The 251,998-nt window shown below is 36.9% G+C and overlaps 1 protein-coding gene and 1 pseudogene across 2 annotated transcripts; both read right to left on the bottom strand.

Moving 5' to 3' along the window:
- Nucleotides 1-27,150: 27,150 nt before the first annotated feature.
- On the bottom strand, nucleotides 27,151-28,941 carry LOC110195875 (THO complex subunit 7 homolog pseudogene; annotated as a pseudogene).
- A 14,585-nt stretch (nucleotides 28,942-43,526) lies between these two features.
- On the bottom strand, nucleotides 43,527-226,208 carry MICU2 (mitochondrial calcium uptake 2). 2 transcript variants are annotated; one of them, XM_020968774.2, is made up of 12 exons: nucleotides 225,687-226,208; nucleotides 156,386-156,527; nucleotides 123,416-123,447; nucleotides 123,244-123,319; nucleotides 98,041-98,088; nucleotides 95,147-95,229; nucleotides 77,783-77,848; nucleotides 61,167-61,264; nucleotides 57,087-57,258; nucleotides 56,331-56,439; nucleotides 54,899-55,056; nucleotides 43,527-49,405 (listed from the first exon to the last, which is right to left on the bottom strand). In XM_020968774.2, exons 1-12 carry the CDS (start codon nucleotides 226,191-226,193, stop codon nucleotides 49,301-49,303), a joined length of 1,596 nt encoding a protein of 531 aa, XP_020824433.1. In that variant the 5' UTR covers nucleotides 226,194-226,208; the 3' UTR covers nucleotides 43,527-49,300. The 2 variants fall into 2 exon arrangements, with proteins under 2 accessions (XP_020824433.1, XP_078003207.1); XM_078147081.1 differs by lacking the exon at nucleotides 77,783-77,848.
- Between the last annotated feature and the right edge of the window lie 25,790 nt (nucleotides 226,209-251,998).

The raw sequence follows: 251,998 nt of genomic DNA, 5'->3' as shown, positions 1-251,998 counted from the left end.
TTCCATTCATAAAGCCAGAACATCACCTCTGTTTCCTATTGCAATAACCTCCTGACTCGTCTCCTGACTTCTAGTGTGTCCTTTCTTTACACAGCTGCCAAATTATTTCTAAAATATATATCTATCTGACTACATCATACACAACCCCCTATCTTCAGTGGCTCCCTAATGCTTCTAGGATAAAATAAAAAATCTTCAATATGACATTTAAAGTCTTTCACAATTTAGTTCTCACTTACCTTTCCAGGCTAATTTCACATCACTCCCCTTCCCATACTCTTTGCTGCAGTCAAACTGTCCTGATAGTTCACATGAAACATTCTATCTAATACATATCTGGAATATACTGTCTTCACCTTTGCCTCGTCGAATCTCTCCTTTCCCTAAAAACAAAGCTCAGGTGACAACTCCCATAACAGTCTTCCTGATCCTTTTGGTTATTAGCACTTTCTGCTTCTTAAAATTGCCTTGAATACACTTTATATTTGCTTATATAAATTTATCTTCTTCCCTAGAATATAAACTCCATGAAGACAGAAGTTGTTTTGTTTTTGACTTACTATTCTCAGGACCAGGTGCAGTGCCTTATTCACAGTAACCCTTATTTAATAAGTGTTTGTTGAATGGAACCTTCATGAAGCAGACCTTCTTCATTTTGCTGCAATGTCAGAGGGTAAATAGCTCACTATTAGTCCTGGCTACGTTCTAAATACTGTGAAGAATGCTCTAGACATGCATTATTCTTCTTGAATTTAGATGTCAAAACTAATGCCAGGGCACATAATGGACAAAAATCCTTTCATATTTGAAGTCATGGCTTATTTCTAAGGATAGCTAGAGAAGAGCACTATTCTTTGAGACACAAGTGAGGCAGAGGCAAAGAATGATGGAAGGTGAGACATTATGCACATCTTAGGAAGATTCTGAAGATCACCTGGCAATATAAGGTAACCAACAGTGAGGGCATCTCTAGAACTGAATTGCCAAGCAATTAAAACTCTACAGCCCGGAGTGCAGCTCTGATGAGCTGGCTACATTGTTCAAATGCCAAAGTAGGTTTGCCTAAAAGACTATTTTCCGAGAATTCAAAGAAGGCTAGCGCTCACTCCTAGGTCGGAAGAAGCAGTACAAGGACACTCTCAAGGTTTCTGTGAAGAACTTTAGTATCAGGCATTGTGCCCTATGAGCAAAGTAGAAACACAGTAGCACAAAGGAAATGTAAATAAAACAGACAAGAAAAAGCTTTTACAGTGGAGGAGAAATGGAGGAAGGTGAGAGGGAATGAGCGGATTTTAGAATTTTATTCTCATCGGATTTGGCTTAAGGAGGGAATAATACACACTCAACTGGGTATGGAAATCTATCTTACCCTACCAGAAAATAGGGAGGAAGGGGATAAGAGAGCTGGCAGATGATAGAGGGGAGGGAGTAATCAGAAGCAAACACTTCTAAGGAGGGACAGGGTCGAAAGAGAGAATAGAATAAATGGGGGGAGGGAGGTGGGATAGGATGAAGGGAAATAGAGTTAGTTTTTCACATGACTGCTATGGAAGTGTTTTGCATGACTATACATGTATAACCTGTATCAAGTTGCTTGCCTTCTCAATGAGAGTGGTTGGGGAGAGAGGAAGGGAGAAAATTTAGAACCTAAAATTTTAAAAACAAATGTTAAAAATTATTTTCACATGCAACTGGGAAATAAGATATACAGGCAATGGGGTATAGAAATCTATCCTGACCTACAGGAAAATAGAAAGGGAAAGGGATAAGAGAAGGGGGGAGATAGAAGGGAGGGCAGATTAGGGGAAGGGGTATTCAGAATGCTTGCCATCTTGGGATGGGGGGAGGGACAAGATGGGGGAGAAAATTTGGAACTCAAAATCTTGTGGAAGTGAATGTTGAAAACTAAAAATAAATTAATAAGAAAAAAAAACAAAGGAAATGTGAGTTGTCTAGAGCCGAGTCTAGAGCCCTTTCCATCCCAAATGTTCACAAGGACCATTTGTGCCCACTCTGTTATAGTGCCTTCCAAGCTCACATTGGACTGATCAGCCATAGTCGTACATACTATATACCTTGACCCCAACATTGTGTTGCCATTGACCCTCTTTCAGTACGAAGGACCAACAGTCCATCTGTAAAGTCTTCCAAACTTACCTCCCTCCAGTTGGCCTTGTGAAATGTGACTTTCTCCATGAACCCGTCCCTGAAGTACCCTTCCCTGAGCTCATAAGATCATAGACTTAGAGTTGGAAAGGACCTTAGAGATCCATGAGCCCAACTTTTACAGATGGAAGAAATTGATGAGGAAACTCTTATGGCACTTATTACGCCCAATAGACTCATAGACTCAAAGAAATTTAGAATTGGAAGGGAGCTTAGAGATCAACTAATCCAACACCTTTATTTTACAGAAAAGAAAAATGAGGCCCAAAGAGGGAGTGACTTTGCAAATTTTACAAATGTGGTTAGTGGCAGAGCTGGGTAGAGAACCCAGATCTCTTGATTTCTACAGCAGTTCTGTTTCTACTACCATGCTACCTCCATCCTATGGCACATTTTATGTCTTTGTAATTTTACTATTTGCATATATAAACTATTTTGCTCAAAGGATTGTAGGCTCCCTAAGGGCAGGGGTAGTATTTTATTTCATGTTTCATCTGTGTTGCATTGCACAAATGTTTGTTCAATGAGTGAACTCACTTTAAAAATTATTTTTAAAAGCAGGAAATGATACTTGGTTTCTCCCTCTGTCTGCTGCCGTGTTGTCTTAGCTATAGTTTCTCTTCTGTTAAATACTTCCCAACTTTTATTTCCTTGATCTTTCCTTCCCTAAGGAGAGTAATAGGGAGAGCCTAGCATCAGCAAAATAGTTACAGCCTGTGTAGATTCAGCCCTCTTAGACTTTACTTAAATGATTCCCAGTATCTAGAACGCCCTCTCTCTACTCCTCAATCTTCTTAATGAAAGCCTGCCTAGAAGAACTTAAGACAACTGAGGCAAAAATTTGCTTTGTCCTTTGAAGTATTCAAAGGACATTCCAGTGTGTTAAGGCAGCTGGTGGTGCAGTGAGTGGAGCACCCTGGCCTGGAGTCAGGAAAACAAGAATTCAAATCCAGCCTCAGATATTTACTACCTGTAAAATCAGGATAATGAAAGAACCTACTTACTAGGGTCGTTGTAAGGATCAAATGAGGTAATATATTTTTTAAAGCACTTGGCACAATTCTTGAGGTGCTATAGAAATGCTAATTCTCCGTCTCTTAAGTCCCAGCTCCCAGTCAGTAGTTTCCTTTCCTATTTAAACCTCACACAGCACTTGGTCTACACCTAGTTCACTTATAGTTTTATCACACTCATTATAATACAACTCTTTTACATACAATTATATATAATTTTATATAATGCAACTTTCATGTATACAACACTTTGAAGTTTGCAAAGCACTTTACAAACATTATCTCATTCTATAGAATAGTTCTTTCTAGATATATTTAACCCCTCTCTCCATTAGGCTGCAAGCTATGTGAGAGTAGGGATTATGTCATATAATTTTTTAAAAAAAATTTCCCCCATTACCTAGATTAGTGTTCCACACATAAGTTTTACTTAAAGGCCCCAAGGACCAGTAATCTCACCAGTGTGAATAACCCTTCTACTAATGTGTATCACTGTTCCTCTTTAATTTAGCTGATGACTGGTCTTCTAGAGTCTTTGTGGCCAAAAAATTCATCACCCCATGATCTGCTTGGTAATAATCCTCTCTCCAACTTAGGTAAGTGGGTGCTTAGGTCACAGTCATATAGTTCATCTCAAGGTCTCTCTGAAGAACTTTAGTATTGATTCTGAGACGTGGAAGACACTAGTCCATCCTCAGAGCCTTTCCAGCATGACAGGATTGGCCAGAGCTTCTACTCTAGTGGCACAGAGGACCCAAATTCACCTTCCATGCCTTGATGAAACATCAAGGAAGAACTAAAGTGGAGGTGCACATAGTAGGCACATAATAAATGTTCTGCTAAGTTATTGTTGAAGTTTCAGCCCTGCTTGTTTTGTGCTTTCTTCTTTACATTATGTAATAATGATTCCTTAACATACCATTCATAGACCTACAAAATTATGGAATCTTCTACTGGGAAGATGGGCCACATCCTATCTGAAGCATGAATCTTGCCTTCAGTTACTGAGTAGAAACGGTACTTGGATACAAAGTACTTAGAGACAAAGGACCTAAACTGACATTCCAGCTTAGCAACTTACTACCTGTGTGACCCTGGGTAACTCACTCAACCTCTTTGGTCCTCAGTTTCCTCACTTGTAAAACAAAGGAATCATACTAATTGACTTCTAAGGTCCCTTCCAGCTCTTTAATTTATGATGCGATGATCCATGCATTCCTACCAATAATTAATCAGCCTCCGCTTGAAGACCTCCAGTAGTGAGGAACTTATTATTTCTCAAGGCATCTTATTCCATGTTAGATTGCCCTAATTGCTAGGAATTTCAGCCAACCTATAACAGCTGGTATTGGTCCTGATTCTGAGAGCTAGGCAAGATAAGTCTAATTCCTCTTCAGTAAGACAAACCTTCCAATAATTTAAGACTGTTATCATCTTCCCCATTACATGTTTACTTCTGCAGACTAAATATCACCAATTCCTTCCATCCGTTTCCCTATGATTTGGCTTCCAAGATTTTCCTCATCATCTTTTGTGCCTATTCAGGACTACTAATTTTCTTTCTAAAATGTGGTACCTAGAATTTAATGCAGCCTTCAGATGTATTCTGATCCAAGTAGAAGGCAGCAAAAGTATCTCTGCCTCATTTTGGACACAATCTGTTCATGCAGTCTATAATAGCATTGGAACAGCTAGATAGCACAGTGGATAAAGTGTGGTGCCTGGAGTCAGGAAGACCTGAGATCAAATCTAGCCTCAGACACTTACTAGCTGCGTGACTCTGAGCAAGTCTTTTAACTCTGCTTGCCTCAGTTTTCTCATCTGTAAAATGAGCTGGAGAAGAAAATAGCAAACTACTTCAGTATCTTTGCCAAGAAAATTCAAAGTGAGGTCACAAAAAGTCAGACATGACTGAACAACAACATAATATATTAGTGCTTTTTTTTTTTGCAATATTACACTTTTGATTAATATAGAATTTGGAGTCTATTAAAATGGGGTAGTCCTTTGCCCTGTTAGAATGTGAGCTCCTCAAGAACAGATACCATGTTTTTGCCTTTTGTTTATCCCTCATACAGAGAAAGTACTTAATAAATGCTTATTGATTGAATGATAGTAAAATAATTTTTTTTTGCTCAAGTTAACTACTATTGGAATGTATTGGAAAACGTGACTCAAAAGGAAAAAATGAAAAAAACTTGTAGACCATACAGAACCCTCATACTATATATCTTGAACACTTCTTCAAGAAGAGGGCTGTGAAAAATTAACAATTTGGGGGCAGCTAGGTGGTACAGTGGATAGAGCACTAGCACTGGAGTCAGGAAGACCTGAGTTCAAATCTGGCCTCAGACAGTTGACACTTAATAGCTATGTGACCCTGGGTAAGTCACTTTACCTCATTGCCTAGTCCTCCCCTCCCAAAAAAATGAACAAACATGATAGTATTCCAATAGACTGGAAATGAATGATTTTCAAATCAGCTGTTTGCATAGAATCAAACCATAGACTTCTTTAAGTAAGCATAAAAATCAATATCATATTAGAAGCAAGAATAACAATGAGAAGATTTGACAAGGTAATTCCAACCATACCAATTTAAACAAACTGTTGACGACTTAAAATGAGAAATGACTAAAAAACAGATGTTGACACAGACTGTCATCATTTCTTCAGGAACTTTAATCAATGTAGATCAATTGCCACAGCAAAAATTGACACCTTAGGCAGCAAACATTCAATTTCCTTGCCAAACATAGAGATTTGAGAGCCAAGGGTAACAGCAATTTAGAATACAAATTTATTTGTAAAATCTTTTGAGGGAGGACGATGGCATATTATAAATATTATTACATTATAAAACGGTAAGAAGCAGTGAGTGGAAAAAAAATAAGTTTACAGATGACTTCATAAGAGACTCAGTTAAGACCCCTGAAAGTCTACCAAAGACCTTCATTCAAGTTGATACCCATCAGCCTCCAGGGCCTTTATTTCATTTTTTATTCTTTGCTCCAATAAGTCTCTGATTGTAATAGTTAAGGAGTTAACTGACTTCTTCTTGGAGGGATCTCAAGATTTGGAATATTTTTTGATGCTGGTCAATGAGGGAATTTTTTTTTTGTTATTGTTCTTGGGTTGGTTTTGTTTTTTATTTACTGATGTCTAGCGCTTTAGTTCCTGAACTGGGTCTTTGTGCCAGGGTCAGGCTCTGTCCCATGCTGTAATTTTTAGTGGTCAGCTTTCTTTGGTCTTAAGTCATTGTTCTCCTGGATTCCTGTGCTGACTTTCATCTTTTACAGTTAGGCCCTTCTGAAATTTAAGGGTCAGAATGTTGTATCATCAGGCCCCTCTTTGGCATCTAAGGACATTATTAGGGACCTCAAAGGACATCACACTGGTCCCTGGTTCCTCCCTGCTGCCTCTTCCTGAGGCTTCCAAGCTCTTCACCCAGAGCTTTCTAACCCTTGTGAAGCTTTCTGATTTCTCTGGAGCTTTCTGGGAGTAACCTGCAGTCTTGCTACCTTGAGAAACAGAGCATTACAGGCCACATAAGTCTCACCTCTGGTCACTCTCAAAGGCTACCTTGTACTGATGTTGTCTTTGCTAGTGAGGATGCCCTTCCTATTGCCTGTGGGCTTCTGGCTGACTTTTTATACAGTTTTGGGGTATAAGAAATAACTTCCTATAGTTTCTTGATGTATTTCTTTTTTTAAAATTTATTATTTCTTTTTAATATTTTTTAAAAATTGAGTTCCAAATTCTTTTCCTCCCACCCCTCCCCCACCTACTGAGATGGCAATCAAAATAATATCAATTATACATGTAAAATCATGCAAAACATATTTCCATTTTAGCTGTATTGCAAAATAACAACAACAGCAGCAACAACAATAAAATAAAGCCAAAAAATAAATCAATGTATTTCAATTTGCACTCAGAGTTCATCAATTCTTTCTCTGGACATGGATAGCAATTTTCATCATGAGTCCTTTGGAGTTGTCTTGGATCATTGTATTGATTAGAGTAGCCACGTCTTTCACAGTTGATCACCATTACAACATTGTTGTTACTGTGCACAGTGATCTTCTGGTTCTTTTCACTTCACATTGCTTCAGTTCATATAGGTCTTACCATGTTTTTTTTTTTTCTAAGACCACTCATCTCATTATTTCTTTTTTTTTTTAAATTTAATTTATTTTTAGTTTTGAACATTCACTTCCATAAGATTTTGAGTTTTAAATTTCCTCCTCCTCCCATTTCTTCTCCCTCCCTCCCCCTACCTCAGAAAACATACAATCCAGTGTAGGCTCTACATATACATTCATATTAAGCATATTTTCCCATTAGTCATGATGTAAAGAACAATTAGAACTAATGGGAGGAACCATGAGAATGAAGCAATAAAACAAGACAACAAAGGAAAAGGAAAACAAATAGTATGCTTCCATCTGCATTCAGACTCCATATTTCTTTCTCTGGGGGTGGATAGCAATTTCCATCATGAATCTTTTGGAGTTGTCTTAGATTCTTGTGTTGCTGTGAAGAGCCAAGTCTATCAAAGTCAGTCATCCCATAATGTGGCTGTTACTGTGTACAATGTTCTCCTGGTTCTACTCATTTCACTCTGCATCAGTTCATGTAAGTCTTTCCAAGTTTTTTTGAAGTCTGCATGCTCATCATTTCCTATAGCACAGAAGTATTCCATTATATTCATATACCACAACTTATTTAGCTATTCCCCAGTTGATGGGCATCCCCTCAATTTACAATTCTTTGCCACCACAAAAAGAGCTGCTATAAATATTTTTGTACATGTGGGTCCTTTTACCATTTTTATGATATCTTTCAAAGGGTATGCACAATTTTATAGCCCTTTGGGTATAGTTCCAAATTGTTCTCCAAAATGATTGCATCATTTCACAACTCCACCAACAATGTATTAGTATTCCACTCATCATTTCTTATAGCTCAACAGTACTCCATTACAATCATATGCTGCAACTTGTTCAGCCATTCCACAATTGATGAGCATGTCCTCAATTTCTAATTCTTTGCCACCGTGAAAAGAGTTTCTATAAGTATTTTTGTACATATTGGTCCTTTTCCTTTTTCTTTGAACTCTTTGGTATACAGACTTAGTAGCGGTATTGCTGGGTCAAAGGGTATACAGAGTTTTATAGTCTTTTGGGCCTAGTTCCAAATGGTTCTCCAGAATGGTTGGACCAGTTCACTACTCCGCCAACAGTTTATTAGTGTACTTATTTTTCCCTCATCCCCTCCAGAATTTGTCATTTCTGATAGATGTGAGGTAGTACCTCAGAGTTGTTTTAATTTGCCTTTCTCTAATTGATAGTGATTTAGAGCAGTTTTTCATATGATCATAGATAGCTTTGATTTCTTCTGAAAACTTCCTCTTTATATCCTTTCACTATTTATCAATTAGGGAATGATTCTTATTTTTAGAAATTTGACTCACTTCTATACTCAGTAAATATTTGAGAAATGAAGGCTTTGTCAGAGAAACTTGCTACAGATTTTTTATATTACTTCATTGTCTATGGTACCTTTTAAGAAAATGTAGTTTCCTTGATTATCTTGTTTGATTTTTGCTTTTGCTTTGTTTGAGATCATGATTGCTTTTGTGTTTGTTCAGTTGTTTTTAGTCATGTCTGATTCTTTGTGACCCCTCTTGGGGTTTTCTTGGCAAAAATACTGAAATTGTCTGACATTTCCTTCTCCAGCTAATTTTACAAATGAGGAAACTGAGGCAAACAGGGTTAAGTGACTTGCCCAGTGTCGCATAGCTAGTAAGTGTCTGAGGCCAGATTTGAACTCAGGAAGATGAGTTATCCTGACTATAGACCTGGTACTCTATTTACGATGCCATCTAGCTGCCTTTTTTAACTTAAGCTGAAGCATAATATATTCTGCTCCAACCCTTTATTGTAATTCTGGGTGTATCTTTTTGTTTCAAGTATATCTCTTGTAAACAACATATCATTGGATTCTGGTTTATAATCCATTTTGCTATCTGCTTCTGTTTTATGGTTGATCTCATCCCATTCACATTCACAGTTAGGATTACCAATTGTGTATTTCCCTCTGTCCTATTTTCTTCTGTTTATCCTTCTCTCTCTCTCTTTTTATTCTGTCCTTCCTCAAAAGTTTGTTTTGGTTCTGATGACAGCCTCCTTTCCTTTTATCCCCTCCCCTCCTCCCACTTCTCTTATCTCTTTCCCCTTCTATTTCCTTATTGGGTAAGTTGCATTTCTATACACAACTGGGTGTGTATATATGTTCCTCCCTGTTTGAACCAGTTTTGATGAGAGTGAGGTTCTTTGCTGCCACCTCCCATTTCCTCCTCTACTATAAAAGCTCTTCTTTGCCTACCTCTTTTATGTGAGAAAAATTTCCCCATTCTATCTCTCCCCTTCCCCTTCTCCAAGTGCATCCCTCTTTCTCATCTCTTCTAGTTTAAGAGCCCCTAATCTTGAGCTAGAAGGTAGCCCAGAGGTCACCTATTCCAATTTCTTCATTTGGATTTGATGAAATTGAGGCCCAAGTAACTTGTTCCAAGTCACACAAATTGTAAGTGGCAAATTTGGTATTTAAACTTTAACTTGTGATGCCAAGTTTAACACTCTTTTCCACTGTACACGGCAGATCCTAATATCCCATTATACGCTTATCCACATTTGTACAGCCAGCCCCCGAATGATGGGCATCCACTTTGTTTCCAGTTTTGTTTGTGAACATTTTGGCACATATTCTAAAGAGCATGGTAGAAGGGTTGGGCAGAACTGGGACTTCAACAGGAAAGGGAGGTGGAGAGTATGGCATTGGAGAGGGACATGAGAGAATAGATGACTTACCTCAAACACACACGTAGTAAGTCCTTTGACTTCAAATCCAGGTCTCTATTACACCACATTGCCACCTTTAGCACATGTGCCAAGTCTTAAAACAGAAGTTCTTAACCTTTTTTTTTTTTGTATCTTGGACCTGTTTGGCAGTCTGCTGTAGCCCATGGACCCCTCCCAGAAGAATGGTTTTTTTTGTTTGTATTTGTTTTTTTAATTTTTGGGCAGTCAGGGTTAAGTGACTTGCCCAGGGTCATACAGCTAGTAAGTGTCAAGTGTTTGGTCTGAGGTCGGATTTGAACTCAGATCCTTCTGACTTCAGCTCAGGTGCTCTATCCACTGCACCACCTAGCCCCCCAGAAGAATGTTTTTAAATGAATAAAATAAAATACAAAAGAACATATACACACACATTTATATACATATTATATACATTATATGCATATTATATATGGTTACACATATATAATATATACATATATAAATATGTGTATGGATGTGTATATGGATGGGTATATGTGTGTGTGTCTGTGTATACGCTGTGTAGCCAGAGCAGGCTACATCTTTAAAACTACCAGAGTGGGACAGTGTTGCTCACCTTCCAACATTATCCAAAGGGTGATGGTCCTATTCACTCACCATGGGATCCATGAACTAAGCTGGTTGAGGAATGTACTCCCTACCCACACCTACCCCTTAATCCCTGTGGGTTTGAGAAATGGATTTGGGATTTTTGTCTGTTTTTTGTCCTTTTCAGTTATAGGTACAGTCAGTGAAGTCCTCGAACCCAGGAGCTTGACATGGCAATTTTGGAGGCTGGATCCCTGGCTAGATGTTGCTGTCAGTCCAGTGAGGACTGGAAGGAGGACTGAGAGGCCAGAATACCAGGATTCAAGCCCAAGGGGCTTTGGATTTGGAACTTGATATGACCATGATATATAGGAACTGAATTAAACTGTGAACCTAATCTATCTTCCTTCTACCAAGACTGAGGTGGTGAAAAGGGAAGATTATGCCCTCCAGGTGTTGGGCGAATGTTTGCATTTCTCTATTCACTAGACCTTTGAAGGAAATATTCCTTTGTAGAAGCTAATCTGTTAAGTGGCTGAATGGATTGGAAGTGCATAAAATTGGGAGAACATCATCTGCAGAAGCCAAAGGTAGAGAGACTAGACACCCAAAGGTCTCTTCAAGGGTATAAGAGAACTCCAGGGGAGGGGTGAAATGTAATATACCTGGCCTTCAGGCAACAGAAACCAGAGTTGTCACTATGACATATATAATCCTTGTTCTTCACTATTAGAGAGAAGCACATTGCAAATTACTGCTATTCGCTGTGTTCTGGAATAGAATCTGAAACTGCTAACTGTATATGTCTCCTCATTTATCACCTGGCTGTACTACCTTGGATCTTCTCTGGCTGACTTCTCAACCATGCCTCCCTCCAGTTTCTGTCCCCAGCCACCAACTCTCCCTGGCCCCCCATTTCAGCTTTTTGTGTGTTGTTTTCTCCCATTCCGTGGTAAACTCCTTGAGGGCAAAGACTGTCTTTTTCTTATTATCTAGCACCAAGCACATAAGTGCTTAATAAATGTTTATTGATTTAATAAGTGGTGGTTAATAAATGATTGATTGTTTGTATGACCTAAGAAAAGGATGAATCCCATGTGATCCTCTGAGCGTTTGTCCATGCTAAGAAAATGTTGAATCTAACCCAAAATTTAAGATACCCTTACTGTGTGAAACCGGCTTTTCTAAGGAATAGAATTAAGTGCTGAAGCTCTTCTGTACAGTTGGACAATTCTAACTTTTCTGCCTCATAATTTCCAGTGCTCTGTTTGAATCTCTCTTATGTCTGCGTTCCTGTTGGATTTAGAGAAAAGCTTCTAATTTTAGTGGTTTAACTTGCTTTGCCAAGGTTGCCTTTTATTTAGAAAACGGATAAGGGAATTCTAAAGATTAAAGTGTTGTTATGTGAACCTGTAGCAAGAACTTGGAAAATACTTGGGTTTGCCCTTCCTGGTAGGCTAGACAGAGTATGTGCAGTCTTTCTCTGTTTCTAGTTGACCATGTGGGAACTTCAGGGCTGCTTTCAGCCATGTGGTGACCCATTGTAAAAGGACTTGGGTGTTTTAGTATGGTGTAGTAGACCTTGAATGGACCCTTGATCAATGAATGCCTCCTGAGAGGCACCTGGTAGTGCAATAGATAGAATGCTGAGCCAGAAATCAGTAAAGACCTGAGTGAAAATATGGATTTATATACTTACTAGCTGTGTGAGCCTGGACAAGTCATTTAACCTCTGCTTCAGTTTCCTCAACTGTAAAATGGGAATAATAACAAAACCTACCTCTCAGGGTTGTTGTGAGACTCAAAGGAGATAATGTTATTAAAAAAAGCACTTACCATAGTGCCTAGCATATAGTAAACCCTATATAAATGTCTGTTCCTTCACTTTTCTTTCCTCTACCTATAGGGTCTAGCTGGTGCTTTCTTAGCAGTAGCTTTTGGCAGTGGCACAATGGTGAGGTGTGAGAAGGGTGGTCTGTCTCTATTCTAGTATTATGGTGAGCCCACTACCTCTCCCTAAGTCGAGTATGAGCTCACCTGGGAGGGCTGAAAAGATTAGCAAAGATGGCAGAAGAGGAGGAAACACTGCAGCCAATTTAGCCTACAACTACTCCCACAAAGACCTAAGATCAGACCCATCAGTCTTCAGGAAACCTAAGGAAAAACCACTCTAGGTATATTTTTTCACTCCAAGATCACAAATTCAGCCCATAGGTAAATTACCAGGGCAAGAACTATGGAATGGGGTGGGCCAGCAATTCAGTCACAATCAGAGCAGATGCTTGGGCTCATCCCTCAGGCTCAGACTAAGGCTAGTCCAAATTGCTATCCCTCTGACCATAATGGACTCAGATTAAGGATAGACCAGCAGCTCTGTCTTGATTTGTTAGCGAGCCAGTGAGTATGAGAAGGAGAAGCCTAATCCTCCTAATTAGAGGCCAGCTTTCCTCGAAATTGTACCCTGTCCAAAAATTGCAATAGTTGGGGAGTTATATAGGATTCCAATCTGTGTGGGTCCAGCTGAGTGGTCTCTCTATGTGCTATATATCCCTGTTACATGTCGAATGAATGAATTCAACTATTTAAAAATATTTAGGAGAGGGACCATAAAGTTTTATCAAATAGATGTAACACATAAAAGTGTAGTTCAGTTGCCTATTTGAACTGAATTATGTCTAGTCAAGAGAGAACAAGACATGTAGGGAAGAGAGAGGAAAAGAAGAAGACAAGATGAAAGGAGACAATAAAAAACTAAGGGGGAGATATTCAGATTCTCAAAGGATACAGAGGGAAAGAAAATTCCAAGACAAAGAAGAAAAGGATAGGAGTGGGAAATGGAAAATGGAAGAGGCAATATAAAGTAGGAGAGACTTGTATCAACCTCATCCCTGATCCCCACCCATTCCATTTCACCCTCACCCAATCCACTGTCCTACTGACTTGTTGATTCCTTTCTACTCCTACTACAGACTTTGCCAAAATTGGCCTTCTAAGGACATCAGTGTTTTCATACCCCAAAGGTCTATCCCCCAACTCATTTGAAGCAACCCTGATTACTCCTTCTTTTGTTTTCTTTTTAGTATGGTGTATTTTACCTAGCAGATATTTAGTATGTTCAACAAGCTGCCAAGTACGAGCATACAAAGACAAAATAAACATAATATCTGTCCTTAAGAACTTATATTTTTAGCATCCCTTCTTGGCACATTTCCTCATCTTGCACAGGTATGTATGTATGTGTGTGTGTGTGTGTGTGTGTGTGTGTGTGTGTGTGTGTGTGTAATATTGAGTCCTTGCCCTAGTAACCAAGTTTTTTGAGTTTATTTCTTTATTGTGTACCTAATCTGTAATCTGTTACCACTGATGGACCTATTTTTTAACCAGTACCAAACTGTTATGATGATTACCGCCTAGTAATAGTACAGTTTGGGATTTGATACTGTTAGGTCCCCCCTTCTCACTTTTTAAAAAATTGTTTTCTTTGAGATTATTGATTTTCAGTTCCTCTAGATGAATTTCATAATTATTTTTTCTAGTTCTATAAAATAATCTCTTAGTAGTTTCATTGGTATATTGCTCTACATGTAAATTAATTTAGGTAGTATTGTCATTTTATGATATTGGCTTGGTTTACCCGTGAGCAATTAATATTTCTCTAATCATTTAGGTATTTATTTTATTTCTGTGGGGAGGTTTGTAGTTGTATTCATATTGTTCCTGTCTATATCTTGGTAGGTAAACTCCAAAGAATTTGTTCATTTTGTAGTTGGAATTTCTCTTTTTATCTCTTCCTGTTTGGTTTTGTTTATAATATATAGAAATGCTGACGATTTGTGTGGATTTATTTTATATCATGCAACTTTGCTCAAGTTATTATTTTAATTAGTTTTTAGTTGACTGTTTAGGGTTCTCTAGTAAACCATCATGTCATTTGCAGAAAGTTATAAATTTTTTCCTCTTTGGCTATGCCTATTCTCTGGATTTGTCTTTCTTATCTTATTGCTATAACTAGCATTTCTGATATTATGTCAAATAGTGGTGGTGATAATGAAAATCCTTGCTTTATTGGAAAGTCTTCTTGTTTATATAGTGCTGGCTCTTGGCTTTAGATAGATGCTTACCATATTAAAGAAAAGTTCAATTATTCTTACATTTTCTAGAATTTTTTAACAGAAATGAGTTTTGTATTTTTTTAGAAGCCTTTTCTGTATCTATTGATATAATTATGATTTTTGTTAGTCTTATAATTAAAATAGTCTAGTATGGTCATAGTTTTCTCATTATGGAATCAATTCTGAATTCCTGGTCATTGTGTATAATCTTTTTGACGTGTTGCTGTAGCTTATTTGCTAATATTTTATTTTAAAATCTTACATTAATGCACATTAGGGATTTGGTATATAGTTCCCTTTTTCTATTTTGAACCAATGTTTAGGAATCAAGGCTAAATTTGTATCATAGAATTTGGTAGGATTCCTTCTTTTCCTATTTTTGCAAACAGTTTATGTAATATTAGAATTAATTATTCTTTGAATGTTTGATAGAATTTGATTATAAATCCATCTGGTCCCTGGGTTTTTTTTCTTTGAGGTTGGCTGTCTTTCCCCATCTGTTGCAGATATTTCCACTGCTGTTAGTCTCTATAGCTCTGTTGGTTACTGCTACTGGTGCCATTCACCTTGGACTGAAGATAGGACCTCTGAGTTCTTCTGGATCTTCTAAACTCATAAGGTCAATTCCTGGACATATTGCTCTTGAGATTGCTGCTTGGTCACCTAATCAGGGAAACAAATACAAAAGAAATTGAAGTAGTCATTTGTTTGTGGCCTAATTCAAAGCCAAGAACGAGAGAGAGAGAGAGAGAGAGAGAGAGAGAGAGAGAGAGAGAGAGAGAGAGAGAGAGAGAGAGAGACAGGCGACAGGCAGACAGACAGGCAGACAGGCAGACAGGCAGGCTGGCAGAGTCAGAGAGATAGTCATCAGTTCTTTGGGTTCTGTAGCCAAAAAGTACCAGTCCTTTAGTCAAACATGACTGGAAACAAGTTTAATCAAAGGTTTTATATGATTTCTTGGACTGAAACCAGGCAGGGAATATCTTTGAATGCTTTAAAGACTATGCCATTCCTCCCCCCATCTCCACCCTGCCCCCATTCTACCCTTATTACGCATTCTACTGAGGGATTGCGACAGGTACAAAGATAAGTAAATATACAGATAAGTAAAACATATTTGCTGAACGAGTAAGTGAATGTACAACATATGCTATCACTTTTTCACTTCTAAGGTAACCAGGATCATGTGGTACCACCAATTGCCTCCTTCCTTCCTCTCTTTGATAGAAAAGAGCTTTATCTCATTAATTGTAGAGTCCCTTGTAAAGCGACCATCTGAAGGTAGGTGCTTACATGGACCCCTGCCTCTTCATCACCATCCTAGGACCCATTCTATCCTAGCATCCCATATGAAGCCAGAGGCAAGTGTTCCATTACTCCATGACTTTTCCAGTTTAAAGGTCAAAAATTTTGATCAGCATTGAATTAAAACCACTATCTTATGCTCTTAGGCATTTCCCTTTGTCTCCACTGCCACCACTGAATGTTTCTAAATCCAGCAACTATCCCTCCACCTCTTCCTTGCAACTGAGACTTAGTTATCAAAAGAAGGTTTATTTGCAAGAAGGGGAGGATTAATTCATAAATAATGCAAATGGTACAAAAAAATGGAGCACTGAAAAATAATCTGACTGGGGAATTACTGACTAACCCCCCCAAATTCCTGGGTCTAAAATAGTATTTCTTAGGCCATATCCCCTCATTGGCCCAGTGCACTCATCCATCATTCTCTTATTAGAAGCAAATTCCTGTTTTGCCTAAGATGTTCCCTCCTTCTTGATGTCCTTGCCCGGAAGAGTGCCCCAGGCTATCATTGGCTCTATCTAGTTTCTGGTTATATACATTTAGTATCTCAAGGCCAACAAGATTTAATTGCTGCAATGCTTTCCATAATTCCTGGTTTCTGTAGTTCTATACCACTTTTTTATTATGTACACAAGGATAACACCTGGCATCATAGATAGGTCCTTTTATATCCAACTTGTTAGCTACCCTTAATTAAATCAGGGGACATTCTACTCTTGATGAAGTTTGGGGTTGTTGGGAACCCCAAAATGTCAAGGTAGAGGGCTATATCTGCCTGGAAAGAATTCATGCGCTCACCTTCTTCCAGTGAAGTGGCAAGGTTTATTGTAATGCCAATAGAAGCAGAGGGAATTCTTAGGGAATCTGCAACTTAATGGGGGTGAGTCTGATGCTTAATATACAAAAAGGACAGTCAAAGGATCTGGATGGGATTAAGGAGTGGTAAGTAGTCTGAGCCAGGTGCAACAAGGAAAGGAATATTAAGTAGTTTGAGGTGGGCCAAGAGCAACAGTGAAAGGATTGTCTAGTAAGCTAATTAAGTGATCTAGGTGGGTTGGGGTGGGCCAGATGCCATGGGCTACTGAAATGTGTGGGAAAATTAAGGGACAGGGTTGCTCTGGAAGACATGGTCTTTTCCTTTTAGGGGTCCAGGTCCCATTGTTGAGGTTTAGGGGTGCTGGGAACCCCAAAATTCAAGGGCAGAAGACACGGATCCTACCTTGAATGAATTTGACTCAAGCATTCTTTCAGTCAGAGACCAGATTTATTGTTTTGCCAATAGAAGTGGGCCAGACTTGTAAGGAGTCTGAATGATCTAATAGAGGCAAGATGGACACTTGTATACAGTGAGACTATGGGAAGATCTGGATGTGATCAAGAAGTGGCCAAGTAGTCTAGGATGACTGAGAGGTAACAGAGAACACCAGGGACCTGGGCCATATGGAAGGAGTCTGGATGGAATTAAGGAGGGCTGGTCTAGGGTGAGGCCAGGCATAGACAATGAAGCCTGGGCTGGGTTAGAGGTAACAGAGAGTTGGAAATTGGGGCAGGATCAAAGCCCCAATGCAAGGACAGTTGAAAGGATTATAGCCTCAAGTGACAGCCTAGGCCATGTGGGGAAAGTTCAGGGGAAGTTGGGGGTGGGGTGGGAGGGTTTCCAGGGCCTATACCTTGTCAGTATCATCCCATTGCTCTGATACTCTTATTTTCTCCCAACTAATTACTTCATGCAAAGGTCCCAAAACTTAGATCTGAAGCCATCAGCATCCTGGAACTTCCAAAAAAATAAAAGAGAGCATGCCAGAAATGAGGGAAGGAGTTAGAAATGGAAGAAGGATGGGAAGCCATCTTTGGAGCTGTCACACTGCCCCAATTTGGGAAACTGTTATACCACTACTCCAATTTAGATGCAGATTTGGAAGCCTACAGCTTTCCAATTTTGTTTCTAGACAGTTGTAAAAAACATATGTATTTGAATAAAACTCTTTTGGAATGTAAGTCTTGCACATGGGTTTCCTTATCGTCTCCTGATTGAGGACATGAGTTCCCATATAACTATTTGTTTGGAGAGGCATTTGCCACTAACTGAAAGAATTAAAAAGGATAGCAGAAACTAATCTGGTTGCCTTATTTTCAAATTCCTTTAACTCAAGGATCTCTAGTTTCAGTTGTTATGGTGAGTGGCCCTAATTTAGATGTCAAGTAGCACAACATTCCCAATCTAGAAGTCATCCTGGAGCCTCAGTGGCCTGCTGACTACATTTTAAGTCATCAAGGGCACACTGTGAAGGTTTCAGAAAAATAAAAATGATGCTTGTCTATCCCTCTGTTTAGATTGTTAGCTGTTGCTTGACGAGACTGTTTGCACACACATCCCATTTCCTCCTGTGCATCAGGCAATTACTCTAAGATTTCTCTATTCGCAAAGTTGTTTAAAAGTCCTAGTTTTTGTAGTACCTTAAGAGCTGTCTCACACTTGACACAGAATTATGATGATTCCTGACAGTGTCTTATATGTGTTATAGCAGGGTTTAGGTAGAAATAAAAACTAAAGGAAGAGGTTCTCACTTCTCTTCTGGCTCCTACTTTTGGAATCTGGAGATTTCTGGCAAATTGCAGCCACACCTTTTTCCTCACACGGGTTCCTTTTCCTTAGTCATGACCTTCAACTCATCTTTCTCTGCACATGTGTGTGGGAAAGAGAAGGAGTGAATCAGGAAATGTGTCAGCACCCCACATTTGTCCCAGATAGCAAATTGTGCTCTGGCTTATTATAGCCTGAGGGTGGAAATACCCAGCATCTATATTGTTTTATTTTATTTTGGGGGGGGGTGGTGTTTATTAAAACAAAACACTAAATAAAAATCAAAAGATTTTCTCTCAATTGTTTATTTATTTTATTATTATTATTATTTTTCTCAAGAACCTCTAGTCATGGGCAGGAGGAAAAAATTTCTTCCGTTTTGATATTAAGACAGGGAAGATTTGTCCTTTTGGTTTCTTGATCCTTATGTACCACAAGCCATTCATTGGTTCTTTTTCTCTTGCATTATCTCTCCCCACTTTCCCATCTAGGTTCACAATTAAGGATGTACACATATAAAACACTGTTAGGACTCGCCATAATTCTGTGTCAAGTGTGAGACAGCTTTTTAGGTGTTACAAAAATTAGGACTTTTTTTTTTTAAGTGAGGCAACTGGGGTTACGTGACCTGCCCAGAGTCACACAGCTAGGATGTATTATATGTCTGAGGTCATAATTGAACTCAGGTCCTCCTGACTCCAGGGCTGGTGCTCTATCCACTATGCCACCTAGCTGCCCCCAAAATCAGAACTTTTAAACAATTTAGAGAATAGAGAAATCTTAGAGTAAATGTCTGATGCACAGGAGGAAACAAGGTGTGTATGGAAAATTAATATACTGAGCTGGCTTTTCATAGATCTCAATTCTAGTTTGTCCTACCCACCATTTCTTCTTAGGAGTTTGAAAAGGCAGATAAAGACAATGAGTGCAGAGAGCTCAAACTGCTTTGATCCCTTAGTCTTAATCTCCATTCAAAATGCCTGCTGGATATTCTCTCTCTCTCTGTCTCTCTCTCTGTCTCTCTCTCTCTCTCTCTCTCTCTCTCTCTCTCTCTCTCTCTCTCTCTCTCATTCTTGCCTTTGAAATAGGAAGACTACTTTGAGCTGCTTCCAGGAGAGCAAGATCTTAGCTTATGTTCTTCTAATTTTCCTGATGGGAAAAGTCTAGAAAGGGTTTTAGGTTGGAGAAATTTTATTTTTTTATATTTCTAGAGAAACTAAAGGGAATTAAAAAAAAATACATCCACACTTGTAACCATGAATAAAAAAGAAAGATAAAGGTAGTTAGTTCAGTAAAAGTAATTAATACATTAACCAAGTGGGACAGTACTATACATGAAAATTTCTATGCCCATAGTCCTCTATTCCTTCAACGAAGGGAGGGAGGTGCATTTTCCTTCTTTCTTTGGTGGGGACAAACCCACCATGTGTCTTTCGGGTGAACTGGGGAGGGGTACTTGAAATTTTATTTCTTTTGAAATGGTGGTATTCCAGATTGTAAACAAAAATGTGGCACTTGTTGCATGTACTAAATAGCTGCTGCAGATGAATAAAGAGTAAATTGTTGCTGTTCTAGAGGAGAGGGGGGGAAGGGCTGGAGAAACGCATCTCTATTGTTCAGCATATCAGAGGAAATGAAATCCTTGAAAGAATGGAAGAATTTCAAGGAGAAAAGAAAGAAAAAAAAAAGGTTGTTAATATGCAGAAGAGTATTTTCACCTGTATAAGGAGATTGGTGTAGGAGGGGGAGAAGGATGACCAGACATTTATATTTGGTGCTAAGTAATAGGTATGTAGCTTTTCCTGGGGGTAGGGTAGGGGAAAGGAGATGTACTGACTCAGGAGGAAACAGATTTTAGTACTACAAAGAGTGATGATATACATTTGCAAGTGCCATCATAAGACAAGTCATTTGACCTTATGGTCAAAGGAAGAAGAGATAAGTAAGGTGCTTAATTACTCCCTGCTGAGGAGTAAAATGATGCAACCTAAAATAAATGTAGAAAACTGTTTTTCCACTGTCTTTCCAGAGCATATATCATGATGGAGAAATTCCTAAGACTTGTTACATCTGACTCATCATATGGGGACAAATTATACTTGTCAGATGGAACCTTGAAAGTATTACTGAGGACTATGAAATCCTAGGCAAGAAACTCAAGCCCTTAGGGTTCATAGGTAATGTTTTCATTACTCTTGCTAATTGAAGGCAAAGACTTCAGAAGAGAAAGACAGATTTGGATAATGAAAGGCTAGCTAAGAATATGGTCATTGAGAACTGAGTTTGGATTTGTGAATTACAGCTTAAAATGATGGGCTAGGGATGGAGTCCACCTAAAGTGGGCCAGTAAATATAAATTTTCCTAGGTCTTACAAATCTAATCAACAAAGTTTCAAACTGAAAAAGAAGGGAGAAGGAGAAAACTCCCTATTTATAACTGCCAAACCAAATACCATAAACAGTCATGACCAAGAGGATAATAGAAGAAGAAAAATGGCAGAAGAGAGGACCAGTAATTCACAAGAAACAAGATTGGAGAAGAGAACCAGAAATAAAAGCCATAGCCTGGCTTTTGGTTCCAGACAAATATACATATTATGAACAATAAATGAGAAATAAAGATTCTGAAGGAAGAAAGCAAGTTTAACTTTATTGGTATTCACAAGACTTGGTAGAATAGGACTTATGTCTAGAATATTTTTCAGAAAGGATATACTTTTTGATTGGAAAGAGTAGAGGAAAAAATGGTTAATAATGGCATGTCATTAGATATGTGAAATGCCCTCAATGAATTCAAGTCAACAGTTCCAGTCAAACTAAATCCAAGGGAGGTAAAAGAATTGGCCATTATGATTACTGAGCCACTGTCACCAAGGAGAAGAGGAGCCACAGAATCAAAGGTGAGCAATTGTACAGAATTTCCAAAAAATAGAAGAGGATACAACCAGCAAACTAGAGGCCAGTGATTTGAACTTCATTCCCAGCAATCAATCAATCAATCAATCAATCAATGAAGATTTATTAAATGTCTACTATGTGCCAGACCCAATGCTAAGAACTAGGGATTCAGAAAGAGGCAAAAGATAGCCCTGAAGGAGATTACAATCTAATGGGGGAGACAACATGCAAGCAAATATATGTAGCAGAAGAGAGAATGTAGGCCTCAGGTGTAGGGAGGCCTACCAGTGTGATGAAGGGCCTATTATTGTGTGACTCAAAGGGAGCCAGAAAAGACATCTCTGGCCTCTTTTCCTTCCACCTTTCTCCAAGGGAGACTTTCATTTGTGCCAGGAGGGGAAGCAAGAGGTTGGGGCTGGACACCACTCTGCTCTCCTCAGAGAAAGGGAAACCAGGCTAGAAACATATTGGCCTGCTCTGTCAAAGATTGTTAGTCTAGGGGATGTCATCAAGTTACATCTAACTTCTGATCACTTTGTCATTTCTGAGAGGAAGAGTGACCCTAAGCTCTACGTCCAAAGTTTGACTCTTTTCTACCAAAACTCAATTCCATGATGAACACACATAGAAAATAACAAAAAAGCTCCCATCTTCTATCTTCCATCTTCCCTGCTGAAGCTGGAAGCCAGGAGCGGCAAAAGATGACATGTCTTGTTGGTGGAACAGTCAGGAAGCCAATGTCACTGGATCAAAGACTAAATGTTGGAGAGTAAAGCATGAGGACTGGAAAGCTAGGCAAGAGCTAGGTTTTGAAGGACTTTGAGTGCCAAACAGCAAAATTCTAGAGCATATTATTAAAGGAATGGTTTGTCTGCATATAAAAAGGAAACTGAGCAAGCACAGTTTTAACAAGGTCATTCTCTTTTTTGACAGAGACATGTCCATTAGAACTAGGTGGGTAACTCAGAGAAATTTCATAAACATAGTATCTCTAGATTTTTACAAAGGTTTCATTATTTTTGTGAACAAGATAGAGCAATAGGAGCTGCATGATTTGGAATTGGTTAAACACACACACAGATCCAAAGAGTAGTCATTCATAGGTCAGTGTCAACTTTGAGGAGTCCTTAGCCCAGGGACTGTTCAATATTCTTATTAAGGATTAAGTCAGAGATTGTATGCTTGTGAAATTTGTAGATGGGGAAAGCTATAAGGGACAACTATCACATTGGATCAGAGAGCTGGCATTTGAAAAGAGTTTGATGAACTAGAATATTGTGCTGAATCTGATAAGATGAAAATTATATATGTATATATATATGTATATATGTAAAATTATCAATTGTGTAAAAATCTAAACTTAGATTGAAAAATAACAACTTTACAAGTGGTGGATTTAAGTTAACTGCAAACTCAAAATGAGTCAACAGTGTGATATAGCAGCCAAAAAGATCTAATCATAGTATTTAGAGCTTATACTTCTTTAGCACTTTAAGGCTTACAAAAATGCTTTCCAAGGTTTTAGCCCCCTTATATAACCTTTATTTTCCTTACAAACACTTTCCTTTGACATTCTAAGGTTTATAAAATGCTTTTTCCTAAGGTTTACAAAATGCTTACTGTGAAGCAGATTTTAACTATTTCCATATTACAGATGAGGAAACTGAGGCTCACAGAGGTGAGTCATATTAAAAGCCATCTAGTCCAACCCTATCATTTTAACATTAAGAAAACTGAAGCCCAAGGAGGTTAATAGAGCTAGTAATTGTACCCCCCCAACCCCTGATTCAAATGATCCAGGGTCCTTGCCTTTAGATCATGCTGTCCATCTGAAGATCTTCCCTTCTCTATTTCCTCATAACTTGGAATAAGGAAGTGATACTCCTCTTTGTCAGATCTGCAGTATCATGCGTATTCAGTTCTAAATGCCATTTTAGGAAAGTCATTAACAAGCTAAAACATGTTTAGAGAAAAGTGAACTGGTTAGTGAGGAGAGTGGAGTTCATATCATATGAATATGGATTCATGGAACTGAGGATGTTTAGAAGAAGGAATAGATTGTTGTCCTGGCTGTCTTATGAAAGAAGGTCTAGACTTTATCTGCTCTTCCCCAGAAAGTTAGTAACAATAGTTGTAAGAGGCTGGTTTCACCATTCCAGGATGTTTTCTAATTAGAATTGGCTGATCACTTGTCAACAATATTGTAGAAAAAATTCTTGGCTGGGTAGAGGTTGGACTAGATTATCCCTGAAGTACTTACCAACTCAGAGGGTCTGGGCTTTTGAAAAGTTTATTTTTTGTAGAGAGAGCATAGTGGTAATAAAGTGTTGGTAAGAGGAAGTAGACTTTGTCATTTGAGTAAGACAAGTCCTTGAGTGGGAAAGACCAGTACAGGCTGGGAGACATGAGGTGGATATTGTTCTTGGCTCTGTGTCCTGACCTTGTGTCATTGTGAGGAATGTGAGGTGTTCTTGTTTTTCTGTTCTAGTCTGTGTCTGGCTTCTGCTATTCCAATTGCCCCTATTCTCCTCCTTCTCTCACCCCACTTTCCCATATGTGTATCAGGATAGGGAAGTAAGTGACAATGAAACCGAAGAAAGGTGCAGCCTGGCACCTGCCTATCTGAATTGTACCTGCCAAATGAGCTTCCTGTGTTCTGTCCTTGAAGAAAGATATTCAGGAAAAATGGGCAACGAATACTTAATTTTAGAAAACCTACTGTTCAACTGGGTGAAGATTAAACTAAGGGAAGGATCTGGCCTTGGGGCCAGAAAGTTCCTGAATATTTCCTGAGAAATCAGTGACCTGAATTTTAACAAAGCACAAAACTGTCTACCTCCAACTCCAGGCAACGACAGGTTATACAGTGGGGAGTTTACCATGCTGTGGTTGGTATACCCTAGTATAAAGGTTGGGAAACAATGATTAATTATATGGCTTTCACAGGTTGGACTCTGGGGTGGAAATATTCCAGTGCAGTGCCCCATTGATGATGTTAGAGGTCCCATTTTTTTTGGTTTTACTATTTCTTGATGTCTCATAGAGTTATTAGTTTCTATTTGGTCAATTCGAGTTTTTTTTTGTTGTTTAGTTTTCATTTATTTAAGCATGAAAAACTCATTTCTCTAGGTTCGAAATTGACCCATTATTTGCTCATGTGTTTTCCCCTATATGTAGAAGAAGCAAGGCATACAAATTGTAGTCAAGTACTGGTCTCGGAGTCAGAAAGACTTGGTTAGAAATCACACTAGCTATGTGAGCCTAGGTAAGTTATCACTTTTACATACCTTGGACAGCTCCTGAGGACTTTACTAAGTTGTGGTGTTCAAGGAGGGGGAAGAAGACCCCATCCTGGGAATTCTATGAAAGCGAACATGTTCATATGCAGGCATACCTCAGAGATCTTGTGAGTCTGGTTCCAGAGTGCTGTAATAAAACAAATATCACAATAAAGTGAGTCACATGATTTTTTTTGGTTTCCCACTGCATATAAAAGTTATGTTTATACTATACTGTAATCTATTAAGTGTGCCATAATATTATATCTTAAAAACTTATATGCCTTAATTAAAAATGCTTTATTGCTAAAAAATGTTAATTATCATCTGAGCCTTCAGTGAGTTGTAATCTTTTTGCTGGTGGAAGGTCTTGCCTTGATGTTGATAGCTGCTAACTGCTCAGGGTGGTGGTTGCTGAAGGATGGAGTAGCTGTGGCAATTTCTCTTTTTTAAAAAAGCAGTATTTTATTTTTCCCCAATTACATGTCAAGACAATTTTTAGTATTCCTTTTTACAAGATTTTGGATTCCAAATTTTTCTCCCTCTCTCCCCCCACCTTCTTCCTAAAATGGTAGGCAATTTGATAGAGATTATACATGGTTATTATGTAAAACATATTTCCATATTAGTCACAGTTGTGAAAGAAGAAACAGATTTAAAGAAAAAAAAACCCCACAGAAAAGAATAAAGTAAGTGAAAAAAGTATGCTTCAACCTGCATTCAGAGTCTACCAGTTCATTACCTGGATGTGGATAGCATTTTCCTTTGTGAGTCCTTTGTACTTGTCTTGGATCATTGTGTTGCTGAGAAGAGCTGAGTCATTCATAGTTGATTGTCATACAATGTAGCTGATACTGTGTACAATGTTTTCTTGGTTCTGCTCATTTACTTTGTATCAGTTCATACAAGTCTTTTCCAGGTTTTTCTGAAATTCTCCTGTTCACATTTTTGATTGTACAATAGTATTCCATTATATTCATATGCCACAGCTTATTTAGCCATTCCCCAATTTATAGCCATCCTCTCAATTTCCAATATTTTGCCATCATGAAAAGGGCTTCTAGAAATATTTTTGCACATGTAGGTCCTTTTTCCTTTTTTTTATGATCTCTTTGGAGTACAGACCTAGTAGTGATACTGCTAGATCAAAGAGTGTGCACAGTTTGGTTGCCCTTTGGGCATAGTTCCAAATTGCTCTCTGGAATGATCAGATCAGATCACGACTCCACCAACAGTGCATTAGTGTCTCAATTTTTCCATATCCTCTCCAACATTTATCATTTTCCTTTTTTGTCATATTAGCCAATTTGATAGGTTTGAGGTGATAACCTCAGAGTTGTTTTAATTTGCATTTCTGTAATCAAAAGTGATTTAGAGCATTTCTTCATATGCCTATAGATAACTTTGATTTCTTCATCTGAAAATTACCTCTTCATAGCCTTTGACCATTTTTCAATTGGCAAATGGCTTGTATTCTTATAAATTTAACTCAGTTCTCTATATATTTGAGAAATGAGGCATTTATCAGAGACACTTGCTGCAAAGATTGTTTCCCAGCTTTCTGCTTTCCTTCTAATCTTGGTTACGTTAGTTTGGCAATTTCTTAAAATAATACGCCAATGAAGTTTGCTGCATCAATTGACTCTTCCTTTTACTTGAACACTTAGAGGCCATTGTAAGGTTATCAATTGGCCTAATTTCAATATTGATAGATGGGAGTGGCCAGTTGGTGGAGTAGTCAGAACACACGCAACATTTATGGATTAAGTTTGCTGTCTTATATAAACATGGTTTGTGATGCCCCAAAACAATAGTAACATCAAAAATTACTGGTCACAGATCACCATAAAAGATAATAATAATGAAAAAGTTTGAAATGTTGCAAGAATTATCGAAATGTGACACAGAAATATGATGTGAGTGCATGCTGTTGGAAAAAGGGTGCCAGTAGACTTGTTTGATGCAGAGTTGCCACAAACCTTCAATTTGTTTTAAAAAAATCTGCAAAGCACAATAAAGCAAAGTACAAGAAAATGAAGTACACCTGTAGATATAAGCAAGTCATAACTTCTCTGTACTTCAGATGACGCCTGAGGATTTATTGACTGAGTTGTATCCAAGAAGGGGGAAGGATATACCATCTTGGAAATATCCATATCCGTATCCATATATTCTAGAGGCACTTTCTTGTAAAATATAACTTGTGAGAATCAATTTCAATTTTATCATTTTAACAATTGCCAAAATATGCATGAAAATACAAACTGAAAGCATTTGGATAAAAAACTTCATACAACAAACTTCATTGAAATCGTTTCTTTGCCTCATTGAACGTTTGAAAAATAATAATAATAAGAATAAGAATCATAGTCTTAATTTTGCAGAAGTAACAATTTGACGGGTATGCTTAGCCATGTGAAAGGAAACTAAGACAGAGATATTTAGGTCACTTCCTACTGGTGAGACTTGCTTTTGCCTATTATTAGTCTTTGTTTCCTTGCCTGCTTCTTGAGCCTCTTCCACTTCTGAGATGTTTTCATAAGTTTCTATTCTTTGCTGAAGTTCATGGATAGTACTACGAAGAATGTGGAACTGCTTTCACCTTAGTTCCAGCTTATCTTTAACATTTTCTTTTATATGAGAAAGATGTAATTCTTTCCCCAAAGCATCTAGTTCCTTTAATGTTTCATGCCTATCTGGATGGTGCTGTACGTATGACTTTTGCATCATATTCCTGGCAATTTTTTTGGTATTCATTTTGCATGAAGGATCTGCTTTTTGTACTCAGCATTTTTTTTTGTGCTCCAGCTATTTTCTATGCCTACATTTTTCATAGTTTTCCATTTTTCTGATATTCATATCATATACAAGCAGGGATTTTCCCATTGAAAATTCACATTGGGACAATACTCAGCGTGTGCTGGTCCTGGCTGTATCCTTCTTCCTGAGACTTAGCATTGCACCATTTAATGAAACTTTTCACTAACAGGTTGATTTTTCTGCCATCACCACCACCACCACCACCACCACCACCACCACCACCACCACCACCACCACCACCACCATCACCACCACCACCACCACCACCACCACCACCACCACCACCACCACCACCACCACCACCACCATCACCACCACCACCACCACCACCACCACCATCACCATCACCATCACCATCACCATCACCATCACCATCACCATCACCATCACCATCACCATCACCATCACCATCACCATCACCATCAATTAAGAGATGTTTCCTTATAACTTCATTGTCTGTCACCACCCTGGTGGGGTGCTGGGTCGGGGTGGCTTATTATCTGTGTCCTGTGATAGCTGAGGCTTGGGCAAACAGCCATGGAGGGTGAGGAGGCAGCTCCTGACACTAGGGTGGCTTCTAGAGCCCTGTCCTTACCTCAATTCTATTTTTCAAGGAGTTATTTTCTTCCATAACTTCTTTTTCTAAGTTATTAATTCTCTTTTCATATCTTTCTTCCTCAGATCTGACTTCTTTCCTCATTTTCTTCTCTGTCTCTCCCATTTGTTTTTTAAAAATAACTTTAAGTTCTTTAAAAAAAATTTCTTGCTTTATCTCTTCTAGGAATTCTTGTTGACTTTGTGTCCAAGCTTCATTTTTTCCCTTTGAGTCTGTACTTGTCAAGTTATTCTTTTCTTTTCTTCCCCCCCCCCCCAACTAGGCAGTGGGGTTAAGTGACTGCCCAGAGTCACACAGCTAAGTAAGTGTCAAGGGTCTGAGGCTGGATTTGAACTCAGGTCCTCCTGACTCCAGGGCCAGTGCTCTATCCACTGCACCACCTCGCTGCCCCCTATTCTTTTCTTCTCAGTGTTTGTCTTGAACTGCCCTATTGACATAGAAGCACTTTATGATGGGATTATTTTCGTTTGTTTGCTCATTTTTCCCTTTTGACTCTGGACTCTGGCTTGAGCTTCTGCCTTGTTAACATCCTTCCTTCTGCTGCTTTCACAGCTCAGGGCCTGCAAATTTTTAGTGCTCTCCCCATGATGTTATTTGGAGTGAGTTCTGCTCACTGCCCACCTGAGTTCTGTGATTTTTGACCCAGGTTTGGGTCTGTCAGTTTGTTCCTGATTGGGAGTTTTAGTAGACTGCTGCTGGACTAGCTTCTGTTGGCCCATTGGGAGGTTCTGCAAGTTCAGAATGACCGAATTGTAGGCTCCCCTTTAGTTTGGGACTGCTGCCCTGGTTATTTCATTGAATACTACTGAAACCAGTGGTTATTCTACTGGTCATTCCTGGCTGCTCCACTCTGGGCAGGAGGCTAGAAATGAGTCCTTGCTCTGCTCCTGGGATCAGAACCACAGAGCCTCGGTTTGCTTCTACTTCTTGTTCTTTGTTCAGCACACATAGGGTCCATGCTCATGACTTTTCTCTTCATCCTGGATCTGTGACCTGGAACTAGCTAGCAGAAAACTGAACTGTACCCATTTCTGCACCCCATGCTAGTTTAGAGATCCCTTGGGATCTTTTCTGCTATGGTGCTTCTTGCCCTGGAGCCCAGTCTTCACCCACTTTTGGTCTTTAGGTACTGGAATGCTCCATGCTCAATGTGTTCTTGGCTAGACACTGTCTTCAGTCTCCACAGACCTCTCTTTCTGTCTGCTTAAGCCACCTTGGCCTGGAAAAATGACTCATGATAAACTTTCTTGGCTTTCCTGATCAGGGTTTAGTCTAGTGAGTTTTCTAGATGAGGTTTGGTGGGGAGCTAGGTTGTACTCCATCTTCTTTTCTCTGGCTTCCCTTGTATTTTTTTTTTTTTGGAGAAGATGCTACCTAGAATATGTTTCATTAGGAACATAAAGCTGCAGGAACCATACTTTATTTTAGGAAGAAATGGGCCAGTCTGGAAGGCCAATATTTGACGACCTCAGGACTAAGCCATTGTCAAGATAATCAGAGCCTCTAAGCTCATCCTTTCTTTGCCTTTAGCTTGCTTGTTGCCCTTGCCAACTTTAAGAGCCAATCAGCCAGCACTGCCCAAGCATCCATATGATATAAGGTGCTACTCTAGGCCCCATGGAATAAGAAGTACAACAATAAAAAAGAAACAAAAGAAACAAAAGTATAAGGACACTGTGACGGTCCCTACCCCCAAAGCATCTACTTAGTTTTTACCTCCGTCAGCTGGAAGCAGCCAAGTTCACTTTCTGGAGTGTCATAATTTTATTTATTGTTTATTTGTGTGTGTGTGTGTGTGTGTGTGTGTGTGTGTGTGTGTGTGTGAGAGAGAGAGAGAGAGAGAGAGAGAGAGAGAGAGAGAGAGAGATTGAGAGTTTGGGGGGGAGAGAGCTATGGTTTTATCAAGATGAGGAATTTTTCACATAGATGAAATTTGGTGGGTTTTTTTCCCTCCACAGTACAAGACTCCCTCCATCTGCGCGGACCAGCAGCCCAACTGTAACTTATAGTCTTAGACAATTGACTAAGACATTGAGAGGTTAGATGAATTGCTACAGTTGTCACAGAGAACTGGTATGTCTTGGAGGGAGGACTTGAAATTAAATATTTTTGACTCCTTATCTTGCCCTGGTTTCAGGCCTGCTAAGCCACTCCCTGGTCATTTCCATGCTGTGAAACCTGCATCTCAGGCCTCCACCTGCTAATGGAACTCAAGCTTTCTCCCCTCCTGAACGTGAGCCTGAGCTGGAGCCTTACACTTTACTTTACCCTGGTATTAGCCCCACTAAGCTGGCCATTTGCATGCCAAGAAACTTATTGGGTTGGGAGAGGACCAGACAAATGATGTAATTGGTATAGGGAATGAATGCCTGATGAGCAAATTCCCTTTACCAGTGCAAATCAGCACTTTTTTCTGTAACTTTTGGTCTTTTTTTTTAAGTAAGGCAATTGGAGTGTGACTTGCCCAGTGTCACACTGCTGGTGAGCTTTAGATGTGTCTGAGGTCGGATCTGAACCAGAGCCAGTGCTCTATTCATTGCACCACCTAGCTGCCCCTGTAATTTTAAGTCTTAGAGAGTTTTAGGGTGGTAGGAGGGTGGGGGTGGAAGTAGAGAGAAGGAGCTAAGAAATTAAGTAACTTATCCAAGGTCACACAGTCATTATGTCCCAGAGATAGGACTTGAACCAAGCTCTTCTTGGTTTTAGGGTCATTTTATCACTCTGCCTCTCTTAAGAAGTTTATTATTATTATTATTATTGCTGTTGTTGTTGATGTTGTTATTGTCATCATAGTGTATAATATTAAACACCTGAGTCTTTTGAACATTAGTCTAGGATTTCAGAAAAAAAAGTTTATTTTTTAACTTTTTGGAAAGGCCAACAGGACCTAGAATAGAACCTTGTACAAAGTAAGAACTTGGTACCAGATGGGCAAAGATGACAAAAAAGGGAAAGGACAATTTTTGGAGGGTCTGGGATAGAAGTGACAGACACAAAGATCAGACAGTAGCAAAATGTAGAGAAAAAAAACGAGAATAGATGTTAAGAGGGAGCTGTGAGAAATTTAGGTACAGGAGTCATAATAGGGCAGGAAGAAAAGGAATATAATTTTAAAAACTGAATCACTTTTAATTCTTAAACATTTTTATAAAATATAAAGATCAGAATGAAGGTCAGAAAGAACCACAGATAAGCAGGACAGCTATGAAACTTATATGTAGAATTTATCATACATTTAAAAGGCAATTTGTATACAATCCAGACTTGTAATTTTGTGTGCAATACTATTTTTCTTCTCTATTCTGTATATGGAAATGCTCACTTTATTTAGTATTTGTTAAGTGGGAGCTCAGCAAATGTTTGTTGCTCATGTGGAGGAGGCTGACATTATAGAATGTAGCATTTGGAATGTTAAAAATTTGCCTAGAGTTTCCAAAGGCTCAGTGATTTGGACCACTTTCCTACTTAAATGACTGTAACAATATAACCAGTGTATATAAGTCAAAGCATAATATTTGGCTGCTCAGTTGCTAGCAAATATTTAGCAAAGTCAGATGAATGAACAATTTGTCAGTCATCCACAGAGGTCCAGCCATCAAAGGTCATTTACCTCTGATAAGTTAGCTATCTTTTGGAAAATTCTGCAATTTGTGGATATACTTTTGCTACCAAATGTTTTTTTCCCCGTTTGAAGCTACAAGGCTAGGAGTTCCATCAAATAAGAAAAATAAATATTTGGCAAGGGTGCCATCTTGTGGGAGTTTTTAAAAGTTTAAAAATTTACTAAACACTACCTTTCACTTTGCTTTTTTTTTTTTTTAAAAAAAATCATATTCCTTCTCCCTGTATTTCTGTTTTCTTAATTGTTTTTGTAATAACTTTCTTAAATAAATAAAAGGCCAAGAATGTAGGATTGATTTTATTTATAGAAAAGGAGATTACAGTAGCACTGTCCAGCAAAAGAGCTTTGGATAAGGAATCTGGAAACTTGGGTTCTAGTCCTATGGTACTAACCAATCATTTAACTTGAACAAGCTTTTTAAAATATTTTTTTGTGCCTAACTTTCCTCATCTACAAAACAATGGATGTATATTAATTGGTCTCTAACCTTGCTTCCAGCTACACATTCTGTGACTCTAATGAAAAACAAAAGCTACCTTGACCAAAAGCTGCCTGACCAACAGGCAATAAATTCTTTGGCCAAGGTAACCCATAAAACAAAGAAAACTACAAAATGGATCTCAGGTTTATGTGGTCCCCTTACTCCTCTGTCATGACAATGGCAAAGTAATAGAAAATAGACCAGAGGATTTTAAGAATCACAAGGTTTTGACCATCTATGAAAATTAATTTGACTAGTGGTATTCTTAATATGAGAGATTTGTCTAATGACCAAAAAGTTCATATGGTGATGAAGTATTCTCTGAGCTTGTGTTCTCATCTGTAAAATGACGAGAATAGTTGTACAACATACGTCACAGACTTGTGAGAATCAAAAGCGATAATCTGAGAAATATATATAGTAAGTTGTAGGCTGCTGATTGGACTTCCAAAAAGATGGAGCGGTAGTGACTAAACCTAGTTCCACCTCTAAATAACAACAAATATGCTGAAGAAAATGAAAAAAAAATAGCAACAATAACAGAAAGGTGGGAGAAAGAAAGAAATCCTCAAAGAAAAAGCCTTGCAGAAAAGCTAAAAGGAAGACCAAAGAAATGAGCAAGCAAAAAAAGAGATCTTAATACAAGGAGTAATGAAGTCTACAGGGTAAAACCAAGTGAGGGGGAATATCTGGAAGGAAAGAACAGAACTGCAACCATAACAGCTAATTTTCTAGAAGAAAGAAGGGAAATATGAAAAAAAACTTTCTGAGGTTTTAGAATTATAATTAGAACTATGAGGGGCAAACTAGCATCTGTAAAATTGGATGTTGTACAAGCGATTGTTGTGTAGGTTTAGATTCTAAGGATGCACTGGTAAATGTTTAACTGGCTCTCAGGAAAAACAAAACCCGACAGCCAAGTGGCATGACATGCTTTCAAGTTTGATCTGCATCATTACCATTTTCTCCATCACTTTCTTAAGTTTAGACAATCAACAAAACAATAAATCAAGCCCTGATTTGTAGTGTTTGCTTATTCATGAAGTGTGAATACTCACACTGAAAATTTAACCACCAGCTGATGCCAGTGGCTGCTGCTCGCCACTGGTTACACTGTTAACTTAAGTCTTCTTAACTATAGAACCATAGCCTGATTGTTAGACCAGTGGACCTCAAACTTTTTGGTCTCAGGACTCATTCACAATCCTAAAAATTATTTTGAACCCCCACCCAAAGAGCTTTTGCTTATGTGGCTCATATCTATTACTATTTATGGTATTGGAAATTAAAGTATCTTAGTATTATTATGAAAAGAATTTTGACTTCAGGACTCCCGGAAAGGGTCTTAGGGAACCCCAGGAGTCCCTGGAACACATTTTGCAAACCTATGAGGATGAGAGCCTTTGATTTTCCTTCCAACTCTTGAGCTTTCAATGCTTCACAGAGTTGATGAGAGGGTACCAGCTTTGTAAACTGCCAACTGTTATGGCTAAGAGTTATTATCATTAGCAGGAAGTATGAGCTATGGGGCCCCACTCCTGCGATTATTGGAAGTAAAATGGTCACCGATAACAAGCAAACTGGCAAAAGATGCACGTGTACAAAAATATTAATAGCAGCTGTTTTTGTGGTGGCAAAGAATTGGAAATTGAGAGGATGCCCATCAATTGCGGAATGGCTGAGCAAGTTGTGGTATATGAATGTAATGGAATACTATTGTGCTATAAGAAATGATGAACAGGCTGACTTCAGGAAAACCTGGAAAGACTTGTACGGTCTGATGCTGAGTGAAGTGAGCAGAACCAAGAGAACGTTGTACACAATAACAGCCATATTGTGTGATGACTAATATAGATAAACTTAACCCTTCCCAGCAATACAAGGATCTAAGACATCTCCAAAGACCTCGTGATGGAAAATGCTATCCACATCCAAAGAAAGAACTATGTATTTGAATGCAGATCGAAGCATACTATTTGCTATTTTTTTCCTCTTCTGTTGAGTTTTGTTTCCTCTTTTTGGTGGTTCCTCCCATTGGTTCTAATTCTTACTTACAACATCACTAGTGTGAAAATATGTTTAATAGGAACATATATGTATAGCTTATTTCAGATTGTGTGCTGTCTTGGGGAGGGCAGTGGGGAGGAATGGGGAGAAAAATTTTAAACTCAAAAGTATATGGACGTGATTGTTGATAAGTCAAAATAAATTAATTAAAAAATCACTAATTTGAAAATATGTTTAATAGGAATGTGCTAGTATAGTCTATATCAGCTTACATGTTGTCTTGGGAAGGGAGGCGGGGAGGGGGGGGAGGAAACTTTAAAACTCAAAAACTTATGGAAGTGAATGTTGATAAATCAAAATAAATTAATAATAAAAAAAGAAGAAAAAAACAAGCAAACTGGCTTCCATTTGTAGTTCATTTACATGTTATAACCAGTTGACGTGCCTGATGGCATTGCATGTGTAGAAGTGTGCCTCCTGTACTACTGGGAATCCACAGTGGCAACTAAAAATCAGCCTAAGATGTGGAACAGGTCTTTTCAGTGATCACAATGAAAACTCCTTGTTTCTGGCTCCAAGCTTGTGGAAAAATTCCTGAACTTGTTTATTAGCTTGGAATCATCATATTTACTTCTTAACCTTTTGTTCATGACTGACACTTGCTCAGTTTCCTACTACCCCTGAGATATTGTTTATTCTCCAGTTTATCTCATTGATATCTCTTTAAGAACAAGTGCTTTAATCCCTGAAATCTTTGGAATTTACCCTTGAATTAATACTGCAGGACTTGACAATATTATTAATAAAACAAATAAATATTTGTAGTACTATAAAGGCTGTTTCCATGTTTGGAATTTAAATGAAAATAGAAAAGCAATTATATGCACATCGAACATGATTTTTAAGAATTGTTTTGTGTTTACCAATCATCGTTTGAGGACAAATAAATTGAATCAATGTGTTATGACTTTTATTTTCTATTTTTCTTTAATGATATAATTGTTTTATGTGCATTTTTATTTTTCATTCCCTTTTTCGTTGTCTTATAGTTAACATACCTTTTGTTCTTGTGTTATTTGGGGAAAATAACAGGACTGCTAGTCCTCTTGATAAGGCTTGGGCTGATCACCTAGAAAGGGGACCTAGGTTGCTAAAGATGCTGAGAGCTGTATTTCTTTTTAGCTGAAAAGGAAGAGAGGAAGCTAATGAAATCAGGATTGGAGGGTAGGAAAATTAAATGAAGAGAGGAAGGAGATGGTAGAACTTTTCCTCTCCCCTACTGGCACAAGGGACAGCCATGGTATTCTACGAAAGACTGCATCTGACAGATCTAATCTTATTTTTCACAAACATGTGGTTGACTCTGTCCTTGCATTTCTTAATGCCCCTTAGTGATATGAGGGCGAGTGACAGTTTGGCGAGCCACATAGGAGAGAGTGCCCTTTCCTTGTGAAGGACCAAAATCCCACCCTCCTTAGCTTATTATTAGATTTTCATAGCTACAATTCCAAGGACAGAATTATCATGAACTTGGGACCTTTAAGTTGGCTCCATTAGATCATTAACCTAAGCCTGTTGTGACCTCTAGTGGTTATATTTATTTTATCAAGGTGTTTTTTTTTTAACTAGTTAAAGATTTAATGGTCCTACCAGAAGCCCTAATGTGCTGATATCAGTTTTGCTTGCCTGATTATTGCTTAGAATGGGAATGGCTGCAGGGAGGGGAATTGAAATGTTGGGGGATTGTGGGGTCTTAGTAAGGGAGCATGTCTACTGGATGATTTCCCCGCGTCTTTTGCCATTGCTAGGCTTAGTCAGGCAACACTTACTTGATAAGAGAAAGGTACAAGTGTTGGGGGGCAAATACAGCAAGTTGAGATGAAAAGTGAATCAGCCTGCTTAGTGGGTGGCAGTCAGAGTTGTATCTATACTGATCAGCAATGTGAAGTGACTTGCAGACCATGCTAATTAATATTCTGGTTGTACTTATTCCCTTTCATTCTTGTGAGAGTTGGATAGACAAGATTTGGATTGGGAGGTTAAAATTTGTAGTTATATGAACAGGTAATTGATAGCTGGCAGCTAGGTGGCACAGTGGATAGAGTGCCCAGGAAGACTCTTCTTCATGACTTCAAATCCAGGCTCAGATATTTAGTAGCTGTGTGATCCTGGGCAAGTCACTCAACCCTGTTTGCCTTAGTTTCCTCATCTGTCAAAAGAGCTGGAGAAGGAAATGGCAAAATACTTCAGCATCCTTGCCAAGAAAACCCCAAAATGGGATCACAAAGAATTGGGCACCACTGAAAAATGACTCAACAACAACAAATTGATAACTAATGCTAATTCTCAATAATGCTTGTGCTTTAACATGCTTTTATTAATTTGATTCTAATTATGAATCATAGTTCTAACTCTGCATGTGAGGCTTGAGTTTCCCAGAAGACAATGAGAAAGAACCAGAAGGAATCACAGACAAGCAGGACATCTATGAAACTTATATGTTGAATCTATCATGCACTTAAAAGACAACCTATATATAATCCAGACTTGTAATTTTGTGTGCAATACCATTTTTCTGCTCTACTTTATGTGTGTAAATGCTCATTTTATTTGGAATTTGTTAAGTGGCAGCTCAGCAAATGTTTATTGCTCATAAGGAGGAGGTTGACATTATAGATTGTAGCATTTGGAATGTCAAAATTTTGCTTGGAGGTTCCAAAGGCTTATTGGAAAGGAAAAGAAGGGGTGAGTCTAAATGAAATGACCAAAATACGTATATACCTCTAGAAGCGTTCTTAGCTTGAGGTCTGTGAATCAAAAAAAAAAAAAAAGGTTTTTTAAATAATTATATTTCAACATAATTGGTTTCCTTTTTAATCCTATGTATCTTAATTGATACATTCAAAAACATTATTCTAAGAAGGGATCCATAGGCTTTGCTACATTGCCAAAGGGATTCATGACACAAAAAAGTTAGGTACCTCTTCTCTAGAAGATGATCTAACTAACCCACCAAGAGATGTAAGGTTGAGAGTAGAGCCAGTAGGCAACTGACAGGCAACATGAACTTGGAGTCTGTTGGGACCAGGCAGAGGCTTGTATATTCCCACAGCACCACCTAGTGTTGATATTAACTTTCTTCCGAAATAATTTTCTTTGATTTTATATTAAAGCTTCATTCAATTTATAATTGACATAATTTTTGTGTTTTCTGAACTCAGATTTTCTTTGACAATTTTAAAAGTCCTTCACATGTTTTGCTGATATAGTACTAATGGGTTATTTTATATTTCAATTAAAAAATAAATGTTTACATATAACTTATAAAAGAGGATAAATCTTTTATATTAAAAAAGCATTGTCATCATTTTTTTTTACTTTTTCAAGAGTGATGTCATAGTGTTTTTTTAAAATACTATAATTGAGGGGCAGCTAGGTGGTGCAGTGGATAGAGCACTGGCCTTGAAGTCAGGAGGACCAGAGTTCAAATCCAGCCTCAGACCAAACACTTGACACTTACTAGCTGTGTGACCCTGGGCAACTCACTTAACCCCAAATTGTCTAAAAAAAAATTAATAAAATAAAACAGTATAATTGAGTTGGAAAGGTCCCCAAAATCTTGGTAAGTAGAAAGGATTGTAGAGGACATCTAGTGATTTCTACAAACTCAGGTGACCTTGAGACTTGGTAGCTAAAGACAAAATGGTGTCACAGATGCTATTTAAATATTATAATTGTTATAGTCATTGTGTATATTGGCCTCTTGGTTCTGCTTATTTTACTCTTCATCACTGTGCACAAATTATGGCTAGCCTTTATATAGCACTTTAAGGTTTGCAAAACCTTAAACTGAAGCTATTACCCAATAGGAAGTGAAAAGAATCATTCACAGTGAGAGAACCTGGGAGACCATAGAACCTACTAAATGAATTTTAGAAATATGATCTCATTTTATTCTCACAATAACCCTGAGAAGTAAGTGCTATTATTATCCCCATTTTACAGATGAGGAAACTAAGTTGAGAGGTTAAATGATTTTACCAGTTCACACATCTAGGACGTGTATCAGGCCAAATTTGAATTCAGGTTTTCCTAACTGCAGGTTCAATGCTCTATCCACCTCTCTGCCGTTTCTTAATGCACAATAATGTCCCCACTGCATTCATCTACCACAGTGTTTTTATTTATTTATTTTAGCTATTCAACTGATGCACACCTACTTTGTTTCCAATTCTTTGTTTCCACAGTGTGCTGCTATGGATAGTTTGATCTATATTAGACTTTCGTTTCTGTCTTTGTCTTCCTCGATGCCTATGTATTGCAATGTGATTGCAGGGTATCACCAACTTAGTTATTTTTCTTGTATGATTCCAAATTTAAATACAGAACAGTTGAACTGTTTCCCAGCGTATCAGTGCGCCTTTCTTCCTACAGCAGCTCCAATATTAACTTTTGTTATTTTTGCCAATTTGTATGGCATGAAATAAAAGTTGTTTTAATTTGCATTCCTTTTACTATTAGAGATTTGGAGAATATTTTAATGTGGTAACATGTAGTTTGAACATATCTTTAGGAAAATGTTTTTCCATAACCTTTGACCACTTGACATATTAGTGAAGGCCATTTGATATTACATATATGTGTCATCCCCCTGCATATTTTGCACAATAGACTTTTATTGTTGATACTGATGTAAATGCTTCTCTCCTTTCTATTTTTCATCCTACTCTACCTTTGCTGATTTTATTCATACAAAAACATTTCATGAAGTCAAAATGGCTTTTTATCTTTTATGATCTCTTCTAGCTATGAAAGGTACTGGTTACCAATTTTTCTGTTTTAAGTGTGACCTTTCATATTCAGGTCTTGCATCTATTTTAAACTTATTATAGAATATATTATAAGGAGTCTGTGTATTTCTAAAATGTTGCTTGGGAAGAAAATTCCTCTTTATCTAATTGACTAGGAAATGTGTCAATCATGTAGCTCACCAGTAGTATCCTTCCCATGCAGCTTTTAATTGTGACCCTGGCTCCTAAAACTTTACTCACACTAGCAATGAGAAAATAGCATTGGCTAGCAGACATATATACTGTCAGCACCTAGCTAGCCAAATAATTTCTCTTTGAGAAACTGAAGCTGTCACCCAATAGGAGGTGAAGAGACCATTCACAATAAGAGAACCTGGGAGACCATACCACTTACTGAATGAACACACAAAAGCATCTTTTTTTTTTTTTAGAATGTTTGCCAAGCAGTTACATGCCCTTGCTGATTATGGGACACAGTGAGACAGGAATGGAGAAATATGTCCCTCAGTGAAGGCTATTTCCCATTATGCTCAGCCCGTGAAGTCTTCCTTCCTTTAACTGGAAATAATGAGCTACTGCAGAACTCACCACATTCTCATTAGTAATAAGTCCTGCTGCTCATGCAATCTGTTCTTCTGAAACTATTCAGTCTTCCTCAAGGAGCAGCTAGTGTAAAGAGCTGTACTGCCTTTGTCCATAAAAAGGATAACTATTTTTTCTTTAATTTTTATTACAAACATAAACAAGCATGAATATTTCCTTATGAAACTATGAATCTTCATTAATGTGTAGCTTTTTAAAAAAGTATTTAATACGTTTTAAATGGCAGTATGAGTACTTTCCAGATTGTCTGTGTCTCTGTCCTCCTTAACTTCCTTCTGTTCTTTACATTTTTTCTTTTTTAATTATGAACTTGAAAAACACAAACAATATTTCCATATACCAAAAATAGAAAAAATTGTCTATGAAACCATGAACTTAATTTGAAGTTCTGTTATATGAAGTTCTATGACAAGGAATCTCTATTATATACATCTTGGGTTTTTTAGGACATAAAAAAGATTTTAAAGGAAGAGCATTGTGATTATTAACTTTGGCCAGTAATTGCCTATTGTTTCTAAAGTATAATTTGGCACCAGTGCAGGCAATATACTCCATAGAAGGTTGTCTTGATGATATGATTTCAATAGAACAGTGTTAAAACCTTATTATCAACTCTCTCCATAAAGTCATGAACTTTGCTGTAATAACATTTGTTTATTCACTCATGTTTAACATGTATAACATTTAAAGAAACCAAGCTTCCTCTTACAATGTCTTTTAAATTAATTTGATGCCTATAGTAAAAAATTAGATTTCAATTCTTGGGAGGGAGTTATGTCCAGCACATGCAAATTACTACTCTAAATAATTTAATTCTGCTGATTTGGAAACTTGGGTCTGGCAAAAGGCTAACTTGGGGTTAAGGAAAAGTGGTAGGGTGGCATTTATCTAATCATTATATAAACCTGTGTCAGGAGCTTTCTCTTGAAATGAAAGACCCAGGTATACTTTGTGAAGTTTCCCTTACTTCTCTCTCTGGCTTTTTTGCTGGGTCAAGACTGGGCAACTCCACCTGAGAATCTAATCTTGTCTGTCATTTTTCACGGCTAATATCTGGATCTTTTAAAAGTTCAAGGTACTAGAAAAGTTAGATATTAAAGGGAATCTTTAGGTGAATGCATCTGTTGTGTGATCAAACTACTTCTATAATTTGTTTTGTAAGCTGATTTTGTATGTTGGATCTATAGATACAGAGCCGAAAGAAACCTTAGAGATGCATTCTGACCCCTTTATTTTATAGATTAGGAAACTGAACTCTAGAAGTGAAGTAACTTTCTCAAGGTCACAAAGATAGTAAGTAGGTAAGTCAGTATTTGAACCTAGGTTCTTAGTCTCCAAATCGGAGCTCCCTCATCATGCTAAAGGTGTTTAAAAATTAAGTTTTATTATTATAAAAAAATTAACATTAGCATTTATTTTCTTTCCCTCATTACCTAACCCTCGCACTCTGGCACTGGTGAAAAAAGGTAAAAATAAAACCTTTGTAACAAATGTGCATAACCAAGTAAACAAATTCCCATATTAGTCATGTCCAAAATATGTCTCATTTTGCGTCCTGAGTCTATCACCTGTCAGGGAGTGGGTAGAATTCTTCATTTTCAGTCCTCTGTAATTATGGTTGGTCATTTCAAAGATTTGAGTTCTTAAATCTTTCAAAAATGCTTTTACAATGTTGTTTTCATAGTATAAATTGTTTTCATGGTACTGCTAACTTTACTCTGCATCACTTCACAAGGTCTTCCAAGTTTTCTTTGGAACTGTCCCTTTTATCATTTCTTATAGCACAATTGTATAATAATGATGATGATGATGATGATGATAGCTAGTATTTATATAGTACCTGCTATGTACTAGGCAGTGTGCTAAGTACTTTATAAATATTATTTCATTTGATCCCCGCAATAACCTCAGGAGGTAGGTGCTATCATCATCCTCATTTTACAGATGAGAAACTGACACAGAAGTTGTGACGTGCCCAGGGTTGCACAGCTGGTGGGCTGGTTGATGGTTATCCTTTGTTCTTGAAGAGGAGCAAAATTACATCACTATATTGGGTTAGTTAGTATCTTCCTGACTCCAGGCCCAGTGCTCTGTGCACTACATCAGCACGAAGCTGCCTCTGTTATACTTGTATACTACAGTTTTCCAGTCATTCCTCAGTTAATGGGTATCTCCTTAGTTTTCAGTTCTTTGCCGCCAAAACAGAGCAGCTGTAAAGACTTTTGCGTATATGGGGCCTCTTCTTTTTTTCTCTGATCTCCTTGGGGAATTGGCTTAGTAGTGATATCACTGGGTCAAATGATAAGCACAGGTTAGTAATATTTCAATCATAGTTCTAAGTTGCTTTCCAGAATGGTTGGATCAATTTACATCTCCAAGAGGATATCAATGTACCTATTCAGCTGTAGCCCCTTTGGCCACTTGATTATTTCTTACAGTCAGAATATTTTTCCAGTAATTCAAAACAACTTATCTTGCTGCAGCATAACTCAATGACAGCATAGTTTTTACTTCACTAGATTTGGCGATTTCAATCGCTTTAACTCTTATACTTGGTTTATACTTTAGTCTTTTCATCAGTGTCTACTTTTGTTTTCTTAACCTTTTTTGATTTTTGCAAATCATCTAAAAAAGGAACACCAAACTTTAGTAAGAATATGGAATGATGTAATATCGTGGTATTCTAACTGTGGCGTTAGAGAGACAGACTCTAAGGTAGTATTGTAAAATTAAAGTGCTAATACTATTTGTAATGTTGTTTGATCTGAGAAGAATCAGAGATACTTAGGTCCTGCAATGTCTTCAAAGTTCTGACACCTAGTCCCCAACATTTCAATATTATATTGCTCTCTGGTGACACATATTGGATAGAAATTTTACTTTATATTCCTTGGAATAACAGGAACAAAGTGATTGTATGATATTTCATTTGCACCAGAGTACTATAATACATTTGTAACTAATCTTTGAATAAGAGGGAATGGAAAGCACAGAAAACAGAAACCCATCTGATTTCAGGGTGACTATAAAAAATACCTGGGATTCCAGAAGTTTCACAGCCATCACCAGATTTCTAGTTTTTGTGTGTCTTGGCTCCTTTATGATTTCTATTTTGCAATTCATTCCATGGTTCACTTGCTCATGTCTTTAGATATTTTGAAGCTGTTTCTGAAAAGAATAAATCTAATTTCTAGGCTGTTAGTTACTTCATGTCTTATGTAATAAGAATTTCCTAATATTTTTCCATTTTTTGTATGTTACATTTTTGTTTTGTGTATTATTCTGGAAGAAGCTGATGTTGGATTTGGCTTCCTTTATTTTCTATGGTCTGGTTGGGCAGGAGGCTGTCATAAATCTGAATAAAAATTGTGAAGATTTTTCAAATTATTTACTAAGTATAGGATGTGTGTTGACTCCCTGGTTTATGTGTGTCCACATGGGTCCGTCTAGATGTGGCTCATTGGGAGGAATGAATAGCTGTTTCTAAAATCTCCTTTGTCCACCCTGCCAGGAGGGAAACAGAAGGTTGAGGCCATAAAGCTAGTTGCTCTTCTCTCCTTAGAAAGGAGGTTCTGGGCTAGAATTAAATGTTATCCTAAATAGTTTTAGTATAGGGAAAATAATTTTTAGGTTCAAGTCACTCTCCTGATAGATATCTCTTAATGGGAGGAGTTCCCCAAGGTATGCATGTATGTGTGTGTGTATGTGTGTGTGAGTGTGTGTCCAAAGGCTTGGCTCTCTTTTCATCAGATGCAAGTTACAGAAGAGAAACATGGTAAATAGCAGACAAACTCCATTTATTTTAGCCAATGGCAAACAGAAATCAGAGAAATTATATACATTGGAATATGCTAATACAGAGTAAACGATTGATTAGAGAAATGCAAATTAAAACAACTCTGAGGTACCACATCGCACCTATCAGATTGGCTAACATGACAAAACAGGAAAATGATAAATGTTGGAGAAGATGTGGGGAAATTGGAACACTAATGTATTGTTGGTGGAGTTGTGAACTGATCCAACCATTCTGGAGAGCAATTTGGAACTATGCCCAAAGGGCTAGTGCATATCCTTTGATCCAGAAATACTAGTACTAGGTCTGTATCCCAAAGAGATTGTCAAAAAAAAAGAAAAGGACCCACATGTACAAAAATATTTAGAGCAGCTCTTTTATTAGTGGCAAAGAACTGGAAATTGAGGGGATGCCCATCAACTGGGGAATGGCTGAACGAATTGTAGTATATGAATGTAATGGAATACTATTGTTCCATAAGAAATGGTGAGCAGGTGGATTTCAGAAAAACCCAGAAAGACATACATGAACTGATGCTGAGTGAAGTGAGCAGAACCCGAAGAACATTGTATACAGTAACAACAATACTGTGCGATGACCAACTTTGTTAGACTTTGGCTCTTCTGAGCAACGCAATGATCTAAGACAATTCCAAAAGACTCATGATAGAAAATGGTATCCACATTCAGAGAAAGAACTATGGAGTCTGAATGAAGATCGAAACATACTATTTTCTCTTTTTTTTCTTTCTCGTGGTTTTTCCTTTTTGTTCTGATTTTTCTTTCACAATATGATTAATGTGGAAATATGTTTAATATGATTGTACATGCATAGCCTGTATCAGATTGCATGCTGTCTTGGCGAGGGGAGGAAGGGGGGAAAATTTAGAACTCAAAATCTCATAAAAATAAATAAATAAAAATACAGAGTAAATGAGTTGTCCCATTTGAAGCAATTTATCTCAGCTCAGCCAACTATGGAAGCAAGCCTGGATCTCACCTAAGGGGAAATTCCCTAAAGTCTTTAGTATGGTAGCCAGGGAATATGTGGGGGCTCCTAGGAATATTAGCTCCTCCCAGAGTCCTTTTCTGTTACTGGGGACCTCTCCCTAGAATCATGTGTGTCATTTCTTGAAGTCAGAATTAAGAGCTCTTCTCTCCCGAGATCTCTCCTCTTACCAAGTCTGCCCCTCAGGCAGGCATGGAGAATTGAGTAATTCTTCACGCAAGAGAAGTCTTATGAAATGGACTTGCTTCATACAAGTATACAAATTAAACAAGTCATGAATGTTCCCTCCTCTTTATCTGTCCTATGACTTGATAGGAAGTTTTATTTTTGGACAAGAATGGCTGAGGCTCTCTGGGTGGCCGAACTCGTAGGAACTAGGCTTATGAGTGTCTAGAAGAATTAGAGTACCTTCTAGTGTATTATGCATTGAGGTTAGGTCACAGAGGAAGTTCAGAGGGTACTTGCAATATGACTGGGCAGTAGCAACACCCAGGAATTTATTTTCTAATATACTTCTGACTCAATCTTTAGGTGTCCCCTCCCATATCTGATCTGTCACCTTTGCAACATTTTTGCATTATCTCTCCAATGCGCTCCCCTTCTCTCCTCTGACACTGCCATTACTCTGGCACAGGCCCTCATCACCTCATGCCTGGACTATTGCAATAGCCTGCTGGTGGATCTCTCCCCACTTCAATCACTAAAGTGATTTTCCTAAAGCATAGATTTAATCATGTCACACCCCCTACTCAATAAACTCCAGTGGCCTCCTGTCATCTCCAGGATCAAATACAAAATGCTGTTTGATGTTCAAAGTTCTTCATAACCTAGACCCCTCCTATCTTTCCAGTCTTCTTATACCCTACTCCCTCCCATGTACTGTTTGATCCAGTGACACTGGCTTCCTAGCTGTTCCCCAAACAAGACACACCATGTCATATCTTGGCAATGGGCGAGTCCCATGGCTGTCCCTCATGCCTGAAACATTCTTCCTTCTCTTGGATTACTGACCTCCCTGGCTTCCTTTTAAGTCCCAGCTAAAATCCCATCTTTTATAGGAAGCTTTTGTCAACCCCTCTTAATTCTAATGACTTCCCTCTGAGAATAATTTCCTATTTATCCTTCATATAGCTTGTTTGCACATATGTTTGTTGTCTCCCCTATTAGATTGTAAGCTCCTTGAAAGCAGGGAGCTTTTGCCTCTTTTTGTTTCCCCAGCACTTAGCATAGTGCCTGGCACACAGTGGGAGTAAATAAATGTTTATTGGTTGATTCAATCCATTCGCTATGGAGAAGGGGAAATTCCATTATTTCCCTGGTGCCTTTAACTCCCATGGTCTGGTTGTCTTTCTCTAAAACATAGCAGGGTGACAGAGAAATAAGAAAACTTACATAGGGATTTATTTCAGTGTCTGTTGGGAAGCCAGATTGACTGGAGAACCTAGTGTGAAAGCAGGGTCCAGCATTAGTCCCTCATGAATAGACCTAACTTCTTGGAAAGGTTCAATCTACTTACCTGTTTAGAGGCCTTGCATTCTACACCCTACTCATATTTGCAGCTGATCAGCTAAGGTGGGCAATCTGAAGTAACTGATTGAAACCACTACCTTTAATGGCCAATGTAGTGTGTGTGTGTGTGTGTGTGTGTGTGTGTGTGTGCGTGTGTAAATGATACAATGAATTAGGCAATCAATTCACAGGTTGGATCATGAATCATTCAGAAAATGGTTAAAGGTGTTGAGAGAAGTTGGGGTCAATGATGTTTGTATTCTTTATTTTGAGATAGAGAACTACCCAGTACTGTGACCTTTTTTTCCAGTGGCTTACCTTAGAGACAGATATTCTTTAGGTCACTAGACCTCAAAAATGATTGGGAATAATAGCACTGATATTTGTATTCCTTCAATGTTAAGTGTGGCAAGTGAAATACAGGTTTTCCTAGGTCTAGAACAGGGAGGGATCAGTTCAAATAGTCCCTGGAAGGAGGGAAAGAAGGTAACTCCAGTGTCTCTCTCCATGTGCAGATTCTTATTAATTTAATTTGAGGCCATTTATTGCAGAACTTATCTATGTTTAACTTTTTGATGACTAATTTCAAACTATAGTTATCCCTTCCACACTGTGGCGGGTAGGGGTGTGGCACCCCTGAGACCTGGAAAATCTATATAAAATTTTTTGGCTTTTCCTTCATACCAGAGAAGAAGTCTAAATTATTATGGTATTAAAAGATCAAATATATTGATTATCTGATATAATATAATACTGATAATACATTTTATGCAATCCTGCATTTCTAAACTTTTTGTGTCATCTGCTGGCCTTTGCGTGTTGTCTGTGGTTTCGACAAAACTCCCCCCCAATTCTCATTTAATTTCTTATGCAAACCTGTGATACAGCAAAACCACGATGGGGAAAGTCACAATGTGGAAGGGATAAGAAAATCTTCTAATGTGATATTTGAGAGGGCCATGGTAAAGAAAAAAAAATCTTCCACTAAAGTCCTACTCCATTTCCAAACTGGGCTGGTTAGTCCCTCCTTAAGCAACCCCCTGAAGCTCTCCAGGGTTCACTATAATGGTGCTGGACTTAATACGGACATCTGGACTGGCTCAGCCATACTGCACCTCAGGGTTGCTAAACTCAAGTGATGTGCCACCCTTAGCCTCTCCAATTATAGGGATTACAGGCACTTGCCACCATAGTTAGCTCTAGAAACTTTCTTACCACTGCTATACTAATTAGTACTTCAATTAATCAGTACCTGGTATTGTCATTCTCCTTCACTATAGAACCTGAGTGAGCTTTCTTGTAGTGAAGGTGATCTTGTACCTACTGGGAGGAAAGATGGATCTTGTAGGAAACTGGTGGGCTAAGTTTGAGGACAGCTGCTCTGAAGAACCACTGTTAACCTCCTTCTTCATCTTGCCATGGCCTAAAGACCATTTCATCTAAAGCTTATGAATCCAGAGTCAGTTGTGTCCACTCTCTCTGGACACTGAGAATTGGCATTATCCTTTGCCTTAAGCATCTCCACATAACCCTCCTTCGATACTCCTCCCACCTCAAAACCTGCCCCCACTTCACTTGATCCCTTGAACTTCCTTTTCTTGTGTGAGTTAAACTTATCACATTAAAAGATCTACTACTTTATGCAATCAGGTTTTGTCTGATTCATTTGTGAAAGAAAATTCATTTGTGATTGATTACTTGTAAAGAGAGTGACACAGAGATTGGGAGTCAAAACATAACAGGGAATGTGAAAGACATGACTAGGAAAAAAAGATGGCTATTGAGGATATAGTAGTTAAGGAAAATTACTAAGATGCAGATGAGGTCACAAGTCAATTGATTTCAAGATTTCTCTTTTTGGAGCTGTTCTGAGGAGTCTATAATTCAGAGAACAGAAATCTGGGGATGATCTGATTATCCTGATCTGAGAACCCTCACCGGGACAAGGGATTTAGGTTAGTTTTTCTTTAGAGCCTTCTGGTCTTTGTCCCAGAATTTTTGATCTTTCTTGCCTCACAGAGGAACAGTGCCAACAATTTTTCCTTTGTTCCTTTGGTGAAAGGGACAGCAGAAGATAAAAAATCAAGCCAGTCGACAGCAGACAGGGCAGGAACTCTCACAGGGGGAAGTGGAGCTGAGCTAGACTTCTGCAGGTGTGGAAGCTGCCTGCTCTTTGGGGCTGCTGAGCATCTGCCCTGAATTGTGGACTCTTGGGTTTTTGTCTTTGTATTCCCAACACTTTAGCAAGTGATAGGTCCTTAATAAATGTTGAGCTGAATTCTAAACTCCCAGTAGGAGAGACTGCTTAAACCACGATCTTTATCAAAGAAACATGATAAGAAGTCTTCTGAAACTTGTCAGTATTGGCCTGAAAAGTCACTGTCTAATAAGGAGAGGAACCTTCTTTCTTGACACCTTCTCAATGGATAAAGTTTATTGCCTTACGAGGGCTTATAGTATATTTAGGAAGCAAAAAATTAGGAGGAATTAAAATGAAAATGCACACATTCCTACATAATTTATAGTGAATAGCATTAAAATAAAAAAATTATAAGATGAATCACATATTTTAGAGTAAATAAGTATGGTTTTAAACTTTTTCTTACATTATCCACTCTTTTTTGAAGTTTTAAAGAATATGTAGAAAATTAAGCACTTGGTTCACAGTTTTTGATAACTACTTTATTATGATTCTAATTCAAATACTGATATTTTTATCAAAGTATTAAGATAACTTGTATTCAGACCCACAACAGAAATAAAAAATACAGAAAATCCCTAAGATAGAGATTAGAAAACTTATATACTGAGTTTCTGACTCAATCTTTTAATTCTGGATTGTATGTTTTTGGAGTGTGATAGTAAACATATATTTATGTCCACAGGTACTTCTCTTGCTTCCAATTAGCCAATTGTATTATTGTTGCCAACAAAATTAGAGACCACTACAAATATCATGTTCTTATGCCTGAGAATAGAAAACATAATTTAATCTTAGATTAGAATTTAACAAGTCTAAAATCCATTTTTGTAAATTTCCATGATTTCCTAGTAAAAGAAAAAAAAAGATTTCCTTGGTGAAACTTGATTAGTCTTATAAAATTATATAATTACAAAGCACGTCTCTTACAAATACATTAATGAATAGAACTTAGAAAAACATAAACATCAGGCACTTAAAATATAACATCTGGCTATTTGAAACACTGGAATTCCCACTACCTTAGATTTTTTTTTGTTTTTATAAATAGCTTTTTCCAGCTTCTTTCCAGACTTCCTTTAGTGCTTTGATGCTTTCTCTTTTCACACATTTCCAGTATTCTTGCATGCCGGGCTGCTGTGGTTCCTGTTTACAACAACAAAACCCCAATTTAATAATTTAATGTTCATTGCAGTATTTCACTGAAAGTTAAATATTCTTTATATGTAATGATCATTTTGTAGGTATGGACAAATCTCTAGGAAAGAAGGGAATCAAGGGGGTTCAAGGTTTCAAGCCTAGCAGACCAGAAGAATCAGAGCTAATGACAGAAACAGAGAAGTTGGAAAGGGAAGCTATTTTGAGGAGAAAAGCCATGGCTTTTATACTGGACATAATCTGAGGTGGCAGTAATATCCTAAGTGGAAAATTTTAGTAGATAACTAGAAATAGGCACACCCTTCCTAATTTTAGGGGAAAAGGTCAAGAGCAGGGGTGGGGAATCTGTGGCCCTCTAGGTCCTCAAGTATGGCCCTTTGACTGAGAACAAATCTCCTTAAAGAAAGGATTTGTTCTGTAAACTTGGACTCAGTCAAAAGGCCACACCCAAGGACCCAGAAGGCCACATGTGGCCTCAAGGCCAAAGGTTCCCCACCCCTTGTCTAGAGTTTACTTATATTACAAATGAGAGTATCTGTTTCTGATGCAAAATGCTTCAGATAGTCATTCATTTTCTTTAAAAAGTCCTAAGCTTTTCAGTACTCTTAATTCATCTCACAATGTGGAGACATTCACTAAAGTCTTAACCTTTTGGGTTCCTTTTTAACAAGGAGTATTTGCCCTGGATTCAAGACTGGCAGCAACAGGAGCAGCCAGGATGAAAAAAAAGTACAAAATTAGGAGGCCATGAGCAGGAGGCAATCTAGCCCACGTCAAAGTGCACAGAAAATATTTGAAACTATGAATCTGGAGGGTTTACTGTATTTTTGGAGCTCTTTTGAAATAGTGGGGCTAAAGTTGTGGATCTGAGAGTCACAGAGGTGACAAAGTCTTGATAGAAGATAGATTTTTCAAGGGAGTGTTAACAGAGAAAAACAGGGATTCTTTAAGAAATACCTACATGGGTGGGTGGGGGGCAGTATGTGAATAGGTAGGCACCTGTGAAGGAGACAGAAAGTATCACTGAAGTCACAACAGCATAGAGAACTCTTTCTAATGGAGGAGCCAGTTTCAAGAAGGTAGAAATGATCCACAATGCTCAGGAGAATAAGGATAGAGACAAAAACTTTAGATGTGAATATGCATTCACTGATGACCTTTGGGAGAGTGCAATGGTGGGGTCAGAAACCAGTCTTAAGGGAGTTAAAGATGGCTGTCAACGGAGTCTCTTATTTGAAAAACTGCATTAAAAGAATGGAAACTGGACAATTAGAAATAGCAGGGTTAAGGAAATTTGACACAGCCTTTTTACTATCTTTAAAGACTTTCACTGGAGCTACTATAAAATCTCTTGTGAGCTATCTAAGGCCGAATGAGGGGTGCATGTGAGGTGAGAATGGTGAACTTATTTTCTCAAATCTATCTATTCTGTCCCAATCTCTCTGCTAAATTCCAAACTTGCATCTCCAACTGCCTTTCAGACATCTAGAGCTGGCTGTCCAGTAGACATCCGAGACTCAATATATACAAACCAGAATTCATTATCTTTTCCCCTAAACTCTCCCCCTCTCTCTATACCTTCCCTATTACTTTAGAGGGAAACACTACCCTCCCAGTCCCTCAGGCTCACAGCCTAGAAGTCATCCTGGACTCCTCACTATCTTTCATCCACCATAGCTAGGCTGTTGCTAAGGCAGGTCAATTTCATCTCTGCAATATCTCTTGAACATGCCCCCTTCTCTCCTCTGACATTGCCACCATTCTAATGAGGCCCTCATCACCTCACACCTGGACTACTGTACAGACAGTTCTCACTTTATGTAAATTTGCATTAAGCAAATTCAACTTTCCCTAAAGAATTCTGAAAGAAATCTGCATTCCAAAAAAACCCTATGTTAACTTTACTGTACAGTACTGAGCTTTCTTTCTCTCTCTCTCTCTCTCTCTCTCTCTCTCTCTCTCTCTCTTTCTCTCTCCCCACCCCTGCCCCTCTGCTGGGTGCTCAGCTCTTCCAACACCCCAAAAAAGCCCTTAAAAAACCCAAACCATCCAAGGGAAGGCAGAAGGATGGACTTGAAGAGACAGTCACTGCCTGACCAGATGAGGGCTTGTCTCGAGACCTCAACACTGAGAGAGGAGACCTGTGCCCCACTCTATCCACCCACTGTGGGTCTGCCCTCTAGTACCATGTGTCTGCCCTGGCTCCCACATGCTTCCTGTCCTCTCCTGTTTGCGTCCATGTCTGGCCCCCATGTGTCTGGCCCTGGCCCCCATGTGTTTTTCCTTCCTCTCTTGATTCTCTGTTCCCTGAACTGTTGTGCTGGGCCCCTCCCTCCACAGGGCATGACCTCCTTCCAGTCTTCCTCTTTCCCTCCCTCCCTTCCTCAGTCTGTGTGCAAATTTGCATTAAGTAAAAATTGCTTTATGTAGATGTCTGGTCCACTTATGTAAAGCGAGAACTGTCTGTAATAGTCTACTAGAGGATCTGCCTGCCTCAAGTCTCTCCCTACTCCAATCTATCCTCTATTCAGCCACTAAAATGATTTTCTTTCTTTTTTTTAAAAGTGATTTTCTTAAAGCACAGGTCTGATCATGTCACACTCCGCTTACCCCCAAACTCCAGTGACTCCCTATTGCCTATTGGATCAAATGCAAAATGCTCTGTTAACCTAGCCCCCTTCTACCTTTTCAGTCTTCTCATACCTTAGTCCCCAACATGTACTCTTCAGTCCAGCGACCTTTGCCCCTGGCTGTTCCATGACTCTCCATTTCTGGGCTCTGGGCATTTTCCCTGGCTGTCCCCCATTCCTGGAACACTCTTCCTCCTCCCCTGCAGCTACTGACCTCCCTGGCTCCTTTTAAGCCCCAACTAAAATCCCACTTCCTTTTTTTAGTTATTTCCTATTTATCCTGTATGTAGCTTGCTTTGTATATATTTATTTACATATTGTCTCCTCCATTAGATTGTAGGTTCCTTGAGGTCAGGGACTTTGTCTTTTGCCTCTTTTTGTATGTCCAATGCTTAGAACATTCCTTGGCACATAGTAGGTGCTTTAAAAAAATTATTGATTGAATGATCATTTGTCATCAAGATGACAAAAATATGTAAGCGTGATTTTCCAGTATACAAAAATAACAAAACAAAACAGCAATAACTTCCCTATTCAGGAAAGTTTTAAAAATAATATTATATAATATCCCTTTGTAAATCATGACTTTTAATTTTATATAGTTATATATTTACAATGATATTTTAATAATATTAATTTAGTTATCAATTAATCAAAGAGCATTTAATAAGAATCTACCAGGTGTGAGGCAATGTTCTTGCCCTCAAGGAATACATATCTAATGGAGGAGATAATCTGCATATATACCTGTGTAGGTATCTACAGAACATATCCAACTTTTTTTTTTTTTGGCTAGGCAATGGGGTTAAGTGCCTTGCCCAGGGTCCCACAGCTAGTAAGTGTTATATGTCTGAGGCTAGATTTGAACTCAGGTCCTCCTGAATCCAGGGCAGTGCTCTATCCATTGTGCCACCAAGCTGCCCCTACAGAACACATCCAAAACAGATGCCTTGGAGGAGAAAGCACTAGATGCTTGGGGGAGGTACAGTAGACCAGGAAAGGTCTCATGTAGAAGGTGGTGCCTGAACTAATTAAGTCGACATAAATCAGAGATTCACAGAGATAGAGATGGAGAAGAAAAGATTTGTAAGTATTGCAGAGGCAGAGAGATAGGAGATAGAATGCTCTGTCAGGAACATCAAGAAGGCCAGCATGACTGTGTTGAGAGAAGTAATGTGTAAAAAGGCTGGAAAGGGACCATGAAGTAAAAATGTGAAGAATTTTAAATTCAAATCAGAGGAATTTATATTTGACCCTGGAGGTAACAGGGAGGCACTGGATTTATTGAGTGGGGGCCATATATGACATATTGGACTTGTGCTTCAGGAAAATCACTTTGGTGGCTATGTGAAGTAACAATTTGAGTGAGGAGAGAGTAGTGGCAGAGGGATCAATTAGGAGGCTAGTGTGATATTGCATGCAATACGTGAGTCCTGAACGAAGGTGGTAGTTACATGGAGGGTGGCAACACATGTGAGAGATACTGAGGAGAAATGACAAGATATGACAACTTTGGAAATGTGGAGTGAGAGCAAGGAGTTAAGGATGACATCAAGGTTTTGAATCTGAATGATAAGAAGGATGGTGGTGCCCTGGATAGCAAGAAGGAAGTACAGATGAAGAGTGGTTTTTTGGGAAAAAGTTAATGACTTCTGTTTTAGACATGTCAAGTTTGAGATGCTGATTAGATATTGAGTCTGAAATGTCTAAAAGGCAGTTGGTGATGTGGAACTCAAAAGTAATACTTAGGCTGAATATATAGATTTGAGAGTCATCTGGACAGATATGATAACTGAACCCTTGGGAGGTCACCAAATAAAAGAGAGGAGAGAAGTGGACCCAGGACAGAGCCTTGGGGAGTACCCACAGTTAACTGGCATGACATGGATGACAATCCAATAGAGGAGAATGAGAAGGAAAAATAGGTAGGAGGAGAACCAAGAAAGATCAGGTTCACAAGAAACTCAGAGACAGAGTATACAGAAGGAGAGGGAGACCAACAGTGTCAAATACTGCAGAGAGGCTGAGAAAGATGAAGACTGAGAAAAAGACACTAGATTTGACAATTAAGATCTCACTGGTGACTTTGGAGAAAGGAATTCAGTTGAGGTAGGAAGCAGATTCTAGAGGGTTTTGAAGAGAATGGGGAAAAAGACATAGAATGAAAGCTAGTGGAGACAGAAGCATCTGGTGAGATTTGGGCATATTTGAGGGCAGGAAGCAGTAAACAGGGAAAGAATGTAGATTAAAAAAAGAGAAATGATTATAGCGGAGGCAATCTGCTGGAGAAGACAGGAAGGAGTGGGGCCAAGAGGACATATAGAACAGAGGATGATTTCAGGGGGCTCATGAGCTTGGGTGGAGGAAAAATTACATTTTAATATTTAATATTCATCTTTTGTATCTTATTTTCTGCATTGTGAGGAGAGGTCCATAGGCTTCACCAGACTGCTAAAGGGGTCCATAATGCACACAAAAAAGTTAAAAATCTCTGTTGCAGAATGTTTGGACTTAGGGAAAAGAGCCTTTTTTTTCCAACCAGAGACTAGAATACAGGAACAGAAAGTTGGGGATATCAAAGGATTGTGAGATGAAGAGAGTGAGCTCACTGAGAACGGTCTTGGTTTTCTTTATCAAGTATGAGACTCAGGGCTGATCAAGAAGACACTTTTGGAGGCTGAAGGAGAGAAAAGAAAGTTTGGAATAGCCACTGTGGGGAGTGAGATAGGGAATCAGTGAGGAGGAATAAAAGGATTGCCTTGCTGCAATAAGGATTAGATAATATAAACTGAGATTAGATAACACAAATTTTATGTATTTGAAATTAAGGATAAAAACTGGCACTTGTTACCAATAAGCCTCGATGCATCCTGTTCTTTAAGACCCCAAGAAACTCTCCATGGCTAAGGCAATCATCACCATCTAAATCAAAGATCTTGAAGACGGTGTCCAAAATATTGTCTGAGAGCTCCTGGCCTGTTACCACTTTCACAGCTCTCTTAAACTCCGCTAACAAAAAAAAAAAAACAACAAAAGAACATTATATAGACCCCACAGGATTGGGGTGATACAAGTGGAATTTAGTACCACCTCAGTGTTCAGTGTTTAGCAACTTGAGTTACATGGAAAGTACAAACCAGTAATCTTGCAAATACGTCAAATCTCATTATTACAAATAGCATTACAATGAAAATCTTGGCATGACAAACGCAGTATTTTAAATTTTCAACCACCATGATGATCAAATTAGTTCCAACTGTAATTGATATGACAAAATTCTGATATATGCAGAAAATTTAAATAATACATTGGAGGTCACTGCACCTACACTCATATTTGGCCTAGATAGGGCTCAACTTACTTCTACCTTTTGGATACTGCTCGATCCACTGCAACAGCTACAGCTAAGTAGCACATTGGATAGAGTGTTAGACGTGGAGTCAGGAAGACCTGAGTTCCAGCCTCAGACACTTACTAGCTATGTGACCCTGGGCATCCTCTATGCCTCTCTTTCCTCAACTGTAAAATTGGGATCATAATAATATCTACTGCCCAGGGTTGTCATGAAGATCAAATGAGGTAATATTTATAAAAGTGCATGGCAAAGTGCCTGGGACATAGTAGGTGTTTAATAAATGCTTACTGCCTCTCCTACTCTTTAATTCAATTCAGTTTGTGCAGTCACGTCCCATGCTTTGGACTGTGATTTCAAAAAGGAATACTCACAATGTAGATTTGTATTTAAAATGGTCAGTATAATAGTGATAAGATAGTTTCTTGCCATTTAAAATTAGTTTCAAACAAACTTTTATATATTCCCCCCTTGTTTTTAAGAAAAGTATAACCAAAAAAAGTGAGAGGTGTCTAAAAGAAAATGAATGTGGTGCTAAAATAACAATGTTTTTAAAGGTAATAAATTTTTATAACTGCATAAAGATATAAAGTTTAAAGATACAAATAGAAATACAGATAACTACATCAGCAGTAAAGTACATTCTTTTTTTTTCCGGTAAGGCAATCGGGGTAAGTGACTTGCCCAGGGTCACACAGATAGTAAGTGTCATGTGTCTGAGGCTGCACTTGAACTCAGGTCCTTCTGACTCCAAGGCCAGAGCTCTATCCACTGCGCCACCTAGCTGCCCCAGTAAAATGCATTCTTACAAACCGGATTAAAAGGTCAGTATTTTGATGGATGAGTTTGATTTTTGAGAGTAATCATCTGGTTGAACTATGATTTAGAATGGCTTACAAAATAAAAATGTTCATGATTACATTTTACTTGCCTAGTTTGACAGGGCGATGAGCTAAACTAAACATTTCCATTGTGAATGAAAAGTCTTCCAAGTGGGTTATAAACTGGCAAAATGACTTGAATTCCTCCAAACTAATATTCTAAAAAAAAAAATTAGATTTATTGAATTTTTGTAAATAGGTTAAGAATTTTCAGGCTTAGGAACAAATATAATTCTCTATAAAGATATATCAAACAAGTAGAAGGTATAAAAAAACATATACAGATATGGATCTCAGAGCTATTTTGAAAACTAAAGTGCTATGTAAATATAAGATCTAATTATAATTAAGTCTAATTCCTGTTACTTTAATAACACCATCAATTGAAATAAAGAAATAACATCCTCAGTTGCCAGAGAGATCATTAATTTCCATTAATATCTATTGCTTGCCCTCTCATTCCCCTTTCCCCACCCAATTGAGGATATTCTCATTTGCATGTACAGTTCATTGGATTTTAAAAGTCCAATTAAAATAGTACTTTAAAAAAGTCAACTTAGAGATTTGCTAAATCAGGCAGATGTTCATATTTCTGACAAACAGACAAAAACATTTATATTTGAAAAGTAAATACATTTGAACAATAATTTGAATTTAGGAAATATATCAACAGAACTTTTGATTATTGTGATATTGGTAAAGAACAAGTATAAAACCTGGATAACTTGAAAGGAAATCAGATAGAGAAATCAGTTCAATTGTGACTACTCCTTCTCTATCACATAAATAAGTACATGTACACCAACCTCTCCTGCTGACAACCTCTCTGTCACATTTTGCCAGTAAACAGCTTTGTTCCCAGTGTTTGTGAAAAAGAGTAACCATTCTGCAAAGTCTTCTTTCCTCATGAAGTTCAAACCTTTTGAAAACTGTAGGAATTCCATTTCTTGTACCTCTGTTTGCAAATTTTCCATAAATCTAAGCATTAAAATATAAAATTATAACATACAAGAAATACTAAGTTAGGTATTCAATTTCAGTACTGAAATAAATTAGTTAAAATTACAGCTAAAGGATGCCACTAGTTTGATATCCTCATGCCAATACCTTAGTCTCCGTGGGCCTCAGTTTCCTTATCTGGAAACAGAAGCCTGAACCAGATCATCTCTAAGGTCTCTTCTGGTACTAAATTCTATGAAAATGCTGTTATTGTGTTATTTTCCAGTGTTTCATTTAGTAATTATGTTATCAGAGTGATTTCCAAGTCTTTGTGCACTTCTTTATGTACAATGCAATAAAAAAAACCAAGATGATAAGAATAGATAAGGTACTTCTGACCCAGTGTATCCTAAAAGTCAGTTTAAAAAAGCATTTTGCAAACAATGTAAAGACAATATAAATCTCTGAAAGATACACAGTTATTTTATATTTTAAAATGTTGCTAGTATTGATGTTTTCCCTATGTGTACATGACAAAATTGATGTGTAAATAGCACATTTTTCTACTCAAAGATAATTCCTTGGTTTACAGTTATAGGGACTAATTATGAGACCTGTGATTATTTCACTCCAATCTGTCTCATACAACTAAGTCATATCTAATAGCATGACACTACCCCATCCCATTTATATATCATGCTTTATTTCAGCCATTCCCCAATTGATAGACACCCTCCTAATTTCTAATTCTTTGTCACTAAAAAAAGGGCTACTATAAACATCTTTGCACATATAGGTCCTTTTCCTTTTTTTTTGGAGGGAGGATCTTAGACTAGTAAAGGTATTGCTAAGTCAAAAGGTAAGCACAGTATGGTGACTATTTGAGCATAGTTCCAAATTCATTTCCAGAATGGCTGGACCAGTTCACAGCTCTGGGCATCAATGTCCTGGTTTTACTACAGCCCCTCTCAAAACTGTCATTTTGCTCTGTTGTAATCTTTGTATGTGTATAACATTGTTTTAATTTGCTATGTGGCACAGAAGATAGAGCATGAGACCTGCTGTCAGGAAAGCCTGAGTTCAAATCCTGCCTCTGACACTTAACAGCTATGTGACCTTGGACAAATCACCTCTCTGTACCTCAGTTTCCTTATTTGTAAAGTTGGGGCCATAATAACACCTATCTCATGAAGTAACATCTACAAAGTGCTTTGCAAACCATAAAGTGCTATAAATACTAGCTATTATTATTATGTTTCTATTTGTGATATGGAACATTTTAAAGATATATTTGTTGTTAGCTTGGATTTCTTCCTTTGAAAACTTCCTGTTTATTTCACTTTACAAGGTATCCATTGGGAAATAGCTCTTGTTTTTACATATTTGAATCAGTTCCGCATATATCTTGGATTAGAGACATTTTTCTTTTTCTCTTTTCTCTTTTTTTTTTGTGTGTGTGTGTGTCAGGCAATTGGGGTTAAGTGACTTGCCCACAGTTACACAGCTAGTAAGTGTTATGTGTCTGAGGATGTATTTGAACTCAGGTCCTCCTGATTCCAAGGCCGGTGCTCCATCTACTGTGGCACCTAGATGCCTCCTTGAGACCTTTTTCAGAGAAACTTTCTGCAATAATTTTTTCCCAATTAAAACGACTTTTCCCTACTTCAGATAGCCCCTCTTTTCCTGTAGGATGCAGCTTAAGCTTCCTCTTTTGCATGAAGCCTTTTTTCATCCCCCAACTGCTGGTGCCCTATCCCCCTATACTACCTTGCATTTAGCTATTTTGTGTATGGGTGCATATGTATACATATATCCATGTATTTATTAGCTTCATATATACTGTATATATTTTTATATGTACTGTTTGTCTTCCTCATTGGAATGTAAGCTCATTTTGAGTAGGGATTATTTAATTCTTCGTACTTGTATCTTCAATACCTAGCATGTAGTAGGTGTTTAGTAAACTGAAGCAAAGCTCCAAGCAGATTATCAATCTATTAGGGAGACTAGTGGGCTCTAATTATCTGGATCTAAGACTCTCCTCTGCAATCACGGATCCCTCTGCTTGGGCTCTTCAAGTTTTTACAGACATTGAGAGATTATTAAAAATAGCATAGGTAGTACAAGCCATGATTGATCAATTCCAGAAGTGAAGCCTCTCCAATTGGCCAAGGGACAATCACCAGTGTTTAGTCACTATAGTTCTGGGACTTTGCACAAGTAGTTATAAATATTGGGTGTTAAAAAACAGAGAAAATAGGGAAACTGTGTTTGTTTTAGAACATAGTTCTCAGAGTACATTATAGGAGTGGGGTAGAGCAAGAATAATACACAAGTTAATATAAATCTTTGTAACAGGCCTAAATAAAACAGTATAACTCTAGCCTAAAAGTCAATTAAAAGCAATATGATAATCAATACATAGTGGGTTAATTAATCCTAACTTACACAACTCCTATTCTAACAGTCTTAACTAAATCAAACTTCATTCTATTCTACCTTACATAATCATTGATACTCATTAAATCACAATGAACTGATCAAATTGAGTAGAGGTATCAAAATTATTCTCACACCTCCAGGCAAGATACATGAAATATAGTGCTGTGTGGCAATACTTACTGGCAACCTGAAATCACAACTAAATGTCAAGAATACACTTAAAACAATTATGTCTGCATAATCCAATTTTTTTCTTTTGTGGGGGAGGCAATTGAGGTTAAGTGACTTGCTCAGGGTCACACAGCTAGTAAGTGTCTGAGGCTGAATTTAAACTCAGGTCTGCCTGACTTCAGGGCTGGTGTTCTATCCACTGTGCCACCTTCGTGCCCCACAATACCAATCTTAATGTACACTTCTGGAACTGTAAAGTGGACTATAAGAGACTTGGAAAGTATCCTAACAAAAACCAGTTTAAAATTTAGGGACTACCCTAAGGTAGCTATAGAAAGATGAACATATCCTTGCCAAAAAGGAAACAGACAGACATTTTAGGAGCACATGATGAACAGTCAAAAGATAAATATTTTTAGAATAAAAAGACCACCTCAAGCAATAGTAAAGGGTGATAACTGGTTAACACCATCAGATTTGTTGAATGCAACTGAAAAACTATATGAAACCCAACAAAAACAATGAAAATAAGATAATGAGAAATGACTTCTTCAAGGTTTACAAAGAGCTTTACATATTTCATTTGAGCCTCATAATAACCCCAAGTTAGGTATTGTTTATATTATTATTCTCATTTTACAAGAAACCAGGACAGAAGTTAAGTACTTTGATCATAGTCACATAGATAACAGGAGCTGAAGGTAGGATCTGAACTTGAGTTTACAAGACTCATAATACATGACTCTATCAACTACATTGCTGGTATGTCAGCTAAAGTTTTGGTTTTATATTATTCACACAGAAGCTATTTTCTGCTACTTGAACAAAAATGAAAAAATACCGATTACTTATTGCTAGATATTTTATCTTGCTGTACTAATAATTTTCATTACAGGTGAACATTGCTAAAAGCAAGAATTGTATTCCCGAAAAGTTGGTATAAATTAAAGTTGTATCCATTCATGCATTTTAGGAATTGATTATTTAAAGGAACACAGCCCCCTTATCTGTTTTGGTTTTACTTTTTATATATATAAGATTTTCTTAGAGCAGATAATTCATATTTACTTTTGATATTACTTTTTGAAGTGCCATGTTTTTTTAAAAACAGATTTTTTTTTACAAGGATTACTACATTCATGAATTTGATATTGTAGCTTTATGCTTCATAGACTGAATTCTTAGAAACAAGTGCTATATAAATCTGCAAATATTATTTCATAGTAATATAGTTTTACTAGTGGGTAACTAAAATAGATATAGTCATTTATTTACTTATTTAAATATTGATAACCTTATATTTTATAACTCAAAGTCTCTTTACAGATACAAACCTTCGAAATTCTTTATAATGAAGTTTCTTTTTTCCTTCTTTTCCGAAGAAATATACCTGAAGAGTGGTATTAATTCCAGAATCTTCCTGTTTTGGTTCCTATAAAACCAAATTGCTCATTTTTTAGTAATTATGAATGCAAACTATTTTACAACTTCAAGTTAATTAAACAAGCATTTACAAAGCATCAAGTATATGAACAGTATTGTGCTTAAATGAAACACTCCCTGATCATAAAGAGTTTATATTCCTTCTATCATTCCATCATTCCATCATTCCAGAGAGAGAGAGAGAGAGAGTGAGAGAGAGAGTGTGTGTGTGTGTGTGTGTGTGTGTGTGTGTGTGTGTGTGTGTGTGTTAGGTTGGGGGAGGGGGACAGGGATAACAACGAACATTCTTTTAGGAATACAGCCTGGTTTTGAGGTTTCATTGGTACAGAGTTTCTCCTCTGTCTCTGTCTCTGTCTCCTAGCCAATTCATAGTCTTACAGACTAACTAGAAAAGTGGCCCAGAGGTGGGAATTGAATCCCACTGGAGGCTGACTTTCTGTCCACTCTACCACTGCTCCCTGCTCACATTCCTATAGCATGTTTAAAATTGGCAAAGTGCTTTCCTTATAACAACTTGTGGGGTAGTAATGTGAGTATTAATATTCCAATTTTACATGAAGAAATGAAGGTCCTACTAGATAAATCTTGATCTCTAAGAAAACAGCAAGGCAATTGATCAGTTTTTGTGGAATACCAAAGAACATTCAAATCAACAAGCATTTATTAAGCACCTCCTATGTGTCAGACACTGGTGATACAATTAAAATGAAAGAAACAAGTACACACATCACAAAGTAGTTATATACAAGTTAGTTTGGGAGAGAGGGCACTAGCAGTTGGAGGATCAGGAAAGAAGATTTATGTAGAAAGTAGGGTGTGAGTTGCATTTTAAAAGAAGAGTGGGACCCTAAGAGACAGACAAAGGTAAGAAGGAACTGCATTCTGGATATAGAAGATGGCAAGTGTAAAAGCAGAGATGGGAGATGGAGTTTCTTCTGTAAGGAGAAGACAGAAGGCCAGTTTGGCTGAATCAAAGAATGTGGGTGGAAGAAGTGATGCTAACAAGGCTGTTAAGATAGGATGGGGACAGGCTGTAGAGGATTTTAAAAATCAAACATTTAAGTTTACATGTTATCCTGGAGATACATATGAAGTCACTGGATTTAGCCAAGTAGGGGAGTCACATGGTCACATCTGAGATTAAGGAAAATTACTTTGGTAGCAGGGTCTAGATTCTAGAACAAAAAGATGGTAAAGATAGGTGGACAGGCCAATTAGCAGTCAGCTGCTCTAATCTAGATGAGAAGTGATAAAGGCCTGAACAAAGGTGGTAGCTATATGAATGCAGAGGAGTCAATTGGAAAGATGGGAGGTAGAAAGAACAGGAGTAGGCAATTGATTAGACACATGGAGTGAAGAAGAATGAGGAGTGGCAGATAACTCTGATATTATAAACCTGAGACATTGGAAGGATGACGGTGCCTTCAAAAGAAACAGGGAGGTTTGGAATTAGAGTGTGTTCTGGGGGGCCAGGGAGGAAATTCATTTTGAAATGTCCAATAGGCAGTTGGTAATACATGACTAAATCTCAGGGAAGGAACAATTTGGATATGCAGATCAGGGTCATTAACAAAGAGGTGACAATTAAACACATGGGAACTGATAACTGGTCAGTTGAAACATATGTCTAAAATGCTTTTGATCAATAGATTTATTTAAAAGCTTTAGTAAGCTTTTCCATTTCTGTAGAAATAATTTCAGAATATTTTCAACATAGGGCAACTGAGTGAGACTTTCTGATTCTTGCATGTAGTTTGTTCCCCTCATCTACTTTTCTATTTTTAAATCAGTACCAAATAGTTTTTAACCATTACAACTTTATGGTATAATTTGAGGCCCAGAAGTGTGACTTCTCTTTCATTCCTCCTTTTTTATTTTCTTTTAAAAAATTTCCCATGAGGTTTAGATCTTTTGTTTCTCCAGATGAATTTTATTATTTTGTCTAGTTCTATAATCTACTGGTAGTCTGATGGATATAATACTAAATCTATAAATTGATTTAAGTAGTGTCATAATTTTTACATTAGTATAGCTCAGCCATGAGCTATCATTACACATTCTATGACAAGCAATTATTTCTATCAAGTGTTTTGTAATTGCATTTATATGTCATAGTGGACTGACTTCAAGATATTTTATGCCTTTTGCAGTTTTTTTGTAGCCTACAACTTTGCTGACACTGCTAATGGTCTCATAGTATCTTTGCTGATATATAGTTTCCTGAACCATATCAAATAACATTGGGGACAGTAGGCATCCTTATTTATTGGGAAAGGTTTTAGGGTACCCCCATTGCAAAAGAGGCTTGCTTTTGGTTTGACAGATATATTTTATGATATTAAATAACATTCATCAATGCCTAGGGTTGTTAGCATAAATGAGTGTTGTATTTTGTCAAAAGCTTTTTCTGCAACTATTGAGATGATAATATGGTTTTGGATGTTCTTTTAAAAATAAGATTAATTATGCTGGTTATTTTCCTAGTGTTGAATCTTCTTTGTATCCCTGGTATAAATCTAACTTGGTAAAGATGAATAATTTCTTGGATCACTGTAGTCTGTTTAACAGGATTTTATTTAAGTATTTTGAATTGACATTCATGAATGACACTGATCAACAGTTCTCTTTCTGTGCTTTATCTTTCCCTGGTTTAGGCTCTAGGACTACTTTTGTCTCATAAAAGAATCTGGTTGAGTGCTTTCTAAATTAAGAAACAATTTTTTAGAATAATTTGAGTAGTATTGGTACTAACTTTTCTTTAAAAATCTGAAAGAATTTTCCTATGAATCCATCTGTCTTTTATATTTCTTTGCAATATCTTTGTGCCCTAATACATGGTTAATTTTTGTAAAAGTTCCATGTGGTTCTGAGAAATAAATGTATTTTGTAGCAGTGTCATTTAAAAGATGTCATAAATTTTTTACCTCTAGTTTCTGCAGTAATTTGTTCATTTCTACTTTCCCCCTTTTTTAAAATCTTTCTGTTATATTTGTCAAAAACTAAGACAGAGACATTAAAATCTCTTCCTACTATTGTATTATTGTCACTCCTGGATTACTATCTATGTCTTCTTGTAGTTCAGCTAATTTTTCCTTTATGAATTTGGAAGCATATGAATTTGGAGGTACTTGGAGCACATAAGTTTAATTGATTTAGATTTGTTGTCTATGGTTCCTTTTATCATAATGTTTCCTTGTTTACCTCTTTCTATGTTTGTGTTCACTTTGACAGCATGATTGTAATTCTTGCTTCTTTTGGAACCACCTGTTACAAAATAAATTTTTTCCAGCTACTCATTTTATTTTATGTTTTATTTTGCAGGTGTGTTTCTTGAAAGCAACAGATTGTAAGGTTTTGTTTTCTTATCCATTCTGTCACTCTTTTTTATTTTAATGGATGGATAAATCCATTCATATTTAAAGTCATATGAGTCAGGTTGCTATTTTTCTTCACATGTCTATAATAAATTTTCCCCAAAATTATATTCTTCCTCTTCCCTTGTAAACACATTATTTTGTTTCTTATTTTTACTTAATCTACCTTAAGGTAACTTTATTTTCATCAGCTCTCTTCCCCCTATTTTCAAGCTATAACCCCTTTCTCTTGCTACCCTTTTCACTAGTTTTAGGGTTTAGCTTAACTAATAAGTTCCTTTTATCTAGTTATTTAATTATCCCTTCTTTTTGCCCCCACAGATAAGTATTCAAGTAAAATCTCCCTTGGTTAGTTTAAAAATACTATTTTTAAAAAAAGATTTATTTCTCTCATTGTCTTCATTATTTGTCTTCCCTTTCTATTCTAGACTTTAATTTTTTGAATTATGGCTCTTATATTTACTTATTCCTTCTTTAGTTTCCATATTCCTCTTGGAATTAGCTTCTAAGGTAGGTATTTCGAGATCCCTCTTCTAAGCAGTTGCTATAATATTATCTTGTAGATCATGCCCCTTGACTCTCTTTTTTCTGTTGTCAATCAATCATTAAATGTTTATTAAGTGCCTACTGTGTGCCAGGCACTGTCTTAAGCACTAGGGATACAAAAAAGAGGCAAAAAAATGGTACCTCCCCTCAAGGAGCCTACAGTCTAATGAGGGAGACAACATATAAACAAATAAAATCAGAACAAGCTATGCATAAGATAAATAGAAAGTAATTAACAGAATAAAGGCATTAGAATTAAGAGGGGTTGAGGAAGGCTTCCAGTAAAAGAAAGGATTTTACTTGGAACTTCAAGGAAGCCAGGGAGGTCAGTAGCAAGAGTGGAAGAGGGAGAATGTTCCAGGCAAAGGGGACAGCTAGAGAATATGCCCAGAGCTGAGAAATGGAGTGTCTTATTCATGCAGGAGGCCAGTGTCATTGTATTGAAGAGTACATGGCAGGGAGTAAGGGGTAAGAAGACTGGAAAAGTAGGAGAGAGCTAGGTAATGAAAGGCTTTGAACACCAAAACATGTTGTATTTGATATTGGGAGTGATAGGGAGTCAGTGGAGTTTAATGAGTAGGGGAGGTGACATGAGTAGACCTTCACTTTAGGAAAATCACTTTAGTGGCTTAACAGAGGATAGACTGGAGTGAGGAGAGAATCGAAGTAGGCCCATTCACCAGTGGTCTAGGCTTAAGGTGATGAGGGCTTGCACTAGAGTGGTGGCAATATTACAGGAGAGAAAGGAGGTGAATTTGAGAGATGTTGTGAAGGTGAAATCAACAGATCTTGGCAACAGATTGGATTGAGGAGGGGGAGGTGAGAGTTAGTGAGAAATCCAGGATGTAAGCCTGAGCTTTTGAGTCTAAATGATTAGGATGGTGTTGCCTTCTACAGTAATGAGGAAGGTATGGGGGTGGGGAGGGGGGACAATTTAGGGGGGAAGGTAAGGAGTTCTGTTTTGTTTATGTTTAGTTTTAAGATGTTTATTGGATATTCAATTTGAGATGCTTGAAAGGCAGTTGGAGTTGTGAGACTGGAGGTCAGCAGAAAGTTTCAGGTAGGATAGGTAGATTTGAATCAATTGCATAGGGATGGTAATTAAATCCATGGGAACTGATGAGATCACTAAGTAGTTCAGAAGGAGAAGAGCAGAGGTCAGAGAAGAACAGAACTCTAAGGGACACCTCCAATTAGAGGGTGTGACCTAGAAGAAGATCCAGCAAAGGAGACAGAGAAGGAATGGTCACAGAGGTAAGAATGAGAACAAGGAAAAAGTGGTGTCCTGAAAACCTAGAGAGAAAAGAATATCAAGGAGGAGAGCATGATCAACAACGTCAAAGACTGCAGAGAAGACAAGAAGAATGAGGATAGTATAAAGGCAATTGGATGTGGCAGCTATGATATTATTAGTAACCTTGGAGAGTAGTTTTGGTTTGAATGATAAGGTTTGAAGCCAGATTGTAAGGGGTTAAGAAAAGAGTGGGAGGACAGAAAGAGATATCTATTGTAGATGGTCTTTTTGAGTTTAGCTACAAAGGGCAGAAGATACATAGGACATTAGTTAGTGGGGATTGGAAGGACCAAGATTTTTTAGGATGGGGGAGATATGGTCAAATTTGTAGACAGAAAGTAATGAACTAGTGGAAGGGAGAGGTTGAAACTACGCGACAGTGTGGGGATGACAGTGAGGGCAATGTGTTGGAGGAAATGGGATGGAACAGGATTACTTGAACAAGTAGAGGGGTTAGCCTTGGTAAGAAGGCCACTTCATCACGTGAGATAGAGTGAAGGAGGAGATTAGTGATAGAAGGCATCTGAATGATAGGCGATGAAGAAGAGGGGAGAAAAGGAAGCTCATGGTAAATGGTCTCAACTTTTTCTGTAAAATATGAGGCCTGAGAGAGTGGGGAGCCATGGGAGGTTTAAGTAGGGATGAAAAGGTTTGGAAGAGCCACTGTGGAGAGCGGGAGAGTAAGTTGATGAGTGAGGAACACATATACCTTAGGAGCAGTGAGGGCCCAGTTGAATTTGTGTAACATAAAATTGTAGTGGACCCAGTCAGAATGGTTATATGATTTTCTCCATCTTTATTCAACAGCACACGTGGAGGAGTGAAGATGGAGAATGATGAGAGTGATCCAAGATGAGCCGTGGGTTGGGCAAAATCAGCAACATGAGGGGATTTGGGATTAAAGAGACAAGCTCAGTGTGGAGTTAAAGAAGTTCACCCATGGGTTAAGATGGGAAAAAGAGGAATGAGTGGTTAGTGCAGGGGAGATGGCCTGAGAAACTGAGGGGTTAAGGAACTGGATGTCCCAATATTTATGAAGAGCAGGGTTTTTTAAGAGAAGGCAGAGAGAAAGATGAAAAGTCAGTAGATTATGGTTAAATAGGGGATTCTGTAATTCTTGAACATAGATGTGGTCCATTTGTAGGTGATGGCAAGATCAAGGGTATGACCATCTTTGTGGGTGGGTGAGGTGGGATGAAGGAGTAGGACATGGGAAATGAGCAGGTTGAAGAACTGAGCAGTTAGGGTGTTTGAGAGAGAGAGGGTCAATATGCATGCTGAAGTCCCCCAGTTTGAGGGTGGGAGTTGAGAAGGAGAAAAAAAGTTATATGCCAAGTATCAAACTCATTGAGGAAGGAATGGGAGTGATCAGAGGTTCTTCAGACAATAGCAACCAGGATTTTGATGGAATGGTGGTTACAAATTGCATGAATCTCAAAGGAAGAGAAGTTACTGAGTGATGGCAATAGGGGGAGAACCTGGAAATGATAATGGGGAGCAAAGTGTGTTCCAACTTCTCTATCTCAGTGAGCTGAGAATAAGTGAAGATACAGCCAGTACCGGAAAGGGAGGCTGTGTCATCTGGGGAAAAGCCAGGTTTCAGTGATTGTTAGTAGATAGAAGGAGTGGGAAAGGAAAAGATTTAAGATGAAATGAAATTTGTTTCCTATGGAACAAGCATTCCAGAAGGCACAGTGGAAGTGACATTTGGTTGAAACTTTGGAGGGTTCAAGGGGATGGAAATGAGGAACTGGGCAGTAAGGGCATGGGGAATATGGTTTGGATGATTATCTGTAAGAGTTCAGGGTCACTGGAATGTTGAGGGGCATGTCCAGGTGTGAGAACGTTCATCACTGAGTAAAGGGCATCACTCCTTTTACCAATGGAGTTTGGAGATTGGGTTGGAAGTGCACCCTATCCCAAATCACCTATTCTCCTGTAGACTTCTTTTTGAAAAATTACAGGAGTTATTATTCCTTCATTATTAACCTTTGACTCGATAACTCTTAATCTTTTTCTCTTCCTTCCTTCTGTGCATCTTCTCATTCTGCCATTTAGTCCTACAAAACACTGATTCACTTGTAGGCACAGTGTTGTAAGATTTAGTCCATTATGTTTCATCTCTGTTTCTACCATCACTTCTACTTGACTTTTGCTTTTACCTTTGTTTCTTTGTGTACTTTTATTTATTTATTTACTTTTTTGTGAAGCAATTGCGGTTAAGTGGCTTGCCCAGAGTCACACAGCTAGTGAGTGTTATATGTCTGAGGCCGCATTTGAACTCAGGTCCTCCTGACTCTAGGTCCAGTGCTCTATCTGCTGAGAAACCTAACAGCCCTGCCTTGTATACTTTTAGAAAGAAATCTCTTAATGATCTTTTTGTTGTTATTTAATTGTTCTTGGCTGCTATATTTGTTTACCTTTCTGGTGTTTCTGTTGTATACGGATATTTGAAAAGCAAATAATTTGCTTAGGTCTGGTGTTATTTTTTTTTTTGGCAGTTGGGGTTAAGTGACTTGCCCAGGGTCACACAGCTAGTAAGTGTCAAGTGTTTGGTCTGAAGCCAGATTTGAACTCAGGTCCTACTGACTTCAAGGCTGGTGCGCTCTATCCACTGAGTCACCCAGCTGCCCCATCTGGTGTTCTTTGTAGTAATGCTTCAAATGCCTTTTTTTTTTTTTTAAAATTGAACTTTCAACTTTTTTTTTATTACTGGCTATGCTAGCAATGTCACTTTAGATTGCATTTTGAACTCCTTTGTTCTTTGCAACACATTATTACATTCCTTCCTCTGGTTTCTGGTAGGCACACAGTGGTCCTGTGTTATTTAAATTCCTTTTTGTTATTAATAGCTTTCTAGTTGGTTTATCTGCTTATGCTCAAGGGCTTTAACTGTGTTTTCTTCCTCCCAAGATCTTTGGTAATTTGTTTCCTTTTTTTTCTCTATTGCTCATTTTCTGACTCCTTCCTTGTGGTTTTCCTGCTGGTTGCATCTGAAAGCCATGTCAACTTTTTCCCATTTTGGACAATTCATATTCCCCTAGCCTCAGTCTCTGCTCCAAGTGACTTTGAGGGGAACAGGACTGGCCACCCTTTGCTTCATGAAAACCTGGTAGCTCCATGTACACTCTGGTGTACATGTTCATTTGTTCCTCAGTTCTCTGGAAGACTACTTGTGGAGCAGAGAAAGATGTCACATTGCAGTCGCATTTAGAGTAACCCGTTTTCTGCAGCACTGGGAGAAGTAAGGTGGGATGGGCAGAGCTGAGTTCTACCACAAGTTTATGCAGCCGTGTTGCCGCATGGTGGGGGAAAGGATAGCCTTCTCTATTGTTAGTTCATTGGGTTTTAACTTCTTTGGGATTCTTGGTGTCTTAGACCATGAAGACAGCTGAAATGGTTTTATCTCTTGCACCTAATTCTTATTTTGGAGATATTTTAGAGTTTGTCAGGATCAGAGAAAACATCTAGTTCTTAATCTTGTTGGTCATGTGATCTTTATTATTTTGAATGGGATTTCTCTATAATTTCCTCTTGATTTCTGTTATTATATAAAATGCTGATGATTTTTGCGAATTTTACTTTGCATCCTGACTTATTTACTTATTTGGGCAATTGGGGTTAAGTGACTTGCCCAGGGTCAAGTGTTTGGTCTGAAGCCGCATTTGAACTCAAGTTCTCCTGACTTCAGGGCTGGTGCTCTATCCACTACGCCACCTAGCTGCCCCCCATCCTGATATATTTATGAAACTATTGTTTCAATTAATTTCCTTGCTGCTTCTCTCATGTTTTCAAGTGAACCAATATGTCATTGACAATTTGCTGATTAAGCTGTGATTTTTCTCTTTTCTAACTGTTATCACCAGTATTTCTAGGACTGTGTTTTAATGGGAAAGGGGAACATCCTGTTTTTAATCTTTGAATATACTGATGCATCTATTTTCCCTTACAAATTATAATAGCTATTGACTTTAGATATAGACTCATCATTTAAAATGGCTTTTTCACGCTTAGGCTTTTTACAATTTTTAACTCTGTTTTTTTTGAATACCCAGTGCACTGTACAGTGCTTGACACACAGAAGGTACTTAATAAATGTTTATTGACTGATTGTATCTGTTGAAACAATCATGTGGTTTGGATTGTTTTTATGTGAATTATTTTCCTAATATTGGATATAATAGTTTGTTAATTATTTTCCTAATATAATGAACTGTGTTAATTATTTTCCAGTTGTTGATTCATCCTTGCATCCTTGGAATAAATACAACACATTAAATAATCTTTTACATAGATTGCTATAGTCTTTTTTGGTTAGGATTATATTTATATTTTCTTGCACTGATATTCATTTGTGAGGCTATATGGAATAGTGGACAGAGAGCTGTTCTCAGAGCCATCTGGTCCTTCTCTTTCCTCATACAGATATGTGTATTGTACAAAATATTTCCTTCGCTCTCCCCACCATCCAATCTTTTAGCTTAAGTAGCAATGTTTTCTGGAAAACTTTCCAGGAAGATTTAATTTACTTTGGCCTGTTCCTTATTTCTATCTCCTTCTAGTCTATTATGAATTCTACTTCCCCATGTATGGGCTATACTCTCTCGTGTTCCTTCCTCAGTCTTTCCATTTCCTCATATTAGGTAGAAATTCTCAAGAACCATTTCTGAAGCCCCCTCCTCCATCTCATTTATTTGTAGATCTTACCTCATCTCCCTTCTTCTTGTTTATTTATTTACTTTAGGTGGAGCCTGAGACTTATATCCAGAAATACCAATTCATGAAGGAACCAGTGAAGAATGGTGGGAATCACTCTGTAACCTGAGTCCTGAAGTCAGTTATATTTCCAGCCATGACAACCAAATCCTCTCCTAAGGCCTGGAATCCTATTTCTGGATCCATGTTTGCCCAACTTCCCTAAGTACTGACTACTCCTGGTGATTCATGTCTCCTCTCCTGTGATAAGATGCAGTCCTGAGAAAAAAGCACAACCTTGCTCAGAGAACATATTCTCCTACTGTGGATCATTCCCTCAGCTGAAGCCCATTATAAGGCCCCTGTTTCTTACCAAAGACATATACTCACCTCACTCTCTCTTCTCCCCAGGGAGGATATTCTTTAATGGCATCTTCTCATTTCTTTATCTAGGGCAATATGCCTTCTCTCCAGTGGTAGTCCCCTGTCGCCACTTTCTTACCTCACTGTCCCCTTAAGTTTACTGAGAGAATTATCCCTTTTCTGCTCATCTCCAGACCAAATGGGAGTGCATCTCCAACTCTTCCCTGTCTCCTGCCTTTCCTCTCCCTATTCAAGTGACTTCCCAAAAGATTCACTATTCACTATTAAAGGAGGATAGGATTTAGTTCATGGAATATTAATTCAGTTCTTCCAACCTCTTTTGACTCTTTAAGATTCTTTTAAATCTAGCCTCTTGGATACTTTTTATTCCTTGATGATCCCTCTGGTTTTTAAAAAGTAATCAGTTGTTAAACTTTCTTATTCTTTAAACAATAGCCTAGAAACATGATAGCAATGATTTCATTGCTTAGGTCTTTTCTGGATAATTGTACTTGTTTATCTGTCTTGTATTTCCATTGTTTGAAATGTTTGCAAGTAGAATAGTCTGCTCCTGTGTTGCCCTGCTCCATTCCCCCCTAAGGAATGCTTCAAATGTCCTTTGTTGAAGGTCTTTTTTTTATGGAATAACAACAGCAAAAACAACTAGTGTTTATGTAACACTTTAAGGTTTGAAAAAGTGCTTTATAAAAATTATCTAACTTTATCCTCAAAATAACCTTGCAAAGTAGGTGCTATTACCTCCATTTTATAGAAGAGGAAATTGAGGGAGACAGACTTGCTCAGGGTCATATAGCTAGTATGCGTCTAAGGCAGGATTAAGTTCAGTTTTTCTGAATGTTATTTTAGGCTGCATCTTGAGTTCTTTTGCTTTTTGAACAGTGTATTTCAATCTTTTCTCTGATTTCTCATGGCTGTGGAGCAATCCTGGCTTATCTGAACTGATGCTGCATCTTAACTTAAGACCTTTCTCTTAGATGCTTTAAAAATTTGTTTGGCATTTTAATTCTGAATTTAACTACTACATGACTTGGGAGTTTCAAGCAAAGGGTTATTCTCTGATATGAATTTGATCAAGCATCATTTTCTTATCTGTATAAAAATGTTCTAGGCAGTTTTCTTCTATTATTGACTGATACTATTCTCATTTCAGAATTTATCATGTTCCACTGGGAGATGTCCAATTTTTAAGTTCTCTCTGCATATCTGTCTCCATAAATGCTTTGATTTGTAGAAAATTTATGTGTGCTTTCAAAATTGCTTTTGCTTCTCTTCTGCCAAATTTACTTCTACTTTTGTATTTGAGTTCCAAATCTGCCATTCTCTTTTTCAGAGCTTTTACTACTTTATTATTGTTTTTATTAGGTTTAGGAGCTGATTTCTGACATAATTTCTATGTTAATACCTTCTTCTAGAAGTTTTATGGATTTTTTAAACCATTCTGGAGGTTTTTTTAATTGTTATTCCTTGATCTTTGGGGATTCTGTCAATTATTTCTCATTGAGGACTTCTGGTTTATTTTCCTTCATGGTAAAATACTTATTCAATATGTTATATCATTTTTGTGCATTTCTACTCATTTCCCCTCCCTTTTATGAGTTTTTTTTTGGAGCTAGGCCTATACTTAACCCTTTTCTTCTGTAATTTTTGTCTTTCAATTTTTCTATTATAGTCCTAGTAGCTTGTGTCTGGCTTCCTCCCTCATTCTTTGCTTCCTACCTTTTTGGTAGCAATGGGACACATCTTTACACCTGCACAGATCTTTAAGCATGGTGTAGAGGTGAGGGAAGAGAATATACTTTTATATAGAGTCTCCTATGTGTCAAACACTGTGCTAAATGCTTTACAATTATTATTTCATTTGATCCTCACAAAAGCCCTGGGAAGTAGGTGCTATTATTATCCCCATTTTTACAGAGGAGGAAACTGAGGCAAGCAGAAGTAAAGTGACTTGCTTAGGAACATAGTGTTAGTAAGTGTCTGAGTTCACATATGAACTCAGGTTTTCCTGACTCCAGGCTTAGCACTATATCCACTGTGCCAACTAGCTGGCTTTCATGGGTGTTGCTACATTCTTTGAGCTGGGGTGGGGGGCATAAAATCATAGCTTTAGAACTTGAGGGGGCCTTAGAGATCATCTAGCCCAATCTTCTCCCTTTACAGAAGAAAAAATTAAGGCTGAGAGAGGTTAAGTGATCTGCTCAAGATTACATGGGCAGTAAGTAGTCGAGCTAGGATTTGAATCTATATCTTTTAACTCCAAATACAGAATTCTTTATTAGTGTTTTTTTTGCCAACTCCATCCTATGATATTATTTTGTGTATACTTTGAATTTATTTGTCTGTGCCCTGTGATGTTGTGATGTGAAGAACTGGTTACCAACAATTTTTTTCCATTACACTTTTTGGGATGGAAGGAAGGAAAGAATAGCTTGCTATGCTCATGTGAATTAACCATGATTTCACCTAGATACTACAAAATGAATATAACCATTCTCCAGTGCTGTCAAGGTTACCTAAAAATGGTCTGAGGATTACTACTAGATATGCCCTAAAATAAGTCTTTATAAGCAGGGGATAGGGTATGGCTGTCCTGGAAACTAGAGCTATTAGCCTCTTTCATATCAACACAAGAAATAAGCCTCAAGGCTTGTCCAACTGGAACTCTCAATCAATATAAATATATTCCAAGTCTCTACGGACTTGCTCCAGAAAGTCGTAGAATGCCTAGTACTCTAAATTCTTGAAATATGACTGGTCAGTCCTGTTAGAGTAATGGTCAGGAAATGTTTGTAGTCCAGGAAATGCTAGATATTAGAATTGGACACTGTAGACAAAGGCATATATACCAATAGGTCAGTCTGGAGAGCTATAAGGCCAGAGGGTTACAAACCTGGGTTACTAGGAAGGTGTAGTGCATTCAATAGGAATATAGAAGATGACAGGATAGGTTTTAAGAGAAAAAATTTTTATATTAGATGGTTCTATATCAGGTCACATCTGTAAATAAATGTTTTTAGGTAACTGTCACATTTCCATTCTAAGTTACTTTTTCTAAAGAGTCTATGAAAAAGTCTGCATTTTTAAGGTTATGAAAGATAAGGATTTGAATGTCTGGCCCCACAAAAATATAATGTTTAGATAAGAAAATGTTTAAAAGATATTTTGTCCCTTCAGATTTCTTTTATTTACTTTTACTTTTTAGCAATGATTGATCCTTTTGTGTTTGATCTTATGGGGAGAAATATTATATAAAATCAGAAGAAAATATATTCACAAATGAAAAATCCTTTAAATAACAGAAAGTGCAAGGAAAACTTGGAAACAGCTGTGTTGTCAAGAATAGACTGAAAAACAATACCCGTGGTAATTAAAAATGAAGTTTTGGTAAAACTACAGCTGTATTTAGTTTTATACTCAACAATCTTAACATCTAATCTAATTAGAAGAGTATTTAAAACATGTTCTATCAGTGTGTGCTCCTGGCATATGGAGAATATAAAAATTAGAAGCTTTTTTTTTCTTAAGTGAGTTCAGCAGGAACATTCTTTTTAGAGAATTGTGGATTGTAGAACAAATGAATATTATATTTAAAAGTGTATTATTGGGCAAAAGCACTGGGCAGGATAGTTTAGTGGAAAGAACAGTCTATTAACAATCAGATGACTTGTATAAAAATCCCAGCTCTGATACTTACTACCTGGGCTTTGTGTTCAGTTGTTAAGCTGTATCTGACTCTTCATCATCCCATGGACCATATATCTCCTGAAGTCTGTCCAAGCTCATGTTTGTTGCTTTCATGACACTATCTATCCTTCTCATCCTCTTCCATCCCCTTCTCCTTTTACCTACAATCTTTCCCAACATCAGGGTCTTTTCCAACGAGTCCTGTCTTCTCATTACGTGGCCAAAATATTTAAATTTCTTATTACCTGGGATAAACATTTAAATTTTCTAAGCCTTAGTTTCTTCATTTTTAAGATGAACAATTTGAACTAGATGATTTCTGAGGGGATAAAGCTTTAAATCCTATATTTGTCTTTCCTTTCATAATCAAATTCTTTGAAAAAAGCTGTTTATACTCAGTAACTTGAATTCTACTGAGTTCTTGGTCTCTTGCAATCTGATTTCCAACCTCATCATTCAACTGAAATTGATATTTCCAAAGTTAAATCACCTAAATGCCAAACAGTCTTTTCTCAGTTATTCTTGACCTCTTTGCAACATTTGACATTGTTAATCATCTTTTCCTCTTGCACACTTTTTTATCTGGTTTTCCTGACACATTCTATTTTGTTGCCCCTCCTACTGCTCTTTCCAGTCTCCTTCACTAAATAATCATCCATGTCTTACTCTTCCTTTTGCTACCTTCCCCTCTCTCTTTCTCTCTCTGTCTCATCAATCAACAAGTATTTATTAAGTGCCAATTATGTACCTGGCATTGTGTTAGACAATGAAAGTAAAGACACAAGAATGAAATACTTCTTGTCCTTACTTAAGGAGATTACATTCTATAGGGGAACACAGCATGGATTATATACTATATGAGCTAAGTACTAAAGGGTAGGATAATTTAGGAAAAAAGGGTGTGTGCTGGGTGGAGGAGTGCACAGAGTTATTAAAACAAAGAATTTCTCACTTGGTAACAAGGTAAGTCAATTTTTCTAGTGGTAGTTGATATAATATTTGAGATGTTATAGAATATTTTTTGTATTTGTTTCATCAGCAAGGGGATGATGAAGGGTGGGCCAAAGGTGACAAAATAAAAGACTGAGGGTTTGAAGTAATGTGATTAGATAGTATGTGAATGCAGATGATCTCCTGTAGGAATAGGAGTTAGTGGGCCTCTACTGAAAGGCAGAACCCAAAGCAAGTGAGGAAGTACATAATTTTTTAAAATGTGTTTGCCACCACAACACAGAATTAACCTTGGGAAGGGGCAAATCAGTGATGATATAAATCATAATGTGATATGTTATAACCAAAGGAGTATGTAACAACAGATCTTTATTCCTGAGAGAGGAGCTGGGGGTATGAAAGGAGAAAAGAGATGTATACTGACTTAAATATAAGATACATGCTTAAAATGATATTTTTTTTATTTCTTTGAAGAAAAAAAATAGGTGTACCTTAGAAAAGTATCTAAAATTACCATAATAAAAATTTTTTTTACTACAACTGTTCAATGATGAGATGGTTAAGGAATGGGTTAGGTGTGAAGATGGGACAACATGTATGGTCCTGAACTTTTTTAGCTATATTGAGAGGAGGGGCTCTGCCTTCTGGAATCTTACTCTATTCCCCTCAGAAGACACTGCATATCTGGCCATCCTATCCAGCACTGAGTATCTCTTTTATTATCCCTATAATCATATTGAGCAGGGAGAAGACTAGGCATATTTCTTGCTTCTCATTGACAACTTTTAGACTCTCTGTCTGCTGCCACCAATCAGCTACCTCTCCTCCTTTGAGGTTCAATCCATCTGACTATATCACTCTAGTCAGATTAAGGTTGTATGGTTGCTTGCCCTTCTCCCTTTCTAAAGGAGTGTAGAACATGGCTCACAGTCTTCCTCTTGGTTCCAAATCCTCCCTATATACTTGGGACTTCAATATTAATATTGATAATGATCCTTCAAATACCCTGGATTCCCAGCTCATTAACCTCCTTGACTCCCTTGACCTACATAGAATGTGAAAGAGCAAAGAAGAGGTATAAGAATTTGAGAAAGGAGAGGTCACTTTTATCTGTAGGAAGTAAAGGAAAGCTTCATGGAGGAAGTGGCATCTGAATTGGGCCTTGGAGAAGAGAAGATTTAAACAGGAGGAAGTACAGAAAGGTGCTTCTTAGGCAGAGAGGCTGATGTTAAAGCAAAGAGGAAGCAGTGGGTAGGACAAGCTCAAGGATGGCTGTTTGGCTGTAACATAGAGTGCATGAAGGGAAGCAGAATGAAATCAGGTTGGAAAGACAGGTTTGAACTCAGGGTCTCTGTGTGAATGCCAGGCAGTTTATATTTTCTCCTCTAAGCAATGGCAAATCACTCTAGGTTTTTGAGTAGTTGGTGACATGGTTGTATCCCACTATTAATAAACAAGATTCATTATGGAAAAAGTTATATATTTTACATAGTACATTTTGATAACCTCTAGAAAAAAGAGAGGTAAGTACATGTTGCAGAAATTGAGCAAATACTATATTTTGGTTACTGCTACATACCTGGCACACTGTTTCAGCACTTGTAGCTCTCATCAGGTCATTCTGTTTACTAATAATCTTCTGAAGCTAAAAGTAAATTATAAAGAGTGAGCTTGAAAAAATTCCCTCTGGTTTGTAAAACTATTAAATGACTTAAATTTTCATTGTTTAAGATACTCTACAGTGGCTAATTGCTTATAGGCTGATTATATCAAATTCCAGATTAAAGTTTCTTATGCATGTTTTTCTGTATATTTTTAGATTACATTTTAGCTTTCTTTCCTTCCAAGGAAAAGAGTTTAAATACACTGCAAAACAATAATTTATAGTTTGAATTAGAGCCTGAATTATCTTTTTGTAGGCACTGCAAGATAACACAAGTTTTTAATTCTTGATCACATTTATAAATATTTCAAAGTTCACATTCCCAATTTTTGAGTTGCACGTTACCTGAACTTTTCAAGTTTCAAATATTCATTTATAGTAAGCTCTCTATAAAATTATGAATTAATAACTATAGTTCTACCACTGTTTCAAAGTTTCTATTTTATCAACCACAGGTTTAAGTCAAGTCTTACTACATGTATGTGTTTACAATGCTGATGGGCTGGCCATGTTGTTCGAATGTCAAACGTATTACCAAAAAGACTATTTTATGGAGAATTCACACAGGACAAGTGCTCATAAGGTGGTCGGAAAAAATGATACAAGTACACTCTCAAGATGTCTCTTAAGACCTTTGAAATTGATGGTGTGACATGGAAGACACTGGCACAGAACCACCCAGCATGGTGTGCCCTCATTTAAAGAAGATGCTGTGCTCTATGAACAAAGCAGAATTTGCAGTAGCCCAAAAGAAACGTGACATGTGCACATTTAGAGAATCCACCCCAAATGTTCACATGGACTATTTGTGCCCAACCTGTGGTAGAGCAGTCCAAGCTTGTATTGGTCTGATCAGCCAGAGGAGGACACGCCGTAACTTGACTCTATAATAGTGATATCATTATGCTCCTCTTCAAGAACAAAGGACAACAACCAACCAACCAATTGTCTAATTCTATATGTACATAATGGTATATAACAGCATATATTAAAACCTACCTACCTTTCAGGGTCATTTGTAATAATCCTCAAATGGACAGCAAAAAAGAACAATGGATTTATGATTAAATTAGCAAAGGGAAAACACTAGATCAAAATCAATTAGGAGAAGCTTCTTAACCTATAATTGTCTGTCTTTGGACAGTTTCCATTTTATTAATGACTGTTTTACATTTATATTGTCATCAGAAGCTATTTGTAGAAAACAAAACCAAAAGCCATAAAAAGGCAATGGTACCTGGAGAGTAACACTGCCTTTTAATGTTTCTTTTTTTCCCCTCTTTGGTGTTTCTTCTTCCATATATAAGAAAAACAGATTTTAAAAAAAGCTTCAATTTGGCTTTATTTTTAATATGAGAATCACTTGAGCCTTCTGAATTCTTCTACCTTATTGTCTCCTTATTTGTCTGATCTTCCTTTCCTTTTTCCTCTTCCTGAGCTCTTTGGTGTCTTTTATTGCCTGGACGGTACCTCCTCCCTGCAGACTCTTACTGGCTTCAGTTTTTAGATAAAGTAATATTTTACTAATTTGGGTTAATCTGTCGAAGATCAGTTAGAGTTAAGTGAAAATTTCATTAACATAACATTTTAACCAGATGCATTTTTATTAATGTCAAGTACATGAAGGGGGAGGAGAGAGTAAGCCTAAATATTTTATAAAATATTTTGAAGTATTTTAAATAGATAAGAATTAATTTTAATGGACATATTCTTTATTTCAATGCAGGTGCTGTGGCTAAAGGCTTTGACCGTAGCACACTCAATCAAAATAATATATGATTGGAAATGAGATTCTGATTATATTTTTGGTTCTGTCACTAATGAACCATGTGACCATGGATAACTCATAATTTCTTTGGATCCTAGTAACCTCCTCTATAAAACAGGAAGGTTGGATTAGATAATCTCTAAAGTTCTTTCAAGTGTCTATGATTCTATAGGTTGGAACCAAAAAGTAATCATTAATGCCTGATGTTAACTCTGAAGAATGTTTCCAGGAGAATAATCCTGAGATCTGTGCCTGGTCCTATGCTATTCAACATTTTTATCAAGAACCTATAGGGATAAAGGTACAAATGCTTTTTAAAAAGGCTTTTTAAAGGCTTAAGGAATTTGTAAATAACACAAAAGCTAGGAGGGGCAGTTAAAAAGCATTTATCAAGCACCTACTATGTATCAGGCACTTTGCCAAGTGCTGGCGGATACAAAAAGAGGTAAAAAGGCAGTCCCTGCAGCCAAGGAGCTCATAATCTAATGGTAGAGACAAGCAAACAAATATGTAAAAACAAGCTATACACAGAATAAATAGGAAATTAAAAGACTGAAAGCACTAGAATTAAAAGGGGTTGAGAAATGCTTCTTGTAGAAGATGGGATTTTAGTTGAGATTTGAAGGAAAATAGGGAAGCCAAGAGGTGAAGATGAGGAGAGAGATAATGCTAGGGATGGGGGGTAGCCAGAGAAAATGCCCAGAGCCCAGAGAGTGAGTGTCTATTTATGAAGGCCCAGTGTCTCTGGAATGAAGAATACATATTGGGGAATGAGGTGTAATAAGACTGGAAAGGGCGGGGGGGGCTAGATTGTGAAAGGCTTTGAATGCCAAACAGAGCATTTTGAATTTGTTCCTGGTAGCAACAGGAAGCCACTGGAGTTTATTTAATATAAAATAATGACATAATTGGACCTTCGACGGAGGATCACTTTGGGGGCTGAATAGAGGCAGGACTGGAGTAGGAAGAGACTAGCTGCAGGCAGACCCACCAGCAGGCTATTGCAACAATCCTGGCATGAGGTGATGAAAGCCTGCACTTACTTTATGCATCTTCCTTTTGAGTCATTGTTGTTCTGTCATTTTCAGTACAAAGGTCATACTTCTTGGCAGATAATCTAGAAGCACAATTAGAATTGAACAGTTCTGCCTTTTTTTGTTGTGGGTGATGGTCATTACACCCAACCCAAGAAGAGGTCCACAGCTTTCTCTGAGCTTCCTTTTTTTTTTCCCCTCCCAATATGGCTAAGAACCGCCCCCCCCTTTTGGGGGGGTCCTTAATTTCCTCACCACCTTGATCTCATTTTGAGGTTCAGCTCTCCTTGCACTATTTTTACAGGATTGTGTCACACTCATATTCACCCTCTGTAACCTAGCCTTGCTTCCATCTTCTGCTTATTTCTTTTAAAAACCTATCTTGCTCCTTTTGTATCCACATCAGTCTATTCAGGAAAATCCTATTTTTTCTCGCCCACTGGCATTATTTCCTTTCATAACTTCATAACTGCATTCTCAAACATTTCCCACTTGTTATGGGTTATTTTCTCTGAAGCATTTTACTTCATGGTATCCTACCGATCTTTCCCATGAACCTTTGAAATTTGCTTTCCCAAAACCTTGGAAACAAGTCTGAATATGCCTGGACTTCTTAACTTGTCTATCATAAAATCAAGGAGGCAGCGGTCACTTTGCCTCAGGATTCCCATCAATTTCCCTATTATTGAGATTCAGATTCAGAATAGAATTACTCCTTGTTGGTTCTTCTACCTTTTGAAGAATGAAATCATCACCAAGGCAAGTCAAGAAATTATTAATTGCTCTGCTTTAGGCAGAGACAGAGAGTTCCAGCAGATGTCTGTTTAATTGAAGCCATCTATCATTACATTTTCATGCCTCTTTGCCAGGTTTGTTATGTTTCCCAAACTCTTTTATTTCTTTTTTTCTTTTCAGGTGGTATATTGAATATTCCAATGCAAAATAATTTTTGTTTCTCCTTTCACTGACCTTCACCCAATACTTTCTGTTATGTTTCTTCCCTCTGGTCCCTAAATTTCCTCATATGTGTATACCTTCTTAATATACAATGACATTTCTCCCCCCTACCTTTTCTCTCCTCCCCCCGTCCTTATCTATCCTGTTTCTTTGGAATGAGGTATACTCATCCAGAGCCATGGTCCAGTTGTATGTCATGAAACACATTATAGAACACTAACTGATAAACTTTGTGGTCATGACTATAAATGCAGTAGGGGTCAATAAAAGAGAAAGAAGAGGTGGGCGGGCTGGAATAATAACACAGGGCCTCATTTTTGTTGTTGTTCCGTCATTCCGGGTTCTTTGTGACCCTGTCTGGGATTTTCTGGGCCAAGATACTGGAGTGGTTTCGTCTCTAGCTCATTTTACAGATAAGGAACTGATGTGAACAGAGTTAAGTTTCTTGCCCAAGATTACTGTGAGAAATGAAAGAGTTAAGTTTCCACATAAGTAGATAAGAAATCAGCACTGACAGAGTGATAACACAATTCTAGGCTCATAATGTATGTTAGAGGTGGGGCATATAAGGAAGATTGTAACCCAGAAGGTTCAGGAAGAATCCTGATCCAGAAGGGAGGAGTTAGGCAATTACTAACTATAAAGCTTGCTCCAGCTTCTTTTACCCTGCTTGATTCTCCACTTCCAAGTTGGTGTGCCTGCTTTTTGCAAGAATCGAAAGGACCCACTTTGACCTCTTTAATTAAAAAGTCTTTGAGACAACAGTCTTCGGAACTGAGTCTGGGGTCATCTTTATAACGATTACTGAGCTAGTAAGTGTCTGAGGCCATGTTTGAATTCAGGCCCTCCTGACTCCAGGTCTCAAGCTAGCTGCCCTTAAGGCTTCATAGAGGTAAAATCTGACAGATGAGTAAAGGGGAATATGCAGTAATGAGGAAGTAAGGAATCAAATGGTAAGCATAAAAGACAAAGCACAGAGACATTAGCATGGAATGTTGGAGGGGGGAAGAAAAGGAACAGATAAACCTAAGTGATAAAAACAGGGTGTGCTGGGGAGTAATAAGAAATAAATTAAGTTGGGAAGGGCTATATTCTTGAGGGGTTGGTGGTAACAAATAGAAGGAAGAGCATACCTAATCTAAAATAAGGACAACCAGCTCCCCAAGGACTTGTCCCAATGCCCAAACAATGATGGGAACTACACAACTTGAACACTTCAATCCTACAAAGCAGTTATGGTAGTATAAGTAAAATATAATAAAAACTCACTAATTCAGATGCACTTTGGAATTCATAACAAGGCCAAAGTTTTCCTACTATCCATGAGAAAAAGATTGACTAAATTAACAGTATAATTAAGATTGCAGGGAGACAACTTAAGTGTAGTTTAGAGAGCAAACTATTTTTAAGACAAAAAACCTATAATTTATTTACAATTAAAATGCTGATTACAAATGATTCTGATCTAAGTATTAACTTTATAATTCATTACTCTGTGTACTTGAATGTAAAAGAATTGCATTTCTTGAAAAATATTCTAAACTTTGGATACTTTATTTATCTAGACTACCCTTTACCAATTACTGTACTTAATGAGGTTTTATTACAAATTTAAATCTTAAAGAAGCATAATCTTATTGAAATTACTTTTATTTTATAAGGACTTGAGTGCCTGGGGAAAATTTTGTGCATTTATATTCAATACACAGTTTAAAGATCTGACATAAACATGCTGGGTCTTAAATTTTTATGAGAAGATTCTTTCATTATTTCTTTTTTTAAGTTTAATAGTATTTTTCCCCACTTACATGTCAAGAAAATTTTTAGCATTCATTCTTAAAAGATTTTGAGTTATAGATTTTCATTATTTCTTTTTACGGGGGAAATCTTAGTCTCCAATCATTCTAAAACAAGGAAATTAGCAACTTCAGAGTTTTTTTCTGAAGTGATTGCTTAATTATATTTTTTACTTAAAAATTGACTGGGATACATGCTTTTAATTTTTAATTGAAGTTTAGAACTAAATGAGACAGATCTGGAAAGTCAGTCACAACCTAGTCTATCATGTAACAACAATGCCTTGCACATAGATGATACTTAACAAATGTCTGATGAATATATAGAATAATCCAAAAGTGAATTCTTTGGTGCTTTGCTGCTTCCTTACCACCACTGCCATTAAGCAACCAATGAACACTAAACAATCAAAAACAAACAAAGAAAATAAACAGGGAGAAGACATTTTAGAAATATCGGCACCGCAGTTTTTGTTTTAAAGACAAGGAATTTTGATTTATTTGACAGGGCTAAATTCCTTAACATCTTATAAACTATAATTACGGGATATTGGGGGGAAATTCATAACTTGTTTCCTGTTCTTTCTTGTAAGGCATTTAAAGTACCTCAACGCATTTCTTTCAAACTCTTATTGGCAAATGATTATAAAAATTCTACTGAATGGTAGAGTAAAAAAGGATTGTTTATTCAGATGACTGATTTTAGCTTTGCTATATCAAAGAATTTGGGATGATATAGCTTTTCCCCTTGCATTCCCATCTAAAGGTGTTTAGTTATTAAAAATTATTGTTTGTTGTCAAGTAGGGAAGGCATTTCAAAAGGTGATAAAAGAAATATTAGGGTTAGGTTCTAGTGTACTTTTAAATTGGCACATTTTGACAGTAATAGATTAGATTCTTTAATAACACTTCTACTAACAGAAATACTGCACATAAACACACGTATGGGTGTATAATCCTATTTGGAAATATGTGCCTAATTTCATGCCACATGGTCTATGATGACAGATTGCTAAGTAGTAGCTCAACCTGTCACTAGCTATAGGTAAGTGGGGAGGGAAGTAAGTAGGATACACCCAACTTCATGGATTACAAATTCTTTATGACTGGGGGAAAATACTACTATTTGGCAAAATCTTTGTTTAAACTATATACAAATTTAGTTTAATTGCAAGATTTTAGAGGGGATATAAATGATGTTTTTCTCTTTTTTTTTCCTCTGAGTACATGCATGATGTTATTCTGGAAATGGAAAAGGAGAAGCAAGGTGAATTTCAATTATCTTAAAGCCCTGGAAGAATAAACGCTGAACTAAAGACATTTATATTTATTAAAAAAACAAACAAACCAAAAAGCCTCACAAAATAATATTCCAGGCACAATCAAATGTAATGAAGATATTCTACTAAAACAACAGATTTTTTTTTGCAATAAAAAAGACCACCTAGAAATTTATACTAGTATTAACCTATTAACCTATTATCTATTACCCATAAGTGCCAAACACTTATGCCAATAAGTATGTGTACCATTTATCCAGGTATAGATTAAAGAGATTAACTAGATGTTTATCTTTGATCCTATTTTATCATTTATTTTCATCTGACAGAAAATAATTCACATGAGTGAAAGGAATGGAAAGTTGCTCTTTCTATTATTTGAGGTCATGTAATAGGAAACTTTGATAACAACATGTATGAATCAATATAACATAAAAGTTATGGTTATCAGAAAATATAATTATTTCAAAAAGTAGCAAACTAAAATATCTTCCTTCAAGGGCAATTTCACTAATTATAAAAATAAAGACTAGTAAAATTGCTACCCACTATGATTTTTGGATTTGGTAAATAGGAATTCTTAGTATTTAGACTACTTACTTATTTACTTATTTATTCTGTTTACTTATTTACTTTGCAGAATTCATGGGTAAGTAGGGTCAGCAGCAAGGTAGAGTGCCTAATTTACTGTATTCAAATTCTGAAAGACTAGGGAAAAGGCTATAAAATGAAACATTTCAAATGTAAGGAGGACCTGTTTACACTGAGTGTTTCCCAATGTGGGGACCTCTAATTAGATATATATCCACTTAGTTGTGCCCTACTGGGAGCAAGAGAAGTCTCCTATTTCCCTCTGCCATCCTTGAGTAACATATGAAATTCCCAGGACAAAGTAAACTCTTTGACAATGGTCAAATCTATGTCAATCTGTTTCAATTGGTCAATCTGTCTCAATCTGTGTCAACTGGTGTCAATCTGTCTCAATCTGCTGATGATGTTTTCAGATAACTCACACACCTGAGTTATGCTTGTGGGTTTGCCATTAGAAACTGGGTGTCTCTCTAGAGAGACACTGAAGTTGGAGATATAGAAGAGAGGAGCTGCACAAGATATAGACTCAGTTCTGTGGAGAGAGGCCTGCGCAGCCACATGGCCCTTCCAGAGAACCATGTGGCTACAGTGATGCAGAGGCAACAGGGAAGCACCAGAGTTGTGAGAAGTTCCTAGTTTATACTTGGAATTGCAGTAATATAAGCTAGCTAGAAAAGAATGGCAGTTGGAGAAATGGAGGAGCTCCTACTATAGAGGATCACAGGAAGGAGCTGGTTCAAGCTGGGAACTGTAAGAGCCTGAACTGATGATCAATGAGACACTGAGCCATGATGAAGAATATAACTCTTTACTAGTTTTGGGAGTCTTACGCACTGCGCAGTTTTGAGGGAAGGAGGGTTGAAACACTAATGATCTCAATTTATTTCCAATTACCTTAACCCTAGGGTAGCACTACAGTTAGGAATATTGTGTGTGCCTATGGGAAAGGCTGGGCTCAGCAATAAAGGGAGAATTGTTTGACTTTCTAGAAAGCCTGAGTACTTTTTTACTGAGAAAACACCATGGCTAATACAGAAATGTTTTGTAGGACTGCACATGTATAATCAACATAAAATTGTTTGCCTTCTCAAGGAGGGGTGAGGAGATGGAGGGAAGGACAGAATTTGGAACTCAAAATTTTAAAAAAATAAATGTTTAAAATTTTGGTTTACATGTAACTGAGTAAAAAAATTAAATTAAAAAAGAGAGAGAACACTACTCAGGGCAGTCCTCTAAATCAGGAGGTCTATATAGATTCTTTGGGAAAGCAAAGACCCACCAGAGAAGAAAGGTGAGTTGGCATGATTGTTTGTGTGCTTGGGTACAAGCCTGGTAAATAAAAATCTTTCTTACATTTGAAGTTTTGTTAGACTAAATGCCTGAATAGTAGGTAAGTATACACACACACACACACACACACACACACACACACACACACACACACACACACACACATATATATATATTTTTGTATGTGTGAAGACATAGAATATAAGCCAAATTCTGATTGAGGTGCTTATGGTGAGTAGTCTTAATTTTCTTAGCAAAGTAACAAAATCAATGCAACTAGGATAAGAAGAGTAACTGTTGACAAATATTTGCATGAAATGTCCCTCTAAAATCCCTTTCTATCTACTCTGTTATCTCTGTTAAGTGCTTGATATTTAAGACATATAAAGAAACAATATGTAAATACGTTCTGGGTCCTCTTTTCTTTTTCCTGTGTACTACTTCACTTGGTGATCTCATCAGCTCATACATGGATTTAATTACCATCTCTATGCTGGTGATTCACAGATCTACCTATCATTCCCCAACCTCTGTGCTGACATCCAATCTCACATCTCCAATTGCCTTTCAGACATCTTAAACTGGATGTCCAGTAAATTTTAAACTAGACATGTCTAAAGCAGAACTCATTATCTTTTCCCCTAAACCTTACCTCACTCCTAACCTTCCTATTACTGTAGAGTGCAACCTCCTCCTCCTAGTCTCTCAGGCTTATAACCTAGGAGTCATCTTGGACTTCTCACTATTCCTCCCACCCCACTCCACAACATCCAAGCTATTATTAAGGCTTGTCGATTTCACCTTTGCAACATCTCTTGAATACGACCCCTTCTGTCTCCTGACACTGCCACCACACCGGTGCAGGCCCTCATCTCCTCACACTTGGACTACTGCATTAGCCTACTGGTGGGTATGCCTGCCTTAAGTCTCTCCCCACTCCAATCAATCTTCCATTTGGCCAGGTTTTCCTAGAACACAGGTCTGACCATGTCATCCACCCAACTCAATAAACTCCATTGGCTCTCTCTTGCCTCAAGGATCAAATACTAAATGCTCTGTTTAGTGTTCAGAACTCTTCACAACCTAGTCCCCTCCTACCTTTCCAGTCTTATTACACGTACTCCCTACAAGTTACTCTTTAATTCAGTGATATCGGCTTTCTTGCTGTTCTATTAACAAGTCATTCCACCTGTTGGCTCTATCTTCCATTTTCTCTATCTTCCATACCTGGAATGTTCTCCCTCTTCAACTCTGCCTACTGACTTTCTTGGTGTCCTTTACTTCTCAACTAAAATCCCATCTTTTACAGAAAGCCCTTCTCAATCCCTCTTAATTCTAGTACCTTGCTTATGTTAATTATTTCCTATTTATCCTGCATATAGCTTGTTTTTATATATTTGTTTGCATGTTGTCTTCTCCATTAACTGTGAGCTCCTTGAGGGTAGGAATTATTTTTTGCCTACTTTTGTATCTCCAGCACTTAGCACTGTGCTTAGCACATCACAGACACTTAATAAGTGGTTATTGATTGATTGTAAGAAAAAATAGAAAAAAGAGAACTATTTCCCAATAGATATGTTGTCAAAGGAGATGAACAAATGGTTCTCAAAAAAATTGCTAATTGTAAACAACAATATGAAAGAATGCTACAGATAATTTAAAATAAAGAGAAATGCAAATCAAAATAACTCTGAAGCTTTATTTCTTATCTAGCAAACTAAGGAAGATGACAAAAGACGGAAATAGTATTGTGGAGGCATTATGGAAAGACAAGCATATTAATTCACTATTGGTGGCACTGTAGAATGGTCTAACCATTTTAGAAAGCAAACTGGAATTATGCTAAGAAAATGACCAAAACGTCCACATCTTTTGACCCAGACTCTATTAGGCATGTGCCTCAAGGAGATAAAATATAGAAAGATCTCATATAAAGCAAAATATTTATAACAGCACTTTCTGCAGTAGCAAAGAACAAGTTGATGTCTATTGATTGCGGAATGGCTAAATAAACTGTGGTCCATAAATGTAGTGGAATATTACTATGTTGTAAGAAACAATGAATATGAAGAATACGTAGAATCATAGCAAATAAGACTTGTATGAATGGATACAAAGTGAAATAAAAACCAAGAAAACAATATACACAATGACCATACCACTGCATATGAAAAGAACAAAAAACCTCCAACCATAACAACAACAAAAATGAGTGCTTTTTTGTTATAACAATCCAGGTTGACCGGAAGGATGAAAACAGAAAATGTACCTCCTTACCTTCTTTACATAGATGAATACTATGGGTATGGAACACTGCATAAACTGTCAGATTTGTTTGATGTGTATGTTAGTATGTTAGAACTACGTTCCTCCTCTTTCTTTCTTTTTTATATTTTGTTATAAAGGGTGACTTTTTTTAAAATATAAATTTATTTATTTTTAGTTTTCAACATTGACTTCCACAAGATTTTGAATTCCAAATTTTCACCCCATCTTGCCCCTCCCCCCCACCCCAAGATGGCATGCATTCTGAATACCCCTTCCCCTAGTCTGCCCTCCCTTCTATCTCTCCCTCTCCCTGTCTTATCCCCTTCCCCTTCTATTTTCCTGTAGGGCAGGATAGATTTCTGTACCTCATTTCCTGTATTTCTTATTTCCTAGTTGCATGTGGAAACATTTTTTTTTAAACATGTGTTTTTAAAACTTTGGGTTCCAAATTTTCTCCCTTCCTCCCACCCCACCCACCCTCATTGAAAAGGCAAGCAAGTCAATACAGGCCATACATGTGCAGTTATGCAAAACACTTCCATAGTAGACATGTTGCGAAAAACTAACTCTATTTCCCTTAATCCTATCCTGCCCCCCATTTATTCTATTCTTTCTTTTGACCCTGTCCCTCCTCAGAAGTACTTCCTCCTAATTACCCCTTTCCCAATCTGCCCTTCTCTCTATCATCCCCCTGCTCTCTTGTCCCCTGATAAGACAGATTTCCATACCCAACTGAGTATGCATGTTATTCCCTCCTTAAGCCAAATCCTATGAGAATAAGATTCCTCATTCCCTCTCACCTTCCCCTGTTTCCCCTCCACTGTAAGAACCTTTTCTTGTCTGTTTTGTGAGATAATGTACCCCATTCTACCTCTCCCTTTCTCCTTCTCCTAGTATAATCCTCTCTCACCCCTTAATTTTATTCTCCAGATATGACCCCTTCATCTTCAACTCACCCTGTGCCCTCTATCTATCTATCTATCTATCTATCTATCTATCTATCTATCTATCTATCTATCTATCCATACATACATATAATTTTTCCCCTCCCACTACCCTAATACTGACAAAGGTCTCATGAGTTATAAATATCATCTTTCCATGCAGGAATGTAAACAGTTCAGTCTTAATAAGTCTCTTATGATTTCTCTTTCCTGTTTACCTCTTCATGTTCCACTTGAGTCTTGTATTTGAAAGTCAAATTTTCTATTCAGCTCTGGTCTTTTCATCAAGAATGCTTGAAAGTCCTCTATTTCACTGAATAATCATTTTTTCCCCTGAAGGGATTATACTCAGTTTTGCTGGTAGGTGATTCTTGGTTGTAATCCTATCTCCTTTGCCCTCCAGAATATTATATTCCATGCCCTGCAGTTCCTTAATGTAGAAGCTGCTAAATCTTGTGTTATCCTGATTGTGTTTCACCATACTTGAATTGTTTCTTTCTGGCTGCTTGTAATATTTTCTCCTTGACCTGGGAACTCTGGAATTTGGCTACAATATTCCTAGGAGTTTTCCTTTGGGGATCTCTTTCAGGGGAGATTGTGGATTCTTTCAATTTCTATTTTGCCCTCTGGTTCTAAAATATCAGGGCAGTTTTCCTTGATAATTTCTTGAAAGATGATGTCTAGGCTCTTTTTTTGATCATGGCTTTCAGATAGTCCAATAATTTTTAAATTCTCTCTCCTGGATCTATTTTCCAGGTCAGTTGTTTTTCCAATGAGATATTTCACATTGTTTTCTAATTTTTCATTCTTTTGGATTTGTTCTACTGTGTCGTGATTTCTCATAAAGTCACTAGCTTCCAATTGCTCTATTCTAATTTTTAAGGAAGTATTTTCTTCAGTAATCTTTTGGACTTCCTTTTCCATTTGGCCAATTTTTCTTTTTAGGGCATTTTTCTCCTCATTGTCTTTTTGGACCTCTTTTGCCATTTGGGTTAGGCTATTTTTTAAGGTGTTATTTTCTTCAGTATATTTTTGGGTCTCCTTTAGCAAGCTGTTGACTTGTTTTTCATGATTTTCTTGCATCACTTTCGTTTCTCTTCCCAGTTTTTCCTCTACTTCTCTTACTTGCTTCTCAAAATCCCTTTTGAGCTCTTCCAAGGCCTGGAACAGATTCATATTTTTCTTGGAGGCTTTGGATGTGGGAGCTTTGACTTTGTTGTCTTCTTCTGGTTGTATGTTTTAATCTTCTTTGACACCAAAGTAAGATAATATAGTCTGACTCTTTTTGTGAGGTTTGCTCATGATCCAACTACTTGAGTTTTAAACTTTTTGTTAAAGTAAAAGTCTACTTCCAATATGGAGAATGTACTGTCCCAAGCTTTGGGGGTTTGTATAGCTGTTTTCAGAGATACTTCTAGGGACCTGTAAATTTTATTCTTCCAAGGTGGTATGATAAGGGTCGAGGTGTTTACTCTTTTCCTGGCCTGTGCTTTGGTCTTTGAATGACCCGCCACAAGCAGTCTTTTCTTTCTTGGAACTGTGAGGAGGGTTTCCTCTTCATCACCACTATAAGCTCCACCATGCCAGTGCTCCTCCTCACCCCAGGACTGCCACCCAGAACTATTACCCAGATCCAAGCACAGACAAAGCAAGAGATTGCTGCCTCAGCACTGGCAAAGAGATCCCTGCAGTCCCTCTCTGATTAGCCACTTGATTCCCCCTCAGTCAGTGGGCTGGAAGCTCAGGAGGCAGCCACCGCTCTGACTCTCACGCTCTCCGCTGTGGAACTGGCTCTGACCTAGCTCTTCTCTTACCGAAAAAACAGACTTTTCCCACTGACCTTCTAAGTTGTCTTTGGCGTTCATGGATTGAGTAGTCTGGAAACTGCCACAGCTGCCTGTGATTCATTCCTCTGAGGCCTGCTCCAGGTTTGCTGCGGCCGCGTGCCCACGCTGCGCTGCGCTGCGCTCCCAGCCCAGCGCGATACACCTTTCTGATCAACCATCCAGTTTGTCTTGGGCTGGAAATTTGTTTTACTCTGTCTTTTTGTGGCTTCTGCTACTTTAGAATTTGTTTAGAGCCATTTTTTTTACGGGTATTTGGAGGGGTTTGGGGGAGAGGTCAAGCAAGTCACTGCTTTCACTGTGCCATCTTGGCTCCGCCCAAAGGGTGACTCTTGATAGGCGGCAGGAGAGGGATATATTTGGAAATAAAGGTGGTATAAAAAGAAAAGTCATCAAAAATTAAACTGAAAGTATATAGACAAAAAAGAAGGCCATCATTGGAAAAAAAAATACTAAACAACATTTGTCCAAATGCAAATCCTGGGGGCAATCAATTGGAGACATCCTTCTAAGCACACATAGAACCTTTAATGACTACTCTGAGTCTGGCCATTCAACTAGCTCCACATCTAATTAATTTTATTATCATCTAGGCTATATCTCATCATATTTCCCACAAAACCAGTACGAGATATTTTAGCAATTTTTCTGGGGGGGAGAAGGGGGTAGGCAATGGGGTTAAGTGACTTGCCCAGGGTCACACAGCTAGTAAGTGTCAAGTGTCTGAGGCCAGATTTGAACTCAGGTCCTCCTGACTCCAGGGTGGTGCTCTATCCACTGTACCACCTAGCTGCCCCCGCAATTTTTTTGTTGTTAAAATTTAAGTAAACTAAATCTACAGCATTCTATTCATCTAAGTTTAGTAACCATTTTAAAAATGGAAACAAGGTTAGTTAGGCCTTCCCTCTAGCATTCCCCTTCCTTCTGGGTCCCTCCCTCCTCTTCTACCCACACACATTTAAACTGCACATTTTTGTATTTGTAAGCTATACCAGTAAGTACAAACTCTGGTCGACTGCAGCAATCTGGAAAAGCTATAAAGAACTGGGCTCTGTATATGTCAAGAGTGCTTCCACATTGATAAAATCATGGATCCCTGAAGTACTGAGATAAGTATATTGATGAATATAGCAAAAAGATTTTCTGTAATTATGAAAAATTACATATTACTTTTCCCTCAATCTACGAAGCCCTTTTACTTTGACACAGAAAGAGAACAAACTTATTTGGTAGCACTTGATCTTTACCACACTGTCATTTACCATCTAGTATCAGTATTCCAGACATTTGCAAACTGATATGATACTATTTTTCTCCTAGTATTTACTTAATTTTCCTTTAAAAATAAGATGAGGTACTACATTGAACCTTTTCCTATTCTTAGGTACTTTGCTATTCCTTCGTGAATTCCTAAAAATGGTTCTGTACTTACAAATGGTTCTATAAAAATCTGAGCAAATTTCTTATGTATTTTCAGGTACTTATGAAGTCCTTTAAATTAGCTTCTTAAACTTGTTAAAAGTCACTTATAAAGGTGCTTAAATTTTTTTTTGTTTGGCTCCTGCCTATTTAAAATTACTGATGTCCATTTTAAAATCACCTACATTGTGGCTTCCTTTATGGCAAAGGAGGAGGAAAGCAAAGCAGCAAAATTGATCAAGGGATTGCAAAAGTCTGATGTTTATTGCAATCTTCCACACCCACAGAACCTACTTATATAAAGCCCTACTTGGTCCCTATTTGGGCCTGATTGGCTCAGAATGAATGTAAATAACAATTGTTTCTGTTTTTGTCAGAAACCCTGAGGGTCTTCCCCTTCCAGATCTATTTTTTTTTAACTTAAAGAGGCCATTCTTTGCCTCATTTTTTTTAAAAATTAAGCCTTAATCACTGAATGGATACTGCCTCAGTCAAACTGAGTCCAGTTACAGACCTTAACTTGAAAAGGCCAAGGTCCCCTACTGCATCCTGGGCTATCTGCAGTTGTCCTGATCCATATCTGGCCACTGGACCCAGATGGCTCCAGAGGAGGAGAAAGTGAGACTGCTGACTTTGCACAGCTCCCCTCACTTAAATCCAATTCACTTGCATGTCATGGCATCACCTCCCTGATGTCATTGTCCTCTTCGAGAATGAAGGACAAACAGCAACAACTTATATAAATAAGGGGTAGGTGCCTTTTCACATTTCTTCTTTAGGGCCAAGCTTGGTCATCATCATATGAGAGCACTCAATTTTAATTTTATTGCTTTTATTTTCATTTTATATTGTTATAGTCATTTTTGATATCGTTTTCCTAGTTCTGCTTACTTCAATCAATCAATAAGCATTTATTAAACACCTACAATGTGCCAGGAATTGTGCTAAGCACTGGCGATAGAAAGGCAAAAAACAATTCCTGCTCTCAAGAAGTTCACAGTCTAATGAAGACAATATGTAAACAACTATGTCTAGGTTAAACTGGAGATAATCAACAGAGGGAAGGCACTAGCATTAACAGAGATCAAGAAAGGCTTCTTGTGGAAGGCGGGATTTTAGCTAGGACTTGGTAGAAGCCAGGGAAACCAGAAGTCAGAGATAAGGAAGTATGGAGAACATTCAATGGAAATACAAGGAGTCAGGAGACAGAGTGTGTCTTGTGGGAGGAACACCAAGGATGCTAGTGTTATTAGATTACAGAGTATGTGTGTCTGCGGAAGTGATATGTAAGAAGATTAGAAAAGTAGTAGGGGTCCAAGTAAAGAAGGGTTTTGAATGCCAAACAGAGGTTTTTATATTATATTTGATCTTTGAGGTGACAGGAAACCACTGGAGTTTATTGAGTAAAGGGTTGAATAAGGGTTGGATTTGTACTTTAGGAAATGGAGGATGGTCTGTAGTAAGGAAAGACTTGAGGCAGGGAGATCAACTAGGAGGGTACTGCAATAGTCCAGGCATTATATGATAAGCATCTACACCAGGGTAGTGACAGTGTTAGACAACAGAAAGGGGAGTATATGAGAGACGTTACAAAGCTAGAATTGATAGGACTTGGCAACAGATTAGATATGGGGGTGGTGGTGAGAGAGTGTGAGGAGCCTTGGTGATTGTGGGAGGATGGTGGTACCTCCAGTAATGGGAAAGTTAGGAAGAGGACAGGGTTTGGGGTGGTGGTGTGAGAATGAGTTCAATTTTAGACATGTTTAGTTTAAGATGGTCTATGGGACAGCCAGTTTGAGATGTCACACAGGTAGCTGGAGATGTGAGTCTGGAGTCTTCTCTGTATTTACTATATTCATTATTCTTTAAGTTTACAATCACTTTTCTAAAGGTTATCCTCCACTTTATTTAATTTCTAAATTTTAATAATGACAGTTCTTGATACATTTATTACCCACTCAATAAGCAAAATTTTATTTTTCATGAACAGACAAAATGTCAACAGTAACATGAAAGAATACTTTAGAATATCATTTTTAATTCTTATGAGCAAATCTGAAATAACTTAAAATAACCTGAAGCAACTTACCTTAAAGAATTCATTTTTATCAACAGTCTCATCTCCATCTACATCCAACATCTTAAAAGCAACATGAAACCCAGTGTGGGGTTCTGCAATAATGTGTGAAAAAATATGTTCTTATAAATCTTAATGTGATAAGAATTACTTTCAGGCACAGTTCTTCAAATCAGAAATTAGTTACTTGAACCATAATAGTTAGGGATAGAGATTGTGGACCTATGGTTTCAATAGTATAGAGAAGTCCAAGATGAGGAAACTCATTCTATTAAAGCATGTTCTCTACAATTTATAATCTCAGAGGATTATCTAGAGCAGAGGTGTCAATGCAAAACTCCAAAGGAAGCCCAAACTAGATTAAAATGTAATTGGAAAATGCTTAACAAGATAAAGAAAAATAAAATATAACATAGATAATGTTAATTTGTGGTTTCCTAAGTTAACATGCAGCCCACAGGGATCCATTTCTATTTGAATTTGACACCACTGGTCTAGAAGATTGAAATTAAATGACTTGCCCAGGATCATATGGCTAGTATGTGTAAGAAGTGGGGATTGAACCTAGGTCTTCCTGACTGAGGTTATCTGTTGATTATGCCACTCTGTCTCTCAAGGATTATTTCTTCTCAAGCAAAACCTTCTTTGAAAGCTGATCTTTTGGTGGCTTGGGTCAGGACTGACCATCTTTTCTCTTCTCTCTCTCTCTCCCTCCCTCCCTCCCCTTTTCCTCTATCTTTCTCTCCAAATATATTTCAGAAATCCAGTGGATTTCTGTTTCTCCATTCTTAACTTTCAAATGCTAATTAACCTTTTATGTGAGAACAATTAGGTAAGATCTCTTCTACACCTTACTTTTATACCAATTTTTTTTGTACTGTTAACTCAGCACTGTCAGATAAAAGTGACAGAAAGTTAGCTAAGTTTTGATAAGGGGTATAGGATAGAAAGAGTCTGGGGCAAGGGGACAGGAATGGGAAACCCTCAGTCAGAGGTGAAGGACTTGTCCAAAGTCACAAAGTGGTGAAACACAGAAAAGAACTCTAGTATTCTGGGTTTTGGTCTGTTAAATTTTCTCTTGAAACATGCTAATACATTCTACTCTTCACTTACAAAAAAAAGAGTTTTACTCATTTATGTTTTATTCAACACATAAAAAATACAAGATTATTTATTTTATTCTCTTTTGCTCTATCTATGGCTTAGAAACACAACTCTACCATATTATCTCTGTTCTTTGGCTGTTCTACTGACTAATCTCTATGGTTACATTCTTTTTCCTAGATAAGGGCTTTTTTTTTTTTATACAAAACACTCATAAGTGGCATAGTTGAGATCTAAATTCTGGATCTTTAAGTCCAAATCTAATCCTGTGTCAACCATGCCGTACAGCATTTAGTGGACTGTTTCAATTCAAACCCATAACCTTATCCTGCCCCACCCCATTTATTCTAATCTTTCTTTTGACCCTGTCCCTTCTCAGAAGTACTTCCTTCTGATTACCCCTTTCCCAATCTGCCCTTCTCTCTATCATCCCCCTGCTTTCTTGTCCCCTTCCTCCCCTATTTTCCTGTAGGGTAAGACAGATTTCCATACCCAATTGAGTGTGTGTATTATTCCCTCCTTAAGCCAAATCCTATGAGAATAAGATTCCCTCATTTCCTCTCACCTTCCTGTTTCCCCTCCATTGTAAGAACCTTTTCTTGTCTATTTTGTGTGAAATAATGTGCCCCATTCTACCTCTCCCTTTCTCCTCCTAGTATAATCCTCTCTCACCCCTTAATTTTATTCTCCAGATATGACCCCTTTATCTTCAACTCATCCTGTGCCCTCTATCTGTCTGTCTATCTATCTATCTATCTATCTATCTATCTATCTATCTATCTATCTATCTATCTATCCATACATACATATAATTTTTCCCCTCCCACTACCCTAATACTGACAAAGGTCTCATGAGTTATAAATATCATCTTTCCATGCAGGAATGAAAACAGTTCAGTCTTAATAAGTCTCTTATGATTTCTCTTTCCTGTTTAACTCTTCAAGTTCCACTTGAGTCCTGTATTTGAAAGTCAAACTTTCTTTTCAGCTCTGGTCTTTTCATCAGGAATGCTTGAAAATCCTCTATTTCACTGAATGACCATTTTCCCCCCTGAAGGATTATACTCAGTTTTGCTGGGTAGGTGATTCTTAGTTGTAATCCTATCTCCTTTGCCCTTCGGGAATATTATATTCCATGCCCTGCGGTTCCTTAATGTAGAAGCTGCTTAATCTTGTGTTATCCTGATTGTGTTTCCACCATACTTGAACTGTTTCTGGCTGCTTGCAATATCTTCTCCTTGACCTGGGAACTCTGGAATTTGGCTACAGTATTCCTAGGAGTTTGCCTTTGGGGATCTCCTTCAGGGGGAGATCGGTGGATTCTTTCACTAAATAATCAGTTTTTAACTTCTATACATATTTTGGTCCAGATTACATTAATCTGACAGGGAATTCATTTGAATTTGAAACATTATAGAATCTTAAGTTTCTGTCCAAATATTTAGTTTTGAGGAAAGTATAAAGCATTTATTTAATGCTTACTATAACGCCAGGCACTGTGCTAAGTACTGAGTATACAAAGGAAGGCAAAAATCATAATCCCTGATGTCAAAGACATCACATTCTCATCAGGGAGACCACACACAAATAACTATGCATATACAACAACAACAACAAAAAGTAAAGGTAATTTCAGGGGGAAGGCACTACTAGTGCCTAAAGCAGTGCCTGACAAAGTACATTCTCAACAATATTTGTTACTGCTAATGACATCTTCATATTATACTTTCAACAGTGTATTTCAGTGAACAAAGAAAACTACATTATTTTTGTACGTACATAGGAAGTTGTAGTGTACTTACTGGTGATAACTGTCAGCAAAAATAGATATTCAGTATATGATATCAATCCTGGAAAAGAAACAGAAAATATTAAGTGAGAGAGAACTAGATGTTCACATAATTAAAAGAACATAATTAGAGGGGGCAGCTAGTTGGTACAGTGGATAAAGCATCAGCCCTGGAGTCAAGAGGACCTGAGTTCAAATTCGGCCTTACACACATAACACTCACTAGCTGTATGACTCTGAGCAAGTCACTTAACCCCAATTGTCTCACCAAAAGAAAAAAAAGAATATGATTAGAAAACTAATTGTAAAATCTCAATGATTTTCTTTGAAAATATTTTTATTTTGGTATGGTGGAACATTCATAATGGTAATATTGAGGAACAGGATTAATGCCTTTAATATCATAGACTAATCATTTTATATCATTAATATTTTATGTGATAGGAGGCAGAGGCAAAGTGGCAGATTAGGAATAGCCACCCAGCTGAACTCTCCCAACATTCCCCTCTAAACAACTTTAAAATAACACCTGAAGTTTTGGAGCAGCAGAGACAACAAAAAGTCAGGGTGAGATATTTTTTCTGGTCTAAGAAAATTTAAGAGATGGGCAGGAGACGTCTGTACCACTGGGGAGGGGGTCCATCCAGAGCTCACGCACAGTGGAGATAGCAGTAGAATGAGCATCTTTAGGAGCTCTCAGCCCACAGACAGTAAAGGCATTGGACAACTGGTCAGAAAGAGATTACAGGGAACTCTTTGCTAGCACTGGGTACTCTATTGTTACTACTCTGGCAATTCTATTGCCCACATGTGGTTCTGGGTCACAGTTCCACAAGGGAGCAGGGACCCTGGTCACCTTTCCAAGGCAAAGAGGTGCACTAGTGTGCAGCTGGAGAGGACTAGGGCCCCCTCCTTGGTAAAGACCAGCACACAGACGAGGATAGCAGTGACCATATCTCTCCCAGGATCACACCACCTTGGAAACACCAAAAACTTGCAGACCTCCTCCCTCCTACCCCCTCCCCCCCAAAAAGCCCAAAACAAAACAAAAATCAAAACCTAGCTCTGAAAACAGCATGATAAAGTCTGAAGTTTGGGACAGTGCCTCCCTAACCCTACATGAACAAAGCCCAACTTTAATATAAAGTTCAAAGTCAATAAATAGGCTAGAAAAATGAGCAAACAATGAAGAAGAATTTGACCATAAAAAGTTACTATAGTGGCAGGGAAGATCAAGACAAACTCAGAAGAAAACAACTTGAAAACAGCTTTAAAAAAAGCTTAAAATAAAAATGCTAATTGGATTCAAGCCCAACAAGAAATTTCTAGAAGAGTTAAAGAAAAAGATAAAAGTGGTAAAAGAAAAATTGGGAAAAGAAATGAGAGTGATATAAGAAAATTATGAAAAGAGAATTAACAGCTTGGTAAAAGAGGCACAAAAAAACACTGAAGAAAATAATGACTTAAAAACCAAAACTATCCTAATGGTAAAAGAAGCACAAAAATTTACTGAGTGAAAAGAACTCCTTAAAAAGCAGAACTGGCCAAAAAGAAAAAAAGGCACAAAAATCTCACTGAAGAAAATAATTCCTTAAAAATTAGAATTAGGAAAGTGGAAGCTAATGACTCCATGAGACATCAGAAACAATAAAACAAAGTAAAAAAATAGAAGAAAAAGTGAAATATCACATTAGGGGAATGGGAGGAAATAGGAGGGATTGCAGGAGTGGGGGTAGGCCAAGTAACTGGACAGTAAGATAGCAGGTAGAAGTAAAGTAGAGGAGTTAGGAGAGATAGGAAAAAAGAGATAAGCACAAACATAAAAAAAAGATTAGGAGCAGAATCCCTTAGGAAAAATATATGTTTATATATGTATGTAAACAAACATATGTATGTATATAAGTGTGTATATATATATATATGTGTATGAATATATCAATACCTATATATAAATATATTCATGCTCATTAGGGTGGGGGGAAGAAGGGGGAAAAAAGAACAAAGTAAAAAGTGTACAGCAGAGAACAAAAGAAAATCTACAAGGAAGCAAAGAAAAGATGGACAGTTTTCAACATAACACACAGTATTTAATATATAGGCTTTCTTGAAATGAAAAGTTATTGCTATATATTTTGAATCCTCTCCTATGTTATGCTGTTCACATGCCATATTTTTTTTTCTTATTTTCTATTTAAATTTATGTTTCTTTCTCTTTTCTTATTATGTATTTAAGTTTTAGCATTTGTCTAAGTAAACAAATTAAGAAAAAAAAAGAATTATTGGACTACCTGAAAGCCACGATCAAAGAAAGAGCTCAAACATATTTTAAGAAATTATAAAGGAAAATTGCCCTGATATCTTAGATTCAGAGAGTAAAATAGAAATTGAAAGAATCCATAGATCACTTCCTGAAAGAGATCCCAAAATTAAAACTCTCAGCAAGATTATAGCTAAATCCCAGAGCTCTAAGGTCAAAAATAAAATACTTCAAGGAGCCAGAAATAAACAATTCAAATATGATGGAGTCACAGTTAGGATCACACAAGATTTAGTGGCTTCCATGTTAAAGGAGTGGAGGGCTTGGAATATAATATTCCTGAAGGCAAAGGAGCTAGGTTTAAAACCAACAACAACTTACCCAGCAAAACTGAATGTAACCCTTAAGGGAAAAAATGGATATTTAATGACATAGACAACTTTTAAGCATTCCTGATGAAAGGATCAGAGCTGAATAGAAAAACTGACATTCAAACATAAGGTTCAAGAGAAGCATAAAAAGGTAAACATAAAAGAGTAATCATAAGGCATTCAATAAAGTTAAACTGTTTATATTTCTATATGGGAAGATGATCCATGTAATTCCTAAGAACTTTATCATTATTAGGGCAGTTAAAAGGAGTTTACATACAGGGCATGAGTATGAGTCAATTATGTTGGAATTTCCTCTAAAAAAAAATGAAGGGGGGAAGAAGGGATACATTGGAAGAAGGTGGAAGGGAGAGGTGGAATGGGGAAAATTTTCTCATATGAAAGAGTCAGGCAAAGAAGGACTTTTACAATGGGCAGGGATGGAGGGAAATGGGTGGTGGCAACAGACAATGCTTCACTCACAGGAACTGGCTCAAAGATGGAAGAATATATATACATACTCAGTTGTGTATAGAAATGTAACTTACCCAATTGGGAAATGGAAGGGGAAGGGGATAAGTGAAAGGGTGGGATGATTAATGAGAGGGCAGATTAAGAGAGGACTTTTAAGGAAGGACAGGATGGAGAACGAGAAAGGAGGGTGGGGCAAGAGAAAGTGAGAGACAGAGAGAGAGAGAGAGAGAGAGAGAGAGAGAGAAACAGATGAAAGGAATTACACAGTAATCATAACTGAATGTGAATGGGATGAGCTCACCCAAAAAACAGAAGCAGATAGCAGAATGGATTAGAAACTAGAATCTAGCAATATGCTGTTTACAAGAGACACACTTGAATCAAAGACACACAGAGAGTTAAAATAAAGTGATGGAGCAGAATCTAATATGCTTCAGCTGAACTGAAAAAAAAAAGGCAGAAGTAGCAATCATGATCTCAGACAAAGCAAAAGCAAAAATAGACCTAATTAAGAGATAATCAGGAAAATTTCATTTTGCTAAAAGGTACCATAGACAATGAAGTAATATCAAAAATTTTTTACAGCAAGTTTCTCTGATAAAGGCTTCATTTCTCAAATATATATTCAGTACATAACTGAGTCAAATTTATAAAAATAAGAGCCATTCCCCAGTGGATAAATGGTTAAAGGACATAAATAGGTAGTTTTCAGAAGAAGAAATCAAAGTTATGAATAAGTGCTCTAAAACACTTTTGCTTGGAGAAATTTAAATTAAAATAACTCTGAAGTACCACCTCAGAAATGACAATGTTGGAAGGGATAGGAGAAATAGGTGCATTAATGAACTGTTGGTGGAGTTGTAAAGTTGTCCAATCATTCAGGAAAAGTTTGGAACTATGCCCAAAGGGCTATACAACTGTGCATACCCTTTGACCAAGCAATACCATTACTAGGTCTGCATCCCAAAGAGATCAAAGGAAAAGAACCTATATATGTGAAAATATTTATAGGAGCTCTTTTTGAGGTGGCAAAGAATTGGAAATTGAGGGGATGCTCATCAATTGGGGAATGGCTCAACAGGTTTTGGCATATGATTGTAATGGAGTACTATTGTGCTATAAGAAATGATGAGGGGGGTGGTTTCAGAAAAACATAGCAAGGCATATATGAACTGATGCAAGGTGGAGTGAGAAAAACCAGGTGAAAATTGTGCACAGTAACAGTAATGTTGCAATGATGAAAAATGTGAAAGACTTGGCTACTCTGATCAACAGAATGACTGATGATGAAAAAAATGCTCTCCACTTCCAGAAAGAGAACTGATGAACTCTGAGTGCAAACTGAAATATAATTTTCTCACTTTATTTTTTTTGCTTTTTTTTTTGGCAACATGGCTAATATGGAAATATGTTTTGCATCATTTCACATCTATGATCTTATATATGTTTGCCTGCCTTCTCAGTATGTGGGGGAAGTGGTTAGAGATATGGAGAGAATTTGGAACTCTCAAAATTTAAAAAGAAAAGAATGGTAAAAACAAACAAACAAACAAACAAATAAATAAATGCTTTATGTGATAGCAAAACATTAATTTTACTAATGGGGCAATGAGCTTACCTTCCTTTAAAGGTTTTTAACCTTTCTTGGGTCATACACAACACTCCATCTTCTGTCTGTGTCTTTTCAGTGGCTTTCTGGAATGCTTTGAATGCATTCCTTCATCACTTCTGACTCTTGGAATCCCTAGCTTTTTTCTAAGATTCAGCCCAAGCACTATCTTCTTCTTCTTCTTCTTTTCTTTTTTTTTTAATGAGGCAATCAGGGTTAAGTGACTTGCCCAGAGTCACACAGCTAGTGAGTGTTATGTGTCTGAGGCCACATTTGAACTCAGGTCCTCCTGACTCCAGGGCTGGTGCTCTATCCACTGCACCACCTCGCTGCCCCCCAAGCACTATCTTCTAAATAAGTCTTTTCCTAATTTCTGTAGCCTTCCTTTCTTCTTCTCCTCACCCAAAATGATCCCATATCAATTTTGAATATACTTATGTATGTACACGTTTATTTTCTCCAATACAATGTAAGCTCCTTGTGGGGATCCTCCATTCAGATACCAAAGTGATTTCCTAAAGTGCAGGTCTGACCCTGACACACCTCCTACTCAATAAACTCCTGTGGGTCCCCATCACTTTCAGCGTCAAATAAAAAAACATACTGTTTGGCATTCCAAGCCCTTCGTAACCCAGTCCTCTTCTACTTTTCCAGTCTCTACACCTTACTCCCAGTCATATACTCTTCGATCCAGTAACGCTGGCCTCCTGGCTGTTCTACAAACAAGACACTCCATTTCTTAGTCCTGGGTATTTTCTCTGGCTGGCTTCCATTCCTGTAATGGTCAAAAGTAGTAAACCTCCAATGGAGGAATATTTCTTAAGATGTGTAGTAATTAATCAGAAGTTATTTCCCTTTTTCCAAGAGTTCTTTTTTTTTTTTCTTGGAGGCAATTGGGGCTAAGCCACTTGCCCAGGGTCACACAGCTAGTAAGTGTCAAGTGTCTGAGGCCGCATTTGAACTCAGGTCCTCCTGACTTCAGGGCCAGTGCATTGCACCACCCACCTCATCACCTAGCTGCCCCTTTCCTAGGAGTTCTTGAGGACTTTTTACTTAAATTCCTAAATTGTAAACTATAAAAAAAGTTTTTCTTTGATGTGTAATTTTAAAGTAACAATTTAAAAACAGGGAATGACATTTAATTTGCAAGTTTAAAGTATTAAATACTTTTCAGTAACTGTTCTTTTTATAAATGCCCTACATTTCAGTCTTCTTAAAGCTTTATCAAAGGGCAGATGCTTAGAATGTTATTGCTGAACCATACTGTTTATATAAACACTATCTTTAGACTGTATGATGCTATTTTGACACTGACACATCTCTATATTTATTCAGGCTTTTTTATTTAAGATGGTGTTTCAAAAGAAAATGTTGGAATTTTCCTTTAAAAGAAAAAAGAGTTCACCTTGAAGAAAGGACATGTTCTTATTTTTTTTTTTAAAGGTGAGATGTCCTTTTGGCACAGAGCCTAGCAGTGTTATCAATGCAATCTAGCAATCTGGCAGTTTTCTGTGCTGCCATATTCCCCTAAGAATTAGAGGAAAGCTATTCTCTGCTTTTTTCAATGCAGCTAAGGGATGAAATACTTTGATCATTCAAATAGAATTAGAGCAGTTTTCCCCCTAGGCATTAAATATGACAAAGCATATTTAATTTATTCCTCTTTCATATAAACACTGGATATCTTCAGAAAAAAATAAAGGTTTAATATAGGGAATAAAAAAATTAATAACAAGTAAAAACTCTTTTAATCCAACTTCAAAATAAGAAAAAAGTATGTTAACTAAATATGTCAAAAATGTGAATTGGAATTTTCATTCCAATTATAGTGAAACCTGAATCACACAAGACCAGATTTTTTAAAAGTAGAATTCTATTTATGTAAAATGCTTACCTGTGTGGGGGCCCCACTTCATGACAGCAGCCTTTTAGAAAAGATAAACCTTAAAAAAACTCTTGTATTCCTTTCTTTCTGTTTATTACTAAAATCGCTCTGTAAAAGCTCTCACCATTTCAGTTCCAGACTATTGTACTAGCCTCCAAACTAGACTACCTACCAGCAGTCTTTTTCTACTACATGCCATCTTGCACAACACTGGCATATTATTCTTATAACATGCTGAAATTCCACCCTCTGGCCACATAGCCTTCTACTTCTCCCAATCTATACTAATAAATATTCTGTTTGGATTTATTGTGACTTATCATTTGATCTTGATGTATTACTAATTTTTTCTAGATCATCCTTCCCACGATGATTTCACTTGTCTTTACAGGAAGCCCTGATTCCATGGTCTATCACTTTAATTTTTCAATGATTATTCTTTTTAATCACCTTTTCCCTGACCTTATCTACTTCCAAATCCTTTCCCCTAGGAGGGTAACCTTATCATCAAATTTATGTTCTCATACTGCTGAACTTTATGGGAACAGGTCACAAAATTTGGCTAATTTTATCCATTGCTACTTGACAATTCTTGTGCTTTAGTTTTGCAGACTAGCTAAATCATTCTCCACAGCAACTGTTCCAAACATTTTCCTCTTCTGCATAATTTCCACTTCTGCAAACATTTCCCCTAACTGCATACTACCCCATATGGCTACAGCAAAACATTAAGCCTCACTTAAGAGGCGTGAGTTTCAGAGTTGGTATCTTGCAGGCTAGTGAGCTTTTAGAGATCATGAAATCTAGGAGAGCAGCTGGGTGGGAAATGATGAGGTGAATGCCTTGGGTATCCTTGAATGGTAGAAGATCTTGGAGGAACTCTCCCATGTCACCTGCTCTTCCCCTCCCCCCCAACCTCTCCAACTAGGAGGGAAGGGCCTCAGGGGGTAGTAGGTATGGAAGAGAACTTAACATTCTTCAAGATGAAATCAACTGAAACTCGTATCTCCTCTACTCCTCTTCTTTCTCTGGTTGGAGAAGGGGGATCTTTGGAGAAATTTTCCCAAGTTCTCTACCATTTAAGAAGGGCATCCAGGGCATTCACCTCATCATTCTCTATGTGGCTTCTCTCTTGGACTTAATGATCTCTAAGAACTAACTGCCTTATAAAATGAAATCAACTCTGCAACTCACAAATCCTCTAATAATTTCCAAACCCTACTGTAGGACTTCATCATGCCTCTGTGCAAGATACTCTCTCTTCCCCTTTCAGCTTCATTTTATGTGCCGTTTCTCTCCCGCCCCCCTTACCCCCCCCGAATTAGACTGTAAGATCCTTGAAGGCAGGGACTATCATGCCCTTTTTTTTTTTGTATCCTTAGCACAGTGACTGGCACATAGAAGGCATTTAATGTTTACTGATTCTGACTGACTCATACTTCACCTTAGATCAAGGCTGTCTGACAGGAGATTTCTTAACTTTCCTTCCCATTCCTCATCCCACTTACTCTGTCCTTTTATTCTCTGATCTCAGAAGAGATATCCCTACTACTCACTACTGCAAATCTTTCTACTTGTGCCCTTCATTCAATTTTCTCCCACTTTTTATAGGAAGTTGTTTCAGGAATCATTTCCTCTCTCTTATATATAATATCTCCACTGCTAATAATTCCTTCTGATCTGCCCCCAAACATGCCCTGGATTCCTCAACATTAAGAAATCCTCTCTTACCTCTTCTACCTAATACAGTTACCATGCCATCACTCTCCTCTCTTTTTGCTGCCAAACAAGTTTATATCTGACTTCCTAACTATCTATTCTGTCCTCAGTTTCTTGCAATCTGTTTTCTATCCACAAAATTCTACTTTAGCCGCTTTATCATATGTCACTTTTTTGATTAAAAACAAACCAAAAATAGGCCTCAAATTTACTGACCTCTCTGCACCAAGTGACACTGTTAACTTACCCTTACTACTAGATATTGTCTCCTCTTGTCCAGAGATAATATGCTATCTTGGATCCCTTTCTATAACTCTGTAGTTTTTTTCTCTGTCTTCCCTGGCTATTTGTCTTTTTACTTTATAAGGTGGGTAGTTTACCAAGGTTTTGTTACCAGCCTTCTTTTTTCTCATAAAACTCTCTTCCTTAGCAATCTCATTCACTTCCAGGTCTTCAACTACCACTTTTGTGCTGAAAATTCCCAAATCTGTACCTTTAGTTCTGATCTGTCTTCTTGAGTCCAAACCCACATCTCCAGTTGCAAAAAGGAAATCTCCATATGAATTTCTATGCAGGAGTACAAATTTAATGTCTAATACTGACATTGTCATCTTTCCCCCTTAACATTATTCTGACTTTATTATTTCTGTTAGTCTGCCATATATGAAATCTTGAGAGTTATTTTTGACTCTTTGCTCTCCCCATCTCTCACATCAATCAATTACCAAGTTTTTTAAAATTCTACTTCTGAAGGATATTCCACATCCATTGCCTTTTCTATATTTTATTGCAATGTGATAACCAGACTGGATAACTGCAACTGCCACCTACCAGAGTTGATAAGGGTACAGCAGAAGGACTGCTGAACAGCAGCAAGGGCTATATATGAGGGTTATATATCAAAAAACTTGTAATTTTAAAAAAGTTGACTATATATCATTCTGCTTGTTTTATCTCTGATGTTTTTCATACTTTAAACTTCTTAAAGGAAATACTAAAAAGTAAATTGAAGAAAAAAGATTTTTTCATGATTTCACATTAATGCAATCGTCCCCCAGCATGCCCTGGAACCAAATTCTTCTTTTCATTCAAGGACCAGTTCAGTTGTTACCTTCCCTATTATAGCTTTCAGCTGAAAGTATTCTTTCACTTTCTCATTCTGCTTCTATTTAAAATCCTACTCTGGTGCCTCATCAAGGCATGAAGGTGACCTTGGGCCAGACAAGTGAAGCACAAGATATGGCAAGTTCTACCAAGCTAGAAAAGCCTTGTGCATAGGGATGGTGATGGACAGCCAAGTCTGAGGAACAGCCTATCTATGTTCAAAAGGTTCATCATGAATGATGATTCATTCAGCTGAGAATGATACATTTTTTTGCTTATAAGTCTGGAAGATTATCTACCAAGTTCTGGAAAGACGTGATCTATGCTAGTGAAGTGAACTCCTAGATGAAATTACAGATACTTGAAGTATTAGAATATTTCAAACTCCTGAGCACAGAATATAAGATGATAAATACTTGTATAAATATGATTTTTAAAAGGACAACTAAAAGGCAAAAAAAATACTACTGCTAATATTATCTAGACATGGTTTCAATGTTTTTAACTTTTGATTAGATTTATCTATTTCGATGCAGCGACTGCATTTCATATGCAAACAAGGAAGAATTTGTGTTTTAGTCAATGTGGGGAACTCCCAATGTGGCATATTACAAGCCACCTATAACTTCCTAAGTTCCAGGGAATTTCTAGAGGAACATAGTAGTTAAGTCACTTGCCTTGGGTCACACAATAAGTGTCAGAGGCAGGATTTAAACCCTAGTCTTCTTTATTTCAAGCCTTGTATTCTGTCTATTATGCCATTCTGCTTATCATTTTATAAGAGGGAATAGATATGTGACTTTGTTGATATAGGGCACATTGGATGAGGAAATTCTACTAATGTAGGCTAGCACCTTCTCTGCAACTTATAATTTAAGACACTGGGGTCAAACAGAAACCCTACATAAGGATATTGACTTACAAAATCACATAATATTATCTATGCTCTATTATATTTTTTGTTTTATTAAATATTTCCTATTTACATTTTAATCTGGTTCCAGTCACACTTGGGAGTATTGTGTCAGCAATGTGGCCAACTGGCCACGTATGTTTGATACTTTTGATCTAAAAGTTGTTTAGAGCAGAGGTCCTGACTGCCCCTGAACCAGACCAAGATGTAATATTTAACAATATTTAACAAATATTTAACAAAATGAATATTTTTATTTAACAAATATTTAATAAAATAATATTTAATAAAATGAATTAAATATTTAACAATATTTTTAATATTTAATATTTAATTTAATATTTAACAAAATGAATTAAAAAAACAATAAAATGTAGATAATGTCAATATGTTTTATTTCCAATAAAGGTGGCCTACACAGATCCATATGTACAGTTTAGTGGCCCCATTTCTATTTGAGTTTGACATCACTGATCTAGGGCACTGAAAGGTTAAATAACTTACTCAAGGTCCCATTTCCAGTATATCAAAAGCCAACCCTGAACTCAAGTCTTTCTGGATCTAAGGCAAGCTCTTTCTCCATTACACCATAGTACCTCTCATTTTATGGATAATTTAAATTGAGGTACATATGGTAAGGTTACTCTCCTTGAGATAAGGATCAGGAGATGGATAAGGTCAAGGAGAAAGTGATTCAAGAGCAATAGCCATTGAAACATGAAATTAATAGATTGTGGAATCAAGGCTGCCTCTAGAGAGAGGTGAAGTCAGTATGGGAAGGATGGTTTAGAAAAATTAGTAATACATCAAGGTTAAGTGATAGGTCGTACTAAATCCAAAGAGATTTATTAGAGTGGTCTCAGAGAAGTGTAAGGCTATGTAGACAGAGGGTGGAATTTCAACACATTTTAAGAATAATATGCCAGTGGTATGTAGCATAATATATATTAAAAAAGACTGGTGGTAGGTGGGCTAGTTTGGTGGCTAGCACAATAGTTTGGGAATGAGGCAATGAGGGCCTCCACTAGAGTGATTTTAGTAGGACACAGAAAGAAAGGGATACAGGAGAATTTTAAAAATATGGTAATACATTAAATAGCAGCACATTAAAGAAAGTATAAAAAGTTAAAAATGATGTCCATTTCTAGGAAAAATATTCTTTATATCTATAATAATAAAACCACTAAGCTTATTTACAGTTGGCCATTGGGAGGCAGGATCTTCAAGCCCTTTACATATACATAGAGAATTTATCATATACCAATAAGTTCAGCTTATTTTCAAATAATTAAGAATATAATGGTGTAAGTAATAATTTCATTTTTTCGGGTATAGATTCATAACTACAATTTCATTTTTGAGTATTTTGGTATTAGAATAGAACCAAACTAATACACTAATCAGGAAAAAGGTCAATCTGAAGCAATCAATTGATTGGTTATATGGTCCTTGAGAGTAGGGACCTCATCTTATTTATTATCTTTGCATCTCCCCCTCTACCTAGTACATGCTTTCTATATAGGAGACATTTAGTAAGGGTTTCTGAATAAATGCTTAGAAATGGTTTTCTCTTATAAGTGGCCTAGTCATATTGCAATCATATTTACACTATTAATTTATATGAAAATCCAAAATAGAATTTCAGAAATTAAAAATAAATTAAATCTGAATTAAGACCTTACTATTCATGAAACTGTGCAGTATTTTCAATAGTCACTCTTTGGTTAAAAAACCCCCCACATCTTTTAAATATAAATGTTCTCCTGTTGGTACATTGATGTGAATAATGGAATATCAAGATTTATACAGAAGTGAAATTGTAAATGATCCTAAGAGTAATAGAGAGATATACTGTGGATATATTTTCACTTTAAAAAAAGTAATTAATTTATTTGTAGTTTTCAACGTTCACTTCCCTAAGCTTTTGAGTTTTAAATTTTCTTCACCTCTCTCCCCAAGACAGCGTGCAATCTGATATAGGCTCTACATATATATTCCTATTAAACATATTTTCACATTAGTCATGTTGTAAAGAATTAGAACCAATAGGAGGAACCATGAGAAAGAAGAAATAAAACAAAACAGAAGGACAAAAAACCCAGCAAATAGTATGCTTTGATCTGCATTCAGATGCCATAGTTCTTTCTCTGGATGTGGACAGCATTTTCCATCATGAGACTTTTGGAAATGTCTTAGATCCTTGCATTGCTGAGAAGAGCTATGTCTATCAAGGTTAGTCATTGCACAATGTGGCTGTTACTGTGTACAATGATCTCATGCTCTCCTGGTTCTACTCACTTCACTTAGCATCAGACCTTACAAGTCTTTCCACGTTTTTCTGAAGTCTGCCTGCTCATCATTTTGTTGTTGTTGTTGTTGTTGTTTTTTGCTAGGCAATGGGTTAAGTGACTTTCCCAGGGTCACACAGCTAGTAAGTATCAAGTGTCTGAGGCCAGATTTGAAATCAGGTCCTCCTGACCAGGCCCAGTGCTTTATCCACTGTGCCACCTAGCTGCCCCCTGCTCATCATTTCTTATAGCAAAATAGTATTCCATCACATTCATACACCATAACTTGTTCAGCCATTCCCCAATTGATGGGCATTCCCTCAACTTCTAATTCTTTGCCACCACAGAGAGAGCTGCTATAAATATTTTTGTGCATGTGGGTCCTTTTCCCATTTTATGATCTTTTTGGGGATACAGCCCTAGAAGTGGTATTGCTGGGTCAAAGGGTATGCACATTTTTATAGCCCTTTGGGCATAGTTCCAAATTGTTCTCCAAAATGGCTGGATCATTTCACAACTCCACCAACAATGCATTAGTGTTCCAATTTTCCCACATCTTCTTCAACATTTATCATTTTCCTGTTTTGTCATGTTGGCCAATCTGATGGGTGTGATGTGGTATCTCAGAGTCATTTTGATTTGCGTTTCTGTAATCAGTAGTGATTTACAGCATGTTTTCATATGACTATAGATAGCTTAATTTCTCCATCTGAAAACTGCTTGTTCATATCCTTTGACCATTTACCAATTGGGGAATGACCTGTATTCTTATAAATTTGAGTTAGTTCTCTATATATTTTAGAAATGAGGCCATTATCAGAGACATTGGTTGTAAAAATTCGTTTCCAGTTTTCTGCTTCCCTCCTAATCTTGGTTGCACTGGTTTTGTTTGTGCAAAAACCCTTTCAATTTAATGTAATCAAAATTATCCATTTTGCATTTCATAATGTTCTGTATCTCTTGTTTGGTCATAATTCTTCTGTTCTCCATAAATCTGACAGGTAAACTATTTCTTGCTCTCCTAATTTGCTTTATATTATCAGCCCTTATATCTAAATCATGTACTCATTTTGATTTCATTTTGGTCTACAGTATAAGATGTTGGTCTATACCTAGTTTCTGCCATACTATTTTCTAATTTTACCAGAAGCTGAGGTCTTTGGGTTTATTAAACAGTAGATTACTATAGTCTTGTGTACCTAACCTATTCGACTAATCCACCACTCTATTTCTTAGCCAGTACCAAGTAGTTTTGATGATTGCAGCTTTATAATACAAGATCTGGTTTGGCTAGGCCACCTTCCCTAGCAATTTTTTTCATTAATTCTGTGAGTATATTTTCAATAATGACTTGCATGCAAAAAATAACTTAAAAGACGTCATCATAATGATCAGAAACAGGGTTTGGCAGATCATATAGTGAGAATGAGGGCTTCAGTGTTGCAGTAATACTCATAAAATATTAAAAATCTAGTAAAAGGCTACTATCATATCAGACTAGTAGAAGGTCTCCGGTGGAGGATTTAGGGATAGGACCAATAAAAAAAAAAGGAATTAGACTGATAAGAAGGCATCAAAGGATTGTGATTTGTACCAGTGGAGGGAGATACCCACTAAGATGAGGTCATATATCCATTAAAGAATCCCATTGCAGTGAGATTACAAAGATTTCTATATCCTAGTAAATGGTCCATAGTGACCAGCTAAATGCAAATTCTTTAGTGATATGGTAAATTACCTATAACGAGTAATCCTGTAATAAATGATTCTTCAGGTTACCCATTTTCTGTGGAGAAAGAAAAATCAACCCTTACTAATTAGCCTTAAGTAATTATAGAATTTGTGATAATTTTGACAACAGCTTGGATGAAGTTTATTTTCACACTATAAAACTAATTTGCTAAGTAAATTGATAATGTAAACAAGACTGTAGTGAGCATTTTAAAATGATTCTACTTAAGATGAACTTTTAAAGTGACTTTCATAAAAATACATAAAACAATGTGCTGGTTATAGTTGATATGATGGCTTCATAGACTAGACCTGAAAAAGGACTATGCATCAATGCAATTTTCTGAAGAGTGTCTACTTACCTATTCAAAAATAACAGCAGTGAATTTCTATTTTTTAAAAATTTATTTATTTTTAGTTTTAGTTTTCCACATTTTTTCCCCAACTCTCCCCTCCTCCCATCCCAGGATGGCGTGCGTTCTGATTATCCCTTTCCCTAATCTGCTTTTCCTCCTATCACACCCTCCCCCCCTTCTCTTATCCCATTCCCTTTCTATTTTCCTGTAGGGTAAGATAGATTTCTATACCCCCTTGCCTGTGTATCTTATTTCCCAGTTATGTGTAAAAACAATTTTTAACATTCGTTTTTAAAACTTTGAGTTACAAATTCTCTCCCTTCCTCCCTTTCCACCCACCCTCACTGAGAAGGCAAGCAATTTGATATAGCATACATGTGTAGTCATGCAAAACACTTCCATGATAGTCATGTTGTGAAAGACTAACTATATTTCCTTCCATCCTATCCTACCCCATTTATTCTATTCTCTCCTTTGACCCTGTCCCTCCTCAAAAGTGTTTGCTTCTGATTACTCCCTCCCCGAATCTGCCCTCCCTTCTATTACCCCCCATCCCTGTCTCCCTACTTTCCTGTAGAGTAAGATAGGTTTCCATACCCAATTTAGTGTGTATGTTATTCCTCTCTTAAGCCAAATTTGATGAGAGTAAGGTTCACTCATTCTCTCTCACCTCCCCTCTCTTCCCCTCCATTGTAAAAGCTTTTTCTTGCCTCTTTTATGTGAGATAAATTACCCCATTCTACCTTTCCCTTTCTCTTTCTCCCGGTAAATACCCCTCTCACCCCTTAATTTTACTTTTTAGATATCATCCCTTCACATTTAACTCACCCTGTGCTCTCTGTCTATATATATTCCCTCTAATTACCCTAATACTGAGAAAGGTCTCATGGGTTACAAATATCATCTTTCCATGTAGGAATATAAACAGTTATGCTTTAATAAGTCCCTTATGATTTTTCTTTCCTGCTTACCTTTTCATGCTTCTCTTCAGTCTCGTATTTTGACAGTCAATTTTTCTATTTAGCTCTGGTTTTTTTCTCTAGAATGCATTAAATTTCTCTATGTCAAAGAATGTCAATTTTCTCCCTTCATTGATTACACTCAGTTTTGCTGGGTAGGTGATTCTTAGTTTTAATCCTAGCTCCTCTGGCCTCTGGAACATCATATTCCAAGCTCCCTGATTCCTTAATGTAGAAGCTGCTAAATCTTGTGTTATCCTGATTGTGTTTTCATGATACTTGAACTGTTCTTTCTGGCTGCTTGCAATATTTTCTCCTTGACCTGGGAACTCTGGAATTTGTCTATAATATTCCTGGGGATTTCTTTCAGGAGGTGATCAGTGGATTCTTTCAATTTCTATTTTATCCTCAGGTTCTAGAATATCAGGGCAGTTTCCCTTGATAATTTTTTCTTTTTTGGCTAGGCAATGGGGTTAAGTGACTTGTCCAGGATCACACAGTGAGTAAGTGTCAAGTGTCTGAGGCTGGATTTGAATTTAGGTCCTCCTGACTCCAAGGCCAGTGTTTTATCTACTGCACCACCTAGCTGCCTCTCCTTGATAATTGCTTTCTTTTTTTTTTTTTTAAGTGAGGCAACTGGGGTTAAGTGACTTGCCCAGAGTCACACAGCTAGGAAGCATTATGAGTCTGAGGCCGAATTTGAACTCAGGTCCTCCTGACTCCAGGGCCAGTGCTCTATCCACTTAGCCACCTAGTTGTTTTTTTTTTGATAATTTCTTGAAAGATGATATCTAGGCTCTTTTTTTGATCATGGCTTTCAGGTAGTCCAATAATTTTTAAATTATCTCTCTTGGATCCATTTTCCAGGTCAGTTGTTTTTCCAATGAGATATTTCCCATTGTCTTCTATTTTTTCATTCTATTGGTTTTGTTTTATAATTTTTTGATTTCTCATAGAGTCATTAGCTGCCATGTGTTCCTTTCTAATTTTTAAGGAATTATTTTCTTCAGTGAGCTTTTGGATCTCCTTTTCAATTTATCCAACTCTGCTTTCTAAGGCATTCTTCTCCCCACTGATTTTTTTGGACCTCTTTTGCCATTTGGGTCAGTCTATTTTTTAAGGTGTTATTTTCTTCAGTATTTTTTTGGGTCTCCTTTAGCAAGCTGTTGACTCACTTTTCATAATTTTCTTGCATCACTCTTATTTCTCTTCCCAATTTTTCCTCTACTTCTCTTACTTGTTTTTCAAAATCCTTTTTGAGCTCTTCCATGGCCTGAGACTAATTCATATTTTTCTTGGGGGCTTTGGATGTAGGAGCTTTGACTTTGCTGTCTTCTTCTGAGTATATGTTTTGATCTTCCTTGTAACCAAAGTAAGTTTCTATAGAGTTTTTTTTCATTGTTTACTCATTTTCCCAGCCAATTACTTGACTTTTTAACTCTGTTAAAGTAGGGCTCTGCTTCCAGTGTGTGTCCCAAGCTTTAGGGGTTTTGTGTATCTGTTTTCAGAGATACTTCCAGGGACCCGCAAGTTTTCAGTTCTTCCAAGGTGGTATGATCTAAGGACAGGTGTTTGTTCCTCTCCTGGCCTGTGCTCTTGTCTGTGAATGACCACAAGCACTCTTTTCTGCCCTGGAACTGTGAGGAGAGTTCGCTCTGCACTGCTGCCACAAGCTGTGCTATGCCAGTGCTCCTGCTCATCCCAGGACTGCCATCTAGGACTGCAACCGTCTGTGGGCTCAAAGTTCTGGAAGCAGCCACAGCCACTGCTGCTACCACCGCCCCAGGACTAGACTGTGCTCCTTTCTTTCCTACTGACCTTCTAAGTTGTCTTTGGCATTTGTGGGTTGAGAAATCTGGAAACTGCCACAGCTGCCAGTGATTCAGTTCCCTGAGGCCTGCTCCAGGCCTTCCAGGGCCTGGTCTGTGCCAACATGGCCCATGCTGGACTGCACTCCTCTCCCAGCCCAGCACAACAGACTTTCCCATCAACCATCCAGGTGGTCTTGGGCTGTAAATTTGTTTCACTGTCTTTTTGTGGGTTTTGCTACTCTAGAATTTGTTTAGAGTAATATTTTACAGGTATTTGGCTGGGTTTGGGGGAGTACTCAAGCAAGTCTCTGCTTTTACTCTGCCATCTTGGCTTTGTGCCCTCCCCCCACTCCCCCAGTTACTTCTGATGAAGAAAAATAGAGAAGTTATTTTTTTTTTAAGGTGAGAGATGTGAAGGGAGAAAAGGAATGGATTGAGGGGTGGGGTGGGGTTAGATATCAGGATCCTGAGAGTAGAGTGGTACAGGAGGTGGCAGGGCCAGCTGGAATGTTGGCTGAGATGGCCCCTAAAGAAGCCCTCTTCGGGAATCAGCAGTGCATTTCTTTACAAACATTACATGTATGTGTGTAAGTACATACTTATAATTTCGGCCACTGAAGGCTGCTGAGGCTGATCATTTGAGTCTGGGAGTTCTGAGCTGAAGCAGAGCTACAGCCTGGTGCCACATTAAGTCTGTCACTCATTGGCTCAGGTCAGAAATGGAGCAGGTCAGTGTCCCCAGTGATCTAGCCTGGATGAGATAGTGAGATGCAGACTAAAAAACTCTAACTATATCTATGTCTCTGTTTCCAAGGTACATATCTGTATTTTTTTTTAACAACTATTCTACATATCAAAGTCCCATGATCCCCAACTATAAGGATTCTTTGCCCATTAACTGAGGAAAAAGGAACACCTAATTACATAGATTCATTACAACTAAGCTCCTAAGACCTCAGGCAGTTCAGAAGGACAGCGTAGTCATACAAGATTTTGCGTGCTCAAGGTGAACATTTATAGCACAGGAAAAAACAGGGTAAGATGGAAGGACAGGAGATTATGGTCCGATAGAGCACATATTTAGAGTTCAGGATTTTGTAGGGAAAACACTTGTGGGTAATGATACAATCAAAAGTATCCTTGTGGCTAAAATGGTATGAAAGTGCAGACCACAGGAGTTGAAGATGAACTGGAAAGCTATTTGAGGTGACATCATCATGTTATTAGGGTGAAGACCAATACCTTGAGCCAAGTACTGAACTACCTGAGGGATGAAAGGAGAATGACTTGGAGGCTGGTGGGTGATAGCTTCTAGGAAAGCTGGAAAGAGTGAACCTCAAAGGAGAAGTTGCTAAATGATAGTGGCAGAGGAAGATGCTGAAAGAGGCAGTAACACTAATTAATTAATCTACTTAATTAATTAGTTGGAGTATTGATTTCTCATGTAATAACTGTTGAAACTTAAAAAAATCTTTCAAGAATTCATGATTTCATTAGTATGGGCACTCATTTCATTGATGATGACTGCAACTATCTGGGTATGAATACCTAGGGTATTCATGATTTGTTCTGGCTGAAAAAAAATTCTTTACTTGGCAGCCAAACTTCTGGAAAAGCCCTCAGTTTGGTGAGACTGGTACTTAAATAACAGACAAATAACTGGTCACTAAACCTATACTTCTGGCCTTTTTAGTTTGGTTGTTGTTATTTAGTCATTTTTCAGTCTTATCCAACTCTTTATGACCTCATTTGGGGATTTTCTGGGCCTTTTGATACTGGAGTGGTTTGCCATTTCCTTCTTCAGCTCATTTTTCAGATGAAGAACTGAAGCAAACAGGGTTAAGTGACTTGCCCAGAGTCACATAGCTAGAAAGTGTCTGAGGCAGAAATTGAATTCAGGTCTTCCTGACTCCAGACCTAGCATTCCAGTCATTCTGCCACCTAACTAGGTAGGACCAATCAAAGTTTACTCCCTGCTGGGATGGCCTTTAAGAACAAGGCTATTGCCTGGGCAATATTTTGCATAAATCCTACATAGAGGAATCCTTATGATGAGCCAGACAGCTTCTTGCTTTCTTAATATATTGGGGGCTCAAATATACCACTTAATTTGTTAAAGAAGTTTCAGGATGTAATTAATACATGGAATCCTGCATTAGAAGTCAAGAAGATTTGGCTCCAAATTCTTTCTCTGCAATGCACTAACTGTATGACCTGGGGCAAATCACTTAAGCTCTTTCATTCTCAGTTTCCTCAAGTGTAAAATGAGGATAGTATTGGTTATAGTATAGTCTTGGTGCCAATATCACAGAGTTGTTGTGAGACTCAAATAATTTTAAAGTGTTATATAACTGTCAGTTCCTATTGTTTGGCTATTTTTTTAATGTATCTATAAGACTAGTCTACTTTTAAGGTCAAACATAATGATAATAACTAATAATTAGTAGCACTGATGTAGCAGTTTAAGATTTAGAAAGCACTTCAGAAATCTTATTTCATATCTCATTTATGTCATTATCTTATACAACCCTGGGAAATTATTATTATTATTTAATCTATACAATCACCCTGGGAAACTATTGTTATTCTCATTTTATAGTTGAGGAAAGTAAGCATGAAAAAGTTTAAGTAACCTGCCCAAGGTCACACAGCCAATAAGTATCTGAGGATGGATTTGAACCTGGATCTTTCTGACTACACTGTGTTTCCTAATTGTCTTAAAAAAAAGTTCCAAAATGTCCTTGATGATACCTTTCCATGCAAAATATGGCTATATCATACAGATTATTATCCTTTAACTATAAGGACTAATGAAGAAGCTTTGATTAGTCTTATTTATAAGTCTTCAAATGATATTTTCGAAACTTTTTTTTCTAAAATAATCCTTTTCTTATTTTTAAAATTCAGTTTTATTTTATTTTCAGTTCCAAATTCTCTCCCTCCTATGTCTCCCACCTATTGAGAAGTCAAGAAAAACAAAACATGCTTTAAATATGTATAGTCAAGCAAAACAAATGCTCACATTAGCCATGTCCAAAAAATTAAAGAAAAGAAAGAAAATAGGGGGCAGAGCCAAGATGGCGGAATGAAAGCAGTGACTTGCTTAAGCTCTCCCCCAAACCTCTCCAAATACACATAAAAAATGGCTCTAAACAAATTCTGAAGCAGCAGAACCCACAAAAAGACAGAGTGAAACACATTTCCAGCCCAAGACAACCTGGATGATTGATCAGAAAGGTGTACTGCACCGGGCTGGGAGCCCAGCACAGCATGGGTGCGCAGGCCGAAGCGAACCTGGAGCAGGCCTCAGAGGACTGAATCACGGGCAGCTGTGGAGGTTTCCAGACTCCTTAATCCACTAATGCCAAAGACAACTTAGAAGGTCAGTGGAAAAAGTCTGTTTCTGTTGGTGCTGAGAAAGGAAGGCGGGGTCTCAGCTCCATTTCCCAACAGAGTGGCCCTGGGGGCAGGGGTGCAGCTGCTTCCCAAGCTGCTGGCCCACAGACAGAGGGGGAATCCAGTGGCTGATCAGAGAGGGATTGCAGGGATCTCTTTGCCAGTGCTGAGGCAGGAATCTCTTGCTTTGCCTGTGTGTGGATCTGGGTCACAGTTCTGGGCAGCGGTGCTGGGGTGAGGAGGAGCGCTGGCATGGTGGAGTTTGTAGCGGCTGTGGAGAGAAACCCCTCCTCACAGTTACAGGACAGAAAGGAATACTTGTGGTCACAGGCCAGGAAAGGAATAAACACCTTGCCCCTTATCATACCACCTTGGAAGAACTGAAAATTTACAGGTCCCTACAAGTATCTCTGAAAACAGCTGTACAAACCCCTGAAGCTTGGGACAGTACACTCTCCACATTGGAAGCAGACTCTTACCTTAACAAAGATTTTAAAACTCAAGTAATTGGCTGGGATCATGAGCAAACCTCGCAAAAAGAGTCAGACTATATTATCTTACTTTGGTGAAAAAGAAGATCAAAATATACAACCAGAAGAAGACAACAAAGTCAAAGCTCCTACATCCAAAGCCTCCAAGAAAAATATGAATCAGTCCCAGGCCTTGGAAGAGCTCAAAGGGATTTTGAGAAGCAAGTAAGGGAAACAGAGGAAAAACTGGAAGAGAAATGAGAGTGATGCAAGAAAATCATGAAAAACAAATCAACAGCTTGCTAAAGGAGACCCAAAAAAATACTGAAGAAAATAACACCTTAAAAAACAGCCTAACCCAAATGGCAAAAGAGGTCCAAAAAGCCAATGAGGAGAAAAATGCCCTAAAAAGAAAAATTGGCCAAATGGAAAAGGAAGTCCAAAAGATTACTGAAGAAAATACTTCCTTAAAAATTAGAATAGAGCAATTGGAAGCTAGTGACTTTATGAGAAATCAAGACACTGTAAAACAAATCCAAAAGAATGAAAAATTAGAAAACAATGTGAAATATCTCATTGGAAAAACAACTGACCTGGAAAATAGATCCAGGAGAGAGAATTTAAAAATTATTGGACTATCTGAAAGCCATGATCAAAAAAAGAGCCTAGACATCATCTTTCAAGAAATTATCAAGGAAAACTGCCCTGATATAGTAGAACCAGAGGGCAAAATAGAAATTGAAAGAATCCACAGATCTCTCCTGAAAGAGATCCCCAAAGGAAAACTCCTAGGAATATTATAGCCAAATTCCAGAGTTCCCAGGTCAAGGAGAAAATATTACAAGCTGCCAGAAGGAAACAATTCAAGTACTGTGGAAACACAATCAGGATAACACAAGATTTAGCAGCTTCTACATTAAAGGACCGCAGGGCATGGAATATAATATTCTGGAGGGCAAAGGAGATAGGATTACAACCAAGAATCACCTACCCAGCAAAACTGAGTATAATTCTTCAGGGGAAAAAATGGTCATTCAGTGAAATAGAGGACTTTCAAGCATTCCTGATGAAAAGACCAGAGCTGAATAGAAAGTTTGACTTTCAAATACAGGACTCAAATGGAACATGAAGAGGTAAACAGGAAAGAGAAATCATAAGAGACTTATTAAGATTGAACTGTTTACATTCCTGCATGGAAAGATGATATTTATAACTCATGAGACCTTTGTCAGTATTAGGGTAGTTGGAGAAAAAAAATTATATGTATAGACAGATAGATAGATAGAAGGCACAGGGGCAGTTGAAGATTAAGGGGTCATATCTGGAGAATAAAATTAAGGGATGAGGGAGGATTATACTTGGAGAGGAAGAAAGGGAGAGGTAGAATGGGGTAAATTATCTCACAAAAAAAAAACCCAGAAAAGAAAAGTCTCTTACAGTGGAGGGGAAACAGGGGAAGGTGAGAGGGAATGAGTGAATCTTATTCTCATAGGATTTGGCTTAAGGAGGGAATAACATACACATTCAATTGGGTATGGAAATCTGTCTTACCCTACAGGAAAATAGGGGGAGAAGGGGACAAGAGAGCAGGGGATGATAGAGAGGAGGGCAGATTGGGAAAAGGGTAATCAGAAGTAAATACTTCTGAGGAGGACAGGGTCAAAAGAAAGAATAGAATAAATGGGAGGGCAGGATTAAGGGAAATAGAGTTAGTTTTTCACAACATGTCCACTATGGAAGTGTTTTGCATAACTGCACATGTACAACCTATATTGAGTTGCTTGCCTTCAGTGAGGGTGAGTGGGGAGGGAGGAAGGAGAAAATTTGAAACCTAAAGTTTTAAAAACATATGTTTAAAAAAAATGTTTTCACATGCTACCGGGAAATAGGGTACAGAAGTCTATCCTGCTCTACAGGAAAATAGAAGGGGAAGGGGATAAGAGAAGGGGGGAGAGAAAGAAAAGAGGACAGACTATGGGAAGGGATATTCAGAATGCATGCCATCTTGGGGTGGGGGGAGAGGTGAGATGGGGTGAAAATTTGGAACTCAAAAACTTGTGGAAATGAATGTTGAAAACTACAAATAAATACATTTATATAAAAAAAACTTCATTTCTTCCAATTTTTTTTTCCAATTTTACAGGAGGCTATTGTCAAAAAAGGGGGTATTTCTGAAAGGAATATTTGATTTAGGTTACATAACAGTGAGCTAATGTTTTGTTTTGTTTTCTTGTTTGTTAAGTTTCTTTGGACTTGGTGGTTGTTTCTATTCTAATGGGTTATTTCATTTTCCTTTCCTTTTTAGCTGGTAGCAAATGTTTTTAACTACTGTTATGTAGTATAACTTAAAATCTGTTAAACTGTATTCCCTTTATGCCTGTTTTTTTTTTCTCATCACGCCTGCAATTATAGATGTTTTGTTCTTCCAAATGTATTAACTAAGAAATGAAATCTCTTGGTTAAATAGCTTTGTATAGCACTAGGTCTGCTATTCCTTTTCAAATCTGAAAATGAATTTATATGATATCATTATTTTTATTGTAGTGGCATAGCTAAATACTGAACAATGAATTTCTCTCTAATGATTATTTCTGATTCATTGAAGATTATTCTTTGGGTTTTCATCATATAAATCTTTTATGTATCTCCATATGTTAATTCCTAGATATTTTATACATTTTGTAATAATTTTAAATGTTGTTATATTATCATGGTTTTAGTAATATATAGGGAATGATGATTTTGGTTTTTTTTATTCTGATATATTACTTAAGTAATTAATCATCCCAAATCGTTTATTTGCTGATTCTCTTCTGTTCTACAAGTACTCTGTCATGTCACCTATAAATAACAATATTTTAATCTTTTTTTTTTTTGCTGATGTTATGACTTTACTTTTTTTCTCTTATATTGTTGCAATCACTAATGTTTCTAGCATTATATTGAACAAAAGGGGGGGGGAGGCAACATCCTTGCTACCTTGTTAATATGGATAGCTACAAGTGTTTCTTCATTTCATTGTTTTTTTCTTGATTTTAGTTTTTTTATCATATTAAATAGAGTTCCTTCTATGTCTATACAATTTTAATCTTTTACCATAAATAAGTCCTGCATCTTTTTCTGTGACTTTCACTGCATGTATTAAAATAACCTTGTGCCTTCACATAATAATTGCTATTTATATTATTAATTATCCTAATTGTTTTTTACTAATTTTGAATCATATTTACATACTTGGTAAGAATCTAATTTGATAAAAGTGAATTAATTTCTAAAAAGAAAGAAAGAAAGAAAGAAAATAGGTTTCAAAGTACACTCTAGTCTATTAGCTTTCCACCTGGAGGTGAATAGCACGTTTTACATGACCCTTTTTCTGAATTTTATGAGAATAAAGACAGATCATACTTCTAAAGTAGATAGTTATGTGTTCAGAACCATCAGCAGTCTAGTTTAATGTTGCCTTGATGAACATTGAAATTCAATAAGTCTATCAAACATTAAGAACAAATATTGTCTTAATTCCTCTGAGGAACTAAGGACTGAAGGAAGTGTCTAGAGGAGCTAGAAGCAATGGGGGAAAATTTCTAACATAAAAATCACAGGGGAGCAATGTTGTCTCCCTTCGTTCTCAAAAAATGGTCATAGGGATTGAAACAGGCATTTCCCACTGAAGATTAATAAAAGTATTTGTTACACATTTCACATTTACTTTTCAATATTAAAATGCTTAAAATAATTAAAATAAAAAAATAACTCTTTGAAGGAATACATTTGGGTACATGTATAACCCCTATACAAAGTTTCTAAATTATCCTTTAATTAGACAAAACATGAAACTCCTATATGTAGGAATTCAAAAGGAATAAGCTTTACCTTTATTATCAAGATCTCTAAAAAAGGTTGGTCCACTTTTATTCTTTTTTACTGCATCCAGTGCATCATTTATAGCCTTCAAATATACAAGGCAAAAACAGAGAAAATCAGTTAAAATTTTTTGACAGTTATATTAAATGTCTTTTAAAAAGAATGGAAAAACTTTGCTTACCTGTTTTGTTAGTTGTTTAACTGAGGCTTTAACTGTAGAAGAAAGGAAACATTATTTAAATATGAACATCACAGAAATTATTTTATCTTTAATCAAATTAAGTTGTATTTTTTTGAGATTTTCATGGGAAAATATCTGTAACAAATATAACATTTTAGGACTGGTATATTCTATGTGCAACTTCCCTTTCCTCCCATTATTCTTAAGACCTCCTAAGAAACAGAACAAGAGTGTTTCAAAAGAATAATGAATAGCCAGTTCAAATAAGGGTTAAAAGTATAGCAGTTTTGTTTAATGTTTTTAACAAGAAATTATGAGTCAGATACTACTTTTTTGTAAATTACTTTTTAATTTAATCCCTTTCCTATTTCACAGATATACTATCATGGAGTCACTTTTGACTCTTCCTCCCCCCCCCCCCCATACTCTGGTTCAAAACAATTGCCAATCCTTCATTCATTCTTCATGATTATTAAAACTTATTAGAAGTTTTTTTGTCTCCACTGTAAAAAAGGTGAGGGGGATATAAGTTCATACTTGAGAAAAGTATCATTTAAATTTCTGAAATCATTCTATGCTCCTCACCTTTCTAATTAGTTAAAAATGTTTCTGTTAATATAATTGTCCTTTCTTGTTTCTAATTCCATTTTTCATCACCTTTTCTAAATATGTTTAAATTTCTTTATTTTTTAGGATTATACCCAGTGTTTGTCTGACTTTCTTCCTCCTAGCTCCATTATTTCCATTAACCAAGGCTACTTTCTATTTGGAATCATTGTTTTTATTACTTTGTCCTATTCTTTTAATTTTCCCTGGTCACCCCCCACCACCCTGCATGAGCATATGACTAATATGTTCTTCCTTTCTCCCAAAGTTTCTATAAATTTCTATACTGACCCATCATAGGATTCCCCCCAAAACAGGTGATAGAGTCAAAGAAAACAAGTACTCATTTTTAAAAAAATTTCATTTCTAGTGTATCACTTAAAGTCTTCAAATACATGGCATTAGAACTAGAATTAGAAGTTTTTGAATCTATTCATAATCTTTTATCATTCCATCTTTCCATAAGCCTTTTGATTCTCTAAACCAGTTCTTCATCCTCACTGTGACTGTCATTCTCTCTACTGCATTGCACCATGGTAGGCCATTACTTATATACTAGTTATACTTTCCTTCTTCCCTATCTTGACCCCTTGGTGAACCAGCTCAACTCTATACTACCCTTGAATCTTGAAGCCCTTGTTCCCTAGTCCTATTGCTATTCATACCTTGACGAACCCCAACCCTGGTTTACTCCCACCATCCTCCTCCTTTATTCTTATTCACATGCTGCTAAACAGAATTGGGAGGAAATCATGAAAATGTGTTGATCTACACATCCTGTCATAGTTTCCTCTCAGCTCTAGGCTCACATCACTAACTGCCTATTCAACATTTTGAGCCAAATTTCCTTCTGGAGCCATTTCAATTTCAAAATTTACAAAAGAGAATCATTGTCTTTCCCCTTAAACTCACCACTCTTCCATACTTCTCTATTATTGTTAAAGACACCATCATCCTTCTGGTCTCTCAGGTTTGCAACTTTAGTGTTACCCCTAACACCTTAACATCAAAATGGGTCCCATATATTCAGTCAGTTGCCTCATTTTGTCATTTCTAATCTACATCTCCTCCTCTTCATTTGTACAGTTACCACTCTAGTTCAGGTCTTTATCACCTATCACCTGGCCCATGGTCTCCTGTAATTGGCCTCCCTGCCTCAAGTCTCTTCCCACTCCAATCTGTTTTCAACACAGGTAAAGACAAATTAAATGAAGATCTGAGAGGAGTTAGGCAGGTAATGAGACACTGGAGGAGGATTTATCTTCTTACATAAAAATAATTTTTTGGGGAAATAGACAAAATGTTTCTCTTTTTCATCCCATGAATTTCCCCAATTTATTTTATTTTATTTTTTTGCCTTGACTAAAGGTGTCTCATGACACCCTTCCTTACTTACAAAAGGTCCCTCCCTGCTACCTACTTGGGGTAAAATTGTAGAGTTCCGTGGGGCCTTTTTCACACCCAGAGTAATCAATAATCCCTCTTGTACACTGTTTTATTCTCCCACTTTACCTAGCATGATGCATTGTAAAAGCAGGCATTCAGTAGTGATTTGTTAAACAGATATCACTAAAATCAAATAAGTATGCTGTCTCTTGTGTCTGTATTTTTTATATCTATATCTATATATATTACTATATATGGAATATGATAAAGATGAGAATGAAAATCTACCAGTAGAAAGTAAAGCTATAGTCTTAAAATAAGTGTGAAGTTTTATTGGAACAAGGATAAAAGAACGGAAAATACATAGGTTTTTTTTTTTCAAACTTTGTGATGGAATTTTGGTTCAGGAAACAGACTGAATGTTTTTCAAAAGTCTCCACCTATTCTAGAGATTCCATCTTGTGGTTTTCAATATTTACTGTCGAATCATGAAGTAAAAACCAGGTACAGGCACATCTCATTATGGGCAAAAGGCCATTTTAATACTTAAAATAAGTAAAGCTCCATTAATAAATATCAAGTCTAGATATTGGTTAATAACCCTTTGCTCCTAGCCAAAATATAGTTATTTGATAACTATGACTAACAAAACATTAGCAACAGTTACTAATTTAACTTCAGTTTGCTGGAGGTAATAGTGTGACAATAGAAATATTTCCATCATCTCTTAGTTTTACATAAATATATGAAACATCTGGCAGCAGTACCGGAATTAACATATGAAGAAAGCTAAAATAGGCTAGTGTATGTATTTTCTCAGTTAAACCAGGATTTTTTATGCTATCAAAAGAGGCCTGAAAGAAACAATAAAAGAAAGTCATTGGCAAACTAACTAAATCAACAACTGTCAAACCTACTGTTTTTTCTGTAGCCACTGGCACTCATACACCTGGGAACAGCCAATTAATACCTCTAATAAAAGTGATATCAAAGTAAAAAAGAGAGACAGAGAGAAATACAAAAGTGTTTTTTCTTCTTCCCTAAAAGAAAATGTGGCTTTGGGATTAAGATTCAGGGTCCCTGCAGTATTCTGCCTTAATGGGTATTTGGATGGCATTTAGTGGCTACCAATGTAACTTGCAAATTATGAAAAGTGGAAGGTGATTTCCTGTCTCTTGGGGGTGGGGGATCAAATAATGGATTATTTTCTTAGTAATATTCATTTTTAATTTTTCAGAGTCCATAATGCTCCATGTTTTGTAGCCTACAATATAAGTAGACTACCTATATTTTAAAAAGGGACATCTTGGCAGCGCAGTAGATAGAGTGCCAAACCAGGAACCAAGAAGCCTGAGTTCAAATCTGACCTCAGATTCTTTATTAGCTGTGACTTACGTTAAGCAAGTTACTTAACCTCTGTTTACCTCAGTTTCCTCATCTCTAACATGGGGATAATAATAGCACCTACCTCCCAGGGTTGTTGTGAGGATCAAATGAAACAATAATTTCAAAGCACTTAGCATAGTACCTGGCACACAGTAAGCTCTCCATAAATGTTAGTTATTATTATTATTAATTATGTTTCTTGGAGAAGTTTGAGATCTTTTAAGAACCTTTAAAATTGTGTATATTCTTTGACTCAGCAATAACATTATTATTGATACTATTGTATCCCAAAGAGATTTTTTTAAAAAAAAGGACCTATATGTACAAAAGTATTTACATCAGTTCTTTTTGTGGTAGCAAAGAATTGAAAATTGAGGGGATGCCTAACAAGTGAAGAATGGTTGAATGAATTGTGGTACATGATTGTGATGGAATACTCTCGTGCTATGAGAAACGATGAACAGTATGCTTTCGGAAAAACCTGGAAAGACATGAACTGATACAAAGTAAAGCAAGCAGAACCAGAACTTGTACACAATAACAGCAATGTTATACAGTGATCAACTGTGAATAACTTAGCTATTCTCAGCAATACAAAGGTCCAAGACGATTTTGAAGGACCTATAATGAAAAATGCTATCTACCTCCAGAGAAGAAACTGATGGAAACTGAATGCAGATGGAAACATACTGTTTTTTTACTTTCTTTTTTTCTGTCTGTGTTTTCTTTCACAACATGACTAATATGGAAATGTTTTGCATGACAGCACATGTATAATCTTTATAAAATTGCCTGGCTTCTTAATGATGTAGGAGGGAAGAGAAGGTGGGAGAAGATCTGGGACTCGAAATTATAAAAAAACAAAGGTTAAAATTGTTTTTTACATGTAATTGGAAAAAATAAAATATTACAATTAAAAAAAGAAAAAGAAAAAAAGCTTTACAATTTCCTGATGGCAATGGAGCCCTACTCTTCTCTTGCCTATTTGTACTAGCTACTTATACTTCTGGATAAGCTCTATAGGTCCATTTAACTCCACATTAAAGGGTTAGTAACAAGGAAGGGATTTGTGATTTCATGGGTATAGATTCTTAGTGAAGGACTTCCTCTGCCAATGCAGGCCAGCACTTTCTTTGTAATTTATAGCCTTTAGAAAGTTGCCTAGAGCACAGAGAAGTTAAGTGACTTTCCCAGGGTCACACAACCACTAAGTGTCAGAGATAAAACTTGAACCTAGGTCTTCCTGGCTCTGAGGCCAGTTTTCTACCAATATAATAGCCATTCTTTATCTACTTGTAGACGGTTAGGTCAAACTCCAAAGAATCATGGATCTCTTCCAAGAGCCAGCATTTTCTGTGATTTGATGAAACTAGCAAAATGTCATTTGTAGACAGGAGAATCAAGACGACATGACTAGCATAAGGAATCTATCTTCAGTTTGGAACTCCTGATCTCTTCCATGATAACTGTGTATCATGTATCTCCTTGTTTTATGCCTTGACTTAAATGAGCAATCAGAGATTTGTCAAATAAGGTTATCTTTTTCCTTTGTTGCTTCTTTGCACCTTCCACCCACTTGTCTTACTTCTTCCTGCTGGAACAAAATGAATCTAATTATTCCACATGATAGTCTTTTAAATATTTAAAGACAGCCATCATGTCACCCCCACATTTTCCTTCTCCAAGTTAAAGATTTGAAATTCAGTGATTCCAACTTGTACCTGAAAAGGAATCTTTTTTTAAAAAATAATATTCCTAATAAGACCTTTAGACTCTGTAGATTTCCTGCAGAAGATCTCCAAGGACTATGAACCCATTACTTCCAGAAATATTCTTTTCACTTTTGAAAACCTCCAAATGTTGAAAGTGTTTCCTTATTTAAAGCCAAAATTGTGGCAAGAGTATGTTCTTAGTGGAGATAGTGGGAAAAGTGGTGGATCTGGAGTCGGAGGGCTTGGTTTTAAATCCTGGCTCTGCCACTTTAGTTCATCTGTGACCAAGGTCACCTAACCTCTACAGGCTCCAGTTTCTCCCACTATAAAATGAAATTGTTTGATTAGATAAGCTCCAAGGTATTATCTAGCTCTAAATTTATGATCTATGATCTAAAATCTGCCTGTGTGTAACTGCTACCCATTCTCCTAAGTTCTACAACATGGGATACCAAAGTAGGGAGCCTTAGCAATTTCCACATGAGAAATCTTTAAATATTTGAAAATACCTATCATTTTCCATAATTTTTTCCTTCATGTTAAATATCCCCAAGCTAAGGTAGCTAGGTGCTACACCAGGTGGAATGCTGGGCCTGGAGTCAGGAAGCCCTAAGTTCAAATCCAGCCTTAGACTTTTACAGGTTGTGTGACCCTTGGCAAGTCTACCTCAGTTTCCTCAACTGTAACAAGGGGATAATAACAGCATCTATATTACAGGGTCACTGTAAGGATAAAATGAGATAATATTTATAAAGTCCTTAACCCATTTACTGGCACATAACAGGTGCTTAATAAATGCTTACTCTCTTCCCTTCCTCCTCAGTTTCTTCAACTGATCCTTTATAGTATGCTCTCTAGTGTCCTAAGATTTTTAAACAAATCTTTTTTTTTTTTTTTAGGCAATTGGGGTTAAGTGACTTGTCCAGGGTCACACAGCTAGTAAGTGTCAAGTGTTTGGTCTGAGGCCAGATTTGAACTCAGGGCCAGTGCTCTATCCACTGAGCCACCTAGCTGCCCCTAAACAAATCTTTTAAAAATGCAAACAACCAATCAATTTTTTTTCTGTTTTGAAAGTTCAGATTTTCTATATACAGAATATAGTTCACAAATTGGAGGCACACCTGTAATTATTTCTTGGTTTGTCCTTCCCAGGAAACTTCTGGACATGGCCAGTGTGTGAACTCTTTTTGCTTGACTACGTATTTTTGTTACAAAGGTTTTGTTTTTCTTTCTCCATGGAGTAGAGGAAGGTAAGAGGGAGACAAAATAAATGCTTGTTAATTGAAAAAACAAAAAACAACCCTGTCTTTTCCAGTTCCCAGCAGAGTGCTCAAATAGTGTTAATAAATGCCTATTTTACTGAATTTGTCGAACTGAATTACAGACACATTTTTGAAAGTCACCTATTAAGAACATTCTTAATCAAGAAGACAAATCTACTGGTTCCTATTAGGAGATCATTTAGGGGGCTTAAGGTTAAGATGCCTGCTTGACTGGAAGCAGACTGCTCAGCTCCTACACACCTATGCTAGTAACAACGCAAAATTTGTACCAGATGGAATAATCAAGAAATCCAATGAAAATTTACATTCAAGATGGCTATCTGAATAGGAGGTAAACCATCTAGGTCCCATATACCTAAAGTTCACACCAGACTAAATAAGGATAAAGAAATCCAGTGAGAAAGTAGGGTGACTTCTTCCACTTCAGAACTGTACAAAAAAATCAGTCAGAAGTCTAAGAACAGTAGGAAATGGAGTCTTTGCCAGCCAGCAAAGCCCAACCAGCACAGAATAGCCAGCTTCCCAGCGAGACAGCGTTCTAAGGCAGAAAGAGTGGAGGGCTCCTCTAAGTAAGTACCAGGGTGGTCAGAAAGACCCAGAATGGGTATCTTGGAAGTCCCAGGGAGTAACAACAGGCAATGAACCAGTGAGGTTCAGACTAGTACATTTCAGACACCAGGTTTCTAGAATTTTGTCCTGAGATATCATAGAGGGAGCTGAAGATTTAGTGCTCTGAAACTCAACAACTGGGGGGTAGGGTGAGGATTGTATGTGTGTGTGAAAATAGGGACAGTTAACTCTGGGAGGTGGAGATCACTGAAGGAGCCCAGGAGACCTAGGCAAGATCAAGCAGGGCTGATCATCCAACTCTGACCAAAAACACATTCAGTCCCTGGAACAAAGGTCTAGTTTAGGAACTAAAGCCAAAGAGATGAATAAATCAAAGAAAACACTGATTGATATCCAATATTACTGCAAATCTAAAAATCTCTAAAAAGGAGTTAATTCCATAACAACTGCAAGCAAGATTCAAAGGGGGAAAAAAATCAATTTTCTACTAGGATTAGAAGAATATCTAGAAGAAATGAAACATAAGATAAAAAAAATGAAACAAAAGCTCTGGAGGGAAAAGTTGGAAGGAGAATAAATAGCTTAGAAGACAAAAATGGTAAATCTTACTCAAGTAATGGACTTCTTAAAAACTAGAAAAGACCAAACAAATCAGTGATTCAAGATAATTTGGAGTTGAAGATTTTCTATCTTTATTTTATATAACACGGATTTTGTTTTTTTACATTTGAATAGTTCCCTTTCTCTTAGAAGCTAAGGTATTTTGTGGAAAAATACAACAGTCTTCAAGCTGTAGTTACCATGGAGAGGGCCAGAAGGGAAAAAAAAAGCTGGCAAGTATAATTTGATGCCAAACAGCTTCAACAGTGTCTTTTCAAAATTACGCAATGTTAAATCACAGTGAATCACAGAGCTGGGGTCACTTAAGGGAAGCTCAAAGGAGAAGAAGTTACTAAATAGTGAAGATAGAGGGACATTCAATTCTCCCACTTTGATTAGTGAGTTGGGAGGAATGAATGAAAGGGCAGTCAGTGCTAGAAAGTCTTTCCAGGGAGGCTGTGTCATCTGGAGGGAGTCAAGTCTTATTGAGAGCCAGAAGATGGAAGGAGTGGGAAAAGAAAAGATTCAAAATTTAATTGGTGTAAAATTCAAAAATGATTCTATTTAGACTAAAGGTCAAGCTTTGTCTTGTAATTATTGCTACTTTTGTCACCCATTTTCCGGAGAAACCCAATTAACCTAAAAATTCAAATCTCATCAATTTAAACTATGTGGCAACTCTCATCCCCCCACAGATTAATCCTACCACCTGGAAACCTTTGTCTTTTGACTTGTCTTGGCTGTGGTTAAAGGAGTTTCGGAAGGGGAGATCCAAATGATGTAATCTCAATTCTGACTAGGTCATTGATAGCCAATTTGAAGGTGACACACCTATGTTGTTCAAAATTTTGCTCTGTCACCTTGCTAATTGTTATAAAAAATTTGAGAGACGCAAATGATGCAATTTATTGGTTATTGCTAACCTAAATAATGAATTGATTATGCTGGAAATTTTTTTCTCTCAGAATTTCTCTTGTCACAGTTGGCAACCATGAAGGGACTAGGGGAGTGAAGCTGGTCCCTGAAGCTGCCTCTAAGGGAGGATCCTAGAGCATTCTGGGGAAACTTTTCTCTGAGGTATTTCTCCACAGAGAATTGTACTAGAGACCAGACTCACTCCTCAGTCCGGATTCAGTCTTAAAGCCATTGAGATAAGGTAAGCCTCCATTTCAGTGGGGAAGGATATCCATGGGAAGTCTTTTTAAGGGAATAGGTAAACTTCCATGTTGTTGGGGAAGTAGTTAGCTAAGGTTGTGCTCCACTCTGATGGGAAAGTCCCTTTAAGAGAGTAAAGTTAATTTCCACCCTGGTGGGGAAGTCCCTTCAAGGCAATAAGGTTTTCCTCCACTCTAGGAGGAAGTCTCTATAAGGGAAAATGGGATCCAGTAGTATTTGGCACTTTTGATTACTGTGCAAATTAAAAGCTTTGAGATTGTTTTTAGAATGTTGTGGGTAGAGAGGATTCTGGGAAGATGGCAGAGTAGGTCAGAAAATTCCAAGCTCTCAAGATTTTCCCCTACCAAAGAGATAAAATAGTGCCTTAGGATAAACATAGAGTAGTTAAAAACAAATAAGAGTAGGGGAAGAATAGGAGTCCTCTCTGGACAATCAGAGAAGATCTGAAGAAAAATCCCAGGAAGAAGTTTGGTCTCTGTGAAGAGTAAGCACCTCCAGGCTAGAGACCACTGAAACAACAAGTGGCAAGCCCTGGGCTTAGCTGGGTTGGGGGCTGCCTTGGCCCCAGCCAAAGGAACTTTTGCCCCAGGGACAGTGAGAGTAGTTGGGCATCTGAGCTGGGAAGATTGAGGGAACCTCTGCTGACAAGGAATGCCAGACCCAGCTGTGCTTCAGAGCCCTAGCCGGGGGAGAGAAGGAACCAACACATGCCCAGTGAATGCAGAAGCAGTGGGGCAGGGACACCCCTGGGTGTGGGCACTTATAGGAGGGTAGAGGTCTTAGTTTCAGTTCTAGGCCAGAGAGGAGAACTGAAGGAGGAACTATGGACAGCAGCACTATCCCCCATACCCAAAGTCTAGAGATGATTAAAAAAACCCTAAACTTCTGCAAATTTTAAAAAAATGCATAGGCAAAGGAGAGAGAGTTTAACCATAGAGAGCTACTATGGGAATAAAGAAGATGAGGGTTCATCTTCAGGGGAGGATACTGAAGCAACAAAATCTTCTTCTACCCCAAAAAGTAACATTAAATGGTCACCTGCCCAAAAATAATTCACAGAAGAACTTTAAAAAGACTTTAAAAATCAAATGAGAGAGATTGAGAAAAAAACTAAAAAAAAAAACAATCCAAGAAAAACAGGAAGATTATGAAAAAAAAGTCAACCAATTAGAAAAAGAGATTCAGAATCCTAAAGAAGAAAACGACTCTTTGAAAACCAGAATTGGGTAAAGTGAAGCCAAGGAAGTTATAAGAGATCAAGAAATAATAAAACAGGGGGCGGAGCCAAGATGGCGGAGTGAAAGCAGTGACTTGCTTGAGCTCTCCCCCAAACCCCTCCAAATACTCATAAAAAATGGCTCTAAACAAATTCTGAAGCAGCAGAACCCACAAAAAGACAGAGGGAAACAAATTTCCAGCCCAAGACAACCTGGATGATTGATCAGAAAGGTGTACCCGTGCCGGGCTGGGAGTGCAGCGCAGCACAGCGTGGGCACACAGGTTGCAGCAAACCTGGAGCAGGCCTCAGAGGACTGAATCGCGGGCAGCTGTGGAGGTTTCCAGACTCCTCAATCCACTAATGCCAAAGACAACTTAGAAGGTCAGTGGAAAAAGTCTGTTTCTGTCGGTGCTGAGAAAGGAAGGTGGGGTCTCAGCTCCATTCCCCAAGAGCCTGGCCCTGGGGGGGGGGGCAGCTGCTTCCCGAGCTGCTGGCCCACAGAATGAGGGGGAATCCAGTGGCTGATCAGAGAGGGATTGCAGGGATCTCTTTGCCAGTGCTGAGGCAGGAATCTCTTGCTTTGCCTGTGTGTGGATCTGGGTCACAGTTCTGGGCAGCGGTGCTGGGGTGAGGAGGAGTGTGCTGGCACGGTGGAGCTTGTAGTGGCTGTGGAGAGAAACCCCTCCTCACAGTTACAGGACAGAAAGGAATACTTGTGGTCACAGGCCAGGAAAGAAGTAAACACGCCTTATCATACCGCCTTGGAAGAGCTGAAAATTTACAGGTCCCTACAAGTATCTCTGAAAACAGCTACACAAACCCCTGAAGCTTGGGACGGTACACTCTCCACATTGGAAGCAGACTCTTACCTTAACAAAGAGTTTAAAACTCAAGTAATTGGCTGGGATCATGAGCAAACCTCGCAAAAAGAGTCAGACTATATTATCTTACTTTGGTGAAAAAGAAGATCAAAATATACAACCAGAAGAAGACAACAAAATCAAAGCTCCTACATCCAAAGCCTCCAAGAAAAATATGAATCAGTCCCAGGCCTTGGAAGAGCTCAAAAGGGATTTTGAGAAGCAAGTAAGGGAAGTAAAGGAAAAACTGGGAAGAGAAATGAGAGTGATGCAAGAAAATCATGAAAAACAAGTCAACAGCTTGCTAAAGGAGACCCAAAAAAATACTGAAGAAAATAACACCTTAAAAAACAGCCTAACCCAAATGGCAAAAGAGGTCCAAAAAGCCAATGAAGAGGAAAAATGCCCTAAAAAGAAAAATTGGCCAAATGGAAAAGGAAGTCCAAAAGCTTACTGAAGAAAATACTTCCTTAAAAATCAGGATAGATCAATTGGAAGCTAGTGACTTTCTGAGAAATCAAGACACTGTAAAACAAATACAAAAGAATGAAAAATTAGAAAACAATGTGAAATATCTCATTGGAAAAAATCCAGGAGAGAGAATTTAAAAATTATTGGACTATCTGAAAGCCATGATCAAAAAAAGAGCCTAGACATCATCTTTCAAGAAATTATCAAGGAAAACTGCCCTGATATAGTAGAACCAGAGGGCAAAATAGAAATTGAAAGAATCCACAGATCTCCTCCTGAAAGAGATCCCCAAAGGAAAACTCCTAGGAATATAGCCAAATTCCAGAGTTCCCAGGTCAAGGAGAAAATATTACAAGCTGCCAGAAGGAAACAATTCAAGTACTGTGGAAACACAATCAGGATAACACAAGATTTAGCAGCTTCTACATTAAAGGACCACAGGGCATGGAATATAATATTCCGGAGGGCAAAGGAGATAGGATTACAACCAAGAATCACCTACCCAGCAAAACTGAGTATAATCCTTCAGGGGAAAAAAATGGTCATTCAGTGAAATAGAGGACTTTCAAGCATTCCTGATGAAAAGACCAGAGCTAAACAGAAAATCTGACTTTCAAATACAGGACTCAGTGGAACATGAAGAGGTAAACAGGAAAGAGAAATCATAAGAGACTTATTAAGATTGAACTGTTTACATTCCTGCATGGAAAGATGATATTTGTAACTCATGAACTTTGTCAGTATTAGGGTAGTTGAGGAAAAAAATGTATATGTATAGATAGATAGATAGAGATTGAAGCACAGGGTGAGTTGAAGATTAAGGGGTCATATCTGGAGAATAAAATTAAGGGATGAGGAGGATATACTGGAGAGAAGAAAGGGAGAGGTAGAATGGGGTAAATTATCTCACAAAAAAAAACAGAAAAGAAAAGTCTCTTACAGTGGAGGGGAAACGGGGAAGGTGAGAGGGAATGAGTGAATCTTATTCTCATAGGATTTGGCTTAAGGAGGAATAACATACACATTCAATTGGGTATGGAAATCTGTCTTACCCTACAGGAAAATAGGGGAGAAGGGGACAAGAGAGCAGGGGGTGATAGAGAGGAGGGCAGATTGGGAAAGAGGTAATCAGAAGCAAATACTTCTGAGGAGGGACAGGGTCAAAAGAAAGAATAGAATAAATGGGAGGGCAGGATAGGATTAAGGGAAATAGAGTTAGTTTTTCAACATGTCTACTAAGGAAGTGTTTTGCATAACTGCACATGTACAACCTATATTGAGTTGCTTGCCTTTTCAATGAGGGTGAGTGGGGAGGGAGGAAGGGAGAAAATTTGGAACTCAAAGTTTTAAAAATACATGTTTTAAAAAAAAAGTTTTCACATGCAACTGGGAAATAAGAAATACAGGAAATGCGGTACAGAAGTCTATCCTGCTCTGCAGGAAAATAGAAGGGGAAGGGGATAAGAGAAGGGAGGGGGGAGAGATAGAAGAGAAGGCAGACCAGGGGAAGGGGTATTCAGAATGCATGCCATCTTGGGTGGGGGGAGGGGTGAGAAATTTGGAACTCAAAAACTTGTGGAAGTGAATATTGAAAACTAAAAATAAATAAATTTATATTAAAAAAAGAAATAAAACAAAATATAAAGAATGAAAAATAGAAGAGAATGTGAAGCATCTCAAAAAAAACCACAACTGATCTGGAGAACAGATCAAGAAGAGAAAACATAAGAATAATTGGACTACCTGAGATCCATGATCAAAAAAAGTCTTGATACAATAATACAAGAAATAATTAAAGAAAATTGTCCTGAAGCAATAGAACAAGAGGGGAAAGCAGAAATAGAAAAAAATCCACTAGTCACCATCTCAAAGAGATCTTATGAGGAAAACCCACAGGAATATTATAGTCAAATTCCAAAACCCCCAGCCCAAGGACAAAATATTATGAGCAATAAGAAAAAAAAAACAATTTGAATATGTTGGTGACATAATTAGAATCACACAAGACCTAGCAGTGGCAACACTAAAAGACTACAGGTCTTGGAACAAAGTATAATTTGAAGTGCAAAAGAACTGGGGACTGGGGTACTAGCTGAAAATATCATACTCAGCAAAGCTAAGCATAATCCTGAATGGAAAAAAAAGGACATCTAATGAACTGTCAGACTTTAGGGCTTTGTTAAAAAACCCCCTGAACTTAATAGAAGATTTGACATACAAGAGCCAAGAGAAATATAAGGTACATAACAAAGACTAATTACAAGGGACTCAATAAAGACAGACTATTTACCTTTTGTGTATGTAAAATGTAATCCATATGTTGAAGATTATTATTATTAATTGGGTAGTTTATAAGAATGATTGGGGGTAGACCTGAGTATGATATCACTTTAAAAAGCAAAACTAAAGTTTAGGAAAAGCTAGAAAGAGTAATTATCTTATACAGATGAGGTACAAGAAGAAAAAATGACACAGAGGAATTAGATAGGGGTAGAGGGCTGTTAGTTCTGGAAACCTACTTTCATCAGGAATGGGTTCAAGAGGGAACAATACATATATATCTAGAAGAGCATAAAAGTCTTCTAAATTCAGAAAGAAATAAAATGCTAACAGAATAGGGAGCTGGGAAAGGATAAGGGAAGGATCTCTAGAGGAGAAGGTAAGGGAATAGGTTAAAGGGGGGGTATAGAAGGGTTTTTAGATTTATGGGAGTAGGACGATAACACAGGGATCCTTGGGGAAGGTAGGTTAAGTATAGGAGGGCAAAGTAGTGGGTAGAAGTAAAATAGAGGAGTTAGGAGAGATAGGAAATAAGAGACAACACACAAACAGAAACAAAGATCAGGAGTAGAATTTGTTAGGGAAAGAAATATGTCTATATATGTATTATGTAAGTATATATATGTGTGTGTGTGTGTATATATATATGTGTATATATATATGACTATATATATATCTATATCTTTATATAAGTATATCTGCACTTAATTGTAGCCTGGGGTGGGGGGAGAAAGGGGGAAAAAGAATAAAGCAAGAAGTACACAGCACAGAACAAAAGGAAACTTACAAGGAAGCAAAGAAAAGAGGTCTTTCCACAGTTCTCAACACAACATGTAGTATTTATTATATAGGCTTTCTTGAAATGGAAATTTATTGCTATATATTTTGAATCCTCTCTTACATTCTGCTGTGCACAGGACATGTTTTTTTCCTTTCTTATTTTGCATTTAAATTTCAATATTCAAGTTTATAATGTTTCTTTTTCTTTTCTTATTGTATATTTAAGTTTTAGTAATAAAAAAAGAATAGTGTGTGTTAATTTTTTATTTAAAAGTTTTCAGTGGGAGAGTAAAAAAAAAAAGCTGGCAAATGCTTCTCTGTATCTGTGTTCTCTTACCTGGGACCTTATCAGCCCAAGGGAGTTAGAGCAAAAAACCCTTTTTTTCTTGAGAAATGTTCTCTTTCTCTCTTCCTGACTCTGGCCAAGTCAGGGAGGCAGACAAAAGAAACAGACAAGAGGGACAGGGTTCTCCCCAATCTGCAGAAATTTATGGCATCATAAACTGACCAGAGACTAAAATGTAAGTTCTCTACTGTGCATTTCCAAATTATAGTTTGAATGTTTTTTATAAATGCTGAAATGTTTTAGTGAGTTTTAACTCTCTGTAGAATTTGTTTTAAGGAAAAATAAGAATAGAACTGTGAAAGTTGCAAGGAAACAACACTTAGATCTCTTCTCACTCCTTGCCTGGAAAGTGACAGATTTATTGTTTTAGTGCTGGGGGAAGGTGATTTCACTGATTAGAGAAATGGGAACTGAAGCTAAATTGATAGTATCAGTGAGATTCCAAAGTGAAGGAAAAAAAACCCATAATGGCTGTGCTACTTAAGAGCTGCCTATTAACTCTTTCCTGGTTCACAAAAAAAAAAAGAGAGAAAAGTTTGTGTAAATTAGGGAACAACAAAAAAGTAAGTTTTATTAGAAGAGTACATCTATTTAGATACTTAGGAATTCTACAAATTAAACTTAAGTATAAACCAATTTAGAAACTAATTTTTAAATTAGAAATTTTGCTATAAATTGTATTAGACTATGCAATTCAGGTATGGATATTAATTGGAGTAGATTTAAAATAACTTGTCAAGAAGAAAATGAGAGTCCTATCCATTTTTATGATAAATAATGTATAAGTGCTAGGTGGGATTTGGGATTAGATCCACCCAAACTACATGATGCAGAAATTATTAACTCTGCTTTTGTTAATCAATTCCTGCAAAAAACTAAACATAATATCTATGTTTTCTGCCCTAGGTGGCATGAGAAGGATGCAGATGAATTTAGGAGCACTGCCATATATTTATTTATATGAGAGAAAGAATAAATGAAGGGAAAAATCTGAATCAGTATTTCCACCCTGCTTCAGGGGAAGGAATGGAGTGTTATGCCCCTATAAGGTCTTCCCTATTCCATGTCACAAAACTGCAGGTTAGAGAAGGGGAAGTTGGTTTGGGAGAAATTTCAAAGCCAATTTACAATCTGAATTTTAAGAACTATCTTGTTTCTTGCCCATAGAAAGAGAAGCTTATTTAAGGAAGCAACTTGAATGTAAGTTGAATCTAATTTGGAAAAATACTTTGTTGGGGGCAGCGAGGTGGTACAGTGGATAGAGCACCGGCCCTGGATTCAGGAGGAACTGAGTTCAAATCCAGCCTCAGACACATAATACTTCCTAGCTGTGTGACTCTGGGCAAGTCACTTAACCCCAACTGCCTCCCCCCCAAAAAGAAAAAAAAATGCTTTGTGTTACTTCTGTGAATGACATAACAGAATTTAATTGTTATTTGAATAGATTAGGTGTTCCTAAGCTGTTAATTAGGGCTGGGACCCCCTTTCCTGTGCCTCAACAGAAAGGATAAGCCACTGCAAACTTTCTGCTTTGTGTTCTGTGTTACAGACCTATTAGATCTCTGGGTGCCACCACCTCTGCTACTCCTTCTGACTGCCCTAATTCAAAGAAAAATTGTGAGGTGGCACTATAAACAAATCAGAAACTGGATGAGACTATGCATTTGTAAGCTCCTTAGAAACCCAAAGTATTGCAGTATTGCAACTACTTTAGAACCCCAAGAGCAAATGTATTACAATTAAAAGATGGTGTAGAAAATTTTTTTGTGCCACATTACAAAGGAGATGAGTTTTATAGTGTGGGATATGAAAGAGAGGAAGTGGATCAGAATATGAAAGGATAACAAGAAAGCTGTTTTGAAGGGCTTTAATCAAAGCCCACTGGAGGGATACACACACACACACACACATACATTTATGTGTATGTGTATATATGTGTATATGTATGTATGTGTATATATATGTATGTGTACATATATATGTATATATGGAGGGGGAAATTTGAGCAAGTAGAGTTTGAAAGTAAAAGGGATTTAGAGTTTGGCAAAGAGAGGTTTGAAAGGTGTTTGACATCTTGAGATAAGAAGTATATCGTAGTTATTCTTTATGATATGGCAACTATAGTAACATATTTGCAACATGAAATTATTTGAAGATAGAATACTAAAATTCTGTCCTTGAAGGACCTTTAGTAAAGTATATTTTAGTTGTTATGTGAGGTGGACCCTAAAGAGGGGGATGAGAATACAATATTGCCACTTTGAATCTTTGCCAGTAGACTGAGAGTAGTGGGCCCTATAATGTTAAGTACTGGGTGTATGTGGCCCTTGGAAGATTGAGATTTTGATTTTGTAATTGTAAATCCAGATTTGATGTGGTAAAGGTTTGTCCTGAAACTTAATTATAATGTGGCTTGACACTGAGGCAAAATATTGAAGAGCATGGATTGAGGAAAATATGAATTAAAAATCTGGACTCTATAAATATGTTGGCCATGTGATTTTAGACAAGTAACCTCATCTATGTTTACTTCAGTTTACTAATCTGTAAAGGGGTTGTTACAAGAATCACATGATTGTGAAGTGCTTGGCAGAAGACCTGGCATATGGTAAGCACTATATAAATATTTATTACTTTTATTTCTTTAACTGAATGCAATTGTTTCCAAACTAGATGACTATTGTTGCTTTTTTTTTCTTTTTAGCTAGGCAGTGGGGTTAAGTGACTTGCCCAGGGTCACATGGCTAGTAAGTGTTATGTGTCTCAGGCTGGATTTGAACTCAGGTCCTCCTGAATCCAGGGCCGGTGCTCTATCCACTGTGCCATCTAGCTGCCCCATTTGTACTGGGTGTTCAGATGTGATAAGATGAATGATTTTCAATGTAAGATAATTTGGAAATGCATTTGACTGATGTCATCTAATTAGTAATAAGTTTCATTTCATGTTTTAAATTCATGATATTGTGAATGTTATTGTGTTTCTAACTTTTCTTGTACTGTGATTTTTGAGAACTCATTGTATGAGAAATATTGTTAAGGAGTTAGTACAATTGCATCATTAGAAAATTTAACTTTTTTAATCTGGATATTGTAAAATTATTAAGTTTGTTAATGTTACGATGTTAAAACCTACGAAGTATTTAATTGGGTATATTTTAAAAGGGAAGGATGATAATTACTTACTTTGTGGAAAGGGAAAAAGAGAGACAGAGAGATCTTGTAAAATCTCCTTATTTGTAAACTTGCCAGGTTTTTTGGGACCCATCTGCTTGGGCAAGATCATAAAATGTTATCAGCCCTGTGAAAGAATTTGTGAATTGGTTTACTGAGAAAATGGGATTCCCTCTTCTATTACAAATACTCCTTGACAAAAGGCGGGGCTGGGGTGGGATTTACAAATTTGTTTATAGTAGAGCAATGATTTGTGTGATGATTTGTGATAGTGAAAATTATGAAGTTATAGCTAGAATAGTATATATTGAAGTTACATCTTTTTTTTTTGTTTTTGTTTTTGAAGTTACATCTTGAGCCACCTTAGTCTCAAAAGACTCCAGTCTTAAATATTTTTGCCTTAAGGGGTTAATTAATACACACTACCTTAAGCAATGGATATCTATTAGTCTGGAAATTTACAGTTAGTAGTGTTTTTCTAAAATTTTTTATCATATATTCACTATGTGAAATTCCAGAATGTAATTATTTTCTTCATTTCTAATGACTGATTTTTATATCAGGATGAGTTTAAACTTGACAAGAAAAAAAAAAGAAAAGGATGTTGGGTGATACTTTTTGGAAGACCAGGTAAACTTTTATTGCTAAATAACTTATTGGAACAACATGAGAGTAATAATAACTGTATCCAGCTCTAAACTATGATTAGTAAAACTTTGCAGCTTCAAGTGCAATCTTGTGGGACTGTAATCTGATAATGTCCTGAGTTTTGAATTCAGGTATAGGGAAATGTCACTAGCTGCTCAAGGGAGTCCAGCCTGAGAACTACTACAGGTGGCTGTCTTTGCCTTGTGAATAATGTGGAACTTTGATATATGATTGGCTGTTCAACTCTTACTTGAAAATCAAAGAGAACTAAGATGCTTTTTCTATTCTGTGCCCTTAGGCTTAGGCCTGGTGGATCACACCATTATAACCATGTCCTTGCTTCTTCCTTGTAGAGCAAATCTCTCTAACCAGGGAAAATTAAGCTTTAATTTTTAAAAATATAATGAATTTTGTTTTTGCAGTACTCTACTATCTCTGAGTTACTACAACAGGATATAAGGATGAAAGAGCTTATTATTTTTTATCTGAATTGGTTGGCAATTTCACATTCTAAGTAAATGAGTAAAGCTTGCTAACAATTATATATTCCTATATAAGATAAAGCCTTTCAAATATCTCAGAATGATGTGGGAATAAACAGACAAACATGAAGAACTTTGTGGGACACAGACATAAATCTATTAATTAGTATGGTTAAAAATCTGTAAACAGCTCATTTGAGATATACACTGCCCTCTGTATATAATCTGGGATTAAGTACTTAGTATATTTATACATCCCATCCCAAGTCTTTTGCTGTCAGTTACAACTGAAATTAAACAAGTATCTTTTATGAAAATCCATTTGTATAGCTAATGAATTTAGGAATAAAAGTCATTTACTTACAAAGAGTGCTGATGGCTATGTATTCATGTTTAGGTTTAGGTCCCTAACTTATTTCATCCTCCTAAAAGGGGGGAGAGGATTAGCTAAAGTGGAAAATTCTGAGAAAGCAACAAAAGCAATATCAGACAATTATGTATGTCAAATGTAAATGATTCTAATGGGAAATACATGCCTTGAGCATGTTCTAATAATAAGTTCTAAAAAATGGATTCAGGACTTTAAAAACTGGGTTCTGGACTTTATATATAAAACTATATTATTTACCTTCTGCACAAGCCAGGAATTTTCTGCTCCCCTGCTCCCACCCCTTTTTAAATGCTTAATTTAAAAAGTTTCAGAGTTTTGCTTTCTGTGGTGCTTTAAAATGTTTGGTTTTTTATTTCTCTGCTCAGATAAATTTATTTCCTAAATATATCAACATAATAATTCGCTAACTTACATCACAGGACAGTTATAAGTGGTAAAACTGAAGTTTTTCCCTTAAGTTGTAAATAAAGAATGAAATAAATGAATGTGCGTCTTAAAAAGTTAAATGATAATAGATAGAATCAATGTCAATTTAGAAAAGTACCCTTAATCTTAACTTACATGTCTACTTTGGGAAATATTAAGTCTTTTACCAGAAAGGCTCATCTTACAAGTAGTATCTTCCCAGATTCTTTTTAAGATTCTTCCTTCAGCCTATTGTTGGCAGTGTCTCTATCAGGTAAAGGGTTTAGATCAAAGGTTCCCAAACTTATTTGGCTTACCACTCCCTTTTCAAGAAAAATTGCTCAGGGCACACTCACCCCTCACCCACATAAAGCTACCTTTTTTTTTAACCCTTTAATGGTTTTTTCTTTGAAATTTATGTCATTTCAAAAAATATACAATTTTTTTAAAATGACAAATCTCAAATTTAATAATTTATTGTAAATTTGTGGGTTTTTTCTTGCATTGAAAATTTGATGATGTAATATTGTATCACGTAACTGTATAGTATCGTTTAGTAAGCAAGTCATTACACGCACATATTCCTGCCAATGCACGCATTCTGGACTTCCTGACAATGTACAACTTGCTTGCCTGCCAACACTTGCTTGTTAAGACCTGCTGGCAAACTTGACCACTGACTGGTTATAACTAGCATTTTGTATGTTTATTTGGAAAATAATGTAATCACTATGACTTTAACTCTATTACACAACAGATGAAACACGTACAAATGGTTTTTCAAAATTTTCTCATCTTTTCTTCCTTCCTTATGCTTCCACCACCCCTTTATTTTTATTTGATGCCCCCCAATTGCATCTGAGGCTAGTACCACCCCCCTGGATCATTCCAGCACTCCCCAAAGGGTGGTATTTTCCACTCTGGGAACCTATGGTTTAGATAAAGATATAAACAGCAAAGGGTATGTAAAAACAAATTCTCTGAAGTTTAAAGTGAACTATGGGTGCTTAATTTGATGTTCTTATAGTTCTATTGTTAATAGGACTAAAACCATAATGTTTAGCTGGTTTTTACTACATGTACTGCTTATTGGAAAAGCAAAATTTAAAAGGTTGTACTAAATTGTATTTAGTCTTGTAACTGGCAGATTTTAGCAGAATTATCTAAGAATCTCCACAAGTAATCTGAACCAGAGAAGCAGATCTAGGAGAAGCCTTTCCCTTCAGAGGTGCTTTGAAAACAGGCCCATTGCAGAATGCTCAAGAGATGTTTTCAGAAACCAGACAACTGCATGAGATAACTGAACTCTAAGATATGATGTGCTGATGAAATGGAGATTGGGAATGGGTTACTAGGAAGGAGACAATGTTCTCCCTTCCCTTTCCTTCCTTTCCTAGTTGCTACTGAATCTATAAGGCCTGCTTACTGAAGGTGACTGCCTCAAATGGAGTTTGTCAATGAGTCCGTCACAGGCAGTCTCAAAGACTAAGGAGTGAAACTGTTGTAAGATTAAGCCCTATGGTATTGGGGCCATCCTCTCTCAAATTAGTCCCATTTAAGTAGGCTATCTGGATAAAATTTCTTTAGTCCCTATTCCCACATATTAGAACAAGCAGAAATACTAGCCCTTTTTTCACAGGATTTTTGCTTCTATAACCACTGCTTCAGCTTTATAGGGTAACATATATGATTTTTATTATACCTTGATTTGTGACTTTAAACAGACTAAGATTCATGGAAGGAGTGACTTCCCAAGAATTAAAGGGTAGAAGTGTAAAATTGAAAATTGATTCTGTTTTCCTAAGACTTAAGTAAGCTAGATTTAATATTCTCCTTCATTATTCCTTCCCCTTGTAAAATTTACCCCCCACCCACATCCTGGATAAAATTGCCTAAAAGTCAAGCTTTTGTTTTGTAATTACCTCCATCTTTATAACCCTACCCATCACCTACTTTCCAGAGAAACCTGATTAACCTAAAAGGGCAAATCTCATCAATTTATATTGAGCATGCTTGAAACTTTGTCTCTTAGAATTTCTCTCATGACATTATAAAGCAAGTTTGTTATCCTATGGAGTATGTATTCCAGAGAGTTCAGCAGAAAACATGGGTAGCTTTAGAATGGGAGGGAAGAGGTTAAGTTAAGGGGAATAGAAATAAAGGATCTGGCAGTGGGAGAAAGAGAATGATGACAACCATGGATTCAGAATCACTGGCTTAGGGGAAGGCTATGATTAGGTAGGATTTTGTTAATCACTGAGGAATGAGTTCAGATTGGTTAGCAACATCCCTAAAGTTTTAGCTATGGTAGGGGGAGGGGGGAGAAAGAGTTACTTTCAGGACCTAAGGCAGCTCAAGTGAGGGACCACTTATATTGTATTGCTCCCTTTCCCTCCAAAACAGGAGACCAGACATTTCTCCTCTTTCCCAAAGGCATGAGGCCGGGCAGAAGACTTGGGGAAAGAAAAGGGGGGAAAGGGCTTTTCCCCCTTACTCCAAGAGAAAGAGACTGGTATGCAATAGAATTGTTTCTCTTCTTCCTGCAGAAGGAAGAAGACTGGTGCATGATGTCACTGTGTATACTGTTTTCCTGGTTCTGCTTACTTTACTCTACATCAGTTCATACTAGTCTTCCCACATGTTTCTAAATTCTTTACATTCATCGTTTCTTATAGGGACAATAATATTCCATTACGTTCATGTGCTACAATCTGTTTATTTATTAATTGATGAATCCCTGGTTTGTTTCAAGGTTTTTTTTTCGCTATTGAAAAAAGTAAAATCCTTTTATTTTGTCCATTGTGGCTTCCTTAGGGTACATGTTTAGAGGTGGGAACTCTGAGTCAAAAAGTATAAACATTTTTAGTTATATTTTCTGTATAATTCCAAATTGTTTTTCAAAATGGTTGGACTGATCCATGGCTCCAACAACAGTGAATTAGTGTGCCTTTCTTTCCACATCCAGTCCCATCTTTCGGTGTTAAATGACATGGAACAATCCTTCTTATGCTTGTTGATAGTTTACAATTCTTCTTTGTAGAGCTATTTGTTCATATGCTTTGACTACCCATCTAATGGAGAACAGTTCTTAGATTTATATATAGTTGTGTTAATCCCCCATACAACTTGGCCAACAAACCTTTAAAGAAGGTTTTAGAAGTAGCTCTCCATTCTATCCTTCATTCATCCCTGCAAAGGTATGAATCCTAGAATTTTTATGGTTACAGAGGGTACTAGTGAGGTAGGAGTACCAAGGCCAATCTCTTTCAGGGTGAAGTTTATGGGGGCCTGATGAAGAAGTACAAAGGAGTGCAGTTAGGTGGGAAATGAAGTCCTTCCTCACACTACACATTAGTTTACTTTCTTAGGTTTATCAAACACTGCTACTTAGTTTAATTGCTTCTGATTGTTATTTATCTAGTCTATCTCACAGACCTGCTGTTCTATTTTAAACTAGTTAATGATTATTATTTTATAATAGAGCTTCACATGTTTGTTCCATACACTCTATAAGCATTTTACATGTACCTATTTATATTTATGTTGTCTCCACCTTTAGAACGTAAACTCCTTCAAAATCTCAGCTATTTTTTTTTTAACATGCCCAGTGCTTAGCACAGTGCCTGGCACATAGTAAAGCTTAATAAATACTTGTTAATTGATCGGTATAGTCTGCAGTATGAAAGTGCTTTTGTCCTTTTATTCTTACTTTCTTATTTCGTTTGGCATTCTACATGTTTTCTTTCCATACGTGAAATTAGTTCTTAATTTGTCTAGTTCCATAAAATAAACTTTTGGTAGTTAAACTGATCTTACATTAAATCTATAAATAAATTTGGGTAGTATGATAATTTTTATTATATTGGTACAGCCTGACCATGAGCAATGATTATCTTTTTAATTATATAATCATATGTTTTATATTTGTACTATGATTATGTTGATTTTTCCTAATGTTTAACTATTCTTACATTCCTGGTAAAAAAATGAGATGATCACAGTGAACTATTTTTTTGCAATGTTGATGTAGTTTTTTAAAACTATGATTTTGTTTTAAAAATTTGCATCAATATTCCTTAGTAATGGTAGTCTGAAGTTCTCTTTTTCTGCATTATATCTCCATAATATAAGGAATTTAGTATAGGGAAAAAACCGTTGCATAGAAGGAATTTACTATGAATCATTCCTTCTGAGATATTGAGAATAATTGGTGAAATAAAGGTTTTGATTGCTTTTGAAATGTTTGATAGAACTTATTTGTAAATCTATCTAGATTGATTTTTTCCCCCCTCCCTTTAATAGTTCCTTTATGGCTTATTCAATTTCCCCTTTAGAATCTGGTTTGTTTAGGATCTCTACTTTTTTTTTTGTTAATTTGGGCATTATATATTTCTGAAGTTAATCATCCATTTCCTTTGGGTCTTCTAGTTTGGTAATATATAATTGTGTAAAATTCTGATAATTCTTTTTTTTTTTAAACCATTCTTTCTGTTGTGACTTTAGGTTGGTCATTCTTAGTTCTGGTAATCTGATTTTCTTGTCTCTTTTGTGATCAGGTTTTCTGAAGGGTTATTGATTTTATTATTCTTTTAACAGAATGAATTTACAGTTTTATTTATCAGTGCCATAGACATTTTGTTATCTATTTTACCTATTTCTCTTCTAGTTTTCAAAATTTCTTATTTTGTGTTTATTTTGGGTTTATTAACTTGCCAATTCTCTCTTTTTTAAAATTACACTTAGTTCATTAATCACCCTCCTTTCTTCTGTTTTGTTAGTCCCTATTTTAAGAGATTAAATTTATTTTTCGGGGCAGCTACATGGTGTAGTGGATAGAACTCAGGCCTTGGAGGCAGGAGGACCTGAGTTCAAATCTGGCCTCAGATACTTAACACTTACTAGCTGTGTGACCCTGGGCAAGTCATTTAACCCTGACTGCCTCACCAAAAAGCAAAAAAAAAAAAATAAATTTATTTCTCTGAGAATAGCTTTAGCTTTATCCGAAGAATTCTGTTATGTTCTATTATAGTTATCTTTTTTTCTTATATTGCTTTTAATTGTTCCTGTGATTTGCTCTTTGACTCACTATTTGCTCACTGATTCACTATGAAATCAAGATTTATGATACACAGTTTGCCACTTTGCCTGACACTATGTGTACCACAATATTTCTCCTTCCATTATCTTTCTTCTCTTTCCCTGTGAAGAATAATTAAATCAGTATTAGAATTATTACGCTAAAAGATATTATAAACTACTACTCTGTGGATCCACAATCCCTCTAACTGCCTAGACCGAAACTCCCCTTCCTAGCTATCACTCCCTTATATTTGGTTTATCTTTCTATTAGAATGCAAGCTCCTTCATGGCTCCAAATGTATCACTTATTTCTCTTAGCTATAGAATAATCCTGAGTTGTTTCCCTCATAACTAAAAGCTTTTTTCTTATTCACTTAAAGATGCCTTGTTTGGCTTGGTATTGTGGTACACATCAATAGTCTCTGCTTTTGGGGATGCTGAGGCTGGGAGGTCACTTGAGTTTAGGAGTTATGAGCTACACCAGGGTAATGCTGATTTGGGGCTCACACTAAGCCTGGTACCAAGATTGTGAGACCTCTCTCCCCCAGTGAAATGCAGGGGCTGCTTAAGAAGGGGTGAAACAGCCCTGGTCAGAAAAATGGAGCAGGTTAATGCTTCTGCATCAATCAGTATTGAGATCAGGCCATAAATAGCTATCATACTTTTAGTTGGTGCAGGATAGGGAGATCCATTCTCAAAAAACCAAAAAACCAAAAACGTTTTGTTTGGCATTGAAATTTAACTACTACATGCCATAAAGTTTTAGTTGTAGACTTCTTCTATTGTGACAATTTCTGTATTCTATAAAATAGTATTTTGTGGTCTTTCTCCAGCTTTTATAAGTTGAATAATTGGTTTACTTCTGTTATTTTTTTTAATTTTAGTTTCTGTTGTAGGAATGTCTAAAATGTTTCTCTTCTGTTAAAAAGGAAGACTGTAATTATAATTTTAATGGATGGTTTGACTCAGCTTGTTCCATCTCCTCTTTGGTACTTGGAGCCCTTCAAAACTTGGCCACAACCTACTTCCCCAGTCATACTTAACGCTCCATTTCTTGTCTCTGTCTTTGTATTTCTTGTTTCTTTTGCATGGAATGAAATCTCTCCTTATCTCTGCCTCTTAGAAGCTCTTGTTTTCTTCAAGAATCAGCTCAAGCACCACGTTTACAAGAAGTCTTTCTTAATTTCCTAGATCTTAGTGCCTTTCCTCCCAAAATAAAATTTTATTTTGCATATATTCTGTATATACTTATTTATATGCATGTTATCTCCCTTGATAAAATGTAAACTCCTACTATTTTTGTCAGTGTATTGAAAGCCTAGCACAACACCTGGTACATTAAGCTAGTTAATAATATTAATTGTAGACAAAAGTGTTGGAATGATTTTCTTGCATCATTTGCTGCCATATGACATTCAGCTTTTAAAATTTATCTATTTCTAGCATTCTTAATTTTACAGGTACCTTGGTGGCACAGTGGATAGAGTGCTGGACCTATAGTCAGGAAGACTCATTTTACTAGCTGTGTGACCCTGGGCTGGTGCTCTATCCACTGTGCTGCCTAGCTGCCCCCCCCCATCCCCGGCAATTCTTTTAACCCTGTTTACCTCAGTTCTTCATTTGTAAAATTGAGCTGGAGAAGGAAATGGCAAACCACTCCAATATCTCTGCCAATAAAATCCCAAATGAGGTCATGAAGAGTCAGACATGACAGAAAAATGACTGAACAACTAAGTTATTTCAATGCATTCTGTTTTCAGTCACTTTGTCTTACATAGAATTAGTATGTTCTTTCAAAGTTGTTGCCTTTTGCTTCTCTTATGCAAAATTTTCATGTACTTCTGTATTTTTATGTTCCAACTTGGTCATTCTCTTCTTCAGAGCATCTATACTTTTTTTTTATTTTGATCTAGGCAGTGGGGTTAAGTGACTTGCCCAAGGTCACACACTTAGTAAGTGTTAAGTGTCTAAGGCTGAATTTGAACTCAGATCCTCCTGACTTCAGGTACTGTCACCTAGCTGCCCCTAGAGCATCTATACTTTGGAGTAATTTTCTATTATGTATTCTAAGCTACCTACTCTATTGTTTGTTTTAATTATTTCTGCTTTCAGAGCTCTAATTTCCAACCTAATTTCTGTACTAATAACACCTTTTAAAAGTTCTTATTTCTCTCTCTCTCTTTTTTAAACCATTTTCGACTATATAGCTGATATTCTATAACAACTACATATAGTTGTACCATGAACTCTGGGGAATCCAGAATCCTTTTTCATTAGGTTTCTGGGTTCATTTTCAAGTATAATATATATTCAACATGTGATGGCCTTCTTTTGATGTTTACTTATTTTTCTTTTTGAATCTTACTTTAGGTTTATCTGCTTAGGAGCTAAGACTAGGCTTACACCCAAATTTTCTTTTGTACTTTTTGCACTTCATCCTTAAAAAAATATTCCCATCAGGTCATCTCTATTTTCCTAACTCACTGTTTGGCCCCTCCCCTTTCACTGCTATTACATGTACCATTTTTCCTGCACAGACCTCTGAGGTTGAGGGATTCTCCCAAGTCGAAGAGTGTTGGGGGACTGGCTGGTTCTTTGCTCAGAGTAAACTTCGTAGAGATCGACCCTAGTTAGATTCCTAGTTCTCTTCCCCTTGGGTGTGAAAGTGTTTTCTAGCTGGTTCCGTACTTCTATGTCTTTTGCCACCCGCACCCCATGATTATTCTACTTTTTTATTTTAAGGGTAGGCAGAATCAGTAGTTTCTACCTTTCTGTGTGGTTGCAGTGGTGGTAGGAGTAAAGACTGAGTCACTGCTATCCGGAGGAGCACGGATCCCCAACCCACAGCTGGATCTGGGGCACAAATGAAGGGTATGGGCCAAGAGTAGGGCTTTTAAGTTTTCTGATGTTGTTTCACAAGGCTTTTACATTGTGTTTTTGTCTTCTCCTCTTGTACATTCAACTTTAATCACTGTAGAAATGGCATGTTTGAAAAAATTATTTTGAGGTTATTAGGTTGGAAAGGTACGCAGAAAGCATCTGCCATCACACTGACATCCTTTCTCTCTCTGAAGAAAGATGGGATGTAAAAAAGCTAAGGACTAATGCAAGATCATACAGGTAAGTAGCAGAGTCAGCAATAGAACTCATAATTTCTAAGTGTTAGTCCAGCAGGGACATGGGAAGATTTATTTTTAAGATGGGGAGATCCTAAGTATGTTTATAGGCAGAAAAAAGGAGCCAGTGAAGATAAATGATGCAGGAGTGAGATAGCATAATTTATAGAACAAGGCTCCAGAGGGTATGAGAGAAAATGAGGAAAAAAGGCACAAATGGAAGAGTTAGCCTTGCTAAGGGGAAGAGATATTTTCTTTTCCTCAGACACAAGGGAAGCATATTGAAAAAAGATGTGGAAAATTTTGAGGTGGAGAAAGAGAAAGGAGCTGGGACAAGGATGGCCTGAAACTCAGCAAAGGATGAGGCAAGATCATTTGCTGAGAGGTGTGGTCAACTTGTCAGCTGAGACATAACTATAACCTTCACTACATTAGTGTAATAATAATAGAGTAATACCCCCACTCAACTGGCACTGAGGCAGCAAATCTCTTTATAAAACATCAAGTTGAAAGAGCCTGAAAGGACCCACATAGCTTACTCTTCAGCTACTTCTCTAAAGCATAAGGTTCAAAAGTCTCTTTAAAAGACTTAACATATGTTAATTACAGTAATTAAGGACCATAACACTGGAGTGGGGAAGCTAAGGACAAGTATAATAAAATATTTTTTTGAGAGTTATAGATGAAGTTGGAAAGAAGCTTTTGACTTCTGAAGCTTTCTGATGTCTACTTCTGGGCTTTTAAACTACAGACGGCAGCTTTTGTCTTGTGGAAAAAATTAATTTGGCTTCTATTCAATCAGTAATCAAGCATTTATTAAGTGCTTATTATGTGCCAGACAGTGTACTAAGTTCTTGGGTGCATTGTAGTTAAGTGCTGGGCTTATTTTATTTGAGAAAAGGGATCAAGAGGCAATAAGAGCTAATGGATTAACAATTACTTTTTAATTGCCTGTAGTTTTTCAGAGCCACCTCTAACTTTTCATATTTTGAGTAAACTATATTCCAAAAATTGAGAGTTAATCAATATACTGTGATAGAGTATTGAATGTTCTTAAATCATAGTTTTCCCTGCCTAGAAATCTGATATGCTTACAGTGACTTTTGGTTACTGTATTCCTACTACTGCTTGGTATTCTTGGTCCAAATAGCTACCTGATGATATCTGCTTTAATGCTGACCATGGTCCACATATAATAATGGCTAATCTTTATATAGCATTTTAATGTTTACAAAGTACTTTCCTCATTATAGCCAGGTGAGATAACATGGTAACTGCTAAAGAATCTATCTTTTACACTAGCATCATCTGAATCTTCCCAGAACAGAATTTTTATTATACCATTTCCCTGCTCAAAACCTTCAATGGTTCCTCATTATATACTGGAACTATTCAAAGACCTCCAAATTGGGCCACAATGGACTCTTAACAATCTTACCTTTTAATAGTTTCCAACATAAATAGATAAACCTTTGGTTAATTTGATTTAAAAAAAAAAGAAAAATGAAAACCAAATTACCAGCATAAATAATGAAAAGGGTGAATACACCACCAATGAAGAGAAAATCAAAACAATAATTAGAAGTTATTTTGCCCAACTGCATGTCAATAAATTTGACAATTTTAGTGAAATGGATGAATATTTACAAAAATATAAATTGCCCAGATTAATGGAAGAAGAAATAAAATACTTAAATAACCCCTTTTCAGAAAAAGAAATTGAACAAGCCATCAATGAACTCCCTCAGAAAAAATCTCCAGGGCCAGATGGATTTACAAGTGAATTCTATCAAACATTTAAAGAGCAACTATGTGCTCTTTTTTTCCCTTCTGTTTTGTTTTGTTCCTTCTCTCTCGTGGTTCCTCCTATTGGTTCTAATTCTTCTTTACAACATGACTAATGTGAAAATATGTTTAATAGGAATGCATATGTAGATCCTGTATCAGATTGCGCGCTATCTTGGGGAGGGGGAGAAAATCTAAAACTCAAAAGCTTATGGAAGTGAATATTGAAAACTGAAAATAAATTAATACTAAAAAATAAAAAAGAACTATGGAATCCGAGCGCAGATGGAAGCATACTATTTGTTCTCCTTTTCTTTTGTTGTTTTGATTCTTCTTTCTCATGGTTCCTCCCATTGATTCTAATTCTTTACATCATGAGTAATGTGAAAATATGTTTAATGTAAATGCATAGGTAGAACATATATCAGATTGCATGTCATCTTGGGGAGGGGGGAGGAGAGGAAGGGGAAGAAAATTTGAAACTTAAAATCTTATGGAAGTGAATGTTGAAAATTAAAAATTAATAAATAAATGTTTAATTAAAAAACAGTTTCTAACACAAATTCTCTGCTTCAGCTATGTAGTATGAGAAAAGCCCAATTTGCAGAACTAATCTGAATTAACTAAGAGTCAAACTTAGTGGTCCAAAGGATGTCAAAAAAATGTATTAGAGAAAAAAAAAGATGGCTTAATCATATAGCAAAAATGAGGGACAATGGATAGAAAGAAAGCTCACATGTTATATTAGTATTAACACAAAGTCAAGATCTAGAAGAAGGCCCTCAGTGTGTTGGATGGAACCCTGTGGAGGATTTATGGAAGAATAAGAACAAGAATCATTGAAGGATGACAAATATAGTATCCCTTATCTCTGTATCGCTAGAGACAGTATCCCCATCAGTGAGAGTACTGATCCACTATAATTTTAGAAGTTCAAGTATTTTGTTTTTTATTTTTTTGTTTTTCTTTTCTTTTTTTTAGACAATTAAAGTTGAGTGACTTGTCCAGGGTCACACAGCTAGTAAGTGTCAAGTGTTTGGTCTGAGGTCAGATTTGAATGCAGGTCTTCCTGACTTCAGGGCTCACGCTGTATCCACTCTACCACCTAGCTGCCCCTGAAGTTCAAATATTTCCTAAAGTGCTGCTGTAACACAGTGGAGATCTATCTACATCAGTGTATGCAGCCAAACTTGCAGCTTAAATAAAAATGTTTAGAAAGCCTATGAACTGGTACTTAATTTGCATATTCTGTTGATTACATGTGGTTTGGATAATACAAACTATGCCTTTCTCCCAAACTAAATAATCAGGAGTTGGTTATATATACCTGTAGAAAAAAACTCACGTATTGAAGTATTTAAAATTTTGAGGTCTCATATTTTCCAGGAAGTTCAAGTTACCTATCTCATTACCTATTAGATTGTGACTATTTTACTCCATTTTGAATAAAAAAGTTGCAACAGTACAGTTCTCCTTATGGACTTTTTTTTTCTAGTAAATGATGTTAAAATATAACTATTGTGAGTTAAGCATTTTAAAACTTATCTATATATTTTTTTCTCCATACTATCAAGTAACACATTGTTTCACTCTTCCTATTTCATCCAGTCAATTAAGGTTGTTGTCCAATCATTTCAATGCTGTCGTAATACTAGAAACTCCCTTGCAGGTTGCATGTTTAACACCTCTGTATAGGATAATTTACATAGAAAATTAATCTAATTACAAAGCCACAATGAAAAAAAAAACATGAAAAATAGCACAAAGAATAATGGCAGAATCATAAAGCTGCAACTTTTGCCTTGGAAAAAGTAGAGGTGGCAATAATAATTCTCTGAGCTAAAAGAATTTCTGGGTAACAGGTTTTAAGAAGGAAACTGTACCACCAGATGAGGAGGGGCTTAGAGACCATGCAAAGATGGACATTTGAAAGAACTGGCAATATTTAGTCTGGAGTACAAGACTTATAGAGAACCTGATATCTACCTTCAAATATCTGAAATATTATTATGAATGAGGGATTAGATTTGTCCTGCATGCCCACAGAAGAAAGGACTTGGAGCAGCTGATAGAAGTCACAGGCTCAACATAAGGAAAAATCAGTTAGAGCTAGCCAAAAAGTGAAATAAGCTGCCTTGAGAGGTAGTGGCTCCCTCCATAATGGAAGTCTTGAAACATAGGCTGGATGACCACTTATCGTATATGTTGTGGAGCAGATCTTATTCAAGGACAGGCTGTACTTTATTGCCTCTGAGGGATCTTCCAATTCTGTGATTCTGTAATCTGTGACTTTGGAAGAAACTGGTTGGGAGGTAGGTGGAAAGAAGGAATCTACAAATTTATTAAGTACCAATGAGCCAGGCACTGTGCTCAGTGCTAGGGATCCAAAGAAAGGTAAAAAATAAAACAAACAAAAAAACCCCATCTCTATTCTCAAGAAGAAGTGGAAGATAGCATGCAAATATCTGTATACAAACAATATACAAGGTTTCCTGAAAGTCTAGTGCAGTTTTAAGCTTAAATAGTTTCAAGCTTTTAAGTCACTAAGATTTTGAGGATACCCTGCATATTCAGGATAAACTGTAGATAATTTCAGAGGGCAGACATTAAGATTAAAGAGATCTGGGAAAGGATTCTTGCAAGAGGTGGGACTTTACGTGAGTTTTGAAGGGAGCCAAGATAGCCAGGAAGAAGAGATGAGGAGGAAAAGAGTTCCAGGTATGGGGAATAGTTAATAAAAATTCCTGGATTCCAGAGATGGCAATAACTGTGAAAAGAACAGCAAGGAGGCCAGTGTCATTGGATCTCAGAGGATTCATGGAGGGAAGTCAGGTTTTTAGACACTGTCTAATTCACTGGGACCTTTCACTTCCACAACTGATTCATCGAGTTCTTGACTTAAGCTTGGTTGCATTGTAGTTCTGACCCTTACCTGTGTAGGAAGTTCTTAGCTCTTACTCCCTTTCTACCCACCAAACTGGTCTGACTTCAAGCAGCATCACAGAACTTATTGTCACAGCCATTAAAAAGTCACTGCAGAAAGGAGTCTCAGAAGTCTTGTGAAAAATGGAATCCCTCCTATAGTATGTTTGACATTTGGTAGTCCAGGTACATCATTTCAAATGAAGAACACATTAATGGCCTAGCCAAGCTTAATCATTCTTAATTTTTTGGAGTTTTTGCATATTTAAAGACCATCAGAAAAAAAATCAACTTACGGTCCATTTGATCAAACATTACTGAATATAAGAAGTCTCTAGGTGTCATATAATATTCTCCTTCATATTCCAGTGAAGAAAATTGCATGAAGCGCTGCTTTCGAATGGACAGTTTTTCTGCCATCTCATCATTGTCACTTTTCTAAAAGAAAAGAAAACAGTTATTTTAAAATTAAGTAAAAATAAGTACAGGTAAGCCTAAGAGGATCTCCATTTAAAAGACTATTTTCCACACTCAGAACTATTGCTCCAAACCCCAAATCAAACTGTATTAAGGGAGCTTCCTACGGTAGACATTGTGAATGACTTTTATCTGCAATCAAGAATGATCTATCTCATGCTTTCAAAATGTAAGTGAGACAATGCTTTGCCTCTAGGAGCTCTTCTAGGACTAGAACTCTTGTTTTTCTCATGGTTATCACCAATGCCTCCTACAATGTCTTATGTATAGTAAGTACTTAATAAATATTTGCTTTTGTTTCCAAAATTAATGAATAATTGGCATGTCGACTTCCAACATCTTGTAGCAAGAGCAATTAGAAATACTAATCAGGATATCTGGAGGTAGCCCAGTAGATAATGAGTTTGAATCCTGCCTCATACATTTATTAGCTGATGGACTTTGGGTAAATCCCTTAACCTCTTCCAGACTCAGTTTCCTCATCTGTAAAATGGGGATAATAATAGTGCTTGCCTCTTAGGGTTGTTGTGAGGATTGAATCGGTTAACTAATATAAAGTGTTTTACACACTTTAAAGCACTATAAAAATGCTAGCTATTACTATTATTATTAAAGAAAATTTGTTACTGGAATTGGAAATATGCATATCCCTAAGATATTTGACCCCACTGCTATAACAGTATCAAGATTATGACTTGACATTTTTGCCTGGACAAGCTAGAAAGGGGTAATACGACAGCAATACAATCATCTGTGGCATCATGATGCACCCTGGCATCATGTTATTGTAACTGATCACGTTTATCAGCATTGTCCCACCATGGACTATTGTAACATAGCATTGTTCTCCCTCTGGAATCTTAAAATTGGTGTTTCTAATCTCTAGATATAATCAATTAAATTGTCATTTCATCCAGGTTCTTTTATTTACCCCATATGTTCTTCATGCTCACTATGAGCTTCACTCCCAAAATGGAAACAGAAGACTATTTCATCTAGTCTATATGACCTCTTCTGCACATACTTCTGGATGCACTCCAACTCCTTACCCAGTTTACAATCTTCCATGTAGTCATGGATAGCCATTTTAATACTACCCAAATACTCTCAACTCCTTTTCTCTCTGACCTATAAAACTAATCCCTCAACCTGGGATTATGTTCTTCTCTGTTTCTGTTTCTGGGCTGCAAAGTACTGTTAGAAAAAATTCATAGTATCATACAAAACTAGCCCACTTCAATTCTTGATATTAAACCAACTACTAGTGTCTTCCCTCTGAGATTACCTTTTATTTAATCATTATGTATTGCGTATGTACATAGTTATTAGAATGTGAGCTCCTTGAGGGTAGGGATAGTGTTTTTGCTTTTGTCTGCGTTTTCAGTCAGCCATAATGCCTGGCACATAGTAAACACATAATAAATTCTTGACTGACTGACTATAAAAAGTGAAACATTTTAGAACCAAATTTTAAGGCCCCTAGAAGCTCTAAATTTATGGTCCTATGAACTAATTTCATCAAAGCAGTTCTCAGACCATATTACTTTCATTCCAATGTTTAAAAGAACTTTAGCTCAGATTTTTTAAGTCGTCACTGCAAAACAAGAAACTCTAAAAATTGCACACTTATATGTGTTGTAGAACCAGAACTTTTAAAGAATAGTGAACTAAGAGTCAGGAGACCTGGATTTTAGATTAAGCTCTAAAAGTAACAAGCTTTGCTACTTTGGGAAAGCAACAACCTCTCTGTCTTAGCTTTCTTACCAGCAACATGAGAGGACTAGACTAGATGACTTAATTGTAGGCCTTTCAGCATCTAAAATTTCAGTAATCTTACAAGCATTTTTTTAAACCAGTGGTAGGAAAGATCAGGAAAAGGAGATTTAATCACAGAATCCCAGAGTTGGAAGTGACCTCAAGGGTTATCTGGTCTAACCTATACCTGGCCAAGAATTCTCTTTACAATGTACCTGACGAGTGGTCATGAATAAGTAATTGAATGACTGAAGAAAATTTATTAAGTGCTTCCTCTTTGCCAAGCTCTGTTCAAAGATTTTAGTGATTTAGATACCTCTCTAATTGTTATAGTAACAACAACTCACAGTATTACAAAGTGGAAAGAGCACTGGACATGGAGTATAAGGTAAGTAAGGCTGGTTGAATCCAGATTATGGGGATCCTGAAAGGCTTAGGAAATCAGACTTTGTTCATAATAAAAAAGGGTGCCATGTCACTGACTATGTTCAGGCAGGGGAATGACATGACAAATGCAGTATCTTACTTCAGTAGTGATAGGCTTGGTCCATTGCCTGGCACATAGTAGAAGTTTAATAAATGCTAAGTGAATAACTGACTAGTTCAGATAAGATATATTGAGGGTTTGAAATAATATGATGAGAGCTGTGGAAATGGAAACAAAGGGAAAATCTGGGGGAGAAATTAGTTTTCTTTATGTCAGAAGAGATTAGAATTGATTAGTTAACTGAGGGTGTCAAGATAGCAATTACAACATCAAAGAACCAACTTGATAAGAAAAAAACCCACTGCACTGATAACCGTTTTGTCATTTGAAGAAAGATTTCATTCCTTCCAAGTGAGAGTTTTTTGAGAACAGGGAAGACTGGGCATGTATGTAGGCAGCAGGGAAGCAACCAGTGGACAGGAAGATATGAAAGGTAAGTGAGAGTAAGGATGACTGAAGGGGCAATCTGCTGGAGAATACTGGATGAACTGGCATCATGTGTGCATGTAGAGAGGTTAGCTTTTCCATTAGGGTCACTTTATCATGTGAAACAGGGGTGAAGAAAGAAATAGTAGTAGAAGAAATCTATATGATGTGAGTGGAGGAAGGGAGAAGAGGGAGCTTTTAGTGAATGGGATCAATTTTTTTCAGTAATATATGAGGCAAAGTTTCAGTTGAGAGGGAGCCATGGGAAGTTTGAGGAGGGATGGAAAAGTCTGGAAGAGTTGCTGTAGTGAAGTGGGATAGAGAGTTATTTAGGAGGTATAAAAGGATTTCCTAGCAGCACTGAGGGTCCAGTTGAGGTTATATAACATAAATTTGTAGTGGACCCAGTTAGCATAGTTGCGTGAGTTTCTCCACCTTTATTCAGTAGCACATGCTTAAGAGGGAAGACAGTGTATGATGGAAGAAATCCAAGGCTCAGGCATAGCAGGGCAAGACCAGTGATACAAAAGGGTCAGGGACTCAAGAGAAGAAGATAATGTAGAGTTGAACTGGTTCACTAAAGGGTCAAGATGGAGAATGGGGGAGAATGTAGATAATGTAGGGGTGATAGCCTGGGAGGGAACTGAGGGGTTGAAGGATTGAAGGTCATGGTCTGGATCAAGTACAGAATTTCCTATTGAAAGGTAGAGGGAGAGACAGAATGCCAGTAGATTATGAACAGATAAAGGAACATGAAAGTTCACAAACAAAGAAGTGACGCATTTGTGAGTAATGGCAAGATCAAGGGTATCTTTGTGCATGACTGAAATGGAGTGGAGAAGTAGATCATGGGAAATGAGTAAGTTAAGTAATTGGGAGGTTAGGGTGCTTGATGGAGTATCATTATATAAGTATTTTGAAATTGCCTTGAATGAAAGTAGGAGTTGGGGAGGAAAGATTGTGAGCCAGGCATTAAAGCCATTGAGGATGGAAGGTGAGTGTCTAGGGGTCTATAGACAATAGCTAAACTAATCAAACTATTTTATTTTATTTTTAGCTTTTATTTTTTTATTTTTCAAATTTAAAAAAAAATTTTTAACATGTGTTTTTAAAATTTTGGGTTACAAATTTTCTCCCTTCCTCCCTTCTCACCCACCCTCATTGAAAAGGCAAGCATCTTGATACAGGTTATAGATGTGCAGTCATGTAAAACACTTCCATTAAGTAGTCATTTCCCTTCATCCTTTCCTACCCCCCCATTTATTCTATTCTCTTTTTTGACCCTGTCCCTCCTCACAAGTGTTTGCTTCTGATTATTCCCTCCCCTCTCTCAACCCACTGATCTCTTGTCCCCTTCCCCCCTTATTTTCCTGTAGGGTAAGATAGATTTCCATACCCCACTGTGTATGTTATTCCCTCCTTAAGCCAAATCCTATCAGAATAATATTCACTCATTCCCTCACCTTCCCCCATTTCCCCTCCACTGTAAAAGCCTTTTTTTGTCTGTTTCATGTGAGATAATTTAACCCATTCTACTTCTCCCTTTCTCCTTCTCCCAGTATAATCCTCTCACCCCTTAATTTTATTTTCCAGATATCACCCTTTCATCTTCAACTCACCCTGTGCCATCTATCTATCTATCTATCTATCTATCTATCTATCTATCTATCTATCTATCTATCTATCTATCCATCCATATAATTTTTTTCCCTCCCACTACCCTAATACCAACAAAGGACTCATGAGTTACAAATATCATCTTTCCATGCAGGGATGTAAACAGTTCAACCTTAATAAGTCTTTTATGATTTCTCTTTCCTGTTTATGTCTTCCATATTTCACTTGTGTCTTGTATTTGAAAGTCAAATTTTATATTCAGCTCTGGTCTTTTCCTCAGGAATGCTTGAAAGTCCCCTATTTCATTGAATGACCATTTTTTATCTGGAAGGATTATACTCAATTTTGCTGGGTAGGTATAATCAAACTATTCTACAGTTAGAAAAAATAATTTTAAAAATTCGCCTGGAGGAACAGAAGGTCAAGAATCTCAAGGGAATTATAAAAAAAAACTAAGAAGGAAAGGAGTCTGGCATTATCAAATCTCAAACTATACAACAAAGTAGTAATCATCAAGACAATTTGGTACTGGTTAAGAAATATGTTGATCACTGGAACATATTAGGTATACAATATACGGAAACAAATGTGTACAGTAGCTGAGTGTTTGATAAAGCCAAAGATCCCAGCTACTGGGGCAAGAATTCATTATTCCACAAAATCTTTTGGGGAAACTGGAAAATAATCTGGAATATACTAGGTGTAGACCAACATCTCACATTATACCAAAATAAAGTCCAAAAGGTTATATGATTTATATGTAAAAGGTGATATAAAAAATGAAAGGAGCAAGAAAGAAATACCTGTCCTATCTACAGATAGGAGAAGAGTCATGGCCAACCAAGAGAAAGAGTGGATTACTAAATATAAAATAGATAATTTTGATTATATAAAATTAATTTTTTTAGCACAAACAAAACCAATTCAGATAAAATTAGAAGAGAAGCAGATGCAAAACAACAACAACAACAACAACAACAACAACAACAACAACAACAACAACTTTCCAACAAGTTTCTCTCATAAGGATCTAATTTTTAAGAGATATAAGGAACTGTTTCAAATTCATAAGAATGAGTCATTGCCCAGCTGATAAATGGTTATAGGACATGAACAGGCAGTTCTCAAAGAAAGAAATCCAGGCTATAAATAGCCATGTGAAAAAAAAAAAGCTCCAAATCACTAATAATTAGAGAAATCCAAATTAAAACAACTTTGAGGTTGTACCTCACACCTATCAGACGGGCTACTATTATGACAGAAAAGGAAAATGACAAATGCTGGAGGGGATGTAGAAACACCAATGCACTGTTGGTGGTGCTGTAATTTTCTCTAGCCATTGTAGAAAACAATTTGATATTATGTCCAAAAAATTATTAAATGGTGCATACCCTTTCATCCATATTCCAAAGAGATCAAAAAAAGAGATGTACCCATATGTACAACATATTTATAGTAGCTCTTTTTGTGATGGCAAAGAATTGGAAACTGAGTGGGGGGAGGAGTTGCTCATTGTTTGGGGATGGGTGAACAAGTTATGATATATGAATATGATGCACTACTACTGTGCTATAAGAAATAACGAAGAGGGTTGTCTCAGAGAAACTGGAGAAAACATGTAAAAACTGATGAAGAGTGAAGTGAATAGAACAAGAATAATTATATAATAATAATATTTTAAAGACAATCAATTGTAAAGACTTGGGAATCTAATCAATACAATGACCAACCACAATTCCCAGATGAAACATGCCATCCACCTACTGACAGAGAAATGATGGATTTGAAGTGGTTGTTGGTTTTTTCTGAATTAGAATTTAAGGGGAAAAACCTAGTGTGGTCAATGGAAAGTAGGAGGAGGCTGTTTTATTCATAGGATTCAGCCTTTTTCAAGGAGTTAGAAGAACCAATGGTGAGCAGCAAGACTTTCATCCTTGGCTAGAAGGTGATAGAGGCTTGAGAAAGTATGCAAAGACCATAGACAAGTAGAGGAATTTAAGTGAAAAAGTAAATAACTTTTCTTTTGTCACTAAAACTGCTTGAGTCTCCAGGCATCTCTATACTTTTTAAATTAACAAACATAGCAATCATTTAATCATAAAATAATTAGCTAGAGAGGTTAGTTACATAAATAAGAAAGCACTACATTTCAATGTTACATTTGCTTCTGAAAATTAGTTAACACTTTGTATTTGAACTACTGGGAAATGACTGGAGGACTCAGTATTAGGATAAGGTTGAAGTAGTAGGCACTGTTGTGTTGGGTATCATTAAAAACATGCAAGGAACAAAAAGACCTTCAACATGACAGACCTTTATTGCTGAGGAACTACTGTGGGCTAACTCCAATCAATCACTGCAGCATGTAAACTACAGGGACTTGAAAGGACAACACACATAACACTGAAACAGAGAGTTATTACTTCCTTTGCTTTGTGGTTTTAAATCCTCAGGAGGCATAGTGCATTCTCCCTGTCTCCGTACCCGCCCCCCCTTTAAATCAATGACAGATGGCTCTCAAAGGGATACTTCTAATGATTCTTCTATTGTCAAGTTGCCCTGAAAAGAACACCTTAATCCATATGGTTATGTCAAACTAGTCCATCTTCACTCTGGGGACTCTGTATGACAGTCTCCATGACTTCAACTAATGTGGCAGGAACCCACCATGGCTTGGTTCCATAGTTTCTATAAGCAAAGAGTGGCTCATGATAAAAAGTAATTGAAGAGTAGGTACAAACAGAGCAGCATCAAGAATATGTTTTTTTCTGTCTTGTAAGTCTTCAACTATATACGAAGAGACAAAAAAGGTAAAACATCACTCTGTTAGTAATTCCACTTCTCACTTAAGATGGAATGAACAGTTGGATAATTTTTTTGCACACTCTTCTCCAATAATTTACTTTGGGGCATCCTTCTCTATTTTTACCATTCTTTCAGTCCAATAATTTGCTTTTTAAAGTTGAACAAACACAATGATGAAAGCTCAGCTAAGAGGATTCTTATAAAAAAAAATTATCAACTTCATTCATGTCATTTTTTTTGCTACTGCTGACTTGAAAGCCCAGTGTGATATAGGAGAAAATGAGTTGGGCTTAAAGTCAGGAGAGGAAAATCCTTTCCAGTACTGTCTTTGATCCTATAATCACATTATATTTCTAGTTTATTTCAGATAACTCCCCTCCATGTACTCTGTATTTTTGGTCAAATGGCCTACTGCATCCTATGTCTCTCTTTTCATGAGATTTACATATTACATTTGAGTCTCACAATAAGTTGGTGAAATAGGATCACAGCTCTAGAACTGGAAGGGACTTCAGAGATTATATAGTTCAACTCTCTCATTTTATAGATGAAGAAACTGAGGCTCAGGGAGATTAAGTGACTTGTTCAAAGTCACATAGCTAGTAAACGTCTAAGGCAGGATCTAAGCACAGGTCCTCTGACTCCATAGTCTGTATTCTTTCTAATTTTTCCTTTATGATTAGAATATTCCCCTCTAACATCACAGCATTTTGCTTGTTGAAATCTTTCTATACTTTATAGTCTAGAGCTCAAATACCACTAACTTCATGCAGCTTTCCCTGATGATACTACTCTGCTTTGTTCTTAAAATCTTTTATAAGTCTATCTTTCTAGGCTTATAACACATTATGCCTCTTTATACACTCTGTTGCTACCTTTAATGCTCATTTCAAATGCCGTCTCTTACATGAAATCTTCATAATCCTTTGTACAAGTTGTTTCTTTTTCTCTAGTACATGACACAGTAGCAGGTACATAATAGCACTTAACAAATGTCTGTTGACTGACTTTTTTGTTTTTTTGTTTTTTTTGGTGAGGCAATTGGGGTTAAGTGACTTGCCCAGAGTCACATAGCTACTGAGTGTTATGTGTCTGAGGCTGCATTTGAACTCAGGTCCTCCTGACTCCAGGGCCAGGCACCTATCTGCTCCCGCTGACTGAATTTTACTTACTTAAAATGATATGCCTCTTCTTATGTCTTCTTCGTGGCTTTGTTAACAACATTCAGAAATATTGACTATTTGGTAGATTTATTTTGAAATAATTATCTTGATGAATTTTTAAGTTGGTTCTCTGTGGTTTTCTAAATAAACAATCATTGTTGACACATAGAAATAATTCTGCTTCTTCTTTTGACAAAGCTTATTCCCTTGAATTTTTTCTTGTCTTATTACTATAATTAGCATTTCAAGCACCATAACAAATAGCAATAATGACAATGGGCATCTTTGCTTCATTCTTGATCTTTTTGGGAAAGTTTCCAGTGTTTCTCAATTATAAATAAGGCTAGAACTTTGATATTAAGTGCTTTTGATGATATTAAGGAAAGGTCTTTTCATTCCTATGTTTTTAATGTCCTTAATTGTATTTAATTTTATTTTCTGCATCCATTGATATAATAATGCATTTTATCATTAATAATCAATCAACAAGCATTTATTAATTGTTTACTATATGCCAGACCAGGGGTGGGGAATCTGTGGCCTTGAGGCTACATGTGGCCTTCTAGGTCCTTGGGTGCGGCCTTTTGACTGATACCAAGTTTCACAGAACAAATCCTTTTATTAAGGGGATTTGTTTTATGAAGTTTGGATTCAGTCAAAGGGTTGCACTTAAGGACCTACAGGGCTACATATGGCCTCGAGGCCACAGGTTCCCTACCCCCTGTGCCAGACACTATGCTAAGTGCTAGAAATTATAAAGAAAGGCAATACAGAAATATATAATCTGTGCACCCAAAGAACTCACCTTCTAATGGGGGACACAACATTCAAACAACTACGTATATACATGATATATACAATGTAAATAGGAGGTAATCTCAGAAAGAGGGCACTAGCAGTGTGAGGCACTAGACAGGGACTCATACAGAAGAAGCTGAGATGTGATCTGAATTTTGAAGGAAGCCTGGAGGTGGAGAGGTGAGGAGGAGGAAACCATTTCTGGCATGGTGGACAGCCAGTGAAAAGGTACAAGAGTCAGGAGATGGAATGTATGTAAGGAACATCAAAAAGACCACTGTCGCTAGAGTGGAGTATGTGGAAGGAAGTGTAAGAAGACTGGAAAGGTAAAAAGGGACCAGGTTGATCAGACCTATGCTTTCGGAAGATCACTTTGGCAGCTAAATGGAAAATGGACTGGAAAGAGGAGAGACTTGAGGGACAGCCTAATGAATTAATGAGTTTTATTACGCTAACTGTTTTTGTAATGTTGAGCCACTCTTTTTGGATATATTTCATGGAGCAGCTGTGGTGAATTTATGGGAGGACATGGACAAAAGCTGCTCAGCACTGGCAGTTATGGATGGGTTGTGAGCTGAATCTCATTGGAGGAAACATGCAAAATGATGAAATCACAGATGCATTTGAGTATCTGGTTCTGATAATTTAATTTACTCTCCATTTGTTGTGAATTCCCCCCTTTTTAGTTCTAATTTTGTTAACTTGGTTTTGCTCTTTATTTGATCAAATTAGCAAATAATATATCAATTTTTTCCATCTTTTAAAATCTCTTTATTTTAATAGTTCTTTTTATTGGCGTAACATCTTTGATTTTCAAAATCTCCTTTGTACTTTTTTGGAGTGACATTAAATTGCTTTATAGTTTTTTTAATGATATGCTCAATTTATCAAAATTCTCTTTTTCTCTTTGTATCCTATAAAGATTGGCATATTGTCCCTTTTTTTTAATCACTCTCTTTAATTTTATTATTTTTATGATTTGGTCTTTAACTCATCACTTAAGATGTATTTTAGTCTCTATTCAAGTTTATATCTTTTGTTCATATTTCCTTTATTGATTATAATTTATATTGTTATGATCTAACTGTGTTTTAAGATTTGTCTTTATGGAACTAGAAATTGTGTGGATGCCCATCAATTGGGGAATGGCCAAGCAAGTTGTAATATATGTTCATGATGGAATACTACTCTGCTATAAGAAATGATGAACTCGCAGATAGGTGGTGCAGTGGATAGAGCACTAGCCCTGAAGTCAGGAGGACCTGAGTTCAAATCTAGCCTCAGACCAAACACTTGACACTTACTAGCTGTGTGACCCTGGACAAGTCACTTAACCCCAATTGCCAAAAAATAAATAAAACAAACAAACAAATAAAGTATTCTTAACAAAAATTATCTCAAAAAAAAAAAAGAAATGATGAGCTCAATGATTTTAGAAAAATATGGAAAGACTTGCATGAAATAAGGAAGAGCAAAATGAGCAAAACCAAGAGAACGTTTTATACAGTAACAGCAATATTGTTTTAAGAACAATTTTGAGTGACCAAGTCATAAACACCCAAATTAACTACATAGGTCCTATGAAGGAAGATGCTATCTGCATCCAGTGAAAGAATTGATACACACACACACACACACACACACACACACACACACACACACACGCATCTAATGGTAGCCATCTCTAGAGTGGGGGGAGGAAGGAGGGAATAAAAAAGAAAGTTACATAATAACTTTGTTGTATATTGAAAAGAATAGCAAGTTGTACATAACAGATTTGCAGTTTCAGGTTCAATCCTCTTTTTTTTTTTCCATTCCACTTTGTTATGGAAATGCGTGTTTTATTTCTCAAGTTCAGAGTAAAAAAAAAGATTTGTCTTTATGCATTTGTATATGAGTTCTTTGTGGTCTAACACAATCAATTTTTGTAGAAGTCCCCAAACAGCTTCAGAAATATCTATAACCTTTAAGGTTCTCAAATAAAAATTCTACACAGGTTTCAAATCCAGTTTAGCTAGTGCAAAGCTGTAATTTTCTTCTTGTTCATCTTTCTGTTGGATTTGTTAAACTCTGACAGAGGTATAAGGTCACCCAAAAACTTAAAAGTTAGAATAACTGGGTTCAAATATTATCTCTGACACTAGCTGTATGATGATAGGTAAATCATTTAGAATCTAAGTTTCAGTTTCCTCATCTGTAAAATTAATTTAGAATCATTTATTACACAAATGTGCCAATCACTGGGGATACAAATACAAAATCAAACATAGTCTCTGCCCTGAAGAAGCTTACATTGTAAGAGGGAAACAACACATACAGTGAAGTTATGGCCAGAAAGGAATACTTCAGTTCGGAAAATAATAGTTATGTTGAGTGGAGTCACCGGGGAGCAGACTGACACACTCTTACCAGTAAACGTAACAGACTTGACTTCACTATAATTTCAGAACTTTAAGGGGGTGATGCTGGTGAGGACCATCACAGATTAATAATAATACCACAATACCCATTTCATAGAGCTTCTGTGAGGTCCAAAAGAAATAATGTAGGAAAAATACCCTAAAAACTACATAATTTTATAAATGTCAGTTATTATTATTACTTTGGATTCAGCTGACACAATAGACTATTAGAATCATTCACTCTGAGTCTGTATGAATCATTATGCTTTAGATATGTTTCTTATAAGCAGCAAAGTTGAATTTTGTTTTCTAATCTCTTCTGCAATTTACTTCATTTTTATTGGTCAACTCTGCCCCTTAACAAATCAAAGTTAGACCAAGGCTAAACTAAACCTTTCTAGAGTAATGCCAAGTGGGGATGGGTTCACCAGGCCTAATCTAGTTCTTTCCTGATCCACAAGATCTAGAAAAGGGAGCTGAAAACTGGCAGGGGTGGGGAGAAGGGAAGAAAAGCCAAACTTTCCTGTAGAAAAAGAAAAAATAGTGAAAAGTAAGTATGCCTTTCCTTAAGAGTCACTAGGGTCTTCTCAGTTTCTTTTCTCCCTTTTCTTTATATAATCTCATGGTTCACAATAAGTTTGTTTTATCACTTATTCCTTTTTTCATTTCTATTTTTATATTTATTAAGGGAGAAAAAAGTCATTATACTTTCCTGGATTCCTGAAGTTAAGAACTAAGATTGTGAGGTCCAAATATCAAAGGCTGTAATAATTAAGGGAAAAAAAGGTATAAAGTGAACCAAGAATAGTTTGTCATTTGTAAGACATCTTTGTCTTCTCACTTGATGCTTTTTTGTAGCCTGGTCTATTATATTTAGATTGTAGACCTAATGGCTGGATATACTCCTTTTGCTGGTGTTGGTACATGGAGTATATTGTCAACACTTCATAAATAATACTCATCATAATGGAGTTTCCCTTTTGTTTCATCTCACTGTACATTAATCACTATGACAGTAATCTTCAATCTTCTTTATCAATAAAAAGACATTCAAAACAGAATATTACTGGTCACATATATGTTAAACATCTTGTTTTTCTCTCATATCAGTTGCTAAAAGAGGCAAGATTAGAACAGAATACCTCATCCCCCTGTACTCTTTACTTTGCTGAGGTGCTATGGATAAGACATGTGTCTGAATTAAGAAATGCCTAATTCCTCATCTTAAGGTATAAGGAAAATGGGTCACACCCCACAGTTGAAGTCTACCCCAAGATTATCCTAATGGCATTGTTTTTTAGGTTATCATTTGGAAAAGTATAAGAAAGATAAGTATTAGCCATGGATAACTATCAAAGACACACTGAGATTCTTTTAGAGAGGTATATAGCACCAGAAGGGGAGGTAAGGAAGACAACAAGCATTTACTAATTGTCTGCTATGCAATGGGTACAATCATAAATTGTATAAATAAATAAATATATATATAAGCATATGCATAAACAAATAAGACAAGCAGTTCAAGTTCTAGCTCTTGTTAACCTATATTTTGTGACTTTGATAATTTGTCACCTCTTTGAACCTCAGCTTCCTAATCTGAAAAATGGGATACCCCACCCTACCTATCTTACAAGTTGTTGTAACAATCAAATATAAAGGGCTGTCTAATTGTTAGGCATTATTTTACAATGGCCTTAAGTAGTGATATTTTAAGAAATACCAAAATAAAGCCATATTTTAGTTCATGTAAATGTATTACTGAAATAGGTTGTAGGACCCCTGTCACTTGTATTTTGTCTAGCAGTATGAAAAAAAGTGCAATGTAATACATATTTAATATTAATACCATGAACATCAAACTATGGTTTATTTCTTTAAATTATTGTATCATTCAGATTATGGTATTCTACATTGTGATTATGGCATTCTATATTAAATTTGGATTTTAGAGGATAAAAATAAAAAGAAAAATTGATCAAAACAAAATCCTAAATGAGGAAATATAGCATTTAATGATCTTGTACAGGTAGACTTAGTGATATAGTCCATGACCCCCTAAAATCCTGCTTTAAGAACATTAGTGTTTATTAATAGAAGACTAGAAAACCAAAAGAAAAAATTTAGTCAACTGAGTGTGAAATACTGAAAAATTTCTTACGTTTTCATTAATATGCAAACCTAGCTGTCTAGTTGTAAGAACTCAGAAAAAGTTTCCAATTTAGTTTCTTAAAATTTATTCTCCTTATAGTTAATGAAAAACATAACTTTTGTTCTTTCAACTACTGTAAAACCTAACTAATTGTAAATAATGGGGGAGAAAACTATTCTGAAATGGCGAAATACATAAATTATAAAACTTTTTAAAGACATGAAGTTTTAATTCTTCTAATAACACTAATAGCTAAAAACATTTCCAAATTGAGATCCTGTCTCATCCTCATTAACGAAACAATAACAATTTGTAATTGTATCATCATGTTAATTTTTCCACATTTCTACAGAAATGGTGCAATAAAATATTTTTTTGAAGTGGTTGAAAATAGTCTGTTTTCTTCAATTAGTTAAAGAACTGCCATGTTTGCTGACATTTTACAGAATTAGTTTTACTATGTTAGTGCTTCAGGTTTATTTACTTATTTTTTGTTTACCTGGAATTAAGGACAAGTTGCGACAAGGTAGCCGTTTGTATTTTATGTCCTCATGGTTTGAAAAGCTGGGCTTTTTAAAAGCATGACTGACTATCAAATAACTTTAATTCTGTTGAAAACAGTTAAGATTAGTGTATAGCTATGGCATGTTTTTCCTACAGTATGCATTTTCAATAAAAAAATTTCATTATTATAACAGGTAAGCACAAACATTAAAGAATATTAGGTTATTCACAACTGACCATGAATAGCATTATAAATGATCAAAACACAAATATTTAGCAGGAGCCATTAATTTGTAAAAATAATTTTTTAACTCAAAAAATGAGAAGTCATTTGAAAGAATTACGAATTTGATATTCTTTTCTTATCATTATGCTGATTTTATTAAAACAACAGTTTCGGAGTACACCAGTAGCTCTGTGAGTCCTTACTGGTTGACAACGATTGCAACATTTCAGCAACCAAGAGGAAGGGAACTGCAGTTGGCAACAATCTTGGCACCACTGCCTAGTTTTCCAACATGGGAAAGTGGAGATCACTGCTAATGACCAAAGAAATAGGACTTTTCTAAGCTACATCTATATAGTGAGATATCAAGCACTGGCCTTCCATGGTGGGGAAAGATGTAGGCAAGCCTAAGGTCCAAGTGGAATACAGAGAGGAGACCAAGAACTTTTATTTGGAAGTATCTTCAATGGTCTTGACCAATATGAAAGAAATCGCTGGAGCTTATCTTGGAAAGACTGTTACAAATGCTGCGGTCACAGAACTAGTCTACTTTGATTATTCTCAACATAAAGGAATTAAAGATGTTAGAACTATCACTGGTTTCAATGTGTTCTGATTCATCTGTGAACCAACTGCTGAAGCTATTGCTATTTGCTTGTATAAAAAAGTTCTCCAAATTTAGAGAAATGTGTTGATCATTGCCCCTAATGTAAAGGTGACTCTTTGGAGGTGACATTTTCCACCCTTGCCATTAAAGATGGGATCCCTGAAGTCAAGCCCACAACTGCAGACACTCATGTGGGTGGTGAGGATTTTGACAACATTATGGTCAACTACTTCATTGCTGAGCTCAAGCATAAGCACAAGAAAGGAATCTGTGCGAACAAGAAGGCTGTATGCTTCATTTGTGCTGTTTGTGCATATGCAAAGTATACTTCCCTCTTTTAGTTACCAGGCAGTATGGAGATCAACTCTTAGAAAGTATTGACTTTTATGTCTCTGTCACCCTTTTTGAAGAGCTGAATGCTTATTTCTCTCCTGGTACAGTGGACCCCATGGAAAAAGCCCTAAGGGATACTAAACTAAAGAAAGGGACACAGATCCATGGCAATATCTTGGTGGGTGGTTCCACATATATTCCCAAGACCAGAAAATTCCTCGGGACTTCTTCAGGGGCGAAGAACCTGAACAAGAGAATGTCTCTTGATGAGGCTGTTAACTGATGCTGCAGCTGTGTGGACTCTGCCATTTTGTCTGCGGAGAAATCTGAGAATGTTCAGGACTTGTTGCTCTTGGATGTCACTGCTCTTTCCCTTGGTGCTGAAACTGCTGGCAGGGTTAAACATTCTGATCAAACAAAATACTATTATCCCCACTAAGCAGCCAGTCCTTTACCACTTACTTAGACAGCAAGCCTGGTGGGCTTATTCAGGTGTATGAAAATACAAAAGGAATGACAAAGGCTAACAAAGACACATTAGACTCTAAGAACTTAATGTTTTCAATATGAAGGCTACAATGCAGAAACTCTAATGCAAAATTGGTGATGAAGACAAACAGAAGATCTTTGAGAAATGTAAGTAAATAATCAATTGGTCCAATAAGAACCAGACTGCTGAGAAAGAAGAATTTGAAGAGCTGCTGAAAGAACTGTAGGTCTGAAATTTTATCATTATCAAACTACACTAGAACGTAAGGAGCATGTAGGGAGGCATGCCTAGTGGATTCTAAGATATCAGAGTAGCTTCATCTGGGAAGTTCCTCTTCTGGACCTATCACTGAAGAGATTGACTAAATGTATCAGAAGAGAGGGAGATGAAGAACCTAAATTGTAGCCAAGCCTTGGTGCTGTGGCAATTTAAAAATAACATCTGAGCTATGGTGTAAATCTGGGCATTCTGAATACTTTAATTTGTGCAGAGGTAGAGCAGGGAACAACATTCACTTTATCAGTACTATAAATAAGTGGAAATAAATTCTTGTCCTAGAGAACAAAAATCTATTCAAAATGAGCACACAAAGCAAAAATTATATACAATGTACAAATGATATTTCAATATATGTCTATGTTTTGAGAACACAAACTAATGGAATAAAAATTGCTGAAATATTTTTGTGATTGCTTGCTTATGTAAAAAAGTAAATAATGAAAAGATACTGGTAGTAGATTTTAGGAGTCCGAGTGTACCTTTTAAAAAATACTATGAATTAAAACTTTAAAAAAGCAGCAACAACATGAATTTGATTCTTAGTAACATATGAAACTTTAGGTCTCTTGAATATCTACAGGAGAAAAGATTCTTTCATATACACATTCAATACTTTCTTAGGGCCAAGACCATATTCAGATCATGGGAATAACTACAGATATATGACAGCTCTTTATATTTTTCTAAAGGATTTAGAGAAGAGAAAAATAGTAGAGAGATTTGGGATTGTTGCTCAGCCTTTGAGCTAATTGACAAAGGGGCACACATTGATAAATCCCATGGAAAATAGGAATACATCAATGATGTGTCAAACAGTTTGGCTAACTAGAAGAGCAGTGAGAAGAAAGGAACGACGAAAAATTTTTTTCCACCTTTCACAGAAGCAACCCTTTTATATTCACAGATTGTATAACTATACAGTGGTCATTTAAAATGCCTAAATAATGATACATGGGATATTTTCATAAAAATACTTTGCTGACTAAATATAGTCATAATATATAAAGAACAGGAGGAATGGTATGAAAACAGCAGCTGCTTAGGAAACTACTAGAGAAGAACAGTATGGAATCCAGTATAGAAGCTATCAGGAGGATCAAAAAGCTGTTCATGGCTATTGGTAACTCTCTAATGTCCAAATTTACCTTGGGTCAAATTTAGAGTTCTCATGGGCGGATGGAGATAAATACTACTTCTTCTCAAAACCATTCACTCCCCAAACTTCACCCATGAATCCACACTAAGATGTATGGGATGGGAGGGGTAGGGATTTAGAAGAACTACTACGATTGTTGCCTACTCTGAACACTTGAGATCTGGTCATATAAAGTGCTTCATGGATTTCAAGGATTACTTGCAGTGCAGTAAAAAATGTGACAAAGGAATTAAGAGCAATGAGTGATGAGGACTGGATAAAAGAGGTCTTTGAAAGCTGATGACTTCTGTTAAAACATTTCATTACTTTGCTGCCTTTAAAGTAACAGGTGCTTCACCATTCTGTCTCTACTTTTTATCCAGAAAGTGACATACTAGAAAAGATAACCTTGCTGTTCTTTTTTGTACATTCTTTAGTCTCTTAATTCCCTAAGAATAGAGGGTGGTAAAGTAGAGGTTCCACTTTATTGTGTTAGAGTTAATATGACTATTTTATGTATTAAACAAAATACAGTACAATCTCATTTAATCTGTACTCCTTAATTTAGAAAGTGTAACTTTTCAGGCATAGTTCAACACAACAAGTGACCAATGTGTATTTATTATTTTCAATTTCTCTTTCACGTCTGGTTCTTTTTTACTCTCTGTAGTATCTGAAAGTAGTAAAACTTTTTTTTTCCAAAATGTAATCTATATGTTGCATTTTTCTTTTTCATTTAACATAGAGAACTTTCCCATTGTATTAAAAATTCATAAATATTATTTAATATAAAGTAAGAATGGTAACAAGTAAAAAGATGCAGCAGTGAAGAAATAACCTTCTTTCCTTTAACTGACCTTATGTCCTTGGTGAGTACTTACAAAATGTCCTTATCCACTCTGCTCTGTTTATGCTCTCCCAAGAACCATATTAATAAAATCCTCTGTTTTTATTTAGGCTCAGAGTCAATACTTTTTCAAAAGATTTAAACCTTTATCAGTGGGTTCATTTCTCATTTTTAAGGCATATTGTAACTATTGTATGCATTAGTAGGATCAGATATCTGGAGCTGGAAGGGACCTCTTAGAGATCATCTATTTGAACCTACTTTTATTTTTTTTAACAGATGAGGAACCTGGGGCCCAGAGAGGTTAAATGACTTATCTAAGGTCTCACAGATAGGAAGCAGCAGAGCTCCCAGGATTCAAATTTTGGGTTCTGTGACCCCAAGTTTAGTGTCTTTCTAGGTCAACATGTTGATGGTTTTCATGAGTTCCCTTCTCTTGAAGTTTCTCATGCATTGTTTCTTTTCCTTTGGCCTGCCCCCTCATCTTGTTGATCAGCCTTCTAGAATGAGCCAAAGCTTATGCTCCTGGTATATCCTTTGAGAACACAGGTTCAACATAATAAGGCACTGGAGTAGGATGAATGTTTTGTTTATAATTAAGCAAAAAGCTTAAGTCTGGTTCCAAACACCCCCATCTCTCAGAGTCTATTTTCCTTTAAAACTCAGTTCAAGAGCCAACTATTACAAGAGAGCTTTCATAACCACCCTAAAGTGGCTCAACGGATAGAGCACTGGGACTGGAGTCAAAAAAAACTTGTATCTGACCCCAGATACTAGCCATATGATCCTGGGCAAGTCACTTAAAAAACAAACAAACAAAAAGCCCAACCTCTGTTTGCCTCAGTTTCCTCATTTGTAAAATGGGGATAATAATAGTACTTATCTTGCAGGCTTGTTGTGGGAATCAAATGAGACAATAATTGTAAAGCACTTAAGTGCAGTGCCTGGCACATAATAAATGCTACATAGGTGTTAGTTATTATTATCCCAATTACTTTATATTTAATATGTACATTTTGTGTACACATATCTATACCAATAGAATATAAGTGTCTTTCAGTCAGAGATATTAACTAGCATAGAATTATTCTGGGTCAGGCCTAAGCTAGGCCAGTTCAATAATTCAGTCTGGGAGGTTAAAATTCAATAGCTATTATTAGGCAATAAAATTAAATTAAAAAAACACTAAACAAAGATTGAAAGAATAAATCTTCCAAAGTAAAAAGAATATCAAAGAATGCTACTCCCTTCCTCTTTCAGTAATAACCACAGCAAACAGTCAGCTAGATCAGGAAGGCAAGGCATTCTCAGGAGGGAAGCGAGAACTCAGGAAATTCCTTCTACACTATGCTTTGTATTTGTTCAATTGTGTCTGATTCTTTGTGACTCCATTTGAGGTTTTCTTGTCAAAGATACTGGAGTGGTTTGCCATTCCTTCTCCAGCTTATTTTATAGATGGAAAACTGAGGCAAACCAGGTTAAATAACTTGCCCAGAATCACATAGCTTGTAAGTGTCTAAAGGCTATATTTGAACTCACAAAGCCTCACAAAGCACTCTATCCACTGCACCACCTAGCCATTCTATGCTTTGTATACCTCAATACCTTTATTTATTTTTAAATAATTAAATTTTAGTTTTCAACAATCATTAACACAAACTTTTGAATTTTAATTTTTCTCCCCCTCCCTCCCCTCCTCTCTTCCCAAGATGGCATGCAATCTGATATAGGCTTAACATACATTCCTATTAAATATATTTACATATTAGTTATGTTGTAAAGAAGAATTAGAACCAATAGGAAGAACCACAAGAAAAAAGAAACAAAACAAAACAAGAAAAAAAAGGCCAAATGGTATGCATCGATCTGCATTCAAACTCCATAGTACTTTCTCTGGATCATGAGACTTTTGGAGGTGTCTTAGATTCTGCATTGCTGAGAAGAACTGACTATCACAGTCAGTCATCACACAACGTGGATGTTACTGTGTACAACGTTCTCCTGGTTCTGTTCACTTCACTCGGCATCAGTCCATACAAGTCTTTCCAGGTTTTTCTGAAGTCTGCTTCCTCATAATTTCTTATAGCACAATAGTATTCTATTACATTCATATACCACAACTTGTTCAGCCATTCCCCAGTCTCAATACCTTTAAAGAACCAGACCACCTTGTTGTTGTTTGTCCTTTGTTCTCAAAGAAGACCGTGACATCAAGGAGGTGATGCCATGACATGCAAATGAATTGATTTAATGAGGGAGGGCTGTGCAAAGTCACCAGCCTCACTCTCTCCTCTGGTGCCATCTGGGACCAATGGCAAGATATCAATCAGGACAACTGGAGATGGGCCTGGATACAGTGGGAGACCTTGACCTTTTTAAGCTAAGGTCTTTAACAGGTTTCAGTTTGACTGAAGCAATGCCCATTCAGTAATTAAGGCTTGAGTAAGAAATGAGGGAAAGAATGGCCTCCCTAGTTAAAAAAAAATCAATCTGGGAGGGGAAGACCCTGAGGGTTTCTGACCAAAAGAGAAACAACTGCTGTTTACATTCACTCTGAGCCAATCAGGACCCAAACAATGACCAAGTGGGGCTTGTTGGCCAATCAATGAGAGCTAGAGTGATTTGGGTTAAGGCATGGTCCTTAAGAAAGAAATCTAGCCTGTAAACCTCAATATATCTTGTGAGGTTTCAGCAATCAAAATTTATATTCCTTTGAACAGAGCACTCGTAGGTAAGGATATGATATTTTATGTGGACAGAGGGAAGGGAAGGGAAAGGAAAAGAAAGAAGGAAGGAAGAGCTGTGTCCCCAACTAGCCAGTTCCAGTTGGGTGCTTAGTGGAGCAGCTCCTACTATTACTTACAGAGGCTGTTATTTGTCTTTCATTCTTGAAGAGGACCACAACATCAGGGAGGTAATGCCATGACATGCAAGTGAATTGGTTTTAGTGAGGGAGGATTGTGCAAAGTCACTAGCCTTACTTTCTCCTCCAGAGTCATCTGGGTTTGTGGCAAGATATTGATCAGGACAAGTGGAGATGTCTCTCACCAGACCATCCTACATGTGGTAAGCACAACTCCTTGATATTTAAAGCAGAGGGTGGGGCAAGAAAGAAAGGAAACTGAGGGGACAGAGTGGATGAAAAAGAGGCTGGGGCACCAACCAGAACAAATGTCAGCACAATCTTACCTTGAGCAATGTATTCCTCCTCAATAACAGCCCTCAGTACTCCCCAAACAAGTACAGTTACTACCAGAAGGATATATAATTGAACTCATCAAAATGAACTAAGTGAAAGGCTGAAGTTGTTTATATCTAGTAACTAATCCTTCATATTATGGTCCTAGACCTGGAATTGTTTTAAATTTAGCATTAGGAATAGCTAGGTGGTGCAGTGGATAGAGCACTAACCCTGGAGTCAGAAGGACCTGAGTTCAAATATGAACTCAGACACATGACACTAAATATGTGACCCCGGGCAAGTCACTTAACCCCAATTGCCTTGCCCCCCAAAAAACAGCATTAGAAAAAAATCATGCTTATTTGTTAATTATAGAAAAACGCCATAAAATAGCGTCCTCCTACTATTTTAGGGTTGATGGATTTCAATCGATTACCAACAACCATTTATTAAGTGCCTAATATGTATCATGTACTGTGCTAAAAACGATGCACAGAGATAACTTTAGTATCATACTTAGAAGACTCTCTTAGAAGAACATGACAGATAAAAAACAAGTCATGCCAGATTAATCTAATTTCCTTTTTTAAAAAATTAACAGTTGCTAAACTGGTAGATGAGGAGAATGTTGTGCATGTAGTTTATCTAGATTTTAGCAAAGCTTTTGAAAAAGTATCTCACATTATTCTTGCAGAGAAGATGGAGAGATGTGGAATAGATAGCAAGATACTTACACGGATTCAGAAATGACAGGATAGTCAGATTCAAAGAACATCTGTTAACAGTTCTACAGAAGTGTGGCAAGAGGTCTTAACAATCGTTTGGCCCTGTGCTGTTTAACGTGTTTGTCCATGTTTGGTAAAGACATAAATGATATTCCCAACAAATTTGCAGATGATACAAAGCTAAGGATAACTAATGTACTGGATGGGGGATTCAGGATCCAAAAAGAACTTAAAATGCTAGAGAATCAAACTGAATCTAATAAGAGGAAATTGCACTGCGATGAATGTAAATTTGTTCACTTGGATACCAAAACAAAAAAGTCAACTTCACAAGTATAAAATAGCAGGGGTATAATTAGATACTAGTTAGTCTGAAAATAATCTGGGGGTTTTTAGTGGACTTTAAGTTCAATATGAGTAAGCAGTGTGATGTGGAAGCGAAAAAAGTTAATGCAATTTTGGGCCGCATTATAAAAGCACAATTTTGGGGCAGCTAGGTGGTGCAGTGGATAGAGCACCGGCCCTGGATTCAGGAGGACCTGAGTTCAAATTCGGACTCAGACACATAACACTTACTAGCTGTGTGACCTTGGGGCAAGTCACTTGACCCCATTGCCTAGCCAAAAAAAAAAAAATAATAAAAGCACAATTTCAAGGAATAAAGAAACAATAGTCCCTGGGGGCAGCTAGGTGGCCCTGGAGTCAGGAGGACCTGAGTTCAAATCCGGTCTCAGACCAGACACTTGACACTAGCTGTGTGACTCTGGGCAAGTCACTTAACCCCACTGCCTAGTCAAACAAACAAACAAACAAACAACAACAAAATAAAGAAACAACAGTCCCACCATACCCTGAAATCATCAAACCTGATTAAGAGTTTTATGTTCATCTCAGAGCAGCACAGTTTAACAAGGATATCAATAAGCTCAAGATTGTTCAGAGGAAGGCCACTAGAATGGCGAGGTCTTGATTTCATGTCACATGAGGATCAGCAGAAGGCACTGAGGATGTTTGACCTGAAGAAAAGAAGACTCAGGGGGGACATGATACTTGTTTTCAAGTTTTTAAAGGGCTGTCATGTAGAAAAGTTATTAAAGTTGTTCTATTTGGCTCTAGAAAGCAGAGACAGGAGCAGTTTTTGTAAATCTCAAAGAGGCAAACTTAGGCTTGATGCCCAAAGAAAGTTTATAAAAATGAGAGCTGCCCCAAAGTGGAATGGACTGTCTTAAGAGGTTGAAGGAATTTTTGAAGTTATATACTTATTGTTGTTGTTTAGTCATTTCAGTTGTGTCCAACTCTTTGTGACCTCAGTTGGGGTTTTCTTGGCAGATACTAGACTGACTGGTTGTCATTTCATTCTCCAGCTCATTTTACAGATAAGGAACTGAGGCAAACAGGGTTAAGTGATTTGCCCAGAGCAGGGGTGGAGGACCTGAGGCCTGGAGGCCACATGTGGCTCTCTAGGTTCTCAAGTTGGGCCCTCTGACTAAATCTAAACTTCACAGAACAAATCCCCTTAACAAAAAGATTTGTTCTGTAAAACTTGGACTCAGTCAAAAGGCTACACCTAAGTACCTAGAAGGCCACATGTGGCCTCCAGGCTACAGGTTCCTCACACTTGGCCCAGTGTCACACAACTAGTGTTCAGGCCAGATCTGAACTCAGGTCTTCCTGACTCTGGCACTGTATTCACTGCACCATGTAGCTGTCCATATACTTATTACCTAAGAGTAATCTAAATGACATTTTAGAAATCTGAATCTTTAATATCTATCAGATACTTTTATAAAATACCTTTCCATTAAACTATAAGATCAACTAATAAAGGTCTATTTCCTATGATAACCCAAATTACAGTATACCACTGGTTATTTCAGATATAAAAGTTCTCAATGAGGGAAGAGGAAAGAGGAAGAAGCAAAGTTACAAATCAACAGTTGGACCCAGTGCTGGTTATACAAAAGGAAATGTACATCTCTTAGTTGCGGTAAAAACCAAGCAAATTCAGAAACAGAATTTTATGAAATCAAATAATAACTGGTTCATACCATGGCTAAGTTCAGTGAATGATCTATATAGATTTGATGCTTTGCAACATGGCTGAGTTACTGATATTTTTCGGTTTACCTTGAGAGTTAAGGCAATATTACCAATGTACTTAAATTTTAATATGCCAATTTGTAGCCAGGAAATAATGCAATGACATGTTATGTATCTAAATATTAATCTTTCAAATTAAATATATGGGGCAAAAAGATAAATGATGGAAATTCAAGAAAGTCAATAATGACAAAGAAAAATGACAATTATTAAAAAATTTTCACAATCCATTTGGTGTCATAAGAATGTATGTACATGATTTGGGGCATTTACTTGTCTCTAGGATCTTGTTGGATTCTGGAGCCAACTTCACAACTGCTTCTCCCACAGAAGTTTCCTATGGCTCACTGTCCCTAACAACACATCTTCCTCCACCTAATAATATAAGTGAACACCATCAAGTAGAGGGAGATGGAAAGTGAAGAGGATCTCAAAATGACCTAGACAAAGGAAGTAGGGCATTTTAAATTGGCCATAATAGACATTTCCCCTTCAGGCTTCCAGATGGAATTGAGTTTTGACTGTTTTTTTACATGACCACTTTTGGGGCATCAGAACTTTTGGGAAGAGGCAAGAAATTGTACCTTGTATTTGCCATTGGAAGTGGAAATATTAATATACAAACTGGGTTCTGAACATGATAGGAAATGAGTTATCAAAATAGATACTATGAATTTAAGGAATAAGCAAAATTATTTGGTATTAAAAGAAATGCAAGGTTCAATTATATCATATAGAAGCTATTAAGTTTATTTTCTTTGATTCATTTCCTGGTCAATAAAAAGTGAAGTGATCTTGTTATTAACTTCTTTAATTATGAAATAAAAGATTAGACAGCTAGTTATCACGTGGACCTGAATTCTAGAGTACCTAGGTAAATGAATTTTTCTTCTGCACTGATTTTGTGATTGGAATACTTGACCTGGAGTCTGGAAGAACCGAGTTGGAATCCTGCCTCAAACACTTACTAGATCTGGGCCTCAGTTTCCCAATCTATAAAATTATGGCATTAGAGTAGATGATCTTTTAGGCTTCTTCCAGCTGTAAGTTATTTTGTCCAATTATATGCCAATAAATCTGACAATCTAAGTGAAATGGATGAATATTTACAAAAATATAAATTGCCCAGATTAACAGAAGAGGAAATAAAATATTTAAATAACTCCATTTTTGAAAAATAAATTGAACAAGCCATCAATGAACTCCCTAAGAAAAGAGATCTCCAGGGCCAGATGGATTTACAAGTGAATTCTGCCAAACATTTAAAGAACAATTAATTCTAATACTATGTAAACTACTGGGAAAAATAGGTGAAGGAGTTCTACCAAATTCTTTTTATGATACAAATAAGGTGCTGATACCTAGACCAGGAAGAGAAAGAAAATTATAGACCAGTTTCCATAATTAATATTGATGTAAAAATTTTAAATAAAATATTAGCAAAGAGATTACAGCAGTTTATCATGAGGATAATACACTATGACCTGGTGGGATTTATACCAGGAATGAAGGGCTGGTTCAATATTAGGAAAACTATTAGCATAACTGACCATACTAATAACAAAACCAACATAAATCATGATTATCTCGACAGATGCAGAAAATGCTTTTGACAAAATGTAACACCCATTTCTATTGAAAGCACCAGAGAGCACAAGAATAAATGAAGCTTTCCTTAAAATTATCTAAAACTACCAGCAAGCATTATTTGTAATGGGGATAAGGTAGAAGCCTTCCCAATATGATCCGGGATAAAACAAGGATGCCCATTATCACCACTATTATACAATATTGTACTAGAAATACTAGCTTTAGCAATAAGAGAAGAAAAAGAAATTGAAGGAATTAGATTGCAACGAGGAAACAAAAATATCACTTATTATTTTATTATTATTTTTTTATGTGAGGCAATTGGGGTTCAGTGACTTGCCCAGAGTCACACAGCCAGTGAGTGTTATATGTCTGTGGCTGGATTTGAACTCAGGTCCTCCTGACTCCAGGGCTGGTGCTCTATCCACTGCATCACCTAGTTGCCCTGAAAATATCACTCTTTGCAGATGATATGATGATATATACTTAGAGAATTCCTAGAGAATCAACTAAAAAACTGCTTGAAATAATTAACAACTTTAGCAAAGTTGCAGGATATAAAATAAACCTATGTAAATCATTAGCACTTCTACATATTATCAACAAAGCTCAGCAAGAAGAGATAAAAAGAGAAATTCCATTTAAAATAACTGTTGACAATATAAAATACTTGTGAGTCTACCTGCCAAGAGAAACCCAGGAACTATATGAACACAATTATAAAACACTTTTCACACAAATAAAGTCAGATCTAAACAACTGAAAAAATATCAATTGCTCATGGGTAGGCCAAGCTAATATAATAAAAATGACAATTCTACCTAAATTAATTTACTTATTCAGTGCCATACCAATCAAACTACCAAAAAACATTTTATAGAACCAGGAAAAATAATAACAAAATTCATCTAGAAGAACAAAAAGTCAAGAATATTAAGGGAATTAATGAAAAAAGAATGCAAAAGAAGGTAGCCTAGGTGTACCAGATCTGAAACTATATTATAAAGCAACAATCATCAAAACTATTTGGTACTGGCTAAAAAATAGAGTGGCAGACCAGCGGAATAGATTAGATATACAAAACACAGTAGTAAGTGAGTATAGTAATCTGTTTGATACACCCAAAGACTCCAGCTTCCAAAGAACTCACTATTTGACAAAAGCTTCTGGTAAAACTGGAAAACAGTGTGGCAGAAAATAGGCATAGAATATCTCATACCATATACCAACATAAGGTCAAAATGGGTACGTGATTTAGACATAAAGTGATACAACAAGCAAATCAGGAGAGCAAGGAATAGTTTACATGTCAGATCTATGAAGAAGGGAAGCATTTATGACTAAACAAGACATAGAGAACATTATGAAATGAAAAATGGATGACTTTGATTACATTAAATTAAAAAGTTTTTGCACAAACAAAACCAATACAATCAAGATTAGAAGGAAAACAGAAAGATGAGAAACAATTTTTAAAGCAAGTATTTCTGATAAAGGCCTCATTTCTCAAATATATAGAGAATTGAGTCAAACTTATAAGAATACAAATCATTCCGCAATGGCTAAATGATCGAAGGATATGAACAGGCAGTTTTCAGATGAAGAAATTAAAGCTATCTATAGTCATATGAAAAAAGGTTCTAAATCACTATTAATTAGAGAAATGTAAATTAAAACAACTTCGAGGTACCACATCACACCCATCAGATTGACTAACATGACAAAACAGGAAAATGATAAATGTTGGAGATGTGGGAAAATTGGGACACCAATGCATTGTTGTGGTTAGTGCAGTTGTGAACTGATCCAATCCTGGAGAGTAATTTAGAACTACACCCAGAGGGCAAGCAAACTGTGCATACCCTTTCGTCTATCAATACCACTACTAGATCTGTATTCCAAAAATATCATAAAAAAGAAAAAAGGGCCCACATGTACAAAAATATTTACAGCAGCTCTTTTTATGGTAGCCAAGAATTGGAAATTGAGGGGACGGCCATCAATTGGGGGAATAGTTGAAAAAGCTGTGGTATATGAATGTAATGGAATATTATTGTGCTATATGAAATAATGAGCTGGTGGATTTCAGAAAAACCTTCAAAGACTTACATGAACTGATGCTGAGTAAAGTGAGCAGAACCAGGAGAACATTGTCCACAGTGACAGCAACATTGTACGATGATGAACTATGATTGACTTAGCTCTTCTCAGCAATACAGTAATCTAAGACAATTCCAAAAGACTCATGATAGAAAATGCTATCCACATCCAGAGAAAGAACTATGGAGTCTGAATGCAGGTCGAAGCATAATATTTTCACTTTTTTGTGTGTGACTTTTTCCTTTTGTTCTGTTTCTTCTTCAGGAAGAAAACCTAATCTTTTAAGAATCTTGTTTCATTTTTACAGTTCTGGGCAGGAATCTAAGCTCTGCAATTCTGATCAAGTTCTGCTGCCACATCCTACCTTGCCATACTCTAGCCATATTCCCTGTTCATTTCAATGTCACCAGCTTTGGTGTGACATGTGGATACTATGTTCACCCAGGGCTGCTTTTGCTCCTGGTACTTCTAGGAAATGGGTAGTATGAGGATAAAATTATATAAACTTTTGTCTTTTGAGCTTGCTACTAATCCTGAACAATCTAAATATTTCAGGATCCAATCTTTTAGTTGCACATGAAGAAGAAAAAAAAATTTCAAAAAAATTTAAAAAAAAGATAAATTTCAAAATTTAATGTTATATATAGTCAGTCAGTCAATAAACGTCAAACACTTACTACGGTGCTAAGGAAAAACTAACTTTTCCAAATAATATGGTTTTAAGTTACAAAAGCAAAGTTGGCATTGAAATTCAGCTATCACTGTTTAAAGCTACAAAGGCAAAAGCCCATGCAGAGAAAAAGTTAAAAGTCCCATATACTGTTCAACAATTTTCTTCAGGAAGAATATCACTACCTCTTTAATATTTGCCTAACAATAGGATATGGACACTATCTGACAAATGAATTGCCTCACAATAAGTTGAATATTTGGGGGAAAAAAGTTTTAACTTTTTTGAATCATGTAATTAAGTATCTAGGAAAGTTTCCTCAGGACATTTCAATTTTGGGGAACTATGATTTTTGACTAATGAATTTTTGTATAACACAATACCATGTCTTACACATGGAAGTTTCTTAATAAATGCTTATTGACAGATTTAAAATTCATTTCACTGCTTCTAAGTATTTATGGTTTTATTGGTATGGTACTCCATTGGTGAGGATAACAACCCATTCAAAAATTGCTTTTTATTAATGTCTTAATTTTAGTATATTACTTGTTTTTGGTTTTGAGATTTAGTTAGTAGAATATTAACATTAATCCTTCCCATTTCTTATAATTTTATAATGTAACTGCAATAAGTTCTAAAATTCTAAGTGATACTAATGTCCCCTTGCTTTATTTTTTTATTTCACATAATAAATGCACGTGTCAGTCCATTTTTGCATATCTCCATTTAGAGGAATCACAGATGTTAGAGCTGGAAGATACCTTAAATGATCAACTAGTTTAGTGGTTCTCAAACATTTTAGTCTCAAGAGCCCTTTCTACTCTTTTTTTTTTTGACAAGGCAATTGGGGTTAAGTGACTTGCCCAGGGTCACACAGCTAGTGTCAAGTGTCTGAGGTCAAATTTGAACTCGGGTCCTTCTGACTCCAGGGCTGGTTCTCTATTCACTGCACCGCCTACCTGACTCTCCCTTTCCACTCTTAAAAATGACTGAGACCAACTAAAGAGCTTTTGTTTATATAGTTTATAGCTATCAAAATTTTTCATATTAGAAATTAAAATATCTTAATATTATTATGAAAATAATTTAACCTCATGGGCCTACTAACAGGGACTCAGGGACCTTGAGGGGTCTCAGGACCACATTTTGAGAACTGCTGAATCCCCTAACTTTATAGTTGAAGAAGTTGAGACTCAGAGAGAAGTGACTTGTTCAGGTCACACAGGTAGAAAACAGCAGAGTTGGGATTCAAACTTAGCTTTTTGGATTCCAAATCAAATATATTTTGACTACACCACATTGCCATAACACATAGAAATATTAACAAGTCACCAGTTGGTGAAATAAAGACGATGAGAAGAGTAGAAGCAGTGATCAAGAATCCTGAGCAGCGACTGCTAGGAAATTGGGAAGATATTTTTTTACTTTTTTTAGCCACCAGGGTAGAGAAATAGAATATCCCTTTTTCTACTACCAAAGGTCTAATTTACCATAGTGATAAATATATTTAAAATCAGAAACTATATTTCAGAAAACTGTAATAATTGGGAGGGAAGAATGAATTACATTTTGACTAACAACGCCTTTTGTCTTAAAAGGTTTAATTATATCACAACTTGCACCATTCAAAAATAGTAGAAAATTAGCCAACTACAAAGTAATGTACGACATTGGCTATCTACTTATTCTTATACGTACATAAGTTAATCTTTAAAAACATTTGAAAATTCTTGGGTAGAATTAAGAGGATTTAAGCAGTACACTGTTTATAATACTAATTATGTCATAAAGTAGATTAAATATTTTAACTATGTTGTTTAGTCTAAATTCAGCAGTGGCAGACTCGTAGATAAAGTATCCCATCTGTGAATTTTCAAAGAGAGTAATTTGACAGTTTCTTGCATTCTAGTTTCAGTAGGTTTTCCTTAGTTGATTCTTGCAGAAATTTGTACACAATAGCTTACTCAGTTTTCTGAACAAATAAGTATTTTTAAGAATAATGTTTGTTGAAATTTAAATTTTAACTTTAGAAAAGGCTACCTTTTCAATTCAAGCTAAACAATCATTACATTTGTAACAATAACACGTGATATAATTTGACAAAAGAAAATGACAGAGGGAAAATAAGCCAGACATTTTTACCAAGCCTTGGCAAAACATGTAAAACTTAACAATAAAGGTACTAAACTACATGCCATTCATATTTTTGTTTGGGTTTATATAAAGCACAGAACATTAAATCACTAGTAAATACAGTAGTAATCCACAGATGTAGACACATAATACTCTGGCAAGCTAATTCATTACCTAACCAAAACATGATTTGTAAGAAAATTCTGCTTCATATCTGTAAGGCATAATGTGTAGTAAGTAAGTCACTTAAGCATTGGCAAGAGTTTGCCATACCTTTCCCTTCCACTTTTACCCATTCCTTTGTTGGTAGGCTTTTTAAGAGGTCATAATGATCTTATTCAGCAGTCTCTGAGGATATTGCAGTGGTTAAGATTTACAAACACATAACAGACTTTGCTGAGTTGCGGCTAAGCAATCAAACAATAAGGTTCATCATGATTTTTAAATGCATTTTGGGGGTCAGTAAGTTGGAAGAGATAATAACAAAGAAGTAATGCAAATAATTAATGTGCATTATGGCTTAGTTAATTTTGTTTGTAAAAATATTACTTAGTCCCTGAACAAAAGAGCAGAGCACTGCAGAAGAGAGGTTAGCTGAGAAAAGAGGCTTTTGCTGCTTGTATTTTGAAACTAATATTAAAGAACAGTGTCTGATGGCTCTTTAAGCTGTGATTAAAAGTGTAAGATTGGTTAAGATGGCTAGGAGAAACACTTTCACCTAGATGGAATATCTTGTTCAAGGCACAAAAGTGGGAGTGAGGGCCACAAAAATGGATGTGAAGTGAATTAGAAAAGAATTGATAGACTAAGAGTAGAGCAGGAGATAACAGCATATAGCTTGTTAGATACTTAAAGGCAACTATGTGATCATTTGTATGCAATTTAGAGAATGATGAGAAGCAATTAAAGACCTGAGACTAGTCTTACAATGAGGTTAATGCAGTGAAAAACAAGAATATAATTTTAGATAATCAATTTTAACAGGGTACTTAGACTGGCAGAATAGGGGAATACCACGGACCCAGTACATTTGGATTTCAGCAAAATATTGAATAACTTCTCATGACGTCCTCGTGGAGGAGAAGAAAGAGAGACTGGAGGCAGTACAGTTAGATGGTTTTGCAACCTGATGTCAATCTAGGGCAAGTTCCCTAGAGCTCTGTCCTTGGCCTAATTCTAGTCAACATTTTTATCAATGACAACCTGAATGAATGCAGAGGGGGCATGCTTTTTCAAATTTATAGATAACACAAGCTAGGACGGAAAGCTTAAAAAATGTCTAGTTCAGTTACAGAAGTGAAGTCCAAAAAGATCCTGAACAGTAGTAGGCTGGATACTGCCTTAGGAACTTACATTAATGCCAATTCAATTCATTAAAAATGTATTTAAACACTAAGAAATTTTATCATTTTGGGAGTGGGCAAGGTCATCTTTCTCCAAGGAAATAAGGCACCTGAGCTGTACCTTAAAGGAAAATATGGATTGCAATAGACAGAGATGAAAAGAGAATAAATTTCATGTATGAGGACATATGCACAAAGGAAGCAAAGTGCAAATTGAGATTTCGGAGCAGCTGGCAATCTAGTTTAGTGGGAATGGAATATAGGTTGGAGCTAGGCTGTACAGGGCTTTAAGTGTTAGACTTAAGTACTGTGTATTTTATCCTACTTACAATACTGAATATCTTAAGTTTTTCAAACATGGACCTGAAATGGTTAGACATATACATTAGGAAGATTAATTTGTCAACTATGTGAAGTATAGATTAGAAAGAGGAGGGACTAAAGCACAGAGCTATTTAATAAACTACTACAATAACCCAAATGAGAAATGATATAGGTATGAAATAAAGTGGTAGGTGGGGACATGAACTTATATTCAATAGGGATAAAAACAAAGTCTTCCACTTGTATTTTTTAAAATGACTATAAAAGTTTAGGACCAAGGACATGGCTAAAAAGCATTTCTCTGTTATCTCTAAGACATGCATCTGCACTCAGGCCATTAGTGAGCTATTACTTTATCGAGATTCGTCCCTGGTCCACTACTCATTTCATGGTCATCTGTAAGCCATTTTGCCTGTAGGGGTGGGGAGAAGAACCTGCAGTCTCGAGGCCACATGTGGCCCTCTAGGTCCTCAAGTGCAGTCCTTCAACTGGATCCAAACTTCAAAGAACAAATCCCCTTAAATAAAAAGATTTGTTCTATAAAACTTGGACTCAGTTAAAAGGCCTCACCCAAGGACTTACAAGGCCACAAGTGGCCTTGAGGCCGTAGGTTCCCCACCCCTGTGTACTCTTGCCTTTTTCTCCTTTCACTCAAATACCTGTGATTCTGGTCCATGGACATTTGCTGGTTGGACTTTTACTTTATCTGTCCTAGTTCTGTCCCTTCTCAGTTATCCCAAGGCCATTGCACTGAACTCATACCCTCTTCTTTGCCGCACTCTCCCTCCCTCCCACTTTTCATCTCCAGTTTTCATTTCCTCTATTAAAATATAAGTTCCTTAAGGACAGAGACTGTCTTGCTTAATTGTTTTTTGTATCCACAGTCCTTATCACAGTGGCTAGCACATAGCAAGTACTTAATAAATATTTTTTAATTCAATCAAAAGAATCACCAACTAGGCTATTAAAAAACTCAAGATGTGTAAAGATTGTGATGTGAAAGCCCAAATATATGATCTTAAGTTTAATTAGGAGAAATATTGTGTTCAAGGGAAAGGAGATTATGGTCCTACTGTCCTGGTCAGACCACATTAGGAATACTGTGATTATGGGAGCCGTATTTTAAGAAAAATATTGATGAGCAGGATCATGTTCAGAGGAAAGGAATCAGGTTGGTAAAGGAAGCAGAAATCACAACTCAATATAAGGAATCTAGAGATGTTTAGCCTGGAGAGAACACCCAGGGATGACACAAATATCTGAAGAGCTGTCATATGGAAGAGGGACTGACTTGTTCTGCTTGGCCCTTAAGGGTATACCTAGGTCAAAGGATGGCTGATTTTGTCTCAACATAAGGAAAAAATTTCCTAACAATTAAAGACATACAAAAACAGCACAGGCTATTTTGAAGGGTAATAAGTTCCCTGTCAATAGAAGTCTTTAGACTGAGGCCTGGATGACAATTTATAAGGGGTAATGTGGTCAAGATTTACAATTCGGGAGTATGGGCAAGGCTAGATGACCACTGATGTTCCTTCTAACTCTTAAGATTCTGCAAACACAAAATGCAAAATATTCTGGAATAGAAGAGTCTAGAAATTGAGAGACCAGCAAAAAATCAGTCCAATTATGTAAGAAATGAACAAAGGTTTTGGTAGTGCAGCCAGAACAGGCAGGCTTAACCAATGATACAGTAAAATGAAATGACAACTAGCTAAATAAATATGCAACTGGCTTTAAATCATATTATTGGTGGTACATGTCAGAAGAGTATATACTCTTTAAGTACTTTTAACTATGTGGAATACAAAAAACTTCACCTAGTTACTATATACTATAGCATAAAGATCAACTTTTCATATTAAATATAATGTTGGGGCAACTAGGTGGTGCAGTGGATAGAGCACCGGCGTTGGAGTCAGGAGGACCTGAGTTCAAATCCAGCTTCAGACACATAACACTCACTAGCTGTGTGGCTCTGGGCAAGTCACTTAACCCCAATTGCCCACCAAAAAAACAAAAACAAAAATAAGCATAATGTTCCCCAAAGGGAATTGACATTTGTATCAATTATAAAATAACAAACAGGAATTTCAGGCCTCCAAGCTCTGATCTCAGACCAACTAAGTGAAGACACAGCTGTTGCTTACTCAGGGTGATGCAAAAAGTTAGGGAAACAGTGATTAACTACTATTTTTGAAATGATTCTGAATAAAAAGGAATTGATTCCTGAAAGGGAAGAACTGACAACTCCATCTTAGAGTTTGTGACCAATAAAGAAGCTGAGCAAAGTCTACCTTGTACCTGATAGTAGATTTTGGAAGAGCAGATTTCAAAAAGTCCAGAAAATGGATAGATAGGACCCCACAGTCTAAAATTCTATAGCAGTAGACAAAAGACAGAAAAAAATGCTCTCAGAATGTAATTTTGACAAGAACCACAAATTGTTCTAATAAGAAATTGGATTAATGTGTGTACGTGGAAATCACATCAACTAAAATAACACATAGAGAACACTTGAGCAAGGGTAGATGGCTTAGAATGAATTAAAACAAGTAGAATGGTATTATAAATACTTTCATGACTATTAAAGCTCAAAATTAATTGAGGATGGTGATGAATGTTACAAGGGAGGAAGGAAAAAAAGGAAGGAAAGAAAACAAGCACTAAGCACCTGCTACGTACCTAACACTATGCTGAGCACTTTACAAATACTAGCTCATTTGTTCCTCACAATCCTGAGAGGTAGATGCTAGTATTATTCCCATTTTACAGTTGAGGATACAGAGGCAGAGGTTAAATAATTTGCCCAGCCTCACACATCTAGTAAATATCTGAGTCTGAATTTGAATTTAGGTCTTCCTAACTCCAGGCCTGATGCTCCATTGTACTACCTAGCTTCCTCCTACAAACAACAAAAAGGTAAGCTCCTTGAGGGTAAGGACTTTAATTTCTGTCTTTGTATCCCTAGCATTTAGCACAGTGACTGGTACTGAGTAGGCCCTTTTAAATACTTATTTGTTGACTGACTGATTATGTTGGGGGTAAGAAGAATAAAAAAAAATGCTAGGATCACACCTCAGGCTAGAATGAAATGGGATAATGATAATGTATAATAGAGAGAAAGCAAAATTGCTCAAATCTTATTTTGCTTCTCCAAGGAGAAGAAAAAATTCTTAACAGTTAAAGACAAAACAAAAATTATTAACAAATAGTTGTACCCCAAAGTAAATAAGCAGATGGTAGGTGAGTATCTAGCTATCCTTAATGAGTTCAAATTACCGTGCCCAGAAAAACAACATCCTAAGGACACTAGAGACTAGAAGATGGGATGACTGAGCTACTATCAATGACTGATTATTAAAAAATTATGATAAATTGGAAAACTACTGGAAGACTAAAGACTGGAAAATATGTCCCAATATTCAAAAAAGGGAAAAGGATGGAGTCTTTAATTTATGAGCCAGTGACCTCGACTTCCATTCTTTTCAAAATTCTAAAATGTCACAGGGATTGGTTTGTAAGCTTTTAGAAATTGAATTGGTGAATAGTAAGAGCTAGCATAGGCTCATCAAGAATGAATTATGCCTGATTAACCTTATTTCCATTTTTACAGAGTTATGATATGAACCCTGCAGATACTGTACAGAGTTGAACTAGACAGCTCATGAAGTGTTTTGCAATACTGTGATTCTGTGATTCAAAAAAATCCAATGACTAGTAAATCACTAGAATCCCCTAAGTATGATAATATCCTGGATTTTTAGGAGGCACTTGACCAAAGCTCACATTTGAAAGATTCCCACATCTTGACTTCTGAACAAGATAATTAGTTGACAGGTGGGTCATGAATTAGTTGAATGACTAGACTCAAACAGTAATGATTAATGGATTGATGTCAACCTGGAGACAGAGATCTCTTGTGCATTTTCATCAACAACTTGATGAAGACATGACATTTACAGATGACAAAACTAGGAGAGACAGCTAATAAAATGAATGAAATTCAAGTTCTATAAAGATTTTGATGGGGAAGAACAAGCCAAATTTAGATGTAATATAAAACATATTAAGTGTAAAGTCTTAATTTTTTTTTTAAGTCTATGAGTTCAGGATAGGGAAAACTTGCATAAATAATAGAATAAACAGAACATATCTGTATGTCTTATTGTACTGCAAATTTAATATGATAGTGAGACATGATGGCTAAAACAGCTAACACACTCTTAGACTGTATTAATATTCAGTGTCTAGACCAAGAGAAGTGATAATCCATTTGGATGCTATATCATGGCTAGACTATATCTGACCATTCATTTTAGGAAAGTCATTGATTAATTAGGTACATCCAGATAAGTGAGCCAGATAACAACATTATGGGAAACCATACCAAAGATGATTAAAAAAAGAGGGGAAGTTTACTTAAGAAAAGACACGGAAGCAACTTCACAGCCATCTTCAAACATTTCTAGGGCTATCTTGTAGAACAGCCTTGCACCCATAGGGCAAAACTAGGAGCAATGGGTGGAAGCCAGAGAGAGAGAGTTTGGTTTAGAGTCAATGTAATGAAAATCCCCATAAATGATAGGGGCTATCCAAAATGAGCTGCTTTAGGAGGTAAGGGATTTCTCATTACCTGAAACTTCAAATACAGCATGAATTGTCATTTATCAGAGATGTTATTGAGGGAATTCCTATTCAGGTATAGATTATAGTACATTACCTTTGAAATCCTTTCTGACTTTGTAGTTTTGTGATCTGAGACACCAATCACAAAAAAAAAATTCAAATAAAATTTATATTTTTGATAGAATCTCACATGAAAGCCTATGTTTCAGGTGCTTTGATTTTTATTTTAAAAATCACTCTTTGGACTGATAAATCTGCTTACTATTCTGCCTTCTCCAAAAAAAGAATTGTTCAATTTTTTTTTTTTTGCTTCTGTATCCTCAGTACCTAGCACAGCACCTGGCACATAGTAGGCACTTAACAAATGCTTGTTGATTATGCATGCATAATTATATGTATATGCAATTTGTGCACATTAATCTAGTCCTAGTTGTCTAAATGCTTTCTCTAATGATCATATTTAAAGTACTCCACCATGTAAAGTTACACAACTGACCTAATTTCCTAATATTGGTGAACAATCTGCACATTTATTCTCGAGCTAAAGTTTTCTAAAGTGATCTATATAGTTTACTTCTACATGCTGAATAAATGTACACTCTTGCTTTCATAAAGTGACCTGTGTTCAGTGTACAATCTGCCAAAATGCTCTACTGCCAAAGTCAAAAGAGCTAAAGTAAACACATTCCAGGAATATGTGAAAACAAAGTACACACATGTCCACAGAAGGTAACTCAGAAACAGCTCCTTTTCCTTGAAACTGCCTATTTGCTACTGCTCTTTGCTGTTTCTAGGCTACAGTTACCTAAACGCTCCCAGGATGTGGCTTTTTGTCAGGTTCATCTACCATATAAACCCAATTGATTCACAATTATATTTTAGTTTTAGTAACAGAAATGTTATCAGTACTAGAACATGTATAAAATGTTTTCTTGCCAAAAGTTTAAGGAAAGTTCTTTACACTGTCAACATGTTAAAAAGACTCCTTCAGTTAGAAACAACATTTAAAAAAAGTTTTCCTTGATGGACTTTCAGCAATGTGATCAGAATAGAACAATATTACCTTTGTAGTTTCAAAGAAGTAATCTTCTTGAATTCTGATGGCTATCAGTGTAGTAATTCAAGAAGGATTTAATTACTGCCTATTCACTGGGTCACCTAATGTTACTTAATAAGACCAAACTAAATATAAAATAGTTGCATTATTAAGCAAATAATGCAACACAGGACAATAATAACTGGTACCAAGATTTTTGAACTCTGACCTCTTTTCCATATTTATCTGTGATATATTTGACACTTTTTATTGTAACTTTCCTAGTGAAATGTCCTCTTCACTAAAGTTCAAAGCTACTGCTTTTAAAAAAATCTTTATTAAAGAAAGTTTTATTATAATTTAGAATTTTCACCAAAGAAAAAAAGAAAATGGTGCACAAAAATCTAGGTTATTGGAAAAAACTGAGAAGGTTCTTTTTCACTTAGTTCAAATTTTGTTTCATACAATTGTTGCCATTGCTGACTTATAAATCAAGACTAACTGGCAAGTACTATCCAATGTTCACTATGACTGACAAATATTTTTCTCTTTCTTTGGTAAATGTTTTCAGTAGGCCATCTTTTCAACATTATCAGCCAATTTGAGATTCTTACTGTAATATGTTCAAGGAAACTTATTTTAACTACATTTCCCCCATATGCTGTGTATGCAACAAACCAAGAGAATCAATGAAAGTAGTTATTATTCTGATGAAATTTGACTTATGATGACCCTCTAACACTCAAAAAATGCTTAAAGGATTTTTGATTAGCTCGCCTTCCAAAAATCTAAATTTTAGATTTTAAAGCAAGAAGATGGTCACAGAAGAATGCATTTGGATGTTTCAATGCTCATACAATACGACTGTGGGCATCAATCTAAGCTGAGCAGCTCTGTTATGTGTGCAACTTCCTAACAATCCTACCATGGTTTCTGAAGCAGTCATTCTTCTTGCAGTTCAGTTGTCTCATAAGTAGCCCCAAGAAATCCATTTCCAAACTTCATCCACTTCAGTTGGAATGTACTGGATGGTACCACAAGATGTCACCATTTTTAATAAGGCTGTAATAGACTACATATCTTATAAGGATATTCTTATCCATTTCATGGAAATAACTGCTTAGCAATTGCAATCTCAGGGATAGACTTTACCTGTTAGCCTTCAGGATCAAGAACAGGGATTCCACGCTGTTTATCATATTCTCGACACCCCTATCCACCTTTTTTAGACAACTACCCCATGTTTCAATGCTTTGAGTTAATTTACATGAAGTAAATCTTTAGAGTTTTCTTCTGAGATTTTAGTTATTTTAGATTCATCTAAGCTCAAAATTCTGAAGCTTGATTCTGCTCAACAATGTTGATGAAGGCTTAGAAGCTCAGACATGGTTGCTGTACCAGGCCACTTAGAAGAGAATTTAAAGCTCCATCCCCATATTCAATCACAGTCTTTTTTTCTTCTTTTTGCTGCTAGGCTTCTTGGCATGATAGCAGATAACCATCTTAAAGTAGATGCCTTCTAAAAATATCATAGTACTTAATGCCTGATATTCTGGATCAGTCAGTCATTGTCTGGTATGATCTGTTCTAGGGTCTGCGTCTAGCTTGGGCTGCCTCAAGTATTTAAGCTGTACATGGTACTGTGCTATATACTGGAGGATACAAAGATGGAAAAAAATGACAGTTCCTGCTTTCAATGAGATTGCATTTTAGTAGAGAGTGAGAACACATATATAAATAACTAAAATACAAATGAGAATATAATTAAATACATAATGACAAAGAGAATGGGATGAAAAGTTAGAGAGGTAAGAGATCACATCTTGCTGCTGGGATTATGGAAGCCATCAAGAAGAAGATAGTACCTGATTTGGACCTTGAAGGACGGGATGGATTTATATTCCAAAAAAATTTTAAAGTTTTTTTTTTAAAGAAGAGCATAACCCTTTACATTTAAAAACATTTTGTAAAATATACTTTTATAGGGAGTTCCTCAACTTTTTATAGCACCGAGTATTGCTCTCTCCATCACTTCTATTAGATTCTACTTTGTATCATACTTACCCATGTACGTGTAACTCCCTGTATTGTACTTCCAGCTCCTTGAAGACAATCACTGTGATTTTTCATTTTTTATCCCTAGTCCTCTTGAATAGCAGGCACTTAATAAATCTTAGTGGTATTTGTTAAAGGAAATTTGAGAATACTAGCAAAGGCAATACTATTTACAGACATTCTGTTCTTGGCTGTAGCCATTGTTTCCAAACTTTGTGCTTAAACTTCATTATTTGTGTTGGAGTACATGATAAATAGTTATAAAATTTGAATAAATGTTAATAAACAGTTTTTATATAAACAGCAAAAAATCAAAATAATGGTACACAAGGCACATAATTTTTATGATCTTTTTCTACTGCATGTCTGGAAATATTTTAATACCTAACTTAATATGTTTGTGCTAATTAATCTGAGATTAACACCTAAAATTTATAAAATTAAATTGTCTTTTGCTTTATTTTGTTTGGAACTACTTAATTTATATTCATCATGATGTTCTTCGCGAAGAATGGTATTAACAATAAGCAGAGACTAAAACTAATTGGCATGTCCTGCTATTAGCATTTGTGTGCAATGCAGTAGGTTTAATGATAGTGCATTTGAGATGAATATGCCAAGGGCAATAAACTTTTGTATGCTGTAAAGTTTAACAAGCATGAAAACATCGTAAGCACAATGACTAAACCTTTCTTCCCCGAAACAGCAGGAATTCAAACTGAAGATTTTTTTTCTTTATTGCCTCAGGTGACAAAAATGTGTAGAAACAGGTAAGTGATGACAAACCTTTGATGTTAATAAACCTAAATGGAAGTAAAAAATCAAAGTGTGTAAATGGTTAGGTTATAAAAAGAAAGATGACAGAGTTATACCCTGTAATTAGATGTAATTTGTGCTTTTGGCATAGCTATTTGTCATGAATGAGAGGTTGTCCTATTTTTTTTTTTATATAATGGAAGTACAGTACCAACATATTCCACTGTAAACTTTTTTTTTTTTAAAGCAGAATGTATTCTAAATGTATTAGAATGTAGAAACCTAGAACAGGTTCATATGATCCTAAATACAAAGTTGGAAGACATCTAGTCCAACCTTTTCATTTTATAGACGAGGAAACTAAGACCCAGAGACTTGCCCAAGGTTGCACAAATAGTAAATAAACAGAGATAGGATTTGAATTGAAATCTCTTAAGTATAAATCCAGTACAAATCCCCAACACATCACAACCTCCAAAGCATGTTTTAATCTTTCTTTTTTGTAGTCTTTTCTATTTGGTCAATTGGTCCTAAGTAGTTAAGTCCAAAAATATATTCTAGAAAAAGGGCTCTTAACCGATTTTTGTGCTTTGGGCCCCTTTGGCTGCCTGGTGAAGCCTATGGATTCCCTCTCGGAGTGTTTTTAAATAGTTGAAGCAAATGCTAAATTTCATTAGAAGTTAATGAAAACAAAGATGTAGTTTTCTCCCATCTTTGTTCATAAAATTCCTAAAATTTACCCATAGACCCCAGGTTAAGAGTCCCTGCAACTGGTATAACAATGTCAAATTTAAACCTGATATTCAAATACCTCCTATAAATTCTCTGCTGACCTCAGGTATTCTATTTCCAAAGGCCTTTCAGACATCTTGAACGAGATGTTCAGTAGACATCTCAAATTCAACATGTCTAAAACTGTACTCAATGTCTTTCCTCTCCTAAAATCTCTTTCCAAAGTTCTTTCTTTATTACTGTCAAGGGCACCACTATCCTTCCAGTCCCTCAGGTTAACAAAGGACTCCTCACTCTCTCACAGCCCATATTCAATCGTTGCCAAGGCCTGTTGATTTCACCTTTGAAACATATCTGTACTATTCCCTCTTCTCTCCTCTGATACTACTACTACTCTGGTGCAGGCCTTTATCAACTCACACTTGAAATATTGCAACAGTCTACTGGTGGGTCTACCTGCCTCAACTCTTTCCCCAATTCATTCCACCCCCCATTCAGTGACAAAGTAATTTTTCTAAAGCACAAGTCTGACCATGTTACTCCCCTACTCAATAAACTCCAGTAGATCCCAATTGCCTCCAACATCAAATACAAAATCCTTTGTTTGGAGTTCAAAACCCTATATAACCTAGGCCCTTCCCTTCCCTCCACCACTAGGACCAGTCTTCTCATACCTTACTACAAAACAGGTACTCTTCTCATGTCCACCTCCTTGTTTTCCTGGTTTCCTCCAAATTCCAACTAAAATCCCATTTTCTACAGGAGTAACTTCCAATTCCTCTTAATTCTAGTCCCTTTTTTCTTTTAATTATTCCCTATTTTTCCTGCACATATGTTTGCTTGTTGTCTTCCTCATTAGATTGTAAGCTCCTTGAGGTTAGGTCTTTTGCCTCTTTTTATATCCCTACCATTTAGCACAGTGCCTAGCACACAGCAGGCACTTAATAAATATCTGTTGACTAACTAGCCACAAAAAATGTTAAATCCTAAACTTGCTTCTCTCTGAAGATTCAGTACCTCTTTATTTAACCCTTTTCAGTCACAGTCAATCAGTTAGTCAGCTGAGAATAGGTAGGAGTACAAAAAGAAGCAAAAGCCAGTCCCTGCCGTCAAGGGGTTCACAATCTAATGGGAGAGACAAGCAAACAAGTATGTACAAACAAGCTAAACACAGGATAAATAGGAAATAATTAAGAGATGGAAGACATTAGAATTAAAAGGGGTTGGGAAAGGTTTCCTGGAGAAGGTGGAATTTTAGTTGGGACTTAAAGGAAGCTAGGGAAGCCAGGAGGTAGAAATGAAGAGGGAGAACATTCCAGGCATGGGGGACAGCCTAAGAAAATGCCCCAAGCCAATAGAAGGAGTGTCTTGTTCATGCAACATCCAGGAGACCAGTGTCACTGGATCAAAGAGTACTGAGTGGGGAGTAAAAGTGTGACAAGACTGTAAGAAGCCTCATTTTCCTCATTTGTAAAATGGAGATAAAAATCTGCATTATTTCCAGGGTTGTTGAGAGGAAGGTATTTTATAAACTCTGAAATGTGATACTGTTACCATTATCAATCCTGAATCCTCTTGGTCTCACTTTATTTCACAGGAAATAAAAACTCTTTTTAAGTAAATTCTGAAGTACATGACAGAAATTATATTATACAAGTATAAAAGACCTGGGATTTCATCAATATAGGAAATCCCTTGTATGCAAACTCCCTACAGAGATACAAATAAGCAAGCAACTTGTTTATAAATTTATAATCTTAGAGAGTTGTCTGAGGCACTGGGAAGAGAAATGTTGCACCCTGAGTGACACACCCTGTAATTTGTCACAATCAGAATTTGAATTCAAGTTTTTCTGACTCCAAAGCTAGCTCTCTAACTACAATGCCATACTGCCTCTTGGAATGACTAAATAGTTTTAAAAGACTGTGGACTTTCATTTTCAGTTTTTAGAAACTGAAACTAATTTTTAGAAACTAACAATTTATAATAGGTTACTAAAACAACAATCCATACGTTTTAGGGATCACTATACAGTAGTATATCTTAAACTCACTTAACAGATAAATTAAAAGAAGTTTTTGAGAGAATTGTGGAGCTTCCAAATTTAACAGCCTTGTAGCTACTAAGTTGTCTACATTACTCATGGGCTAGTCACTGTTCCATTTAAAGGCTCTTCAAATGCCTGACAGCTATTCATGTTCCTCCTAAAGCTTTTTCTTTTTCAAGCTAAACATTCCCACTTCCTTTAAGCTACCCTCTATGCCTACCTCTACAGTCCCCTCATCATCCAGGTTGCCTTCCTCTGGAAATCAGTTAGTCAATAAGCATTTATTAAATGCTTACTATGTGCTAGGCAGAAAAGCAAAAACACGGTCCCTACTCCCAAGGAGTTCACATTCTAATGGGGGAGACAAGATGCAATTATATACATACTAACATATATAAGGTGGAAATTCGAGGTAACTTCAGAGGAAAGTACTATATTAGTGTGGGGGACAGGGAAAAGCTTCCTGCAGAAGGTGTGACTTGAGGTGAGTGATGAAGGAAGCCAGGAGATGGAAGTGAGGATTACAATTTTGCTGTGAGGGAGGAAAAAAAATTATAGGCTTGCAGTGGGTAAAATTCCCAAGGCCCTCTTTGATCTCTGTGTTGTCAAAAATAATGCAAAAATAATGGATAACATTCCAGGCATCAGGGACATCTAGTTGAAAGGCACAGAGTCAGGAGAGAAAGAGTCTCGCGTGCAAGAAATAGCAAGAAAGCCAGTATTGCTAGATTGTAGGGTATGTGGAACATAGGTAAGGGTAAGAAGACTAGAAAGGTAGGAAGGAGCTGGGTTTTGAAGGGCTTTAAATGCCAAGTAGAGGGTATTAAATTTGATCCTGGAAGTAATAGGGAGCCACTGGAGTTTACTGAGTTGATGGGGTGTTGGAGAGACATGGTCAGACCTACACTTTAGGAAAATCACTTTGGAAGCTGAGTAGAAAATGGATTGGAGTCGTAAAAGGCTTTATTTATAAGGGACATATACAAAAGATTTTATGAAGGTAGAAATGACAAGACTTGGCAACAGAATGGATATGTTGGGTGAATATGAGGGAAGAATTGATGATGGCACTGAAGTTGTGAGCCTGGATAACTGGGAGGATAAGTGGTGTCTTGAGTAGTACCAGGAAAGTTCAGAAGAGGGATGGGATTGGAGAGAAAGATAATGAGTTTTGTTTTGGACATGGTGAATTTGAGATGCCTAATGTACATTCAGTTCAAGATGGCAGTTGGTTATGTGAGACTGGAAGTCAAGAGAGAGGTTAGGGCTGGATAGATGTAGGAATCATCTGCACAGAAATGATAATTTCAAGATAGTGTAGACCAGAAGTATCAAATACATGGCAAGTGTGGCCTGAGCCACACTGAAATGTAAATGTGAAATAGGTAGCAAAATAAACAAAGATATAAAAAATAGATAATATTACATTTTAAAACTAAGTCAATATATAGTCAACAGAGATCTTTATTTATCGTGTAGTGACCCTCATTTCTATTTGAATTTGACACCATTAAGGGAAAAGAGGGAAAGCAAAAAATGCCAATGACAGATCTTTGGGGAGTATCCCAAGGTAGTGGGTAGGACCTGGAGCAAAAGCCAGCAAACTGGAAAGGTGTGGTGAGAGTGGAAGCACTTTAGCACGTGGAGGTTCTTTTTAAATATGGTGTCCATGGGACAGCTAGGTGGTTCAGTGGATAGAGCACCAGGCCTAAAGTCAGGAGGACCTGAGTTAAAGTGTGACATCAGGCCAGACATTTGACACTTACTAGCTGTGTGACCCTAGACAAGTCACTTAACCCCAATTGCCTCACCAAATAAAATAAAATAAAATAAAATAAAATAAAATAAAATAAAATATGGTGTCCAGAACTGAATATAACATTCCAGAGGCAGTCTGACTTGGTACAGTGAGTTTATCATCTCTCTTGTTCTGGACACTGTCTCTCTTAATGCAGCCTCAGACAGCATTAGTTTCTTTGGTTGTCATGTCACATTGTTGTGTTAAGCTTACAAACAACTAAAACTCTCAGATCTTGTTCATGGAAACTGTTGTCTGGCCATGACTTCTCCAACCTATTTTTCATTGAATTTGCTTTTTTGAAACCTGGAAGGTCATCAGTAAGTACTATCACCTCCAATTTACAGGCAAGGATACTGAAGTTAAAATCACTTGTTCAAAGTCACAAAATTAATAAGCTTTTGATTCTAATTCCAACTATATTTCCTCTAAAATAAATTATTTAGACTTAATATACACATATAATAAACACATAACATATAACATACACAGACTAAAATGTGTAAAGGAGAGACAAGCAGATTATTCACATCTATAAAAGGCAAGACAGATGGAAGTTCTTAACTCCAATATTTCTGAAGACCTAATGGCTAAATCTTTAGGACAACTGCCATAAGAGAGAAAAGATAGCTTTACAGATTACTTACTATTCAATAAGAAACTGAAGAACATAAAATCATCACTGAATACATAACTGAAATACAAACATTTTAATCAATTTATTGTCACTATGTCACTCAATTATGTAAAAAAACCACTATTCACCAGCTACAGATTAATGAATTAATAACGCAGAAACTACAAGCACAGTAAATGGATAAAGCACCAAAGCTGAATTATTTTTGACAATGCAGAGATCAAAGAGGACCTTGGGAATTTTACCCATTGCAAACCCATAATTTTTCCTTCTCACAGCAGAGCTGTAATTCAATGATTCTCTCTTTTTTTTGGGGGGGGGGGACTCCAGTAAACTACTCTACACTCAGCAGTGATAGTTTAAAAACATAATACAGAACTATTAGCCAAAGAGAATTCTTGGCCCTGTGTAGGCAATATAGATTTTTAAAAAACAATATTGCAATAAGTTCCTATACTGTGATTATACATTTTAGTCTAACCTTTAAAATGTTAACTTTTAAATTTACAAAAAGACAGCAGATGGTGCTTGAAATTTAATTAATCACTGCTATCTAGTTAGACATCATACAATTGCTTTGAAGCAGGAACACTGGCAGGAAAGGAGAGAAAAGAAACAAGAGTAAAGACTTAGAGAGATGTTAGGCTATGTAGAATCTTGAAAAATAAAATGGTTCTAAAAAGAAAATAGAAAGGAAAACACTGAAGGATTTCAGAGACAGGAATGACATAAACATGATAAAAAGGGGAAATTTTAGTCATTTTCAAAAATAAAACAAACCCAATATTACACATGAAAGCAAAGAAAAAAGAAAAAGAATCATTACTATATAGCAATACTTTTAAAAGAAGGGAGATAGAAAATAATTTAAATAACATCATTGAATACATTAAGGAATGTATAGAAGAAAAAGATCTGTGTGTAAGGGGGTGGATTTGTACCTGTGATTTCATAAATGTGGGGAACTTCTGGTGTGAAAATTCCTTTCACTGATGCAGGTCAGCAACTTGTCAGTAAATTATTAGTCTTTGAGAATTACCTAAGGCACTGTAAGATTAAGTGATTTGCCCTTGGTAAGACAATCAGTATTTGAGGCATGACTTGAACTCAGGTTATCCTGACTCCAAATCTGGCCTATTTGCCACAAGCCATAGTACTAGGAAAATGCAAATCAAGGCCAAGATGATAAAAACGTGAGAAAAACAGCCATAGTACTTTCCAATGAATTGAAAATAGGCATTTATAAAATGTAACAAATTGTACCTCTTTACATAAGTTTGAAAAATTCAGCTCTAAGGGCTTTCCATGATCATTTTTTATATTTCACTAACTGAACATGAATACTTATTAACATGAAAAATGTCCATTACAAACAACCAAAGTAGTCACCATATACTAGCATCATGTAATATTTCTAACTGGAAGATGCTTCACCAAGAAAATCACGGCTGTCCCATGCCTTGGGATCACATCTCCGCACCACTAAAAAAATCTTTAATGGCTCCCTAACCTTATTTCACATTATTCCCTTTCACACACTCTATGTGCTCCAGCTAAACTGTACTATACTCACTTATCCCTAATCTTTCTCTCTTCCACCTCCATTTATATTCATACTCTTCCCCTCCCCACCCCAATTCCCAGTACACAATTCCATTATTAGCATCATCTCCAAATATTGAAATATTTTCCTGGTAAGATCTACCTCAGGTGCCATCTCATCCATAATGGCTTCCCTGATTACCCCTCTTTGAGTCACTCAGATTTCCCTCCCAGTTTGAGTGACCTCCCCTATGCACTTAATAACATTCAAACTTGTATAATAGTTACTTGTATAGAGGTTTAATCTTTACTACTAGATACAAACTCCTTGAGGACAAAGGCTATGTCTTATTTAATCCTTGTGTTCCCAGAACATAATACAGTGTCTTGCAAAAAGTAGGTATTTAATACATTTTTGTTGAATTAAACAGTGTTCAACCTAAATTACAGTGGGGTCCTTAAAAATTCAAGTAAGATAATTTACTAACCAAAGCAGTTTCATGGACTTACACCAATATATATGAGTTGTTGAAGATTAAGAATGACCATATGCATTCCAACAAAAGATTTTCAGCCTGTTACATTTATTCTAATAGATAAAAAACAGTTGAGGAAAGTCTCTTAAAATCTTTGGCTTGCCCTTCCCAGTTCTAACTATAATAGACAGCTGCTTGGCTCTGCACATATCATAAAGTGATTCCCCTCAACTGTGATCATCTTGTCAAATGCAAAACAAAAATTAAGAAATATGAGTATTAACAATGCTGCAAGTTGGTATTAAAAATGAAATTGAACCCAAATTTTAATTAAGGCAATTTTTTCCTCTTAAGAAAATGAAGTGAATAAATGTTCAGTCATCAAAATCTCCTAAATTTCTGACTGCTTGATATCTTCATACTCAACACAATTTGATGTTTATCTCTCAAGTAGTTATCTTTGATCCAAACTTCAGCTGCCAAATTGAAATTGCAATGACATAAACTGTTGATGTTACCTCTTCTTCACACCATCCCACTCAAACAGATTTTCACAAGAAAATGGTGTTATACATGTATATATGATTGTATACATATGAAATGTGTGTGACTACACACTTATTTGCATGGATTGCCCATCTATTTTCTTTTGTTCTCAATTCTCTTTCAGTCATTACTTTTTATCTATTAACCTGGAAAGAATGGGGCAAAAATGGACAATAGGGTGTTTATACTCAAGACATGTAGAGGACCTACCTAAGTAGGTAAGTAACATCTATTCAGCAACCCACATGAAATGCATCACAGTACTGAAAGAACTGGTAGGTGCAGCTTCTGAAACATCATTGACCTTTGAAAGATTTTGAATGAAGAGAGAGATTTTTCTGGAAAGGAAAAGGACAAATGTTATCCCAATATTCAAAAAGTGAAAGAGAATGGTGTAGATCAGTGAGTCTGACAGCAAAATTCTAGAATGTCCTTTATTAAAGGGATGGTTAGTGAACATGTAGAAAAGGGAGCAGTGATCAAAAAGAGCCAGCCAGCATGTCCTCTTCAAGAAAAGCTCATGCCAGTCTGACCTCATTTCCTTTTAAGACAGGATGACCAGAACTGGTAGATCAAAGGAATGCTGTAGACATAATATACCAAGATTATTGTAAAGCATCTGACAATTTCTTTCATGCTATTCTTGTAGAAAAGATGAAGAAGTGGGATAGATAATAATACAGTTAGTTGGATTTAGAACTGGTTGAATGGCTAAATTCAAAGAGTTGTCATTTATGATTCCATGTCAACTTATAAGGAGGTCTCACTTATAAGGCTGAGTCTAATAAGATTACATGCAATAGGACTATACATAAAATCTTCTAGTTGGATTTAAAAAATCAACTTCAGAAAAACAAAATGGGGGTGATGTGACTGGAGAGAAGTTCATTTGAAAAAAAAAATGAAGGTCTTAGTGGACTAACTCCTTAAGAGTCAGCAGTGTGGCATGGCATTAAAAAAATGAATGGAACAGTAGACTACAATAAGAGAGGGGCAGTATCCAGGACCAAAGATATGATAATGTCATGGTACTCTGCCCTGGTCACACCACATCTAAAGTAATTTTTTCAGTTCTGAATGCCACAATTTAGGATAAATATTGAAAAGTTGGAGAGCTTTCAGAGCAAATGGAAAAGGATGGTTAAGGTACTTGAAATCATACTAAATGATGATGAAAAAAATGATTATGTTTAGTATGAAGAAGAAAAATTTGAGATCATGATAGCTCTTTCAAAGTATTTGAAGGTCTGTTAGGCAAAAACAGCAACAGATTTGTTTTGCTTGGCCCCAAAGGGCAACGGCAGCCTCTAAAATCCTTTCCAATTCAGGTTCTGTGACAGAGTGAATTCTCTCATGGTCCTTAGCCTTTCTGACACACAACAAGGTTAAGCTGGGAAGATGCGTTTGTGAGTGAGGGCTGGTCAAGAGACATGAAAAGCACATGAGTTTTAGATTATGTAGGGAGAAAGTAATCCTAGTACCTTAAAAGAACAAGGGCAAGTCTGTATCAGTTATTGTATCCCTGACATTTTGAGAAATAGGAAGTTGGGACTTGATATGCAACTACAGGGCAATTTCAAAAACATTACCAAGGATTGCTATTATAAGCATTTGTTAGTAGTTAACGGAAATCATCTTTGATAAAGATCCTTGATCATTATATTATATCCAGTTAGGTGAAGATGAATTGTTAGACATGTTTATATCCAATGAGAAATTTGATTATATTAACATTCTCATTTGAAGGTTAATGAATAAATTACAAACTTCATTGCTTAGTTTTATTCCTTGGAAATTAACCAAAAGAGGTCAAGTAACATTTTAAATTGGAAGCAATAAAGTAAAATTATCTGTATGCTATCTATTCTCCAGGGGTATTTTTTTGTGACACAAAACAGTAGGGGTTGATTAGGAAAAACTAATCCTCATAGACCTGAGAAGTGGCTAACATACTTTATTACATTTATAGACCAATTTTTAAATACTTTCAAATGATTTTCCACTGTTTCCATAAGTAATTTCTTTCCCTGACTCATTATTTCTCTCAATTATTTCTTAAAAATATAGGACTTTTCAGTGTGAAAGGACAAATGCTTTATAGGGTCATGAATGATGTTTACAAAATCATAAATAAATATGGCAAACATAGACTTTTTTCCACTAAATTCTTTTAAGTCTATGACCTTTACTGTTATTATATTCCTCTAATTTGGTAATGTCTTCACTCTAGAGAGACCACTTTTTCCTTGTCACTACTTTTTCAATTCAGGTGTGAGGCTACCAGAGAGTGGCAGTGTGTACCACAGTCATATAAATCTGGATGCATTTGGTTTTAAAGAAAGAGATTAGCCTGATTTTCTACTCATTTATATGAATGATGAAAAGTACCTATACATATAATTGTAAGGAAGTATCATTATAAAAGAGATGGGGATATAGTAGAAAGAGTAATAGACTCAGGATATCTAGGTTCAAATCTTTTCTCATCTGTAAATATTTAAAGGATTTGCAATTTTGTTGATATGTGTGTATGAAGGGGGGAAAGGAATAAATATTTATTAAATATCTACTATGTAGCAGGTATTGTCCTAAGCACTTTACAATTATTGTCTCATTTGATCCCCACAACAACCTTGAGAGGCAGATGCTATTATTATCCCCATTTTACTGAGGAAACTGAGGCAGACAGAAGCTTCTGTAAGTGACTTTCCCAGGGTCACACAGCTGGCAAGTCTGAGGCCACATCTGAATTCAGGTCTTACTGATTCTAGGACTAGTGCTCTATACACTGCACCACTTAGCTGCTTCATGTAGATGTAGAACTCTATTAATAGTAACTGCCTCCCTCTATGCCTTAAAAACAATAGCTGATACTTATATGTTGCCATAAAGCTTAGAAAACACTTTGTACATCTTGTAACCTTCGATCTGAACAATACCCTCTGTGAGGTGGGTGCTACTGTTATTATAATCTCCATTAGATATGAAGAAACTCAAATTCAGAGATTTTAAATTAACGAGGTTGTTGCACAGGAATTGGAGGAACAGGTCAAATCCCAGCTCTGCCTTTGACCATCTGTGTGACAATGAGCATATCACCTAACCCATCTAAGCCCCAGTTTCCTCATCTATAAGTACTAGATGATCTCTAAGGAGCCTTCTGGCTCTAAATCTCAGATTTTTTTTCCTCTTCTCCAGATCTAATTTATTTACTTTTCAAATCTAAAATTCTACAATTATAAATTATGTGTCCAGACCTGTGCTAGGCACCCAGGGGATACAATGCAAATGTAAAACATGGTTACTGCCTTCAAGAAGTTTACAGTCGAGTTAGAGAGAAAAGCCCTACATACACACTGAGCAATGCTAACATAGAGTAATCCCAAATCAGTGGCGCAGATGGTAAATTGGACAATTTCTACCTGTGTGACTTTAGGTAAGTTGCTTATTTCCTTGAGTCCATCATATGTTTCATCATATGTATAATGAGGGGATTGGATTAGATGGACTCTGGGGTCCCCTCTAGCTTAACTGTATAAGCCTATAAGGGCCATAGGAGATCAGAGGATGGAGAGATCACTCTCTAGTGGCTAAGGTAGTCAGGAGAGATGTCATTAAAACATGAGCTGTGTAAGTGACAGGAGAGTATAATTATTTCCCTTATGATCAAGAAGCCCCAGGGAACATATGACTTTGGGTTGGAAGAGACTTTAGAAATTTTCTAGTCTAATCCCTCCATTTTCTTTCTTTTTTTTTTCTTTATTAAATTTTAAATCTCAGATCTTATGAACCTGTCCATAGCTGCACAGTCTCTTGACTTTAAGTTCTGTACAATCTCCCACTATGCCATACTACTTTAGTAGATAGTGTCTGGAAGTTACTGCATACAATCTGGTGAGGAGCTTCACCAAATTCTGGTTCTCAGATAATGGACATATAGCTTGGGAAGCCATGCTGGAGTTTGTACTTCACTGGCATCAATCATTCAATATTTATTAAGCACCTACTATATGCTAAGTTCTAGGGATACAAAGATAGTCCCTGCCCTCAAGCAGTTCACAATTTAATAGCAGAGACTACATGCAAACTGATATATACAATGCAAACTATATACAGGATAAGTAGGAAATAATTAACAGAAGAAAGGCACTGGAATTAAGGGCTGGGGAAGGGATTTTAGTTGGGACTTAAATGAAGCCAGGGAGGTCAGTAGTTAGAACAGAGGAGGGAGAGTATTCTAGGCATGGGGGACAGCCAGAGAAAATGCCCAGAGCCTGAGAGGGAGGTCTTGATTATGTAACAGACAGGAGGCCAATATCACTGGATTGAAGAATATGTGTCAGGAAGTAAGGTGTAATAAGACTGGAAAGGCAGGAGGGGTCTAGGTTATAAAAGGATTTGAATGCCAAATAGAACATTTGGTATTTGATCCTGGAGACAATAGAGAGCCACTGGAGTTTGATGAGTATGTGGGTGATATGACCAGAACAGACCTTTGCTTTAGGAAAATCATTTAGAATAGAGAATGGATTGGAGTGGGGAGAGACTTGAGGCCAACAGACCCACCAATAATCTAGGCATGAGGCAATGAAGGCCAGCATTAGAGTGGTGGCAGTGTTAGAGGAGAGAAACGGGGACAATATTTGAGAGATGTTGAAACAGTGAAATTGACAGGCTTTGAAAACAGACTGGATATAGTGGCAGTGAAATAGAGTGAAAAGTCCAAGGTGACTCTAAAGTTCAGAGTCTGTGGGACTGGATAGGGAACGTGTGTGGGAGAGGATTTAGTGGGGAAGATAATGAGTTCTGTTTTGAGTTTAAGATGTCTACTGAATTCCAGTTCAAAATGTCTGAAAAACAGAGATATGAGATTGGAGGTCAGTAGAGAGTTTGGGACAGGACAGGTAGATCTAAGAATCAACATCTTTACTGGTAATTAAATCCATGGGAGTTAATGAGAAAACCAAGTGAATGTAGTTTAGAGGGCCCAGTATAGAACCCTGACATCTATAGTTAAAGAGTGTGATCTGGAAGAGGATCCAGCCAAGGAGAAAGAGGAGTGGTCAGATAGGTAGGAGGAGAACCAGGGGAGAAGGTGTCCCAAAAACCTACGAAGAATAAAGTATCAAGGAAGAGAGAGTGATCCACAGGGTCAAAGGCTGCAGAAAGGTCAAAGGGAATGAGGGCTGAGAAAAGGCCTCTGGATTTGGAAACTAAGAGTAATTTTGGAGAGAGTAGTTTTGGTGGAATGATAAGGTCAGAAGCCAGATTGTAAGGGTAAGAGTAAGAGTAAGAAGAGGGTAAGAAAACACCTACTACAGATGGCCTTTTCAAGGAATGCAGTTATAAAAGAAGAGATATAGGATGACAGTGGAGATGGAAGGATCAAGCGAGAGGTTTTTGTTTGTTTGGGTTTTTTTGTTTTTAGGATAAAGGAGACATGATTATGTTTATAGGCAGTAGGAAATAAGCCACTAGACAGGGACAGATTGAAAGGAAATGAAAGAATGGGGATGACAAGAGGGAGCAATCTGCTAGAGGAGAGAGTATTGAATGGGATCACTTGAACAAGTAGAGGGGCTAGCCTTGGAAAAGAGTAAGGTCACTTCATTAGCATAACCCATAACAGGGTGATGGGTATCACGGGTTTTTAAGATATAACTGTAAAATGGGGATAATAATATTTGCACTAATTGTCACACAGGATTGTTGTGAGGAAAGCATTTTATAATCTTAAACCGCTTTATAAATGTGCATAATTATTATTACAAGGTAGGAAATGATTATGTATATGAGAGATCTCAACAGCACATCATGAAACTTTTGAGGAAGGAGGGATCATTATGTCTATGATCAGGGAAGGCATCATGGAAGAAGTTATCTGTGCTGTGCCTTCAAGAGAGAAAAAGACTTCAGTGGGCAGAGACTGGGAATGGGGTGTGTTCCAATTCAAGCATGAGGGCTGTCATGTTCTACAGAACTTCAATCTTGTATCAACAAACGCCTGCTGGATATTATTACCTGGATGGCCCATGAGCACTTCAAATTCAACATGTTCAAAAAAGAGCTCATTATCTTTACTATTAAAGCCTCCTATCATATAAACTTTTCTTTTTTATGAATTCTGAATTCATAATTCTTCTAGTCAACATACACTCAAAACCTCAGAATTATCCTTAACTCTTCCCTCTGCCATCCCCTATATCCAATTAGTTGCCAAGTCCTAGCATTTCTATCTTCACAATGTCTCACATATCCATCTCCCTGGATGGCATAGAAAGAGAAGGCCAGTTAGGAAGCTATGAGGGTCTGAACCAGCAACAGGAGACAGATGCTAGAGATATTTCAGGAAAACACTTGACAAGACTTGGTAGCTGATAAGATGATCAGCAGGTTACCATATCAAGAATGTCAAGACAGTTGAAATGTGGGGCCACCAAGCAACAGCTGCATACAGGCCTGATGATTGCATGAGTTACTCTCTCACTCAGAGACTGACAGTAGGCAGTAGATAAAAATAGGCAGAAGTAGAATTTCATGTCTGGTGTTTTAGGTTGAGTCATTACTCTATCCCTTTCAGAGCTATCCATGGAGGAAGGAAAAAGAGTCAGGTAGGAATTCTTCATGGTAATATCTGTGATAATGTTTTTTTATGGTGTGTGTAGCCCAGGGAAGTCTTGTTCATTGGGCCATGCTGCAAGCAAACCAGACTTGAGCACAAAGAATAGTGAAGGGCTCAAGTGCTACAACATCAGCAGTGGCATCTTTATCAAATACTTTCTGAGTTATGCTGTAAGGTAATGAGACCATGAAAAAGTAGAGAAATGAGATGGAAAAGTTTTGCAGATCTGGTGCTCAGCAGAGTGAACAGGGTTAGAGAAATATGGTAAGTACAACAGGAATGACGATATAGCAGAGCAAGGCAGGGTGTGTGTGTGTGTGAGTGTGTGTGTGTGTGTGTGAGAGAGAGAGAGAGAGAGAGAGAGAGAGAGAGAGAGAGAGAGAGAGAGAGACAGAGAGAGAGAAATTCTAGTCTGTTTTCCTAGCATTGGAAGTACTACTGCCTCAACCTTTGGATTTGGATAAGGATAACTCTGGGTTATCTGAAAACAACCTCTAGTTTATTTTTTTACATTATGACTTCAGCCGTCACCTCTTTCCTAGGGAGGACGCTTCCCCCAGCCCCTAATTATGGCCCTTACAAACAGTAAAATACACACACACACTCTAACTTCCACTAGGGGCTAGGGTTTTGACAATATAGATTGCCTACAGATGATAATCAAAGTCATAAGAATGGAAGATCCTGACAAAGGAGAAAGGATAGAGAGAAAAGGAGTGTTCCCACTAAGGGATAGAAAGAAGAACCAACATAGGAAACCAAGGAGGAATGGTCAGAGAGTAGGGAACTCAGAGAAAATGACATGATGGAAAACAAGAAAGGAGAGGTGATCAACAATATCAAATGCTGCAGAAAGGTCAAGGTAGACAAGAACTGAGAAGGGCACTGGAGATGCCATCATATCATTTTATTGAGGCAGTGAAGCAAACAGTAATCACTACATTTAAATACTCTGGAGAAAACAAATTTAAAAATCTAAGAGACAATGTCTAAATGACTAATTCTTAATTTTCCTTTATATAATTATTCTTATGTATACCCAATGATTAAAATATTCTTGCATAACTCACTAAAAGTTTTACCTTAGTGTCAAAACTCTTCTGATCTTGTTTGTGGGTCCAAGTTTTAGGTCACCTTGTGTCAACACCATGAATACTGAAATGGCTACATCTACTCTTACAAACACCAAGCATATGACTATCACAGTACAGACCACCCACATGGCACTGTTTATCCCAAATGCCATTTAAGCAAAGCTTCCCGTAAGGCATTTCTACCTATCTGTAATCTTAGCCAGCAGATAACGACCCATAAAAGCCAACATATGAGTCCTGGTAATTACTGATTAAGTTGTTCGGACTAGCCACCTCAATATGCTGAGGTTTCTTAGAACATTGTGATACAGGATGTTTGATAGAAAACCTGTTACCTGATTGCTGAGGGTAACAGCTCTCTCTCCCTGGAGAAGTAAGGTACATATGGCCTTTTCCAAGCCAAGAACTAGAGGCACTATTTCAGACTTAGGTGGTCCTGTGTTTTGGTCATTTGGGCCTTATTGTGCAGCCCCACAAGTCTGGGTATGCTGCTGGATTTGGAGACTAGACATCATTTAGCAGACCCACACCAGGGTAGCATAGAAGGACTGAAATTCAAGAGTACCTTAAGGGACTATGCTGTACCAACTGATGTAGTACATTTTTTATCCATGAGGCAAAGAAAATAGAGATAGTAGAATGAATATTTTTACTTTAAAGTAAAATTATAATTTTTTTTGGAGTGGAGTGTCAATTGATGTGCCTGGTTGTTCTAGTTCTAGAAATCTGGGATGAGAATTGGCTCACAATTGTGAGACTTCACCTTTATGTCAGCAATATATCCTTTTATCAAGAAGCTGTGATTTCAATGTTTTGAGAAGTTCCTCCACTCTGCAACCCGGTGTAACTTACAGTCTTAAAGGGTTTCCTTAAGCTCAGAGAGGTCAGGTGATTAGCCTATTGTCACACAAATATTAAGTTTCAGAGACAGTATTTGAACCCAGGTCTTCCTGATTCTCAGTCCTTCACTCTACTCACCAAACTATACAGCCTCTCATTCACTAAGCAAGAGGAATAAAATGAAAGGAGATAAAGAGCTACATTAACAATTCAGTGTCAAAACTCTAGCAGCTCTTCCCTTTAGTAACTAGCCAATGCTTGTTTTCCTTATCTCTTACAGTCACAGATGAGTTTTTGACACTTATCTAGCTCACTTAAGCTAGTAAAAAAAGAAAACATTAGTTTCACTTCTCAGAACTTCCCATTAAATCTAAGATCAACTACTTTTTTTTCTATGACGCAAAACCAAAGGAGAAATGTAAAATATATATAGTCATCTAAAAAGTAAAAATCAATCCCCCATTACTAAGAAAATTACCTCTTCACAATTCCTAACAACTAAAGCTATTAAAAGGTGTAATGAGCTACTTGAAGGGAGGGGAGGAGAGTGTGACTTTTCCTCTCAGGAAAGGGGGATCCTTGTTGAGGCATGGGTTGAATTAGATGACCTCTGAGTCACTTTCATCTCTCACATTCTGTGACTTTGATCAAAAGAAAGTAGTTTTCCACTTTTTCCCCCTTCATTTTGAAATAACCACCTCTAATTTATTTCTAACCACTGGTTTTCACAAGCAATTTAGCTTAAATCACTGTATACGTTACTGGTTTACTAGGAGAAAGCTTGAGAGAGACAGATAAAGAAAAATGGATTTCAACACAGTTTCAGCCCAATATAATGAAAAATAATGAGGATTATAACATCACATCACACACACACAGAGTGATTATGTGTGGGTTTTAACCTACATAGTATGAATTATATACATAGTGATTCATAGTCTTTTAAGATTGACATCAGAAAAGTCAAACTTCCTCACTAAGCATTCTCTCTACATATACATTGACATGTAAATATGTAGATACCAGTAATATGAAAACCTAAGTTATAAAACAAATAAAGGGGAAATTACTTATAAAAGAATTCTTTACGAAAGGAGCTACATGGCTCTTTTAAATGAAACATTTATAATTATTCCATTTACAAACATTTAATGAATATACTTTTCAGGAACACTATGTTCCTGAACACATTATATAAGACATAAAATAATGTATATCATATATAGATGTGGAGATTTATGTATGCATGCATCTTCATTTTGGGTAAGAGGTGGGCATAGACAGTCTAAACCTGTGATTTTATCCATGCAGAAATTTCCCAGTGTACCAAGTTCCTTAACTGATGTAGGTAGATATACAACTCCTGTGTAACTTATAATCTTAGAGAATTACTTGTGACAATGAGAAGTTAAATTACTTTCCCACAGTCACAAAGATAGTATGTGTCACAGACATAACTAAAACTTAAGTTTTTTTGAATCCAAGGCCAGTTTTCTATTCAAGATAGCAGATTGCTCATTTGTAGTAAGTCAAGATGACCTGGGTCTGATACATACTGATTACAGGTAAGTTTATGTGTTGTCTTCCCCCATTAGAAGGTAAGCTCCTTGAGGGCAGGAACTGTCATCTTCTTCTTCATCTTCTTTAAAAAAAATTTTTTTTTGCCTTTATTTGTAATGCCAGCTCTTACCACAGTGCCTGACACACAGTAAATGCTTAACAAATGCTTGTTGACTTAACTTAACCTCTTAGTGCCCTCTGCAACTCTCTAAAAAAAGGTAAATTAGAAATGTGTTACAGGTCTGCATTGATGAAGGGAGTTTCTACACTGGAAGTTCCTTACTTGGATGGAATCACTGGTTCAAACCCTATCCCCTGCCCTACACTCTACACACACACATACTCATACGGTATAACTTGTTTTGTTTTATACAGTGAACATATTCCTGCAAAGCAGCAGTTCTCAAAGTACGTTTGAAGGACCTCTTGGGATGGTCCCCAAGACCCTTTCAGGAGGTCTGAAAGGTCAAAACAATTTTCATAAAAATACTAAGTTTAATTCTTAATACTAAAAATATTGATAGATACAGTAACCCACATAATTAAGAACTCTTTAAGGTCCTCAATTTTTAAAAATTTCAAGGGGTCTTGAAACAAAAAAAAAAATTGAAAACTGCTATGTGTAAAGCATATAAATCAATTTTTAAGGTATAGATTATTTTATTTCATTTTTTTGTTTTAAAGTACATCATTTAAGTTGTACTGTTTAAAAGAACCCTGTGGTTCCTTTTGTAAAGAATCCTTTTATGTATAATTATCCTCTTATTTGTTTTACAGTTTTGGATTTTCAAATTATTATATACTTAATGAATAAAGCTATAAAGTGATATAATTAATTAAGAATAATAGAACCAGTATTGCCTATCAGGTTATTTCTTATACATTCAAATGGTGACTATTGAAAATATTTTAACATGCTGATCTAAATCAGAGAAAAAACTGTTCTAAAAAGCTTAATTTTTTTTTTGCATTTCAATTCTGTCAACAAGTATTTAACCTAGTTACCTACATAAGTATACTCCTTCTGAAGCTCCAAAGAGTGATAAATCTTTTTAAAGATAAAAAAAAGGAAAAAATATTTACACTGTAATTCAAAAATCATTCTGATGTAGTGATAGATTTCACAAAGATAGGCCAAAGGAATGTTGGAATGTCAACATGAGCTTTGGAAAATTAGGAGGTGAGGAAAAGGGAATAACACAAAGTTTTCTCAAATAATACCTCAGTGATATGATGAAGAGCTGAAAATTATTGAGTTACCTTTTATGCAAGGAGGAATGAGCTATGTCTTTTTTTTAATATGCTTATTCTATTTCTAGGACTTGTTATATAAGATGTAATTTTGCAAACATATTGACAGTAGTTTTTCTAAAGACAAGGCAGCAAGGAAAGAAATATTAATTTGAAATGAAAAATTCAAAAATTGTGTATAAAAATTGTTATATATCTGATTATTAGTTAAAATTTTTATTTTTCAAAAAACATTGAACTTGGAAGCAGATGACACAGGCTTAGATACTAGTTCTGCATATGATTTTGGGCAAATTATTTCACCTCTCTAAGCCCTATTAGTTTCCTCATTTGTAAAGTGGGGTACTAATATGTACAAAGCATTTTATAAATGGTAAAGAGCAACAGAAATGCTGGCTATTGTTACCATCACTGATGAAAGTATTTTCATGAGACTGTACAAAGCAAATTTAACTGACATAATCCTTGCCCTCTAGAAGTTTACCATACAAGATCAGTCTTAATTTCCTTGTAAATTAATTTTTTATTTCTATGTTAACAGAGATTAACATATACGTGGACTGCTACATGTAAATATATGTATATACAATATATGTATATGACATGTAAGTAGGCTGCTATATATGTATACATACATATATGCATCTAACATCATGGCATTTTAAAATTTATAATATAGCAATTATTTTTGTTTTCACTATAATGAGTTTAGGTAACTTAAAAACTTTATTAACAAAAAATAATTTACTATAAAATATTTGATTTAGGAAGCTACTACTTTATGACAATGACAGTATATGTAAGTTGTATCAATGAAAGAAGTAAAGCAAATCAAAATCTATCGATTCATACACAGAGTTACTAGTATGCCTTTGGAGATTTGGAAGAAACTTCCAGTAAAGAGCTATCAGAAAGCCCATGCAAGATTAAAATGAAATCACTAATAGAAATGCAATACAGCCTTGAAGCTACTCCCAGAAAAACATTATATGTCTAAACTACGAAAAAATTAGAGAACTCAACACTGCAACTATTTTATCAGCCAAAGCATTTGTATTTTTATCTCTTCCAGGAATTCTGTTTGACTTTAACTATCAATAGTAACTTTCTAAAATATTTACAACTCTTGAAAATGAGTAAAATTTAAAAAAAACTTCATTAAACTTGAAGACCTGTTGCCATATGTTAAAATAAAACATGAAGACTTACTCGGATAATGCAAAAACAGCAACTTTACAATCAATTAACATTTTAAAACAAGTATATTCACTGAGTTTATGAGTCATGTGCTTCTAGTTTTTTTTTTTAAAGGAGGGGGTCAGATTGTCATTTTAAGAGCAAAAAATATAATTTGGCCATAAGAATCATTCCCCCAGGTCACCGGTAGGCCAGGCAGTAGGGGTGGCATACATGTGAGACAGTACATGATACTCCCTAGGGTCCAGCAGCATATATACAACCCCCAATCCATGCCACCCCTTGGACATGAGGACTTCAGCATCCCATTACTCTTTTGGACCTTCATAGACACCTCCCATAACTCTTCCTTTTCCCCCTATGAAGGTTCCTGGGGTTAGGTGTGATTAAGAGGAGTGAGATGATACTTTTCAAGGCCCTACCTCCTTCACAGTCGGGGACAGGTCAATATCTTTGATTTTCTCCCACCCCTGGCTTAAAGGTTGAACCAGGCGCAGTCTATCATCTTCCAGTGTTACCTGCCCTTGGAAAATAGCACAGTTCAGTGGAAAGAGTGCTGAATTTAGAGCCAAAGGACTTGGGTTCAAATTCCGACTCATTTATTATCCATGTGACTTTAAGGAAGTCACTTCACCTGTTACCATCTAGGGAACTGTAAAATGAGAGGGAGTGAATTCCAACGTCCCTTTCGTCTCTTAGCCTAATGGCAGTAAATGCCAGGAAGCAATTATTTGTATTTTATACATTTTTATTAGGGCAGCTAGGTAGCACAGTGGATAGAATGCTAGTCCTTGAGTCAGAAGGAACTGAGTTACCTCAGACACTTACTCAGACACTGTGACCTTGGGCAAGTCACTTAACCTCTGTTTGCCTCAGTTTCCTCATCTGTAAAATGAGCCAGAGAAGGAAATGGCAAACCACTCTGGGATCTCTGCCAAGAAAGCCCCAAATGGCACAGAGTCAGACATGGCTGAAAAATGACTGGGTAACAAGACATTTTTATTGTATGATTAAATTTTATTATTAATTTTAAAATACTTCTTAAATTGTATATGAATAAAATAGAAGGTAAAATAATTATTTGCAAAGATTGATTTATGAAAAGTGGGAAGCACTAAAAAGATTCCCCTGCCCCCAAAGATAGCTAGTAGCTACATAAAGTTCAGACACCATAGGCCTAGTGACATACCTTATCAGTAAGGTAATTACAAGTTTTCAAAAGCAGTGATACTTATACAAAATTTTCTACTAAGAACAACTTTAAGTATCTGTCATACAGATAAAAAACAAGTAAACAAGCTTGTCAGTACCAAGGCTACCTAAGTAAGGGAATAAGCCAGACCAAGGATGAACAAGCACAGAGTAGGCAAAACTCTTCTAGGAAAGGGCAAGTGACCCCAGAAATGTCCCAGCAATGAGTTAGAGAAGGAATATCAGAGCAGACAGAAGGGCAGCCTCTACAGCTGGCATCATTTAACCATGCTTATCAGGCCTAACCCCCTTCCAGGTTCTGGGAACACTGCAGACTTTAGACACAGGAAATGCAAGGACACCATCGAATCTTAGCTTATGCAGGTCAACAAGCAATTAAGTACTTATTACCTGCAAGTTGCTGGGTATTTACAAAAGACAAAATGAAAACAGTCTCTGCCCTCAAGGAAGCTTATTATATTCTACATACAACATAGGAGGCAACTGATAGAATGGAAAGAACACTGGACACAGTCAGAGGAAAACAGAGGACTGTTTTGAAATCGCACTTCTGCTACTTGCTACCTCTGTGACCCTTAGTAAGTTACTTATCCTTTTTAGGCCTAGTCCCTCATCATATAAAATGAAGGCATTGGAGCTAACTCTATGGCTCTTCCATCTTTAAATTTAAGAACCTGTGTAAATAAATAAGTAAATATAAAATAATTTGAGGAGAGGGAAGGAGAACACTAGCAAGTAGCAGAATCACAAAATACTTCCTGTAGAAGGCGGCATTATGAAATAAGCCTTGAAAGAAGATCTTAGAAATGAAAGTAAGGAGGAAGTGTATGCCAGGCAAGAGTGAAGAGAACATAGGTTTGGCTGGAACCCAGAGTGTATGAATGGGAGTAACATCCAAGAAAAATGGAAGGGCAGATTACAGCTAGACTGTGAAGGGCTTAAAATCTAAAGCCTATAAATTTATATTTTATCCTAAAGGTAACAGGGATTCCCTTGCCTTCATAAGCCAGCAATACAAGCAATACAATATTCGCCCAGGGGGTAGGCCTATTCCCACAGGAGGAAACTATAGCATAGTAGAAAGCATACTGGACTGGGGAGTCAGTAGAATTAGCTTCTAGTCCCTTCTTAGTCATTAATTTGATGTGTGACCTTGGGCAAATCAATTACCTTCTCTAGGCCCCAGTTTCCTTCTTTGTAAAATGAGAAGGTTTGACTAGAAGAGATAGAAGTAAGGTTCCTTCCAGTTCTGAAATTCTTTGGTTCTTGGGGACAGAATGGGCAAACTTGTCGTTGTTTCCTACAAAGCTGTTCTGCTCACCCTGGGATGCTGCTACTGTTTTTACCCTCTTCCCCAGTTCCTTAAGGCAGTACTCAGAAGGTTTTTCTCCTCTTATGAGGGATAGCAGATGATGGATTTTGTATATCACCCTGATTCATTCCCTCAGTCAAATCTTCTCTAGTACCATCTAGTAGTAGAGAGTACTACTATAGGCAGTGGGTCCTGGCTAGATAGAGAGCTAATATCCTGCCTAATTTGTTCTCCACACTGTGAATGACATATACTAGCCACATTATTGATGCAATATTATCTTTAGCAAGTCACTTGACCTATATAGGTCTTGGTTTCTTGTAAAAAAAAAAGGAATAATAATACCCACTCTACACAGGGTTCCATGAGGATCAAATTAGATATTAAGTGTAAAATTACTTTCAAAAACCTGAGCTCTCACAGATTCAACTATCATCTTTATGCATATGACTCCAAAATTTACTGACCCAGTCCTCGTCTCTTTTCTAAGCCCCAGGTCTGCATCACCAACTGCTTGCTGAACATTTCCATTTGGATGTCTCAATGGTATTTCAAACTCTGCAAGTCCAAAAAAAGAACTCTCTCCTTCTCTCTGAACTCAGCCCTCCTCCTTCTGACTTTTCTATTTCTGTCAAGGATACCCTATCCTTCCAGTCATACAGGTTCACAGTCTCAACTATCCTTAACTATTCATGTTCCCCCACCAACCCAATCAGAAGCCAACTCTTGTGGATTCTATCTCCATATCCTTTTCCCTTCTCTCCAGTGACAAGGCAACCATCCTAGTTCAGGCCCTCATCACCTCTCACCTAGACTACTGCAAGTCACCTACTTGGTCTTCCTAACCTCAAGTCTCTCCTTTCTCTGACCCAAATTCAAGTCGAGAGCCAAACTCAACTCAAAACACATGACAAGTTAATATTCCTAAAGCATAAGTCGATGACCAGTCACTCCCCTAGAGCCTCTGAGATAAAATATATACAAACTCCCCTGTCTGGCGCTTAAAGCCTTCACAATCAAGTTCCAGCCTATTGTTCCTGACTGATTTCCCATTATTCCCAGACAAACTGGTCTACTTACCGTTCCCCAAACATGCACTTTCATCTCCTGTTTCAGAGCCTTTGCACAGGCTTCCCCCCTTCTCCCCTTCACCTCTTGGATTTCTGAGCTCCTTTCTAGTGCCATGTCTCAGAATGAGGCTTTTCTTGAATCCTTGGTTGTTAGTTCCCTTTACCCCAAAAGTATTGTATGTTTTGTATACATTTGGTATTTACTTCTCTGTATTCTTACTATTTCCCACAAGGACCATGTAAGCTACTTGAAGAGAGGGACTGTTTCATTTAAGTGTTTTTATCCCCAACACTTGGCACTAGTAGGTTTTTAATACCTGCTGAATTGAATTCATTGTTAAAAAACAACAACAAAAAAAACTAGGATAAAATAAAATTTCAAAATAATATTAATAAAATATGAAACTTAATAAAGAGAACAAAAAGGAAATGTTTAAAAGAGAACAAAAGCTAGTGGATAGAAAAAGTCAAGACCAGAAATAATTAATGCCTTACAAGACCTTGAAAAAAATTTTAGATCAGTAAAACTTTTTTGTTTTACTTCTTTTTGATTCGTGTGACTCCTTTTCATATGGCTTCATATAGAATTTAAAGAGCTACCATATAATCATATTGTTCACTGCAAACGATCCATTTACAGATTATCTCTTCTTTCTCCTATTTCCATGGCAAGAAAAAAGCACAAAGGGGAATTTCATTTCTGTCAAATATTATGATACCTTACTAGCTGAAGAAAGGTTTGATGGTGACTATCCACTAAAATGAAGGTTTCAAATTATATACAACACTATTATCTATACCATTCCTATCTACTATTACCATGGATAATTACACAGATTTAACATACATTCCCAACTAATTGTGAATAGACAAAGGGAGTGGTAGAGATATCTGATTTGTTTCCTGTCATCAAAACTGTCAGGAGTAGAATACTATGAAATCTAGCTACAGAAGGAAGGTGCTTCATATTACATTTCCTGCTAGCTAACAAAACTAAACTAAACTAAACTAAATGTCCCCTATTGACTGATATTTTGATCTGCTACCAAAAATAAGTGTTTCATAGAATTTCTTCGGATTTTCCTTTTGGTGGGTGCAGCAAAGAAGAGAGTAGCTGTGGTAACATGGACAGCATGGACTCAGTATGGGACATTCACTTAACCTTTCTGAGCTTCACTTTATATTTAAAATAGTACTTTACTGTATTATTATGAGGAAAGTGTTCTGTGACACTTAATAATACAAGTTGCTATCACCTCACTAAATTTTTTAAGAGCACAAATGCTCCACCCGGAAGCATATTTAACTACTTCCCTCTTAGTGACACTCAATAAGATATCAGGTGAGTACAGTAACAGGTGCTAAGAAGTATCAAAGTTCTTGTCCACACTATCTTATTTTTTTTTTCCCTAAAGAAAGGGCCAGTGACAAGATCCAGAAGAAGTATACTAAGAAAAATTTTAGGGGAAAGAAAACTTTCAGTTGTAAGCAAATTTATAGGTGTCTCTGAGGGAAGCTAAATAAAAACAACACACTGCAAATAGGAAAAATATTTATAACGCCATTTATTTTGAAAATGTTTACTGATTCCTTTTACTTGCCTTTTTAAGGACTCCTCCTTTCTAAAGAATGTACCTTATTATTCAGAAGTGGAAGTCAGTATTTATGAGAAAGAAGAGAAGAATGAATCTCACTCCAATCATGGATATAGATAATATGCCTGGATTCATTCCTCAATAGTGAACATATTCCTACCTCCTCATGCTCTCCTCATTCCAGTGATTCTGATCTATGGCTGTTGAATTCCCAATTTCATCCTCAACTACTCATTCCTTTACTCCTATCCCCCTCAATTCTAACTCCACCACCCCACAAAGTCCCACATTAGATTTGCCCATCCCGTCTACTGTGCTCTCTGGAAAACCTGTTTTATAATTAATAAACTTGTTCTAATTTTAAACAGGTAGTTCTCAGATGAAGAAATTAAAGCCATCTAGAGTCATATGAAAAAAAAAGCTCTAAATCACTATTGATTAGAGAAATGTAAATCAAAACAACTCTGAGGTACCACATCACACTTATCAGATTGGCCAAGATGACAAAACAAGGAAATGATAAATGCTGGAGAAGATGTGGGAAAATTAGAACACTGATGCATTGTTGGTGGAGTTATGAAATGATCCAACCATTTTGGGGAGCAATTTGGAACTATGCCCAGAGGGCTATAAAAATGTGCATAGTCTTTGACCCAGAAATAGCACTTCTAGGGCTATATCCCAAAGAGATCATACAAATGGGAAAAGGACCCACATGTACAAAAATATTCATAGCAGCTCTTTTTGTGGTGGCAGAGAACTGGAAACTGAGAGGATGCCCATCATTTGGGGAATGGCTGAGTAAACTATCGTGCTATAAGAAATGATGAGCAGGTGGACTTCAGAAAAACTTGGAAAGGCTTATATGGACTGAAGCTGAGTGAAGTGAGCAGAACCAGGAGAATGTTGTACACTGTAACAGCCACATTGTTTGATGATGACTAATGTTGACAGACTTAGCCCTTCTCAGCAATGCAAGGATCTAAGACATCTCCAAAGGTCTCATAATGGAAAATGCTATCCACATCTAAAGAAAGAACTATGGAATTTGAATGTAGATTGAAGCATACTATTTGCTATTTTTTTTCTCTTCTGTTGAGTTTTGTTTCCTCTTTCTGGTGGTTCCTCCTATTGGTTCTAATTCTTACAACATCACTAATGTAAAAATGTGTAATAGGAATGTATATGTATAGCCTATGTCAGATTGTGCGCCATCTTGGGGAGGGTGGTGGGGAGGAAGTGGGAGAAAAATTCAAAAGCATATGGAAGTGATTGCTGATAAATCAAAATAAATTAATAAAAAAAAGGAAAAAAAAGAAAAAAATCTATTTTATCTAAATAGTCCCTAAGCTTTTGTGAGGCAAGTACCAAATAAATCTAAAGGCTACATAAAAAGTAAACAAATTTGAAAATTTGCAATTTAATTTTAAAATACCCAAAGGAAAAAAAATACACAAAATTTAATCAAAGAAATACATATATTTGTCAGAAGCCTACAAAAATGCTATCAAGTCACTAGTTGCTCAAAGTAACGTACACTCTGTCCTTTACTATTTTGTACTAATTATGATGAGCTCTGCAACATATGTGAAAGAACACTGGATTTAGAGTCAGAAAATATTAAGTACCAGCTCTGCCATTTACTGTGTGACTCTATGTCACTCTGCTTCTCTGGATTTCCTCCAATGATAAGGGAGTTGGACTAGATTACCTATAAGCTTCTCTATCTCTATTTCTAAGTCCTGACTTAAAGGGATAAACTTGAAGAAGTTGTTGAGTCTTACAGTCCTATTTAACCTACTGACTTACATTTAATAATTTTCATGGGAGTATAATTTAAAAGTTTTACATTTTGTTTTAAAAACTTTCCTTTTCTTTGGTTTTTCCGTCATCTTCATTTACAAATACACAGAAATCCCAAAAATCTTAGTGGTTATAATAATAATGACTATAATTAGCATTTATATAGCGCTTTAAGATGAGGAAACATCATCTTATCTTATCCTCACAACAATTCTGGGAAGTAGACGCTATTACCCCTATTTTCCAGATAAGGAAACTGAGGCAGACTGAGGTAAAGTGATTTGTCCGGGGTTAAGTGTCTGAGATCAGTGCAGGAGCTGAAAATTCCTCTTCCTGACCTTAGGCCTTAGCTGCCTCAACCTAGTTTAAAACTGCACTAAGACTTTTGGGGCAACCTGTACATTGCCATCCTCCCTTATCCTGTCATCAGGTCTGATTTTTTTTTCAGTACAAAACCAAAAACATGGATTTGGAAAATGTATGGATAATATTTATATAATAAGCATTATTAGGCTAGACTATTTCAGAACTTAATAAAGCCGCAGCCTCTTTTTGTGCAAAGATTTTGGTACTCCATCCACAGGGAAAAACTGTAACTTCACTGACAGAACCCACGGTATCATTTTCACAGATTAAGGGAATTCCGGGAAGGGGGGGTGTATTTCAAGTACTTTCAATTCTGAACGAATGACTCCTTGCATTTCTGTGTTATTTTCAGAAACCGCCAGCCTACAAAAGGATTCTTACTACTCTCTCCACCCCTGCTCCTCAATGAGACAGAGACCCCAGACCCCCGATGTAGGTGGGTGGGTGTGGAGTAGGAGTGAGGAAAGAAATTATAGTGAAATACAGAATTTCTGGGGTCCTCGGCAGGTTAGAAAGTTCAGAAGGGTTTATCCGAGGCGTACGGTACCGTCCAAAAATTTACCTTTTTCCTAATCCCTTTCTAGTCTGTCACAAGAGCTCTACGACCCAACCAACCGTAAATCAACAAAGCACTAAATAAGACCCTGCCTTGCGTTATCCTTCCCCAGTAACCCTCGCCCCTTAGGCCCCGCCCCTCGCCTCACGCCCCGCCCCCAGGGCGGCTCCTCTCACGCTGGGGTCTTCAGCCTTACCTGCGCAAAGACTGTCAGGCAATCGCCAGCTGGGAGGTCTAGGCGTCCCTTGTACCAGAACGCTCCTACACTTGCCCCCGCTCCCCCCGCTACAGCCACGGCCAGAGGGCCTGGCCGGCGAAGCGCCCGCCGGCCCTCGGCCAGCCCACGACGCAGACGACTGCCCCAAGTCGCGATTAAAGCCACTCTCCGCGCACTTGCCGCCATGTTCGCGGAAGCGTCAGCGCGAGGACTTTGACTGCCTGGAGATACCTCCGCTGCTGCCGCCTCTTTCCGTCGCCGCTGGTCTCGCGAGAGCAGCGACGGCCAGACCTTTGCCTCACTTGTTTCAGCAGCCCGGCTCCACTGATCCCGGGCTGCGGGCCGGGGGAAGGAGGGAGTGGTGACCTCTTCCTTTTCCTTCCCGCGGGAAGCGCAGGCACTCGTCCAGGCGCAGTCCCCGCGATCGTCCGTGGGAAAGGGGGTCGGGAAACAGACCCCAGCAGGAAGGGAAGCAGGTATCAACATCTCCTGAAGCGACGGGGTGCTAGGCACTGGAAGAACAGTCCAGAAAGTGCCCTTATCTTCAGTTAATAGTTATTGAGGGCCAACAGTTTTTTTTTCTTGGGGGGGTGGGGAGTGTCTGAACCTATAATGGCATATTAGCGGGAACCTCCCAGTGCGGAAACTCCCTCCACTCTCCCCATTAGCTTGTGAGCCATCTCCTTCCGAGCAGGGACTTTTTTACTTTCTTTATATCCTCAGCTCTTAGCCCAGTGCTTGACACATAGTAGACACTTAATAAATATTTCTTGACTTGATTTTGAGAAGCTCTGCAGGAAAAAAAAAGAAAAAGAAAACATTCCATTTACAGAATCATGCATTTTCACTGACTATCCCACATGTCAGGAATTTTTACCCTCCTCATCAACACCTTTTGACTTTCTTGGTTTCCTCAAATCTCAAAGTCCCAGTTCTTAAATTTAGAACCTTCCCTCTAAGACACTCTCCCTCCTCCCCAGTTTATCCTGTATGTATCTTGTTTCTACATAGCTGTTTGCATGTTGGCTCCCCCATTAGACTCTGCGCTTGAGAGAAGGGTCTTTTTTTTTTGTCTTTGTACCCACATATCACAGGGCCTGGCACGTAGTAGGGACTTAATAGCTACAGAAAATTTACAATCCTAAACTTAGTTCTCTCTGCCAAGGAGCACATTCAATCGCTTCTTCATTTGACTTGACTACACAGCTGCATACAGAAGCACTTAGTAAACCGTAAAACTTTTATAAATGTTAGTTAATATTGGGGCATAGGGGGTGGGGAGACTGAGATGAAGTGACTGGTGTGGTTCAGAGTTTATTTAGCCTGGGTACCTATTGTTGGCCTCCAGTAGGAGATAAACTTGAGGAGAAAGAATGTTTTTTGGTTATCCTTGTGTGGTCAAGAGGCAGCAGTGGCAAAATGGGATAGAGAACTGTCCCTGAAGATTCAAATATCCCTGAGTTCAAGTCCCTCTTAATTGCATTAGCTGTTAACTCTGGGCAAATCACATAGGCTCTCAGTGTTCTAGGTAACTCTCTAAGACTGTAAGGCACAAAGAAAGGGCCAGCTTGCATGGGTGAGGCAATTTCCTCATCGTATACCAATGAAATCACAGGTTTAGTCCCTATCTCCTGATTTGGTCATACAGCTAGTATTAGGTGTCAAGAAGAATTTGAGCTCAGATCCTCTGATTCCATTAACAAACATAATCTGTTTGTACCTTTCATTGTTGTGAAAATAAAAATAGGCCATGTTCCTAAATCTCTCCATCAGGTACTACTTTGGGCTGGGTTCTGATCATAAAGGATTTTAAGCAATCTCCTAGTTTTTAGTTAAATAATTCCCTACACTTCTGGTGTTAATCCCTTTCTAGCCTCCAACAAGGTCTGTGTCAACCAGTCAAAAGCATTTATTAAAAGCATTGTATGAGTCAGCACTAAGAATGCAAATGAAACAGTCCCTGACTTTTTAAAAAAAGAATATTTTATTTCCCCCATAATTACATGTAAAAACAATTTTTAACATTCGTTTTTATTTTAAAAATTTTGAGTTCCAAATTCTATCCCTCTCTTATTCCCCTCCCTGAGATTGTAAGCAATCTGATATAGGTTATACATGTGCAATCAAGTGAAACATTTCCATATTAATCATTTTGTGCAAAAAGACTTTAATACACACAAAAAGAAAGTGCAAAATAGTATACTTCAGTCTATATTCAGGTAACATAAGTTCTTTCTCTAGAGGCAGATAGCATTTTTCATCATGAGTTCTTTGGGGTTGTCTTGGATCACTGTATTGCTGAGAATAGCCAAGTCATTCACAGTTCATCATACAATATTGCTGTTACTGTGTACAATGTTCTTCTGGTTCTGCTCACTTCACTTTGTATCAGTTCATGCATAGCTTTCCAAGTTTTTCTGAAATCATTCTGCTTGTCATTTGTTATAGCACAATAATATTCCATTACAATTCTATACCATGGCTTGTTCAGCCATTCTTTGACTGATGGGCATCCCCTCAACATCCAATTCTTGACTACCACAAAAAGAGCTGCTATAAATATCTTTTGTACAAATAGATCCTTCCCCCTTCCCCCTTTTAAAAAAATCTCTTTGGGATATAGCCCTAGCAATAGTATTACTGGATCCAACAGTTTTCCCACATCCTCTTCAACATTTATCATTTTCTTTTTTTTTTGTCATAATAGCCAATCTGATAGGTGTGAATTGGTACCTCAGAGTTGTTTTAATTTGTATTTCTCTAATCAATAGTGATTTAGAGTCTTTTTTTCCCACATGATTATAGATAGCTTTGATTTCTTTGTCTGAAAACTGCCAGTTAATATCCTTTGACTATTTATCAATTGGGGAATGACTTGTATTCTTATCAATTTGACTCATTTCTCTATGTCTTTTAGAAATGAGGCCTTTATCAGAGATATATGCTGTAAACCTCCCCCCCCAATTTTCTGTTTTCCTTCTAATTTTTATTGCATTGGTTTTATTTGTACAAAAACTTTTTTAATTTTATATGATCAAAATAATCAATTTTACATTTTGTAATGCTCTCTATATCTTGTTTGGTCCTAATTTCTTCCCTTATATGATATGGATCTGATGATAAACTATTCCATGTTCTCCTAATTTGCTTATGGTATCACTCTTCATGTGTAAATCATATACTTGTTTTGACCTTATTTTGGTATGCCTTTAAGGAACTTTATGTACTATAGGGAAAGACAACATATACAGAAATATATTTATATTTTCATGCGTGTACTTATATACTATTATGTAGGTATTGATAATTTAAATGTTCCTTTTGAGAATTTTGTGACACCCACTAAGAAAAGAAGAAAAAGCATAGATTTAAAGTGAGAGAACCTGTGTTCAAACTCTTCCTCCATCATATTAGACTGGGCCTCTCTGGCCTCATATTCCTTAGCTGTAAAATGAGGGTAGCTGACTACATGGTTTCTAAGGTCCTTTTCAGCCCTAAACTTATGATTCTGTGATAATGGGAGACTCTCTTTTGGTGCTTAGTACAGTGTGGGGCATATAATAGGCTCTTAATAAATATATATGAAATTAAATTGAATCCCTACAAACCCAAGATTAGAACTAATTGTTCTTGATTATTCATAACCTAGAGTAAGGTTCCTAATGCTTTGCTTTAATAACATCATTCCCTTGTTTAGAAATCTACATTGGCTCCTAGTTTACCACATCAAATCTAGATTACTTCTTAACTGAACTATTGTAACAATAGATCCCAGCCCAAGCCTCCTTTGGTCACTGTTTAGTCCCTGATGTCTCAGAGTGAATGTAAATGGCAATTGTTTCTGTTTTGGCAACTAGGGAAAAGAGACCATTCTTTGCCTCATTTCTTATTAGCCTTAATCACTGAATGGTCATTTACTCAATCAAACTGAGACCTGAGAAAGACCTTAACTTAAAAAGACCAAGGTCTCCCACTGCATCTGGGGCTATCTCCAGTCATCCTGAGCTATATCTCACCACTAGATCCAGATGGCTCCAGAGAAGAGAGTGAGGCTGGTAACTTTGCACAGCACGGCCTCACTTAAATCCAATTCACTTGCAAGTCATGGCATCACCTTCCTGACATCAGGGTCCTCTTCGAGAACAAAAGACAAACAACAATTGCAATAGCCTCCAGGCTTTTCCTCTCCAGTTTTCCACACAGCTGCAAACTTGATCTTCCAAAAGCAGAGGTCTGAGCATGTCATTCCCTTGCTCAAGAAGCTTCAGTGGTTCCATATTTCTTCTCAAGCAACACACAAATTCTTTTTTTGGCATCAAAAACTCTTTGCAGTCTGGCTCCAGCCTATCTTTCTAGGCTGAGTGCACATTACTCCCTATCAGGTGCACTAGTTCCAAGTATTGTTCTTTCCCATACTTGACATTCCATCTCCACCTCCAGGCTGTACCTTGCGTATGGAATGCTCTCCTCCTCTGCTTCTTGGAACTACTACTTCCCTTTAAGGCTCAGTCCAAGTGCTACCTATAGGAGGGCTTTCATGATTCACCTAGTTGTAAGTGCTCCCCTTAAAAAATGATTTCTATTTATTTTGTGTGTATTTTAAATTTACTTATCTGTATACATGTTGTTTCACTCCAGTAGAAATTAAACTTGAGGATAGGAATTGTTTTGTTTTTATCTTATATTCTTCATGCCTAGCACAGTGTTTGGCATTCATCACCTCCGGTTCTGTTCTCTGGGGCCAAGCTGAACAAGTCTAATCCTGGTTTTATTTGATAGCCTTTGGAATACTTGAAGATAGGTATCATGTCATCTATCTCTTACCCTACTCTGAATACTTTTCATCTTGTAAATGCCCTTCCTAAAATATGCTGTCCAGAGCTGAATATGATATTCCAGATGGGATTTGAGAAAGACAAAATGGAGTTTTGAACATATGGGCAAATCTTTCAGTTTAACAGGCTACAGGTACTCTTGGAAGTCAAAGAAATAATTATCCAGGAATTATTCAATACAAGTGACTTTGCTTTTAATAATAATAATATTAATAATGATAATTAATAATAGTAAATGATAGCAGACATTTACGTAGCACTTTAAGATTTGCAAAATACTTTATATTTGTTGCCTTATTTGATTTGATCCTTACAATAACCCTTGAGATAGATGCTATTACCCCCATTCTACACAGCTACTCAAGTACACATAGAAGAATTCTTAGTTTTTTGGTCGACTCGTAAATGCACTAAGGGGAGGAGGTAATCAAGTCAGGTGTACAATCATTTCTAGTTAACTGGAACAATAATTTTATACAAGTCTTTCTGAAACACCTGGAAAAGACATGGAACCTTGAGCTATTGATATGTCATCATATTTAAGCCAACATTTCCTTGGAACCTCCCCCCCAATTCCTTACGTGGCAGAAAGAAAAATCACCTCTTTCCAACACAACCATCTTTCAAGATCCAACTCAAGTTAAATCTCCTTTATGAACCTGTCCTCACTACTCCAGATTCCTTGAGATTACTCTCTGAATTCTTATGACATTTAGTCTGAACAATGAATTTATTAAGCAATTATATGCCTTTGTACATATCTTGTGACCTCAACTAACCCTGGAGGTGTAGCACCATGTTATACTTTAAAAAAAAAATCTCTCACCATGTCTAGGGCTTGAGTTCAAATCTTAGTGCTGCCTCTTATTTTAGACAAGTCAATCTTTCTAGAACTCAGTTTCTTTGTCTGTAAGATGAAGAGTTGGAATAGATGGTTTCTAAAGAATGGTTCCAGATCTAAATCTATGATGTGGTTATACTGGGCTATATAAGATTACTATTGCTCTTGGGCGAGCTGCTTAGTGAGGATGACTAAAAATTAAACAGTTTCAAGTTTACTAGTCCAGGTCACAATGATTTCATACAAAACCCCAAATTTCAAGCCAGAAGAAATAATACCATTGGTCAAGTTGTATCCATCATGATGAAAACACAATAAAGAGCAAGGGTGACTTAAATTCAATAAGGGTGTATCAAGTGCCTACTTTATGAAAGACAATGCGTTAGGTGCTGGTGACATAAAGACAAAAATAAAATAGCCCCTGTCCCTAAGGAACTTATGTCCTACTGATAGGATACATGACAGAAATAAGTATATGCAAGGTAATTTCAAGGCTAGAGAATATTAACAATTGAGGATATCTAGAAAGCTTTTGAGGGGCAGGTGGTACCTGAGCTATGATTTGAAGGAATCCAGGGATTCTCAGAAGTGGAGGTGAGTGGAGAGACAACATTCCAGGAAAGAGGGACAGAGGGGCAGCTAGGTGGTACAGTGGATATTGCATCAGCTCTGGAGTCAGGAGGACCTGAGTTCAAATCCAGCCTCAGACACTTGCCACTTACTAGCTGTGTGACCCTGGGCAAGTCACTTAACTTCATTGCCTAGCCAAAAAAAAAAAAAAGAAAGAAAAGAAAGAGGAACAGCAAATACAAAGGTAGGATATGGAATATCTTGAAGGGGAATGTAACAAGGACAGTCTGCCAGGGTCAAAGATCCAGGTTGATTAAGCAAAACTTTAGAGTTTTCATCCAGGAGAGAGCTAGTGAAATATTTTTTCTGAAAAAGTTCACTTATTCTAAATTGTCTGATGTAGTCTTATCTAGTCTTATCTGTAGTTTTCTCTGATTTCTGTTTGCCATTAGCTTGGACAAATGTACTTGTTTGCGACGTGTGAGTGTGTGTGTGTGTGTAATTGTGTAATTGGGATTTGATGGTAAGGAAGTGGCTGTGGATGTGGGTGGCACACATCACATCCCTTACATCTCTATATTCTCTCATTTGGTGATCTCATCAATTCCCATGTGCTGATTATTATCTCTGTGCAGATGATTCTTAGATTTATAAATCCAGCTAATTTTTTTTAAATTAGTATTTTATTTTCCCCCAATTACATGTAAAACAATTTTCTGCATTTGTTTATAAAACTTATTGAAAAGGCAAGCAATTTGATATAGGTTATACATGTATAGTCATGTAAAACATATTTTCCATATTAGTCATATTGTAAAAGAAAACATAGACCAAAATAAAAACTTAAGAAAAATAAAGTAAAAATAATATGCTTTGATCTGTATTCAGATTCTGTTAGTTTGTTCTCTGGGGATGGATAACATTTTTCATCTGAAGTCCTTCAGATTTGTCTTAGGTCATTGCATTGCTGAGAATAGCTAAGTCATTCACAGTTGATCATCTTACAATATTAATTTTACTATGTACAAATGTTTTGCTGGTTCTACTCATTTCACTTAAGTCTCCAGGTTTTTCTGAGAGCATCTAGCTCATCATTTCTTATAGCACAACAGTATTCCATCATAATCATATACCACAAATTGTTCAGCCATTCACCAATTGATGGGCATCCCCTCAATTTTCAGTTCTTTGGAAAAGAGCTGCTATAAATATTTGGGTATAGTTCCAAATTGTTCTACATAATGGTTGAATCACTTCACAACTCTGCCTATAGGGCATTAGTGTCTTAATTTTCCCACATACCCTCCAACATTTTCCTTTTCCATCCTATTAGCCAATCAAATAGGTGTGAGGTAGTACCTCAGAATTGTTTTAATTTGTACTTCTCCAATCAGTAGTGATTTAGAGCATTTTTTCATATGCCTATAGATAGCTTTGATTACTTCATCTGAAAACTGTTCATATTTTTTGATCATTTATCAATTGAGGAAATGACTCATTTTTATAAATTTGACTCATTTCCCTATATATTTGACAGATTAGGCCTTTATCAGAGAAACTTTCTTCAAATTTTTTTTTCACAGTTATGGTTGCTATCTGTATCTCCCTCCATTCTGTTTCCCCCTATTTATTCTATTCTCTCTCTCCTTTTACCCTGTCCCTCCTCAAAAGTGTTTTGCTTACTTCTAGTTCCCCCAATCCAGTACAGAACACTAACAATTGAGGGTATCAAGAAAGCTTTTGTGTGGCAGTGGTGCCCGAGTTATGATTTGAAGGGAGATAGGGATTCTCAGAAGTGAAGGTGAGTGGAGGGAGAACATTCCAGGAAGGAGGGACTGCAAATACAAAGGTAGGGTATGGAATGTCTTGGGGAATGTGACAAGGAAAGTTAGGGCTTCTGAGTACCCCCTCCTCTCTTATTTCCTTCCCCTCCTATTTCCTGTATGGTAAGATATATTTCTATACCCAATTGAATGTGTATGTTGTATGTCCCTCCTTGAGCCAATTCAGATAAGAGTAAGGTTCAAATATTCCCTGCTACCTCCCCTCCACTGTAAAAGCTCTTTCTTTCCTCTTTTATATAAGATAATTTACCCCATTCTACCTCTCCCTTTTTCCCAGTGCATTCCTTTTTCTCATCCTTAATTTTAATTTTTTTAGATATCATCCCCTCATATTCAACTTACACCTGTGCCTTCTCTCTCTATATAACAAGTTTTACCTTCCCATGTAGGAATGTAAACAGTTTAACCTTATTAAGTCCCTTATGATTTCCCTTTCCTGTTTACATTTTTATGCTTCTCTTGATTCTTGTATTTGGAAGTCAAATTTTCTATTCAGCTCTGGTCTTTTCATTAGGAATACTTGAAAATTCACTATTTCATTGAATGTCCATTTCCTCCTCTGAAGGATTATACTCAGTTTTCCTGGATAGCTCCTTTGCCCTCTGGAATATCATCTTCTAAGCCCTCTAGTCCTTTGATGTAGAAGCTGCTAAATCTTGTGTTATCCTGACTGTGGCTTCATGAAACTGGAATTGTTTCTTTCTGACTATTTGCAATATTTCCTCCGTGGCCTGGGAGCTCTGGAATTTGGCTATAATATTCCTAGGAGTTTTAATTTTGAGATCTATTTCAGGAGATGATCAGTGAACTTTTACAACTTCTATTTTCCCCTCTGGTTCTAGAATATCAGGGTGGTTTTCCTTGAGAATTTCTTAAAAGATGATATCTAGGCTCTTTTTTTTTTAAAATCATGGCTTTCAGGAAGTCCAATAATTTTTAAATTATCTCTCCTGGACTTCTTTTTCATTTCAGTTGTTTTTCTAATGAAGTATTTCACATTGACTTCCATTTTTTCATTCTTTTGGTTTTGTTTTATAGTCTTTTGATGTCTCGTAGAGTTATTAGCGTTCACTTGTCTAATTCTAATTTTTAAGGAATTATTTTCTTCAGTATGGTTTTGTCCCTTCTTTTCTATTTGGCAAATTCTATTTTTTAAGGAGTTTTTTTCTTCAGTGAATTTTTGTGCCTCTTTTTCCATTTGGCCAATTCTGTTTTTTAAGGAGTTCTTCTCTTCAGTGAATTTTTGTGTATCTTTTTTTCCATTTGACCAGTTTGGCTTTTCAAGGCATCCTTCTCTTCATTTGATTTTTGTACCTCTTTTACCATTTGGCCTATTCTATTTCTAAGGTGTTATTTTCTTTAGAATTTTTGGTGCCTCTTTTACCAAGCTATTAACTCTTTTTTCATGATTTTCTTGCATCACTCTCATTTCCCTTCCCAATTTTTCCTCTACCTCTTTTGCTTGATTTTTGAAATCCTTTTTGAGCTCTTCCAGGGCCTGAGATAAATTCATATTTTTCTGAGGCTTTGGATGTAGTTTTGACTTTACTGTCTTCTGAGTGTGGGTTTTGATCTTCCTTGTCATCATAGTAACTTTCTATAGTCAGACTATTTTTCTGTTGTTTGCTCATTTTCCAGCCTTCTTCTTAAATCTTTGCTAAAGTGGGACTTTGCTTCCAGGGCGGAGAGCACACTGTTTCAAGCTTCAGGGGTTTTGTGCGGCTGTTTTGAGAGATACTTCTAGGGACCAGTAAGTTTTTAGCTCTTCCATGGTAGTATGATCTAAGGAGAGTAGGTTTACTACTTTCCTACCCTATGCTCTGGTCTGTGAGTGACCACAAGCACTCTTTTCTGCCGTGGAACTGTGACTAGGGTCACTGCTCAGCTGCAGCTGTGATATCTTGTTTTCTAGTGCTCCTCCTTGCCCTGGGACTGCCACCCAGGATTGTGACCCAGATCTGAGTATAGGCAAAGTACCAGAGTCTTGCCCCCCATCAAAGAGACCCCTATATGCTCCTTCTCCAGTTCGACCCCTTTACTCTCTGTGGGCTGAAAGTTCTGGAAGCAGCATCTGCTGCTGCTGATTCAGTGGCTGCAAAGGTCTGCTCCTAGTTCAGTCTGTGCTGGGGAAGCCTGCACTGGACTGTCCTCCACTCTCACCCTGGCATCGTAGACATTTTCTTTGACCTTCTAAGTTGTCTTGGGCTGAAAAATTATTTTACCATGTCCTTTTGTGGGTTCTGCTGCTCCTGAATTTATTTTAGGGTATTATTTAAAGGTCTTTGGAGGGGTTTTGGGGAAAGTTTGAACAAGTACCTGCCTTTTCTCCTAGATCTTGGCTCCGTCACCTAAATCCAGCTATCTTGAGCTCCAGTATTGCGTCACCAGTTGCCTTATTGGACATTCCCAACTAGATATCCCATAGACATTTTAAATTCAACATGTCCAAAATTGAACTATCTTTCACCCCAAACCCCTTCTCCTTCCCTATTACTGACAAGGACACCACTGTTCTTTCAATCTTCTTGTTCCTTGACTCCTTACTCACACTTACTCCATATATCCAAACAATTGCCAAATCTTATTATTTCTGTTCCTACATCTCTTTCATTTGTCTCCTTTCTGCTTGTAACGTTGTCTGCTTGGTTCAAGCCCTCATCACCTCTCACATGGAATATTACAATAGTCTTCTAATTGGTCTTCCTGCCTCAGGTCTCTCTCCATTCTAAAACATGTGCCACATAATTGCCAAAGTGATTTTCCTAAAGTATAGGTGTATACTACTAAATACATTCCTGTGATTCCATGTTATCTCAAATATCAAATATGAACTCCTCTTCTTGGCATTCAGAGCTTTTCACAATCTAGCCCCTTCTGATATTTCTGGTCTTACCCATTACTCCCCTCCATACATGTTTCAGTGCAGTCTTACTGGTCCACTTGCTTTTCTTCTTCCCAGGCAGTTCATTCCTTTCTCCATGCCTTTACAATAGCTGTCCCCCATACTTTGAAATAATTTTCCCCCTTATGTCTCTTTAGGAGACCTTTCCTAGTCCCCCCAACTGCTAATGCTTTCCTCTGTAATGTTTTCTTCCATTTTGCCTGGTATATATTGTATACATAATGTATTTATGTACATATTTTTTCTACTATCAGAATGTGAGCACCTTGAGGTCAAGGACTGGTTCAGCTACTTTTCTTTATAGCATTAGCACATAGTACAGTGCCTTGAATATTATTACACAAGTAGTTTCTACCATGATGTTGGTCAGTCATGTCTGACTCTTTGTGACTCCATTTGGGGTTTTCTTGGCAAAGATACTGGAGACGTTTGCCACTTCCTTCTCCAGATCATTTTACAAACAGGGTTAAGTGACTTGCCCAGGGTCACATAGCTAGAAAGTATCTAAGGTCAGATTCAAACTCAGGAAGATGAGTCTTCTTGACTCCAGGCCTGACACTGTATCCACTGCACCACCTAGCTGCCCCAGTACCTTAGTGAGAAGGCTTCAAGTATTGTTGTAGTGATAGACTGTTTCCCAGGGACTAATCTAATTTAATATTGAGATGCCCATTTCCACTGAGCTAGCTGTTAGACAATGAATTCTTTGGTTGTGGCCTCTCATTCTCAAGAATATATACTTGAGGAGTAGCTTAGACAAGACAACACAAACTGAAATGTGACATTTTCCTTGCATATACTTCTACTTTCTAGTTTAGCAACTTCAATCTTTTAGGTGAATATATTTACTTAATGCTCCACGTTGTCCATCCACTAGAAAATGTTTTTGGGTACAAAAAACCTAACTTACTGTATAATGACTTAGGGCCAAGATAAAAGGTAGCGTGGTTCTTATAATATAATCATAGTCACTTTGCTGTTTGGAAAGCAGATGTTACACTAAATCTAATGTAATCTGATTTGTGAAGTTCTTTAGGTAATTTTGTGATAATACACTTGCAATCCTAATTCCTTTTTTCTTTATTTAGATTGTCACAGTTAACCTGCAGCTAAAACTCCAGTACTTTATCTTCACTCAAGTTTTCCTTCCTTATAAGGAAAGGAAATGAGACCTTTTACTCATGAGACCTTTTACTACCCCTTGTCTTAAGGAAAGACGTATTTATATTTTGATCACTGCCTTTGATTCATCCATACTCAGAAAAAGCTGTTTCCTCTCATTCCTCACTTCTTTGTGATCTGGCTTCCAACCTCATGATTCAATGCAAACTACTCTCTCCAAAGCTTTGAATGATCTCTTAATTGCCAGATAAAAGTCTTTTCTCATCCTACTCTACCTTTATAGTGTTTAACACTTTTGACTACCCTTTTCTCCAGGTTGCTCTCTCCTCTGTGGATTTTTGTGACACTATTCTCTCTTGGTTCTTATCCATCCTTATCAATCTTCTTTCCTAGTTAATCTTCCATTCCAGGTCACCTAACTTGGTGTAATCCAAGGTTTTATCTTGTGTCTTCTATTCTCTATGTACATTCTCTCTCTTGATAACCTCATCTTCCACAAATTTAATTATTTCTATGTCTCCCACATCTCTCAATCCTGTTCTCTTTAGCTCATAATGCATCTCCATTTACTTATTAGATATTTCATGCTAAATGTCTCATAGAAAAACTTAATAATCTCAATATAAAAAACAGAATTCATAATATTTTCCTGAAAACTGACCCCTCTCTGAATTTCCCTCTTTCTGTCAAGGAGACTACCATGTTTCCAATTCTAAAGGTTCATAACCTCAGCATCATTCTGGACTCTTCACTCTTTCTCATCCCATATATGTAATTAATTTCCAAGTCTTGTCATATTTGCCTCCACAATATCGTTCACATCCATACCCTTTTCTCTACCAACATGCTAATTCAGGCACTCATCACACCTTTCTTGCACTATTGCCATAGCCTCCCAATTTGTCACTTTGTTTCAAATATCTCTCCAATTCATTCTCCACATAGCTGCCAAAGTGATTTTCCTAAAGAACAAGTCTGACATGTTATTCCTATACTAAACAAACTCTAATAGCAACTTGTTTAGAGATTCTAGGTGACACAGCAGATAGAGAGCTGGGATTGGAATGAGAAAGACCTGAATTCAAATCCAGCCACAAGCCTCTTACCAGCTATATAACTCTGGGGAAAAAACTGTCTACTCAGTTTCTTCTCTTGTAAAATGAGGATTAATAATAGCAATTACCTTCCTTGTTGTGAGGATAAAAGGAGATAATATTTGTAAATCACTTTGGAAATCACTCTAAGATCAAATATAAGGTCCTCTTTTTAATTTTTAAAGCCCATCACAAACTGGCCCCAACCTATTTTTCTTTTCTTTTCTTTTTTTTACTTTTTTGTTGTCTTTTAGGCAGTGGGGTTAAGTGACTTGCCCAGGGTCACACAGCTAGTAAGTGTTATGTGCCTGAAGCCGGATTTGAACTCAGGTCCTCCTGAATCCAGGGCCGGTGCTCTATCCACTGCACCACCTAGCTGCCCCCCAATCTATTTTTCTGAACATATACATTACACCCCTTCTTATGTCCTATGGTTCAGCCAAACTGTCCTTACTATCCTTCACACACAAAACTACCACCCCATCTTTGCATTGGCTGAAAGCACTCTCACTTCATCTCTGCCTTTTAAAATCCCTTGTTTCATTCAAAATTCTACTTAAATATTGCCATCTACATGAAGCCTTTCCTGATTTTTCTCTCCTACCAATTACTAGGAACTATTCCTCCCTTCCCCATTCCCCCATTTGCCTTAGATTCACTTTGTAGATACAATGAGAGAAGTGTGTTACAGTGGAGTCTAGTCATTACAGATACTATGGATTATAAACACTCCCACAGTGTTTCACTTGAGGCCTCACACCTCTCATCTAGTGGGGCATTCCATTTTTTCCCCCTGGATTTGGCTTGCTCACTCCAACCTAGAGTTACATTCAAACTCCATCATGATTTAAGGGTAACCCTGCTGAGAGGAAATAGACATTTCCTACTTACCATTCTAGTTCTTGAGCTCCTATCCAGTGCGTTTCTTATCTATACAACTAGTCACTTAGGACGTAAGATATCCACATAGTGTGTGATATTTACATAACCATTCATTCACTCATAATAATTATATTCTTAGATCTTAAATATAATTGTTTTCTTAATAACAAAGCAAAATAAATATTATAGATACAATATAGTATTAGTGTGCATAATACACTAATATATTAAAGCAAATACATAAATAATAAACTATATCACAATTCACAAATGAACCCATATTGCACTTTCCTTCCAATATGCTCAATAGCTATGGTGATAAGTGAGTACACACTTATAGGAACATAGCAATGAAACACATGAGGGAGGAAAACCCATGTGCTTCATGCTGTTGGTCCGTTCAAGATCATCTGTACTACATGAAATTGCTTCTCTGCTCACTTGACTTGTTTCTCATCATCCTTCAGCTGGGGAAATCCTGTTCTCTACTTGAACATAGCCTTTATTCACTGATGGGGATGCTACATTATCCAGTCAGAATGAAGCTGATAGCAAAACAATTTATGCTCACTCTTAAGCTAGCTCAACAGGCTAGGACACCTGCAAAGCTCTGTGTGCTTTTCTTTCTCAAACCAGAGGTGGCAGCAGAGAACAAGCTCCATTGAAAAACTTCACCTTTTTCCAACTCTAGGTGGCGCTGAAGGGCAATAACTATCTCTAGCTTACAAATGACACATTTGCCTTTATTTAACTCAATTTTTCCATATGAATAATTACCTCTCCGGATTTACCTGGTGCATCAGTTGCAAGTCTAACAACTGGCTTGATATGCTTTATATTTTTATTCTTAGTTCTAAATTTCTAGGTGTTTTGTTGTCAATGTTATATGATGGTAACTATGCTTTTAGGCAACTTAGATAACTTTAGATAACTTTTTAGATAACAGTTCATTATAGTCCCCTAATGATGCAATCTATTCTTCTTTTGCAACTGGTGTACCAGGGTAAAATGGGGTTGCTTTTGGGTGCGGTCCTCCCTCATTATCTTTTGAACATTTATTCTTCTGTGATTCCCACTTTCGTTTTGACTAAAATGCCAGCTGATGGGATTAGTGAACCTCTAGTAGATACCAACATGCATTACATCACCATCATTTGAACTGCAGTCTTCCTCAGTTCTAGAAGCAGTTATCGGTTTTACAAGAGCAATATATTTTAATTAGTTACCTTACTGTTTCTTGAACACTGATATTGATTTTAAGTAGTCTGATTTCTACTCTAATGTAGCAAGTAGCTTCTTTTTTCAGGATAATTTAATCATTTTATTAATAATGCCAATATTTTAGTAAAAGGACACTCATTTGGCATCTCTCTCTTAGACCAAAGATAATCATGACAGGGTAGATTCACAGGTTTCACCCCTGGAATGTAATAGGAACTTTATTATTTTTATTTAGTATTTTATTTTTCCCCAGTTATATGTAAAAAAAAATTTAATATTTGTTTTTAGAATTTTGAGTTCCAAATTCTCTCCCTTCCTCCCTCCTCATCCCCTTCATTGAGAAGGCAAGCAATTTGATATAGGTTATACATGTGTAGTCATGCGAAACATATCCATAAGTCATGTTGTAAAAGAAAGCATAGACAAAAAAATATAACCTCAAGAAAAATAAAATTAAGAAAAAGCATGCTTCAATCTGTATTCAGATACCATCAGTTCTTTCTTTGGGGATGGATAGCATTTTTCATCATAAGGCCTTCAGAGTTGGATCATTGTATTGCTGAGAATAGCTAAGTCATTCACAGCTGATCATCTTACAGTATTGCTGTTACTTTGTACACAGCACATTTCACTTTGCATCAGTCCATGCAAGTCTTTCCAGGTTTTTCTGAGAGCATTCTGCTCATCATTTCTTATAGTACAATAGTATTCCATCATAATCACATACCACAACTTGTTCAGCCATTCCCCAATTGATAGGCAACCCCTCAATTTCTAATTCTTTGCCCCCCAGAAAAGAGCAGCTGTAAATATTTTTGTACATATAAGTCCTTTTCCTTTTTTTTCCCCCCATCTCTTTTGGGATAGAGACCTAGTAGTGGTATTGCTAGGTCAAAAGGTATGCATGGTTTTATAGCCCTTTGGGCATAGTTTCAAATTGCTCTACAGGATGGCTGAATCAGTTCACAACTCCACCAACAAGGCATTTAAGTCTCATTTTCCCCATATCCCCTCCAACATAGAATGTAGCTTCTTCTGATGTATCACTTGAATTTGAGGTAAGAGTTTTGTGCACACAATTCTCAATTTTTTTTAGTTCAAATATTTCATGGTTAATCTCCAACTGATTCTCAAGTTTCTTCATTACTTCAAAGATTTTTCCCCTCAAAACTGTATAATATTGTTTCATTCCTTGGAAACAAACCAGATCTTGTGTGGTCTTTTAACTTGTGATACTGGTTCCGTGGGTATCAGCTTTCTCTGAACAAAGTGACAATTCTCTGGAGTACATATAACACACTGGGTAGACCACAATTATAATACGTTATAGTTCTTCTGATGGTACCATAATGGTAATGCTCCTGCATCAGCTAGTGATTACTTAGTTGAAGATGTGATCATTTCTTCTGTGTTCAGGGTGCAGAATCACTTCCATCTCTTTTTCCTATTCTTGCTTCTCAAAGTTCAATTTCTGGAATTCAATTTCTCATGTATAAAAACTGAATTTCTTTTGCTAATACACACAAAGCTCTAATGTCAATTCAAACAATAGTTAAAACAAAAGACACCTCATTTATCCATTCTTTATACTGGGCTGGTGATCTTGCATCAAAGTGCTTGGATCTTTAATATTTTACTCTTAGTCTACTCTAACTGAAATGTATGGTATGTTCTGTTTATTATCAGGCTGTTCATGTATTCCTTCTTCTGAACTTTCACAATCTGAAGTGACCCTTTTGGTATCTGTAGCACACAAATGGATTGATGTACTAAAGCTGGCCTTAGTTGAGTTTTTAGCATGTTTAATCTATTTTTAATAGTTTATCAAAATTTGGCATTTTATTCATTAACCTGACAAACTAGACATACCTTTAACCACTGGAAATTTGGAAATATACCATGTTTAAGCATACTTGTTCCATTTAAATGGCATCTGCTTCTTCAGGTTTAACTGATCCTTTTGTTACTAATCTTTGAAGATGACTGTTAATACTATCAACAAATTCTAAATGTCTTTCATCTTTTTTGCTGGAAAGTAAATTGAATGAAATTATTATATGCTTGTTGTGGTGTCCTACCACCACCAAAGTGCCTTTTGAAACTCTATAAATAGCCTTGCCAAGTTATTTTAGGTATTGCAGTTTTTATACTGTGCACAGTTCCAAATGAAATGCCTTTCAAACTTTCTAATAATCTAACTCTTTTATCTACCTCAGGTATTTTTCCAATGCTGTAATGCTTCAGTTAGCATTTCTAACCCAAACAACCCATGATTTCTCCCCAGAGAAAGTAGAATTTTCATGATTCTTTCTCTGAGAAAAATCCCAAGTTAAGTCTTTGGTTTGGCTGTAATGTTATATTATACCTTATAGTGTGGCGAAGCTCATTAACATCTGTAGCTATTTTTTTTATTTCTAATTTTTTTCTCAATTTAATTCTGATAATTCTTCCCTAGACACTCCTTCATTAATTAATATCACTTAACTCCATGGACTTTCTCCTTCTCTAGATAGGTTTTATAACAAAATTCTATCACTTCCTGAAATCCCTATCCTATTTTGGATTAGTTTTCATCTTCTGATAATTTACATAAAACAGAAAATGTTTTATTTTTCTTCATACCTTTTAATTATTACTTCACATTTCCCTATACTCTCAGTGGTATCATTTAAAACGTCCTCAATGTTTTTTTATCACAGGTCAGATTCAGATGGTACTTCCTTAAGTAATAATTCTTTGGTTCTATCTTCATTGCTAATGACTGGTATTCTAAACATAATATATTTGGATTACTCATATTAACCATCATAATTAAACATAAGTACAATAAGCCAGAGGTTTTAATGCTTAAATATTCAAATAAGATTATATCACATAAATTATCTCAATGGCAAAAGGAAAACACACTGGAAACACTACCAATTTTTTTTAAAATTCAAAATTTTCTTTCTAAGCACCCAATAAGTTGAAGATAAAGAATCTCTTCAATAGGTCTTTTTTTTTCCCCCTGGAGTAATGCAACTTCTACACACACAGATTGTAGAGAAAAAGGAAAAGTATCCTGAAGGATAAGCTTCCATAATGTAATGACAGAAATATGTGTGATCTATTCTGATTCTCTTACAATGTAACATGATTTAAGTGTAGTAGCAGTGCCCCATTCAATAGGATTTTAATAATTAATTCTCTTTTTGCTCTTTTCATCATTAACTGATTCTTATGAAAGGATCCTTAAGAAGACAGTTTACCTTACATCTATATTTTGTATATGATTATGTACATGTTGTCTTCCCTAATAGAAGGTAACCTTCTTGAGGGCAGAAACCATTCATTTTTGTTTTTGCATTCCCAGCATCTAGCACTGTGCCTGGCACAAAGCAAATGCTTGCTACTTATTTGTTGATTCATACTATTTAGAGATCAAATCTTTTGTCTGCCTTCTTTTCTGAGACCTGTCTTTTTCAACTTAGGCTGGCTTTCTAGATCCCTGACTTCTGATTTGTTCTAATAATTATAATAATAATCATAACTAGTAATTATTTTACAGACCTTAAGGTCTGTAAAATACTTTACCTATATTATCTTATTTGATCCTCAGAACTCTGTGAGGTAGGTGCTATTATTATCTTGCTTTCACAGAGGTGGATTCTAGATTATTTAAACTGAGACTTTGGCCTTAGTCATAACCATTTGGTTTCTTGACCTCTTAACTTGGAGATGACAGCTGAAGAGGCAGCAATGCAGAATAGTAATCAAGAGAAACTGAGGGCAGTTACAGATGTGATGACAAAGGTGAACAGGTACAACAGCCAGCCAATAAGAATGCAGAACTGTGTCTACCACTAGACTTAAAATCACAATCCAGTCACGTTGTTGGGACCACTTCTAGTCCTCCCCCATTAGCAGTGAATTTTGTGGGACTGAGATTGAACCACTTTGAGGGGAAGTAGGGATTAAAAAACTACACTTGTAGGGATTTATGATTGATCACTAAGCTTCACTGCATTTACTAACACAGGCTGGGATGTTAGTTCCCTCTGTGTCCTGTATATGCTTTGAAGTAAGTTTGTTATATTCATTGCTATCTTAAACAAATATCCCATTTTGAAAAGCCTTGGGTTGTTTCCAGCAATGGAATGTAATATCTCTAGGGGTGAGTTAAAATAAGCCAGATAGTTATACATTTCCAAGACTAAGATTCTAGGCAGGGGAATGAACCAAAGAAATGAGCTATTATTGAGTATCTCCAAAGATAGATATATCTTAGTCTGACTGCCAGAAGTAGAGAGATTTAGAAGTCTTTCTTGATACTTGGATTACATATAATTCTTCTGGTCCTGGATGCCACTGACAATCCCAACAAGCATTTATTAAGCATTTTCTATGTGCCAGGTATTGTGCTAAGTGCTGGGGAAAAAGTTCTTGTTCTTGAGGAATTTACATACTAATGGAAGAGAAAACACCCCCACAATTATGTACAAAGAAGATATTACCAGGCTAAATTGGAGATAATCTCATAGCAAAGGCATTAAGATTAAGGGGGATAGGAAAGACTTCTTGCAGAAGGTAGTATTTTAGGTGAAACTTGATGGAAGCCAGGGAAGCTAGGAGGTGGAGATGAGGAAGGAGAGCACTCCAGACATGGGGGATAGCTAGTGAAAAGACATGGAGTCAAGAGATATAATGCCATGTTTGATGCACAGTAAGAAGGCCACCGTCATTGGATCATAGAGTGGGAGAGGGGAGGAAGATTTATGTACACTGAAAATGTAAGAAGGGGCCAGGTTATGAAGGGCTTTAAAAACTAACAAAAAAATTTTATATTTGATCTAGGAGATAATAGGGAGTCACTGGATTTTATTGAATAGGAGATGACACAGTCAGAACTGTACTTTAGGAAGATAATTTTAATAATTGGATCAGTTAATAGTTGGTTTAATAGAGTGGTGGATAGACTGGGGTAGGGAGAAACTTGAGGCAGTGAGACCAACCAGAAGGCTGTTAAAATAGTCCAGGCATGAGATGGTGGGGCTTACACAGAATGGTGGCAGTGACATGGAAGAGATGTTGCAAAGATTAAATCAGTAGAACTTGGTAGGAGATTGGCTATTGTGGAGAAAGAGAATATGAAGAGTCTAGGTTGCAAGCCTGAGTGATGGTGCTTTAACTCTAATAGAAAAGTTAGGAAGAGGGGAGGGTTTGGGGAAAAAGATAATCTCAGCCCTACTGATGCCTCCTTCTTACTTAATACTATTAAGGATTTTTTTATGCTATAGGAAAGGCACACTACTGTATTCTAGTATTTACAAAATTTCAGATTTGGAAGGGCACTCATTGTCCAACTAGTTCAATCCATTCTTCCCAAAGGATCCCCATCACAACATGCCATTATCCAGCTTTTGCTTTCAGACCTTTCTTGAGGAGGAAGATATTAGCTCCCAACGTAGCCTTTCCCATATTTGGATAGCTCTGTTAGGAAGGAAAAAATCTTTTCATTAACACTAAATGTGTTTCTCTCTCTCTCTCTCTCTCTCTCTCTCTCTGTCTGTCTCTAATTTCTGCCCTTTGCCCCTAGTTTTGTCCTCCTGTTGGTTCAACTATTATCTCTATGCAAATGACTCCCCAATTTTACATGTTGATGTTCTTTCAAACATTGCTAATAAGGGTCTTGAGCTAAGGTGGTGGGTATGTGAGTGGAGAGAAAGGAACAGATAACACTTGGCAACTCATTGAATATGGGAGGATGGGTTGAGGAAACAGGAATGACCATGTTGCTCTCCTATTCAATAAACTATAGAGGCTCCATATTTCCTCTAAGATCAACTACAGATTAATCTGTTTGGCATTTAAAGCCCTTCACAAGGAGCAGCTTGATGATGCAGTGGATAGAGTCATGAGGACCTGAGATCAAATCTGGCCTCAGACTCTTACTAGCTGTGACCCAGGACAAGTCACTTAATCTGGATTGCCTCTCCCCTTTTAACTCCCCCCCCCAATATAATAAAGCCCTTTACAAGCTGGTTCTAACCTACTTTTCTAACCTTATTGTATATTACAATCCTTCAGACACTCTGTGGGCCATATAAATTGGCTTTCTTGTCCTTCCTCACCTGTGACATTCTAATTCCCATTTCCTATGGAGATGCCTAAAGAAGCCTGTAGGCAGTGTGGCATAGTGGAAAATGGACTGGATGTGAGGACTTAAGTTCAAATCTAGGCTCTTCTACTTCTTATCTTTGTGATCTTGGACAAGTTCCTGTTCTCTGGGTGTCATTTGTCCCTCATTCATAAGATGATGGGATTTAACTACGTGAACTTTAATGTGCCTTCCAGCTCTAAGTCTTTTGTTGTTTAGTTATTTTTCAGTCCATTCAACTAGGTGTGACCCTATTTGGGGTTTTCTTGGCAAAGATACTGGAGTGGTTTGCCATTTCCTTCTCCAGCTCATTTTACAGATGAGGAAACTGAGACAAACAGGGTTAAGTGACTTTTGAATGTCCGAGGCCAATTTGAACTTGGGAAGATGAGTCTTCTTGAGTCCAGTCCTGACACTGCTATACCTAGCTGCCCCTTTCCTCCTCTTTCTTCACATCTAGATCTTAGCATCCATAGCTTCTTTCAAAACTCAGCTCAAGCTACACTTTCTACATGATTCCCTCCCCCATCCCTATATCCTTATATCTTCTCCTGAAATTACCTTGTACTTGTTTTGTATATACTTCTTTATGTTCATGTTGTCTTCCTCCTTGAGGGCAAGGACTATTTCATTTTTATTTTTGTTTTACCAGTGCCTAGCATAGTTCCTAACATATAGTAAGCACTTGACTGAATAAAAAAGCACCATGCTTTGGTGATGGTGATACAAATAGAAAAAGAGAGTCCTTGCTTTCAAGGAGCTCACACTGTTATTGAGAGAGACACATTAAAAACCTGAAAAGTCTAGAAATTCTATGGGTTCAGCAAGGTGTATGGCAAGGCTCAGGGTTCCTTAGAATATAAAATGACAGTGCCAGGGAAATGCAAGATGCAGAGGCATGGCATATGGTATATTTTGGTGGTCCTCCATCTCACCAGAAGGAATAGAACTAGTGACTTCCATCTCATACAAGTTGGCACAGCTGTCAAGCAGCCTTGATGGGTTCCAGGCAATCTTGGCTGGGGGAGGAGTTGAGGAGGGAGTGAAATAGGTAGGGTCCCATGGTGGTGCCCTGACCACCTGACCATCACAGATGGCCTCTGTGATGTCATAGGTTGGGGAAATGAGGGTTAAGGAGAAAGAAAAAAAGAGGAAGAGCACCCTTGATAGTTATGTGTTAGCAAAAGCTTATTAATTGATTGATCTTCATATCTAGCCCTAATATCATTCAGAGAATTACAAAATATCTGAGTGGGAAGGAACCTCAGAGGCCATCTAGTTTAACCCACACCTGGCCAAGAATCCTCACTACAAACTTTCCAAAAAGTGGTCATCCTACCTCTTCTTGAAGACCTCTCTTAAGGAGGATATCACAACTCTTATAGCATGTTACTATAGAGATTGATCACACATAACTTCTTCTTCTTCTTCTTCTTCTTCTTCTTCTTCTTCTTCTTCTTCTTCTTCTTCTTCTTCTTCTTCTTCTTCTTCTTCTTTTTTGGTGAGGCAATTGGGGTTAAGTGACCTGCCCAGAGTCACACAGCTAGTATGTGTTATGTGTCTGAGGCCGCATTTGAACTCAGGTCCTCCTGACTCCAGGACTGGTGCTCTATCCACTGTGCCATCTAGCTGCCCCCACCCATAGCTTCTTAATGTACTTATTTCTGCCCATGCCTTTTCTCCTCAATCAGATGTAAGACTAATCCCCCCGAGTTATAGAATGAATTCAAGCTTCAGATAAAGAGTAGATTAAATGACCTCTTATACCCTTTCCAACTCTGAAGGTAGTGTTTATAGTGCTATGTCTCCACTAGGCCTCCAATTATTTGTTAAATGAATAAAAGAAATGTAAGCTCTAGTCCCATATTGTCTGTTGGATTCTCCAACAGATGGATTTTCTAGGCAACCCTGGAACCTTATTATCCTTTACCAGCACAAGGTATGGATAAAATTCAGTAAAGTGTTACCAAATTTCAGAAAGTTTGCTGACCTCTGTATTAGGGAATAATGAATTAAGTTTGAATAGGGCATGCATTGTGGAGGAAAGAATGTACTGTGAGCCAAAAGGGGCAATTCTAGTCCTTACTTGAGTTCAAGTGCTTGCTAGCCATGATTTCTTAGACAAGCCACTTCATCACTCTGAGTTCAATTCTGCCACCAATAAAACAGTCGTAAAAATATCTAACCTTTTTACCTCACAGGGTTGTTATAAAAATCAAATGAGATCATACATATGGACATTCTTCATTCAATAGAAAGCACCACATATAAATGTAAGATATTATTATGTGTACTGTAAGTCAGAATTGTGGTGGGCCTTGGATGACAAGGTGTGGAATTTGGAATTGACTCTGTAGGAACAAGGAAAGTTGCTCTCAGTGTTGCATAATTGCAAAGTGGAGTGATAAACCTGAGAAGGCACTAAGGAGTTACTCTCAGTGGCCCTAGATAAACCCCAAACTTTGCCAACCATCTCATTATGTACACTTTTTTTTTGCCATGAGTGAAAACAATCTGGGCAGTGTGGTTGATGCCAATATCAGTAGAAACTAATCAAGCTTAAATGTTACCAACGGTGGGAAGTCCAAGAAATAATGCTGTCAGCATTTGCGTTTTCAATATCTTTTCAATTTTCCATTCCTCTCCATTCCCCTGCCATCATTCTTGTCCAGACCCTTACTTATTACCTCATGCTTTGATTGCTTCAGTAAATTTATAACTGGTCTCTCTGCTTTTAATATCTTCCCTTACCCCTATTCTAACATTGCTGCCAGATTGATCTTCCTACATCATTAGTCCCTTACATTAGGGAATCAGAATAATGTGGGACTCAATGAGGAAATATGAGATAGGAAAAGCCATCCAGAGACAGCAGAAAGCTAAGAAAGGGCGTTGTGTTCAAGGGGAGTACAGTGGGATTTTGAGAGACCTTGGAGACTACAAGTAAATTTAATAGGCCAAAGAGGGCCTCAAGGAATGAACAAAACTCTGCTAGGCAAATTGCCTTGGAAAACCAGTACATCAATCAAGAACTAAGGAAGAGCCACCAATATATTCAGAGAAGACTTCAATTCTTTCCCTTCAATTCTTTAGGAACCCAGATAAGTGACACTTTCCCTTAACTCTCCCCTTCAGGAGCCCATAAAAATTTGGCCCTCCACCTAGAGAAGGGGACAGTGACAGCATGTCTAGTGATTAGTGAGGTGTCCAGGTAGGCATCGTGGAAAAAATGGCAATCTTCCCAATATGTTCCTATAAGCATATTGTGGGACTCCTTATTTTGCAAATGACCTGTCTAGGTTCATGTATATCCAAAATAAAATTCTATGAGCCAGTGTGGGGCATGTGTGTAATATGGGGCAGCCCATGACCCATCTTTAGCATTGTAGCACAAGGAAAGGCAATAAGCATATAATATGCTAGGCACTGAGCTAAGTTTTGCAAATACCTCATTTGATTCTCATCAACCTCACCAACCTTGTGAGGGAGATGTTATTTTATCCCCATTTTATAGTTGAGGAAACTGAAGCAAACAGAGGATAAATGACTTGCCCAGGATCACACAGCTAGATCTTTGTGCTTAAGGATCTTCAGGTATCAGATGGAGTTCAGGAACAAATTGGACACCAAGATTTGATAGTTTTCAATGTCTCTCAGATTTCTATTGGATACTAGCGATGGAACATATCAAAGGAGCAACCATAAATGATTTTGCTCCCTTAAAAAAGGCTAGCAGGGTCCTGTGGCACATCAGCCACAGGAGCATAGAGGCCAGGGAACCACATTCCTCTTTAAACTTCTGTGTCATATATTCATAAACTGACTATCTAGATTGTGAACACTCGGACAGAGACCCTGTGTCCCAGGTCGGGGCAGGGGTTCCCTATTTCCAGTTTTCCTTGTGGTTATGGAAATTGTTAGGGCAGATTGTGCCACTGAACATCAGGTAGGTAAGCATTACTTACATTAACTAGTTCTGTGAACCTTTGGCAACTTATTTGACTTTTCAGAAACATCACTTCCTTATTTATAAAACTCTAAGAGTTGGAGTAAGAGGTTTCCAAAGTTCCCTTCTTCATTTCAGATTCAATGACTCTATCCTTCTGTGTCACTCAAGGACCTACACTGACTTTCTATTATTAAAGAATCACTGAATCTTAGCATTGAAGGTGTCTCAAAGATCTTTTAGTTCAAACCATATCTAGATGAAAATCCCTTCTATGACATCAGGGAGAAGCAGGTGACTCCAATTGACAACTTCCAGTGAAGGAAACCCACTAGCTTCCAAGATAGCCATTTTAAAATAACTCTTGTTGTTAGGAAGATTTTCCATATGCTGAGCCTAAATCACCCTCTTTGAAATGTCCACCTAATAGCCTAATTCTTTTCCTTGGGGCCAAACAGGATAAATCAGATTCCTTTTCCACTTGATAAACCTTCAATACTTGAGGCCAGCTATAATGTCTCCAGTAAATATTCTCTTTTCTAGGTACCATGGTACAGTGGAAAGAGAAGTGCATCTGGAGGTAGAGGACCTGGTTCAAATCCCAAATCTTCTGCTTACTAATTTTTGTGGCTTTGGAACAAATTGTTCACCTCACCTCTCTGGGCATCAGTTTCCTCATCTTTAAAATGAAGGAGTTGGACTAGATATTCTCCCAGTGCTAGATTCCATGATGTATGATCCTCGGTCCAATTGTTTTAGTGAAAAAGGAATAAATGAATGAAAAACCCCCCAAATTTATGAAATGCTTACCATGTGCCAGGCACCATCCTAAGCTCTGGAGATACAAATGCAAAGTGAGATAATCCCTGTCCTCAAAGTGCTTATACTCTAATGAGTG

The sequence above is a fragment of the Phascolarctos cinereus genome, unplaced genomic scaffold (assembly GCF_003287225.1).
Source record: "Phascolarctos cinereus isolate Bilbo 61053 unplaced genomic scaffold, phaCin_HiC Scaffold_726;HRSCAF=1367, whole genome shotgun sequence".
Classification (NCBI taxonomy): Eukaryota; Metazoa; Chordata; class Mammalia; order Diprotodontia; family Phascolarctidae; genus Phascolarctos; species Phascolarctos cinereus.
Note: the sequence above shows the minus strand (reverse complement) of the source record. Positions and strands in the feature narration are given on the sequence as shown.

What these genes read in the sequence shown, in the direction of transcription:
- MICU2 (XM_020968774.2), bottom strand. Translation starts at nt 226,193, where the DNA reads ATGTTGATACCTGCTTCCCTTCCTGCTGGGGTCTGTTTCCCGACCCCC. An exon ending in GCCTGACAGTCTTTGCGCAG is followed by an intron (nt 156,528 to 225,686) that starts GTAAGGCTGAAG and finishes CTTTTCTTTTAG; the next exon opens with AAAAGTGACAATGATGAGAT. An exon ending in CATTATAAAGAATTTCGAAG is followed by an intron (nt 57,259 to 61,166) that starts GTTTGTATCTGT and finishes TTTAATGCTTAG; the next exon opens with ATTTATGGAAAATTTGCAAA.